The following is a 243,793-nucleotide window of genomic DNA, read 5'->3' on the forward strand; positions in this document are numbered from 1 at the left end:
GAAATGTAGCATCTTTGTAATACAGTATAAGTGGAGGACAAATTATCAGAGACAGGGACAGGGTTATGATAATAGCAATAGAGATAAATTAATTTTCTGCAAATGCAAAATAGAATTCTCTTGTAGCAACCTCTGCATAAATTATTCCAGGTGTAATCCCACAAACAGTCACCAAATAGCATTGGCTAAGGATTTCACACACCCACTGTCTCCGATTGTGACTGTGTCAACACATTCACTAGCCCAGTAACCACTTGCAGCATTGCGTTTCTATTTGGGAGAGACTTAAGAGACTAAAGAGCACCTGACTTGGAGTGTTAGCACAAGCTAATCCCTGGGTTATTTGATACATACCAACTCGTGTGCTCTTCATCCCAAGCTGCTCTCCAGGTGCCCAAAAGCGAGTGAAAGTTGAGCCAGGCTTCACCCTCATTCTGTTTTATCTGTTTTAGAGCTGAAACGATTCCTCAAATGATTTGAGGTACTCGATTACAAAAAGTACTCGAGTAATTCTCTCCGCCTCGAGGAATCGTTTAATTTTAAAAAAGATCAAAGAGTGTTATTTCAAATAGTGCTGAGGCCATGTAAAGAGAGTTTTCAGACCCCTCAAGCTACCTCTTATACAAAATAGCAACTAGCAACAAATCTAGCTTCTTTTCTGGAGTTTGGAGACTAATGGGTCATTCTACGAAACTGGTGCCATTTGGGTCCGCAACATTTGATGAGATGTACAAGGCACAAAAGATGTGTCAAAGTGTGTTTTCAAATTTTGGAGCTACCAAAGCAAGTGCTCTTATTGACATGCTGTATCAGAAAATTCTATTTCTTAAAGAGAAAATTTTTCATTAGAAAAATAACTGCTCTTTAACTAAACAAAAATGTATTTTATCCGATTACTCGATTAATCGATGGGATTTTCAGTAGAATACTCAAATACTGAAATATTCGATAGCTGCAGCCCTAATCTGTTTCATTTCTGGTTGTTTTTCCTGCTCTGTGCTACATCCACTGTAATAGCCGCTCAGGATAGCTTCTTCCACTCGCTAATCAACACCCCAAGTCACTTGGTGTGCTGGGTGTGCTGTGATTGGCTGAGGTAACCATGCTTACTCTCCACCCAGAAACGCCCGATACAACCAAAACATTATCATACAGGCTGATGAGAGGGCGACAGGCAGACACAGACACTGACACAGACACTGACACAGGCACTGACACAGAGTGACAATTTAGCAGGATTATTCCTGTAAAAGTTGACATTTTATATTTTTAGGAAAACCCTGCTGACTCTACCTTTAAAATGAAAATGCTTCAACATTTGAGCTTTCATAGTGAGCTCATGTCTGCTTTGTTGCTCTTTGCAGAGTATTTGTGAAACCTACAAAAATCGATTGTGAGGCATTCTGCACTGAGGATTAGAAGGGTACCGCAGCCAAGAACAGCGTCATGGAGATACAGCTACAGGCTAAGAGGCATGTGTAACCTTTCAAAAAAGAAACACATGGATTGGAAAGAGATCTAAGATTTTTCATACAGTGCCCTCCCGGAGAAGCAGCAGGGTGCAATTTTTGCCACACAAATAATGCAGTCACATAGAGAAGGAAGGAATCTTGGGCAGATGAAGGTGTCTGATAGGGTGACAGCAATGATTTGACCTCAGAGGGATGAATGGAGAGGGAAGAAGAGGAAATGGAAAAGGGAAGATGTATTAATACTGTGAGTGTCTTGAAAACGGAAGATTCATTTTGTACAGTCTGTGCTGCACTGCAACAGGGTATAGTAGAAACAAGTGTCAAAAGGCTTTTTTTTTTTTTAGCTTAGCTTAGCTTAGAATTATAACATTTCACACCTCCAAGTCCCTCAGACCTGTTTCATTCAGTTAAGACCTCTTTCCAAGATCAAAACAATTCTGCACTCATCTCCATCAGACTGGAAGATTGTCACTCTTTCTTCTCAGCTGTGATCCCAAAACCACTCTCTCCCTCCCATCTTCTAAAAAAGAAGCAGCAGCAGCAGCTCAAGGCTTCTCACAGGTCTAAAAAAACATCCCATCACTCATTTTTACGTCTTCCTTCCCTGGTTCTCTGTCTGTTTTAGAATTGATTCGAACATTTTTCCAATCCCTTTCGGGTCATACAACTCTTTTAGATGCTGACATCTTGAAAGCCACCTTGGTGCCTTTCAGCACCCTCTGTGAAAGCTACCCTGTACATGCGCTGGGGGTCTTTTTGACTGTTTCTTCAACAACCTAGAGTACCACTCTTGCAGTAAGTAAAAAAAAGGCATTGCTTTGACTTTGCAGTAAATAGACTCTACTACCCACCCCTCACTCATGTTAGAGGCTTTAAAATTGATTTAACTGAAGTTAAAAAATCTTTGAATGGATGGTTGTGTTTGTATTTGTAACACACAATAAAGCCATAATGCTAATTTTTGCATCTACATAACTGTTAAGAAACTGCCTGCAGGAGCTTTAAGTGGGAGATGAAGAGTTTTAGTGGAAACACTGACGTCACGCTCAGCTTCGCACAGGGGCATACAGCAGTAGGCAACAGTACTGTTGTTATGATGGTTGCAGATTACTATGTTGTGCTTGTGCTGCTGAATCTGCTCAATCTGCCGAGTGTCTTTCAACAAAATGTGCATCTGTTGCTCCTAGAATTTGCCAATACACCATATAGTCATCTCTACTCTACTTTGGTGGAGGTGCAAGCGGCTCCTGTACAAGACAGATATAGTGCCAGCTACAGGCTTGGTATGCTTACTAAAGCGTTTTCAGTCCCGTAGTGTTTTCCGCGTAAATGCAAATTTTTTTCACCATGTTTTTGCATTTTTGGATGAAATGTTGTCGTGTGAAAGAGGTCTCGGTAGATAGAGCAGGACCTTAGCATTATGACGTGGCTACAAAGGCACAAAAAATTGGGACAAATACATTTTTAATTATTTTATTTCTAATGTTTATTTATGCAGCTAAAAAAAGGTGTCACGGAAACTGTTGGTTGAGATTACTTTGTCGCAATCAGTTCTGCTTCTGGTACCTGGATTGCAGGACAGGATATTGCTCTCTCCACTCTTCTGTATCAGAGATAGCTGAGGTCCAGTAGCTCCTCATGCTGCTCTCACTCTTATACCTGATAACTGTTGTATCCTGACTCTCATGACCAGTCGAGATCAGGGCTTACATTTTTGCATTTTTGTGATCTAGTAGTGGTAAATATGACAGACTCTTTCCTGCAGATGGATATGATACATGTCAGTGTAAGTATGTGATATGAATCAGGCTACCTGTGGTGTAGTGTAAAGAATCAGTTCCTGCTGTCATTGGGTTCTAACTCATCACAATTCTGTATTTGACGCAGCTGGGTAACAAGAAATTGTCAAAAAATACAAATTTTAACTTATAAACTTTGAACAAATTTTATTTGATCAAGATTAAAATCCAACTTTGATTTAATTCAATTTTGATTGAAGCTGATAGACCCCAATAATTCCAACTCCTCTTGCATAATATGCACAAATGGAGGGGTATCCTGATGGGTCACGTTTTCATGCACAGAAGTTTCATATATCCTCTTTCTTGTAAACATTGACACATAGATGTTGACTTTTTTTAGAATAGCTTTAGGCACCATTAGTTGCATTGAGCACAACAAGACAGTACTTGATTTTTACTTATGTGTTAATTTATTTATTTATTTTTCCCATGTTCACTGTAGAAAAGCCTCATCAATAATGAAAAGGGCATCCTTGATCTTTTGCTTCAGATCAGTGTATCTTTGTTCGATACACTATCTTTAACATAACCCTGAAGTTTTGCCAAGTCTGCGTGTACAATTTTGTTTCATTACACCATGACACACATTGTACCTTTTTGTTGTTGTTGAGGAGTAGCCATTTTTTCCTGCATTCACTTAACAGAACCTCTTTTATCAACAGGACATGTTGATACACAAATGCCATGTGGTTAAAAACTTTGATAACTGCTGCATGCAGTATAAATCTGATTAAGATATCTCATCAATTTCTTTTGTAGTACATTTTTAAAAATTTGAAGAGACTTTATGAATACTGAATATTAAATAAAATACATGGTTTAAGCTCAATATGTATAACCCTTATGTTGCCTTTGAGTAAGAAGCTTTTCATAATCAGTTTGTACCTGCTTATGAAACAGTCTGTGTTTAATATAGATGCATTCATATTACCTACCGAGCAGATCCAACCATCAGCATGCAGACTGACTTTTCTAAAGTTTGCTCACAGGGCTGACACCATGTTCAGTTTGTATAAAGCAATTTTCTGCTCGCACACCTCAGAATCTATTGTTTGCATATGCACCGGCAGAGTTTTCAGGAATAATAATGTATGTTTGCCAGCTTTGAGCAAGCACGACAGTTTTCTTTTGAAAATAAAAAATAAAAAATGCAAGCATATGTAGGGCAGAATCTGCAAAGATGAAAGCCCTTTGAATATCAGCAAACTCATCATTCCCAAATCATCAAATACTCCAGCTCTGATAGGGCCTCTGCTTATCACGCAGATGCACAGGGTAACCTGTTTTATGAGAAGCACCAGGCTATCAGATACCTCCATTGGAAACCCATCTGCTGTACTGATAAACACACAGTGCAAATAATTGTTGTCAAAGAAAAAAAAAGACCAATCACTTGCATTTTAGTGGAGTGTTCTAAAAATCACAGGACACTGCTGTTATTTTCCTTGGCCAAAAAAGTCAACTTAAGGTAATGTTTTTCACAAACCCCCTGATGTTTTTTTTTTTTTCTAAGGTGTGTGTGCATTTGTGTTTCATATGTAAGATCAGGTTCAAACACTTCTCCTAAATTTGTTACTGTTGTCTGATGGGACAAAAACTCTGCGGATCATCACTTTATGAAAGGTGATCTTGTTTGTCAGAATAAAAGAGAAAAGAGACAAATAACCATGAATTTTTGCCAACCTGCAATGAAGATGCGTTGTTTGCTTACTATAAAATGTGTGTTGGAGATTGATAGAGAAGAAAATTGCCCATTTTGGTGCACCTTTTTTCCTTTTTTTCAGAAAAAAATAATGATAATAGCAGATCCAAACCAAAGGAGATAGTTTAAATTCTGATGAGGATATTTTTAAGAAAAAGATAGAAAAAGAAGGAAATGTAGTTCCTCTGAGATCACCTGTCACTTTCTGAGGAGGTGATGGGTAGTCCAAAGATGGCAGCTGCCACACTGACTGACACCCCCTAACTTATGAATGAGCTACTGATTTTTTCCCTCTGTATTCAGTAGAAAAAGGAAACAGGAGTAGAGAATATGGGATAACATGCAGCACGTGGTCATGACCAGGAGTTGAACCTATTACTGTGATGGAGACTGCAGCCTCTGTACAAGGGCATTCTACACTGCTAGGTCAATGTAAGAGAACACAGTATTTTAGAATAGAATAGAACTTAATTGTCATTGTAACAAGTACAACGAAATTGAAGACACAGCAGCAATCAATAAAATAAAAGTAAGAAAGTGTATAGAAAGTGCAAAAAGGTCCATAAGAAAACAGATGATGTCAGCTTGTCCATCATTCTCCAGTTCAGCCAGCCTCCACCTCCACAGGGTCCAGGACTGAGCTTCTTCAGTCATGCTCCATCTCTGTCTCCTAGATCCTGTCTGCTGACAGCAGGTGAAGCTCTTCCAATGTGGGGTTCGTGTCTGGTGTTAGCTCCATTAGCCATGTCTGTGAATAGCATGATGCTACTCTGCCCTCTGGTATTCCTTCTGTTGTGGGGTTAGCACAGCTAGCTCGTCCATCTTATTGGAGATAGATTTTATGTTCCCAGTAACAATGGATGGAAGGACGGGTCCATGTCCTCACTTCTTAGCTCACACCTGAGAACCAGCACGTCGTCCTCACCTCCTTCTCCTCCTCTCCTCACCTTGTGGGAAGACATCAGGCCTTACACCAGTTAGCATTGACATGCTACAGACTGCTAACAGCTGGGTTCACATGTAAACAATACGGCCATGGTTACATGTAGGATCTCCAGACAAACACAGGAGAAAAAGTGGTGAAAATATCACTTAAGCCACAAAAAGTTTGGTGTCCATGACCAACAAATGAGCCATACAAAGTAATGATCCACTTTAAATACAAAGATTATGAAAAAGAGACAAAAAAAATTACAAGAAACGGACAAAGAAGAGAGAGCTGCTGCAAAAGGCAGCCATAGCCAACAGGGCGACGCCTTGAGGCACCTTTGCATTAGCTTTACTTTTCAATACCTGAAAGAGGGGGTATCATACTTTCCCATGTTTTAAACATTGATGTAAAGTCACAATGCTGGATGTCCAAACTAAATGTATATATTTTTAATTTGCTACATACTTAACTGTTGTAGAATTCACTGAATCTGTAGGTAAACTGCTGAAAAATGGTCTGTTGTAAAAATAGCACAAGATCCTCAGCAGACTTGCTGGAATTATAAGTTCAGTGCTTGAACCCCTGACAGGCCTGCAGAGGGCTGAGCCAATCAGAAGTATGGGGGTTTGTGAAGAGAAGGGAGCCTCATAGACTTAACTTGTGCAAATCCAGTGGTCTGCAATAGCTACTGATGCCATGGTGCCTCCCAAAGAATGAATGGGATGGGATGGTAGTTACAAATTAACACATACACACTATCTGCCACTGCATCAGTTTATAACACATGTCTAGATCTACATAGAAACATAAACACAAAAATCTGCATACAGCTATACTTTGTTATAAACTTTAAAGAACTTAAACTTCTGGAGATAATGTTATGGGGCGACCAGGCTGTTAATATTTAATTAGATGTCAACTGAAAGGCCCATTTATGTCCCAACATGCATCCTGTTGGCTGAAATGAGCGTGGAGAAATTAAAGATTAATTTGGTGTCATATCATGTGATGGCAGCATGAGATTCCTCTTGAGAGTGAATGACTCGGCCGTGAACTGGCTTTTGTGCAGTCTGTGCTCTCTGTGAATCAGAGACGTATGGCAGTGAATGAATGTGATGCTGAAACATTACAGATAATGTTGTCTTAGTCCTTCACGGCCATCCATCCCTGTAAAAGCTTATACACCTAGGCTATTCCTGTCTGTGTGTGTGCTCATGTGTTTCTGTATTTTCTGATGTGTTGCTCACAGTAGAGGGAGGAAATGAGTTGATTACACAATCTGCTGCTGCATTTAAAAGTACCTGGAATATTTTACTCATTTAGCAGTACTTCTAGAACACACATTAAGCATAGGTGGATCATTTTTTTCCGCCAAGCTATGTTCACTTATAAACTGCAAACACCTTTTCAGACTCGTCCTTAGATACCTCAAAGTTCCATGTCTCTTTAGAAGAACTGCCCACAAATATTAGTCTGAGAGGGGTGTTTTTTATTTTACAGAATGCATCTGAAAAATAAAATTAAATAAAGCACAGTTCTGTTGTTCAGTTCTGGGTTACTCAAGCTGTGAAAAGTGTGCTTTCACATGCCCTGTGTCTGAGGTTGATGTTAAAAGAACATTTTGTGCTGCCGCAAACATCTTGGGGAAGATATGTTCAGTGAAATATGCTGTATATTGCCAAACATATCATATCTGATACATTAGTTTCAAATATCACAATCCCATCAACACAATGAATAGTTTCCTTAAAGATGCTATGAGGAGGATCTAGATTCTGTTTAATTGGACTACCTTGCCACCTTCTGGCCCAGAGTCTCACGCACACTGTAGTGAATTACTTTTAGCGAGGTGTGTTTTTGTTTTGAAACTGTATGGAGATTGAACTAAAACAAATTTTCTTTGTTCAAGACAACTTTTTATTGAATACAACGCACAAGGTAAGGTATTTATCGGTACAGTTACGTAGCGCTACAGTTTGAGATGTGACCTCAAGCAAATGTTATGGTAGCTGGCTATATGTAGCGCTATTGGCAGCCTGGCTCTGATGTATCTGTTGGCTAACGTGACAACAAGTAAACACTGTCAATTTGCATGTATTTGAGTTTTTTTTTTTTTTTTTTTTTTTTTTTTTGATTCTGTTAAAAGGGTTAGTTAACATTTCAGTTCCAAAAAACTGAACTTTGGCTACTTTTTGATGGGTCAGGCCTAAAACAATTAAGTCAAACAAGAGTGGAAAAAGCTTTCACAAACCTAAAAAAGTAAAAGTTTACAATCATCAGGTGAATTTTCAAAACTTAATTTACAACGGATCTATGATGACCTTTTACAGTATATTATTGTTCTTAATGTGCTGATAACAAATTTTATTTATTGTGGGTAATGGCTACTTTTAACTGTTCAATGTATTCTAAGTAAGTTTGGTCCTCAAATCAGGGTGCAGATTAATGGGGAAGAAATAGGGAAGATATACTTAGTTTGCTCAGATTTATCCATCCATCTGTACTATCTGGCTTATCTGGGGTTAGGTGGCAGCAGGCTGAACAAGTTGACCCCGACATCCCCCTCTTCCCGGCAACACTTTCCAGCCCCTTCTGTGGGATTTCTGGGCCCTCCAAGCCAGATTGTGCCTCATTAAAGAGCTTTGAGTCAATCCCGGGCATCTTCCCTGTTGAATGGGCCCAGAAAACCTCATCACTCTCGGGTGTGAAGAAGAAGCTCTCTCTTGAGACAGAACCGGTCCTCTTTGAGGAAACTCATTTACACTGCTCGAATGTGTGACCTCATTCATTCCTATGATCACCAAAGTTCATGTCTATAAATAAGGATTGCTACGACGTATCTTTAGGTTAACGTGACAATTAGCAAACTGTAGTTTAGCAGCCGTCCATACATAGCACCACTAACAGCCCAGTGCTCTAAGACATGTCGGTAATGTATAATGTTGGTGAATCCTGGTTATGTGCCAGTGCTTAATCTGATTGGGAAGCTACAAAGCCACCTGCAATATTGGCGCTGATAATCTCATTTTAAATTGTGGATTACAATCAGGCATGTATCTAGAAGGGAGACTTTTTCATGATCACTTTCAAACTCCTCTTAGCAGCTTTCAGGTAAAACCCATCACAGCTCTGTAGGAGTTTTGCAAGAGTGATGGACAACTTTTTCTAGCTCCTATCGCTGGAGACTAGATTGGAAGAGTATGGTGTAGAGCAGTGATACGCAAGATTCAAAGATGTATATTAAAAAAATAGCAACTAAGCAAAATTCCTTTATCACCATTTATTTAATCAATGTTTAAATCCAATATAAGTTTAAGTTCACAAATTTAATATCATATTCAATAGACACTAAGAGAACAGTGCTATGTTCTTTTGTTTCATCCAAAACTGCTTTATGCTTGTTAGGGGGTACTTGGCGGAAAAAAAAGTTTGAGAACCACTGGTGTAGAGGACACATAAATGCATTTATATGCAGAATCTGTTAAGGCTATGCTAAATAATGTATACCTAAGAAAGTAACTCCTGAAAGAATAAAAAACAGATTTATTCTTGGAAAGCCCATGAAGTTCATGTTATTTCTTTATTTGTTTTAATGCCAGAGCTTCATGGTCAACACTGAGGATCAAATAAGAAAAGATAATAAAGTTTGAAGTAAATTAACTTCCCTCTGCAGCTATCATCAACGTCATCATCATCATCATCATCATCATCATCATCATCTAATCTTCTTCTTATTATTATTATCATTATTATTAAACTAGTAGTAGTAGTAGTATAATCCATGCAGCAGTGGTGGGATCTGTAAGACCTCAAACAATAAGGAAATGAATGTCAAAGTGAGGCCAAAGTCAACAAAATATCCATGAGTGAAATGAACCAGCACAGAAAAAGACGTGTCTGAAAATAAATGTTCGGGTAACAAAATAAGCACCTTTCCTGCCATGAGATTGTTCATGAATTCTTCAACTATTTATTTCTGACAATCCAGTGTTTAATGTCCAAACACAAGCTAAAATAGGGTGGGGGAACTGTTAATAGAGCCCTGATTGAATTCGCAGCAGAGCAGCAAAGGTTCCCTGATATATAAACTGCCATCTCCTGCATTATGTCTCGGTAATTCAATCCTACTAGATGCAACTTTTTGAGAGACTGCAGGGGGAAAAAGTGGTTTGGCAAAGGCCCTGCGATCTGTTGAATGTAGAGTTTGTTTGAGGGGTGAGAAAATATGTCATTTCGGAGTCGTGGTTTATTCCCACGTAAGAGAGCGCGCACCAATCAGAGCGCGTTACGCTCCACCCTACCTGCCTCCTCTCCGCCCCCCCTTTTCCATCCACATACTCACTAGTGAACACGACCTGCTGCCTGCCACATCTGGAGCCGCTTCACTACACGACAAACTTCGACTTTTACAGCAACACTCAGGCGTGTGCGAAACGTGTGAGCGTCAGGGTGCGTTTTGGCTTTCTCTCGGTAGTAAGTAGACATTTTTGAAGTTAAGTTGCCGTTTCTGTCCTTTTTTTTGGCCTCGTTTGGGAGTTTCATACATTCAGTTGCTGTACAACTGCCATGCTAGTTTTAGGTGAAGCAGAACGTGTTTTTTTTTTGTCGAAAATGACATTCATGACACTCGTCCATGTTGAGTTTTTACACTGAAGCGGGAGACAGTGAAAGGTGTCGTGTTGTGGTTTCATGTCACTGAAGTAGAGAATTCAATGAAAAATCTGTCATGTCACGCTGTTTTTACAGTTAAATGTTGCATTTGAAGCCTTTTTGACCCTGCTGCTCCACTGCGCGTTAGTAGATGTTGCGTTTATGGTGACATGAGTCACAGAGAATCAAACAGAGAAACTCAACAGCGACAAAGTGATGGAGTGACACATTATTTTAGTCCAACACTGATCTAACATTTGGAAAGGCAGACTGGAATAAGCCATAAGGCGCTCAGCCCCATACTGAAGTGTTTAAGTTAGTCTGAGGGGAAATTTAAAAGACCTAAAAATACAGCGTTGGTTTCTTCCCCCTACAAAGAATCATTTGAACTTCCCACCGCAGAGCGAGAGCGACATAAATAGTTCTGACATGTGGATGTAATTTCAGAAGAAGGGAAAAAAAAGGACAGATGCAGAGAAATAAAGAGAGAGCGGGCTGAGCCGGAGCATATAGTCAGATTATAGCAAATTAAATCGAAGGCGATTACTGAGTTATGATTTCACGGGCAGCTATAAGCATCGCCAGGCCAGATGGAGTAAGCAAAAACGCGAGTCGCTCCACTTTGAAGAGAGTTAAGTAGTCTAAAATCATCTCATCTGAGCATCATCGGTTTGAGCGCCGGGGAGGTAGATCTGCCTCAGGTCCGGGATGGGATCCGCTCTGCTGCTGCTGCACAACCTGGACTTTCTACTCATCTCAGTACTCAGCACTTTGTGTCTGGTAAGTCCGATTATCTGCTAAGTTTTGGATACACGTGCAAGTAGAAATCTTGTGCAAAAAGCAAGCTGTTATCTTGATGTTGCATTAGTAGTCTGCTGATGTTGAGTGATGCTTCCTGTGTGCTCACATCACTGCAGCCTGTCAGGGAGCAGGTAGAGGAGCTGCTGTGACTGCAACGTGCTTTTCAGTGCTTTGCATTTGGTGATGATGGGAAAAATGTCATTTGTGGCACATACATGTTGACATGCAGGAACCACCTCAAAAACTTGCACATCACAACTCTTGAAAATCATTATTCATGCAGTGTTTGTGCCAGTTTTAGCAGAAAACATCAGAAGAGAAGATGTGAATAATAAAAGGTAAACAACTTTGTTGAAGCACTTACTGAAAAATATAACATACACAAGAAGAGTTTGACTTTTCAGATTTGAATCTGTGCTGCATGTTAAGCTTCTGGAACTGCAGCGTTAACAGATGCACATTAATAGTTGATGAGCTTCCTCTGATGGAGACAAAGTTTTGTGTTGACACAAGGAAGTAGACTGAGGATTCCTGATTGGCTTTTGTACTCTACACACCACAGTGTTTGTGCAAAGTGAAGCTGTGTAACCCAGTTCTTGTACCAAGCTGAGTTTTGTGTGTGCTACACGTCGCTCAACTGATTGAATTGAGTCATCTCGAGTCAATAATTCATTCAAAACTCCAGCAGAAGGACCCGGACAATGCCAGCACTCTGAAGGTTGTAATGATTGAGCCGGTGATTGTAATTTCACTTATAGATTTTGTTGTAGGTGTACTTGAGGGGCCTGCCACGCGCACATACACACGCATACACGCACTCACACACTCAAGCATGAGCAGCGTACCAAGTTAGTTGTGTGTGTTTTGGCTGTGGCTGTTGTGCATTCAACAGGCAGTTCGCCCAGGCTCTGAGGTATGGTGCATTTTCCCACTGATGTGGTCCTTCGCTGCACCGCAGTGGACCTCGAGGCTCATTGGTTTAGATGGCAGAGGAAAACAATTATAACATAGCTGTGTATTTATAGCTGATTCAACATTCAGTCGTTAAAAGACTCTGTCTGTGAAGGATGTTTACCCGCTTTTCACTTTGGTGTTTGCTTAGTCTTCCTCTCCACAAAAAGGCAATTTTTTTTTCCCAAACTGTGACCAAACGGGACCAAGATTTCACCAAAAGCCAAAATTAACAGTGGAAAGTCTGCGTATGCGTTTAAAGAAAGAAAACAAAACTTTCTGAATGAGGACGCACAGTGTTAGATTGAAAGACTGCCATCTCAGCGCGCTAATGATGTTTCCCGGATTAACACAGTGAACAGATTGGGTTCATAAATCATCAATTTATTCCAGAAACTGGCTGATTCAGGGAACAGACAAGGAATCTGTCTCTATTGTGTTTTACACCTCAGCTGGCATGCAGCAGTGACAGCTCCCAGACAAAAGATAACCTCACAGAGCCTTTGTGCGCTGTGACTGGCTGCCTCACTTACCCAGTTATTACATTTATTAAGCGGAAGCAGCGCTCGCAGGGAGCTCAGCGAGTGTTTAATTTCTACCTCATGACTGTGTTTTTCTCCCTGATGACTTGCATGTGTCCTGATCATCAATGAAAGAGCTGCCATGAGCGTAAGTGCAGATACATTTTACCGTGCACAAGGCAGTTTTACTGGAATAATAGAACAATAAAGTAAACAATTAAAAAAGTCCCTTTCCATGATGTAACCCTTGACTATTTTGAGGAAATTGTCACTTTTCTCTCAAATTTCAGAGTAGTCACTCAGTGTTGCACCTCCAACCTCATATATTGGTCATTATTTGCAGAAGTGTTCATTTTTCTGAGCAGAAAGCCTCCCATAATAAATTCATAAACATGATCAATCAGTTTGGAACTACAGGGTGGTGACTTTTATCTCCAAATCAATCTAAATGCACCGTAACATGCACTCAAACAACAGCCAGTAATGGAAAACACTTCCCTTTCTCTTACCGTTTATAATTCAGAAAGCCTCTAAGGTCATGCATCCAAAAGGCACAGACTGCACCACTCTTGAAATAATCTTTCCGAGTAGCTTCATCCATTTCAAATTACCCTGAATGGAACTTCATAACATAGATAAGGGTGTGGGATAATCTCATCTCAATCTGTCTCCAGTAATTAGGAGCAGCAGATTACTTCTCACTAATTCATATGAGCTGCTGGAGCATTTGAGCATTTATCAAAAAGGCTTTTTATGTTGTGATTTATCCTGCATGGCCTTTAAATTGAATCCCAGTGTGAGTTATGATAATGTTTTTGTATCTTTGTGGGAGTCTGAAGGATTATGGATAAAAGCCTCTTTAAATGCGGTCGTCTAATTGGGGTTGTTGCTGAACAATTTTGGCCGCTAAAAAGTTTTAAGAGTGTTGGATTGCTTGGTTTAATTAGGCTTCATCTTCTGCACCATGCTGGAAGTAACGCAACAGAAACTTTTCTTAGTAAGAACTAATATAGTTAATCCTGCTGTGTGAGTGTGCGCAAGTAAACATGCTCAAATGAACGCGACTGTGAGTGTAGCTCAGCCTGAACTGCCGCTCTCATCTTGGGAATAAACAAGGGGCTCAGAGAGTTGCTGAAAGTCACTGAGCTCTGTGTTCCTGCTGCAAAAGTTGAATTTACAGGACCCTGCGTGGCTTTTACTGCTAGCAGCACAAGTGTGGTTAGCAGCTCTGATGATGCCAGCTCTTTTAAACATCTTTAAGAGTTTTTCACAGATTCCAAAGGATTAAAAATGATGCAGTTTTAGAGAGGTGGAGTTTCTGAAAAAAATGACAAGTAATTTTTTGTGTTTGGTTCAGCTCTTTGATTTAAGGGATACCCCAACAAAATTATTTTTGCATGAAATTTATGCAACACATGGAAATTCTTTTTATTTTTCTTTTCAGACACAATTTCCCTCTTGCACAATGTCTCAAGTCCAGCACTGGCAGTTCAGACTTGTTGGCCTGCTTAGATTACTTTTTAATAGCATTTTATATGAAACACAACAAAGGAATACATCAGAATAAGAAAAAGCTGAAACCCCTGACCACAAAGGTCTCATAAAAACAATAGATGCTAAGATACATTTTTAAAGTGATATATATTTTTTAAAAGTTATGTGGATCGCATCAACATCTTTACGTCGGGAGATTTTTTTCAGCCTTGAACATGAGGTGCACAACAGCACATTTTGCTTTTACATAAAGAGCTCTTATGACCTGATAGCAGCATAGAAGTGGATGAGCAGGACTTTCTCATAGCTCGGTCACCTTTAAAGTGATACTCCGGGATGGAACAAGTTGGGTCCTATCACAAGGTTTAGGGCAGAAATTACCCCTACAGCAGTGTTTTCGTGCAGCAGAAGCCCAGAGCGCTCACACCAAACACCCCCTCCCTGCTCCTCTGCCGGTTTCCTCTGCACTCAGACGGGGCCAATTTTTACTTGACCAAAAACACAAATAAACGGACTCCCACCAAAAAATCTGATATCAGTCTGCATTCATGCTTTATTCAGAGAATTTTCAGCGCGTTACTTTCACACAAAAACACCGCTAAATAAGGCTCTAGTTCTCATTGTGTTGTAAAACGGCGCTACCTCCACGGCAGAGCCACAGCTGGCTACGAGGCGCTCGCCGCTTAGTGTATCAGTCTGCGCGCGCAGCGTGCCAGATATAAACAAACGCAGGTAGTCTGCCAGGACGAAGAGACACAATACGAACTAGAGCCTTATTTAGCGGTGTTTTTGTGTGAAAGTTACGTGCTGAACATTCTCTAAATAAAGTGTGAATGCAGACCAATATTATATACACAAAAACACATATTTGTGTTTTTGGTCAAGTAAAAATTGGCCCCGTCCAAGTGCAGAGGAAACTGGCAGACGAGCAGGGAGGGGGTGTTTGGTGCGTGCGCCCTGGGCTTCTGCTGCACAAAATCACTGCTGTAGGGGTAATTTCTGCCCTAAACCTTGTGATAGGACCCAACTTGTTCCATCCCGGAGTATCACTTTAACATGCGGTCTCAACAACTGAGCCCCTTTGAGGAAAATGCCAAGGACATACTTTATCACCAGGACCTGTGTAGAATTTCCTGCAGAACACAAGCTGTGTTTGTGGTATTTTTTCAGCTAACAGTAGTTTTCCCATCCATGTGATGCTGTGTGAAATGCATTAACAAGTTGGTCATGTAGCTCGAAATATACAGCTGAACAAAGTCAGCACACTACTTTCAAGCCACTGTCTAGTTCTTTTGTCGTGTCTCTCTGGAGAACCGAAGTGCTCTCTACAGGGGACTACTAATGATGCCGGAGGATCTTCAAGCTCTTGCTTCTTGTTTGTTGTTGCTGACATGATGCTGTGTGTGGTGTACTCAGGTCTCCTGGTCGATATAGGAACTGAGATTCGAAGCATCTTTCAGACACAGACACATTCAGATCAGTATGTTTTTGCTACAGACACAGGTGCCTTTCCACCTCTTGTGTAAATCATTGTATTTATAGTCTAATAATTGCACATTTGCACTAACTGCTGTATTCATTTAATGCTGTTCTAACCATTCATTACCTCTTATTATTTCTGAAGCACACACACACAAGTAGAGCTCTCTAATTACTGATTTCCATTTAAATCCCATGTGACACCTCCTCAGGAAAACTACAGGTAGCATAAAAGACAAACCTCTCATAAAAGCTTCTTTTGCTTTCGATTATGCCACCTCTGACCCGGGCTGTTTGTCTGAATGGGATTCATATTATCAACAAGCCTATGGCTGTTTAAACTCAGAGTTTTGAAAGGAAATGCGCAAAAGGTTGTGAAATCACTGCTATGGTTTCTATTTCACGTAAATCAATTCAAGTCTAGCTGAAAAGAAAGCTGAGCGACACAGAGAGCGCTCATAAGCACTTTTTCATGCTGCATTTAAACTACGGGCTCAGACAGTTTGGACGCGTCTTTGATCTGGAGCCTCTCTTATCAGGCCCCATTAAGAAACAAGAGGAACAACAAAGACCTGCCAGGATCAATCTGCTCATCTCAGCGCTCCCTTAGCGGGGCATGGCTGCCGTTTGTTCTCCCTCGTATCAAAGAGAAAGCGCTCCTTTAGACATACTTCTACAGTAGCCATCTTCAGCGTGTGTTCTGCTTTTGTTTTAACGGACAGTTTTGTTGCATTTCTCTCCTCTTTTGTGTGCATGTGCATGTGTGTGTCTGTAAATGAGACATGGCCAGACTTTGCGTCCTGACCTTTACTCCTCCAGAGTGTGAGAGCAGAAGCAGTAGGAGGTGTGTCACCAGTGATTAAGAAGGAGAGAGCAGATTTTTGGTCAGAAATCAGCAGAATTGTTTAGGGAGTAAGCTTTATGCTGCGAATGTTAGACCCTTAAATTAACCCCTCACCATAAATTAAATTTAGTCAAAATAGATGAGTGTCTTTTTGATTTTTGGTGTAACTTTACCAATCTGTAGTTGTAAATCTGAGCATAATAAAAGTCTCTAGAAGGCCCTCACACTGGTCGGTTTCCTGCTGATTAACCAATCAGAGCTCCGCTTCTTGTAACAAAAACTGGAGACAAATTGAAGAGCTGTAATTATTGTCACATCTTAATCAAAAACTCAATTCAGTCATGATTATTAGAGCAGATTTAACAGTTCCTCTCAGAAGTGGCCACAAAATCAGACATTCCAGGTCACAGAAAGCCCCAAAAAAGCCCAGAAAAATCCTGTAGGGACTGATAAATGGTCGCTTTGCTCTAGGCTTGCATCTACTGGCAGCAGGCTCCACTAACCAGGTCAGGGGAATACTCTCCATCTGGCCATCTGAATCCACCAAAACCCACAGTTATAAATCAAGCACTCATATCCAGCCTTAGAGTCTATTGTTAGGTCAGTGTCATAAGAGACATAAATAGGTTTATGCACTTTGAAATTAGTATTGTTTATCTGAATGTGAAAAAAACATTCTTATAGGACACTTCAGGCTATTTAGCTGTAGCTTGGTCAGAAAATGATAAGCATTGCTTTATTATTTCTGCCTTTGTTGTGATAGCTGTAGAGGTCACTTTCACAGACAAAACAAGGGAACAGTAAACACATATCCAGCCCCAAGCTCATATTTTGGCACATTTGTAACGAAACCTTCCGGCAACAGTAAGATTAGATCAAGGGAAATAATGTTCAGCCCATTTTGCTGCTCAAAGTGCAACTCTCTGATAAAGTTAGAGGTTTTTATTTATTTGATTTTAACTGTTCTTTTTCTGCTTCTTTTCTTGGAGCTCTGTCACAATGTCTTGTAGTCATTCCAATCTAAAATTAAAAACTAAATGAAATGAAAGTTCAATAAGATAAGTGAATAAATGACAGAGCTGGCAGGCAGGGCGCCTTCTCAGAAATAGTAATTCCCTTTGTGTGATCACCCGACATCGAAAACTGTGACCCTCATTGCCAAACTCTCACGAGACAAGAGCAACACACTAAGCGGATGTTTCATCTCCTTCAAGTAAATTTAATTTAGTTTGATATAGCCTGTTTGTTTGCTGCCGCTGTCTGTCTTCCCCTCATGGACTGCAGGGACTTCGATATCAAATCCATTTCAGACTGTTTTTGCCTTTAGGGCTCGCATCATGGAGAAAAGTATTTGAAAGCAACCATCCGGTGATCTGAATGATAACTAGCCCCTGATGATCAATTAAAGTTTTCTCTTCTTCTTTCACAGAAAGCAGTGTTGCATGCCTCTGACTGAATTAAAACATTAAACTCACTTTACTCCTTGTGCAAAAAAAATCACAGATGTGGGACAACAAGTTTGGCAAAAATAGGGAAAGTATGTCAGGATTTTGTGACGTCTGGATCGTGATTTTGATTTTATTACTTTTTTTTTTCATCACCTTTTTTTCACCATTGTGACCTGCAAAATTCGAATCCCAAATATTTCTTACTCAGAACTGTCATTTTTTTTGCACCAAGTTTTGCCTTGTTGCATCATTTCATACTTTTAATCAGGGATGAATAGGTACTTTTTCAATTCACGTAAAATCAAAAGGTACCATGTTTAGGTACCTTAACACATCCTTTTGACTGTGAGTGAAAAAGCAGGTGATTTTTCATACTGGATAAGAACACAGCATTACATGGTTATATATTAAAGAATAATTATGTGAAATTCAAAAAATGTGATTTTGTCATTAAAAAAAATGATATTTTTGACCACATAAACGCAAGAAAGTACTCAAAATTGGTACTGTTGAGTACCGCTAACGATTGCCCAGTACTGGGCATCGGTACCTTATTGTTTCAAATGTGAAAGGTACCCGTCCCTACTCAACACTTGTGTTTTTTGAACTGTCAGCTGAAGCACAATTTTACATAATGATAAACACATTTAATGAAACACATTGACTGTGGGAGTTCTTGAGATTTTGTAGAGTGTAAACAACCTTAGATTCATACATTTATTGATATTTATATTTGACTCTGGGAATACCTGATATAGACTGTACCTGGAGAGGCTGTTCAGGCATAACTCTGATCGTCTCACTTTTTTTAGCTAGTTATCTGTAACCAATGATTTAGGTGATCAGACACAGCCAGTTGAGAGAGAAAGTGGTGAAAAAATGATTCACCCTCACCCATAATGCAGTGTGGTTCAGCACTGTGGTTGATTCCACATGGAAAAAATTGATATCATTAGTTGTGAAGTAGGGCTGGACAATAAATTTGATTTTAATCGTGATTTCAATTTTGCCATCTGACAATCATAAAAACAACATAATCGAAGAAAAACAATTCATATGCCACACAGTGTAGATGTATGCAAGTTCCTGTGCTTCATAGCTCGTCTGTGTTCCATGTGCAGCCACAGTGAGTGTGTGTGACTTATGTGTATCAATAATACTGTATGTGCCACTTGCTGGTTCTTTAAAGTTGTGTTTAAATCAGTACTGAAGTTTTTGAATAAATGAATAATTGTGTATATTAATTGTGATTTCATTATCACTTAAAATAATCGGGATTCTTATTTTTACCATAATCGCCCAGCCCTAATCTAAAGTTAAACTGATTTAATAAAGTTAAGATCACAGCTCAGCCTTTTTTCTGCATGAGTTCTCTATAAGTCCTTTTAACACACCTTGCTCACAGATGTAAGTGGGCGTACAATAAAAAAAACTTAGCACAAGTCAGTTAATCTAGTACTACAAGTCCAAGGCTGAGGCCTGAATGTCTTTAAAAGTATAGAAAGATGTCGTACCAGTCTTTGTACAAGGGGCATTCTGAAGAGCCTGCGTTACTTTGCTTTCCATTCATTGGGCTCGTAGCTGTGGATGAATTCAAACCTGAGAGGTGGGAAACTGGGCACTGCAGACCTCTACATGGTCACATTATGGCACCACTTCAGCTGAATTACAGGTTAGTCACACAGCCTGCGTGCTTCAGAACAGCACAGAACATTCTGAACATCTTACCTGACATGTCAAGTTGCCAGACCCTTGAGTTTAACCTGCAAACTAATCTTGAACTGATCAGCTTTCACCAATTCAGGCATTTTAATGGGTTGATATCTCAGTTTAATCAAAATGTAGCCTAAAGAATTGCTTCATTTTTGCACTGGAAAATGTCTTTTTTTGATTGGTTGATTTTAACATCCCTATAGTAAAGAGGGGTGCAGTATAAAGGTCTGTAACCTATACTGTAGCAAGCAAAGGTGCTCTGAATGTTTCCGCACCACTACAGTCTGTAGTGTATCAGTTCGAAGGGGAATTTGTCTCCTCAATATTAGCAGCAGTAGGGTATTAAAAGATTAAATAAAAAAATAGCCAATAGTCAAAATACAAACAGTAAAGATTTCCATTTGGGCTTATTTTAGGTTTTTTAAGGTGAAAGTCTGCAGCATGCTGCATATTCTCATTTAGTTTGCAGAATACCAGTTACTCACTGAGTCCCATTTCAAGAGGTGTGAATGCAAAATATATGACCTTAGATTATTCTCATTTTGCACTTGTAAGAAATTGCGAGTCACTTGGTGGCCTAATGCACTCAATTATGACGCTGTGGGTCATTTGGCAGTGTAATTTCCTAAGTCCTCCAGCTTATTGTTTTAATTTTGGGTAAAGTCAGGTGACGCAGGATTGGAGAGCAGAAAAACTGGTTAATGTAGGCTATCGCTTGTGGTGCAGAAGTCAAAAAGGAACACGAGTTTCATCCAGAAGACTAGGGTTTGGTTCCTGAAAAATCAGAAGTGACTTTTTAAAATGTAGCTCACATATTACTTAGTCAGAAAGAGCATTTAAAGCAAATATACTGTTTGATAGTCATTCAGAACTTTTTTTAAATGAATCAAAAAGTCCCTCTCCGGAGCGTTGATGGCTTAGTGGTTTAGGTCACGCTCCATGAGCTTTGCCCTCGTGCAGGTGGCCTGGTTTCGAGTCCAGCCTGTTTGTCACTTCCCACTCTCCTCATTCCCTGCTTTATCTACTGTCCTCTCTCCTACCCAAAGGCATAGAAGCCCAAAAATAACAAAATTATACACTTCTGCTACTTTCCTAATTTGACTATAGCATTTTTTGTCCTTTTTAAAGAAGTTTTTCATCAAATTCTTGAACGGCTGACAAAGATTTTGCAGTTTTCACTGGTTTCTAATCACACAGAGCCGCAAAACTTGGTTTGTACCATTTCCTTGGAAACGTCTCTCTGCAGAGCCACATACTCTGCCACATTTGAGTCCTCGTCAAAGCTTCAAGGCGAGTTCTGTGGAGCGACAATGGGTCAAGAAAGCTTTTGAAGTTGAATGACGGTTAAATAACTGCATTCACCACAGGGAGCTAGCAACCCTTTGAGTTTGAACCACTTGCACTGCACTGACTCCCTGGCGTGAAATGCCACCTTGTAGAGTCACTAAAACACAAAATAAAATATGTATACCTTGTTTGAAACTTTCTTGTAATGCTATGCGATGTACTGCAGAAAAAAGGGAATAAGCTTGAGAAAGATGGAAGAGCTTTGAGGGCGTTTTCTGGTCCACAAATGGTATTTATACCCGCCGTGCTGAGATGTAATTTCTCCACCCAAAGGGGCAGATTTGAGACATCCTGTTTTGTAATTTACTTTTACAGCACGTAATGTGGATTTAAGCAGCACAGAGGTGTAAACTCTGTATCAGCTGCTGCTCTACACGGCTCGTTGCTGTCGGTGAGTCATTCACTGTCGTCACTGGTCAGTTAACATGTTTGCTTGAATTTTCCTGGGATCAGCAGCTCACAGAGGCAACTTGTCGTGTGGAAAAGCCCCCCTTACACACATCTCATTATGCTGTGTGTTTCTGAGCAAAGCGGCAGCTGAGGAGATTCTTGGAATACCTGCATTTATATCCAGTTAGTAGATCTTTTCTTAATCTGCCGTGGTTATCTTTTTCCTGTATTGAATGACTCATCTCTTGGTTTTTAGTGGAGCTCTTGAGTCAGACTCATAATGTGTGTGTTAATGGGAGAGTCTACAGTTTCACCAGCATGGTAAGGTTAAACCATGTCTGTGTTTGTCTCAGGAAAGGGGGCTTGTTTTCTTGACTTGGCTTGACCTCTAACTTTTTTCGTCTTAACTTTTCCACTTGAAGAATGTGAAACTTGATGCCACTTTTATACCTTGGTGAAAAACTCACACCTCTATCGGGTATTTTAATGATGTGCCCCAGCCTTATGAACTTCAGCATTCACACAGATCCACAGTCAGGCAGCCCTGACCTTTTAATACACTGTCTGTTCCTCTCTTTTTGGCATTCTGTACATTTTTTTTTACCTCAATAAATTATAAGATGCTGCCTGGAAAGAGCACATGGAAGACCACAAAATCTATATTTTATACTGACTTCCCAAAATACATTTAAAAGCCAGAGTTCCAAAGAAAATTATTAAAGCAGCAAAACAGAACAGACAATACAATCATCAGGCTTTAAGATAAATTTATTTTTTACCTTTATGTTGAGAAATACATCTAAGATACAGTTTAAAGCCAGAGTTTGCAGGAAATTTTGCTACTTGTTGGTAATCACAACGTTTAAATCAGAAATGGATCAGTGCCAGCTGCAGCACACACCCACAGCCTCTGACCGTGACAGTATGAACACATTTACCAGCTCAGCAACCACTTGTAGCATTGCATTTCTTCTCCATGGAAGAGACTTGGGAGCCATGCACCTGACTTAGCATGTTAGCAAGTCTTGGGGATTTTAGTCTCGAGCTCCTAGCTTCACTCTCGTTTAGTAAAAAGCTTTATCTGTTTGGCATTTTGTTTCACTGAGGTTGTTTTTTCTTGCTCCATGCTATGTCCACTATCGTTGCGGCTCAGGATAGCTTTGTCTTCTCACTAAATAAGGTGCACATGTTACATGTCACCTGCACCTGCTAACTTGGCGCACTGTGATTGGCTAAGGTAAGTCTACTATCTACCCAGAAATGCCCAGACTAGAGCTGTCCCATATAGTTATTATTCAAATGATTCATCTCGCCACTATTTTTCGTTCAATCAACAAAAATCTAACTAATTAATTTCTGCTTAATCAAGCAAATACTTCTTTCATTTAATGAGTATTTAGCAGTACTTGATCAGTGTAACTTGTAACACAATAAGGATGTCTCATTGCGCTTATTATGATTAGGGATGGGTATCGAATTAGGTACTTTTATAGATACCGACCGAATTCTGTGAAAAGTACCGGGTATCGATTCATGTAAAACCAAAAGGTACCATGTTAATGTACCTAAATGCATCCTTGTGACTGTGAGGGAGTGGAAGAGTCTGTGATTTTCCATGCTGGACATGAACACAGCATTGCAAGGTTATATATTGAAGAATAAATTTGTTAAATTGAATTTTTTTTATATTTCATTATTAAACAAATTGATATTTTTTACCACATAAACACAAAAAAAGTACCGTAACTTGGTACTGTTGAGTACCGGTACCGATTGCCAGGTACCGGGCATCAGTACCGTATCATTTCAAATGTGAAAGGTACCCTTCCCTAATTATGATCAAAACTCTGGACCACGTAGCTACAGCTGAAGTTGTTGTTCGCAGTCGGCAAGACCGCTTATTAGCAACTTTGGGCTTGTTTTCTAATGTTTGGTTGCTTATTAGGTCTTGCTCCGCTCTCCATAAGAATGCGTTGAGTTTTGTTTCCCTACATGCCCTACTTTCACTTTGCTCATGCACGCTCATGTGCACTCCACCTCTCCCCCTCCCCACTGTGTGTTACAGTGCAGTGTGAGCGTGAATGAGCTCCATCAGATAAATGTCCTTACTTTTAAAAAGTTAGGGGAGCTTTGACACGAGTTTGTGACTCAAATCCTAAAACTCTGTCTGTAACAAAGAGCGAAGAAGACTCTCTGGATCACGTCATCAGGCGCTAAACACCGGGAGCTGTCAGGCTGTCCAAGCCAGAGATGCAGAGCCTCTGTCAGCACACAGTACCGTCGGGGCGCTGAGATATTTCCTCATCAATATTCCTTATGTATGAACTTAGGGATCTTTTCCCATAAAAGTATCCAATAATGTGGTGCCTCATGCAGTGAACTGAAGTTACAGATGAGCATTTACGGCTTGGTATTTCACCATATGACAACAACAGTTAAAACAATAATACGATGCGTCCACTGTTAAAATTTGCGTTGATGAATTTTTATTGTCAGCGTAGTTGATTACGTTGACTAATCGTCCCACCCCAAGTCCAGACACAATCAAAACATCAACATACAGGCAGAGGATTGGGGTTGAGGCAGACACAGACACTGACACACATGTATAGAGACCCAGAAGTTATTATTAAGCAGGTTCATTCCTGCAAAAGTTGACTTGTTATTTTTAGTAAAATCCTGCAGATTCTACCTTTAAGACTATGACTTGCAGATTATGTATTCACTGTTAAGATATTTAAGAAACAGATTTGTGATACAGTTTGTGACAAGACCAGGTGATGCCTGTGATGCTCTCTTGGAAAGACGTGACACTTTCACTCTTTGTACCTAATCTCATTTATCTTCAACATCTTGCCCTTGTCATAAATGCAAGGACAGGCCAGTGTTCAAGCTAAAAGCCTGAGTTGTCCTTGATGTTGATGTTATAATGGTTATCCAACAAAAAAAAAAAAGCTTTTGACACCTTCTAGAGAGATGTGCAGTATCTCCTCTGTGCTCTTTTGACGAGAATGTCAGTCTTCCTTGTAGAGCTCAGGACATGACAGGGATGCCTGTTGAAAAAGTCTTTTCAATCAAAGAATTTCCAGACGTATTCAAAGAGAGCAGTTTGTGAAGCCAGAGGCTCTCTGATTGGCTGTGATGACTTTTTCTGTGGTGTTTATTTCTTCATCAGTGAGCTGCTGTATCAATATTGTGATTCGGACCTCGTCATGGGGAATATGTCTGGAATCCCAGAGTACCTCTGTCGAGTTGACATGTGAAAATTCTCAGCTATGTAGATGCCTTTGACTGTTGCTTCTCCTCAGCCCTCCCCCCACTGTTACTAAAAGGATTGAGTTCCAAAGATACAGAAGCCCCCATACTTATTCTGCTCCTTGAAATGCACGAACAATCCAGTTTGTAGACAGCTCCCTGACTGATCTTGAGCTAAAGGAGCAGGATTTAACACATCTGATCCAGTTGTTTACGTGATTTGGAAGCAGCTCAAACCTCGGGCAGGAATACTCCCCCTGGCACAGGCTCATGGCTGAAAGAAGGCCGCTTTGCTTAAAAGAACCTTTATTAGTTTCATTGCAAAACTCTGGGGCTTATGGGTTCTCTAAGTATGCAGTTCACAGCTTCAGATTTTCCAGCAATAAGAAAGAAAACCTTGCACTGCAGTATGCTAAAATCACAGCCAGGATACATTCAGATTACAACACAAAGTTTGGCTGGTTTTTACCTGTAGTATATAGATTTATACTTCAGCCAACGCAAGCACAGACTTTGGAAGCTGTAAAGTTTGACTTGAAGTCATGACACATCAGAATAATAACATACTGTACAGGACTGCAGGGATTTGACATTTGTAACAGTAAAGTCTGGTAATGAAGGTCGATTGATGATTGATTCTTGTTATCACTAAATATTTTACATGGTGCCTTTTTCCAGCACTTGGATGTATTTAAGTTTATGGTTTTTTTCCTGGTAGTCTGGAGATGTGTGTGGCAGGCTCTAGCCAGCCTTTTTGGGAGCCTTGTAGGCTAAGTGAATATAGAGATAAATGAACCGACCATGGTGATGCTAATCAATTTGGTAATAGTTTCATCAATAAGTTAAAGGTAAGGTCTGCAGGGATTTTTGTTACTTAGAAGCAGTAAACACATAATTTAAACAGGGCCCCTCCTTCTTGGATCAGTGCCAGCTGCAGCTCACACCCACAGCCTCCGACCATAACTATGTCAACACATTAACTAGCCCAGAAACCACCTGTAGCTTTGTGTTTCTACTTGGGAGACTCGAGAGCTGTGCACCTGACTTAGCATGTTAGCACAAGCTAACCAATGGGTTTTTCGACACATACACACACATACCTGATTAGCAAAAAGCTAACTTGTGTCACTTTTTGTCCCGTGCTGCTCTCCAAGTGCCCGGAAGCAATTGAAAATCAAGTCAAGCTTCACCCTCATTTAGTTAAAGTATCTTTTGGGCGTTTCACTTTGGTTGTATCTTTCATTCCTTGTGCTATGTCCACTATTGTAACTGCTCTGATTAGCTTCAATTTGTGATCATCAACGCTCAGTCACTTGTGCCTGGGCGCCCTATGATTGGCTGATGTAACCACGCTCACTCACGGCACAGAAATGTCCCAATACAGTAAAACATAAACATACAGGCAGAGGAGAGAGGTTGAGGCAGACACTGACGCTGACACAAATGTAAAGAGGCCCGTAGGAGACGATTAAGCAGGATTATTCCTGTGCATATTGACATTTTATTATTTTAAAAAATCCTGCAGACTCTACCTTTAATTATTGGGTTCATCATGTTTCCGATGCACAGAACTCAAATCTTAACTTTGTATTATTTATGTCACATGATGCATGCTGTAATGCACTTCTGGATTTAAACATGCAATCTCTCTGTCCTTTCAATGGCAGCTACTCAATTACTTCAACTTCAATGTGTCAGAGAGCATTCATGGCATGGTAAAGCAATTATTTTTCATTGGTGATGTAATGTGTGGAAGTTGATTTTGCTAGAGGCAGGCTTTTGTGTGGTTTAAAATAACTTTATTTTTAGTCTTTTATTTGAGAGCTTTTCAAAGATAATTTAAACCACGTGGGCTACAAAACGAATACCAAAAAAAGGAAAAGAAAAAATCTAATGTTTATTTTAGGGAAGTTCCCCTATGATTAATTATTTAGTTTAAAGAATATAAGAATGAAAATGGAAACAACCAGGCAGATTAGAGGAACCTGTTCAGTCCAACCATATGCCACATGTTGGTCGTGCTGACACAGGCTTTAAATAGAAAGAACACATTGACAAATGATGAAAAGATCATAGGAGTGGAGTGCTCATGAAAAGGATTCAAATGTTGGGTGGATGAAGCTCAGTTAAATCTATAAGCTGGAGCAGTTTGGTGTCACTTTAAAGAAGATGACTCAGCAGGTGTTGTGTCAAAGTGGGATTATTTCAGGGTTCGTTTGTACTCCAGCAGTAGAATGATTGAGCCTCATCCCTGGAAACTCCTATTCCTCAAAACACTTCAAGGAAGCTCCTTCAAATACAGAAGCAAGCTAGATGCAGGCTTGTGCTTTCTCATGTGCTGCACTGTTGCACACTGTTTTGGCTCCTGCTACAGACCCTGCATTTTACTCAGGAGTTCAGGTCATTTTCAGTCAAATAAAAACACGGTTCAAAGACCCCAGCACCAGTGACCTTGCAGTAAGTGGAAATTGGAATGCTCACGCTGACAGGTCTGTTACAGGCCTCTGCAGTACATAGTCTAGTCCTTACAGACAGTTTTAGCATCTTTATCCTTAACTGTGAGCATTTACTTCTAAACCTCAGATTAGGCCTGGGTGATATATCGATTATATGGATTCATTAAAATTTTTCCTTGTGGACGATTTGTAAAATGAAAAAGTCGATTTTTTTTCTCCCCGCTATTGCGCACCTTTTTATACCGCAGCAAGCGCTGACTCCACGTGTGTGCAGCGTGATTTAACAGTTCACTATCAAAACAACAGAAACCTAAATGTCATAAAAATGTTCTTGTGCGTCTTTGAGACCCAGCACCTTGATGGACATGTGTTCCTAATGGTCCGTATCAACAGCCCAAAGAGGTTAATATAAACTAGACCTCTAGTCAGTAAACGTTCAAATCCCTTTTCTCTAATCCTCTGTTTTCTATCAGTCACTTTTCAGGAGTTTGATTAGCTCTTTGACTGAAACATTTACAAAGCCGGGACCCTTTTAGGTTCACCTGCAGATTATTGACGATGTGACTGAGGCGCGAAAAACCTGCTGCTCTTCGAAGTTAATACTCTGATTTAGACAGTAAAGAAATATAAATTGCTTTTTCTCAGAACACCCTCAATCTACTGAAGAAAATCTCCTCTTATGGTGATTTGGATGAATCATGATTTGTGGAAGTAGACTCCGAGGAGGGAGACAGGACAATGATGGGCAATTGAACAGAGCGGCGCTGCTCGGACAGACAGACATGACTGAGAAGTTGTTAAACCTTTACCTGGGGGAAGCTGAGTTCTGTCTTTCCCTGCAACTCCCTCTGTTCCACCAACTTAATCCTCCATTCAGCAGTAATCCATTCGCTGACGAACAGAGCAACATAACGAACCAGCATCGAGGTGCACTCTGTCAAGCAGGGGCGGACCAGACTTTTTAGCTTGGGGTGCCCCGACCAGGGCACTGAATTATGCAGGGAGGCATGAAATTTGTGAGCCCACACTTGAATAAATAGCATTTATTTTTACTTATTTGTTTGTATTAAAATTAAAGGACAAATAGGCTAAAGCCTTAAAAAATAAAACTAGACAGAAACAAAGTGTTTTTTTCAATCATTTAAAAGTAGAATATAACTGAATAGTGCTGTAGTGCACTGAAACAGTACTGTACACACTTTTCCTGGCAGTATTTTTAAATTCAAAATGTACAAAATGGAGCAGCTTTCACTGTAAATGTAAATAAGTCTGCCTCCTTTAAAACTACAAAGTGACGTTACTGAAACAGAAGAAGAGCTGAAAATTCAATTCCAAGAGTCAGATAGAGGTTACTTTTGTTATTTTTTTGACAAAATTAAAACAAAGCTGGTTTTGAGTTATCTCTGTCAATTGTACTTAATGTTTTCTTCAAGAGTAAAAAAAATTGTCAAAAAATCGAAAATCGAATTTTTTGTGAAAAAATCGGATATTTTATTTTTAGGCCATATCGCCCAGCCCAACCTCAGATATGTGTTAAAACCTCTGAAAGCAGCTGTAACATGATGTTTATATATATGGTCACTTTATGCATTAATGTCTCCAAGCATCTTTGAGTAGCTTTATGGAGTCAGACATGTGATAGAACGGGGCCATAGGGCTGAAGAGCAGAAATTCAAAAGCATTACATAATAAAAACGATGGATCGGAGGCAACTCAAGGTGAAAGGAGCCCACAATCAAAATCTGTTATGAATCATTATTCATAATGGCCTGATAGATGCTACAACTAGATTTTGATTCAATCTCCCCTAATAGTCTGTGCTGCACATGTACATTATCGTGTCAAAGCTTTTTCCTGATACTCATTGCTGGAAATTGTGCTGCATGATATTTATGTGAACCCTTACAGCTGTGCTCAGGGGAAAGAAGCAACATATGCAAATGCAATATATCATGAATGTCAGAGCATGTTTGTCCAGTCATGTTTTACACATTTCTAGAAAGCAAGACTGAATTAAGTTGGATATATAACCGTTCATGTCAAAGTGTAGAAAGCAGATATACTTTTAGAAGAAGTTGAATAATAAACCAAATCATCTGCTGTTTTACTTAATAACTCAGCTCTTACATGATTCATTTTAAATTATGTCTGTGCCTAAATGGCTCCTCTTCAGGGCGCCTCAACCAAGGTGACTCTGCAGAGAGGTCTCTCACAGCTGCCCCTTCAATAAGCAAATCAGAATGGTGTATTATTAGCGGGTAATGGAAGACACCTTTGGTGATTAACCACAATTTAGAAGCTTTATTAGGAAACCACTTACAATTACACAAATAGTGACCTTGTCCCAGTTCTTCACTGTGGAGAAGGCACTGATTGCTTTGAGTGCTTTCCTCAACATGTGACACGTCTTTGCATTAGGCTCCATCTGGACTCTGATGTGAAACCACGGCACTGATTGCTGTGTTGTGCTTCGCTCTCAATGGTAATGGCACAACATGTGTACACAAGCTGCAGAACTGATTTTGATAGCGCTCGTAAAGTCTGCAGGACGAGTTTGGCATTAGATTCTCACAAGATGGGCATACAATTCAAAGTGTGCTGGTTCCTTTAGTCCAAATAGTCAAATTATTGCCATACCACCATGTTTGTTTGCAGGGGAATTGTTTGGAGCATGGTGGTGGTGTGTATTTCCACAAATTTTTTAAGGTTCATTAGATTTTATTTGAGCCTTATGAAGACTTTTTTTTGTCGTTGTTTCTTACCATTTTTATGCTATTTAACCTTTAATCAAATTTTAAAGGTTGCTCAAAGTTTTTGGGCTGTTACAGTTAAATTACCCATCAGTTACTTACCCTCATCATTTTCTGAAGCCTAAATTAAAATTGCAAGAACTTTAAAATATTAATGTCACACAAAATGAAGCAAAGCAGTAGATTCTGACTTTGAAGAAGCTGACCCCTTTTTGTGGAATAATTAATGTTATTAATTGTAATTAATTAACAATGAATGTCCTGTTGATTAACTTAATCTCACTCAAATTGGTCAGGGGATGATGTATCATCAGTTGGTCAAATATCTGTATCAGTGTTTAATTTTCTCAGTGCTCTTATTGGTGTCTGGCTTTTTCCCTCTTGATTTGTTTTGTTTCATTACCCTGTCTCAGATAAAGTAAAGACAACAACTACTGCTACCCTTGCTGAAGTAAAAATAAATCTACATCCATGATCTGTAGGAGATGTACAGTTTCAGGGATAAAAACTCACTTTTATGGCTGCTGCACATGTGAATTGCATGACCAGATTCTGAAAGTAAATAATTACAAACTTGTTAATTATAAATATAATTTATTTTTAATAATTTTATAACTATTAACATATTGCCTGGTGCAGCAGATTTGAGATTTAAAATGCAATTAAGATGCCAGAAGAGCCTCTTTATAATTTGTCTTGCATGCACTCTCTCTGCACACTAATATTCAAATGAATCATTCTTATGATTGTTGACTCTGTGTCTGTTGTTGACTCCGTCTGTATGAGAATTACAGGCATGAGCGAGCAGAATGATGTGCATGCTGAGAATGCTGCTAGTGGCTCGGTGGCGGTTGCACTCACACTCATTTAGTCTTGTCAAAGTGTTCGACTGAAATGAAACTCCAGCCATGTGATGTTCAACAAAGTGGAATGGGAGCCGAAAAGTTCTCGAAGAAAACTAATTGCAGTGGATGGGGAATAAAGTGATCCAGCAAGGCTCAGCAAACAAGGTAGCTTTCAAGCAAATTCCTTTGGAAACAAAAACAATCGTGTCATCTGCAGAGAGGTTTCTATGAATGACTGAGCAGAAACAACTAAACACCTAACGCGCCATGACCTGATAGTTAATCTTGTATCATCATTCATTTATGATACCTTGTGTAAGAAATCTTACCTTTCAGAGGCTTTCAGGCATGTTATTCTTGCAGCTGTGGGTATTTTAGTTAAAGTATGGTTTAAAACATTGATGAATCCATTAGAATGTACCTGATGTCAATTCCAATAAATAATAAAGTGCCCCACTTTTTGCGACCTCAACTGTTTCACTTTCGCAATTACTGCAGGTCAAGGCAGTTTTCAGGTAATTAGACAGCCCAATAGACGTGACATGTATTATTCCTGCTCATATTAACTAATGAAAAACATAAATTAGCAATTCATCTGCAAACGTTTTTTTTTTTTTTTTTTTTTATTAAATGTGATGTGAATGGGATGTTTTGCAGGTAGGAAAATGTAGCATTCAGATGAATAGATGTTTCTCTCTTGTGGAAAATTATTGAAGGATGCTCTTTGAAAGCTAAATTGAACTCTGACATTATCCCGTGTTTCATCCTTCACTGTGGTGATTTAGAGGATTAGTGCAGATGAAGCCAGGCTGTGACTACCAAAGTATGATATACCATTAATGCTACAGTGTGTGTAGTCAAACTGCATGGTCTATTACAGCTGACAAAAAGCTCTTATGGTTGATCCACATGGAAACCTATATTTTTTACCCATAATCCTCATAATCCATGCATAAAAGGACTACATTTATATGTTACTGTCTGCTGTGTATTATTGTTGCGTAACCATCGGTAGGTTAAAGCTTTTGATGAAAATTAAAAATTCGCATTCACACGGCTACTCCGTACTATGTGAATCCAATCACTTACATAATGCAGAATGGTCAGCTTTAATTTCAGAGAGCAACACAATCCCAGCTAACCCAGGCTCCATAAGATGTTTGCTGCCTCTCAAAGCTAGCACACACAATGTTTCCATCAAGGACAAAAGTGCTGTTCTTCAGCCTTACAACCAGAGCAGGGGTATAATTAGGAGCTAAATGCTGCTTTAAGTCAGAATGTGGTCTGCAAGCATTTCCAAAGAACAACCAGCCTTGTGGTTTGTGGTTTTTATCATCAAATGCAAATTGCACAGTTGAAGAGGAGTGGCACTGACTCATAGAGTTTAGAATATCCAGGAACCTCATCCGCTAAAACATTCATGTGGTGCAATATGTCAAAAGAAACATATTCGTGTTTTTTCCAGATAGCAGACAGGCCATTAAAAACAAGATTCAGCAGAGTTATAATTTTCCAGACCCCCCCCTATTTTGTGGGGCAAAAAAACATTCAAGAAAGTCCAAAACCCCTTGGGATTTAATTTTTGAAAATATGCCAACAACAAGGAAGTAAATGTTAGCCTACGGTGTAAAGAATGGCAGCTGACCAAAACAAGTACATAAAACAAACATTGGACTGTATGCCCATAATAGAGGCGCTTTACTGTGAGCAGAGTAAATATTAACTGTATATTATTTATCATCCATGTGACGAAGTGTGATCTGGAGAGGAAAGTCTCACTTAATACGACCATTTAGCTAAAAAATCTTATCCTCGACGGCTGGATGAGCGTGCAGACAGAGGCAACATTGGAAGAGTCTGAGGGGATCAGATTTATATGGTTTGTGTTTCCAGTCAAGTTGTAATCAGAGGATTTATATTGACAATCAAAGCATGCCTCAAGGTACAGAGATTTAAAACTTTGAGTTTTTCTACAGTTGCCTCTCCCCTGTGCTGGTATCGGTAATGTAATACTCAGCTTGTGTCCTGAAATTGTGTGAAATTATCCAGAAAAGCAGCATCTTAAATCTGTAAATCAATCTATCAGTGTGGGAAAAAAATGTTTCAGTGAGAAATATTTAAAAATACAATTTATAAAGGTTTTCATCAGCAAAACTTTGTCAGTGTGCTCCTTGTTTCTTTTTAAAATGCAAACATGGCCTGACCTTAGCCATTAGTCAGGTCTCAGTGGGGATGTCACAGATTGTAAGTGTCTGAAATTATGTGAAAGCTGCAGCCAACAGGAGCAATCAAACTTTTGAACGGGGTTTCGTTTTTTAGTTGACATTATCCTGAAATGAACACCAGTTAGTTGAATTATAAATGTAGTTTTATTATTATTATTATTATTATTATTATTATTATTATTATTATTATTATTATTATTATTGTTGTTATTACTATTGATACAGAATTGTAAAAAAGATCAGATGCCATGTCTTAGCGCAGCAACCTACCACAGGCCAGAGCTGAAGTCCTATTTAAAGACTGCTGCTATGATGCTACAATGCTCTACCACTTGGATCTAAATAAGCACAGATGGTAGATGTCGTTGTGTGGCACAGTTGATTCATAATTTAATGTTGAGTCGTATTTAGACTGTGTCTGGCTGATGTGGCATATAACCACTGGACTCAACCTACTCATGATCTATTTGCTTGGCTTCTAGGCTAGTTTTTGCTTCTGTTCAAACAGCTCCTACTGCATGCTTTAGCATAGAGCTTTTAAATTCAATGACTTATTGGCCAACACATAAGATTTGTACGTAAGAAGAATGGCTGGTTTGTTTAAAACTTAAGAGATAATAAGAATATTTCATATCAGCAAGTCATTGCTTCCTAACCTCACATTCATATCGCTGAATTCAAATTCAACAGCTGAGAGTGTCATAAACCACACTGTGTGCCACCATTAATCCTATTTCAAATAAGGCAAAGAGACAAAAGGTTAAATTTTTCCAACTTCAGAAATGCTTCCCAGGGCCTGAATATTCACGGTTCATTTTAGGCAGAGTCTGTGGACCGAAACAACAAAGTCTGTTTTAGGAATTGAGACAGATGTCCGCTCTGTGACACTTTTCAAGTGAATTACTCGTGAGAATTTCTGCTAGTGGATGTAATCCGCACCTGAATGTTCGCTGTTCACGCTGGAGATGAAGATGTAGTGGCTGTCTAAACACCAACTGTTTTTCTGGCGATCAGCCAGCCTCCAATGGAGTGAAGTCAACTCCTGACTCTAAGTGGTCCTCTGGTGCTGAGACCATTAAGCTTGCCTTTCAGCTTTCCAATAAACTCATCCCTTAATCCGACAACCCCCCCACTAGTGCTACAATTAGGCTTAAACACTTTGGCTGCTCTGTTGAGTGAAACACCCCAATCAATCCACACAATCCATCACTTTAAATAGACCGTGATTGATTTCCCTGAAAGAGTTATGTTGGTTTTTGGTCTTTAATGATCTATTATTGGTCACTAATCAGTTTGTGGTTGGATTAGAGTTTGATTTGTGTGACTGAAGGACAGTCTCTCGAATAATCACTGCTTAGTCTTTCAAGAAGAATATTCCTTGTCCTAGTTAAAGCAAACTACATAAGACAATGCATTTTCTATAAAGCCCACACTCACAGTCATCTGTAGCATTATGATAATTCAATCCATTTGTTGGGTCAATAGTACATTTAGCTTAACTTATTTATACCATAATTGTAAAGTTTCATTTGGCAGATACTTTTGTCCAAAGCAAAGTACAACATAAACAAGAATTTGTCTGTGCATTCAACAATCCACTGGACCTTCATATTTCTTTCGATCAAAGTCTACATGTGAAAACGTGAAGAAGGGCTGTTGTTACTCTAAAATTCAGAAACTGTCACCTTGCCGTTCTCCAGGGAGGAAAGTGTTGGATCTGAATAAGTAATTTTTTCTCCAACCTCTTGGACAGTTATAGCAATAAGCACAACCCTGAAAAGCTTCAGATATTCACTTTACACGTCACTCCTGACTGAACATGACAGCTAAGTGTGAAGTAGTTGTGATAGAGGTCAGCGCTTCTAAGACTGAGGGTAAAATGGGTTGAAAGATCCACACATGGGTTTGTGTCACATCAGCATTAATGTGTGTGTTGTACATGACAGCTGTGGTGAAGAAGGAGCTGAACCTAAAGGCTAAGCTTTCATGGTGACAGTCCATCTACATTTCAACCCTCACCTTTGGTCATGAGCTTTGGATGACAACTGGAAGAAAGAAACTTCAAAAACATGCAGCTAAAATAAGTTTCCTCTGAAGGCTTGCCGGGTTCTGCTTTCAAGAAAAAGTTAAGCAGCTCTGACCTACCAGGTTCAGAAAGGGGCTGTTTTTTGAAGTTACAAGTTGTGTGTGCAATTTGGCTCCTGATAGAACCTTGAAGTGGATGAGCTCTGCTTTGTGCAAGTCTTTATAAATGCAAAGTTTTCAAACCGAGGACTATAATCAATGTTGCAAAGAAGCTTGGTGAAAAGATGCAACTCCTTTCTATTGAAAGGCATTGAAAGGAGCCAGTGGAGGCTTTATCTGTACATCGGGGTTGACTGGAAAGATCTATCCCATCTCCCCTGAAGAGCCATAACATTTTACAGGAGTGATGGCTGTACAGGTCAACTCATTAAAATAAAAATCATTATATTTAGACCCAATAATCATTAAAGGAAGGCCTTTGTTTGCAGTTTCAGCGAGCATAAACATTCTCATTAATCTGCTGCCACCACAAATCAGGCCTGAAGAAGTGGAACTAAAAAGATTAATGCATGAACAGTGGTTTGATTTTCTATATAACGCACGTCACAATTAGTCTACTTGTTTAGAGCGGCTGTTTTGTTCAATCATGATCTTGTTCTTTCGTTTTTGCCTCATTTGTCATTGTCAGTGTTTGGGCAGTGCAGTAAATCAGAAATGGATCAGAAACAAAGTTCAGAGACTTTAATCAATACAATTTTGCCCATGTTGGTAAATAATTCAATTACTTAATTTCAGTTATTTATTCATCTGCATTTTTTTGATACCAGACTATGACTTGATTCATTTGGTATCATCTGGAGTCCTGGACTTAACAGCCTAAAGAGGTGACCCAAATAAATCATCAATATCCTAAAAAAAAATAAAATAAAGAGGATTTGTATTAACTAAAAAAAATCCAACATATTAGATGATGATAAATGTGCAGAGGTTGAAATCAACCTGTACTTTTTTTTTTTCTTTAAATAGACAATGGTGAGCCATAGTTTCTGTTTGTGTTTATGCACACGCTCTGATCACTTTAAGATATGAAATGTGCCACCAGCGAATGTCTCAGCTCTGAATTCAGAGCTTGGAAAAAGACTGTAACCACTTCTGGTGCCACTGGGGTTCAGAACTCCCTCTATCTGTTTGCATAACTTCTCATACTTAATGGTGTGTAAATGTTGGATATACTAGGGATGCATCAATACCAATTCCGGTTTCTGGTACTGGTGAATCAGTATCAGTATCAAAGTTGGATCAGTATCAGTGGGAAGGGGCCAGTCTATAGTCCCAGCTATATGCTTTTTTTCTGGCACTTGGCTCTTGGATACTTGAAAAGTTACCTTTGATGCACTTCCTTTGTTTTTTTTTTTTGCTGCATTACCAGTCTACAAGGTATAAAAATTTACAATTGAAGAATTATTTTTGTACATGCTGAAGCTTTGTTTTGCTGGTAAACACTTAAATATGGTTTAAATAAACATTAACTTCAGTAAATCCATATATTCATTTTTTGCCTTTTACCTAAAACATTACCAGTCTTATCCCACAGTAGGGCATGCAGGTTATTATTTAACACTGGTATTAGATCCGTATCTTTTTCTGAAACAGAAAAGTTGGATCACTGCATCCCTAGTATACTGCCTAACTTGTATCTGTATCCTATAATTCTATTTTTAATTTCATTTCCCCGTTCAGATTATTCTTATTTAGTACGTTAAGTTTATTGTACTTCCTAAACCAAAGTTAGTTCTATTTTATTGCATTTTATTTGTTAATTTTATTTATTTTTTTCCTTTCATTTTTCTTTTACTTCTTCTTTCATATAATGACATTAAATCCTTATTCCCAGTTATTTAATAAAATACCACATTAATCACTTTAATGTATGGTTATCATGATAAAATGTTCATTTATTGGGATATAAATTCAAGGAAGTAGAATGAGTCACCACTAAGATGCTGTACATGTAATCGGTTAAAGACATATGATCGTTACATTCTGTTGAGCTCAGCTGTGTTTTTAAGGTTCATCTAAACTTTTCAGGATCTCTAGATTTTGGGTGTTTCATGCTCCCTAATGAAAGTCTACCTCACAAGCTCCAGCAGCGGACTCTCTTACTCACTGTAGGGTATTTCAGGAAATGACTTTGGTTAACCACAACTTTCTTGAAGAACAAAAAAAAAAGAAAAAAGAGAGTGCAAGGCAGTCCACAATCAGGGCTGTTGGTCATGTATCAGAAACCCAATGTCTCCACTTAATGTATGCACAACGTCTGTCAACATTTGTAAAACCTTTCATTTTTTTCCTCTTTGGCCAAAAAGCCGTTTCAAAGTCAACAGTGCTGATATTTACTTCAGGCACCACAAACGCAAAACTTATAGAACAAAATGGGACTGAAGATTGAGCGAGTTAAATTATTCATTGACCAAATATAACAAGTAAAGTCAGACTAAACTGGAAGTGTTTGCTTCCTCTCCTACTATATAGAGTCAGTATTTAGTTGCAGTGGTTTAACTCCTATATACAGTTCTCCCAATATTAGTCTTAAATCCACGCAAAGAGCTCCAGTTAAATCCATCCAGCCGCGGTTTGCAGGAGACAAATACAAACTTGTGTTTTTTTTCAAGAGGAGTTTGTATTCTCGGCATCAGTGATGAAAACACACATATTTATACACTGTGTATTTTTCTAATTTTCATTTTGGCACACACTCGAAGGCGTTTAACAAAAAGATTACTGTGTTTTGAATGAAATGCAGTAAATAAGAATGTCCATGTTTCTCCCTGTGAGAGTCGTGTTTACTTTGGAGGTTTGGAGCCCGGCCAGCGGAGGGGGAATAGTTTTCAGAAATAATCAGGGGGCACACTTATTACCCAGGATTCTCTTCTTTAAATGGTGAATGATACTCTGCTTCGTCTCTGCGAACAGGAAGTCTGCATATGAAGGAGCCTGTTGGCTCGCTGGTTACTCCTCTCAGTTAAATGTTTGAGGGGAGCTCAAACTGAGCTGCAAAGGTTAAGATGTTTGCTCTGAGTGTATTGGCTTGAGCTACAAAGTTTGAAAAATTAACAGAAGAAAAATGAAACCATAACTAATTTGCACCCTGTGATGCACCCTGTCAGCAAACTGGCTGACATTTTGCTCAATATGGAAATGTTTTCCTGAACAAAAATGAGCCTGTTTGCATAAAGGCGCCACATGAAATATCAGCTTATGATCATATGCAACAAGAGTTTAAATTAAGCGATGCAGTAGCAGAGTAATGAGACTATCCTCTACTTAACAGTGATGATAATGATTTTGTCCCGAGCAGTTTCCATCCAAGTCCAGTGTTTTTTGATTCCTACAATTTGAGCTTCACCTGAAGTAGCACCGGCCCGTCATTCAGTTGAAAATAGCGTTGATGCCTCGGGAGCGTTCAGTGGAATATTCTAATTTGGCATAGCTGCTAGAGCAAACAGGTAGTATCTATCCTTGTTCCCCTGCGGTCCAATGTTGTTCCATCTGTGGTTGTTTGCTGTGCAAAGCCATAAACGTCTTCATTCTGTAACCTCATTCAGCCTCAGACTAGACATCCGTATTTCAGGGCTCAAACTAGAGAAAATATTGATGGACTGAGGTATTATGGTTTTGTGAGCTGCAACGACATGACAGCTCCTGTATTTGCAGTTTCAAATTTAAACACACAGAAACCCAGAAAGCTGCTCTTGCATCATGGACAATGTAAACATGTCAGTTTGTCTGCGTCTGCATCTCAGTGTGAAGTTGCTTGACTGTTCAAAAAAAAGGAACCAGACAAGGTGTGATAGTGCAGTATTTTTTAACTCTGCTTTGCTTAAAGGAGAAATGTAACTTTTTTATAGTTCACCTCAATGTTAATTTCCTCCATTGAATTTGATCACTTTATGCTTAGTAGTTTTCTGTAGGGACAGGTTTTTAAAAAGACAAACTTTATACTAGTGAAATTTTCAGAAAGCTGTCTTCCCTATTTAGAAATTTTCACCAAATTATAAAACAAAAGAGAGGTTCACACAGACTAGCTACAATATTAAAATACTGGCTAATAAGGCAACTTACACTGCAATTTTCCTTATTTGTCAACCTTTTGGCCTTGAAAATCCATGCCGTAGATTTTTTTTTTTTTTTTGAGTTTGCTTATTGGAAGTCAGAAAGAAAAGGAAAAAGTGTGAAGCTATCTAAGTTGCTGGTTTTTATCTCTCAAATGAATCTAACTCTAATACAACAAATATGACATGTTCATTTCTGCAAGTATCACTTCAAAGAATCAGATAAATTTGTGGAATCAAACTTTAATTACATTCAAGACGAATCATAATAAACCTCAAATTCCAAGAGTATTCCTCGAAAGTTATTTTTGGTAATGGGTTAGTTAACTTCATAAAATTGTTTTGTCTGCTGTTGTGTATTCTTCTTATGTAGCACTGCAGTTTTCTGACCTTTTGGACATCTAAAGGACTATTTAATCTATTCTCACAGCATCTTCTTTTCTGCTTTTGATTATCTGAAAGAACAGAGGCTAGGCGAGGAATCCTGCTTCCCAATTTTTGATGTATTACATTTTAAAAAAGTCATTTACCCTGAAAATTGACGTAATCCGTAATCCAGAAGTGTAACTAATCTTGAAGTCATGTGTAATTAACCTGGTTTCAGTTTCTCATTTCTTTCACAACACTGTGACCAAACCGGCCAAAGCTCTGTTTGTGCAGAAATACATTTCTTTGCATCCAGATGTGTCATATTTGTCTGACAACACACACCACTGTGGCACTTTGAGCAAACGTCTGCTTTTCATTTGTAAAGTTTTCTCTGCTTCACTGAATCACAAAGGGGAAAAAACAGAACAGTATTTTTAGCTGTTTCTTCAGGCACATGTGGTGTACTTGTTAGTTTGTGTTTCATTGCACAGACTTGTTGTGTTACAGCTTGGCTCAATCAGGCATTGAAAACATTGATACATTGACAGTGCAGAAGATCCTGTTAATCCGTGCACTGATCTATACTTTAATCATAGCACTCGGCTTGAATTTCATTTCCACTTTTCATGTGGCACTGGGTTAAAAATAACAGAGATCATTCCTACAACTGTCACTTTTGTGATTGCCTGGAAATAGTCCACCAGCAAACAGCGAGTCAGCCAGTGTGGCTTATTAGGATGGAAAATGTTTCCTTGACTGGAAAACCACACCTGAGATCCCCCGCCACTGTCAATACATCGCTCAAAAAAGGAGAGGAATAGTGCTGTCTGGGTGTAAAATGTTGTTTTTTATAGGAATGTAACACTGCCACGTTCACTTTTGTGGGCACACGATGGATAAAACCACAGGAACAAAAGATGGCTTCTTTAACAGCATGTGAAACTGATACTGTTGGGTCAGGGGAAAATAAGGTCTTTTATTACCTTTTTTGCTTCACAACAGGGCTAAGATTGAAAATAAGCTTGGTGCACCGCTGGGCTCTTGAACACTGTTGTGGTCAAAGCACGACCTTCAGGAGAAAGAGCAGAGCAGGCTGTCTTTCGTTCGAGACCACCCTGCTTCTTTCACCCTTATTCCATCTTTAGTAAGACTGTGGTGCAAAATTGGAGGATTAGTTCACTGACGAAAACTGGATTTAGAAGTTGCTGCTCACAGCACTATGACCAGGGATGCTGGAAGCAGCTGTGAAGAAGAAATTGTGAGGAGAATGAAAAATGCTTAACTTAACACTTGTGATTTGGTCAGTTCTGCTTTACTCACTGGTGTTTCCATCTGTCAGGACACATGGGTCGACATCATATTTTCAAGCTAACAAAACAGTAAGAATTCAACACTTGTTTATATGTTCTGGGGAGAATTTGTGGCTTTTGTAAGATTTGAAAAAAAGTAAAAGAGTTGGTTTGACACAACAAATCCCAGCACCCCACTATAGGCAAGGCAAGTTTGTTTATATAGCAAATTTCAGCATAGCAATTCAAAGTGCTATACAGGTAGAACAAATTATAGAAAACAATTAAAATTCAATTAAAAAGGAGATTAATTAAAAAGATACAATAAAACAACAACAGCAAAAACTAAATTATTTTTAAAACAGATTTTTAAAACAGATTTTAAGATAAAAATTGCAGAGCAGAATTAAAGACAAGATATTAAAATGAATTGTTAAAATGCTCTAATAAAATTATTATAGACTCAGCCAAATGTCCCACTGTTATCTTCTATAAAATACTAGAACTAACAAGTTTAAGTAGCACTTTTTAATTAACACGAGCACTTTTTTATCTTTATTAGACAAAACAAAGAGAGCAAAACTTTTGGTCATCGAGTTAATAGTTATAGGTGCCCTTCAAAAGGTTTACACTTTGCACAAACCTAACATTCCTCACAGGAGCTTTAAGTGAGAGCAGATTTTAACTTTTCAAATTCTGTTATTTTTCTTAAAGTGAGATACATTTCAAATTAATTTTAAAACTTTGTTAATTCTCCTTTTTTGAATTTTTTTGTCCTTTACTGTTTCTCCAGGTCCATGCAGATGATGTGCTGACGAAAGAGGAACAGATCGGCCTGTTGTTCAGAGCCAAACGGACGTGTGAGGGAAACATCAAGTCCAAGCACAGGGTTCCTGGTGAGTAAAACGTGCAGCAGCCTGATGAGATGTAAAGAGTTAAACACAAGATAAAGCTGAAGCTGATAGCTTTGTCTCTAGTTTTGTAGATTTTCATTTTCAACTCAATATTAGAAAAAAAAGTACTCGATAACAGCACAGGATGAGAAAGTGAAGGGATAACCAAGGTTAATTAAACTCTAGAGATTTTGAATGTGGGTGATGAATGTTAAAAATAAGCAATTTCATAGTTTTTGTTAGAGTTTTATGTTGACAATAGAAAACCTTCCCCAGGAAGTTGCTGGAGCCACAGGATCATAGAGGTCGGGTCCATCCCGAGGGATGAATGTCTGAACAAAATGTCGTGGAATAAGCTCATTCAACAACACAGACGTACTGCTGCCACACTGCCAACAGGACTAAAATAGTAACAGTGTTAGAGTCTCACATTTACGAGTTTCCTTCCCCAAGGACATGTAAAATGACATTTTAGCCAGTACATCCTCACTCACTTAACTAAAATTAGTTTTTTTTGCTATGTCACATTATGATAAAGGGATTATGGTGATTAGTTTTGCCATGACAATATCTACAACTATCAATGCTCAGGATCGATAGCAGATAACGGCCACAAACATTTTCAGTGCTGTTTGTCTACATTGAAGTGCATTATTTAGCGACACTGAAAGGGAAACACTTTTGTACAAAAAGTGGGACCATGACATAGACACCCACAAGGTCAGGCTTTGTTTGCCTTGAAGGTTTTCATTATTGTGATTCCTTACTTCAGCTGTGCTTTGTGAAGATTTCTGTCAAAGGACAAAGGAACATTTATCGCAACAGATTGGTTTTACTTGCCACAGCTATTGAGGGATATCCCCGATGAATTTCAGCAGCAGATTCAATAGTAATAGGAGTGTGATAAATCCCTGGAAGGTGACGCAGAAGAGAACCTTATGGACACTGAATTAAGATGTGTGTGCAGAGCAGGGGGACAGCGATACAATGTGGCAGGAGTAAATAGCTGCAGTGGCAAGGGAGATGTCACTCTGCAAGAATATTAAAGAGGGGGTTTTGTGCTTTTGTTAAGCCTATATACTGTCCCTCTGGTACACTTTTAGTAGCATTTCATGATTTACAGTCAAACAAAAACCCTTTTTTTCTTTATACTGGTGTTTTAGCAAAAAAATAATTTCAGCGGCTGAAACACTTTGTGTTAAGCTACTGTCTCTTTAAAAGTAGAGTCTGCAGGAATTTTCGTTACTTGTTAGTAAACACAACATTCAAACTGGGCTCCTCCTCCTTGGCTCAGTGCCAGCAGCATCGCACACCCACAGCCTCCGACCATAGCTACATAAAAACACTCACTCTCTTAGCAAACACCTGCAGCATTGCAGTTCTACGTGGGAGAGACTTCAAAGCCATGCACCTGACTTGGCATGTTAGCTCAAGCTAATCATGGGGTTGTTTGACACATACCTGGTTGGCAGAAAGACAATTCTCACACTCTTTAGCTGAGCTGCTCGCCAAGTGCCCGAAAGCAAGTGAAAGTCAAGCCAAGCTTCACCCCCCTTTAGTAAAAAGCTTTTGTTTCATTTTTGTTTTTTTTCCGTGCTCTGTGCTATGTGCACAATTGTAGCTGCTCAGGATAGCTTCCTCTACTAGGGTGACCAAGCGTCCTCTTTTGCCCGGACATGTCCACTTTTTACGTCCTGTCCGGGGTGTCCGGGCGGGTTTAATAAATTCACGAAAATGTCCGGTGTTCACTAATTTTCATAGGACCATTACGCGCGTCCGTAAATTGACCGGCGCTTGCAAACAATACTATCATGCGCATCACTAACCGAGAGGCTGCCTCGTGGGCAGGTCTGTTCTGCGCGTGCACACACACGCATAGAGAGTGAGAAGATCAGAGAGAAGGCGAGAGAGAGAGACATAGACAGAGAGCGGGGAAATGGGGGTTGTTTAGACAGCGGAGCGTCTAAACGTGCAAAGCTGGCACATATGTCTCAGTGTCCAATAAAGGTGCTGGAGATCTCAAAGCTCACATGGACACCGAATACCAATGGCATTTCATACTGTAAAACACCACAACAGCTACAGGTCCATGGATTGCACCAGTGCCTTGCTAAAAAAAAGACATTTCCTGACTCTGACGGTGCTAAAAAGTTTAGGAGTGCTGGCACCAATGCCCGGTACCTGGCAATCGGTACCAGTACTCAACGGTACAATTTTTTTGTAGTTATGTGGTAAAAAATATCAATTTCTTTAACAATATTATATATATATTTTTCAATTTAACATATATGTCCTTCAGTATATACCCTTGCAATGCTGTGTTCATGTCCATCATGGAAAATCGACTATTCTTTCACTTCCTCACAGTCACAAGGATGTGTTCAGGTACCCAAACGTGGTACCTTTTAATTTTACATGAATCGGTACTCGGTACTTTTGACAGAATTCGGTCGGTACCTTTTGAAGTACCTGATTCGGTACCCATCTCTAGATGTTATAGCCCCCCATTCTGTTGAAGTCACTCATGAAGCACTCAAAAAAATCCAGTACAGACGGGAGTAACCACGGGGCAGTGAAAATATTAAGAATATAAGAAGCCTGTCTGAATTTGTGCCTCGAGGCCAGTGCCGTTGTCCTCGTTTTTGGAAATCAAAATATGGTCACCCTATCCTCTACTCACTTACCAAAACAAAAGTCACTTGCACACTGGATGCTCTGTGATTGACTGATGTAACCACCCTCACAGTCTGCCCAGAAACGTCCAGATACAACCAACACATCAACACACAGACTGAAGAGAGGGCAGACATAGACACTGACACACGTGAATAAAAGCCTGTGGGAGACGGTTGAGCATGATTATTTCTGTAAAAGTTGACATCTACCTTTAAGACACACTGCTCCACAAACCGCTTCCCTCTGATTGGTCAGACCTCTGGAGGCCTGTCGGGGCAGAGTTATGGACAGTCCTTGGTGTTTGAGATCCTCTCCAAAGTCACATTAACCGGTTAGGAGATCCTTATGACATGACCTCATACTTGATGTCCATCTTTAAAATAGCATAGCGCTCCCTCTTTAAAGACAGCAAGGAGCTATGGGGCTAAAGTTTCAACTAACAGCCAATACATGTTATGAAAAGAAAGTGACTGAAAGTAAGTAACCAGTTGTCCTGATTGAATGTGATTGGGTGCTTCTTTCTACGTGATTGTTGATTACAAATGCTAGAACTAATCAGCCGATTATTGTGCGCGCAGCACAGCTCTGCCTCAGCTAACCTAACACTTTTTAGGAAATGTATCAGCTAAAAGTGGTACTTAACTCTGATACATTTGTATTACAACCCCTTTGTGTTTGAAGCAGCTCTTTGAAACAACATTATATAAATCCTCTGTTTCCTTTGTCCTCCCTGTGGCTCCCCAAAGACTGGGATTGAATGTGAAGTTGATCCCGGGGTGAATTTGTGTGTTCATGGGTGTTCATTTTCCAGGCGACCCCAGCATCAACTATATCCCATTGTGGTTTCTGTCTTCTACCCAGTTGATTGTTCAGAGTCGGATTCTGAATTCCACAGCCAAACCAATCGTATTATTTTCTCTTTAACCCCAGTGCATTGTGGTCACACTGGATTTTTCGACCCTCCAAATGATACCCCCTTGTAAATGAAACACATAATTAAAAATGTTTACTTCCCGGCTAAGAACACAAAGGCTTTTGTTGACCATTACCGCTGGTTACATTTGGTATTCCCCAATTTTTTCATGGTTTGAAACATGTCCACAAATCTGAATTACATGGAAAAAAGAGTTCTGCTTTTCAGAACTGCAGGCGCCAAACAGCAGCTTGTGTAAGATGTCAGAGGTTTACATAACAATGCTGTGTTTTCTCTCAAAGCCTATTTAAGAGGATACTATCAGAGATACTAATGCAGAGCAGCAGGTCAAACATTATGCCCTTCTCAGATAAGAGTCTGCTGCTCCTCTGACCTCCATCAGGCTTAATGCATCCTAACATGTGGTAGGGATTGAACAGCCTGGTGTAAAACTCCAGCATGCACCACCAAGCACAGTCACTACGTCTTCTCAGTTATACAAAAAACTGTCTTTGATTGTTTTCATGCAGAGTCAGTTCAGAAGCTTTCCACTGTTTTTGATCTGTATGCTGAATTTGAAGCTGTGGCTAGCTACTTATCGGTTTGCATGACTACTGAAAACTGCTGGACTGAATCTTTCAGAAGGTTAAAAAAAAAGCTCAAACCCTCAAAATACATTTGTGCAGTATATTCATAGAGGGGGAAAAAAGCGTGTGATTAAAAAATAATTGTAGTTCGTGGATGGGATATTTTCTGGAACATTTCTTTCAGATCATCAACTAGCTTTCTAGATGTTTTCACATCAGTCTTCACATGACTTGAGTTTTTGAGCTGTCAGAGCAGAACGCTATGGATGAATTACTTCACTTGAGACAACTTTTTATTCTTTAGTCATTCACCCTAATTCAGATGCTCATTAGCTGCCAGTAAGTGGTTGCTAGTCTTCATGAGGTCCACATCATTGATCAACATCCCAGCAATGGCCTGGCCTATCAGAACCAAAGAGGGAAAGTAGTTTATATGTGCTCAGATATAATGAAAAATAACAAAATATGAAAAAATATATATTATAAGTTGTGCTGGGCAAGTTAACGCGTTATTTTTGCGTTAACCCGTCAATCTATTATCGGCGTTGAATATTTTATCGCACATAAGTGCATGTTGCTCACATGCTTTTATTTTGTAAATGTCTGTTGCTGACCGCGGTGGAACCGGAAGTGAAATTGGCGGAAAAACATGATGAGTAACCAAAACAAGCATGGAGAAGAGGGGCAACGCCACGGAACTCAAAGGCACTCGCCGCTTAGTGTATCAGTCCGCGCGCACGGCGTGCCAGATATAAACAAACGCAGGTAGTCTGCCAGGACGAAGAGACACGATGAGAACTAGAGCCTTATTTAGCGGTGTTTTTGTGTGAAAGTAACGCGCTGAAAATTCTCTAAATAAAGCGTGAATGCAGACCGATATCAGAGTTTTTCGGTGGGAGTCCGTTTATTTGTGTTTTTGGTGAAGTAAAATATGGCCCCATCTGAGTGCAAAGGAAACCGTCTGATGAGCAGGGAGGAGGTGTTTGGTGCGAGCGCCCTGGGCTTCTGCTGCACAAAAACACTGCTGTAGGGGTAATTTCTGCCCTAAACCTTGTTATAGGACCCAACTTGTTCCATCCCGGAGTATCACTTTAATGCCCTGACAGTGGCAATAAGCTTTAATTTTGTATTTACATTTTGTAAATTGGATTTGCACTAAATATGTGATTTAACTATTACTGTATAACAAGTACTGATTTAGTGTTTGCATGACAGATGTTATGGCACTTTCACAATGCGATTAATTATGATTAATCAGGGAAATCATGCGATTAATTACAATTAAAAGTTTTAATCGTTGCCCTAAATAAAAGTAAATGAATGAATAAAACTTGGGAGTTTGAGAACATTGGATGTAGTAATTGAGAGAAAAATGGGTGTAAAAACATAGAAAATCTCAAATATATATATATGACACAGGTAGTTGCAGAGGTCTATATGGTCTGTTCCTGGCATGGCTCAGTGTCTGTGCATCAGGGAGGATATTAGCTCTGAATCTGGACTCTAACGAGCCCATCAGGAGCTTCTGTCTGATGCTCTCAGGCACAGCAGAGCTGACCCGCTTACCTGATGATGTGGACACGCATTGAATGAGACTCATTCTTCATCTCATAGCTGTTTTCTGACCTTGTACAAAAGGTTGCGTGGTTGTTCATTCACCTCACAATTCAGAAAGACTTGAAACAAACATATTAGCTTAATAATGGCAAAGATAATAACCTCTGTGATTGAGCTCTTCGCCTGATTGTGTTCACGTGCACTCATTCTGCCAGTTTAGGTTTGAGATTTTCTTTTTTAATATCATGTGAGTTGCTTTTAATTTGCTTGATATGAACTTGATTTTGCACTGCGGTGTGTCGTCTGGCTGTTTGTTCATAATTATGCAAAGTGGAAATCATAAAGATCTGGGTCACGGTTTGTTTGTGATGCTAAACAAGGTTAAGGAGAGTGTTAAGATTTCAGATACCAGAAAGCTTTTTTGACTCTTAGATGACCCATGTAAGTGCTATCCTTGTAGTGGTTGGAAAAGTGGCTGCATTCACAGATTTTTGTCTCTTATTGCAGCATAGCCTTGAGGTTAACTTGGAGAAAAGCTGCTTACGTGCATTAAGTGGTGGTAGCAGAGCTGTTTTCTATCTGGTTTTTTTTCTTGTTTGACCTCCCTTGGAGTTTTTTTCTGGCACTGTTAACCACTTGTTCTCTGATCTATTGTAGGATATGGGGGATGACTATTTTAAAACACTAGTGTGAAATGTGGGATTTGCTCTGAGTAACGGATTGATCCTGCAATTATAGGTTCACTAAGAAAACATTTAATCCCGTGAGCTTAAAACCTTGATCATGGTCACATTTCAGCATTTAATCTACTTGTTTTTATTTCTCATTTATGCTTTAAATACACAAAAGTCTCCATTACGTGGCTGAAACAAGGTTTTCATTGAGGGAAACACTGAGGTTTGCCTGGAGAGGACAGTGGAGGGATGTGGGTTCAATGCCCCAGACCTTGCAGTGTGAAAATAGCTCAGCCTTCAAGCTTGTGGTCTGGGTAAAGAACAACATCAGCAATCATTATAAAAAGGGTTGCATGTATCAGGAGAAAATGCAGTATGTGTTTTGACATCTGCAGGTCAGAGGCAAATGAGTTGGGGGTGAAGAAAAGCTTTTTTAAAACCCCCATTGACATCACTAATACCAAAGTCCCTGCGTAGCCACGTTTATATTTAAATGTGGTGAAGAAACGTACGGGAAATTATACGTGTGTGCGCTGTTTAATTTCAGCCTGTTGGTAGGTGGTCCTATGGTAACAAAACCTAAAGCAATTCTACTTTTACTCTCAGGATGTGTGGTCAGTGTGATTTTCAAAACTAAACTCCACTTTTTTTCCCTCTCCCACCAAACATCAGTCAGAGTCAGTCAGCTCCGCTCAGTCTGCTCTTTAATTTTGCGCTTCAAGTGACAAGCAAATAAAAGGCATGTCGTCATCGCTTCACATGTTTCTCTGCAAGTTTGATTACAGGAATGAGAAAATAATGGATCGACTGCAAAGAGAGGATAGTTTTAGTTTTATCCTCAGCTACTTATTAGTGGTCACAGTGGGGCAGATGGTTTCAATAATACAACATAAAATGCCAAACCATGAGGAAGGCGTTTGCCAGGAATCTGTGGGGAAACAGACTTTGCTCCCACTATCAGAGGGCTGAGCTCCAGGGTTTGGCTGACAATTATGGGGCTCTTTTCTTACAAATGGCTTTTTTTCCCCCTTTCAAATATGTATGTCTTTGTTTGAACCATGTATAGATGTATTATTACACTGAATTATCCCATTTTCTCCGAAAATAGATGAAAAGGTTTCAGGGTTCTTTGGGGGGAAAACTCACCATCAGCAGTCTTGATGAGTCTCTACAGAATAGTTAAAACAAAGAAAAGTTCCCAAGGCAGCGGTTGCCTTTAAAATTTTCACCACATAATGTTCCAGTTGAGCTGAAGGATTTCTCTTCGTTTATTCAATAAACTTTCTCTGTAACTGAAGCAAAACTGTAGAGTATTATTGTAGGATGATACGCCAGATGATCTCTTCAATAAAGAGGTTGACCTGAAGAATTTTCTAAATTTGTTTTTTGATGTTACAATGTAATGGGAAAACATTGTTCAGAAATTCAAGGAGTTATTTCAGAAGACATGATTATAAGTTTGTGGGCCTGTTGCATATACTTAATTTTAAATTGAATTCTTGCTATTCACGTACTATAATATTTATTTTTCCAAATGTACTTTTTTCATGTTTATCTTTTAATGAAAGAAATAGTTTTTTGTTTGTTTTTCATTTTATCTTTTATGAGGGAAGGTTTTTCATACTTCTCCTGCACAAATTCAATCAGTGCTGTTTTTTTTTCGCTTTTATTTTCTTCTATAAATAGTTTTTGTGTTGTGCATGTGGACAAATGAATTGTGAGGATTTGCTATTACTCTTTTTTTCTTTGAAACCAATTATCACAGTTTTCTGTCTGCGAAAAAAAAAAAAATTTACAAATGCAAAACCAAAGAATGAACTCGAAGAGATTTTTTTTAATGTGTTTTGAATAATTGTTCATTCTCTCCCTCACTAAGTTCAGTCTTAAGCTGTGAAAACAAAAATATAATAGAAGGAACAACTCTTAATTCAATAAAGCATTCTTCTTGTTTATGCATAAAACCCTACAATGCAGCCTGTGTTTGAGAGACTTTTATAAATGAAATCCATACTGAAACTACTTCAGCACAAAGTAAAAAACAATGTGTTCCTGTCAACAATACTGGCAGTTTTGGAAACTTGCTGTGATTTAGAAAAAGCCCTGATGAACAGATTGATTCAATGCTTGCTGGTTTTTAGCATGCTGGGAATTCTGTGATTGCTAATGCAAATTATAAAAAAAAAAACAAGACGTGAGTTTGTTCTCGTACATGCTGTGCTTCAGAGCTAAATTGCAGTCAGGCGCATCACATGTTACTATACTGCTGTACATTGCTCATTTGTGCAGTTTAAAGTTCATACACTTGGCCTGGTTTTTAAAGGACAGCAGCAAACACACAGCTCCCTGCTCCTGTACAGGCCTGCAGTCATTTAATGCTGAGTATAAACAGGACGGGCTCAGTCACTTCTGCTTTTGTCTCCTCAGATGGTTTCTGCTCACCAGAGTGGGATGGGATTGTTTGTTGGCCTGAAGGAGCTCCAGGAAAACTTGTATCCACAGCCTGTCCAGAGTACATCTACGACTTCAACCACAAAGGTGAGGCTGGTAACAGAAAGTCAGCCCCGAAGCGTGTTTTTACCCCTAGAGAGAAAGAGAGAAAGCACTGAGCCTTTTCAGCAGCTGTAATATCCACACTCATCACTAAACCCTCTCTTGCAATATGTATATATCATTATGCAGATTTAATTTAGCGGGCTGAGGATGAGTGCCTTTCCGTGTTGACAAACAACTCACAGGATGTGTAATTAAAAATGAACTTTTCCGTCGTGTGCAGGTTTGGCATACCGTCGGTGTGACTACAACGGAACATGGGAGCTGGCTGGAACCAACAAGACGTGGGCAAACTATAACGAATGTGCAAAATTCCTCTACCCTTACAACTACAGCCATGAAAAGGTGAGGCGCATATAATCACTATTTAGACGCCCGTTGAAACACTTCCAGCTTCTCATCCCACAGTAATTCAGAGCAATGAACATATACACGGGTGAATTGTCACACTTTATATTACAGTCTTTTTAGCATCTATTGCACTGTTTTTAGCCTCCAATTACAATCATTTGTATGTGCACTACACATTTTTGACCTACTGTTTCAGTAATGTACAGTGTGAGTAAACTTTAATCACGTTTAATAAAGTGTCCAAATAATGACAGTAGGAGGTAATGACAGGATGGCAATGTGGTCGCTTTGTGATAATGTTAGGTTGCAATTAGGTAAATGTCTGCTCAAACATAAACTCAAAACAGGCCTTCATTAGTTTTAATTGCAAATTGTGAAACTTGCCAGGAAGCATTCCATTCAGAGGATACGCGCGCCCACAACTGATGACAAAGCTTTGTAACAGCGCGAACTGTAACAACATACACAGATAAGAGGGAATCTGGACTCAGCAACAATACTTTTAATTAACAACAAAAAAAATGCTGCTAAGGCGTAATGCTCCTTTAATGTTTCCTATTCTTTCAAACATGCTATCTCAAGAAAACCAAGAGGAGACTTCTTTATATCAGGCACAAATTTTTCATTTAGCTTAAAAAGACTCAAAGGTCAAAGGTCAAGCTAATCAATATCCCAGAATAACTGCTTGCCGAGGGCTAAATAGTTTGTCCTTCTGTTAAGAGGCAGTTTAGTACCAATTTCAAATAACATAAACTAAGAAACAATGGATTTTCTGCCAAAAATTGAAAGGTCACTAATACATAATGGTCCCAGATAAGCAGTTTACTTTCTATTATGCTGATTGAAGGGAAATATCTCAGTTTCCCTTTGAAGCTTTTTTTATGAACATGATGCAAATGTCCATTTGGAGCACAGATTGAACATACCCTATTGACTCAAGTATTTTCTGTTTTGTTGTTTTGTTTTGTTTTGTATTTCTATGAAAGACATCTGAAAAATGTGACGGCCCAATGCCAACATTGACTCTCAATGTTGGTCTCCACCATTTATTTGTAAAGCCAGTAAGCCCTTCATGATAAAGGTCATGATTTTGACATATTGGTTTGTAATGCAGCAGAAATATCAAACAAATCTAAAACGGTTGAGATACATGGTGTCACAGTTTGTAAGGTCCAAAGATGTCAGGTCTGGGAGACAAAGTTCTTGCAGTCCAGCAAAGTCTTACCATGATCTTCAAAGCAGCTGATCTAAGACACGGGCAGGAGAGTGTGTGAACGTTATGAAAAATAGATCAAAGCTTTACCCATGACCAGAGCATCATCCAGCTGAGCCATACGGGCTACCTATAGACAACACACAGAGAGAGCTGAATAACAACTAAAATACAGAGTTCTCCTCCAAACACATCTGAACAAAAGAGGTTTCCTCTTAGACTCAAGTAACTAGTTGTAAATACTCATTAAAACATACCCGGCATGTATCTGTGCAGTGCTAGGGGGATGAAAGATGGAGAAAAATGCTGCACAAAAGTAGGACAGGGCAACGGACAACTGGGAAGTAAAAGAGTTAGCAGTGCAGCAAGTCTAAAGTTGCTGAGACCAAAAACAATCTTAAATCCATAATTTGACAGTTGGCGGAAGCATTAAAACCCCTTATCAGCTCAGTTGATATTTTTTTATTTGATTTATACTTTTAGTATTAAAATGTTTAAGTTATAAGTGCTACATTTACACATCATCACATTTTATTCCATTTCAAATTCAATCAGAATTGATGTCTTTAAAAATGTTCTCTAAAGATAAGCCTTTCTATGGAGGTTATGCTCGACCTGCAGGAATGAAAAAAAAATCAAGGTTATTTTAACGTTTATTGTATTGAGGGTAAATATGTGCATCGCAAGTGCTTCTCTCAGAGGCGTAGTTATAGTTTGAATCTGTGAAAAGGCAGCACTGCAGTCTAAAAGATTATGGAAACAGATTTATTTAAAAGCTGTCAAAGAGCATAACTTGAGTTTAAAGATGAGGTGAGATATTCTGTATCAGTCCCCCATTGGGTGGCATGACAACACACCTTCAAAGTTTGAACAGAGGCATATCTTCAAAGTGAAAATAAAAAGGTATAAAGCAGATACGCACACCATGGACACTTCTTACTAAGGCTCTGGGTTGCTAAAGACACACAGTATGTACCGTGATGGTATGGTGCATTGATATCGTGACATGATATTGTCACTTATTTTATTGTATGTCCCTATTACATCTTTTTTCCAACTGCTGTATTATGTAAAGAGCAATGGCACCACGGAATAAAGTATTCCTGGTTCCTAATTCCTGCTACAGAGTGGCCCAAGAATATACAGTTGTCATGATATAATTGTAAAGCAATGAACAAGAGATGTCTCGAGTATCTGCTCTTAGAATTAGTTCTGATATTAGACTGTCTGATTGCAGATGGAGTGAGTGACCCACACTTGCGCCTCTTCTCACAGGGTGGCTGTCTCAGTCTGTTGCTGAAGAAGCTGCTCAGTCTGGAGACATCTGCCTTGCAAGAAGTAGTGCCACTGTTTCTTAATGAGCATGAACACAAGACTCTCTTTCAAACAAAATTCAGCCTTAAAAATAATGTTTTCTTTCCCAAACTAATCCTCAGAAGGATTTGAAACTTTCAATCGTGGCTGTCTTATATTCGCCCCGCTAAAGTGATTAAAACCCACTGTGACCTCACATTTATCCCATTCTTGTGAATGAGTGACCCAGCAAATCTGAAAGGGGAAATATAAAACAAACTGTTTTTTAAATGAATCAGCTGTGAATGTCTTGTGACAAAGCTCCATTCAATTATATCGTACATATAACCCAAAGCTTGTCAGGTGGAACTTTCCACTCCACTTTTCTTTTGCCGTTGATATGACTGATGAAAATAACTGTGTATGACTGCAGTGACAGCCAATTAGGAGGGGGTGCTCGTGTTATACCTCCCTTATTTGTTGCTGCTGTTATCCTATCATAATAATTCAATGATGCAATGTTTTGTCTCTCATGCAAGCAGAAAGTGGAAAAAACAGTCTAATGATAGGGGAAACTGGGGAGAAAAATACCTCATAATGAGAGTCACGAGATTCTCCCACGTTCCTGCTTTTGCCAGACATCACGCTCTTACTGAATTAAAACTTTCTATTTAAAAATAACCACAACGCCTTTTTTCCCAAACTCAAACCACATTTTTTTTGTTTTTTACTGTCTATTGTTAAAGCATTATAATTAAGCTTAACCATCTGTAACATAAATCAGCATGAGAGAGTCAAACCTGGGTTCATAAATACCAACAGCACTGACATCACCGTTCCAACGCCGAGCATGTTGAGAAAACAGTTTTGTAAAGCAAACGCAGCAGCCTGTAACTCCCATCATCCCCTGTTAGACTGAGGGAGGTGGACGTGACTCTGCAGTGTGTCTTTGTCTCATATTATGGGAGTCTTACATGTCATAACACATGTAGTGAATAGGACCACTGGGTATTGTACAAAGAGTGAAAACAGAGAGACCTTGGCTATGAAAGAAAAACTAACACTCTGCTGTTATTGTGTGTGAATTAGTTTGTCTTGCAGTGTGTTATACACAGCTATAATACAGAGGATTTTTACAGCGTAGTTATGGAAGCATTATGTGGAGACAATCTAATCTTATATGAATTATTGAAAAGCCTTAGGATGAAAGAAGAGTTTCATCATTCAAGGCTTATTGTCAAGTTTCAGGCTGAGGCGAAAGAGTAGGCTCATTCATAAAAAATGGTCTCTCCAATAGACTGTTGTATACACTTTAATGGAATTTTCTAATGAAACAATAAAAGCATCAGCTGTAACAGACACTTTCCTCTTCCCTGCTGCCATGTGCAGCAGAGGATGTGGGTATAACCTCATCATGGTGCCCTTCAATCTCAGTCTGACATCAGATGTTTGTGTTGATGGACTCCAGAGAGAGCGGCTGCAGCAGTTAATGACAAATACATATGCACAAACGAAAGCCACACACATATCAACTGCCACACTGCCAACCACCACCACATCTGAGACACAATTTTTTTTTTTTTTTTTTTTTGAGGGGTTTGTTTTTTGGCTCAGATTCCTGATGCTAAGTGATAACAGCAGTGGAGGATCTGGTTACATCACACAGGGCTCTTGGCCTCTTGGTGCTTGTTGACGCACAGAGAGGTCTGGTTAGTGGCTCTCCTTACAGTGTCCTCTGGCTGCCAGCTCACTGCTGGAAGATCAAACTGCTCCACCCAGCCTTTCTCAGCTCCACCACCCGTGTCAAATGTTGTTTCCATCAGTTACTTCTGGGTGCTTGAGATGTTTTGGTTGCCAAGAGGCAACATTTTGAAACTCACTGATGCTTACATGTTGTGAATGGGCTGAGTTTTGAGGGATTTGACTGCCACTAAGCGACAGACGGAAGTGAAAGGTTCAACAAAGTTTGACATTCTGTTACAAAATACAACCCTAAAGCTTCAGTGTTCTTTGTGTTTTACTGCATTCAACAAAGAACATGTTTTAACCGTTTGCTACTAGTTTTATAAAGCCTCTGCTTCCTTTAAACTTGGAATGAGCTGGTATGAAATGGATTTTCAACAGACGGATATTTGAATAGGAGAAGATAAAGTGAATACTTCATGAATACTGTATTTTAATTGAGGTCACCAGAACCTTATCTCTATGAGCATACAATGCAGACTGTTTAACTGCTCAAGTAATTTGATTTTCCATGGTGTGGTGCCCATGGCAATCTTTTCAAATGATATTGCCTGTCATCAGCATACATTTGAAATGAAGTACAAATCCAGTGAGGGAGGCAGAAATGCTTTCAGTTACCAACTGTCAAACCACCTAAAGGCACATGTATGTTTGTTTTGATTCCCCTTTGGTGTATAGACTGCAATTCCCATGAACACCATTACCCCCTCAGTGGATGAGTGGATGGATGGATGGATGGATGGATGGATGGATGGATGGATGGATGGATGGATGGATGGATGAGTGGATGGATGGATGGATGGATGGATGGATGGATGGATGGATGGATGGATGGATGGATGGAATACAGATTTTTATTACCTCTGCCAAGGAGGTTATGTTTTTGGATGAGTTTGTCTGTTTGTTTGTCTGTGGACAACATAACTCAGAAAGTGACAAATGGATCTTGATGAAATTTTCAGGAAATGTTCGGAATGGGATAAGGAAGAAGTGATTAAGTTTTGGAGGTGATCCAGATCACAGCCTGCATCCAGGACTTTTTTAAGGATTCTTTATCATTGTGAGAAAGGGCCGTTTTCACCATATGAGTATACAACTCCACAATAAATAGTCAGATTGCTTTGCAAAACAATACAAGACAAGGTCACAATAATTTCTGACAGATGTGAAAGTACAATCCAGATCCTGGCAATATTGTGGATAGTAAGATCTGGAATATGAAATATGTACTGGGTCATCACTATTCTCAACACTGTCAGGTGACAAATTATCGTACAAAAACAGTCTGCTGAAAGGGAGTATAACATTAAAGTCAGACTGAATTGTTGCATGATAATCAGAATATGCTTGGTGGAGGTCTACGCTCTCTGACTGCTTTTCTAGGTCTGATACTACTTTTTGTTTTTGTTAAATACAACATTTGCTCAGTGATTAGATGATCTATTGATTTGTAGCATTGTGAAACAATTATCCATTACTTGACAGCAATATTGTAATTTATAACTTAAAAAAGAAACACACCAGTTTAAGGTCACCTGTAACAGCCCTGGTGGCATGATGTGAGCTCTGTGTCCCAATAGATGTCCAAATAATATAAATATAAACACAGTTTGACTCCTACATCCTTACAAACCATGAAACAGTTGCCCCCTGACTGAAAAATTAAATTTTACACTGGGGAACATTTTGAAAAAAAATTATGTTGGGTTAGATTTTTATGCTGATTAAAACTAAAATTGACGTGCTGATTCCAAAATTGTACTCAGTTTTTTTTCTAGCACATCCAAATAAGCAAAATTCCACTAATTAGCTGTAGTAGGACTTGCCAAGCGATGACTATTGGACTCATCTACAGCTACATGTCAACTTGTTTGTGCAGTCAAACTTAAGACACTGCGGTGAGAGGTGTGTGCAGCTTCCAATAGGTCAGTACTATCAATACCTGCAAACAGAAAGCTAGCATAGTAGGAATTAAGAGGATTTGTGCTGGTTTTCCTCTTAACCTTGTAACCATGGGCTTACAGTTGTAAGTTCTATTTCGTTGTATGCTGTTTTTATAGTTTTCAAAGTTTGTAACTATTCTGTCTCAGTTTTTTATTAGGTTTATATTTCCTTTGTTACAGATCATTTCTGCTCCTGTAACTCCTCCAGTAGCCATATTCTTAGTAAAACACAAGAGTGTTAAAGAAACATTGCAGTCATGCCTGTGTCTTTGATATTTCATTGTGAGTCACTATTTGACGATTTTTATTAAACCAGCACATATCTGTGAAGTAATGTATTTTTCATATTTTTCTGAGAAAGAGAGAGAGGGAGACCCTATTGTTCAAAAACTTGACGTGATGGAGATAAACTGAGATCAGCTCTGGATCATACCCAATAATTAATTAAAAACAGCTGTCAGACCCAACTCAACAAAAATTGTGTTCCCCAGTGATCCATAGCTGTTTTACATGAAAAGCCCTGGCTGTGGAGTTTTTCCATGCAACATCGTATTTAAACGGAGGATGTCTTTTTACTAATCGTGCTCCAGGATCGGCCATGAGTACAAAATATAATGCAAAAATCCATGTTCTGCTTGTCAGCTTACTTCTCACTTATTTGGCAAAGTTTTGAATGGAGCTACTTTCAGGCTTGTACCAAATATCAATGTAAAAATTGCACAGAAGCGCTAAATTTCAGATTAAAGAAACATCAGTCTCATCTGAGATTATGTTACATTGGATATGGATCATCAAGGCGTATCAGTATAAGAGTGACACTTTTAAATATCTCACTGTGCCTTTAATGCATGTTCACAAATAATTTAGCTTTACTGGTTCTTGAAATGTGCAGAGATGAGTCAACTTATTTATATAACGCATCTAGAAACAATTAGTGTTGACCAAAGTGCTTTAAAAGATCGAAGTTACTGCACAATGTTTTCATATTTAAATTGTAAAATCTTTTGGGATATTAACACTTTCATCTTGTAAGACAAGGCATGTGAAAAAAAAGAGGCTTTAACAATGGTTTAAACGTTTAGTAGTGAGGGCTGATCTTATTTATAGTAGTAAGCTATTAAATCAATTAGTACTCAGGGAACACACAGTTTTTTGTTGTCTCAAGCTGATGCTGTCATTGTGATCTGGAGTCCTCTCCTCCTTTACACCAAAATAATCTTTCAGGATATTTTCTTTCTGCAAGACTTTTCCAGGGTGTAGCCTGTGTGTCCTCAGCTCAGGCTTAGCTATGATCATTCTACATTCCTGGTGAGACTCTAATAAAATTTCCTCTTTCAACAGGAGGTCTTTCACCGCCTGTATCTGATCTACACAGTGGGCTACTCCATTTCTCTGGGATCACTCATGGTGGCTGTAGTCATCTTGGGATATTTCCGGTGAGTCATTGCTCGTACTGCAATTTTTCAATCAGTCCTTTTCAAATGCACACACTCCCAAGACAGGGAGTTACAGGAACAGGGTCAGAAATTAGGGTTAGAGCCATTGCAGGGGGGATCAGAACAGTGAGTCTAAATGTTTAATGGGACAATTTCTGCTCCTCATGATGCTGTGTACATGCAGTGCAGCACAGGGCATGTTAATTTCAGGATGACTTGATGGGAAAAATAGAGGCTCTGACATGAAATCATGCAACCTGCTAAAGCTTCCAAAGCTTGCACTGCAAAGTATCATCAGTCAAAGAAAAACCATGAAATCCTGCACTGTATTAAACTCTACCTTTGACTTTTATCGTGACTTTTAAAGACCACAACATGGCTGCTTTTGAAGGGGAGTCTGCCCCCAGGCTGGAAGGAATGCATGCTCCATCGTCTGACATTTAGGATCTTCAGTTATTTTCAAGCTGATTTCAGGTTTTTATAACAAAGGAACACAGCTCTGGTGGCAATTTTTCAATCCGACCAAGTTTATGCAGATTACAGTTTTGAAGCCAGTGATGTAAGGTGTTTTCATGTGATACTGCTGTTTCCCTGACCTTTGACCAGGCACAGCTTGTCCTGTAAAAGTTAACCAAAGCAAACTTACTCATTTTGAAACAGTTGTTTTCATATAGGACCATTGGTGTTGTCTCTCTCTGCTGTGGGCACATTCATGTCTGACTTTGTGTGTGTGTGTGCGTGTTAACAAACCGTGCCCCTTATCCTTCCACAACACATTAATGGGATGTGCAATCACACAATGGGACACCAGTGTTACACCATTTCAGGTTGTAATGCATCAGCACAAAGGTGACAGCAGAGCCCTGTTTCAGCACTGCTGCTGCAGAATTACAGTGTAAGAAGCTGTTTTTTCCCTCCTTGCTTAATGGTGATTTCTTTCTTGACAGCACGGGTAAGAGAGACTCAGGATTATATAAATAACAGGAATTGAGTTTGTCTTGAGATTCCCACTTGTCATGGATTGAGGATCTAAATAAATGAGCCTCTTGTGGAAGTATTTCCATGCGGTGAAGCCCTCTCAAGATTTTCTCTAAGGCAAGCAAAAATAGAGTTCAGCATGGAGACGTGAACAGAGGAGTTTGCATCAACCTAAGAGTGCATTGTAATTAAATTGTTAGATATTTTATCAGATATTCTATTGCAGTGATTCTCAAATGGGAGTACATATGCCTCTGGGAGTGGGAGGACAGCAAGGGGTACAAGACAAATGTAAAAATAAAGGTTGCATCTCAACAAATAAAAAAAATCTAATTAAAAACAACTTTATCAACAACATTTGATGTCTATGTCCGTGCAACATCAAATAGGGCACTATTTCCAAACTAAGTTTATTAGTTAATAAAATAAAAAAAATACTTACAAAACCATTTGGACTAAAATGCCTTTCTCTGTTGACATCAGCATAGCCAGGAGGATAACCATGGACAGGTGGTAAAATGAGACAAATTAGTCAGGGAAAATGGGGTGAATGATGAAGAAACTGTCAAAAAGAAAACAAAAAAATGGAGAAAAAAAAATCTTAAATATCATAAGGAATATATACTTTTTTTGTTAATGTTATTTTCCTAAATTATTTCCTAAAAATTTTCTTACTTGGCTGAAATTGTATTAAAAAGAGAGTACACGAACCAAAAAAGTTTGAGAAACCCTGTTCTGTTGTACTAGAAACACATCATGAATACTTTCTGTTTAATTTAAAACTTACAAGGAAATCACCAACCACTGGTCTTATGTCATTTTGCCAATGTGCCTGAAAAATATTTAAGTATCAGATAGGGATGCACCAATCCTGGTATCGGGTATCGGCCCTGATACAGCCCCCTACAGCTGGATTGGGTGGGAAAGGATTGGTCCAAACTTGACATGGGCATGCATCTTATTATTTAACACTTGTATTGGATCAGTATTGGTATTAGTCCATACTCAGAGCCCGGGTATCTGTATCTGTATCAGGACAAGAAAAGTTAGATCAGTGCACCTCTAGTATCAGGTGTAAATATTGTTGGAAGTCCTGGGTAAAATATGTTGTGGGGCTCATGATAATGATGATATCATAATACAGCTCTGTAAATAATATGACTCCATAATGTGCAAAATGCCCGTAAAAATTAAAGGTTGCAGGATAAAGGGCTTTATTCACTGCACTTAGGTTCAGTTTCACTTGAATGAAAAGATACACAGCTTTAATTTGCAAATTAAATTCACACACAGACTTCTCAAGAATTCTCATTTAAAAATAGATACACATTTCAACCCTTGCACAAATTATGTTTTTGGATTTCCAATATAATCAGCTAAGTTTTCCTATTAACCTGAAGTCGTTATCACTGTGATGTCAACAACTACATGGAAGTCTTTCCGAAGTTTTCAAAGTTATGATCACACCTGTGCACTTCTGCTGTCCTCTCTTGCTATTTTTACACCATCAGCTTCCTCTACAGCCAGTTAACTTCTGCTCACGTTACCTTCAATTTTGAAGGTGACTAACAGGGAAGTTGAGTTAGGATCTGGTGTATTTTTAATTGAAAGAACACCATTTGTCTGGAGACATTACGATTTCCTTTGCAGAGTTAAAGTGGCATTAAACATCTTTTTAATTCACCCACACTCTTTTGATTCTGACCTTTTAGTCAATGTGCACAGATGACTTAAGGAGTAACTGATATAAGCACTGCATTAATATCTCAACTGTAAGAAAGATACATTTTCCTGTTTTAAGACATGATTTTTTTAAGTTTGCTGAGAGGGCTGAATAAATGTTTTCAAACAGCCTGATTCTGCCATGAAAAGGTTAACTTTATATTTCCCAGTTGATTAATGCAGGGCAGATTTGTCACTGTTTGCTTATTTTGTTTAGCATGGAGAGTATCGGGAATCAATGTGAGGGGGCTGTTTACCAGTGGTCCTACCGGCGTGACTCCCAATACAGGCCAGCAGTCAGACAGCTTCAGTAACGCTTTCCAACTTGCACCAGGAAATCTGTGGGCCAAATGAGTTTAATAAGTTATCCCATGGGTCCATCTGACATTCTGGCCCGTGCTGCGGAGCGCTCCATGTCCCCCGTCAACATGTCAGTATTTAGACAGGAGGGCTCGTAAATGTTTTCCAGGGAGAGAAAAAGGATATTTCACATTAGCAGTTGTGTTGGGGTTTCTTTCACCAGGGAAATGTTGGCTGGATTAGTTTGAGCCACCCACTCCTAAATCAATACTTTTAAAAGGGTAGCCTGACACACATTCAGCTCATTAAAGAGGCTTTGGAGAATGACGTCATTAATTATGGATCTCATAGGCACAACTTCAATATTTGGACTTTTGCATTTTTTAAACAGTAATACATTTTTTTAATAAAAATCATAATTGACTTTTTAATAATGCAATCTTTTGCTACTATTGAGCCTGCACCTGATTCCAATCCTGCAGCATAACCTCAAAGTCCCGCCTCACAGTAAACGTTCAGACAGGATGTTTTGGATGACAGATAAACTTGTGCTCGTCTGGAGAGCGTGATTTGCATGCTTTTCTCAACACATGCTTGCAATTTTGCTTTTACAGCTCACTTTGAGGCAAGCAATTCAATATTTGTGCGTTTCAAGCTCCTAAATCTCAAAGAATGTGTTATAGTCAGCGTGGAACTCAGCTGGCTCTAATTAAGACGAGTATTGTTTATATATGTGTGTGTGTGTGTCTGTGTGTGTGTGTCTGTGTGAAAAGACACACACTACCTGATGGTGTGCCAGCTCACACACACATTAACACACCCACAAAATACACAGGAGCTATTTTCATCAGATTGTTTTTTTGTTGTTGTGGTTGTTTTTTTTAACGTCACCACCCGTGTTTGTTTTCTCCCCAGACGATTGCACTGCACCAGGAACTACATCCACATGCACCTTTTTGTGTCCTACATGCTGAGAGCCATCAGCATTTTCGTGAAAGACGTGGTGCTCTATTCCGGTTCGGCCTTAGAAAACATGGAGAGAGTCACAGTTGAAGACCTCAAGTCCATCACCGAGGCCCCGCCTGCCAATAAAACACAGTTTGTAAGTACACAACCATCACCAGAAGGGGTCAACACAAACAAAAAGTCCTTGAAAATAAGCAAAGAAAGAAAAAACAAACCTTTAGCTTCTTCTTGAAAAGGATGTTTCATTTCTTTGCTCCAGCAGAGAACAATAGATGCTGTTTTCAGCTCATCAAAGGGCAACCATGGTACGATTTTTTTACGTAAAATAGAAAAAAAATGAAAGAAATCGTCCCTTTTCTTCCCTCACTTGATCTACAGAACAAATTGTTCTTTTTTGATGGCTTTACTTTCAAAGATAATCTTACTTGTAGAGCGGTTCATGTTTTGCTCGCTCAAAGGAAATGTTATTTCGTTAAGTCTCACCTGCTTTTGCAGCACCCGAGCAAATAAACAGAACTATTTGTCAGCAAGCCAAACTTTTAAAGAGCCTGGACTTGGTTTTCCGTTCCAGAGTCAAGTTTAAAAAGTGGGTAAAGACTGGGAACATTTCATGCATGCTTAAATATGCAAACAAATAATATGCTCAATATATTTAGTTGACATTTTTATCTTGTGGCTGTGCAGGATAAATTAATAGATGTAAAGCTGCATGTGACACAACAAAGCACGTTGATATCAGAGCCTTTGCAGACTGTTGACTCCTGTGTGTTTAGCAAATAGACCTGGCAGACTAATAATCTCAAAAAGTGCTTTTCAAACCTTTTTTTTTGGACCAGATCCTCCAAGCCTTGGATCGGTATCAGTGAAAATGCAAGCTCTTTGTTGATCCTAATGAAATTGACCTTACATAACAAAGCTTTTTGTATCACAACATCAATGAGTCTGGAGTGCTTGGCACGCACCTTTCATGTGATACTTTTCATTTTCTGACTTCCTGGATCATCATAATTTGTTATTACCCTGTATGATCCTTTTCTTTTAATGCAGTTTTTCAGTTTGTCTTTTAGAAAAAAAAAAAAAAACACACAAAAAGCTTTTGCAGCACAGTTTCAACCAGAAGGACTCGTCAATATGCAGCTGTAAAATTTACGTAGGTGTTTGGATATTGCCAATTTAAAAGACAGATTATGTTCAAACACACAAAATATGTTCAAATCAACCTCCTGCTGTCGTCACACAAAGGATAAAACTGATCAGACTGATGTTCAGCACATGAAAGAAAGGAGAGCGCTGACAGGATTTGTCCTTTTATATTGGTACACAGCACGGTAACATCAGATGAAGCTAGGTGGGAGCCTGGAGGTTCATCCAATCAATAGCTGACTTAATCATCTGGGGATTCTGGGATTTATCCACCACTCATCAATAAAACAGGACATAACTCTGCCTGTTAGTGCTATTGATGGTGAGATAAATTCCCTTCAATATTATCTGTAAGGCCCTGTTGTCAGATGCTTCTTCTAAACCTGGATTGTACTGATTTATTTGTTCAGCAATAGAAAATGAATAGATAAAAACAAGCCAGCAGGTCTCAGGGGAAATTCAGTCTCTCCACAGAGCTATTTAAAAAAAGGTGACTTTTACACCAAAGCTGCTCCTTGATGCTTTGACCTCAACCGACGTCCATTTATCCCTGATGGATAGGGATGGCTACCGAATTGGGTACTTTTATAGGTACCAAAACGCATCCTGTGATTGTAAGGGAGTGAAAGAGTAGGCGATTTTCCGTTCTGGACATGAACACAGCATTGCAATATTATATATTGAAGAATAAAACTTTGAGATTTTATTATCAAACAAATTTATATTTGTTACTTTTGTGTGCGTTTATGTGGTAACGTAAAATGGGACCATTGAGTATCAATACCAGGTACCGGGCATCAATACCGGATCATTTCAAATGTGAAAGGTACCCATTCCTACTGCTGGGAAAGTAAAAGAACTGCACACTTTAAATAACACTAATGCACATTATCTTCAGTTCGCTTCAGCTCCACCACTGTGAAAATCAAAGCCATTCAAATAGGTCTGTAGAAAGTGAGGCCACATGAAAAATAGAGTCAAGACTAAGGTTTTATTTCAAAAGATCAGAATGAAACGCTGCTTCATACTCGAAGTCTTTAAGCGGGGCATTCACTCTGCAAATGACCTCAATTCTGAAAGTAATTTAGCCTCAGCCCAATACTAAGTGCTTTTGATGTTGAATGTCATTATATGTCATTATCTATGTGTCTTTGAAACAGCCCTAAACAGAAAGAGTCAATATGTTGATGGTAGAAGACACAGTCCATCAAATACTTTCACACCCCTCCTCAGTTCGAACAAGCAGTATAGTGTGAAAGAACAGTGTGTTGTTTGTGCAGCGTAATGAAAGGTCAGTGCATGTGGCTGGGTGATGGATAGCTGTGAAAGGCATCCAGGCTGTAAAGGTAGGTGATGTGCTTTGGAAACTCACAAAAAAGTGTTTTTATTGCTCACCTTTATCCTTTTTAATTTAAGCTGAAGACATAATGTAGCTTGATTTTAGAGTGTATTTACCTTTTTTGTCTCCTGAAGCCTGTAAAGTTTGGGTCTCCAATAGAGATGGTTAAAAATCTACCCTGTGGAATGATGCTATCTGCAGCTTTTTTGTTTTTTACACAATCTGATGAGGGAGTTTAGAGATGAAAAATGATGAGATTTTTAATCCGCGTGGAGAGACAGGAGCACTGTCTTGTGATGATGCAAACAGCAGCCACATGTTAATAGCTGGGTACAGATGTGAACGACAGCTTGGCTGCTCAATTTTAGCTCCCTGTGAGAGATGACAATCCTCCTTTCATCCCGTGTTTCATTGAGAAACAAATATTATGATTCATACCAAGGTGGTTGTGCTTTTCTCACCCATTTTTAATAGATCATCAGGCAATGCGAAACTCTTGGAATGAGTATGTGAGCTCTGGTTGAAGAGAATGAAGTGAGAATTAAATTTTGTGAAATTCTGTTGCTGTTACTGCAAAATGACTGTCAAAAGCAGGATGTATTTTTTGTGTTTTTGAATTAAAAAAAGATGAAAATGTCCAAGCATGGACACAATAACAGTAACAGAATAAAACCTGTATCTGTAACAGTTCAACTTTTTGACAGTTCTGTGTAAGACTTAGATATGTCATGCATTTATGTTGACAGTCACCCGTACTAAAGATGTAATACTTATAATACTCCTGTAATCACTCATGTAAGACCTTTGAGGTGGAAACACAGCATTGACGCATTAGACATCTTTTCATACGTCAGTGTGAATGCTACAGACGCTGAGACTTTGTTAATCTCACTCTTGCCTGTGAGGAAATTCCTGCAGATCATTTATTCAACTCGCCTGCAGTTTAATAAAAACTGCCCAAGTGAATTAAGAACAAAGCAGCTGCAACAACAGAGGAGCTTCAAATAACTATTTGAACCGTATAAACCCTTGGGTTTATTGAGCTTTGAGTTTTTCTGCCAGGTTTTTTTTGTTAATTAAGATATGTACTTTTAAAAGTTAGTGACAGCATAAAAAGCTTTTAGCCCTGAACAAGACAGCTGCAGATCAACTTAAGGGTGCAAATGTTTCACATCAATGTTGCTACATTTGTCCCTCATTCAGTCACTTCATCTGATCCACCAGACTCCTGAACAGGTTTTTGCTGCATAAATCTGAAAGTTAGTGAGATATGATTGATGCTCGATGTCCTTTCTTTAACATGTGAACAGCATTTCTAATAAGCAGCAGCTTCTTGTTTCATTGACATGTTTTTTCCATGGAGTCTGTTCTGTCAATACTTACCTGCAACATAGGGCGTCCTTATCTCTCAAACCTCGGTCACTCTCAGCTGTACAAGGCTATGTAAACAACAAGATTATCATGAGTTTTTCACATGTATTATTGACTCAACTTTTTCTCCTCATCTCTTGTTTGTGCACAGATCGGCTGTAAGGTGGTCGTAACCTTGTTCATGTACTTCCTGGCGACCAATTACTACTGGATCCTGGTGGAGGGGCTGTACCTGCACAGCCTCATCTTCATGACCTTCTTCTCAGACAGAAAGTATCTTTGGGGATTTACTCTGATTGGATGGGGTGAGTCCTGCGTTGTTATACTATGTGTATCTGGAGGCATGACCACATTGTGTAAGGAATAATATAAAGTGAGCTGGAGGTTATCCCCTCCATAGATCCCCTCATGCTGAGATAAGACCCTGAAACAAATGTCACTGAAAAGTGAGCCTACACTTTGGATGATCTCACTTTCCAGCAAAAAAACAACCAAAGATGTGAAGTAGTTTACAATGAATTTTTTTTTTTAATTAATTTATGGAGCTAATTAAAACAGTCCACAGTTGGTAGCTTTTCCATGTTGTGTGTCTCAGCCTGTATTAACACCAATTTCATTAATGACAGAGTCAAAACAAAAAGTTGGATGTTCCCCAAAGAAAATGAAAGTGATCCAAAAACTATCCTGCATAATGAAGCATCCAGCGTAACATTGTTTTATAGTAAATGTGAAAAAGGCAAGAAGCAGAAAATGAATCTCATCTGTTTCAGCTGTAGCACTGTGCTCAAGCTATTTAACAAATAGGAGCACAGATGATGTCTGTCTTGCCTCAGACACTTCATTTGACTGATTTTCACAATAATGTTTTATTTTTGTGTGCTTGTTGCTGTGTTTTCCATGCTACCATAAATACACTGATTCTGTTGTTTTTTGTTTTTTGTTTTTGTTTGGGTTTTTTTTTCATCAAATTTTTATTTGCTTTATGTTTCTGCTTCTCGGCGTTATACATACAAATATATTAATGCACAATACAAATATAGATTCCAAGTTGTAAAAATTTACAAATGTAAATAAAAGCGCAGTTGGTAAAGATACAGATATTGTAATCATAAATGGAATACAGATTAAAGGTGTAATCATCTACAATAACTGTCAAGGTGGTGAAAGTGTATAAACTACCAAGAAAACATATAAGGAAAATATTAAAGTATATAAATGAAGTAAATTAAATTAAATTAAGTTGATCTCACAAATAATACAAAATAAATTAAATAAATTAATATAAAAAAAAACATAAAACCCAGATCAAAACCCACCCATTCCCCAGATCCAGTTCCAGATCCATACAGTTCAGTCATATGTTACATCGGAAGTCCACGGAGGTTAGGTAAAAGTGCATCCCACGCCTTTATGGCAGAGTCTTTCGCTCCATGAACTTTGGCTATTGATAGCTCCAAATAAGCAATGTCCAAGTATGTCAGAATCCAAGCACGGTACGAGAGCGAGTGTGGAAGTTTCCAGCGTGTGGCCACAAGTTTTTTCCCAGCAGTGAGGCCTGCCAGCAAGGCTTTTCTATTGCCCAAATTTAAGTGTAGGTTAGATAAGTCATTCAAAATAAGTACAGCAGGCAAACATGGTAAGGTAGTATTGAACAATTTAGAAAGGTTAAAGGCAATCATCTCCCAAAACTTAAATACTGGAGCACATTCCCAAAACATATGAAAAAAAGTACCAATACTTTTGGAAGAGCAAAAAGAGCACATGGGATTATTTATGAACTTCAATAGTTGAAGCTTTCTAGGAGTAAAATATGTCCTATGAATGTAATTGTAATGTATTTGCTGATGATCTGGATTTCTAGAAGCTAGCCTTACATTAGCCCATACTTTATCCCACTTAAATGTAGGATTCAAATCTGGGATATCTTTCCTCCACATCATATCTACAGTGAGGGGTCTATAGGAATGCTGCAATAAAAACCCACACTGATACTGTTGTTGATCTAAAATAATTAACTCAGCTGTTATGTGGAAACAATTTTGATGTAAACGTACAAAATTTTTACATCTAAATTGTTGATTAAAGCATATTTGTTTGATGGAGGCATCTCCTCACCCCCCAGTCTGTGTCTGCCCAAGCCCCACTGTAGAAATGAATTCTGATTTAGAGAGCTAACAGGACCTCAAATATTTGCCAGTGTCAACAGGCAGATGTGTTTAAGTATAGTGTTCTTTGTGGATTCACTCACTTAAGTTATGTTTTTTTAACCAATCAGAATCTAGTATGTGTACAGCCGAGCAGTAAAGTTCCCTCGTTATGTAGCACTCTGTGAAATACTTTGAAATTTGTAATGTAAACCCTAAAGACTGATATTATGGGACATAAGACTTGTTTTACTCTTGCGGCGTTTTTGTAATGGTTCATTTTGTAGTTTGGAAAAACTTTACCAGATATATTTCAATGTCCGATAAAGGGTTATGTTTTCAACAGTCTAATTAATATTCAAAACCATCTGGGTACAAATCAGAGACACTGTCAATTCTCGCTGTTTTTCTTCAGCTAAGTAGACAAGAAAAAAGGAAAATGACTTGTTGCATGAAAACGGGCTTTACAGCTCCTGCATTGTACACACTGTGCGTATAAGTGACATAAGCACAGCGCATACAATGTGGATGCTGTGCTACCCAGGTTCTACTTTTATGAGTATTTTATTGACTTCTCAAGTCATTAACTAGTCTCTTCTTTTTCTCAGTGCTGGCTGCTTTATCTCAAGAGTCTTTCTTCTTTGTCTCTAAATTTGCCTTTCAGGAGTTCCTGCTATGTTTGTGACAGTCTGGGCGACAGTGCGAGCCACATTTGCAGACACAGAGTAAGTCATCTGCATATTTTCTGGAGCTCTAATTCATAAAAAATGGGGTCATGAGTTTCCTCGAAGGCAGGTGCAAACTGAGTCATAATGGAGGGTTGCATCAGAAGCTTTATCTTAGAAACAGAATGCACACGCTCTCATGTGGCTGTAATCACAGCGGCACTTCTAACAGAACAAAGCTCAAAGGCATGCATTGTTAAATTCAACAAGAAACCCTCCAAAAATATTCATTTTTCTTCAAATTTATGCTTAAGAAACACAGCAAAAAGGTGTCTACAGAAAAATCAGGACATGTATGAGAGCTTTAGGGACTAACAGGACTCGCTTTCTATTGCTTGAGGGAGGGTCTTGAAATAAGTCAGCTATGATAATAATGATAGCAGTAATATAAAGTTAATTATAAAAGCAAAAGAAACATAAGTGCCTTTTATTATTTTACATTAGCCTCCATGATTTCTAATGGGGAAAGTTTCACAACGTTAATTAAAAGTTTTATTAAAGCAACAACACTTACAAGGTAAAGCAAGTTAAATTCTTTAAATAAAAAAAAAGAAAACTGTGCCAAAACTGTCATTACTCACAAGGTCTGAAAGCTACAAAAGTCCTCAGAGGCTGGAGGATGAAAATCATTTATGATTAATTAAATTAGAAAAAAATCTAGCAAGTTATTCACTTCATTCAAACCATTCATCCAAAGGTTGCATTTGTTTCTTGATTAGTAGAAGGTAAGAGATGACTTTCACTTTCCCGGCTCCAGGATCACTGGTGCATTCAAACCGTCTCACTGAGCAGCTTGATCTTCTCTTAGCTCTGACCCATTTTGTTGTTACTGATCCCTGCAGGTGTTGGGACTTGAGTGCCGGCAATTTGAAATGGATTTATCAAGTGCCTATCCTGGTGGCTGTTGTGGTGAGTTCTTGCTCTCTGCTTGCCCATTTCTCCTGCTGCGGAGGAAAGAGCCGCTTTTAACTGCACCTGACAACCTGCAGCTGTAGGATTAGTCCTCTTATTGTCTCAATGATATATCATTACATAATTCTGTTTCTATTTTTATTACAGGTGAATTTTATGTTATTTCTGAACATAATCAGAGTTTTGGCAACTAAACTACGAGAAACAAATGCTGGAAGATGCGACACAAGACAACAGTACAGGTATAGAGTGTTAGCAATGTGCTAATTTATCATTCATTGCATAACTTGTGCGATAAAACCTGAACTATGATAGACGTCATGTGACTGGTTTAGCACTAAGTGTTGTTTCCGTGTTACAGAAAACTTCTGAAGTCTACATTGGTGCTGATGCCACTCTTTGGTGTCCACTACATCATATTCAACGCCATGCCGTACACAGAGGTGTCTGGAGTTCCTTGGCTGATCCAAATGCACTATGAGATGCTGTTTAACTCCTTTCAGGTAAAGCTTCTGTGGTTGAAGAGTCAGAAATGCTAACTTAGTCCTTTTAAAAGTTTACTAGACACAACAAGACGAGTGTTTCATAAACAAATTATGATTCTGCTTAGATCTCAACATGTTACAGCTTCAAAACACCCCAAAAAAACCTTGAAGTATGTGTGAACTCAGTCTGTTAAAGAGCAAAAGTGAGCTGCCTATTTGTCTTAAAATGTGTGGAATATAGATTAAAAGGCTAAGATGTCAAGTCTGCACTGAAGCTTGATGCCCAGACACTCATGTTGTAAGACTCTTTCCTCCTCTCTTCCAGGGGTTTTTGGTGGCAATTATATACTGCTTTTGCAACGGAGAGGTGAGATCTCATTAGCATCTGCATCCCAATTAAACTGCATGATCTGTTTAGCTTCAATTTGTCTAAACAACTTTTTCTCCTCTAAGGTGCAAGCTGAGATCAAAAAGTCTTGGAGTAGGAGGACTCTGGCTCTGGACTTCAAAAGAAAAGCTCGGAGCGGCAGTAACACATACAGCTACGGACCGATGGTGTCTCACACCAGTGTTACGAATGTCACAGCCAGAGGACCGCTGGCCCTGCACCTCACCACCAGGCTGGGCCCGGTGCCTGTGAACGGACACAGGAACCTCCCTGGTTACGTAAAGAACGGATCAGTGTCTGAGAACTCCATGCCTTCGTCGGGACAGGAGCTCCAGCTCCCTGATGAGGAGCACTCAGCAGCCCCGCGGCCCTGTGAAGATGAGAAACCCTCCCCCGTGGTGGAGGAGGAGAGGGAGACAGTCATGTGACTGCCAGGCTGCTTGGGATGAAAACTGGGAATAGGCAAGATATGAAACTGTCAGAAACAAAACACACGCTGCATTCATCAACACTGCCAGTTTTTCCTCCTGTGAAGCGAGCCAGAACATTGCAGAGTGACACGGCTCGTGGCAAAAAGGGTGTATCACTTTGTGAGTCATGTTGCCTTTATCTCCGAGAGAGGCAAAATCTCTCAACTCTTTCACCGACCGTCTGTCACGGTGAATGTGTCATTATGAGAAAACAGACTGCCATTTTTTTATTTGTTTTCCACTGCCAGAACTCTTGTTTTCTTGTTTTTGAATTGCTTATTTTGGCAAATATCTTGAGCTCAGCTTTCATGCATAAGTTTCTTAAAGCAGTTGCCAGGAATGGCCTTAATCACCTTAAAGCCAGGTGGAGATTTGAGTGCACTTGGAGGCACATGTTTGGGCAGTTCCATCAGCAAGATTTCAGAATTGTCAGCATGAAGACTACACATGTAGGCTCTGCTCGTAGAATATGAATGCTACCTTGAGAGGCATCCGTGCATGCTCTCTGGCATGGCGTCTTATTTTCTGCAACGGCTCAAGTCCACTTCAGTGTTAAAGGGTAGGTACTCAGGTAATTGAAGTCCTCTGTTGTTGCACACCTATTTTTGTAATTTTAAGTTTTGTTATAGCATATTCAGCATTTCTCTGAGGATGTTGTTTTATATGAAGCTGTTATAAGTTTTTTTTTTCTCCACAGTTTGCTGTTCCAAAAGTAAGAAAAACATGGTTTCTCTCAGATGTCAAACAGTTCAAATGAATGTTTCATATTTAAATTTCTCAAAAAATCCTTTCTTTCTCTCTCCCACACACACACATACACACACACACACACACACACACACACCAACACGAACGTAAACAAACCATGATGCCAGAGTTGGTTTTCTTTGTGAGGACTGTCTCTTTTAGGGTCCAGAGTCAGCTGAGGTGAAAAGGAACTGTATGGAAGTGGTACCAAACTGGTGTCACATGATCTCACACATTTTTTGAGGCAGGAAAGCCCTTTTAAAAACACAGTTAGCAGGAAATGGTTTTCAACTCCACTGGAATGTTAATTAAACAAAGAATCTCAGAAAATCTTTAAGGAAAACATTTGTGCTGGTTATGAAGGAAAAGTCAGAAATGAAAAACACGCGGTCATTTTTACAGTGATATGCTGCTTTTTTGTGTAAATATATACAAGTCACAATGTTTACAAAGATCAGATATACATTCTAATTGTGAGCTAATAGTGTTCATGTGTATGGATATGTTATAAAGCTATGTTTATATGTATTTTTTTTTTCCTTGTGTGTTGTTTTACGGAGTGTTTGCAATATTTGATGATGTAAATAGTCCAAAAAAAATGTTGAATATATTGACAGATGGTGACAGAGGGCATTCAAAAAAAGCATTTAAACAAGCATTCCTTAATATTTTAAGACTTTTTTCCTTAATATTTTTAACTTCTCATTTCCCATATTTCACTTGCAGCTTTGCATTGCATTTCACACCAAAGTGAAAAGGGTATGATACAGTGTCAGAAGAAAGATTATTTTCCAGTATTTTTTGTGCATTTTCTTCTATGATCTTGTTTACAGTGACCAAAAAGCCTTAAAGTTGTGGTTAAAAATTACCTTCAAAATAACTGCAGCTGGTTTTTAATGAAGGAAAAAGTCAAGATAAGTGTTAAAGTGGAGCATTGAGTAATTCAGTTGCTTGATAAGTGTTAAAAATATAAACAGCAGTGAAGAATGATTAAACCATTGTTATTTAAATGCTGTCCTTTGTGGACTGGAGTTGGGATTCCTATCAGATACAGCTGGACTAACTAGTTTCCCCGTCGTTCAAACTGGCAAATGTGACCAAAACTTTTTTTTACTCTTACTTTTTGTGCACAGTGTTGATTTTACTCTTTCAAATAATGACCTGCATTGGATGGCAAGCTGTTATTTGGAAAACAGTCCCCTGGTTCCTTGGTGATGCTCCATCTGATAGTTGTTTTTAAGGCTGGCCACACACTTGAAAGTTTTTGCCACACTCAATGATCAGGGGGTGTGACCTGAGAGCCTGAAACCAGTTATTTGCCCAAATAATCCTCAAGTGTGAGTTGGATTTTTTTAATCTACTCCGGACAGTGTCAGAGCCTCCTAATCTGGAATCATAAATGTAAATCATGTTTAATATAATGGTTATTGTGCAAAACCAATGAAAAAAGCAGACTTTGAAGTGTCATCAACTAAATGTTACAGCTCACAAGTGTGGCAGTGAGCTGGAGACAAAACTGTACCCAGAGCCAGCTGCAAAATCAAAAAATAGGACAGGCTTATGGCACAAGCAGAAAGGCTGATTCAAAACATAATTCCATAGACTGTATAATCCAGGGTTATTAACCCTCTGTTTATTTTTGTGAAACCATGTTTCTTTACGTGAGCTTTTTTCAAGCTCTTGTGACTATGTGATCGTTAGTGCAAATGCAAAGTGCTCCAGCAGCCAGTATTGTTTAGTGTATTATCCAATAGGGATGTCCCGATATTACATTTTCACTTCCGATACAATACCAATACTGCAGCATTGAGTATTGGCCGATAACGATATTAATCCGATACGATATCAGCATTAAACATGCATACTTTTATTACTTATTCTGTAGTATGTCTGTCATGTTAGAAAAGGCTTGATTAAGTGATATTATTCAAACAAAGAACAGTAGTCAGCAACAGTAGTTATGAGGAAAAACTGACCCATTTATTATTAACCAATGGGTAACAGAAATTTTAACATTAAACATAAAAAATACTAGTAATTGAATAAAATAAAGAATAAATTAGAAGACCCAGAAAATAACCTAAATAAATCAAATAAAAACAGCAGGAGCGGGGTCTGGAATGGACTGCTTATATCGGAGATTTTAGATGCATTCCGATACGATACCGATATTTGTTTTTTGCTGATATCAATATCGGACTGGGACACCTCTATTTTCCAAGGTTAACGTGGATCTCTTAAAAGTATTTAGGATCCAAAAGTCTGGTGTGTGGCTGGCCTTGGTCAGAATCAGTCTATGCTGCAGGTTAACAATGACAGTAGATGGCACCTCAATCAGACTTCTTTCTTTTACCGTACAGGGCAAATATTTAATTAGTTTGTCTGGAAAAGGAGAGATTTCCTTTACTGTCAACAGAATCTGTGTTAACATCAAAGCTGAAGGTTAACTTACTGATAGGTGTTATCAGAGGTACCTTCGCCTCTGTGCTGCAGACATCCATCATTGTCAGTATCACACTATGCTTCATTTTTATGAACTTTAGGTATTCTTACTGCATTCACTCAAGCTCACAGCTTCTAACCAGGATGTGTGCATAAAAAGCATTGGGGGTTCTGAGAAATGAATTGTCATCCTCCAGTGATTCAAATTCAAACATTTCCATGAAGATTGTTCATCACTGCTCATCAGGGTTGCGTGGACTGACTAAAACTTCAACACATGCAGCTACAGTGGTAGATTGAAGAGATTTTAAATATTAACTTTTAAATGTTTCCTTTTATCTGGAATTATTAACCATTCAAACCATGCAAAGTAGAGATACATAAAACATTTCTAGTTACAGTGAATGGAAGTGATTTGTCTTCATATTTAATCCAGGCTCCACACTGATTGAAATGAGATAGGCAAATATGAATTTTTGCTGTTAATCAAACATGTTTTAATTAAAGGGGGCTGGTATCAGAGCATGAAAATCTTCAATTAAAAGTAAAATTTGAGCACTTTAATATGCTTTACAACAGTATTTTGTTCTGATTGTATTATGTAAAATGATTGTGTTTTGGATTCAAGTGTACAGTAAGGCCAATAACCATAGAGCTAATGTTGTATATCTCAGATACCTCTCATGGAAGTATAAAAGTGTGTATCATTGTCTTTTATTTATCTCAGTGGAGTCGATGTGGGTCTTCATGCTTCAGATGCAGTATTTGGAGGGAAGTGTTTGCTAAAACACACCTCACCTTCTCGTGTAGTGATGAAGGCACGCTGTAGATATCAGTGTAAACTGTTTCTGGTCTTTCATGTTTATCAGTGAATTGTGAACACAATAAATCTTGAATTTTACTGTACTCAGATTTTGTTTCAGTTTTTAGGATCCTGATAAGGACAAATGATGCACGCCTTTCGTTCAAGGTTTTTATTATTTTCTATACAATGTGATATAAATTTTAAAAAATGCACCAAAGCTATGAAAGTTATCTTCAGTGTGTGTCCATAAAAGCAGCTCTTACTTTTGAGCTTTCTTTGCTCCCCCTTTAGCCCCTCCCTTACCTCCTTTTTCTCCCTTTTCTCCTTTATCCCCTCTCTCACCTTTCTCTCCAGGTTTCTTTCCTTTCCCATCACCGGCATCTTTCTTAGATGCTCCCTTTTCACCTTTTTCACCCTTCTTAGCATCCTTCTCATCTCCTTTCCCCTCTTTGGCACCTTTGCCCTCTTTCTTGCCCTCCTTGGTTTTCTTCTCTCCTTTTTCTCCGTCCACTTTTCCAGAGACTGTTGTCACCTCTTCCTTCTCTTCTGCCTTTGCAGCTATAAACACAGGAGAAAAAAAACAAACCGGTCAAGGCTTCAGAGCAGCATCAGGTATCATCAGGCTCCTGCCTGAAGTGCTAATTGGAAGAGAGGATTTAATCCAACAGAAGGATGGTTAAGTAGGTTGCATGTAATGAAGGCACATCTGTTTGGCTTTCGTCTAATATGCATGGTCTATTAATTTTTCTAATGGCATGACTGAAAGCTCTTCCTATGCGTGACACAGCGGAGAAAAGTTTTATAGACAGCTTTATGTGTGAAAGAATTTCCCTCTTCTGTATCCAGGATGCACACACATAGCAGATAATGATTTGCTCCTTTTTTTAAAGTGAGAAAAAGCAAGTTGGCAGCCTGAAAGCTCAACCTAAGTTGGTAAAAAAAGAATAATATATACAGTATCAAAGCATATATAGCAATTCAAAAATAAAAACTACAACGCATAAAACAATACGTACATATAACTATAAAAACACAAAGTTGTTAACACAAACACAAACATGCAAGTAGTAACGTAAAACCGGGCATGCAAAAAAAACTTTTATAGTCACCTACAAACATATATACATACACACACGCACTCATATATAAATATATAAATATATAAATATATATATAAATATATAAATATATAAATATATATATATATATATATATATATATATATATATATATATATATATATATATATATATATATATATATATATATATATATATATATATATATTTATATATATATTATTATTTGTGTGTATATACATATATATATATACTAACACAAATTAATACACTGTATATTTGCAAACAAGCCAACAGACATACATGCATACATACATACATGCATACATATGTCACAACCTTTTTTTTTAAAGCAAACTGTGGTATAATATTTATGCCATCAATTTGATAAACAAAAGTTTGACTGAAAAGATTTTTTGATTCAAGGTCAGTGTCCAATGGTGGTAGTAAGGACCAATAGCTTGATTTAGCATTAGCAAGTAACAGATTTGCATTCTACACAACAAAAAAGTTGCTGGAACAAGAGACTCCTTTGGATTTACTCATACAGTGCACATTGTGGACTTTGTTGAATGTAACCGGAACCCTCACACAATAAGTCAGTTTAAAGACAGTGCAAACCTTTCTTCTCCTCAGGAACACATCCCAGTTCTATGAAAATGGGACTGACACATTTGAGTATTGCTGCATGCCTAGCTCAGCCTTGTATCTGAAGCTAACACGACTTGATGTGATCTTCATGGAGGCCAATTTCAGCAAACAGAGATGCTAGAGAGAAGTGTGCTGCAGTTGAAACGTTTCCATGTGTAGGTGGTGCTCAAAGATGGAGAAAATTATAGATGCAAGTTGCAGCTGGCAGAAGCAGCTCACAAGAGCCAGCTCTCTCAGTGCAATTTTTACCAGGAAAAATCCAAAGTTGAATGGCTGTGGCTCAGGGTAGAGTAGGTCGTCTCTCAGTCAGGTACAGCGGCTCAAGACTGAGTGAATGAGACTGGCAGTGTAAAAAGCACTTAGAGTGGGCAGGCAGTGTTTTAGGTAAGTATAAGTACGAGAACAAATCTTGTGACCATTTATTCTATCCTGTGCGGGTTCCCCCCTTTTTAAATATATAAGCCATTTTTCTACTCATCTGAAAATCAAAGACTGTGGGTGTAAGTATGTACAAATGGTAAGCTAACCTGCCACAGTACTCCAAATCACAAAGAGGTATTTAGCCGTGTTAAAAAGGTGCTCTCTCTACAGTTAGGATCATCTCAAGTAATCCTTTACTCCAGTTTCTTATTTCACTTAAGGTTTTATCCTGAATTCCTTTGACTGTGATGTGAACAGGTATCTACAGCTTTGAAATTGGCAACTGAGGTTCTTGCACAGTTCAGATTCAAACTCTGTGGTATTATTAGAAACACAAGACAGTTTCTTATCAAATAAAATTTAGTCCTGCCCTCATTTGAGAGAAGTATTTGAGTTTCAGGCACTCAAAGTATGACATGTTGAGTGAAGATATCCTGAGCGGGAGCAGGTGCCTGCTTTAGTCACATATAAAGACTGAAGAATGTTTTTACTATTTTTACTACAAAACATCAACAATGAACCTCACAGTGTAAGTGAGTCTCATTTCACCCCTGAGCCCACAGTTAAGTCATACAGGAGGAAGGTCCCCTCTTAACATGAAGCCGACATGGAGAGCTATCAGGCTCAAACAGACCCTCCAAAGCGACACTTTACAGCCACGAGTAAGACTTAACACATCACACCTGTGATGCAGATCAACAAGACGCCTTGGTGTGATTTTACACTTCAGTAACTATTGTGTAAAAGCTGTGAAAATTGCTCAAAGGACAGACTTCAGTTGATGCCAAATGGAGTGTCATTGCTTTTTTTTTTTTTTTTTTTTTGGTATGTTTGCCCAGTAGCAACACAAACATTTGCTTTCCAAATGCTGCAGTGACATTGGATACACAAACGGAAGCCAAGAAACCAAACAACTAACACGCACCAGATGTCAAAAGTAGCTAGAGGGGGTGAAAATAAACCTGTAATGATTTTACATTCCTGTTTCACAGTAAAATGCTGTCTTTAAAAAAATTGAACAGAATGTTGGAGAAAAGATTTTTCTTGCGATTTACTGAATGAAAAAAAGTACTCTGTGCTTATCCTTGTGAAGTTCTCTTGCAGTCAGGGACAATTTTCTGTCTGTCCCTTTCTCTTTTTTTTTCATCTTATTCCATTTAAAACCTGACCTGAAGATGAACCGTCAGTGATTGAAATAGTCTTGTGAAGGCTAAATGAAAAACTCCTAAGAGAAGTTTTTAGCTTTTTTCGTTTAACAGGTGCAACCACTTAAAGTTTCAGATGAAAGGAAAGCAAAGAAGAATAACACTCAAATTTCAAGTTGAACCAAATAGAAGATGACTCTGATTATAAGACCACCAACTCTTTTAGCAAGTTTTTTTTTTTTTGTAAAGGTTCTTAAGCATTGTCAGTGTTCTCTTTTATTTTATTTTTTCTGATAAAGAATACAGCTATGATTTGTGAATAATGATTAAATAACTTCAGTTAAAAATGAGACGTAAAAATGAGTCCAAATGAATGACGGGTCTTGTAATAGCAGACCTTCAATCCACCCGTCATTCAAGCAAGTGGTGCCGACCATTCTCAGCATTTTATTGCCAAACCCCAAAGACAACTTCTCCATTTTCAGGTGTGTTTTGGTGAATCAGTTTGTTTATTTCAGTTAATTTAGTACTTCAAAAATAAACTGCTGCTTTAAACCCAGCTGAAAGAGTTGCCCACTGCAGTAAGGGCCAAAATTCTGGATTGTTTGTTTACATGTGTGTGGTGTACTGGTACTAGGGCGTTGCCATATTTGTTTGGTGTTTTTCCACCTCTGCATTTATCTGCACAAGTCTGATCCCCTTTCAAATTACTACTAATAAAAATGATAAAACATTTTATTTTTTAAATTACCTTCAGGATGAAACCCAGCCAAGCATAGTATTCTCACCTATTCAGACTTCAAAAGCAAAGTGATAAAATATACCACTTTTTTTTCACATCATTAAATATGCCCATGGGATCCTCATGTGAGCTTCAGCATGTTAAATACATGTGAAACGAAAACTTATAAACAGTAGTAATATTTGCTATATTGACCATTAAGATCACTCATCACCAGGGGTTCTAGCTGTTTTTTTCTCCTACAATTTGACTTATAAGAAAGCGAAGAAAATGTGCAAAGAAAGCAACAAGCAATGTGTAACAACACAGTCAGAATAGACCTTAGCATTTTCCTGCAACCAACAGGAGAAGTAGCTCATGGGGTGGCCAATCAGATTTTAATGGGGGCCCTTGCCACCCATGACTGCCCTTATGGACAAGCCCCTGCTCATCACAAGTAAATTTGAAGAAATATCTTAACATCACAAAGTTGTGTTCCTTGACAGAACAGTACATTACCACTGTGACAAAAACATCAAAGTGTTATTCTCTGGGGGCCAGGATTACATCATGATATGACCAAACTCTTTATTGTGTGTCTGTCACTTCCATCTCTGCACATTGAACCTGTCATTACTTTTTTCTCTCACTGGTAACTCAATGGAGAGGTGTGTATGAGATTTCTTTAAGATAAGTGAAAAAAACTTTGTTCATTTGATGTCACTGACAACTTCATTTCAAACCACCTGCCACGACTCACTTTGTACTTTTGCAGAGAGCAGGCGTTACTCAGAGCTGGTGTCAGATAAAGAGAGATTGATTTATAAGTCTTTCTCTTCAGTTCATGGATTTCGTTCAGTACCTCAGTGGGTGGAGAAAGAATGGCTGGTGTAGAAGAAATGCTCCTTTATTTCTTTCTCAGTGTATTGACTGTGTAACTGACATAAATCACTGCTTTCTTTTCCTGTAAAGATTCTGACTTGGGTGCTAGTTCTATAAATAAGTGTAAAACCATTGTGCAAAATCTTGGATCTTGGAAGCTCACTAAGCTTTTTTAGTGAATATACCATCTGCTAAAAAGTAAACAGAGCGGGTAAACATCTGTTATTTTAGGACAAAGCCAGCAGATAAGTATGGCCTTTCTTGATCCTTATTTGCAGAATTTAATTAGGAAACGTTTGATGTTATTTCTACCTCATGCCCACAACAGATTTTTGCAAGTGCAGTGATATTTTGCAGAAGCAGACCTTTATTCTAAAGCAGGAACTTGCAAAACTTTGTTTATTTCACTTCTTTTAATTAAACCCTTTTCACTCAAAAGCAGTAATTTGAGGATTTGGTTTCAACTTCTTGCGTTCTGCTCCAAGTTAATGCAAAAGCAAACACTTCCCCATGGTTTCTTTGGAGTTAACAGTTGGAATCAGCCAATAAATACATCTACATCCTGATTTTTTGTACATGCTGCAGTCACAGTGTGCGTCACTTCAGCTCCTTCTCCCAGCCATGATGATCAGACGTAAAGTTGCAGCAGAGGATTAAGTCAATTCTCAGTAGTAATACTGGAAATTGAAGAGTAATATGCTCTTGCCACAGAAGGATTATCATGGGCTATTGTATGATGTAGTAATCATGCAAGAGAAAAACATATTGACAGCTCACTGCTTTCCTCCTTCATAACTAATTACACAATTATCCATGAATGCACTTGTGCACACGAATGCATAATGTAGCCATGGAGGAACAAGCAGAGACAGATGTCAGTCTCTATTTGTCACATTTCTTCACCTGAAAAGACCAGAGCTAAGCAGCTGAGATAGCAAAGCTGCACAAAAGACAATACAGCAGAACCCTGACAGAAAGAAAAATGAGAAATAGAACATTCAATAACAGCTGAGACCCATGTTGCTGACAAGAAAGATCATATTTTATTTATTCACTCAGAAGACTGTGAATGACTGCTTGCTTAAAGTGTATTTTGGGAAAAATGGTCTGACAGGCCGTGAAAAAAGGCGAACTAGGAACACAAACAGGCATGCTGCGTGCATCACTTTCACATCTGACAATAAAGACAATTTCACATTTTATAATTTTCTCAGTTATCACACTCCTACATTTTGAAAATGTCATGCATAAAGAAGATGTGATTTGATTAAAAATCACCCAAGCTATAATAAAGATAAAAGCAGAAAAAATACAAAACCTTTTATCTACAAAAATCCAGCTGCCTCGAAGAGATTGTTTCAGTGAAAGCAAGACAATCTGTATTTTACTGCCACAGAAGATTGATTTTTTTTTGCCACACATAGTCACCTCTACACAAAAAGGTTTGCAAGTTTTCACCAGCTATACGTTCAAGTAATGAAAGATGCATTTGTATGTTGCTGCAATCCAACCACAGAAAGATAACATGAGGGGTACAATCCAAGGACTGATGCTTGGATGTCTCAGCCATCAGCTCTTAAATGACCTTCAGGGAAGCTACCAACAAATTGCGCAAAATGACGGAGCCAAGATGAAACTCTGAAAGAAGAGAGGAGTCAAAGAACAAAGGGTGGGAATAAAGATCATCCTGTGTCTGACAAATTGAGCGAGCTGGGCTGCTCCTCGCTGACCCTAACTACGGAGAGCTGGCTGTTATTAACACTTTCAACCTGCTCTGAGACTGTCTGCACTGCAGGAGCATCTGGGGTAGCTGGAAAAGAGAGAGAAGAAAGGCAGGGAAGGAAGAAGAGGGAAGAGAGAAGAAGAGAATAGTTAGTATAAAAGCACTCAAACAGAGCAGTAGAGCTGAACCTTGTGCAGCATTTTTCATGAGGTAAAAGGAAAGGGCAGTAAAAATTCAAGGAAATGAAGAATCCCCTTGAAAAGATGTTATGTAAAATGAAGCTGTCCTCTCTTCGCCTCAGCAGGAAGTGGAACGACATCAGAGTCTTGCAAGCTCTTGTAGATTTGAACAATGTATCACAGGTATTAAGTGCTAATCTGCACACATGTTTGGGAGCCAAATTCAAATTGTAGGTGTCTGCAAACAGGAGGATATCCAACACAAACATTCCCTCTACCTCCCAAAGCTTTTGTGCAAACCAATCACAAACTGGTCCAAAGGAGCATTACTCAAACTGCTCTATCTACTGATACTAAAAGGAAAACATTGTGTCTTAGGTTTTCCTTGAACCACAAAAATCAATAAGTAGAACAAGCTTCATTCATTATCAGACCTATGTTCCTCTGTTTGTTTGTTTACTGGTTTACTTGGAGAGTCACAGCAACGTTATAGAGATAAATAAAGAGTTACTCACATCCTGGGATCTCAGTCAGCTCATTCAGAGGAGGCACAGTCTCTAACGTGTTGGCGTATTTTTTGGCCGCCTGCCTCTGTGCGTGTCGTGCCTCGATTTCCTTTTTTGTTCTCGGGATTCGGCATTTGAAAATACAGCACAGTGTGATGACTGAAGAGGAGGATAAAGAGAAAAAAATGAATAATTTACTGGAAAAAGTACAAGTATAACTCCTACATCATACACAGCTGCACAACAAGATTTAATTTAATGTGTCTATTTTTGGCAAAATATCAATATACTCATATGAATACTACTTTTACAGCTTATTCAACCTCATGTTTGACAATCTGTCTATAAAACTTCAGTTTGGTGCGGACAGGAATGAGTATCCCCTCTTGAAAACTTTTCAGAAAGTATCTGTCCCCATTGCTTTGGACAATTTATAGTGTGAACCACTTGCTGACAGAAAAATAAAAACAAAAACTGTCAAACTAAAAGCTGTTAACGTAGAGGTCTGTGGGTTATCCGCAAAATCAATTACACAGCTGTTGAAAGACAGATTGATTTATTTTCAGCCATACCAGCAGAGTGCCTCGGACTGTTGAGTGTCAGTCTTTGTGCCAAAGGGTCAGATAATCATTCAACTTCTTGGAATTACATTTTGTGACTTTGGTGACTCTGTTGATTTTTATACAGCCACCACAGAGTTCAAAACAATACTTGTGGAGTGTATATAGAATGTATAAGGAACTATTAGATTGATCACCATGACATTTTTCTGAAAATTTTCCATTGGATCTTTTTTTTTTTTTTTTTTTTTTTCCCCCCCAAATTTCAACAGATTTTTTTAGGGTCAAATCATCAGGTCAAAAAGTTTAACTAAGAGATTCCAAAATATTGCTTCTATGGCTTCTATTTTTTAATCTGTGTATACCACTTACCAGTTTTGCATTTTAAAACTTAGATAGCACGCTTAACACCTCTATAAAACTAAGAATTTGCTTAACGCAGGCAAAGTTAGCATGGTTTTGTGACCATATGAGCATGCTAGTTTAAGAATTATTTACTCAACATAAAGTTACACCTAGCTACAATTTTTTTTCAAATTGTGACCATGTGGCTTGTTAACTATTTTAACTTGAACCAAAGTTCCAGACATTAACTACATTTAGTCTCAGACTGGCTTCTGTTCTACCGAGCATGGTAAGGTGAAATTTTACACTGTTCAGTAATAAGACTTCTGTTAGCATGAGGAAACTGTGGCAAGCTATTTCTTCCACGAGCTTCCACAGCACGAATTTAGAATCTCTACATGTTACTGATACTGAATTGATGAATGAATTGTTGCACTTAGCATGACCAAATTGCATTGCTAGTTTAAGAATCAACATAAGGTCAAACTCCAGCCCAGATAACTGATAGGACTGTTATACTTGCTTATCTTCTCTTATAGCATGCTAGCTTCAGAATTTAGCTCAAGACAAAATCAAAGACTCTAAAAATTACAGTGATACAAGCATGCTAGTTTTAGAATATGCTCAGAGGTTATATGTATTAGGTTCAATTAAATGTGTACATCTGGACTGTGGATGTTTTTCTGGGTTCTTCTCTTTGTTCCTACATTTCTAAGACTTTTTTTTTTTCCCCATGGACAACTATGGCCTATGTTCCCATGGCTGAAAAATCAGCAAAATCACAATCATTCCAAGACAAAATAAATTAGCCTGATAGAAAAGGGTTTTGGCTAAAGCAGAGTGTATAGATGCTAAATGCTTGTTTTCAACTTAGAGAAACAAAACAGGATTTTGGAAAGAAATTTCAGAAATATGGGAACATCGAGCTGTGTGAACTAATAAAGCTGCCCTTGTTGGTAAGTTAGACGCTGAATGTACCGCCACATGCCTCAGCATCTATAGCTAGCTTGCTGTTATTTCTGAGGATACCTCCCAAATTAATTTGTATTAATTTGCACTACAAAAGGATTTTTGAGACATACTGACCAACAGCTAAAACAAACACAGAGAAGATGCCGATGACCTGCCATAACCTCAATCCCCAGAAAACAACAGTCTCCGAGTTGACAGGGTCAGGCTTCTTTGGGGGATCTGTGGGTAAAAGCTGTGGGGAAGAAAAGAGGAACATTGATTTTTTTTTTTCTTCAAGTACCTGCACTCCACAAATAAACCACTTTGTGTTTCATGAGCGGCAGCAAACCTGGGGATGTAAACAAACTTATTTATACAACCCACATAACATCATGTCGATGCTGCTGTGGGATTTATAGATCTTCTGACAGTGTGGTGTGACGGTAAAGCAAAGGTGTTGAGATTTCCAGTCACTTCTCTATTTTTCTGACTTAAGGGATAAATGAATGAATGATTTATTGTGTTTGAATGGGATTAGTCATGACTGCCTAATATGTAAACACATAAATGAAGAGTTAAGAATACCCCTGAGAGAACTGATTGCATCTTTTAACGAGTGTGACAATCCAAACAATTAAAATAAATACTAAAATTAAGTGGTAATAGAAATTCTATCCATCCCTCAGTCCAAGATAAAAGACAGATCTTGAATATTCAAAAATTATAGCAAAAAAATAAATAAATAAAATAAATTATCTGTCTCATAACTGGAGAAATTTACAGAATTACAGTAGCAAACAGGCAGTACATAATAAAGTTTGTTTTTCAAATAATTTACAATAAGAACAAAGATGGAATACCATATTAAATGTAAATAGAAAGATGATATACAGAACAATTTAACTCAATTTTTTTCTCATTTTGAGCAGTTGTAAGGTACATGAAGTTGTTTTTTAATGGTTTTGTCTCCATCATCGTTAACCTTTTAAGCCCAAAATTAACAGCTGAAGCAATCAAATTCTCTATCATCTGTCTTCTACTCCAATACATCTCAATTCTCATATTTCAGTCCATATTGTACAAAATAAACTTGTCTCAATTTTCCAGATATCCTTCACCAGAGCTGTAGTTTGGGGAGCCTAATGCGCACAAGCTGTGTGTACCTTTGAGTTAGATCAATAATAGGATCCATTTTCCAGAGGCAACGGGGCATTAGTTGTCTGACAAGAATCACTTTGATGATTTGCCCTTGCCTACGCTGTATTGATTTTTTGATTGAATGATACAAGATTGTCATACTTGGGTCTGTATGACAACAAGCAGTGTGTCAGAAAATTGATGCTTATTACATCTGCTTGCTCTGCTGATAACATCATTGTGTGGTTAGAAAAGTGTTCTCTGAATAAGGTGAGCCGGTGGGATGGTTGATACCAAAGAGACAAAACAGCAGGGAAATAAGAAGATTGCTCTTGAAAGAAAAAAACTCAAAAAGCAAAGCAAACAGAAAAATAATAATAATCTCCATACAGTTAGAAGATTTGAATGAAGAAATAGAGCTTGTGGGAAAGTCACAGCAAAGCTAACGGTACGGGATACTGTCAATGCCTTCACTCAGCTGTTGTCTTCCAAAGACAGCAGAAGAAGAGATGCAAATTCAGACAGGACATTGCAAAATAAATTGTCTCAATAAGTTACACTCATGTTTTTAAATTTCATGCTGCAGGATTAGCCTTGATGTAGATTTGCGGAGCTTGCTCTTAGATAATGCCAGTTTTTTGCCTCAAGAGTGATTATGCAATGCTAAGTCCTTTCCTCTGTTGAGCCATTTCATGAGGCGGGATTAGTGGCTATAAGCCTCAAGTTTTCTTCTGGTGTAACAAACAACACAAATTCAGTTGAGAGGTGACCTCATATTACCTTAAGTTAATCATTAGATAAGCACTTTTTTGTTTCCTGGGTCTGATTGGTTTGCTTGGATATTCTTCCATAAATAGTCTTGTTTGTCGGAGACCCTTTGAGGACTGATCAATGGTAAGGTTGGTGGAGGATAAACATCTCAAATCTCAAAGAAAAAAAAAAGAAAACAGACAAGGATGTGGTGTATTAGCACACAGATGTGTACCATGCCTGCAGTCCATTTTTAAAAATTCATTTCTCATTTAATATGCATTTTTACCTGAGGTACGAGTCCAACAACCGTATGAGCCACATCAAAGTAAATGATGTCACCCAAGCAGTTATTATATGCTTGGCTGATCATATTGATCCTGTCCTCAGTATAAACTCATGAAAACATCAGATCATTCATTAAGCTTCTTCCGCTTTCACTAAATCCAGCTCTGCGCCATCTCCCTTTAAAAGCTCTGAATGCGTCATACACAGGGTCAGACTGAGGCTGTTTCTAGAAGTTTCTTTTTCTTTCCCTGACCTTTTCAACCGTGTGTTTACTTGCTGCAGAAGAAAGTTCACAGGACATTGATGTCACATGCAAAGCCAGACATACTGGTATAAATGGGCAGAAATAACTTTGGCAAAGGTCTCCTTATGTGTACAAACAGGATTATTTATAGTAAAATTACTCGACAGGTGGACAATTCACAATTTCTTTTTATGTTGTTTCAGCACTGTGTACTCAAAGTGAGATTTTCAGAAATCATTGAGGATGTAGCAGCTTCTTTGGTTTCGTTCTTTGTTTAGAACTCTTCAATGGAGCCCAAAGCACAAAAACAACTTGTCGAATACAGATGTGTCTTATTCATCCTCCTCTTTGTGCCCCTAAAACATAGGCTGGGCTGTTCAAGGTGTAAGACTACTATGTGTATCATGTTTCAACATATGTTCCTTACTCCTCTCCAATAAGACAAGCAACAACACAAACAGTTACCTTTACAAGAGAGCAGAACACCTGTAACAATCTGACAGACAGCTTCAGGTTTATCCCTGATAGAGACCTGTGGAGGACACAGACAGAAGGTTTTCAGGCTCTTACCTCAGGATCCGGGATCTGGGAGAACACGGAGGATAAGCACTGAGACAGCAGCACTGCGCCCCAGCCCCGCAGCAGGAGCTGAGGTGGACACACAGGCTGATCCCCAGCCATTCTCTGCCCGTCTTCCTCCCTGCAGCCACCCTGCCCCCTCGTCCTCCCTCTTCCACTGCCTCTTCTTCTGCCTCTCTGTCTGCCCGCCTGCCTGCACTGGCGCCGTTTACAGGACAGGACCACAATGGCCCTGGGTGATTAATGGCTAAAATGGTGCTGACGGCTTCTTCCCATCCACAGTTGTCTGCTGATGTTCTCCCCTAGCTGCTTTTCTCTCTTTTTGCTACAGATATCATAAGATACACCAGCAGTTCACACTGCAGGCAGAAGAAAACTGCTTCACTACAATGGAGGGAGCCAACCCTGCAGTTAGGGTACATTAATTAATTAATAGACCTGGTGTGGTTTACAGCCAGCTCAGGCTGCTAGGGACAGGCAGTTAACACCGTGTAGGGGGATGGGCAGGGCAGTTAGCCATGAGGTTGGCCTGCGCAGGACAGTGAGGAAAATGTTGTGAGCGTCATCATTTTTAGATAACAATGTGGATTGTAAAAATCTTCACAGCCTCGCCCTTTCACTGAGAAATGAGAGCCGTTACACTGTGGAGTCTGATGTTTTCACTTATAAACACAGTTATGTTTTTTTTCTTAGTGTGTTGATATGTGTTTGTTGAGTATATTATTGCTCTTGTTCACTGTTTGCCAGCCAGGTTTTTTTCTTGACAAAAGTACACTTTTAGAAAAGAAGAATGTTTCAATGAAAAGGTGAACTTTACTGACAGCAAAAGCTCTTCATTCTTAACTTATGGATATGAGAAAAGAAACTGCATGTGTAGCGTGGTTCAAATTCCCAAGAGAATATGTTGTTGGGGATAAATTTCTTATGAGAAGTTAGGTTTGAACTCATCTCTAGGTAGAGTTATTGCTTTTATTCTTCACTTATTCACACTGTTTTTTATTTCATAAAGGTTCAAAGAGATGCATTTACTTGTAAGGAACATAGTACCTTTAAAAGAAAATAACAGTGTGACCATGTAGTAGAAAAAAAGAGTGTGAAGACGCAGAACTTTTGAGAACTGTGTTTTTTTCTTTTATGTTCAAAAGTTACAAACTAGAGATGAATGTGTCATATATATATATATATATATATATATATATATATATATATATATATATATATATATATTCTATCTATTATATATATATATATATTCTATCTATTATATATATATATATTCTTTTTTTTTTTTCGTTGCTAGGCGCTACCCAAGTAGCTGCCTGTTGCAGCAGCTCTCTCGTCTTTGTCCGTTTCTTGTAATTTCTTCGTCTCTTTTTCGTAATCTTTGTATTTGGAGTGGATCATCAATTTGTATGGTTCATTGTCGGTCGCGGACACCAAACTTTTTGTGGCTTCGGCGGTATTTTTTACTACTTTTCTCCTGTGTTTGTCTGGAGATCCTACATGTAACCATGGCTGCATTGTTTACATGCGAAATTAGCTATTAGCAGCCTGTAGCATGTCAATGCTAACTAGTGTAGGGCTTGATGATTTCCCTCGAGCTGAGGAGGAGGAGGTGAGGACGACGTGCTGGTTCTCGGATGTGAGCTGGGAGGTGACGACGTGGACCTGTCCTTCCATCCATCGTTGTTGGGAACGTGGGATCTCGCTCCGGGGGATGGACGAGCTAGCTGTGCTAATCCAGCGGCATCGTGCTGTTCACGGACGTGGCTGACGGAGCTGACATCGGACGCCGCGACACATCGGAGGAGCTTCGCCTGCTGTGAGCAGACAGGATCCAGGAGACAGAGACTGAACAGACTGCTGGGGAGGCTCAGTCCTGGACCCTGTGGAGGTGGAGACTGGCTGGGCTGGAGAGAGGTGGACGAGTGGTGGACGGGATGTCGTTATCTAATTTCTTATGGACCTTTTTGCACTTTCTATACTCTTTCTTACTTTTGTTTTCTTAAATGCTGCGGTGACTCCTGAATTTCCCCTCGGGGATAAATAAAGTATTTTCTATTCTATTCTATTCTATTCTATATATATATATATATATATATATATATATATATATATATATATATATATATATATATATATATATATATATATATATATGTTTATAATATCATATATAATAATAACAACAGCAGGTTTTGGTTGTAATGTATATCAGATCTGATGTCTTTTGAGAAGTGTATTGTCAGTGGGTTGTTATATTTAAATCCAACTATTCCTTAATTAGCTGAAGATTTCTTCAGCTAATACTAAATATTTCTTCTTCTTTTCAAAAAATCTTTTTAATACTTAGCATCAGTTTAAGTTGTATTCATGGTAATAGATAACTGCAGTCTTTTCTTCAATATTTCAAGCACTTTCTTGGAGTATCCACTGCAAATGAATCGTGAAAGTAGACAGGTTTGACACCTTTTATACAACACATCCCCATGGTATTAGCTTGTAGAAAAAATACTTTGATAGTTTGAGAAAAGTAGGTGTAAGAAGTGAGGTGAAAGTGGTATGAAGGGATTTTGGCGAGACTAGGCCCCCTTGTCCAATAAACTTCTTGTTATTTTCCCTGGTTGCCTGGAAATGCCAGCAACCAAAAAAACAGTATTTGGTATGAGGTGCTGTAGAACAAGGAATTGAAAATTTTGCCCATTACATTTTATGAATACCTTGCAAACAATGTATCATTGGTTATTGACATCATATGTCATCTTTAGAAAGTGCCAGGCTTGCCTTATGTACCTTACACAACTGTACTTGAACATATACTTGAAAAGATCTTTACAGCATAGTACTGGATACAAATTCCCAGCATGTCTTTAAAGGTTCATTTTCTGATCCCATTATGAACTTAATATCCATTACCATTCCTACTCATATAAACTTCAAGTGTTGTACTTAATATGAGAGTCAAATAAAGCTTTCAGGCAGCCTGCACAGAAGTGCTTCTCACATGGAATTAAACTCTGTCCTTAAGAATTGCAAAAGGACCTGTACTAAGAAATTCCAAGTGGATTCTTTGTTATTATAATACATTTACCTGTTTTTTTTCCCTCAGCCCTAGACATCAACTTTATACTAAAATGGCCACTATAAGGGTTTCCTCAGAGAGATCCTGTCTTCCATCTGGCTGTGTTAAATGTCATAAACCTCACATTTCTCCTGATGACAGAAGAAGAATGGTTTGAACTGTGTAATCTACAAAAACAGTTTTCCCCAACATGCATTTCTGTCATCGTAGTTAGTTCCTATTATGCTGATTCATGTCAAGTGTTAATTTTTAAATAGTTTACTTTTTTATTGGTTGTTTGATTTTCAAAAGTTAATTTTAAGAATCTGTTCTGCTGTAGACTATAGAGTCAGTTCTTTGGAGCTCACAAAGGTTTTAAATAAAGGATTTTGTCCATTTTGTATGCAGTTAACTGTTCTAAATAAGTCTCAGATTAACAGCAACAAAATAGCTTCACTTAAACTTTTTCTCCATACATTATGTGAAAACAAGTGCATTTAATGCCATAGAAACAGGGGCACTATAACTGTGCCTTTTGGCCAAGGTGCATCAGCTTTGATATAGCACATTGCACTCTTGAATATGGGTTCCCTGATGCCTGATGATGATTGAACCTCATCTAAAAGTTTTTTGGCGTTAATGAGAACCCCTCTCTTAAAGCCTCAATCAGAAGTAGATCTTGGTGATTGGCTTTTGTCAGAGGTATTTGGAAGCAATCACCAAAGCAATACTAAATTGGCAGGGTGCGCGTCTTCAGGTTTTCGATTTTAGTCACTAAATATATCAAATTGCCACAGAAGCCTCCTTAGAGGCACACTATATCTGAAGTTTGTGCAGACAAAAATAACTCTCAAATTGAAAAGGTAAGTGGAGAAATCCAACAATACCAAAATGGGGATCTAATGAGCATCGGGATATAAATTTCAGAAAATCTTTCAGCTTAGAAATGGAGATACTTCTGAGTAATGGAAAACAATTGAACAGCTGTGCCCGTAGAAACCATTTGGATGATACAAAAATTGTAAATGGACTAGTATTTATAAAGCAATTTTCTAGTTTTCCTGATCATTTAAAGAACTTTTCAAACTTCTGTCCACACCACATTCATACACTTATGGCAGGGGATTGTATTGTAGGGAGCCATCAATTATTTTAGGGGACAAATTTAAACCATACCATACCATCCACTGACCAACACTGGGAGCAATTTGAGGTTAAATGTCTTGCAGGAGCTGGGGTCAAACCCTCCACCTTATGGTTGACAAACGATGACATTACCAATGAGCCACGGCCACCCTGAAATAAACGAAAAGACAAAATTGAAAAACTTTGATGGGGAAAATGCAAATGTCTATCTAAAGTTCATAAGTAAGAGAGAAACAACCAGCCGTTCACCTACCTCTGTGCCCACTCCTAACTCATTTTCATAGTTAGTATGTTCAGAATTGGTACGCTTAAACCAAAGTAGTTTTATTAGTGAGGTTCTTATTTAAAAATACCCCACTTTTCAGTACTTCTACAGCTCTATTTTCTTGCAAAAGAAGATTTAAGTGGAGGCCACCACCCGCTAAGGCAGAGTCTGGCACCCAACAGGCAGCTCCTACCTGTGCACTCAAGCCACTTTAACCTTCCACTGTTTGATCACAGGTGACATCAAGTTTTGCCACCAGAGAGGAACCTCATAAATGAGGAAGGTTTTCTTTCCTAAGATTAACTTAACCTTCAAAAATAAAAATGTAACATCCAAATTGAGTTTGAAGCCTTTCATAATGTGAGGCTTAAAAATGAAATGATGTAACTGTTTGTAAGCACTCTGATTTGCATAAATATTAGAGTTTGTTAATTCTGTTCTTACTTATGTTAAAAAGACTTTCTCAGCAGTGTGTAATAAGGATTGAGGAATACATGTCTTACCAAGAACAGCTGATGAATAAAACCCATCATTTTACCCTGACATCTGAATAATTATCAGAGCAAGCTGTAAGACTCAAATCAGCCAGTTTAGGTATCACAGAAAGTCATTATCAAATGTCTGTTTTTTTTTTTATGGTTGAAGCATATTTATTGATTTGCATAAATTTGATCTTAGCTAACAACCAGATCATCCAAATTTTTTGAATGAGCGCATTTATTATCACTTCCACCTTGATGCTTCACTTCTAATTCCTACAATAATATGAAAATGCCCAGCCCACTAGCAAAGCTAGGGAAGGGAAATTAAAGCCCTTTTTCCACCAAGCAGTCTGGTATGGTTCAAGTACAGTTTGGTATGGGTTGGGTTGGTAAAGCCTGATTATCTGTAGTGGCTTTAGTCGAAGAAAATGCTACAGAATGCGCGCAAGCCATAGACTGCATTAAAACTGGTAGTGGTAAGGGCTACGTGTACAGCCATTGGGCGCCGGCCATCACGTGACCCTCAGCTGTGCCCGTTGTTGGGGGAGCACACGATCTTAATATCCTCTGAACGGCCGCGTTGGAAAAAAATTCACCCCCCGTACAGTGGGTGCCGGTAGGAAAATTAACGACTCAGACAGGAGACGTTTTTTGAACCAGGCTGTAAATAGGTTAATTTCTGCTTTGAAAATGGCTTTTTTTGGCTTGGTGTGTATGTGACTTCTGCTACTCCCGGAGCCAGCCTCAAGTGAACACTCGAGAAACAGCAGATTTTAGCACTTTCACATTGTCTCATATTCTCAGACCGGAGGTTGCCACTTGGTGCCAGCACAAGACGAACCAAACTGAACCGCTTGGTGAAAATGGGGCTTTTGAGAGAGCAAAGAATGTGGGCTGGATTTGAAGAGTTTTTAAAACTCAAAATGTCAAAATCAGCAACTCAACTCACAAGTTGGCTCTTTTTTTTTTTTTTTTTTTTTTTTACCACTAGGACAGTTTCAGTAAGCCTGAGCATTTCTAAAGCAATGCTGTATGCGATACCGTTATGCTAACTGTGGACAGCTTTCTTTTCCTTTAATTTTGGAAGCTAGCTTTTAAGTTTAAGCATTGGACGGGAAGCTAAAATACAGGCAAGAAATGTGTTATAGAGGCGGGTTTGACATCAAAAGAGATTTCAAAGGTCAAGAATGAACCAAATGATGTGTTAGGATGTTCAAGGAGGTTCCAGTTTCCCTAAAACTAAATTTAACTTGTTGCTAGCTGTGAGCTGCTGAGGTAGTAGCTAGCCCTGTGAAGCTTTTATTTTCTGTTCATTTCAAAGCTTCTTTAGAAAAAAAGAAGTTTCAAGTAATGTCAAGAGATCTGGCTAGCTTGTGCATTATTTTTGAAGGAAATAACAGAAAGATGCAACTCTTTCATGTATAACTTCTTAGCATTCAGAATGAAGGGTTAGCACTTGTAGCTAGCATTTTTAACTTTGATGACAACAGAAAAACTTTGTTTTTGTAAATTTTATATACCTTATCTAGTCTACAACACAAATTTAGTCAATAGATAATATTTTTTGCCCATACAGCTTTATATGTTAACTTGTCAATGTTCTGTACTCCAAATAATAAGCCAAGAGTAATCTTCAGCTCTACATAAGACAAGTGGTTTGAATGTTATGTCATGAGCCAGTAAGCTCTTGTACGTAGCTATTTCCCTTGTGTATTTCATTAATAAGATAGAATATTACTTACCAGTCTGGTAGGAGAAGAGCAAGTCCAGCAATCATTTCCGACTCTGACTCCTGTTTTCGCTCACTTCCCGTCATTGCACTTTTAAGCTTTTCTGCTCTCCAGGTCAATCCTCTTCTTTTTAGCCTTTCACTGATCCTTTCCTGTTGTATTCGCCTGCTGCTTCACTTTAAGTGGATACCACACTCTTCACACAGGAGGTCATATCACTTGTCTGATTGTAATACAAAGGAGTCAGCAGGCTACCTCCATCAGGGGGCAATTTGTGTATGACATTTTTGTCCTATGTCTGCTGGGTGAGATATTTTGTGAAGGAAGGAACAAGCTGGTTATCAGGGTTGGAGGATGAGTGTGGTGATAGACCCTCTGGCTCTAGAAGCTTTTCTATTTTTAACAAAGCACATCTTCTTTTTCAACCTTTTTACAGAATAATGGAGGGGGAAATTCAGGTGGTGGCTCTTTTAATGATGCAGCTCATTAAGGTTGTTTGTAGGGCTTCAAAATGTCAGTGTCTTGATTTTTGTTAAAAATAAATAAATAGAAAAATAAAAGGTTGCATGTTCTCTAATTAAAGTACTGTTATTTGTAGATCCTCTGCAGCCCTAATGAGGACACACAAAGAGTTAAATAACGCATGTACTTGTCAAAACAAAGCTTCACACATTTATATTCACAGAGCATACACAAGAGTTTCAGTGAGCAATAAGAATCCTCCTGGGGCGTCAAGGTGGCTCAGCTGGCATCTTATCCCCTTTTGTTTCTCCCAATTATCCCCCTCTCTCTCCCTCTACAGTGAACTATCAGATAAAGGTAAAACCATAAAGAAAAATCAGCAGCCTGGGATTAGAGGCACTCATGCACTCCTTTCCAGAAGGCAGTAGATTGTATTCGTGCGCAAAATATCAATGCTCATTGCATTGGCTCGTGTAAAAGGCTTTGTAAAACAACTATATTCATTAAAGGATCCTTGACCCCATTGGTTGAAAACCCAGAGGACATCTGCACCAGTGGCGATGGGTGCACATGACATGGCCAGTGATTCAAACATCCAGCTCTGGTGCATTTTGGCTATAAATAAATAAAACCTGACTCCATATACAAAATGTGAGTCCATCTGCTTTGACAGGTAGTTGTACGGTCATGTGCAACAATATCAGTGGTCAAGGAAATGTTTTTTGGCTGTGTGATGATCGGATATGAAGCGGTTTGTTCTTAGCAGTTATTGATTATTTTGGTGTTGTCAGAAAATGTAATGTTTCTCAATCTGAAGTGTGACAATTGTGCTGCCTTATGGGGTGCAGATGAGGCCAGGATACACAAACAGTTGTCACTCTGGCGAGGAAAGCAGTCTTAAAAGCAGGGCACAGAGAGGGCATACTGTGAAGAACGATAGTGCAAAAAGTGTCAAAAGAATGCCTCTTTCAGAGACACTGTCATTATTTCAGAGTTGTTTGGGAGTCAATTTCTTCTGTGCTGAAGACCAAAAAAATGGAAAAGCAACACTGGGTTGTCTTTGTGCCCTCAAAAAACATGCCTTTTATTCTTGCTTGGGTAATTTTGAAAAGACAGAAAGTCTCTATATGTTATGGTCTCATCGATTCAATCCACATCTTTACAGTCTTTTTAAAAAATAAATCAACCAGACAATTGCTGGATGCTGCCACTTTAGTTTTTATTAAAAAAAGAAGGAAAACCAAGAAAGTGGATCATATCGACCAATTTCTGAGCTCTTAACATGGTTGCCCTGTCTGTCAAGTAATAGATTTAAAAAAAAAAGTCTCTTCAGGTTTTTGAAGCCAAGAACAGTTATCGTTGATCCTCTGATAGGCTACAAACCACCCAGACCACTCAGACTGTCCGAGATGGGTCAGCTGTCCGTCTACAGAGTCAAAACCAAACAGGAAGATGCAGGTTTCGGTTTTTAGGCTCCATGTCCCTGGGACAAATATTTCAGAGAAGTGCAAGTCTGCTGAAACACTCAATCTTCTTCAATCAAGGCTAAGACTCCTCAGATCACAGCTGCCTGTCCTTGGATTACCTCAATGAGTTTCTTTGAAGCAATCACTGTACTGCAACTTTGACTAACACAAAACAGTTTTTTAACCTTTGTTCTTTATTTGATCTCCTCTTGACTGTTTGAGCACTGTTTGTAGTGGTCATTAAAAAGTCTTGTGTGTTTATTCTGCCTTTCTGGTGAAGAGTTTTTGAAATCTTGTGTGAAATAATAAATGAAAAGGACTGGATTCATAAAGCATGTTCTCATCTCTGAAGTTGATCATTCACAGCATATTAGCGCTACATGTCACATTCACATTAGACTTTGATGACAGTGGCTAGGAGGTGCCAGCACCCATCAGTAAGAAGTAATCACATTCACATGCTGCTAGCACAGCCACTGGGATCAAGTTTGGGCTCTGTGTCATGCCCAGGAGCACTTTGGGATGTGGACTGTGGGACCTTGGTACAAACCACCAACCTTTAATGACCTACTCTACCACAGAGCTACAGCGAGTCCTTAAGTGCACTTAAAATCGCTGAAATTTGCTTCATGAATAAACCTGATTTGTCAGTTGATGACTCTTGAAATGTATCTCATTGAAAATATGTTGCTGAGCATCATGGGCCATTTCCTCATCAGCAGCTGAGATTTTTAAACAAGCTGCAGGATTTGTTCCCATTACACACATACTCAGATATATTTGATTCTCTGCCTTTCATCTCACTGTATGATCACCATGGCGACACATGTGGGAGTAATGTAATTATATGTATCGATTTATGGCTGTTAAGAATGTAGGATTGCCTGTGTTACGATGCGTTGCTTGTGACCCAACAGAAAAGATTTCGGATCCAACATGTGTTGAAAATTTTGTGCGCTGCTTGGCCCTTGACAACAATAATTGCACGATGCAAGTTCCTGCCTGCCAGAAGGTGCATTACAAACACACAGCTACACACTCCGGATGTCAGCTATTCCACAGTGACATGCACCAAAACGCATAAAGGGGCTAACAGTATTAACATGACACCTCCAGATTACATTTGTCAGCCGACTGAGCGGAAAAAATATGTTTGAAGATAAGCAACAGGACTTCAAGTGACGCACAGATAAATATGAGATCAAAAAACCTGACAGCTTTTTTTGGTCAGTATCTGTGGACTGTGTGCTACAAACACCAGCTATCTTATTCTTCCTGCAGAGTTTAAACTATGGATGAATTATGCACTAAAAATGTTCATCCCTGCTAATTTCCTGTCTCTTTAAAGATAACAACTCATTAATTTATTTCTACTTACTGTAAATGAGCACATTAGGACCTCGCTGTTTATTTTCTTTCCATTACATGTAAATGAGAGGCACCAGGAGATGAATAGACTCATAGAGGGCACAAACCGTTTCTGGCCTCAGTAAAGTTCACAGATCCCTCATATACTGATGGCTAACTTTAACCTCTGCGTTCACAGCTCCACTATTTACTTTAGTTTCTGGATGCAGTCAATGGTCTGCAGGAAGCATCGGTCCAGAACGAGGGAATACCTCTGAGGAGAAGGATGGAGAAAGGAGTCATTCAAACCTGGAATGACAAATAGGTGAGGCTGTTTACGTACGCTGTGTTTACATAAGTTTGTGTTTGGTTTGGTGGGTTATTGGGCATTTTGGAATAAATCTACACCTCCCTGCGTAATACAGCTACATAAAACAATATTAAAATTGTCTGGTGAAGTGTAATTTATTTGAAAGTGATGACACTCTTTAATCACTGGAGTAAACAAGAGTGGTCAAATTAATCTGAGTCAACATTGGTTTTTCAGAGAAATTACAAATGAGTAATGAAGAGCAAGGGACTTCATTTAAGACCAAAAGCTGGTTACTTTGGCTTTTTTTTTCCATCAGCTAGCATAGTCAAATACAAGCTTCAGGTTACACATTTAGGAATATGTCACACACAAAACAGGAATTTCTTTTTTTAAAAATGTACCAAGAGAAACATTTTCTCTGGAATTGAAAAAGTAAGAAATCTTGAGTTCTTGCTTCATAGACACTCTTCCTGACACACATTCCTACATTTGATACACATTTGTCAGTGTTCTGGGCTATGTAGGCATGTGCAATCACATCTTCTCCTCCAGTGACACATCTGACTCGATTGCATTAAAGCGTGCCTTGCGTCCATCCAGGAGGTATTCAACACAAGCTGTTTTTTGTTACCCTGAGCATAAAGGCTTTCTTCATCACATCCAAACCCTGATATTTTTGTCTTGTGGCACTTTTCTCGCTCAGTCCAATGGGGACCTGCCAATCTCCCACAGGGTCCTGGAAGAAATAGTGCGGTATTTGAAGGAGCACACTAACCCAGCCAGGGTTTTAAATTAAGCGTGATGTGGAGGAGAGCGGAGGGGAGGGTTTCTGCTGAAATCCCTTTGGCTACATTGGAAGAGAAAAAAAAATTCGGATGTAAGTGTAAATGTAGAGGCTATGCATATCCAGACAACCTCTGGATTAAGAAGCTGAGATCACACACTGTACGTACATGTGACATGCTCTGGGGAGTGTACTGAGGACTACAGTGGGAGTTTGTGCAGCTTGACTCCGGATTCATTCACAACCACTATTCCCACATAGCTGGTTTTAAGTCAGAAATGATTAGCAGTAATATTCAAAAGGAATAGTAAAAGTTTGGGTAGCTTTGCAGAGGTTTTACTGTTTAGAATGGCCTGTCAGAGATTTACAGCAACCATCTGGAGCCTAAAGAACAACATTTTGCGATGGTTACAGCTAGGAAGGTTTATAATGTCTGAAAATATTCAAAGCCTTTTGTTTACCCTTCATCTATAAAACCAGATGACAGATAAATCAACAACGTTCCTAAAAAACAGTCACTGTTGCTCTTTTTACCTGTCATACACCTCAGGGTCCCAGCGGCAGAGGACATCTGAAGATTAATTTAAAAGAGACAGTGACATTTATAAAACAACAAACACAAAAGACAAAAAAAGCACAGGGTGACATGCTGTCATCATCAAAAACTTGAGCATCAGTAGGAGCAATTGTCTGTTGCCATCAGGGTTCCACTGAAACAGCTGCCGTAAAAGGCTCTTAAGTGGTTAAACTGAGGTCAGTAAATGCACAAAGTAAGCATCACAAATGCTCTTCTGGGGGATCTATATGATGATCATGTGGCAGGAAAGGGGAGCCTGTTTCCTGATGCCTGCTGTGTGTCACTGTGACAGGAGAAGGTAGGGCTCAGCTGGACGTGAGGCTGAGCAGGAACCAGCCCAATCCCCTGGTTAGTGTCTTGTCTGGGCTGTCACAGAGGCTGCAGGAAAAAACACGCTTGACTTGTCTCATCACGTCACAGCCGGGCCGCAGGTCACAGTAGAGACGGCTCTTTAGCGGTGCCCTCAGCACCACTGTTTACTCCAGCTCACTGGACAGCCAGAATACAACATCTATATGAGCGCGAGTATTTCTACGTAGCCCAGACATGAGGGTCAGAGTGGGCTCTGTCTGCAGGCAGAGTGACCACTGACATATATCATTATTTCTGTGGAGTGACGAAACTTTAAACCCTTTGAAAAACTGGGAAGCTTCCTCATTTTCAGAACCAGTCCAAGGTGTTGAAAAGAGGGAGATTAAATGTTTAAACAGTCTTGGTTGTCTTTGGAAATTCAATGTTGATCAGAGGCTCCTGCCAGCCTGCTCTGTGGGACACTGCACCCGAGGGACAAAGTTGTCATTGCCACAGACAAGACAGACAGACAAGTGAGAAATTCACGAGTAAGGCTTTTTAATAACATTTAACTGCTTGAAACGGCTAAATCATGCTGTCATATGGCGTTGACGTACAAGTCCTTACTTTGGATTGTATTTTGTCCTCTCCAGCTGTTGCTCCAGGGTCACTAGCCTGTGGTGTGTCTCCTGGTACTTCTGTTCAGCCTCCAAAAGCTTCTGTTTCATCTCCAAGTGCCTGGAAGAGCCAAGGTCACTTTTTAGTTACTAATGACTTTAACTAATGATATTCTTCTTGATGGTGACAAATTGATAACATTAATGGTGAGATTTAATTTTTTTTTTTCATAACAAAACAACAACAAAAACAGCTTGCATTAGCCAGTGTGACAGTTCTAGAGTGATTTTAACATTGTTTATTTGTTTACAAACATATTAATTTCATAGTGATTCATATGAATTATAAGGTTATTCAGAACATTACAAATGTGATAAAAAGAGTAAATGTGTTAAAAGTGTTCAATAATGTGCCATAGACTGATAAGAATTGGACCCTATGCAAGATCATTTTGAGGTCAAAGGTCATCAGACCAGACATTAAAGCAAAGCATGACCCCTGACCTTTATGGATCGGAATGAACAGACAAGACAGAGGCATGCAGCTCCTGAATGGGACTTAATTATTGGTTCAACATGGACACACAGTACTTGAATTTGTTTTCTTCTTTGTAAACTGATTTGTTAAGAATTCCGAAGAACAGAATAGCGCATGTCAGCGACTTGTACTTTGTGTTTGTAATTTTCACATTATCTGAACAATATCACTGCCATGTTCTGAGTCTGAGACAGACTGAGAAAAATACTGACTAAAGATTTGTTTATATAAAGAAAATATTTCATTGATAGAAACCTGAGGGATACAGAAGTATCTCGTTTTAATAAACTTGTACCTTTTTATATCAGAACATTTTTTGTGAAATATTACATTTGTATTTGTATGCTGTCAACCTTGAGTCATCTATTCAGTTAAGCTTGCACTATTTTGATCCTTTCAGCACTCAGTAGCTAAGCCCCTGCAGTGTCTTCCTGCGTCCTGCAGTAGCACTGACTAAAAAACACAACTGCACTCAAAACAGCACAATTTAAAAATCTATATATTGATTGGTCAGCAAATAAAAAGTAAGTTACACCTCATGTTGATAGCTCAAACTGTCATCAAAACTTTAAGTTTAAGAGACGATGAGCTTAGCATACAGGTACAGCTACACATATGATGATGTCACAGTCAAAAGCCTGCACACCACTGTTTAGACCTGTGGATGAAACTAAAATAAGTCCATATCATGTTTCATTGGGTTCACAGACAAAGAGTCTGGTAAAAATGCAAACAAGGACGTCACTGATTTTTGAACATGTGATTCAAAATATTATTTCTATCAGCCACACGTTTCTTTGTGGGGTCCCTTTTTTCAGATAATACCATCTGTGACATCATTCTCAGGTTTAGCAACGGTTGTGCAATCGCCTGCATTTAAGCCACACTTTCTGGAGAATCATTGTGTCTCTTCGTCTTTCATTCCCTTGGAACTGTAGCTGTGAGTGATTGCTGGTCTCAATCAAAGATAATTCGTAACTGTCTTGACGGAGCGCTGGCATTCAAAGACTACACACCGATACAAGACAGTCACACTTTTTCAGCCACGTTTTAAGAACAAAAAAGGCCCTGTTTTCATCTTCATATTCATCCAACATGATTTCGATCTGATACACAAAAAATGAAGTCAATAAACTTCAGTAATAAGCAAGCAATATGCGCAAATACAAATCCTAAAAGAAGTGAACTAATACTAATACTTTGTTCATACATTCTGTAGGTAACACTTCACATTTAGGGGATTAAAACTGAGAAAGAAATCTTACTTTGTGTGTAAGGTGTTTACCAGCCCATCCCTCTCTGCACAGAGCGCATTATACTCCTCATTATGGGTTATAAGAGCACTCACATCAGCTGAACACTGAGGACACTTTAAAGAGCTTGTACTCCTGAAAAGAGAGGATGATGCTTTTAGAATAACTGATGCCATCAAGTTATTACACAGTAGTACATCAGTTTATATGTGACACATGTATTGAGAAGAGAGCTGCACATTTAGTGTCATTTTCCCACTTACTTAAACTCTACACTGCTCCCAACAGCAGGCAGCACTAGTTTATGACCAAATTTAGAGATGGACCTTAAAAATGAAATAGAGGAAGGAAAATGTAAGAAGTGTTTTAAAGTTTAAACATCAGTATCCTCTCAGTTGTGAGGCATCAAATAATGCAAGCAACCTGATTACATTAATCCCCTGGCAAAAAGACATAATTACTTGCTTTTAAATCGCTGATGTGAGTTGACGGACAAGATGTTCAGTCTTAATGATCATAAGTGTTAATTCTTCAAGATACCATCTTAATGACTTTCAGTTAATAACTGCATGAAAACAAACAATATACATACTCCATTTGTCAATCAGCACACATACCCTGATGATGCCATTCTCTTGTGAATGTCTCCCTCTTCTGGAAGAAAACCTAAACTGTAGTCTGTTGCCCTGAGGTTGGCTCGTCTTTCACCACCCTCTTCCTGCAACAGATGTGAGGGATTCAGTGTTAGAAGAAAATTTGAATGGAGGTAAAAAAAAAAAAAATGTAATAACTACAACTTTAGTAACTTCACATTAGGTGTTGTCATTTTCTTAATTACCTTTGCAGGGAGCTGCTGGATTTCCTCCTCTAGCTCTTTTATCTTGGCATCTTTCAAAGCAACCATCTCCTTCAGTTTTTTAATGAGAGCACTGTGCTCTGGAGACTCGCTGCTCTGCTGTGGTCTCGGAGTAAGCTGGGTGTCTTTGCTTTGTATGTTCTGCTGTTGGCTGAGCCGTTTCAACACCTCCTGCATCTGGCTCTGCTGCTTCTGTCAGAGGGGAAGGTGAAGTGTGGGGCATTTACAAACTTCTCTGAGTCTCTTGTAGCTCATATAAACTTGTAAGTATGGAAAAATTGGCAAAAATATTTTTGCCTTTCCAAAAAAAAGAAAAGTTTGACTGAGATACAAATATTTTGCACATATAGTCATGTTAAAGTAACATATTTAAGTTTGGAATAATGCCTTACCAGCAGAGCAGCCACAAGCTCATCATCATGTTTGCCCTTCTCAAAAAGGCTGGAGATCTGGACCTTCAGAGTTTTTATTTCAACAGACAGGGTTTTGTTTCTGGATTTTGAGGCTTCAAACTTTTTCTTTACATCCTCGTGTTCTTTCAGGAGGGCCTCATGGTCTGCTGAGATTCTCTGTGTTGAAATAGAGCCTTAGTACATGAAATTTCAGTTATCATTTTGTTTACAATCACAGATTACTCACTTCAAATGCTTCTCTTTTCTCCTTTTCCATGGCGCGGATGTAGCTGATGTTTCTGTCTTGAGGAAGGCTTTTGGGTAAGGCCCCCATGCTTGGGTACTCCTCCTCTTCACTCAGAACACTCGGCTGCCTTCGCTGGGATGACTGATTCAGCTGCTGCTCAAGATCCCTGACCTGTCACACAATTTTCAGCTTGGGTAATGTTCAACTGTAACATTGGGTCTTTTAGTTTAATAACACTTGACCTTAAACCATAAATTGCAGATGGTTTTTAACTTATGATTTGCCTACCCTTATCTGAAGAGCCAGAATCTGCTGAGAACGCCCTCTGAAGCTTCCCGGACTACTGAGCAGTTGCTGGAAACTGACCTCCTCGCCAACTTCACTAATCAAAACCTATAGCAGAAGTACCAGCTGATTACATAAACAACTCCAAAAAGCAATCAGGAATTTAGAAGCTTTGTCAAAAAAGGCTTTGTTTTGCTTTGTAACAGTTTGATCAATTTTATCATAAAGAAATTAGAAAGCAATAATGATATGGATAGATTACCTTCTGAGCCACTTTCAGCTCCTGTTTAACAGATTGAACCTGATTGCGGTACTCGATAACTTTCAGCTGGGAAGCAGCTAATTTTTCCTGAAGAGATTTCACCGATGGATCTCCCTGCTTTTGTGAAGAATTAAGAATTATTCCTATTGAGGTGTAATCATTCAACTTAGGAAGAAGAGCTTTAGTTTTGAGGTCATTCTATAAATTACCTGACAGTCTGCGGATAAACTCTTACTCCGTAACTTTTTATCTGTCTTTTGCCCGGATTGAGAGTTAGTCAGAGCATCCTTCAACTGGAGGAAAAATCATATAAAATGAAACAGTGATTATTTAAATCATCATACTGTGAATACAAACAAATTTTTGCACAAAGAAAAGTTGGAAAAAATATCCATGAAATGATACAACTGAACTGTACCTCCTTCTCAAGATCTTTAATTCTGTTCTTGTTTTGCTTGGATTTGATCTTTTCTCTGTGTATTTCAACAGTCAGCTCTTTATTCTTCTTTGAAAGTTCAACAATCTTAGTTACTGCTTTATCTCCAGCCAGGCCTGATGGGCCTGAATGGACAAAAAGGATGTGTCATGTGTAAGCTGTGATGTTAATATTATATTCCTGTGGTACAAAATAAAAGAGAGTCAAAGCATTGTACCTGCAAAAGCTAGTCGCTCTTCTTCTCTTTTCTGCTGCAAGTGTTTGATTTCAAAATCCTTTTCACTGAGAAGTTTCATGAGCCGACCATTTTCATCCCTGAGCTCCCGCAGCTGGTCCAGCAAATTTTCATTTTCATTTTGTAGCAGCCTGCAATGAAGATATTTTAAAAAAAAAAAACAACTAATGGCTGAGGATCACTAATGCTAAAAGTTATGTTAAGTTGAGTTTACTCACTTGTTTTCCAAAGTCTCTGCCTGAATCCCTTGCTTTGTCAGATCCAAATCATCTTGTGAAAAACTGGGACTGAACTTATCTCTCTCTTTCTGTTTTTGTCTTTCCAGTTGCCTTTTCTCCTCCTGTTTTTGTAACTCTTGAAACTGAAGCCTCAGATCATTCAGCTCATCGTCATGCTCCATGATCTATGGTGTAAAGGAGGGTTAAGATGTTGAGACGAAAATCAAGGTAGAAAGAACGACGGGGGACAGCAGTTAAGAACACACATCCCTGAATGCAATGGTAGAGATGCAGTGAAGAGTTTCCGGCTATTGATATTATTTAGCGACTGATAATCAATGTTGTATTTACCAGGTTGCTAATTCTAAGTCCATTCAGAGAAAACTATTCATCTAAAATTATGATTATTTGTGATCGAACAACTTAAGTCTTCTACCTTCAAATGTGAGCCTAAACAAACTTTGCCGTCAAAAAACGCAAGATGACGTGACAATAATTTCCCTTCCAGTGAGTACGTATCTCAAAAGTCTTCTCTGGCCTGTTCCACTTCCAGCCTCCTCACTGAAAGTCACAAGACATAATTTAACAGCTTTTCTCACCTTGTATTAATCCGAATGGTGCCCCTGTGAACTAAGAGGATGCTGTTTTGAGACTCTCTTGGTGCGACTGCGACACTGCTGTATCCTTGGCAACGGTAGACTCGTTTCTCCGGAGAGATCTCGCGGGAGAACACTATCACCGTGAGAATTGGCGGCCCTGCCCCACACTAAGGTTTGTGAAATGAAGTTTGTTATTCGTTTTTAACTCCGTATGCAACTCTAAGTAAATGGTGGCGTGTGTTCTTCCTACCATCTTCTATTTTTTTTAATCCCAAATGAATTCACAGTATGGCGGGAAAACTAAAAGTGATGTTAGCTAACAGGTGCTTTCTACTGAATTGCGAAAAGTAAGTCAGTCATAATGTTTCCCCTTTCCCCATTATGTGCAAGTGGGGGAAACTTCATTTAAGATGACAGAGTGCGTTAGAAAACTTATTGTGGATAAATACAGCAGTATTTTAGCCAAATTTGGGCCCTTGCCTTTTACGTACCATGACCACGAGAGGGAGACATACACCGCTTAACAGCTAAATGGTCATAGTTTCGGCTGAGAGTAGGTTAATTTGTTGTACAATGAAATACATCACTGTCTATTATTTACTAGTAGGTTGAAAAGTCTTTTCATTTTCATGGCAGTAATGAAGTCTAAAGACAGAGAGGTGATGAGGTGTTTGTCATTTAATAGAAACTCCAATAAAGGCAAATAAGTACCCACCCCAAAGCAAAGATTAAAGGTAAGAAACAGCCAAGGCTAGTTGACCTGCATTACCGGCCTCTTATATCTACAGGTGTAATTTTGAACAGACAAAAATGTGTACGTGCCAGCATTCCCTTCTAATTCTATCATATCAGTTACCAAATAGTTACTGAAAATTGTTTCCTGGATTTCAAACACACCCTCCATATTATCTTGATGAGAAGTAGGCCTGCTATTTCCAAAGTCAGGTGACACAACCCTTAAAGTGCATTGAGGTTTCTGTAATGTGGTAAATCATTTCCTGTTTAAATAAGATCATGAGATGGGAGAATACACAATGAGGAAAGCAGATAAGTCTTGTTAAAAAGGAGTGGTAGGGAAATTTTTCCAAACCTGTTATTGGTTGGAGTTTTACAACAAAATGAGCCCTAAACTTTTTATGCACTGTATTTTAAGCACAAAGTTCAACCTTCCAAACAAGAACAGATTTTGCTCTTTATAACTTAAGAATTTTAACTTAAAGACAAAACTGAGACCTTCTGAATTGAGTTGTATTAGTATGAGGTGATCTTAAAAAAGAAAAACTGTGTATCTTGGCATTGTGAGGGTCCAGTTCAACATGGAGAGGTTTTAAAAAGCTTACACGGCACCACTTCAGAACGACAAGACAGGTTCCTTTATTTGCAAGGAAATTCAAAAACTTCAAAAATATTCTACTTGCACTCAACTAAACTTTGTGAATAACTTTAAAAGGATTTTACTTGTTTTACACAGTCTGTGGGCATGTACAGTAGGGTAGATCGGCTTACACAATTAATGAAATTAAAAGCAGCTGTAATGAAAGATTGGACCCTGGTGCATTTTAACAAAATGATATGAGTACGTAAAAAGGACATAGTCTTTAAAATAAAATTTGTAGAACCACCTTTACTAAAACACTAACTGATCTGCATGTTCTTTTGTTTGGAGATTCTGATTGTTTTTCCTCAAACTTGATTACTGGGAGACCACATGCCATCCAGTCTCTCAGTATCTTGTTCACCAATGCTCTAGCATGTAAGCTAAAGAATGCTTTAAGGTGCAAGTATTTTTCATTTGGCAATAAAAGACCTGGGTTAGTTTATGAAAGAATACAACTGGTGAGAGGCAATACAACGATGGCAGAAATGGTCACACTTCCCACAATTGCTTTCTATGATCTTCCTCATACTGTTTTACACTTGCATTTATTCACACACTCATTCAAATAAAAGGCAACAAAACTCTGCTACAGTAATAGAAGTTAAGCTGGCCACACACAAAGTTCAACCATAGTAAAAACTGCCAGGATCAATATACCTTCTTTTCATTACAGAAGTGACGGCATGACCATCTGGTGCACTATCTCAAAGATAGGAGCTGTAATCAATAAGTTATAAATATGTACAGTAGAGGTGAGGTTCTGAAGGGACGTGTGCATACAAAAATGATGACACATCTCTAAAAAGTAAAAGCTTTTACACACCTTAATATGAGGTAATATTAAGGGACATAATATAATGGCACAAGAGTCTATGTTCACTTGTGTTCCACTGCTTTCTGTTGTTCTCTGGGTTTGACAACGTAGTCTCTGTACATTGTATATATGACCCCTGAAAACAGACAAGAAATGGGAGATAAGTTACATGACAGCCTGTATATCTACTGAAAAACAAGAGCAAGGTGCAGGGGACTTTATTTCATTACAAACGATATAGAAAAAAAGCCAGAGCAAACCAAAAGTAGAAGTAAATCAATGAAACAAATATTGATGTGTTACATACCAAGAGTCATGGCTCCAACCACAAAGCCTTGGGCAGCTACACGCATATGGATCAGGTGAACTGACATTTTAGTATCACCTCTACTTTTCATTTTCAGCAGTCTGTATCCAACGATGGCAAAGAATCCAGCCATTCCTACAGTGGAACAAAAAGATGGATCAGACTAATTTATACATACTGAATGTGACAAGCTGTGCAACCCTAACACATTGACATTACAATGACAGTTGATACTTTGCCACAACATACAGGTTTCTAATCTGACTCTAGTTCCCTCTACTCCTCATGATGTAACATGTAGAGCACAATGTACTTACCCACAGGAACGAATGGATTTTCCTTTGCTTTTCGCATGAATTTGGACTCATTGTCTTCGTAATCAGACATTTTCCCTGAAAACAAAATAATAGAGTAAAGCATTTAAGTAGTGACTCATTGTTGGCGTTACCTAAGCATAGCATGCTAGCTCGTTCACTAAGAGGATGCAGTGTTTTATTATGAAAACTAGTCTCTGACAACTTATATCACTGTGGGTAGATATGCACATACAAAATGCTGGGGGAAACTATTTAAAATTTTCCCACAGTTTAAGAAAGTTAAAGTTAACACTATCACATGGACTACTCAGAGGTTACGTATGAAGGACAGAGAGGAGTCACACCCCTTTCTAGGCCTTAAAAACTTTATATTCCGATACCAGACGTTTGAATGTTTCATTACTCTATGTGAGATGCTAGGTTACAGTATGTGCTAGTGGTGTATGTACATTTTGTTCAAAGGTTAAACAGAAGCAATACTGGGAACATTACAGTACATGGCGAGGAGCTGTGGTTATGACGGCTGAAATAATCTTTAAATTGCGCCACAGATGCTGAAATGTTCCTTACCTGTGTAAGCTGTTGTCGCCGAAAAAATAAGCCGGATAAGAAGTGATCAAGAGGAGGGTTAATATGTCTTATGAACCACAGTTCACACGCACTTAATGAAGGAAATAGCCGGCTACTACGTGATGTAACTATCGCCGCACGCACGCATATCTGACGTCACTTGGTGTTGCGTTCATATTATAGGAGGAAAATGCTACAAACAAAATTTACCGTTGCAATCAAAACTTACAAGTTAAAGTCTGATATATTTTAATGACTTGTTTTAATGTAACTTTTCTATCAAAGAAATCTAAAATAAAAGGAGATAATCCTGTTTCGCTTTCTTCAGTGGGGCAAGGCTACAGTTTCGTTTCACTAAGGTGCAACAGTATGACAGTATTGGTAAATCCGAGGTTTCACCAACGCAGCATCAATCGTACCACCCCCTTACAAAATCAAAGATAGTAACACTAATGCGACATCGTACTTCCGGCCGTGAAGCCGTTTATGGCCTTTCGTAATGAATAATTACAACCTCCTTTAGAACAATGTGGAGGGAATCATCTTGTTCCATGTGTTGATCTTTGAAAGGACGTAATCGTGTACTCAGACCTCAGGCGCTCGTGGCTGCACGTTTCTGCAACGTGCTGGTCTCGCGTGAGAATAATGCCACCGAAATACAAGCCCTATAATAATCTCAGTTCATAGTCCACATATTGGGCGTTATAGCCTACTTTTTAGCGACACAGGATATTACAATAGATTTGATGGTTTGTGAATATTTAACCTCCTTATTCCTCAGAAAGTAGTCCAAATATACTTAAATACAAATTTTGGAATAACAGAAAAACCCATGTATATTTTATGCTCATTTTGAATTTGATGCCAGCAACACATTTCAAAAGCATTGTGAAAAAGAAAATCTTCCAAATTTTAATGCTTTTAAAAACAAAATTTCCTATTTATATTTGTCTTAGAGAGCCCGTAGTTTAAAAATTTGATCATTTTCTCAGCTTGGTATTGAGTAGATTAAGGGGAATTTTACATCTACAGTACAATGAAGTACACAATATCACTGGAGAAATCTGAGCACGTAAAGTGTACGACTGAAAACTCACTTGTTCTAACACAGTACTGCACTGAAAATAAACATGGCTCTGCTGTGGAAATTACAACATGAGCACAAAATCACTTCCAAAATCAATTGTCTATTAAGTTTGCCAGTGCGCTACTGCATTACAAATGCATGTTGAAACTGAATCATGCCAAGTGGTAACCATGATGATTCTCACAAAAACTGTCTGAATAGTCTTTCCTTTGCATTAAAGATAAAACTTCATTCACAGAATGAAAAACAAAAAACAAAACAAAACAGGAGAAGCCCTTCATAAAATAAATGTTGACTTCAAACAAACAAGAAGATTATGGTAAAAAGAATGCTCTTGGTATTAATTTACACGGTAGTAGCATTACTATTTGCCCGAAAATGCTGTTCCTATGTAAATGATTGGCCAATACGTAACAACAGTTTACGATCTTATGCTGGAAATGTTCCTGTGTAATGAAGCAAGAGCTAATTTGGCTTCTGTTTTTCAAAAACAGCACATCATAATTTTGCAAGAGCTTCTGGTTAATTTTCAAAGATGAAAATTAAAAACAGATTTGCAGGCATAGTGAACATGTGACATTTTAATTATGCAATTTAGTAGTCTCTGTTTCTACTGATCTTGTACCAGGCCCTGATGGACTGGTGATCAAAGACCAGAGATGAATAAAGGAGGAAACAGCTGGCATTAATGACCCTTCAAACATCCTTTCAAGAACAGCAGCAAATTTATTTATTCTCCTTTTATTTTTATTTTAGAGTTGGATTTGGTATAACATCTTATACTATGCTGTAATCTGATGGAAGAGTGAGATTGAGAATTATCATCTAACACTTGATTGGTAGGTTAGTTTTGGCAACTCTTTATGAGTACTTGAGTACAGACAAGGAAGTGACATCAAATTTATCATAATATAATGATATTTAACATTGGTCATAACTGAAACAGCCTCACTCATACAGGCCTGGGCTATGCAGTTTTATTGGTAATAAGGTACACATCCCCCTCCAGTGGTGAGTTTGTGAATCAGTATTGAAGTGAGATAACCCCTGTTATATTTTAGTGTTCCTGTAAAGATGAGGCATGATATATAAAACTGATATAGAAAAGCTATTATTCAGCAATTTATTGTAGCACCGAATAATGCCCTTCATGAACTTTTAACCATTTCAATGATTGCACTTACCAGAGAGCGGTCTTATTTCAAGCGTTCAGTGCATGTGATTGTGTAACATTTATTTATGTATGTTTTTAAAGCAGTGAGCTTTTATCAGAGCATCATCAAGAAATTCTCAGCATGGTTGGAAATCATTGATTACAAGCACCAAATTTCCCTTCCCATGACCTTGTTTGACCCATGAGAGTACAACTTCCCCACGGGAGTATCATCAACACATGACCTGTGCATCCAGAGCTTCACAAAACTATTCGTCATTGCCAAGCAGAAAAGTCTTACACAACGATGAGTATAAACTACTGGACTCTGGAGTGGGAGAAATGGGAAGTACCCAGTCATGCTGTATCTTTAAGATCAATGAACACATTTCTGAAACGAGGAGACTGATACCCTCTAAAATATGACCCACGTGTTTATCTTAGGCAGGTTTTCAAGGATGGGTTTCTCTTGAGGTGTAAATTTGACAAAAAACCTAGACTTTAGACCAATATCTGATACACAAAAATTATGAAATCAATAAATACAAGAAAAGAAAAACTTCATAGATAAAATGTGACAGTTGAGTCCAATCAGCTGTGAAACCCAACTAATAACTTGATATGAATGACTGATTGACTGATTGACTGATTGATTGATTGATTGATTGATTGATTGATTGATTGATTGATTGATTGAATGAATGAATCTTTTATTTTGATCATGTAGATCACAACCTAAACAGAAAAAAATACAAATGGGAGAATTAGATAAAAAGTAAAAAAAAAAACAAGACAAAAACTTCCTAAGGTCCTCATTTTATGCAAGCAAAAAGAAGTAGAAAGTTTTATCAGTTTATCTAATCCACACCTTTCTAATACTATATCATATCATATAATCCCATATTTAATGCTTAAGTGTTGTCTAGTCTGAGGACACTGTCTTTACTCCAGTTTCTTTGTTCTTTGGGTATCTCACAATCAGAGAAACATAGGAGATACAAATTTGTGCCATTTTACAGTTAATGCTCTGCCAAAACTGTTATTTACTATGTAATCCAGCAGATGGTGCTACAGATCCATTTATACAACGGGTAGAACTGGAAATCCAGAAGTTGACTCTGCAATGTGTAGACTTAAGAAACTAGGGAGATGTTAAAAAATGTTTGATTTTCTCTTTTAATTTAAAATATGGCACATAAAAAGAAATTGTTGTGAATTCAGTAGTGCTAATCCCAACATAAATAAATTTTGTTTCTCCAATATTATTTGACACATTCATTTATTTTTTGAGCATTAGCTTTATACAACTGTTAGACAAAAAATAATTGATTATTTTGACAATGCTGCAGAAAAGCAAAAATGCTGCCCAGATACTCAGTAAGCCTGTTTATGCTGTAGAGGTCACAAACTTAGCAGTGATCAAGGACATTTCATGCAATAGAGGCCAATGGACTTATCTTATTACAGTACCAGGCCAAGGTCAAGCTTGTGAGATTATGATGCTAAATGATGTGGTTTGTAGAATCAGTAGTAAATAAACTATTGCCATGTCATCACTTCAATCTTAAGTTGTGAGTCATGAGTTGCGCCAAGTCATATCACTGAGCAAGATTTCATATCACTAAATATTATGCATCTTAATGAACTCATGCTCTAAATATTATTATTATTATTATTATTATTATTATTATTATTATTATTATTATTATTATTATTATCATAATTATTATTATTTTGCCTTAGATATAATGAAAATAAAGGGCATTGTAACAGCTAATACAGAAGGTGGAGGAAACAGACTGGTCTGATAATGGAAATATTTCACTTTCTACTCTTCAGAGTGCATCTTATTGACCTCTCAGTTGACACTACAGTCCCATGTGACATTTCGTCTGCTCTCCTTATCAGAAACTTTTGTAATACAGTCACCTTTAGACACTGAAACCATTACTCACCCATGTCTGCCCTTCCTTCTGACTGGACTACTTCTGCTCACTGACGTCACATGCATCCCTTCTGTTCATGCTCAGCCAATAAAGGATTTCCACTAAACTGATACTCAGTAAACGCTATGTCAGCAAACTACACTGCTCAAAGTGACAAATCCTACATTTTTCACACTTTTTGTTCAAATATGAATGTTTGAAATGAATACCACATAACTGCTCAAAAAGCAAATCATCTCACATATTTTTTTTTTGTTATTTGATCATTCAAGAAAGTTATATAAATGCAGCTGTCAACACGTGTGATAGCTGTTTTTTCTTTAAATGGAAGTGGGTTGAGTCATTCCTGGAATGCGACCCAGTGAAAGGAAGGGAGGAGCAAAACAGTCTTTATCATGCTGAATTTGGACCTTCACTCCAAACTCCTGTGTGGTTCAGAGAGAGACCAGACATGGGGCTGCTGCCGATCCTTCTGGCAATTCTTGCTGCTATAATTGGAGGGCTTTACCTCCTTGGAGTGTTTCGACAGCGTAGACCAGGAGAGCCTCCTCTGGATAAGGGGCTCATCCCTTGGTTGGGCCATGTGTTGGAGTTTCGCAGGAACACACTGAAGTTCCTGGAGAGGATGATGAAGAAGCATGGCGATGTTTTTACCATACAGCTGGGAGGCTTTTACATCACATTCTTCCAGGACCCTCTGTCCTTTGGGGCCCTTGTCAAGGAAAGTCGAGAAAAGCTGGACTTCAATGAGTTTGCAGTGCATCTGGTGCGCAGGGTGTTTGGTTACAAAGCAGACAAGGCTGACCACAGCATTCTCCAGATTTCCAGCAACAAGCACCTAAAAGGAGACGGCCTGGAGGTGATGACACAAGCCATGATGAGTAACCTGCAGAACCTGATGTTGAACACAATGAATTCAGCAACAGATCAAAAGCCCTGGGTGGAAGATGGACTGTTTATGTACAGTTACAATATTGTTTTCAGGGCTGGCTACTTGTCTCTCTATGGTAATTGGCCACACAAGTCAGAGGGAGGTGAGGAGAAAGCTAAAGAAAAAGACAGAGCTGAATCTGAAGCGCTGTTTACTGAGTTCCGAAAGTATGACCAGCTGTTTCCTAACTTGGCTTACGGTGTCCTGACGCCAAGTGGAAGGATGGAAGCAGAGAGACTTCTGGGATACTTCTGGAACACTTTGTCGGTGCAGAAACTGAAGATCAAGGACAACATCAGTCGCTGGGTGTGGGATGTAGAGCAGGCCAAAGAGGAAGTGGGTGAGAATGAGTCAATGATAGACAGGTACATGTTCGTGCTTCTGTGGGCTTCTCAGGGAAACACTGGTCCATCTGCGTTCTGGCTGCTCCTCTTTCTCATGAAACACCCAGAAGCCATGGCAGCAGTGAAGGCAGAGGTGGACAAGGTAGTGAAGGAGTCTGGGCAGGAAGCCAAGCGTGGTGGTCCATTACTGGATCTGACGCGTGAGATGCTGATGAAAACGCCAATCTTGGACAGCGCTGTGGAAGAAACCCTGCGACTCACTGCTGCGCCTCTCCTGACCAGAGCAGTGCTCCAGGATATGACCATCAAGATGGCTGACGGACGTGAGTACTCTGTTCGCAAGGGCGACAGAGTTGCACTCTTTCCTTACATTTGTGTTCAAATTGATCCAGAAATCCACCCTGACCCACAGTCATTCAAATACAACCGCTTCCTCAACCCAGACGGCACAAAGAAAACTGAGTTTTACAAAGCAGGAAAGAAGGTGAAGTACTACAACATGCCCTGGGGAGCCGGCGTTTCTATGTGCCCTGGGCGCTTCTTCGCCACTAATGAGCTCAAACAGTTTGTCTTCCTCATGTTGGTTTACTTTGAGTTTGAGCTGAAGAATCCTGATGAGGAGATACCCGAAATCGACTTTAGACGGTGGGGTTTTGGATCCATGCAACCCCAAAAAGATGTTCAGTTTCGGTACAGACTCAGATTATGAAGCAATCATTAAAGACTACAACATAAACCGAAAAAAATATTGAGAATTAGAAAAAGTGCAGCTTAAGAGGAAACACAAAAATTTAGATATGAAAGCACTTTGCGCTGAGTGAATGTTAAGTTGATCTATTTCTGTGAAGTCATTTTTTATTCTGCAGGAAAAAAGAGTATTATAGCTTCTGTAGCATGTGTTACACGATGCTGAATCTGCTGATCAGATAACAATGTGTGTTTTTGACATGTTCGCAAATAAAATGCTACTGAACAGTTTCACTAGAAGTTAATGGTTAGGTTTTATCTATGCTGGTCTTTTCAGGGACCCTTACTTCATTGATTTACAATGTAATTGCTCACTTCACTAACTGACATTTTCTTTTAGTGGCTTCAAGCTTTCTCAGCTGCCATTATAAGTTAGTTATTGCTGTTTTTACAGAAGATAATCAGTTGTTGCCTCCTCTGATAATTTTTCAGTTGACATTTCAATTTTGTCTGAACAAAACCTTTATTTTGCAGCAATTAAACCACGATTGTACACTTTAACTTGTCAATGTATATACTTTGTAACATTCTAATTTATGACATTGCATATCAATATTTTTGAAAAACTGTTTCTGTGCTGTATATCAAGCTTTACTTTTACTTCTTGATTAAAAGTAGCTGTTGATATCAACTAATACTGTTGTGGGAGTGAATTTTTACACTGTATCTCTTTTTCAGAAGCTAGGAGAGGAATAACACAGTAAATCAAATATATAGTGTTTTGCATTGGAATTATACTCTTCTTTTTAAAAAATGTAAGTTTAGACATCACACATACATTAACAGTAATTTCTGCTAATAGAATTATACCTGAGAACAATTAATTGAGATAAACCTAAAAAAAGTCTAAAAATCTCACATCAGAGTAAGTTTTCCACCCCACACTCACACTTGGTTTGTTTACTTTCAGTGCTGCTTTGATGTGTCCTGAAACATTCACTTCTTCTGTCCCACACTCACACTCTCACTAGACACATCTGGTCCTAATCTGAACCACATGTGACAGCTCTTACAGACCTCACCAGACCAGAATGCGACTTCTAGGATCTGATAAACATGCAGTGCACCTTGGGAAAAAAAAGCCTCTGAATTTGTTTTTGTCCAATTTCAATTCAGCAGTTGAACGAAAATGAACTCTGTGCAAACATGAAAATTCCAGGGTCTATCTTTTATCTGGAAAAACATGCTCAAAGGCAAGGTCAATGAAAACTCTGCCAAATCAAACTCTCTCCACTCTTACATTAGAGGACTTTGAAAGTATTATCAGGGTTAAATCAGTAACCTCTCTTTCAAGTCATCAACTGCTCCATTATAAAAACTGAGCCTTCACATCTCTGAGTTTATAAAGACCGTTAAGAAAAAGTTCACTAACAAAAACTCTTACACCTGAAAATTTAACTTGCTAAGGGATGTTATGAAACAAGAACAAACATAAATGAATTAGTTTCTTATCCTTCCATTCATGGTATATCTACTTTAACTATTGATATTTAAGTACCATACATTTTTGATGTCTGCATTATCAACTTAAAAAAAAAAAGTTACACAAAACAACATCAAAATCTTCAATTTACAAGGTTTCAAAAAGATTGAGTCAGATGAAACAGCCTCTCCTCTCTGCTGGAAGTTGAGGGGGTACTTCTGAGGAAAGTTGTATCATTCTGAAACTGAAACTAAGGATGACTTCTGCTGCTTCTTCATTGTTATTTATCAGCTTTATTCCAACGTTTTTTTTTTTCTTTTTCGACTATTAGTATTGAAACACATTTTAATCTGCGTATTTGTATGCATTTGGAAATGATGATAGTCACTATGATCAGGGAATTGAATGGGTTAACCTCTTCCAATTGGTTATATGTTTCACCCATTTTTTTGATCAGGGGATTGACTGATATTTGTTTTTGCGAGGCCAATACTGATACTTGTTGCCACTAGTGCACCAGATCAATTGTCAAAAACTTGGATATGATATGCATTTAAATTAGAACTGATAAAATTTCAAAATTTAGGGTACTCCAAAGTCATTCACAAAAGTTTAACTGCTTTAGCAAATGTTTTATCAACTAACACTTTCAGCATCATGGACAAGAGTTGACAGTCAATCAGTAACTCTTACAGCCAATTAGATATTGCTGGGGGTGGAACATTAGGTGAGACATAGTCTGTAAACTAAAATGCAGATATTGGTATATCTGCCCTAGTAACCTGCAAGGTCCAGTAAACAGACTTCTGATGCATTTTCAATATCTGCCTCGTCTAGAAACACAGATTCTCTTGGCCTTATTGAATTTTTCAGTGTGTAATAATATGACTAGGAAACACTGAAAGTATGTGGTAACCCATTGAAATTATCTGGGCTTTTTCCAAACATATAGTGATTGAATCTTGAAGAGTCAGGTCAAAAAGATAGCTGCTGTTGAACACTACTGATCGTCTCTTGATCTCACTCTACTGTCAGCCCACAGATATAATGTGGTGCACGTGGAAAAAAAAGATGAAAAGAGCACAGTACACATCAGCCCTGGGATTGACTGGAGACCAGTCCAGGGAGTACTCTGCCTCTAGCCCAAAGACAGTTGGGATAGCACTATTAAGCAGCATAAAAAATGGATGGGTCGATGAACCACAGCACACTTTTTTTCCCTGAAAGTCGTTTTGCAAGGGGTGCTGCTGGCCTTGCAAATTTTAAGCACTTTAGCACTTTAGCTCTCATTGCAGCTGTCTCTGGTTCAACTCCAGGTCACAACCTTCTGCTGCATGTCTTCCCCCCACTCTCTATTCCCTACATTTCCTTCCTCTCTTCACAAATACCCCAAAAAGTGCCTTGAAAAATGTTTTTGCATATCAGACAGATCATTAGAATAAACACTGAAAAAGTATTCACTTTGTAGGGCAAAAACCGAGTTTTTCCCCCGAAAGACAGTTCAGCTTTGGTTAATTTTTTACCTCCAGCAGATGTGCCAACACGTCTGACTTGTCTAAGATTACAAAGAAAGTAACTCATGCAGGTATAGTGCTCTCAACAGCCACGATTAGAGGTTGTGCTGGTACCAGGCTGATAAGATTGCTTCACCTGGGTGTCGCCTTACTTATCTTCATTGCATGTTTGAGGTTTGCCTAAATTGCAAACTCATTCTTTTCTTAATAACTCACCTGTCAGTGGGCCCTACTTTTTCTTCTACAAAGACATCTTTTTTTCTCTTTTTTATTTCAGTTAAAATATATTCTTAATCTATGTACAATATGAAATACCAAAGCTTAATAACTCCACACAAGTAAATTCAGACTGGTGCAAATCTGACATCTCAAAATGGACCAGATTTCATTTGGTTATTTTTCTTATGCAGTTTCAACCTTCAGAGCCAAAGTCAAGCTAATTACAACTGGGGGTGGGGGGTGGGGGGGTGTCAGGACAGATGCAGCTGACACTGACTGCTCATGTTTTCATTACTACCTGTTCCCTGTAACTCAGTAATGGCTAGCTAGATGGCTATTAGCTAAAGTCACGTAACCTAACCATGATCACTAACTAATTAAAGAAAATTGCAGGTTCCAAGGCCTCATTTCATTTTTATTTTCAACTTGTAAAAATTGCTATTGAGTTGAAGCATTTAACAGAAGATGATTAAACAGAAGATGATTTAATAGAGTATCACTTGGCTGTCTAGGACTTTGCCTTCTTGTTTGAATTGGTGCACAAAGACTCAAAAGATGTTAAAAAGATGCAAAACATGCACTCAATGCCCCAGATTCAAAGAAGGACAGAATTGTCTGCAACATTCGAAAGAGTCTTCCAAACAGTGACGTAACTGTTCTTCAAATATGGCCTTTGAAGGAGACAGCCCTGAATTTTGACATGGCTCAGTTTTCCAATAAACATAGAGTATATAAAAGGAAAAAAGTGTTGGTTCATAAACAGAACCCTGAGGGACTACAAAGGGATCCTGAGATACCAGGCCACCAAAGCTGGAACACATAAGGCCTTCAAATGGAACAAAACACTGGCTCAGTGGAACAGGACCTTTCACAAGTCTTTATGGAAAGCAATTCTTACAACTCAGCTCTCTTTCTCTCTCTCAAGATTTATCAAAACATTTACCAAAACCAAGCAGCTTGTAAAAAAAATTGAAGTGAAAAGTAGTAAATAATTACAAAACAAAAAGTTTCATGGACCGGGGTCAGTTTTAAGTTCAAATGAGGTCATGGTTTTGATCTATCATACTGTCATGTACAGGTTAGAGAAATCCCTCTCTTTTTAAGTTATGGTAAATTCTGGATCAAAGCACCATCCCGCTCCCTGACGCGAGTTGTACTCAGAGTTGGACTTTAAGTCTCTGCGACTGAAAAGCCTTGTTGGTATTGTAAACAGGGAAAGTTTACCATGAACCACTGGCCTAGTTTTCTCAACATGTTGGCGTTTGTAGCCTGCATGAAACTGACACACATAGATAGTGATCTCTGAATAACAAAGAAATTAAATAGCTGATCATACTGTGACTCTAGCTGGTCTTAGCATGCCAATTTATAAATAAAGCAGCCTGATAAATAATGTGATTGATTTGTTCAAAAGGAAATTGTACTTTTGGAAAACACAATCACTTTTAGTTTGAACATGATGATGTGGATATTTTATAAAGTTGCTCATCGTCAGTGTTTACTAGTTTACAGGATTTATTGGAGAAGCTTGTGAGTGATGTTCTCCTGCTACGTTCAAATGTGCAAGCATTCCCCGTAATAAATGACCAAAAATATTTTTTTTCAATTCAGAATAGAATAGTTCAGAGGGAGTAGTGTTATATTTTTTTCCCGAAACAGCAGTAAAGACCTGTATGAGTCTAGTTGTTTTAAGCATTCTTGTTTTCAGAAGCACAACAAAAAAGGGGCAAAAAGTCAAACTTGGTGAAAAACTGTTTTTTTTTCCTGCCTTTAAAAGACAAGGGAAGGCTTATCATCCATCAGTCTTTTCAGATATTTTTTGAAAACTACAATAATCAAACAGTTCTTAAGCAAATGATGCATCAAAAGAAAGATGGAAAACAGATGAGTGCAACTTTTGAAAACACCCAAAGATATAGGGAAATTAGAATAACAGAAAAACAGAAGTAATGTTCATTCTCTTGCTTTATGTGTACAAGCACCTCTGACGATCACACTGCTAAATCAAGAATCACAGATTTCCAAAGCCACGTCACTTCTGATTTCTGGGTGAATGAATGGGATGGTAGTAAGAGTCATCTTGAATGAAATAAACAAACGATCAGTAGACATGGCAAAGCAGGCGGGTTGGGAAACAATGGGGCCTTTGGCAGGATGCTGGTCTCCTGAGCGCTCTGCCTGTACTTGGTGGTGAGGGGTTTTGAAGAAAAATGACCCATTGTCTCTCTCATCCTGCTTTTTAGTCTGAACACTGAAACGATGCCTCTGGATGCACGCCCAGGCTCACCTACCATAGAGCACAGAAGAAGTTCCTGATATATCCACATGGACAGGTAGGTACTGCCTTACACTGTGCTTTTTTTGTCCTTCTGTTTGTGGATTCTGCTGGTGGCTATCCTGGTGTGCAGCTGACTTCTATGTGCAAACAAGTACTCTTATTTATTTACTAGTACCCTGAAAAAACTGGACTTTCTGTTAGTGGCAGAAAATTAAAAAGGCCAACTCGTTGCTTTTTACATTAATGTAATATAATATTATAATAAAAATAGATTCAGGAACTATCTCACCATGTTTTATTGCCTTGGATGGTGCTGCTGTGTTTTAGTTTTGGAAATTTCTTACTTCCTTTGTGGTCAAATTGTAAATATTCATTGTTATGCAAGGATGCGAAACACCAAATCAAACCAGCATCATTCACCCGAAGCAGCTTATCTCAAGATATTGACCTCTGTCAGAGTTTTATAACCTGTCTAAACAAACAGTCCGTTCCTGCCATGATGCCAGAAGTAAAATGTGAACTGTGCAACTATTAAATATTTGAATGGCCATGGTGTTCCAGGAGATCATTAAAGAGTGACAACTTTGCCCAAAATTACCAACAGTGATTCTGTGTCGTCATGCTTCTACCTTTTCTTAAGTTCCAGGATTAACCTGGGTATTGCAGTCAGTATCAGAGCTGTTCGTCTTTCACCTGGTCAAAACAGTCCTGCAGACAGGTCGTTAACCCGTGGTGTTTTCAGCAAACGTGACAGATTCTCAACATCTTTGAAACATCAGGAGTCAGTGACTGAAAACATCACTGCCTCCTAGTGGAAAAACACATCCACTGCTAAATAGATGGAGATGGACACCTCGCTTCTTGAGGCTCTTGAGGCAACCATACATGTAACTCTATTGAGCAGCAATTTATTTCTACCCAGCATCTTTTGCTCTGTAGCATCCCAGGTTTTAAATTCCATGTGTGAATGTGTACACCATACATCATATCATATGCACATGTGCAGCTTTGAATAGAGCTGTTGTTGCATAAGTAAAGAAAAGGATTATGTTACTGTTATCCTCTGGGGTCCTGCAGCGTCGCTACCAGTGTGTGTGGAGTTCACTGAGTTGGAGAAGGGCAACAGCACAAAGGCGTCTGGAAGGAAGGAGCTGCAGTAAACATATCTCTGCTAGTCCAAATGACCCTGACTAGGTCTGCAGCTCCTTTGGGCCTGCCCAAGATAAGCTCATGACAGAGGCGGTTAAGACAAGATAATGTCAAAGATTAAGGCCTTCCAGCTCTGCTGGCAAAGCGCTGTTATTTTCTTTATTTGGAGGGGTGGTTTAGTTTTATGTTTTACCACCTTGAGAGGGTGTAAGTAATAGCATGAATAAAAGAAAAAAAATGAATTGAATCTTGTGTTCTTAATAAAATGTGGATAATTAGATTGAGGATTTAATTCTATGTTGTTTGCAAAATGCTTTCTGAAGTTTGCCTTACAATAAAACATGAATGATGTCAGATTTAATGAGTTTATCAAAATCGGTCCATTAGTCAGTTCTTTTTTTCCCTTTGTTTCAGAGTGATTATCATCTTACAATAAAATGCAAATGAAAACAACAAAGCCTTAACATTTATAGAAGAAAACTCCACCTTGTCTTATGATTTTACTGACCTACAATTTACAGATACAATGCAAGCAGATAAAAATCAAAAGTTGAAATGAGACCGATCTATCGGAAGGTAGTGCAGAAGTATAAACCCCGACAAAGGCCTATCTTCAAATTGCTCTCTGCATCTTATCGTATGGCTGACGCTCAGTCAAGGCCACTGTAAACTGCTGAGCACACTTGTGTTAACAACTTTTCTGTGAATAATAAACTTGGTACACAGATAGAATAACTCAAACGTGCATCAGAGTGTATATATTTTGCATGTAAATGTGATAAGGCAGCATTAGGCTTTATGACTTCCCACTCAAATATAACGGGATATAAAATATGACCTTGATGTCTAGGTCAGTGGATTACTCGTGCACTACATTACAACATTTATGATTGCATGAATTGAGTTCAAATTTGGATGGATGGCAGTAGTAAAGGAGCTTAGTATGGTGAGGATTTTGCTTTGTTTTTCATTTTATGGTCTTAATGAGTGAAGATAAATGCTTTATGTCAAAAATGGTGGAAATTTTGGCTTTTTTCTTTCTTCAACATTTTAAGGAAAACAAACCAATTGTCATGAGTTGGTCTTTAATTGTGACTGCTCTGGCTGAATCTTTAGGAATTAATAGCTGCTTTTTGAGGTGGCTGTGGCAAAGCGGTAGATCAGGTTGTCTCACAACCAGAAGGTCAGTGGTTTGATTCCAGCACTTGCAAACTCATGAATAAGCATCATTGGGTAAGACGCTGAACCTCAAACTGCTTTTGATGTTAGTCAGCTACGTGTGAATGTGCATGAATGAGATGATCTGATACTGATGCAGTTTTTGCCATCACTGTATGGTTGATCGGGATGGGAATCGAAAACCGGTTCCTGCTGAGAATCGTTAAGAAATGTTTCAATCCATTGATATCGTTAGCCTTTGTGCTTAACGATTCCCTTATCAATTCTTTACATTGTGCCAGAGCTGCCGGGCCTTACGTCGACTTGTCTGCTGCAGCTATCTTAGCTTAGCAGTTAGATAACGTTTCCCAAGAAAACTCTGATTCAGGATTTTCAGCTTGAAGTTTAACTGAAGAACTGACTGAATAAAGAAATGTACATCACTCTCTCTCAGGAGATTCTTATTCAGTACATTCAAAATGGTATAAATCACCTTATTTACCCAAATAACAAAATAGCACAAGCTTGATGTTAACGTATATGGGAAACTGTGTTGATATGCTAGCAGTTAGCATACATCAGTATAACTTCAGCTTCAGAATACATTTCAGCTTCCATCACAGAAACATATCACATCAACTCTTTGTAAAAATACTGAGAATTTCAAATGTCAAAAGCGAATGGGCAATTGAAAGGCTCATGGTTGACTTCATAACTACGGAAAGCTTCCAAACAACTTAAACCATCGCTATAACCACTTTGAGACACTAGATGGCCTACTTGAATTATTAATTTATTACAACACAGTACATCAATGTCACATTGTGTGCAACTTTTACCTGTTTCTGTATAATTATGCCCAGAAATATCCAGACTCAGGGACCAATTACATTTTATTCACTTACAGTATAAACTCAATTAAATGTTGTTGACACAGAAAACTTGTAAAACTACTTTTTGTACCAGGAAAACTCACAACAAGAATTGATAAGGGAATCGATAAAGAATCAGATCAATAAGCAGAATCGTTAAGGGCACTGGTATTGACAAAATCTTATCAATTCCCACTCCTAATGGTTGATGTATGAATGGGTGAATGTGACAAATAGTGTAAAAGCACTTTGAGTGGTCAGAAAGTCTAGAAAAGTAGACAAGAAGAACAAGTCAATTTCCCATTTAACATGACTTGCAGTGGGCATGTGAGTGTAATGTTTCAACAATGTAGTGTAACTCAAACCAAGTTGCTTAGCTCGTATGTGGGAGACACAGAGCCCGGGCTGAGGGAAGTTGTTGGCATCCACCTCAAGGCTTTTCATCTCAGTCGCTTCAGTGGAGTCCAGCCTTAGTAAAACTGGCACGGGACGCATTCCCCCTGAGGGTAGGATAGACTCAGCTGAGAAACTGAGAGAAAAATGAGCAAATGAGATGAGACTGCCACCACTCTCAGGCTGCCTATGGGATAGCCCCTTCACAGCCTGGTAAGAACAGCTTAATGATAGTAGAAGAAGAGAAGGGAGAAAGAAGGAGGCGTCCAAGCACCAAGTTGCATGTTTTTGCTGTGGTGTCTTGTGTCACTCTTTTCTCTTAAGGGGGAGGAGGGGGGACTTCTAAGTCACATGGTAGGAGCTTGATCTGTTACGTAAAAGCAGACCTCCACAGCCCCCAGTCTGCTCGCATCAACTTTGTTCAGTAAATACATGAAGGGAAAACTCTTGTGATGACATTGGTGGCGGCCAAGGAGAGTTGTTGAGATGTTCAATCCTCAGCGTTGCATCACTTCAGCACTCGGCTACGCTTCAAACCCTTGCAGCTAGTAATGACCTCTTAGAGGTGAAACTGTCTGGGGATTAATTAATGTGTGCGTTGACTTTTTTGTGATTAACTTTCAATTTTCACAAGATTCAGTTCATAGATACGATAGTTGGTACATATATTTTTAAAAACTACTTTTGTCCTTAAAGTCGGTAGAGATGATGTCATATTTGTCAGCTGTCATGTTACATTTTTTCAAAGCTGTTTCTTTTCCACAGATGCTACCTCTTTTTTTCTATTTAACATTAAATATAACTATGACCTAATGAATATTAAACACTCCTATTTGGCTGTCACATGACGCCAGTCCTTGTGACAACAGCAATGTCAAACAATGTCTCACAGGGGATTGCTGTTATATTTTCCTGGCTCTCGGCGGTCCAATCAATATTTATCAGCGTGAGCAGCAGTTTCCCAAAGCTAGGATAGCCTGAGATGTCCGAGGACACTGAAACATTTTCCAAACTAGAAAGTCGTTGTGTCCGTGTTATTGTGCACTTTTAGGTTTAGAAATTTAAGAACATTTTTAAAGACAAAAAAACAGAGTTTTGAACAAATTTCTTTTTTTTAGATTTCAAATTATAGAATGTAAATAAAGATTTATTGTTATTAACAAAAAAGCGCTAGGTTGAGGCCCAGATTGATGTTTTTTGTTTGTTTTTCCACTTTTTTAGCTGATCACCTAAAAATAATTATATTTTGAGCCACATAAGATGCCCTTTTACTCTGAATAATAGAAACATCAGAGAAGTATAATGATAATAACATAATAAGATAGAAATATAGTAATCATGGAAAACATTTAATCTATTTAACACTATCAACAAATATGATTCCATCTGACAGAATGGTTTAATGGGCAGTTTAGTGTCCTGCTATTGATGCTCACGCATTCATTCATGTCAAACATCTTCACAGTAGAGTAGGTATAACTTCACTAAGTGTTAATTGTGAATGACAGCAACTTCCACCAACTGTCTAGGAACATAAACTCTGATTGACTTTTAGATGAACGTTCACTTGTTAACGCTCTCCTCTGGACCATCTGTGGGGATTTTTTCTTTTTACAGGATTTTGGATAAAAAGGAACTCACTAGAACTTAAAAACACGTGCGTATCCGTCCCTTAGGGTTAGCACATGTCCAAAGCCCAAATGCTCTAGTCTTTCCAGCAGCATCCCCCTCTCTCCCTCTCCTCAGTACTGCACCAGGGGTGCTCGCTACGCCACATCTCCTCCGTCAGACGGAGAGGGAAGCCTCGGAGGCGAGGCCAGAGGAGGACGGATCCTGCAGGGCCCAGATGGCTGGCTCTCTGAGCTTTCTTCAGACCACATACTAATCAGACTGAATAAGATCTAAATGACTTCTCATGTGCTCCTGCAATCTTTCATGTCTCGCTGTAGCCGTCTTTGGTCTCCCACCAAACGATTCATATTCTCCTTCTCAACAGATTTTCATCATCATTCACAAAACTGCTCTGATCAATGGTGATCCTACCATTGTTGATGTTGTTGTTGTTGTGGTTGAACGTTTCTCCTGGCTTTTATAGCATGTATACAGGTCATAACTGAAGTTATTAAGGACCTTGTTTGGGTGACATGATAATAATATGGTCACTGTGACAATGAGCAGACACTTTTCATTTATGCAAGCCAGACTCGAACCCGTTAATCTGTCCTCTATTAAAAGTTTAGATCACTTTCCAAGACAGCAAGATCTGGCATCAAGGAGGAAATTCCTTTCTGATTTTATCCCGCATGAATCACCTCCTCATCTGTGCTTTGTCCTGTCACTACAGACCAAATTTTATTTAAAAGTGGATATCATGTGCAAGAAAGCAGTTTGCTGTCATGTTTAAACATACATTACATGCTTTTAAGCCACGATGTGTGCCACCGCACTCAGGTCTATAGGTTTAAAAATAAACATGAAGCTGTAATATGACATGCAACAGGAGAGCAGAGTGTGACCTGTCCACTGCTCTGCTATCTGGCCATCTGCCTGGATTGAAGATCTAAATATTATGACACTTAATATGACGGAGAGTACCTGCTGGTCACATTCTGGCGGATCTGTACTGAGGCAAGGTGGCTAATGTCTCTGTGACATTTCTGTCCTCGGACTCCCGGTATCAGTCTCCCTAAAGATGTTTTTTTTTTTTTTTCAGATCTGTCACACACTGTAAACTGTTACGCAATTGACAGACAATACAGAGGTGGCTAATCAGCTCTCACTCTGGATGATGTGTGTGTGTGTGTTAAAAAGATTGTTATTGGTGCTGTGTAGTTGGTTGGAGGGTATGAAGACTTTAACCTGCAAGAAGCTGAGAGTCAAAGAGGGATGGAGATGCCCAGAGAGGAGAGGGAGACAGAGAGAGAGAGAGACCCTCATCATCTGTGTTACAAACGTTGCACATGTGCGTTGGGGGGAGGTCGGCTGAGTTGCGATTAACACGCTCCCACAGCCGAGTGTTCATTTCAATCTGCATTGAGATATCCTAAAGTCTGAACCCTGGGATGAGGGTCACTCGCCACAGGAGGATTTTTTTCCCGCCTCTCTGTTTTTTTATACTTCCTTCTCGGACAGAAGGCTGGTGTAATAGAAACCAGACACAAGCCAGAATGTGAGGCATTTACAGCTGCAGAAAGTCACTTCTTCACAGAGTGGAGGAAACTGGATTAAAAGAAAGTCCAGTCTGACAAAGACCAAAACAAAATTGTTGCTTCCTTTTTTGATGTTTCTGGAAGTGGTCACTAAGACGGAGAAGGCCGGGACATTAGGATGGAGGAGCTGTGTCATGTATCAGACTGTGGAGGAGATATGTAGAGAGACCTTCAGGATGGGAAACACTTTTGCGACTATTCCAGGTGGGTTTGTTTTTTTCTCTTCTTTTTTTTAGTTAATGACTTTTCCTTAAAGAAACGGTGTCACAGTTAGTTTGACAAACCTGTGGTATCACTGGAGATGAACAGTTACTCTGCGAACTATCTGACTAAATACTGTGGGAAGAAAATTGGTGTGTGCAATTAAATGCTTTTAAAGAACAGTAATTTAGGAGTATCCGGATGCATTTATAAATAAACTCCTGGAATTGAGTCAAAAATGTGCTGTACTCAGCTACACTTCTTATATCCTGTAAAATATAAGTAGACTCTTTTATACATTAACTTTGAATCAAACTGACTATTTTGGGTGATTTATAAAATCAAAACTCAACATACAATTTTACATCTATCAACTGTTTGGCACCACAGCGTACCACATTCAGTTAACCATCTTTCTCAGTGAGAGGTATAAAACTTAAAGCTTTACTCTGTGAAATTAAAACATCCTTTTGTATGCTTTTAATGTTTTTACAATCTTAAATTCAACACACTGTCATTGCAGTTTGTATTTTGGAAACCTAACCAAGGACAGATTGATCCATTTCACAGATTTAAAAGTCAGAAGATAATCTAAAAAAAAAGGACTTCAAGCTATAATATAAGAAGAAATGTGAATATTTTAATGGGTGAGTTGCTCTGTTTCTTACATAAATGTGATATTCCTTCATCATTTTCAAAACTACAAACCAAAGAAGCAAATCCCTTTAAAATTTGACTGAACAGACAGACAAATATTAGGACAGCAAATAATGAACATAGCAAACTAAAAATATGAACTAAACAGTAAGCAAGTATTTTAAAATCTTCTAAGGTATAATGCTGATTTAGTCTTAACGTTAAGGTTCAATGTTGAGTCTGTTAATCGTTACAGACTCATTCAAACTTTGGTCTAAATCGTAGGCATAGCCCCCTCCTGTCATGCCATCCTGAGGCTCACATGAGCTGCCCACCAAAGGTGCCATCTGTCTCCATGTGTCGGCCTCCCTCCCCTGCCTCAGCAGGGCTGGATCTGGAGGGGAGGCCTCATGGCAGATCAACAAGCCTCTCCTGTTCACTCAGATGGCAGGGGAGATGGCACATCCCACGCCAGGGAGCACAGTGCCGCAGTCATGAGATCAACATGAACTCACAGCTCTGCCCCATGAAGCCCTGCGCTGTCTGCTCATCGCAGCTTCATTCACCTCGCAGAGTCTGCAGTGGCTCTGACACTGTGCGGCTTCATGTCATCTGGTTTACTGTGTGTGTGCGTGCATGCGTGCGTGCATATGTGTGTGTTTGACCTTTGGTATGACGTGTTGAGGCACAGAGTACTGTATGTGTCTGAAGTGGAGGACATTCTTCATACATTTAGAGCTCTGTCAGCTCCACTTTGTGTTTTTGGTCTGTCACACTGGTGTGGTGTTCAGCGTGTTCTTGGGTCAAAGCTACAATCAAAGTCATGTTGTGGCTGGTGGGGTTTTGCTGTGCTGTGGAAGTCTTCTCTCTGCTTGTTTGAGTCTTGTTACTTTTTCCATCTCAACTCTCAAGCTGTAAGAATGGAAGAGTTGAAACGGTGCGTACTGTCTTTGGATAGTGATAAAATGACATATCTTTGGACATGAATCATCACAAGTCACTGTCTTGACTTGGCTCTCTGATCAAATGATAACTTATGTTAGTGCTGCTTACAAACCCTGCAAACTGTTCACACAACTGCAGCAAATACGCGATGATTCTTCATGTAAATAACTTCATGTGTTGAAAAACCATCTAAGAGTAACAAAAACATATTTTGATGCTAGCCAATTCAAACAAATGCAGCATTTCTTAGCTGTAAGCCCAATCTATAATCTATATCACAGAAAAAACTGTGTTTAAATGAGGTTATACTACATTGGCATCGATGTTGATTTTTCATTGAAAATATTTGAAGAGACAATGTCCAAAGTTTTACTTTTGCAAACGTGACGATATTTAGCTGTGCATTTGTTGGTTTTAAAAGTCTTATATGATGTTTATTTATTTATTTATTTAAAGAGGGGTTCTGGGTTTTAAAACAGCAGACAAACAAAACAAGACACTTGATGATGTCAATCAATTTGAGTTTTTGGACATACTGTGAGATGAGGTGGGAGCAAAAAAATCCAAGTATCAGATTTTTTTTTTTACAGTTTTAAATTATATTTTTTTGTTCAAGAATCTTTATCTTTTTTTCATTTATTTATCTTTAATTTAAATCCTTGATTTTAGTTTTTGTTTATAACTTGGGTCTGAAAAAGCTGAGATGTCAGATACCCCGAATAGAAACTAAGAACTGACTCATAGGTAATGTGCATTTTGGGGGGAAAATATGGCTCCTGATACAGTCTGTAGACATGGTCATCGTCATTCAACTTTTTTGTACATTGTCTGGTTTGAAAAAAGCAAACAAAAACTTAAAAATCCAAAATATCAAAGAACCGCAATTTAAATCAAATTGGCACCCCAAAAATTGTAAAACAATCAAATCGTGAGAAAAACATATCGCCCTAGTCCCACTGTCAATGAAGTCAGCACATGACTTCATTTTTTTAGTTGGTTGGACTTACTTTGGTTTACCATTAGTACCAACAGCAAGTGTGCTGGCATAAGTAAGAGCCAAATCACACAGAGTCTGTCGATGTGTTAATTTACACTGGCTCCTCACTGTGGTGTCTGGCTACCTGTCAGATCCAGCGGGTCAGAGCCCTCTTGGTCAGATACACAATACTTCTATTTTTTGCTGGATGCTGGAGCGATGACACATCAATTTGCACAGAGCAGATTGAGTAGGAAAGGAAGTTAGTACTAAAACATCTTGGCATCCGGTTCACTTTCAAACTCCAACACCATGAGTCGATGCTAGATAGTATTCCAATTAACCTCAACAAAAAAAAAAATCATAATTAGCACAGCCAGAACTGGATTCCACAGGTTTGAGGTCTTTAGTGTAAATAATAAAGACTAGATGGAGGAGGGGAGGGTAATCATTGGGGTAGGGAGCTCGGGAAATCTTCGAAACCTTCAGTCCTGGGTGCCATGGCTAGTTAACACAGCTGGTGTGAGTTGACAGCTAAGGGAGTCTGGTGTAATGGAACTTTGATTAGACTGCTAAGTTACATCATCTTACCATATAACAGAAAAAACAACGATTTATTAATCTGTAACTTGTCCCTATTCTAGTTCTCATCAGTTCTTCAACAACTGGTGTCGATAATTTCTTTGTTCTTTCTTTCCAGATTCTAGTTGAAAAGTTTCTTCAAGCAACATGAGCTGGAGCTTTCTAACTCGCCTCCTGGAAGAAATCCACCACCACTCCACCTTTGTGGGGAAGGTGTGGCTGACCGTGCTCATTATCTTCCGTATTGTGCTCACCGCAGTCGGGGGAGAGTCCATCTACTCAGACGAGCAGACGAAATTCATCTGCAACACCAAGCAGCCTGGCTGTGACAATGTCTGCTACGATGCCTTCGCCCCTCTGTCCCATGTCCGCTTTTGGGTTTTCCAGATCATCATGATCTCCACCCCCTCCATCATGTATATGGGTTATGCCATCCACAAGATTGCCCGGACATCAGAGGAGGACCGCAGGAAGCACAACAGGCTACGAAAGAAGCCTCCTCCTCACTCCAGGTGGAGAGAAAGTCACCATCTGGAGGACGTCTTAGAGGAAGACGAAGATGATGATGCTGAGCCAATGATCTACGAAGACACAATGGAGGTTCAAGAAGCCAAGCCTGAAGTGAGTAGCAGAGACCCACCAAAGCATGATGGTCGACGAAGAATTATGCAAGAAGGACTGATGAGAATTTATGTTCTGCAGCTTATGTCCCGAGCAATTTTTGAAATTGCATTCCTTGCAGGACAGTATCTCCTCTACGGTTTTCGAGTTAGTCCTTCATATGTATGCAACAGGATCCCTTGTCCACACAGAGTGGACTGTTTCATCTCCAGACCTACAGAGAAAACTATTTTTCTCCTCATCATGTATGTGGTGAGCTGTCTCTGTCTGGTACTCAACGTGTGCGAGATGCTTCACTTGGGAATCGGCACCTTTCGAGACACCCTCCGCATGAAGAGAAACCGAGGCAGGCGGACATCCTACGGTTGCTCATTTACCCGCAACATCCAAGGCTCCCCACCAGGGTACAACCTTGTTATGAAGAATGACAAACCAAGCAGGATCCCAAACAGCCTCATCACCCACGAGCAAAACGTGGCCAATGTGGCACAAGAACAGCAGTGCATCAGCCCAGATGAGAATATCCCATCTGATCTGGCAAGTCTGCACCGGCACCTCCGGGTGGCGCAGGAGCAGCTCGACATGGCCTTTCAAACTTATCAGACCAAAAACAACCCGCAAAACTCCAGAACAAGTAGTCCTGTATCTGGGGGCACCATGGCAGAGCAAAATCGAGTCAATACAGTTCAAGAGAAACAAGGAGCGAGGCCCAAATCAGCCACAGAGAAAACAGCAACTATCGTAAAGAATGGAAAGACCTCTGTCTGGATATAGAGGTTCATCTAATTTAAAATAACACTTAAGACATTAAAGAGCAGAGTCTGCATTGTGACACAGCTGGAGAATCTGTGTATGAGATGCAACTCAAGACAATAACAAGAACTTCAATCACACCTGATGGAGTACCGTTCACAGCTTTAGGGAAGAGAAAAGAAAAAACACTTGAAGGAATCATCAAATCCAGTACCATGAGTATTCTTTATTACTGTCGTGTGTCATCTTATGCTTAACATAGTTTCTGGACACCTACTTAACCTAGTTAAACATCTCTAATTCCAACTAAAACATTGAAGTATTAAAAAACTGCTTGGAGCCGTTTATCTGATCTACCCTTGACTGCCGCTGAACTGGATTAACATGATGAAACTTAACTTCTGGAAGTGTGTGATTGTACCTTCAATCCAAATTTCAAAATGCAGTGAAAAGCACTGTATGAGCACAATGAGTCATATTGGAAACATGATGATTGTTGTTGGAGGGATGTGTGTTTGATATTTTGAAGAGGTAGTACGGGTGAGTGTGTTTTGATACAGATAAATGAAACAGGGCTGAGTCACTGTAGGTTCTTCTGGTTAACATCTGCTCAGTTTGTTGGTCTTCGGTCATTGCGTGCTATCTATTCTATATTTTCCAAAACCCTGCAGTTGCACATTAGTGGAAATGATTTAGTGAATAGAACATCTAATTATTTTTCTGAAGTAACCACTGATATTCTGCAATCTGGAGCAGATGATGCATGCTTTTCAACTGGGAACATTTAGTAAGCACATAGGTCACAGTAGAAAACCCCACACGTAGCTACACAGTTCCACCTCCCCTGTGTTTAGGCATGTTTTCTGTCATTGAAGCAGTATGTTTCTAGATCTGGTTTCAGAGTAATATTTAATCCAGCCTTCACTGTCGTCAAACTTCAAAGTGCCTCAAAGTTTTAAAGACTGTTTAAGTATTTTATTCTTGAAGAAATAAACTTATTTGAAACCTCTGATCTCTTGCTTTATTGTGTCCATCTGCCTGCCTGTTTTTGTACATTTATGCCAATAGTTTGCTTTTAAAATACAGGATTTGTTTTTTTCTTTTAATTCAAATCCAACTCAAAGATAGTAACTTACACTGCAAAAACTGCAATCTTATCAAGTGTTTTTGTCTTATTTTCAGTAGAAAATTCCTTTAAAGACTCAATATGAGCCAAATTCACATGACCAATCCAGAAAAATGTCTTGTTTAAAGTTATTTAAGGACAAAAATGAGGTCTGAATTGCTCGTAACCAGTAAAAAAATCTGCAAATGGAACAAGAGAAAAGTTACTTGTATTAAGACATTGTTCTAGTCTCAAGGAAATTTTCAAGCATTTTTTTCTTGTTCCATTGGCAGATTTTTTTACTGGTTACAAGCGATTCAAACCTCATTTTTGTACTCTGATAACTTGAAACAAGACATTTTTCTGGATTGATAAGTTGAAAGTGGCTCATATCGAGTACAATAAGACAATTTTTACTTAAAAAAAAAAGACAAAAACACTTGTTAAGATTTCAGTTTTTTGCAGTGTAGGACAACACGTGAAGTGTGCAGCTAAAGAGTTTCAGACACTGTAACAAACAAAGAGATCCAAGCACAGAACTGACCATATATTTCAAAGACACTGCTACATTTAATGACAACAATTATGTTTAAAGTTTAGAAGCATAAAGGGTGATAAATGGGAATTCCCCTTTTGAGATGACAAAAAAAAAAAAGCTCAGAGTGTGAAACAAGATGGCTGGAGATGCACTGACTGGGAAAATCAGGGCTGATAATTTGGCCTCCAGATTCAGATTCAGACTCTACATGTCTGGCTTTTGAAATAGCCATGACTTTTAATGTACTGATTCTGGACTTTTCTCAGTGAGTGTTCCACTCCCAACACTGCTGACATTTTGCCATCTGGTTGACCATAACAACATTAAAAAATAGGTATCTTCTACCGAATAATTACCTCTTTTCAAAAACAACAGTTAGGCTAACTAACTTGCTAACATCAAACTGATACATAAACAGGTCAAGTTTGTTGATGCACTTTCAGAAGATCTTCCCAAGACTCAGACATAAGGCTCTCCTAACTGGTTTATGTTGGAGGAGGAGGCCTCAAACACCAAGGTTTGGCCAGAGTTCAGTTATTTGATTGGGCAGGAATCTGAATATGATGTCTTCTGGGCATTTTATAATTATATTGATCTGAAAATTAACAGATGCATTTTGTTAATATCCACAGTGTGTCTGAAATTGAACCCTGAAGCTTATTCCCATTAAAGAAGTGATTCAGAGTGTCGGTACATCTCAGATGTCTGCAAACCGCTAACTCAAACTCTTCTGTTGTGTCACCCAGGGGAAAATATTTAAAATGACACGTAGCTCGGCGTTAAACAGTTATATTTTCTCTGGTGAGTGTCAAACTACAGATTTTGTAAGATAAACCTCAGTCTGTCTTTATGAATCGCTAATTATTGTTATTGAGTGTATTTTTCACATTTTTTCATAAACTACAACATGACTTATTTGAGCTGCATTGTTGAAAAGTGTCAACGGAGACAACACTTACTTACACTTTCGCAAACCACAGACAGGGGGAACCCAGCGTCGTCACACGTGTGTTATCGAGCAATGCATTGTGGGACTTCAAAATGGAGGCTTAGCTACTATGTGCAGTGTTACGTAGTCGTCCACCACTGTGATGAAGAGGACATTTAACCACTTCAACGGGGTGCAAATTATATTACATCGACCTGCAGAATGGGAGTTTTCTGTTTGGGCAGGGGCGCGTTCATATCCGCCTGCAGTCGGTATTCGTGCGTGACGTTTAACGTCTCTTCTGCTCCGTTGAGGGCTCATGCCAAGAGATACAGCAGCCAGAGGAGTCATAACGGAGATGTACCTGGGCAGTATGTGTGTTATCACCTTCCTCACAGGACCTTACTGAAGATCCAGGGACAGGACACGAGCCCGTTCCTCCAAGGGATTATTACCAATGACATGGCGCTGCTGGAGGACCCTGCTCACAAAGTCATGTACTCACATATGCTAAACGTGCAAGGAAGGACACTATATGACATCATTTTGTACAGGTACAGTCCACTTCATTACACCGTTTTGATACTTAAGTATGGTAAACAAGTGGGTGTGGCTCCTTATCTTGTGACGCAGATGTTGGCACCCTGGCAGTACAACTACCAATCAGCCCAGCTAATAAGAAATGCCCAGCACACATAGTATATCCAGATTTAAAAAAACAAACAAAAAAACATTTCACTATCTATTATTCAGCTCATGTGTTGTCTCTAAACATTCACGCTTCTTTGCATTAATTGCAGTATGATGGGACAAACTTCAATATATTTTAGTTTCCTCTTAACTGTTTTCAATCCCACAGAAAGTATCCTCTGACTTTCAAACTTAAAATTCATTTTAATACCATCACAAAGTATTGAAACATGACACAACATCTCAAATATCTCTAAAATGGCCTGCTTTGAACGACTTTTGTGCTATTTTTTCTTTGAAATCACAATCGAACCTTTAATTCAAAAGGATGCCATCTGAAAATTATAATTATTTGTGGGAATCTGTAATTTGTGGCTCTCGAATACAGTTTATTTTAAGTCTAATAGTGTACTTACCCTAATCTAGAAACAAAGTGTTATGAGTAAGCCATGTCTAACAAGTCTAACCTCACCCTTTTGAATTAAGGAATAAAATCTTATTTTAAAGTTATTAAACAAAAACATTTGTTTTTGATGCAACATCGTTTAGTTAACCAAAACTTCCAATTTCTAGTTTATTTATTGATTGATGTTTTTGTTTTGTTTTGTTTTTTCACTTTTGTTACACTGGGAAAAGTTGGTCAGTATTTCAGTTTTTGTAATTAAAGTACATGGACGTGGGAAATGCTCACCATAAAAATGCTTGTAATGCTTTTTTGTGTTATGCTATCAGTATTGCAGTTTTTGTTGCTTAATGTGTTGTTTTTCCTTTCAGTCTAAAAGAAGTTGAAGCAGGACAAGGGGTTTTCCTGGAGTGTGACAGCACGATTAAAGACTCAATCTTGAAACATTTGAAGGTGTACAAGATTCGTAGAAAAGTCAACATAAACCCCTGTCCAGACCTCTCAGTTTGGACAGTGCTTCCGAAGCACAAGAAGGCAGTTGAAGAGGCCAGTAAACCAGAGCTGTCAGCCCCAGACAAAGCTCTGGTATGGGAGACTGATCCTCGAACTCAGGAGATGGGCTGGAGACTGGTGGTTGACAGTCAAGTTGACCCTTTGGGTATCATTCCATCATGTCAGAAAGGGGACACAGAGGAGTATCACAGACATCGCTACGCAATAGGTACACAGTTTTAATGTTTTTCAGTAGTGTTTTTTTTGTTTCTGCACTTTTGACATTGACAAGTTTTGTTTATTTCCCCTGCTGTCGTTTTTATCTAGGACTCCCTGAGGGGGTGAAGGACCTTCCCCCAGGAGTGGCACTACCGCTGGAGTCAAATCTGGTCTACATGCAGGGTATCAGCTTTAGTAAAGGCTGCTACATTGGCCAGGAGCTCACAGCCAGGACTCATCACACTGGGGTGATTCGAAAACGACTGATGCCAGTACACTTGTCAGCTCCAGTCCAAGGCCTCGAGGAGGGAGCTTCCCTGCAAACTCAGTCCGGCAAGCCAGCTGGAAAGCACCGATCTGGGATAGAAGATCTGGGTCTAAGTCTAATCCGTACGGCACATGCCAAAGAGGTATTGACGCTTAAGTCTTCTGACGACACCACAGTGACAGTTGAGGTCGCTGTGCCAGACTGGTGGCCTAAAGATGCAAAAGCCAACTGAAGAGAAGGATACTTTACAGTTCCCTTAAACGTGACGCACATCAAATCTGACGGCTGTCTCATAAACAGAACCCTGGAGTAAAGGTTGTTACACTGTCATTGTTTCACAGCTGTGGCACTAATACTTATATGTGAGTGTTTTTATTTGCAATAAAACTTCTCCAAGAGTGATTTTGCTTTAATTGTGAAGATTTTAAACAACAGAATTATGCTTATGAAAAATCTATTTTTAGCACAGTGCAAGAAAGAGTTATATATACATATATGTGGATTTGTTTTGCTGAATAAATATTTAAAACGGATATAACAAAATGTGTTCAAGTTTTTATTTACCACATTATCTTTCAGTGCAAAAACAAATTCCAAACATTCACTAGCATTACTTGAAATCGCAATTCACCTCAAACACAAGGTTGAAGCAGTCCTTCAAACATCATGTTTTTATGAACATACAAATTGGCACTTTTCATTCAAGCTATTTTCAGGTAATGGGTACATTGCAGTAATGCCACTAGACAGCTTATTCCTGATAGAGGAGATGCTGCCCCCTGGTGGATTGTATGGTGTCACGAATTTGCTGTAGCATGGTCTCAGGCTGCAAAGTCAAAGTAGAATGATCCAGTCTCTTAAAATCTTCATTGCAGAGAAGGCATTCGATTATGTGAGCCACTCTTTGCAGGTCAAAGGCAGCATGGTAAGGTCCGAGAGTGGTGAGTGTCTCTGACAGATGTCGGGGGTAATCAGAGGGGTCTCCAGAGGAACAAGCATTGAGGAAAGCCATCCTGTTCTTGGCAACAATTTTGAGGAACGAGGCAAATTCTCCATAGTCGATACCAGAGCAGGCTTTCATGATTACCTGGAAAGAAACAAAATATTGACTCATTGAATTGCAAATATTCACATGAGCAGCAGGTTTTTTCTAAACCAGCCAAAGGCCACAGAATCCTTTCCCTGCAGTACCTGGCAGTGCTGATGCCAGGAGTCCATGGTGTTTCTCCACTCGTTTATCTCTTTTTGAACTGATGATAGCTCATTCTGAAGGAACTGCCACATGATGTCAATGTTGCAGCCGTTCAGCCAGTTATGATTAATTGAGATGGTATCCTCCTGCGAGACAATTAAGACAGTTACTTAATGCAGCATACTTTACAATACAAATAGAATTTTTGCAAAACTCACAAGGTTGTAAACTTGATGGTGCCAACCACTCGGCACAAAAATGATTTCTCCTGCCTCTTGAATAATTTCAAGAGGCTGACAGGCTTCCTCAAAGTGTGGAAAAAGGTCCTTGTCACGAAGTTCAGCTGATGTAATATCATAAGGGAGATTGCCATGAGTGTCTCGTAAAAATTCCTCCTGACCAGGGGGATACAGGAGCCATTTCTTTCTGCCACAGATGTTTGCAGACCAACTGTAGGAGCGGAACACATCAGCATGGAACGGGGTCCTGATGACAAGAAAGTCAGTCTGATTGTGTGGAAAACATACACTGGGCTCATATAAAAATATGGAATAAAATGAACAACATGAACAAAATGAATTTTGAAAACATTTTAAATGTTCCCACCATGAGCCTTTGGGTCCCATGTAGACAAAACGGTAGTCATCCACTTCAAGTGTATCCCAGTATTCATTAAGCCAGTCAGAAGAAAAGTAGACTGGTGTGGTGTAAACATTATGCTCCGGAAAGTCCCTAATGAGAGTAGATAATTAAAACACAGGTAGGTATTGTGCACATAAGTACGAAATACAGCTCAGTTTGATGGTAGGAATTCATACCTTGTCATATGCCAGTCTTTTAGATAAAGACATCCTTTTGGTGATGAGTGGCCATTCTGGATGTATTCCTTCCAGTATTGTATAAATTCTTTAAAAGGCATTACTTGTTTGGGGTTTGCATTGTACTCCTTTGCATTGCAGTTTGCAACAGGAACGGCAGTCTCATCTGTGATGACAAACACAATATCTACATTACATCACACAGTTTATGGCAGCAGATACACAATAGTATGGTGGCTCTGAAAGGCAAGACACACACACACACACACACACACACACACACACACACACACACACACACACACACACACACACACACACACACACACAAATAGAAAACAAAAAAGCAACATGATAACAAAAAAGAAGCTGCAAACACAAAAGACAAAATGCAAAAACAAAAAGAATACACATAAAATGAGGAAGTGCAGGTAAAACACTGGAAAAAGCAGGTACCTATCAGTCTCCAGAAGGAGATGCTGTGTTCTTGAGTGAATTTCCCACATAGGATAAGCACTCCCACAAACTTAGTCTCTAGTTTCAATTTGCATTATACACATGATGCAATACTGGATATGCTGTCAACATTGTAGCAAGTTGAAGGTATATTTTAAAGAAAAAGGGCTGCTAAATGTCAGAACTATTCTCTCTGGTACGTTTGTCCCATCATTAACCAGCCCTGTCAGAGCTGATGCCTGCTTTTTCCGTGTCGTGTTTTGCACTTCAGGGCTACCATAAAGCAATGTGAAGTAAAGATAAATGTAGAAGTATCACGTTTAATTACCAAACTGTTGAAGCAGTTTCTGGAAATTGGGCTTTCCCTCTTCAGACACCCATTCTTTCCTGCACTTCCATTCCTCTGTAAACCTCTTTGAAAACATACACGGGTGGTTTGGGAGCAAGTACCTCTTGAAAAACTTGGAATAGCTAAGTTCCTTGTCGATATAGTCTAAAAAATGCGAGGACCAAAATTGTTCATACGACTGTCTTGTTATTTTTGCTAGGCTGCAGCAGTTGCGGTACGCCTCCCTGTCCATGATGGTAAACAAAACCTCGGCTAGCCAGTTAGCCAGATGAGCTGCATTGGACAGCACAATAAGGCTACCGAAACGCTAAAGGTAGGAGGGGTTTAACCTTACAAAACGCATGTCGTTTTACAGTTTCTATGGGTGTAAGCTTGATGAAGCTACAAAACGGGCATTTTGTTAAATCGTAACGTTGATTTTTCTATTCTGACAACAGGTCGCTGCAAATAACATCCCGACATGTAGGTTCATGATCGACGTGCATTCAAAATAATGTTTCTTTGTAATTATTATATATTATTTATTAAACATTACGCTGGATGTCATATGAGATAGCTTAAAAACCTTTCTGCGCGATAACAATAGTTGTTTCTCAAAATCCTGATCGTGTCAGCCTTCTCTTGCAGCAGAATTGTTCAGCCGGACAGTAAATACAGTAGCGCATGGATATGACGTCACTTCCGTAATAAACATCACTGAGACCTCGGTATAGAGAATTTGCTATAACGAAATGTTTTACCCCTAAATAAAGCTTTTCTAGTTTTCCTTTTGTACAGATGACTGTTATTTTCCGGTACGTTCATATATAAACGTCAGGAGCGGTAAATAACATTAATAATGACGCAGTCATAATGCGGTCGGCTGGAGAAAAAGGTCGCTCCTCACTGAGGCTGCTAGTGTAAACGCCTTGAAGAAGCTAATCTGCGACCTGCATCCCACATTCGGCTTTGAGAAAGTGCGTTTACTGTAAGGTAGTCTGTGATATTCTCTCTAATGTTAATTCAGCTTGTTTTTGGTACATGTGGAATATTGAAGGTTACTTGCCCTTCTTCCAGGTGTAAGAGTGAATGTCCTTCCATAATGAGCCGGGACACCTCCATCCACAGCTGGCCTGGATCCTACTACATCAACAGTGACAAACGATGGGAAAGTGGTACACTTTCCCTCACCAGGACCATGGTGCGCTTTGTGTCCTCTCAGAGTAAGGAGAGTCTGGCCAGCTTCCGCCTCTCTAGGATCGTGGAGATAAAGATGGAGTCATCGAGTTTCATCTTCAGCACCCTCACAGTGCTTGAAGAGGGCAATGTAAAACACTGGTTTGGCTCCCTCAAGCCCAACAGAGTGGTGGTTTATAATGTGTTGGAGCATTTCTGGAGAGAACGCCTTTTGTCCCCCAGCTCAGAGGCGAGAGGAGCTGAGAGTCAACCATCGAAGGGCCGAGAGCTTATCAGCCTGGTGGCAGGGGCCCAAAGAAGACTTGAGGATACAGGCAGAGTTCTAAGCCATCAGGGAGAGCAGTTTGACAGTATGATGCAGGGTTTGGAGAAGATTGACTCAGATCTGGGAGTGGCTGATAAGTAATTATCTAAATATTTGAAGTCTCAGATTTATTATTATGCTCTTCTTATTATATTTCACTAACATTAGCATTAGTGAAACAAATTTCAAACACTCATGTAACATTTCTTTGTGTTGCAGACTTTTGTCAGAGCTCGAGTCTCCTTCCTGGTGGCCTTTTGGTAAACTCCCCTGGAAAACTCAGCAAGAAGCAAAGGCTGAGGATGCAGCAAGAGCTGCGGCTGCGGCTGCTGCTGCATCTGGCAAAGGGTCTGGTCGAAATAAAGTGATTGCTAGCATCCCAGCTGTCGTGACAAAAGGAGGGAACTCAGACTTAAAACCTGGATGCTTGTTGGTGCTGGTGTCCTCACTGGAGGTGCGAGACACAAACTGCCAACTACTTCACCACTTTGAGCGAAATGAAGTGGATGAGATCAGAGTGCACAGCCCTTACGAGATCACTGTTAGGCAGAGATTTATTGGGAAGCCAGACATCTGCTACAGGTGCCTGTCTGCCAAGATGCCTGAAGCACTGTCAGTTTTAGAGATGCAGTACAAAAAGAAGATTGAGTTCACTGGTCAGTACGCTGCATTTAAGGCAACTCCAGTTTCATCTCCGTGTGACACCGAGGGGAAAAGCTGGAATGAAGGTAAGAAACAAATACCATAAAAAGTACTCCATGATCTCACTGTTTCCAAGTCTTATATAAATGTCACCACTAAGTGGCAGTGTAGGTTTATGTTTCCAGCTCTGTGTTATTGTTACAGACATGTAGCCAAATGTATAAACATTTCATCCACATGACTTTTTGGACATGGTCATTGGTGTTTCTCCCTGACTATGTTTTGATGAGTCACTTCACCCTGATTGCCTCAGTTGCTGCACTCTGAGTTTACCGTCTGGTTTCCGCATAAACAACATATGTACTCTGCACTTTTTCACCACCTCCACCCATGGAGTCAGGTTCGCTACCAGGGTGCCAAGACACAGAGCTCCCACTGGAGGTCCCAGCAGGAGATCTGTCCCAGTTGCAGGTGCATGTTCTCCAGCCGTCTGTCAGTCAGGCTGAGGCCCAGGAGCTTAAGCAGGTGAGAGCTGTGTGAAAAAATGACATGTACTATAGTGGCATTTATATTTCTGTACACACAGTAAATAACTCTATGATTTCAGTAACCCATGTTTTGCTAGTTCCATTCAAACCCATAATTCTCCATAATGATTTTCATTTTTTTACTGTATGTTTAAAAAGTTATTTAGTGAGACCACAAACCAAAGTCCATCCTGATTTTAAGAGAGGGAAAGAAATCTGTTCAGTCATTTGGTCAGACTTTACAATGTCTTTCCATTCAGAGGCACACAACATGAGAAATGTTACAGACATGGTCTGTGGTGGCAAAACCTACATGGTGACGTAAATCAAGCCTATGATTCAGACATTTTTTTCACTTGAGGTAGCTTAGATGGAGATATTTCATGTAAACAGCCACATAAGTATTTCACTTTTATCAGAAAGATTTTGGTTGAGACCTGATCTGATTTGGTCTGTGTCTTGCCTGAGATTTGTGGCTCTAACCACTTGACCTGTGATCTGCAGGCAGCCTGCTCACTCACCAGAGTGGTTGTGGTGGAGAAATGTGTAATTTTTGGGAAGAACATTTTCATTGAACTCATTTTTCATTAGAGTATGTTAGGATAAATATCACATACAGTTTTTACACTAATAAATGAATATAGGATTTTTTGAGATAGCACCACAGCTCTACTTAACTAATAATACACTAGCTTACTTTTTGTGCTGGTAAAAGAATTTTCACTGCTAAAATAATACCTGCAACCATTGCGACAATTCCTAGTTCGAATTATAACCTGACAAAGCAAATCGTTAAAATACAAAAGAAGCAGTCAGTGTATTTTCCTGATTCAGCTTTTTCTAAAAAAAAAAAAAAAAGAAAAGAAAAAAGATCCAAATAAGTGATATGTTTGACCGTTAAAAGGCTACACTTTATGGACAAAATCAGCAAAGAAAATTTAAGAGGAACCACAAATTCAGCACAGACCAAAAGTTCCTCACAGGAGCTTTAAAGATGCTGTGAGGAGGATCTGGCGTAATTGGACTTCTTTCCCCTCTTCTGGCTAGAGTCTCATGCACACTGTCATAAAGACGTATGTTTGTTTTGAAAAAAAAAAAATAAGGAGATTGAAACGAAACAAGTTTTCTTTGTTCAAGTCAATTTTTTACCAGACACAACACAAAGAGGCAAAGTATTGATCAGTTACATAGTGCTCAACCTGATTGGAAGCTACGAAGTAGCATTTTGTAATGACCTGATAATGTCATTTTAAAGTGTGGATTACAATCGGGCAAAAATCTAGAAGAGAGCTTTTCAAGATCACTAAGGGGCCGTTTACACAACAACAGTTTTTGGGTGAAACGCATAGGTATTGTTGCTTTTCAGCCTCGCGTTTACGCGGAAACGGCTTTTCAGCAACCTTAAACACAAACTTTTGATAACGGCTTCCAGAGTAGGATTTTTCTGAAACGCTGCCGACACCGTTGCCACTCCGCTTTGCACTTCACGCATACATCAGGACAACAGTACCGTTGTTGCAACTGTCGCGAACTACCGTGTTGTGCTTGTGCTGCTCAATCTGCTGAATCTGCTGACTGTCTTTCAACAAAATGTGTATCTGTTGATCCACTTTTAAACTTAGTATTCCCCAATACACCAGATGACCAGCTCAACTCTACTTTGGTGGAGATCTCCCAAAATCGGCTTCTGGACAAGACAGTTATGGCGCCGACTTTAGGCCTGGCATGCTTACTAAAGCGTCAGTCCCTCGGCGTTTCCGCAGATTTATTTCACTGAATTTTACTGTTTTCAGATGAAACGTTGTCGTGTAAAAGGGGCCTGAGAAACTCCTCACAGCCACAGAGAATAAGTGGAGAAAAACAATACATTATTTTCACTGTAGTTTGATGACTTGGAAAACTAAATTTGATAAAATATTATCTTGTCTGCCCATTTATTAACCTGGGAGAGGATTGTTAACGCCGGGTATGTAATAAAAAGCAGCGCTGGCTTGTCTCTGGTGTTCACAAATGGTACATTGTCTACAGCTGATACTGGTTAGGACTTCAAAGACTGCCAATTTGGACTTCATGCTACGCTTCTGTACACACCCTGCTCTTACTGTAATCCATGTCGAGATTAGATCTACAGCTGGCCGACTTGAACAGAGGGTCACTCAGTCTAATGTAATGCTGTAAGTGCTCCAACAAATATTCCCTGTTTGTGAGATCAGTTTTATATGCATAGTTGGAAATTCATATTCTAACCGCAGAAAACCAGCTCACTCATAAAAGTGATGAAGCATTACTGTCTGGTTTCAGGTTTGTATTTTTTATTAAATCACGACCCCGACATTACAGCAGTCTTGCACAGGACATTTAGCATTTAGCTCATATATTTTTCTAATAATTCTAGCCTGAATGTTTAATTTTGGGGGGTTTCTAAATGACTTAAGTCCTCAAACCATCTAATAAGCAGCAGCTAAAAATATTCAGGTTCTGTGTTTTTGTATGACACACCGAATCTCCTGTGAATGTGATCTGCAAGGTGTGATTCCATCATGTTCTCCTGCTTGAAATTGCAAAGTCAGAGACCTCAGTGAGTGAATACAGTCGTTCCACGGTGTATACTGACATACTATCTGTTTTCAAACTGCTGTCTGGAGCTGTTTCTGTGCTCAGTGACATAATGTCAGTGGGTGTGTGAGTGTGTGTGAGAGCATGTGTTGCATAGCATAATATTAGTTTAGAAACCATGGTGGTAGAGACTGGAGGAGTGTTTATTAGGTTTTACTTGGCACATCACTGTGTATTTAAGTTGTTCCATCGCGCATAATATACACAGCTCTTTAAATCCACTGAGAGACGAAAACAAAGAGTATGATATGATCCTATCAGATAAGCAAAGTCATCTCTGTGAATATCTTCTTATGTTCCATATTCTGCACAGCATGAAATTTTAGTAAAAAAGACCATGTGATTTGCTTTTGAAGCATCATTGCTAGTGTGGTATTGTGAAGTTTCTGTCTCAGGCTGTTTTCTTTGAGGCCGAAAAAAAGGAAGGAAAAATCTGAATTTAACGAAAAATTCACTCCCATCCACACTTCCTACTCTGCTTCATTAAGACTCTCACTTTCTAACTCACTGACCCTGTCATAACACCTGTCCACATATGCTTCACACGCTCCACCCTCAACCATTTTCTCCTTTAGGTTTCACTTTTTAATCTTCTTTTATTTGTGTCCTGCTCCTCAGTTGTGCACACTCACCAGGGGCTGCTGTGTAATTGATTAAACAAACGAGTGAGTGTGTTTGCAGATGCTGATGCAGCTGAAGAATCTCGCCCTGGAGGCAGAAACCGAGCTGGAACGACAGGATGAAGTCCTGGACGTGCTGACGAGCTCCACCGACCGGGCCACCATGCACATAGAGAAGCACACCTGCCGCATGAAGAGACTGCTGTAGCTCTGACTGACAGAGAGGACACATGAGGTCATCGTGGCCTTCCTCAGAGAAGCACAGTAAGCTCACTGGTCGTCCTCAAGGGACTGGCTGTTTGGCGCAATGTGAGAACACAAGGACACAGCAGGGACAGTGAAATGATCTAAATGGATTTCTGTTGTTACAGTGGATGTTATAATCGCCTAATCACATGGGTTTGAGTTGCAGTGGTTTCTGGGAAGTGGTGTCTCTACAGTAATAAGCACCTGATTGGTACAGAGGAGAATAACTCACATGGCCCTTGGGTCTTTGTTTTGTAGGGAGGGTTGCACTTTGGTTCAGCTGATCAAAGCTGTCAGTCGGTAGTCAGAGACCCCTTTCTGTTGACTCTTTAGCGCCCTCTAGTAATTGGTTGGAGAAGGTTACACTCAATATGAATTAAAGCAGATTACAAAAGTTGCAGAAAACAAGGCTAACAACAATTGCGGACGGAATGAATTCAATATATGATTAAAAAACATCTATTTATTCGCAGTGCACAAACTTTAAAACAAACTGCATGCTGTGTCTATAGCCATTATTTCTAAAGGGGACTAATAAAATGTCTGCCGGTGAGAGACGGTTTGATCAACTTGTACGTTTTCATCACAGACTGTAATGATCCCGATTGAAATCTTTCTTCCCTCTCACAAATATTTATACCCAGACAACTCCTCTCCCTCAAATCTTCAGAGCAATCTGTCTTCTCTACACAGTTTCCCTGTAGTTTCATGTTGCATGTCCCATATACTGCTTTGTGTTGCATCGATGAAAATATTCCATCAGTATGAACACATAGAAAACGTCTGTCAATGTGCATCTAAAGTGTGGGACTCAAAACTGTAAAGAAAGAAATAAAGAAAGGAGATTTTTGAAGAACAGTCCCTCCTAAGGACCACATTAACTGTATATGCCATGCTTAAGATGGATCCTATTTAAAAACTATCATCTGTAAATGGCTGACATGGATATTTTATTTCTGTGATTTTAATGTGGTCTGTTCTCACTGTAAACTTACATTTTACTGTATGTTGGACTTGAAAATATCTCTACCATGTTTTAAAACAAATAAAATCATCAAAACACTTTAAAGTATGAGTATTGAAAATAACCCTTTGGGAAGTCATCATTACGGAAGTCTATGGAGGAACATAATTTGCACTAAAAGTCTGGAATAACCATAGATCAATAAATATGTTTTGATTTTTTTCCACTCTAACGAACAGATAATAAATATGAGGCAAATAATAGTAGCAGTAGTACCACCAGACCTGTGCAAGTCATGTATTGCTCAGCTTGCATACAACTTTTCCATAATTTTCTGAGGTTAAACCAAGGACCAACATCAGATTTAGCAAAAATAAAGCCTATGCGGAAGTGCGAAAAGTTGCTGTTCATCAGGAATCTGCTTGAGGCTGACTGCAGAAAGCACGTATACACCAAGCCAAAAAAAAAAAAAAACTACTTTCACTGCATTAAAAATACCTGCTTAAAGCCTGGTTAAAAAAATAACAAATTTGTCCAATCAATGAGAGACACGACCCAGGTCATGTGACTGGCAGGCGCTCTATAGCAGTTAAAAAGGAAGCTCAAAGCCAGCTTCATATCCAACATGGCCGCTAACGGCCGTCTTCATATTTTTGCATCAGGAACAGAAGTAGCGGACTACATCCATGCTTTATACAGTCTATGGTTTAAACCATAGACTGTATAATGATAAATGGAGGTAGTCTCTATGATGTAACCTGTCTGTTTCTGAAACAAACTTTTGAAGCAAATTTCCAAGGAGCCGTATTGGAAATGAGGCCGGCTTTGAGCCTCCTCACTAACACCTACTCCATCTACGGCTCACAATACTGGATACTTTCACCTGTGTCATCAGTAGCTGTTGACTGAAGTTGCAGCTCCAGCTAGTGGAGGATGGCTGCATTACATCTTACTCACAACATGTTTACGTTTTTTTTACCTACAGTAATTCAAGCGTTAATAATAATAATTATAATGATAATAATAATAATAATGTATCTGAGTAGTAATGCTGATGTTGGTTATGGCAACAACCATCTTCAAACAGCACACTCAAATGTATCACCTTTACATTTGTGCTTATAAAACAACATAAGTCACACATAATGAAGCAAATTTGTTTTAACTGGTTTTAAAGAATTTGGAAGGAGGAAAACAAGCCTCTTTATTTCCTAACTGAAAGTCAACAGCTGTCAAACAGATTTTTCTCCTATTTTGACGAATTGTACCAGAGAATAACAAATTATACAAAAACTGATATTAATGACTGTTGTACCCACCATTTGCATGCTGTTTTGTGGGTAAAACTCATTTTTACCCCTTCCATCATTAAATTCTGTTTGCTTTAAATCTGTTGGAATCAGCTGACCGGCCATGACAGGCTGCTTTCACTAAAAGAGGAGAGTATGAAAGTCAACAGTGAAGTAGATTTGATTTGGCAAGTGTGTAAGTGATCAATTATGAATCAGGAAGACTCCCTAAACTAAAGACTGACAGCCTCACTCAACAGTTCACATGAACTTATAACTTCTATTAAGCAAACCCACCGTGGCAGACAGGAGACTGAAAGCACATGATAACAGTGAAGAGACGCCTAACGATGGCATTAGGAAAAGTTCCTCCTGCCTGGTGGAACGTGTTTTCACTGTGGACTGATTATTTTGGTTGATTTGAGTGATAAACAGAGAGATTCTGGAAGTCCCAAACTCCAGAAGCACAACCACATGGTTATGTGAATTCCAACCCTTAAAAAAGGGTTAGGGAAACAGAGCGCACACTGGCGTGGTTTTCGAAGCAGCCTTGCAATACGAGGAAGTGGTGGCGGTCTCGTCTGACCACAGATACATGAGATCCGGCTTTGCCTTCCAAACGGATGGTATGGAGACACGAGGGATTTTGCTGGCCTTGACTTCCAAGTCTGTTTACTCGATAGTTCTGCGGCAAGCGCTCTCATTGAAGGAGCGTGTCAACTTTGATGGCCAATCAATCAACGTTTGCTGGGAAAAAGCAGCCAGAGTTTGTGGGCTACGAGGGCACTTTGCTCCAAAATACAGAGCCATGTGACTGCAGAACAAATAGACTGCAGTCATCATCCACAGGAGTGTGTTTTTCAATGTCCGTTGGTTGTATTTTAGCAGAATCAAAGCACTTTTCAACTGTTACTTGTTTTATTTGGCAATGTTTTAATAATTTTGCAATTATCATTATTTTCTTAATGTATTTTAGCAATCTGTCATCACTTCCACTAATATATTCATGAGTAATTGTTGATGTTGAGCAGACTTAGAATATATTGAGAAAATATAAGGGAAATTTCACCTCTAATGCACTATTAGGACTGCATGTGTCTCAGTGTAATGGGCTGATTTTTGACTCACGTCCTGGCCGGCCTCTTACTATTGCAGGTGTTGCTGGGTTTCCTTTTGCTGAGGGAGTTTCTGGTTTCAGGAAATAAGGCCTGTTGGTTAATGTTAGAGCTGGGAGAAAACGTTCTTGGAAAGAAGGTTCATGATTCCAGCTAGGGGGTGTATATGTAGTCTGCAGCAGAAAGTGATATGACACAACATATCAAGATCATTTTCTTGTCTTCTGTCTGTCAGCATGGCCAACTTTTCTCTCTCCTGTTTGAAACAGAAAACAAGCAAAAGAGGATTTTTATTGTCTAAATTGAATGATTCAGATCCCTCTTCACTGTCCCCAAGCCATGAGAGTGCTCCACGTGGCTGTTAATACGGTACTTTCCCAGATGCTGAGCTGCATGATGATATCATTTGCTCTTGCACTTATTGTTATGTTTTCTTTGGTCTATGGAGCGCACTTTGGTTTTTCTGGCTTTTGTTTCACAAACTTTTCTCATTTCTGTGCAACAGAGTTAACAGCTCAGTTGCCAAACCAAACTTGGCTGTGGTTTTATACAGTAGTATCAGTCTCAAATCAACTCCAGGTGAAATCCCACATCGCAACCTACCTGAAAGTCTGCTAAAGTTATTCACACTAGGTTAATTCAGCTTCTTTCCTCCTGCACAGGTTCAGAGAAATACTGAGAAATACTGATTCTTATCACACTGTGAATGAACTGACTTCCTTTTAATGACTTCTAATAGAAACATGACTTCATAAGCGTTTAAGTTGAAATAACAAATACTGATCACTGTGTGTCATAAGCAGTATTTCAGTCACATAAAACATTCTGTAATAATATGAAACATTTATTGTAGTAGCCAAACATTGTTTGTATTTGTTGCCAAGCCTCCAACTCCATCACTCATCGGTCTGTATCCTGCATGTCAAAACTTGAGAATGTATTGGATAATATCTTAACCTTCTGGCTGGAGTCTGCAGGGGGTACTGGTGCAGGAAAGTGGGGGAGCAGGACAGAGGCAGAGACAAGTGGTTACTGTTAGATGATGAATGTCAAGTGTAAAATCAGTGCAGCTGCTTGAACCAGCGCTCAGGCCTTTAGATTCATATGATGCCAAATGTCTGATCTGTCTTCAAAGGTACTCCTCCTTTTGTGTTAAGCTTTTTTAAAAGCTCATCATCATAGTTATTCCATCAGATATCTGCTATCCTCTATTAAACAGCAAGTGTTATTGTTTTTTGTTACCTTAAAATAAATCACAAATTAATCAAACATTTTTTCCTCTAAATTCCTTGAATGATTTATTAATTATAAATTATCACTGCAGCAATACAAAACAATTACGGAAACTGTCCAGAAGGTTCTCCAGATGAACCATGCTCGGACAATGAACTGATCCCATAACATGGAAAACTGAAGCCCAATGAGCGATGACAAATGAGCGTATTAGAACGTAGCATGACTTGGTGACGCTAACACAATAAAGAGCATTGGTCAGTTGATTTGCACATCACTCAAAGGTCATTACCTGGATTATTTAAAGGCCCCATATTATGCAAAAATCAATTTATTAAGTCTTTTAGTGAAATTTGTGGGTCTTTGGCTTTCCTTCCAGCCCCCAAAATGTGATATTAGAGCTGTTTGGATTTTGGGGATTTGCGGACGTCAGCGATTCCCTTTTTTGACCAATCAGAAGCAAGTCTGACCTGATTGGTCCACAGGAGCAGATACCCCTGAACCCCCTCCCCGCCCACTACCCTCCCCGAGAAATCTCTCCAGCAGCAGGGAGGAGAATGCCAAAGTTGAAGGGCCATCACTGCTCTGTTTTTGGCTGTAAACAGCAACATAGTTCTATGCACAAGCTTCCTATCTCAGAAGAAGACAAGACTAAGTGGCTAGAGTTTGTTTATCAAGGAAATATGCCAGCTGCGCTCAGTAAAACTGTGCATGTGTGTGCTGGTCACTTCACGGCCGACTGCTTTTCCAACTTTGGACAGTATAACAGAGGGCTAGCGAATAGACTGGTCCTGAATCCAGGTGCATCACCAACCATCCGCCAACAAACCTCGGACCCTGGAAATGTGAGTATTTTCCCTCTGTCTCTGTGTTAGCTTCAGGATGCTAACTTTGGCTGCGGTTAGCCTGTTGTTTTAGCCTGTATTGTTACAGTAAATGAGCTTTGCTGTTTTCTAAACAATGTGCACTCGGAGCTTGTGGTGCCGCTCTCAGTGACGCTGAAAAGCAGGGCGGTATCAGCAGTAGCTCATTTACATATGATGACCACGCCCACTAAATCAGAGCGTTCTGAACAGAGGGGCTATGAGAGCCTGGAAACAATGCTGCTGTGCTTGATTTACTGGCTTTTTGGACCAAAATATGTTACTACCATTTCATGGAAACATCAATGATCCATATTAAACTGCAGAAAAGGAGCACAATATGGGACTTTTAAATTTATACAAATAATCTCAGACCATAAAGTAATCGTCTGTAGCCTCAGATAGATGAAAAGGAGGTCAATGTGATGGATAGTATGAGACGGAGATTCCAGGAAAATAAGGACTCTACATCAGCCATGTTCTGGCTTCAGGTGCCATTCGAGACTTAATGAAATCCAGTGGTAACATAGCTCAAATCAACAACTACTGTAAAAACTGTGGTAACTTTTCATCAGGACCTTGAAGCTGAAGTTGTTATTCAAAAAATACATTTATTCATCCATTTCTGACCAGAGAAGATGGTAATTGCTGTTACTGCTGCATCACGTGACTGGCATTAAATGGAATTTAAGTTAACATGAATTTTGTTAACTTTGACAGTCCAATTAATGTGTTTTCATGTAGGAGAAGGGAAAATCAATTTCATAATGGCCTCAAGAAAAATAAGCAGTGTTGTGATTTATTCGGACAGTGGTTATGACTACCCTATGGACTTGTGAAATCTGGGCTGATGATAAAACAATTCCTTTTTTTTTCTTCTTCTTTTTGCTGGATCACAGGTCATATATTTAAACAAAACAAGCTTCTGTTCTGCAGCTAATGTAGAATTTAAAGTGCACTAAAGACCTGTTACAATTACCAGCAACTTAAAGTGCAATGCAGGTGTTGGTTTTGTCCTCTTCCAAACACTCTCTGACCCTCTGTATAAGGTGAATAAGACGCTCCAGTGCTGCACCTTTGGCCCATGTGAGGACTCCTGGTTTCTGTATTCTTTAAAGCCTCATCTACACAGCTCCACAAACAGGTTGTCAGGCCACAAGCCAGCTCACACTGCATCGGAGCTTTAACAAGCGGGCCCCCCAGAAATCTACAGACGGTCTGTTTTTAGTGGCTCTTGCTGCAAATGGAAACACTTAGCCCCCACAATAAATTACCCACCCAACTGATGCCACACTGCACAGACCCCCAGACTATAGATTTATGTTTTTACAGTAAATCCTCTTGGAATCTGCTGGGTTATGGTGACTTTTGGTCACATGAGCTTACAGGAGGAGTGGAACAAAATGAATCACGCGAAGGTTGTTGCACCAGCGTTCAGCCTGCAGGGCCGGCAGTTTGATTAAAGCTAAGGATGTGCCCCCCTTCACCTCACTGGGGTTGACTTTAGGGTCATCTGGGGATAAAAATAGACTTTCCTGGTTCCTTATTTTGTCTCTGAAAAGTAAATAACCATTAGTGCAGCGGGGCAGTGATCTCAAGGGCAACACTAGTGTTCAGTCTGAACTATTGTTTATGCTGTAGCTGGATGATTAAAAGAGACAGCAGGGTACAGCCGGGCCTGCTGTTGCACACAGCATCCTGGTACAAACAGTAATGATGGTGCTGCTGTAAACACAGAAGTTAAGATCACACTTGACTCAAACTTATGTGTCCAACGTCGAGCAGTGTGAGGGAACATGACCAGCATGCAGGACCCTCACCGAGACTGCCCATGAAATAATCCTCATTATCATTCCAGCAAACTAATGTGGTCGACCACCTCGTGATGTCATCACAGCTGACCAAATAGATTGTTGTTGAAATATTGCCCCGCTGTTATAGCTACGTTGTGACAGCGTTACAAGCATAACAAACACAGCTGAATGTGGGGTTTACATTTCAGCAGGATGACGGCGCACGCAGCGTCTGGGTGTGACCCGGGGAAAAGGAGTCGACAAGCCTCGTCTGGATCGCTGCCAGCATGGTGAGAAAGAGTGTGAACAGTGGGACCTGAGAAATTAGTGGATTCACTTATGAAAATGCATGAATGGGTAGAGCTGGTTGTGTATTTGCACTAACACGGGGCAGAGAGGATGTTGGAAAAACGTGTGAAGAGTGGTGCCAGGATGTTAGATGGAGCCTGTGATGAGGGTGTGGGCCATCGAGTGCAGGTCGGGATTGTTATGACGTGTTCTTTGAAGAACTTCCAAAAGGAAGCCGCAAGTCTAATACCATGGGCTGGGTTGTATTGAAGTCAATGGAACCACTAACGGAAAGAGTAATTGTAACCATCTTTGGCCTTAGAGCGGGTTTAATCAACCAAAAAAAGTGCAGCCAATGAAATGCTTGTGGTGGAGTGATTCTTCTTTAATACAACTAAAAACTAATGAGCCTTAAAAATGTCTTTTTTTCTTTCCCTCTTTTTTAATTATTTCACTTTGAGGTAAATTTTGAACAGGGAATAAAAACAACTGTCCTGGTTAAACCTATACACAGTCACGTGAATGAGCTCGGTCTTTTTCTTATTTCCATAACTGCAAAGAATTTTTGGACAACACCTATTTTGTGGAAACTCCTTCCGCAATCCCAAAAGGTTGTCCACGCAACCTCAGGGGAGCAGCCAGCGACCATGTAATCTGAGAAGATTGAAAGAGAGAAAGAGAGAAAGAGGGATCCCAGCCTGGTGAGCTATTGAGAAGGTGAAACAAAGATTACCAGATGTTTACCCAGCCCAGCAGCCACATGTGAGCTGGTTTTCTGAACTCATGTGCAAGATGTGAGAGTGGCAGACAGAAGGAGCGTGAACATTTGACCCCGTGTCCATTACAGGTACCAAAAAAATAAAAACCTCTGAGGCCCATTGACCATGGAGCCAACGCAAAACAATGACGTGTTACTCTGTTTGGTTTCCCTCGAAAAGGAAATCTAGTGTTCCTCAGGATATCACTCAAGAATCCCCCTTTTTCACTGATGGAAACCATGGAGCCGTCAAAATACAGCTCAGCTGCCTGGTTTCAATTAAAGCATTGAATATCAAAGACAATCACTCCCATTTTAATGTGCATTTTTTATGTGCTCCTGGTTTATTTTGACGGAAAAATTGTGGGTGGAGCACTTGCTAATTGGTATGGAAAGCTTGCACCTGTGGTTGACCGATGTTTTGAGAGTCAGAAACATTGAATATTTGTGTTCTCGTCTTGTGAAAAAGGAGCTCGACTTTGTCCAAAAAAGCAATTCCAGACTGGATCTGAGGTGTAAGATTGTCTGGAATAAAATCGTAAAACAATGACTGGAAGTATTTTGAGCTCTAGACTTCATACTAGGATATAATTTGTCATTCATCTTGAGCATTTAAGAAGTATTTAACATGAGTTATCGGCTTTCAAACCCTGTCTCTTTGATTCCAGCCACTTAAAAGCTCAGCTAAAGGTCATATATCTGGTTGAACACCGTGCACTTTGATTAAACCACTCCTTGTCAGTTTTGAGTGTTGAAATAATGATGTAATTGTGTAAACAAAATACATCAACCTCTTGACACATACAGTGTTAAGTCATAGCACGAATGGAAGGAAGTTTGTAGGATATGCATGGACTCTGAAATGATGCAACATACATCATGTCATACACACCCTGTGTAATAACTTGGTTCATTTGCTGCAGCAGGATATTAGTCTTTGTGAATGAATTTGTGCTTGTAACAACTTCCCAGATGTTCTTTTTGTCGGGAGTTGAAGTGTATTTTATTATACTACATTCAGAAATAAATGGAGCCAGTGTTGTAACTTTGTTTGGCATTGATTGGTTGGCAGTATGGAGTTGCTGCATCCTTTTCTGGCACAGGTATTTTATCTCATCTCCTGGCTGTCAGTCTTTGCTGTTATGATACTTCATGCATAAGCACTAAGAGAAAAGATAGGAATCTGTTTTGAAACCCTGGAAATTAATTGCTTCCTAACCTGACTCTAAAACAGATCAAACATAGAAGCTTAGAAACAGACCTCAGATAAAAATCCTGAAGAGCTTTTGTTTTGGTAGCTGGTCTAATGAGCCAATCAGTTTCCCAGCTGTGTGTATGTAGACATGCATGGCTTGATCTTGAGACATTCTGTGCTAATGACAGGAGTAACCAGGATCTTAGAGGGATTATACAACTTATCTTGGGGGAAAAACAATGACAGCACACTTAGAGTGCTTTCACACCTGGCACATTGGAAGAAATGGTTCCAAGGGGCGTTTCCCTCATTGGCTTGGACCTTTTGGACCACAGCTCTGTGACGCTATACAAAATAAGCAAACTTAGGAAAAACAATATCAGCTTTCTCCCTATCAAAACTTATAATGGTTGGTTTTGCACTCAGGTGTAGTGGTTAGCATAAAAATAGAGATAAGCTAACTTTACACACCATCTCCATCCAGGTGCTAGGCTTGGGAACCACAGGTCTTAATGTTTGGTTTAATGACTAGCTGAGCTTTGAAAATGTTGTCCTGCTGGTCTAACCAAAGGAATTTATCCCTCTCATCATTACAACTATTTTTTTCCCAAGCTGGGCCCTGTTCTACAAAGCACGTTCAGCCTAGCGAGATAGCCTTGTAGCTACCTCGCTGAACTGAGCGTGGTAGCCGGCAGTCTCGCTACACGGTTTGACGACGCTGGTTATCAACCTCTTAAGTGGATCCAGCTAGGCAATGAGCGAGTGCACGCATATAAGGCGGAGCCCGCTGCATCTGACCAATCGCGAACATGGAGCAGTCTGGAGCGTCAGAGCAGGCCGGAGAGAGAAGGACCGCATACTTCACACAGGAGGAGCAGGAGGTGATCATGAGGAAGTATGACGAGGTGAAACATGTAATTAACGTTAAAAGCAGCACCGTCGGCGCTGCTAAAGCACGGAAGGAGTGCAGGCAGAAAATTGCTGACAGTCTAAATGCGTAAGTGGAGTGCAAAAAAACTTTTGTGCCATTATCATCCTGAAATAGCACTGTTGACATGCACTTTCACTGTCATGTACTACCAACCCCTCCCTGGAAAACCGGTATCTTTCATAAAGGTGGTCATCTGAAAAAGAGAGTGGGTCGGTGCGGTCCTTGAAAACTTTCGCACGCCGGAGTGCTCCTCGGACAATGCGAGCTCCGATGTCCACAGGATCCTCTGAAACGGACAAGCCATTTTTTCGTGAGGGCTCATTGGTCAGTGGGCGGGGTTTTTATAGTCCGCGAGTTCAATCTGGAACCTAACCTGCCCCGGTGCAGGTTAGCCGTTCAGCGTACGTTGCCATGGAGACTCGCCTCGCTGAGGAGTGATCCCGTGTCGTCGAACAGGGAATCCGGAACCTATCCTCAAAGCTACCTCTCCAGGCAGTAATCCTGCTTCGTAGAACAGGGCCCTGGTCTCATACTTAAACAAAATTTCTTGGCTTTTGGCGCACAAGTGTGTAAACTTTGTTTGATGTGCGTGATCAGTGTCCACTACAGCCAAAATACACCACATAAGTCTCTGGTCTGTTGCTGCTTTATCATAGCATTAGACCTGATAGGTTTCTATTCAAGTCAATGTGTCAATTCGCACGAGCTCTACTCTGTCGTGTTCCAGCTGCATCCCAGCTCCAGCAGGTTGGAGCTTTCAGAGAACATGAAGTCAACATGCTACAAAGTGGAGATGGAACGGACACGATTCTGGTGTACTCCTTGCGTCTTATGATGAATATGCTAACCTGCCATTTGACCACCTCACTTCTTCAAGGCAATCCATGACTTAACTTGTTGGTAGGTTACTTGGCTAAGACTAGTTATCCCCTGTGAGGATGTTTAGGTCCATCAGGGCATGAAGAACAAAAAAAATTTATCTAACAAGCTACAGGTGTGACATAACTCTGAAAAATAAACAATAAGATATTTTTCTCACCTGCCTCTGAGGGCTTCTGTAGATATTCAGCTGCCACTAGAGGGAAAACAGAAAGTTATGTCAGTTTCTGTTCCTCTTCTTTACAAATGTCTGTTGACTATAAAGAAAAGCACATTAAATACACATTGCATTGACTTCATCTGTGTTATTCTCCTGCTGGTGTACGTGTGGGGTGGATCTATCGCCACATTCCTTCCATTCTGGTGGAAGAGAGGTGGAATCACCGGGTCTAAATATACAACAAAGTGCGTCACTCTCCGTCCTCCTCTCCTCCTCTGTGGTTTTTAAGACTACAGGGACAACTGTGAGTTACTGTGAGTTACTGTGGAGTTCTGTAATTAGTGGGGAGCTTTAATCTCCAAATTAGAGGGCTAACTCATTAAATATTGCTTAAGTCTGCAAACAGGGACACATATAATGAGGATTTCCTGTTTAATAAAACAGCTGGCTGACATTTAGTTCATGCTGTGCTCTAAGTGCCATAATGTTATTACAAGCATTTACCTAAGCGGACCAGTAAGAAAACAGTTACTGCAGCTGTAGTTATAGAATTGTTGAATTTTTGTGTTATCATCATCTAAAATAATAAATGGCACTAAATTTAACACAACTTTAGATTGCTTCTCATGTGTACAATCTACTTTTTCCCCACCAATCAGCATAGAAAACACTCACTAATACGGTTGCAAATACCTTCCCGGGACTGCAAAAAAATATTACTGTGTCATATCTAAAAATAAGTGTGGTGACATAATGGAATTGCATATTGAATAAACTTAAATAATTTAAGTGCAGCACTTTGATTTAAAATCTGATGCCTTATAGACCAATCTACAGTAGATGTCATCAAAAATGTGCATTTTGGCAACGGAAGCAGCGTTTGGCTCCATTCCAGACCACAGACTGTATAAAACATGGACTTAGTCCCCCCGACATCTGTTTCTGAAACAGAAAATGAAGCACATCGACTATAGTGGCCATATTGGTAGTCGCAAGGGCTTCGCATACAACTATAGGGTGCCTCTCGGTCACGTGACCTCAGCCGTGCCTCTGTTTGGGCAAGCTAGCAATCTTAATATCCTTTGAACGTCTGAGTTAGAAAAAAATTCACCTCCCATACAGAGTGTGCTGATAGTAAAGTTAGCGACTCAAACAGGCGACGTTTTTACAACCAGGCTGTAAATAGGTTAATTTCTGCTTTGACAATGGCTTTTTTTGGCTTGGTGTGTATGCGACATCCTCAAACGGACACTAAGAAAACAGCAGATTTTAGCACTTCTGCATTATCTCATATTCTTAGGTCAGAGGTTGCTGTTTGATTCAGACAAGTTAGCGTTCTTTAAACACTAAGTTAAAGCTGTAAGCAGCATAAAAATGTCAGATTGTTTTGTGGTCAGTTGTTAGAAACGATACTTAACCATGGAGTCAACTTCTATCAAGTTCTTATTATTACAGAGGTACCGGTGTTTTAGAGTTAAAAGTGACCATGCAAACTGGCGACTCTCAGCGGAATGTGTCATTAATGGTCGGCTGAGAGTCACCATTGAACAGGGCCACAATTTACACTGAAACACCAGCAACTTCTGCAGCTGTGTTATTGAATGTGTCTTCTTTTTCCAACCTAAGGTAGCAAAGTTTGACCACAAAGAAATAATTTCAACTGCTGATGTTCTAACCTCAGTTTTTACTTTATGTATTTAATGAAAAGTTGGTTTTGGGCTTTGGTTACAGCATGGACTCACTATGGAGGATTTTGTCAAGCAGAATGGCCTGTAGGGAAAAAAAGTGGAATATTTGATTGTTTTATTCATTATTCAATCTGCCTTGATTATTTGTGTAATTTTCTTAAGAAGCAGCAGATGGTAAAACAGGATTTAAAGTTCAGTTTGCTAACATTGCATTACAGTCAACATACTGTATGTAATACAGTGTGCATTATTTCATTCTTATGAAACTCCAGAGAGAGAAAGACTGGACTTTTGGTGGGTCACTTACGTGCTCACACCCATTGTTGTCAAGTTCCTTAACTTGATTTATAGTGGTGTAACGTTTCTCTCGGTGTTAGACTTTGGATTTATTACTTCAGTTCTCACAACTCATTTTCCAGAGAGATTTTGACGGACCTTTGAGAGGATGAGTCAAATTTGTGTTGGTCAGGAAGATAGTTGTGAAGCAGAGAGGGCCATCAGGGTCTGCAATCGTTGGAGCAGAGAGACACACCACTCAATGACGACATGAGAACATCACGCTGAGGTGATACCAAAACCAACCACCTAATCGGAATTACATCATGACTCCACGACAAGTGGGCCAACAAAGATGTCACAGCTTTGCGCAAGTAGTAAATTGGACCCAAAGAATGTCTTGTCGACTCGCACGATATCTGGACTGTCCTGGACCACTTTACGATAATATTTCTCTTCATGGCTATAGACCCAGATTAACCTCTTTGGCTTTTGCTTCAGTTTCATATGCCCACTGCGAGGTTTTATTACACAAAGAAAGAATTCCAGGTGTCGAGTCAAGTTATTAAATCTCTTCATTTTGCAAATTCATATGCTATTATTTTGGTATGGTTTTTATGTGAGCACACCTGCTCTCAATACATTCTCTCTGAGGTCCGTGGGGAGGTAATAACCACCATCGATTACGTGAATTCATGGGACACATCCTGCATTTTTACAGTCCATTGAAAAGGTACTGAGGAGCAGAGAAGCAGTAAATAAGTGTTCAACTATGACACCATGTCTGCTTTTATTATTCCCCCTCATATGTCAGTTCACACATTACACCCTAATAACAAGTCAATACTGTATGCTCATTGTCTTGCACTTCATTTGGAGTGGCTGCAGATTTGTATTTTTTCTTGAATCACAGCCAGGTACTCGAGGGATTCACTCTGCACAGCCCTTCCTCTGTAGACTGTTTGGGGGTGATCAAGTATCTTCTCTCTGGTTCAGCTCTCAAACTAAAACTACATCTGGGATTATTCCTCTACAGTGACCAAAATGTAATTCAAGACTTGCAACTGACTATTGGAGGTGACGACCTCTTGTGATTTGGGCTTACGCTGCAGCTTACACAAGGCCACCACACCAGAGCCAGGGGGGACATGGGTTTTACAGGCCCACCCGCAAGGAGAGCACAAGTATTTCCTCTCCATAAATCAAAACGGACACGCTCTGTCTGGGGGCTCTCAATAGAAACAGAGCATGTACATTTTGAAAATGAAAAAGAGGCAGAAATTAACTTTTTTAAGAAAACTGCAATGAATGTGGTCTCACACAAGCACATACTGCACAAAAAGAATCTGCCTCTGCTTATTTTTACTGTATGTGAACAGTCTAGCCTGCTAGCTTATTAGCTTAACCCTAGAAAGCAAGGAACTCCTGAAATACTTGTTACAAGAGCAACTCTTGAAAGAGGACAACAAGGTAAACAGCAATTTCACATTCTCTACTTAGCGACTGTGCTAACAGTTTTCTTGTGTTTTTTGTTTTTAAGTTATTTTTTGAGCTTTCATGCCTTTAATCAGAGAAGATTGTACAGCGGCTAGAACAGGAAACAGAGTGAGAATGGGCAGCGACATGCAGGAAAGAGGACACAGACTGGATTCAAACCTGGGCGGTCCACGCAAGGGCAAACCTCATGGGGCGCAACATAGTCCACTCGGGATGTATCTGGATACTTAGCATGTTAGCTAACAAATACAGTTCGTGGAAAAAAGTAGTTTTCTTTTTTTTTTTCTTTTTTAACAAAAAAAAGCATGAATGAGAGAGATACAGTAGAACTCAAAGTGGCTGTTGCAATCAAAACAGTACAAAATGCTAATAAATAAATAAATAAATAAATGATAAATAAAAGTCAGCCCTATTCTGTAAAACTTCTTCTATCAGCTGTAGCCTTGTTCCGTCATGTCTGGTTATTCATTTCAGTTCCTTTCCATGTATTTTCCAGCACTGTGTCCGTCTGTGCTTTGACAAATCTTGTTTCCTCCTCTCATCACTGAAAACAATTACCACCATTTTCCCTGTAATGAGATTCTCTGCAGGGACCAGAGGTTATGGAGCACACATACAGACGAGTCATGACATGACTCACCCTCGGACTGCGTCTACAAATATGTTCTCAGGGAGATGAGTGCTTTTAGGATCCGAGACGTGGTGTCATTGACATCCAGCTCATATTGGGCAGTAATTACGCGTTTCCTTTGAGATATGGAAATTATTAAAATGTCTTTTAAATACTCCATTGCAGTGATGTGTCACAGAAGGTCCCTTAAGTGATTGCAAAGGAAAGAGAAGTTAAAAAATAATTCTCACTGCAGTTGTACCGTCTATGAGCCATTTACTGCAACTATCAAGGGCAAAATCAGTCACTTGTGTCCCCCCTGTACCAGTGAGTTGATGAAAAAATGTCAGTAGATAGCAGCCCATATTTTTCCAAAGAAAACCCACAGGAGAACGTCCTGGAACAATTCAGCCAAAGCGCCTGGCTGAGATTGTGCAGAGCTGTGCTTGTGGGTAATTGGTCAAGCAGTAGAGGAACGACCTTAAGTTTAGATTCAGGCAGTTAGGAGGCCTTGGAGACAGCCTTGATCCCCAAGCTGTCCCTCACAGGCTTAAACTCTGAGATTCTGCTTATTCTTCGCCATTGGGGAAGAAGTGTGCATAGATATTATAATGCCTGTGCTATGACAGCACAAGGCCCGGTGTGATATAAGAGCTGCAGTAACTCATTTATTAACGAAGAACTCACTGAACAGTAGTGGAAAACGTTTTTCTTCTCTCAACCTGTGCAGAATACACTCACTTTACTGACCTACCTTTATTTGTGTGAACACATTTTCAACTCTAGAAAAGGAGAAGAGCCATGTTCCCATTATCGATAAACTTCATCTGTGTTGAAATACAGTTTTCTCTGGATGATCATCAGAGTGAAGTCTTTATAGATCCAATCCCAACAGTTCTTCTGTGACTTTCACTGTAAAGGTTCAATAATTCACTGTAATTTTACAGTATCCTTACTAGGGATGAACAATATTATCGGCACAATATCAGTATCGGCTGATAAAAGCTTAAAAACACATTTATCGGTATCAGCAGATATGAAAATTTCTGCCGATAGTCACAGCCGATAATGTGCTATTCAGTTAGGATTTTTATTATTTTCCATCTGAAAAATAAGCTCCTTAAATAAAATGTAGCACCTCATTTATTTGCACTGCAGAGCTCTGTGTCTGTCACCAGGTTGTTACAGTAGCTCTAAAATAATCAAATGCAACTTGGTTATGTTTAAAAATGCATTGTACATTTACAGTTCATGTGATCTAAAGAAATTATTTTTCTGTATTTCAATACTGAATGTCTTGAGTTCGAAAAAACAATACATTTCTTATTTATGGTAAAATCAAATGATTTTTGTCTTGTTTTATGTGTGTTTCTTAAACAAATAAGACCGTCACAATAAGAGTAACATATAAATTCCAGTACAGGATAGACTTAGCTTTCTTTACAGTGAAAAAAACAAACTTGTGATTATCGGTATCAGTATCTGCCAAAAGGGGTTTCGATATATCGGCATATCGGATATTGGCAAAAATCCAATATCGTGCAGCCCTAATCCTTACAGTAAAAAATACAGTAATCAAATCAAATGCCTTCAAGCTTATGTTTATTGAACAGCTCCCATAATTAGCAGCACGTTTTCCAAAGTTTAATAAAAACCTACTGTAATAGAGCTGAATTAATTTTCTGTTTGGCTTTACATGACTGATTTTAAACACCATCTAGGGTTTCCATATTGTAGACAGGGAGAAATTCTGTGCAGAGAAGCATCAGAGCCAAAACGACACAGTTTTGTATGGGTTTCATATCAGCCGTAGGATTAAAAAAAAAGGCTGATACCGATATCCCCCAAAATGCCAAATATCGGCCCCGTTAATCAACCTGGCCGACAATCGGTCTATCCTTATAAGTTATTGGAATTGAATTCACTGTATATTGCTTTTTATATGTATAATTGCAGCATTTCACAGGCAGCAGTTTCACCAGTGGTCTACTGTATACTCTGACTGTAGAAATACAGTAATTTATTGTGATCTAAATGTGCCATAATTTGCGGCAGATGCTGTGTTTGAAGTATTTTACTTGTGGTATTCAAGACAATAATTTTTTTTATATTAAGTAAGACAGTATATGTTGTAGATCTGTTGGCTAGCTTGCACTGTGAAGACAGAAAGCTTCTGCTTCAACATCTGTGTGTGCTCCTGAACTGTGATGCGATATTTGCATAAAACCCAAATTTTCCCATGATCCTTAGCTATAAACTGTCAATTACTTTAATTGGGGACATTTTGCCATTGGGGCCATTAGCAAGTGTTAATATTCCCAGAATGCACTATTTGGAACGGTATTATACCTTTAAATCAGATTTACATCAGAGTCTTACGATACAAGAAGTCACAACAACAACTTCCGTCTGCTGGGTGACACCCGACAATTTCTTCCCAATCATTGCTTCATTTTCATCCACTTTATTTGTCGTCATTCAATAGGTGAAGCTCTAGTGAGATTGGCCCTCTTCTTGAACAATTTGATCCAACTTTGAAATAAAGTTTTTCAAAAACTGTACAGTAAACTCATTATAATAGATCCAATTGTCATTGTCTTCCTGTGATTAATCTGTAAAGTCAGACTACCTTGTTACAAATGGTTTTATTTGACCACAACACCAGATATAATAAGTCAAATTGCCTAAAAGTGAGAAATATAAATGTTTAACTATAATGTCTCTGAGTGCTCAAGTTTTAGTTAGATGGTTCAGAAGTTCAGAAGACAAAATTCTCACTGGGTGTGGAAGGTTTCACATAAGTGTTTAAAGTTTCTTGCAGACGATGTTTAAAACATCTCACGCTCAGAGAAATCTGGAAATACTGAATTTCTTATTACAAAAAATGTGAAGAAACCAGTTCCCACTCAGCAAAGCATTTTACAGAGGAATAACTTCCCCCTCATCCCCCTCATGCTCGATTCACTCGATATATTGCACCAGCGGTGACTGGAAGTGCAGGGAGCTCCCCATTGATCAGTAGTGGAACAGGATCCAGGTCCAGCCAGCTGGGGCTGCTAACTGGGGAAGCCGTGTTCTTTGCAGTGAGGTAATACTTCAGACATCTGCAGCAGGTTTTAATTATGCCAGAACAACTCAGTGTCTGGCTGGGTTTGGCTGGAGGAAGAGCCAACACAAGCCATTCTGCTCGTCTCTGTGCGTAAGACATAAAGGCCAAGGGGATGCCCTCACACCGCCCAGCTTCGTCATAGGCTGACGGAGAAGGTCTCCTGAGCAAATGCCGCCTCATAGAGAAGTGTCACGAAATTGTGCGGCACATGTTTGGTTTTATTTGTTGCCTTGGATTGCTGATTTTTTTTTCAGTTTAATTTTACTGCTTTGTTTTATTTATTTTTTATGTTGGATAGTTATACTTAAAGGGTTTTTGTAGACCTTTAACCTCTGACTGTGCCACAACACAAGGTGGTGCTACTGTATCTTCCTGTTCAGTTGCTATGCAGTCGCGCTCCTGCAACACATCCAAACAGGCAAACAGGGTGAAAGCCATGTGTTTAAGGTCAACTCGTTTTATACTCTCAGCAGCTAATTTGACTTCCTGTAAGAGGAGGATGATTAAGTGCATTTTTCTGTGCTCAGACTAAACTGCCTGAGGTTGAAATGCATCCCCAAAAGCTGCACCGACGTCATTTTTCATAGATTGTTCATTTGGCTTTGATCTCTACCCACCTCGACGATTCCTCTTGTAAAGGCACGGCTCGGAAAATGTTTCATTTCATAATTAAACCGATATTTCCTTCCATGTGACAAAATGAAAGGTTAGACTACAACACCCAGGTCTTAAAATAAGATGGTAATAAGAGCAGCAGCGCACTTTGCAGTGAAACCCTTTATTTGTGTGAGCTGTAAACTGTAAGTTGACAGTGATTAGCAGGAAAACATTTGCTGCTATAGTAACCGATCAGCACAGCGTGTAACAGAGATGCCGGTGTTATGGTGCAGACAAACCTGCCAATTATGCTCAATCTGTTTTAATTGTTCTTTGCAAAGGACTATAATTCTTCTTTATTAAAGACTTGTAGATTTACAATCAGACAACAAAAAAGTTTGCTCTTATAGACTTACTGTATGCAGCCTCTGCCCTCCCTGACCTCCAGCACACGCACACACACGCACACACACACAAAAGCAACATGTGCCCGCCTGCTTTACCTCCACATGCACATACTTGCTGCGGCTCAACAGTAGCTGCAAATGCAATCTTGAGTTTTGATTACAAACGCAGCAAAGCGGCAGACTAACCTCAAATCTCATCATTAGCAGAGCTACAGGGGACGAGAGGAAACCCTCTGTAGTCCCACCACACAAATAGAGTGGTGACAGTTTAATAGTCTCCCCGCTCACAGCACCACACCCTCACCACGCTATATTAAAGACCCTGCTCCCACCCCAGCACGTGACGTCAGGTGCGTGAACCTGGGCTGCAAAGCTTTGTGGGACTGTTAACCTACAGGGGGGCAGTGAAATCCTCTCAAAGTGATGACATTACAGTGCATGACTGTGAATGGAAATCTTGCAGCCCTCCATCATCACCAAGGCCCCTAACGTTAACATTTACATCTCATTTATTTATGCTAATCAGTAACAAATGGGTTCACTTTTATTTGAGTGATTTGCCATCTGATATGTCTTAATAATTAAAAGCTGGAGGGGCATGTTGCATATTTTCATGCTTAAGCAATTCTTACAAGAAGTTCATTCCATTGTGATGAATTCTCTTCGCCTGTTTCTGTCCCCTACATCCACCCCGAATATTCATTAATTTTCCCCTTCAAGGCTTTTCCAAATAATATGACTACTTTTTCCTGTGAGCCATCTACGGAGAGTTACAACCCACAGACTTTCTGTCTCTCCGAGCCCCATATTCCACATTACGGGGACCTGGTTGGAGAGCACTGTTGAAAGTTTGCTGGAGCCTCGGCAGCCTCAAAGGACTGACAGTCCTCTGAGTGAGAAAGTCCAGATGGAGCCCCACACTTTGAGCTCCTAATGACCAGATCCTTTACAGAAAACTGTGATGTGACAGAGAGGGAAAGAACTCATTAATAAAGATAACGAAGCAAATGGCTGCTCTAATGGGTGGCCGGTGTCGAAGAAGTACGAGTCAGTCAGGGGTGAGAGTCAGGATGGTGCTTGTTAAGAAGACACAGGATGCTTACCGAAGCATGTGTTTGACCTCAAATAACCGCAGTAGACACATGGTGGCCAACTTTTGCCAGAAATGAGTCAATGAGTATAAATTCCGTTGTCTTAATGACACCATGTAAATGGTTTCCATCTCTGATGTGACAAGCAGCGGAAACAAATTAAGCCTCTTTCGCAATGTTTGTTTGACATTATGAAGTGCCATTAAATGACTGAATTAGCAAGGGGACACAGGTTCAGAGTTTAAAGAGGCTCACAGTGTTTGTCTACCAAAACATAAGGATGTTCAATTCCTCTTTTTTTTCAGACCGATACCAGTACGACTATTCCCTCTGGAGTACTCACCGATACTGAGAACCGATACTACTAGTACTTTTGATACATTCAATTTGAATTCACAGTGAGACATCATTTTGATCAAGTTTGATGGAAGACAGCGCAATCACTCTGCCATTAAGTCCAAGATAAAACACAAACAACTCTTTCTAAGTTTACAATTTTTTTTTTAATTAGCAAAAGTGCAAAATAAAACTTACAACTCTGAGAGTTTATGGGTTTTTTTCTTTTCTTCTCCCTTGTTCATTCATGTTGTCTGAACAGGACCTGATTAGCAACATATTTGCCATGGTGTTAAACTGCAGCAAGTAGCGGCAACTACTGGCAAGGAAGACTTGCTTGATGCAAGATTTTTTTGCCTTGAGTATCGGCAGCCTTCACCAATACCATGAAAAAAGGTTGGGCACCGGGCTGCCAGCTGTGCTAAATACACTGCCAAAAAAAGACGCTACCAAAAAAAAAAAAGTTACACAATCTAACATTTTGTTGGACCGCCTTTAGCTTTGATCATGCCATGCATTCGCTGTGGCATTGTGTCGATAAACATCTGCAAGATCACAAGATTTATTTCCATCCAGTGTTGCATTAATTTTTCACAAAGATCTTGCATTGATGATGGTCAGCACGGACCATCACCACAAACCCAGCTATGACCGTCTTTCCTAAAGGTTTGGGGCTCCTCACATCCCAAATAGAGCAATGGGTTCCCATCCTTCAACTTTCACCAGGCAGCAAAAAGGACCACAGCGATCTGCCAGCCAAGGCAGGAAAGAAAAGCTTGTTAGCAAGAGAACATGGCAGAACACAACGCCGGCTTCAGATGTTTTAAGAGGAAGGAGATGAAATCATCACATTTGTTACAACTTAAAGAAACACTTTGTATTTTGGTGAGTAATACTACATGTATACACAAACTTTGTATGTTTACAAGAGTGCCACAAAGACCCTCTTGAAGTCGTATCTGTTGAATTCCACCTTTAATTCAAAGCTGCACTTAATTTACCCATCATCCTCAGAGATAATTAGATTACACGTTATCTGCAGGTGAATGAACTAGAAGGAAGTAAAGTCCAGTCATGATTGTACAGATAAACAGCTCATCGACAATGATTAGACACATCTCATAGTGGATTGCTGACGTAGCGCACCAACTGTAGCATCTCTTTTCATCATCCCTCTGCTCTTTAATTGTTACTTTTCAGGTGTTTAAGCTTTAATGTTCATAAAAAAGCCGCATTTTGAATCATTTATTAATATCTTAATGTATGTTTTTCTCTGTACTTGTGTTGATGATGAAATAAAACCTATCAAATGTCATCCTTTGAAATTGACTAATTTCACTTTATATTCTTCTTTTTTCAGCTGTCTGTGTCTTCAGCCGTGAATATAGACCTCCTTCACATTTTTAGCCCTGGGGCTGGGAGATAGAGCCTCTGAGAAGGGAAACAGAGTGTTGATACGCCCAGGGCCAGTGGAAAAAACGGCCCGTGTGAACTGTCAGCACCAGATAGACACAGGAGCAGCTAATCTGCTCTAAGGCCACCATTCACAACAATGTGCCACTTGCACTCTTGCTGACCGACTTCCTCTGTATGCACACAGAAGAAGGTGGAGAGGGTCTGGGTGTACCCACAGCTGGAAATCCTGAGTAAAGATATACATGCACAAGGAGAGGATTTCCAAACATTGGATGCAATTGAACTCTGGGAAACACACTTCCTGGCGAGGAACCACTGTTTGGAAAACCACCTTGGATGTAGACTTAAGCATGGGTCGCCTACAGATTGAAGACACAATGACATGAAAAAACTACATTATCTCATTCTGTACTCTGGGGGAGGTGTTGACATGAAGCTTGTGCTTTAATTAAATCTGCAATTTCTAGACAATGGAAAATGGATCATTCAATCAGCCACTCCTGTCTGAAGGAGAAGAGTAAATAAAGGGTTGTTTGCTCAGTGACTAAGATTGAAGATGGATGGCTATGATGGAGACTGAACCTTGTGATATCATATGCTATAGTGTAGATCTCCTCAATGGAAAATGCCTTCACGATTCACTGGTGCTGAACAGATTCGGCCTTGTCATTAATAATGTTCAAATCCTTTGATTGCTGTTGATGAGAGATCATTTATGTATGATACTTGATTTGGATGAAGTTGTCATTACACTGAACAAAACAGTAACATGAGCAGGTATGTTTCAGGACTATAGACTGTTCAGAAAATAAGCCAAGGCCACCTTGATGTTACCTGCTTCTTAGTAATCTCTTTCAGGCTCTGAATGAGACATTAATGCATGTTAAAGTTTTAGACTTTCACTTACAAAAATTAACCCACAATGTTGATTTTTCCACTTTAACTCAAGCAGTACACCTCACAGCAAACCATGGTGAATTCACTCTTTTTCTATGAACATAAATGCAACCATAATGCAATCACAGTAATGTAATGTGTGTAATTTTGTCATAACCTGGCAAACGAAATGGAAAAACTTACTAACCTATGTGGTTGTCTTAAATATGAAAAATACTTATTTCATTTTTTTGTTTTTTATAAGGCAGGGAAAGAGTTGTCTTCTGCTGCACTGTTGCACATTCTAATATGGGGTTCAGTGGGGACTGACTCACTTTCGGAGACAGCCTCAAGTGGCCACTCATGGAACAGCAGTTTTTAGCACTCCTACATTGGTCAGTTTTCCTCGACTTGAAGTGTCTGCAAATCCAAAAAGCTGCAGATTTAGGGCCATAACTATCTTAAATGGAAGTCTAAGACCATTGTCGTTTGCAACAGTATCACCTAAATGCAGGGGTCAGCAACCTTTACTATCAAAGGAGCCATTTTAAGTAAGTGACGTGAGGACCTCCACTGTCAGACGGAAGTAATGTAAGAATGTGAAGTAAAATAAATATTTTAAATTAAAAATAAATAAATAAATAAAAAAACGCATTTTATTGCACTAACAAAAAGTTTACAATAAATTCAAAATTGGTCAGTGAGTCTGGATATGTCTATTAGTATAAATGTAATTTACGTTACATTTATATGCTTGGCACCAAAGGAGCACCAAGCTACAGCTATTTTTTTTTCCATATTGCTTTTGGTATATTAGGAGATGTGTAACATGTTGTATGTATTGAACAGGAATTTTTTGTGTGAGCGTAATGTTCTTTTCCTTATGTGTTCAGTTCTTCAGTAAAACTATAAACAGAAAATCCTGAATGAGAGTTTTCTTGGGGAAACTGTTATCCACCTGCTTAGCTAAGGTAGCTGGGGTGTGAAACAAATGAGAAATAAGGAAATAAAAAACAAGATCATTTTTGGTGTGTGTGTGTGTGTGGGGGGGGTTACTGTCTAGGACAGGGGTCACCAATGCAGTACCTGTGGGCACCTGGGCGCCCCCAAGAACTACATACGGTGCCCGCGAGACATGTTCCAAATAACAGCACTGGTCACACTGGAGCTACTTCCTACCATTTTTGTTGTGTAATTCATTAATAATAATTGTGAAATAATTAACATTGACTTTCACATAGTATTACCACTTCTACTATGATTAGTGTTAGTGAAAAGTGATCTGTGCAATGTTGTTCAGGATGTCTGTTTCAGACAAGTAGCCCTTCGTGCCACTCATTTCCCGCGAGGTAGCCCTCGTTCTAAGAAAGACTGGTGACCCCTGGTCTAGGATAAATAAGTCCATCCACACAGAATTATATTCACTATTTTCTTACAGTTTTTTTTTTTTTCAATTGATTTAGTTATTTTACCAGGGGTGTAAAACTTGAGTTTAGCCACAGCTGCAAGAAAAGTTGCTGGGCTGTACACTGAGATGTGTTCAACAAAATGTTAAACCATGATTTTATTCAGTGCCAATGTTGTTAATTATCAATAATCCGAAAACAGCCAAAGTTTCTGGAGATGCAGCTCCCCCTGCTCTGCAGACCCAAACTTGCTGCCCTAGAGTATGCTGATTATTTTACATGATGTGATAATCATTCACAGCACAACAACAACTCTCAAAGCTTCATGATTTTGTATGCTCCTTTTCCCTACTCCACAAAATCAAGCAGTGTTATCCCTTTACATACATACAGGTGTGGTCCAAGCATCTATATAGACCACATAGGGGTGACACAGTGGCCTCTGCTGCCTGCACAGCAGTCCAGGAGCTGGTCTGCAGACAGATCAAAGTGGGAATCATGCCCCACCAACAGAGATAAATACACACTTCCTTTCTTCTCTTTCGCACTGGTTTTTCCCACACTCCTCGAACCTCCCCCCTATGCTGAAGTACGGCCAGCTCAGAGGAAATGACCAACCACATCAAGCGGCTGCTGTTGCTCTAACAGGAGTGCTCACGCCAGCCTTCAGGAGAGGTGATGTTCATGTTCATCAGGGAGTAGTGTGTGATTTGTTTGCTTTTTGTAAGTACAGACAGTGGATGTCCAAGTAGAAATGGTTAAACAAGCTTGTCTCAAACCATGGGCTACAAAAATGACAGGGCACTGTAGATTGATTCTTTTCAAATGGATTGTTGGAGATACTTAAAGATACTTTTTCTCTAAGACCGCCAAGAAATACAAAAAATGATCGACTTTATCTTATGAAGTCTCCTGTCACTGTCCTCCCCATCCTGTCTTAATTTGCACAAGAAACTGTCCATCATAAACTGTAGACTTGCCTCTGCCCTTGATGTCAGGAAACAGTGGCTCAGAAACAAGTTGTTTTTCAGGATTTGGCCTTCATACTCACCTGTTTCCTCAATCTGTGTCAATCAACAAAAGACCCACTCATTTTAAACAACTCATGGAGTAAATCAAACCTGCTTCCAGCCAATGTTTCTCTTCCATGATCCTTCTGAGACATGAGCTTGTCATGGCAAAATATGGCAGCTGCAAGGAAAAATCTCTCCTCAAGCAATGAATTATGTTTGGGCCTTCCCTAAACAGCGTCTGTTTTTATTTTCATGGGGGAATATGCAAGGCCACCCAAAACAAAATTGTGTAATGTTAGATTATTCCACTGCTTTACTACAAACAGGAGAAAGCGCCAAATACTGAGCTGCTTTTCCAGTTTTGTGCTCTATTTTATGCTTCTCCTCAGGAAATCCACCCATGTTCATAAGTTTCTCCACCAGCTTGGAAATGTCTTTGAATCGTTTTTAGTCCCTGTAAACGATCATAAGTAAGCTCTTAATGAGCAAATAAAGTTTGGCAATGCTGTGCACCCAAATGGAGGGAGTGAATCACTGTGTACAATCGTCTTCTGCAACACCTAATACTGTTTGTGATCCACGCAGGGAAGTCAGAGGGAACAGGAGTGCTGCGTCTTGTTGGGCCATGCCTTTGTCCACTTCCAATCAATCTAAATCAATCTAACTAAATATTTTTACTCAAATACTACAAGACTTGTTTTTGGAACAGAATAAAGAATGGATGTGCTTCACTTTGACGGAATAACTAATAATTTCTAAATATCAGACAAACCACAGGGGCATCCTTTTGGGTTTAGAGACAGGCTTTGGTTATGGTTAAAACAAGGGCTGTCAGTTTTAACACACTGGTCATGATGCTCTAGGAATAAGTCTACAATTACAATGTTTGATGATGGAAAATGCAAACTTTCTTTTGTTGACTAAATGTGAATCTTAAACTCCCACTTCTCAGGAACTTGAGTCTGTCTTGAACCTAACTTTAGAGTTCTCCGTTTTGACGGCTACATTAGCAAACAGTGGGCTTGCACACTGCAAGGAAAGGCCTTTTAACCACTGTGAACTGTACTTCTGCCAGGCAGGTTTAAGCTCAGCTGTCTCAGCTCAGAGATGTGGAGGGATACCAGAAGTCTGTCTGGCCAATGAAAAACAGGTGGCTGGACATGAGCAAAAGAGTTTTAAGGACAAGTGCAAATTGCCGTTGGCAAAAATTGAAAGGCGTTGAGGCTGGGGGGTAGATTTTTTGTAGAAGCAAGGTATCAAAGATAGAATGTAACTCTTGTAGATGAGTTATGTACATTAGAACAGGTGACTTGGAAGCAGAGGGTTCAGTTCTCACCATTTTCCTGACCTCTGAACAAATGGGTCTGATGTCATGTCACTGGTCATCTCAAAGGAATAAAACCCAGCTACTTCTGCTTTAAAAGTCAGTGTCAAGAGAAAGGAAAAAAAATGTAAAAGCTTTTCAGCAATCTGTTTGTTTATTTTTCTTTTAGTTCCTTTGTGGCTTTTTTAAAGCCTTTGGCACAGGATGATTCCGCCTGGCAGCCCCCCTCCTCTCCACCGCACACCTTCCCCCTTTGCCATCCGTAATTACCACACTGTTCGAGTCCTGGCCTGTCCAAAAGCCACTGCAGGTCTGATTTTTTTTGGCTTGGCTCTTCTCTGACATGCCTGGGAAGGGCAAGGAAAGGAAATGGGTGGACCAGCCACTCTCTCCGTTCTCCCAGAGCAGGCCTGGGAGAAGCCAGCAGCCCAGTGTTTTTCGACTCAGCCGAGCTTGTAAGGCAGCACAGCCCATCTGGTTCTAATAAATCCACCATGCGGCTTCACAACTGGAATTGCCTGACCTGTTTGGGGACGTGATCACTGATACAGTCATTCTGCAAAACAACGAGGAAGGGCTTGAAAGTGGTTGTGATCATCATTAGACCTGTGCTCCTCAAACATCTTGGAGCTCTGCAGAGGATGTTACTCCCAGTTAGCAGACCTCCTTATAATGGATGTGTGGTGTAATAGTGACCGTGTTTTAAATATGCATTCCTGCCAACGGTGAGCAGTGTGTCACTGCTTCTTACTTCATGAGTCTTTGCAATTTATCAAACAGAGTAAGGGGTCACGGTCAGACCACCACTCATTTTTATAATGACTTAAGTGCTCAGTTAGCCAATTTGTAATTTTAAGCCATTATGCTAGAATTATGTCAAGGACTTGTTGTTGGCATGACCCCTGTGATAAGTGCAAGGTACAAAAACACTCCCTGCTGCAGCCATGCATGTGTAAATATTCATCTTACTTACTTAAATCTGAGTGGATTATTGTAAATCTTTCCCAACATGTGAGAAGGAAAATGCTGATTGGTACCAGAACAGTGCATCTTTTTTGCATAGTGAATGAATGGTAGTATGGGCACAGCAAAACAACACACAACACCGTCTCTAGCTTGCCAGATCATTAGGTCATTCAGCGCTATGATGGTAATGTCTGCCTCCCGATCCCAGGCATATATTTATGACCTGTTGGCTGTGAGAGTCCTGCTGACTCGTGGTGATGAGGTCAAAGCCATCAAAGTGACCTCACCATCAGAGACAACACAACATCTGTCCTCATCTTTCACACCTTCGGTGGCTGGGTTTCCTCAGACCTCCCAGCCTCTCCCTGCTCTCACTCTAATTAGAAACAGTTTGATTCTGCGCGGCTGAACACGGTGGATAAAATAACAGGAGGCTCCTTTATTGAGACATTTACAGTGGAGTGCTTTACAGATCAGCAGTTTAAATCTAAGATAACACTGCATTAAGTAACAGAGTCAGTACAGGCTGGATTCATTTTGAGCATGATGTGGAAAAAAAGAACAGTCATCTTTTAATTTAAGCTTCTCCAGTCTGTCTGCTGATATCTGACAACCAAAGCTTCTGTGGAATTCATACAATTCAATCGTTTTTGCCTGCATATTTGTCCTGGCATCTCAAAAGCAAATCATGTGATGCAGGTGTCAATCAGTTGTACATTAATAATATTAGCAACAATAATGATACAATATCCCACAGGTATTATCCTGTAATTAAAATGGGTGATAATAGGATTTGGGTGGGAGTTTAGGGCAGGAGACCACACATTGGGTAAGCTTGTATTGTACATGCTTAATCAGATTAAAACTCTAAATGTGATTATGAAAAAGAGTGACACGGACTTCACAAGGATGTTGACATCCACTGGGTTTGTTCTTAATAGTCTCTCCTGATAGGGCAGGGCTACTAATGTTACTATATTTCTCCTCGCTGCAGCTTTAAGAGACATTTTTGGGAGGATTTACGCTCCAATATGGGCTGAAAGAGAGTTATAGAGCCGCTGGTATAGATTTGCACATCTGGCACTGGAGAGTTTGGATTCAGTAAAACATACAGAGTAATAGGACATTAAGGCGAGGGAGTCCACCTATATGATTCATCTGTGTTTGATGAAGACAGGCCTTTGTTTTCGCTGATTTTCGGGGTGATTCATACTTCGTTGGTGTTTTGTTTTACCTACACTAATTACTGTGAGAGCGACATGTCCTGGCAACTTTATCTAATTGTAGATATTACCATTACCTAACTCAAGTAGTCATACAGCACTTTGCAACACACCCTCTGATCTGTAGGGACTTGAAATTAGCCCAGAAATTGAGTTATTTTTCCTTTGTCTTTACCAAAATGGTGTGACAGCCATGAGTTTATCACTGCGATAAATTCAGCCAACACCAAACTTCACTCCACATTTTCCATGCATTTTTCTGTGAAGTGTGCGATGTTGACCACCCGTAAAGTTTTTAAAGGAGACACCCATCAACACGACTTGACAGGCGAGGAACAAAGCCTCTCATTCCTTCCCTCTTATCTGTTCATTATCCACGCACTGAAGTCTTTCTTGTGGCTGTTTTTTGTTCATTTTGTGCCTTGCACTATTGGCCTTTTCAGCATGTCTTTGGAGAAAATTCATGCCTCTTTCCTCCACTTTGTGTCCTGGAACTCTGCTATAATAAATTGTCTCAGCACATTGGTAATAACAGAAACATCTGAGGGCCACATGGGATGCAGCAGACCCCTTTTGCTTCTTGGACAAAGAGCTTGCTTTTGTCACAGGATTGCTCATTTTATGTTGAAGTGAAAAGGTTTTTACCCATCCATTTGTGAGTTTTTCTCCTTTTTTTTCGTCCTTGGAATGAAACCATTATCTAGAGAGGGCAACATGAAAAGTATAACACCTGGTATGTATCAGTAAATTGAAGGGAGGAAAGGGAAAGCCATATGTCCACCTCCAGCCTCCAAAGCAGCCAGAAATGTGTATCTAAGTGCATTCGAAGATTGAAACAATCCAAAAAGGAAATTTATCACTGGGCTGAAATTACTGGGCTCTTAAGGATTTAGTTTCATAAACATTGCAGGCTGAATGTTTTTTTTTTTCTTCAGCGCGGGCTGATGCCATTCGAGCTGAGGCATACGCAATTGTCAGTATATTTTCTGAGCATTTGCCAAGGCTAGTCATGAGATTTTGCAACTAGTGTCATAATGATCACTTTTGTCTTTCAACACACTCAAGAGTTTCATGTAAATATACGTTTCTGTGTCATTATCAAAATGATCATTAATTGTTTCACGTTTCATAAATACCTTTTTTATAACCTAGTTTTAGACCAGCAAGTAGAAAAATCAGTGTCATGTCTGTTCTAGTAAAACAAAGCTAGTGGCTGTTAGCTAAAAATAGCATAACAAATGCTGGGTGGATAAAAGCTACTCTTCCTTCCCTAAGCAACACAGCAAAAACCTGTTGTGATATTTCAGCTTAATCACTCTCTTCAAGTCGAATCATGTTACATTAGAGTGAAGGTTGGATATTAGTCGGCTGTCTGGGGTCCTTGTTAGTAAAAAATACACTTGAACATAAAACTTCTCCAGTGTCTTTCTTGTGGTCCCCTGACTGCGACATGATGTTGATGATAGGATTTTTAATGGTCTTCCTGTGTCTCATAGTCTGCCTCCATGAATCATGCCCACTGCAAAAGGCTGCCTGGACAGTGAGGTGTCGTTTCATAATAAATAACATGTGCAGTTTTTAGGGGGTGGATGATAAGTGGACAGAGAGAATCATCATTTACTCTGCCGGGGAAAACAAATACATATGGTGGTTAGATAAACTTCAAACAGGGGACAGACATCCTGAGAGCAGAGGGATGCCCTGAGTGCCTCTTTGGACCACAGAGGAAGGAGAGATTTGACTGTGTTTAGAAAACAGAGCTCCCTTCTGATAAGATATATTTAAGATTTCTCAACAGAGATAAACAAGTATTTGTTGTGTTTTGCTGCTTTAAACGATGTAGTTTTGTTGTGCATCTTTTCATAGTCACTGTACCGGCTCAAATATTTACCATGCAACATTAACACTTGAATGCAATGTTGAGCATCCTTCTCATTCAGAGGCTTTGGTTATAATATTCTTCCACCGTAAAAGAGGGAAAATGTTTACATTATTTATTACCTTTTGATTGTTGGTCGACATATTTAACCCATAAACAAATGCAACTTGATGTCAACAAGAGGTAACTAAGGTAGATTTTCTTCCCATTTAGTCTAAAAAATGTGAGATGATAAAGCACTTGTAGGTTAAATTACTTGATACAATATGAAACATGATTGTTAATAATAAGGTTATAAGAAAGTTGTTGACCGCTCGGTTGAAGCGTCACAGAAGCATGATGTTCTTTTCAAAATAAGAGGAAAATTTGAATGTTTTCCTTTGTGTTCCATCTCATACGCCATGTGTCATGCAGAGAGCTTCAACGACACCATAAATAGTAAAACAAACAAAAAACACGTCTATGGACAGGCCTCACACAGTACCTGTTCAGTGTTCTGTCCTGTGTTTACACTTGAGGTCATCTTTTACCTCCTCTTGCACCGCCTTTCCTCGTGTTACTGGCTTGTGGCCCTCCGCTCTCACGAGCCTACATGTGTGGCACCCATCAAACAAACACCCATGAAGAACATCATTGAAACCCTGACACAGGCACAGACTGTGAGTTATGGTTTCCCCTGTTTAACATTTGGCCTGGAGAAGAAAGGAGCTCAACACACACAGAGAGAGGGGGGGTTTCCCAGTGTTTTCTCGTAGGAGCTGCATATTTGTCTAGTACCTGCATGGTCAAAAACAAAACATGAATACATCTTTAAGTAATGGTTTGACATTTAAGTGACCCTGAAATATGGTTAAAACTACATGTCACAGAACTTAGAATACCCCCAGAGGTATCATGGTAACATGATAAACATCACGTCTGCAATTAGACAGAATTAAGCAAATAAAGTGAGTCACTGATTCTCATTTTTCATCCCTGTAACCGTCCTGCATCAGCAACATATACGCTTGAGAAAAACAAGTGGGCCAGAAGAACTGGGTGGGTTTTGCTGAAGTTTTAACCTTGGCTTTTCTCTCCTTGTGAAGGAAAATGTGAGCTGATGACGCTCACGCCCAGTCAGTGTCAGGTGAGTCATTTTATGTGGCAGTTCAGGTTGCGGTCGGTCCAAACCGCCCGCGACTTCTTGTGACCGGCACAGGTCAAACTCTGGTTGGGCAGTAAGAAAAAAAGAAACTAGACTCGCTTCATTCTGGCCTATGACAGGTGTGTTTCTATGTTTGTTTTCTGGTTTACCTAAATCCCACTTAGCCACACACAGGGCGAGTCCCCAACTGCACTGCCAGATGACTACATCCGTCACTTTGAGCTTTTCAAGGCCCCTTCACTGTTTTATTTAGACAAGCTGCTGAAACGTTATTTTGAGAGAAAATTAGGTAGATCCAAATCATGTCCTGTTGCTTTTCTTATAACAGAGCAGATAGAGATGATTGGTTCTGACTGTTCATGTCCGTTGTAATTTTCACAAAACTAAAACTGTCTTGTTTTGGTTACTTCCTTCAGCAATGCCTCATAAGACTTTGGATACACTCTGTGATTGCTTGAAATGTGTGTGAGGTTTGACTACTCTAAAATCAAACAGTGTTGTAGTAACCACTTCTACCGATACACAAAGCTGATATCAAAGTCCAAAAACTTCAGTTCCTTAAGAGGTCACATGAAGCCGGAGTTTTCATGTTTTGTTGATTCTGATGACCCCTTTGGATCAAGTCTGTGGCATTTCTCAAGAGGGAAACACATGGACTTGTAGCTATATCTAATCAAGGTTATTAACTGTAAGATAAAAATGAGAAAACACAGTAAACTGATTTATTACTGTTGGTTAGCTAACAAAAGGTGACCGGACGTTATTGTGTAACATTACCGGTCATAACCCTTGTGTCTTAATGAGTGGTCCCAATAAATGCCAAAAAATTAAAATGTTGACATGTCTTGAAGTTTAGTCTTCAAAGAAGAGTGAAGTATCCACACATCAGCAGAAACCTTTTTGTTCTTTACGTAGCCCTTCTGCTTATTTACTTAACAAAGCCCTAAACCCGGAGGTTATCGGATTTATCTGCTTCAAACAACACTACAACTGCTCTAGTATTAGCTGGTCTATGAAAAGAGAATGGTTCACAGAAACATAGAAGTGCTCCTGAAAGCTAATCTTTTTCTCACTGCAAAACTTAAAAGGCAGAGTTCTGATTTCCACTTCTTGGTGAAGGCCCAATAGCAACCACGCCATTTAGATAGAAAATTCGCCCAAAAGAGTTGTTCATTTCTTAACTTCAGTTCAGCTCTCCTCCTTTTCGTCTCGTCTGTCTCTCTAGACTGTAAGAGTCACCCAGGCTTGCCCAACCGCTCCCTTTTATGTCCCTGATATGTACTGACTGAGCCAACATAACAGAGTCAGTTGGGAGTCTTGTGTCACTCAAGTTCATCCCTAGAGCTCCCTCTTATGTCTCCAAAATCAAGGAAATAGCAATTAATTATTAAACATTAGGTGTTGCGAAAATGTATGTGCTTATTATGACGGCTGTCAGTCAGGATGTCATTGATTCATCTTACTTTCACTCAGCTGACCGTTTCAACATCCACTTGAAACGTCAAGTTTCAGTCAGGACACTGTGTGTGAGACTGAGGCTGGTGACTTGCAGTCTTCCATGTTCAGTCAGTCATTCACTGAACATACCGAATGTTAGCTCCACCTCGGAGTCTTTCTTCCTCTCAGTCAGACAGTCAGTGAGGGATTTGTGTACTGTATGTAGTACAGAGAACAGTTAGGGGAAATATGTGTGATTGTTTTAGCAGCTTTCAGTGTTCAAACTGTAACTTCATCCCACTAAATTCTCAGTTCATTGGCTTATTATTCACCACTAGCCATCCTCAGCACAATCCCAAATGTTCGGCCGTTTTTCAGCTTATTAAATTCTGATTTGCACATTTGAACAAATCACTTTACTGAACTGATTCTACTGATTCAGTACACTGAAAAAAACTACTTTTCCCATCTCTACATCAGCTATCTGTAATGCTCTTCTTTATTCTTACATTTCACCAACTCTGGTTAGCAATGACAATAAACCCAGTTTTACTTGTGGCTAACACAGTGATTTACTGAACATATCAGTACTAAAGGCACTGATATGTCAAAGCATTTAGCAAGTGAAATCCCTCTGTAGACACACATTGTTTGACCTAAAGCTATGCCGCTAACATGACTGAAAACTTTGACTGAAACAAATGGCATCCCTGTTAGCAAGAACTGAATGTCAAAGAAAGCTCAAAGTGAAGTGGAAACTTGAGTGTGTGAATTTCCCACAACTATTAGAGCCAAAAATGTAATGTCTAAAGTAGTGGATCCAAGAATTTTCATGCAGATTATCACATGCTGCTGTTTAAAAGCCAGGTGTCAACCATCAGAGGAGGAATGGGTAAAGGAAAGGTTGGACAGTGTGGTTATTCCATCCATGTGTTTTTATTTTAGGAGAAATTTATAAAACTCTTTGTTTTAGTATCCAGGGGCTGACCTGTGCGCTGCCTCCCCCGTTCTCACCCTCTCCAATCTCATTTAAGACTTTAATCAAACGGACATCTGGATTGTATTGAGGGTTCGGAGAGAGAGGCCTGATTGCTGTTAAGCAGACCACGCGATGATGTCACTTTTCATTAATAATGATGCTGCCCATAGCAGTCGCATTTATCTTCCTGTCGAACAATACAGAGACCACTGGCTGAGGACATGACAATGACTGTGGACCTTGGACGGGCCAGCTGAGAAAACAAGCAGACACTACAGGCAGCTCCTCAGTCCAAGAAACAAAGGATCCTGGAGACAGCGTCCAAATGACCACTAACAAGACAACGAATAATGAGAAGATAGATTCAACTTCGTTAGAGGAACAATACAACTGCTTCAGCCAGATTAAAGGAAGATAATGGGACTCCTACTTAAGAGAGCTTACTTTTAACCAATTTGGTGATTTATCTTTTTTTTCCAAAAACATTTCATGGTGTTTTTAAAAAAAAAAAAAAAAAAAAAAAAATCTTCTGCTGGGTTCATCTGAGTTTGTTAGGTTTAACTAATGATTTTCTTTGAAACCTATTATTGCCCAATTTACTGACAGCAGAGCTTTTTATTAAATGGAAATAAAAGAAAAGATCTGTCAGATGTTCATTTTATTGAATTTGGAGTCTCTTTTGGTGATTTCTTCAGTGTTTCAAGTTCATAAAAGGGTATCCAAAGCTTTGATTTGCCCGCATCAATCAATCAGGGGAATCCAAACTCACTTCCAGGGGATTTCTGTATCAAGACTGAAAAAAGGAAACATCAAACGTACGTGTTAAGTAGAAGAACATCTCTTCCTATTAACCGGAGATGTTACGTGAGATGAAAAAACAATGTGATCATCGGCACATGGAGTGGAAGATTCCCGACACACAGCCACTCTGAACTCTCTGAGCCTTTTTCTCTGCACTCAGGTTTCATTTAGTTTTGACAGTCTGGGTTGGGCCCAGTTTTAGACCATTGTGTCCATAAATTTAATCTGTTACTGTTCAGTCTACACCCTTTTCCAAAACTGTGTTATGACTGGCTTATATGCTGTGCACCAGCATCAGTGCAGATTAAAAGCAGAATGAAGAGAGGGAAGGAGTGGGCCTTTCTTCTCATTAACAGAAAGTTGCGCTTATAGCTTAGTCCATGTTAGTCACCTGAATAAAATAAACTGCACGTAATATTTCATAACAGGGCATTGGAGTGATGTATAGTCTCACTTCACAAACACCAAACTCACTCTGTTTTCCACATATTTCTCTTGAGAGGGCTGAAGGAAGCTAACACCTTTGAAGGTCTGCAGTCCATCTGCTGTGAGTTTCTGTATGAAGTGGGAGAGAAGTGGAGCACAAGGGGAATACAAAGATGATGGATATCTTTGCAAGAACCTCTAATCATAATATATTTATCAGACTGTATATTACAGCATGTTTATTTTCATTTTGGCAGTCTGCTCAGAAATTCTACAGACACCTACTAACAACAGTGCCTTCATTATGGTTCATTATGTTAGCCCGGGAAACAATAATGGTCCACAAAATATGCTATAGATTAAACAAGGCTGCTAACTTTGGAAGATGCACATTTACAGATGTTTCTTGCCTTTTGGCTTTGACTACAACACATCAATACGTGCTAAGGAAAGCATGAAGCCTCTAAGATCCAAGAGATAGCTAATTTGGTGTAGCTAACATCTTCTCATTAGAACTAGTGTTAGCTTTTTAACAATTTGCATCCTAGTAGATTCTTTGTTGGACTGGACATCATGAGCACACATTCATGAAATCTGTGGGAGTCCATCACTCTGTAATATGCTCACTGGTTTTCCTTCAGTAGACCATTTTAGGTAGATTTTGCCCAACACAGAACAGCCCACATAAACAGCAAAGTCAGAGTTGTAGGGTATCTGAAAGCTGTTTCTAAGAGTAACTTCAATAAAAAATAACAGGACATGAGGTAGGGATGGGTACCTTTTAAATTCGAAGCGATACAGTACCAATGCGTGGTACTTGGCAATTGGTACCGATACTCAACGGTACCGATTTTCGGTACTTTTTTGTGTTTATGTAGTAAAAATATCAATTTCTTGGAAAAAAAACATGTTTTTTTTTATTTGACACATTTATTCTTTAATATATAACCTTACGGATACAGTACCGATACCCAGTACCTAGCAATCGCTACTAGTACTCAATGGTACCAATTTCAATCAAATCAAATCAATTTCTTTAAAAATAAAACATATACCTTTTTTCAATTTGACACATTTATTCCTCAATATTTAACCTTGCAATGCTGTGTTCATGTCCAGCATGGAAAATCTCCTACTCTTCCACTCCCCCACTGTCACAAGGATGCATTCAGGTACCTAGACATGGTACCTTTTGATTTTACGTGAATCGGTACCTGGTTCTTTTGACAGAATTCGGTCAGTACCTGTAAAAGTACCTAATTCGGTACCCATTCCTAACATGAGGTCATATACCTCAACCATATCCATTCATATATCTAGTAACTTTAAACAGTCGTTAGTTAGCAGTGATGATTGAATAGTACTTTTGCTTGAAATGCCCATCCCTCTTAAGAAGACAAGAAACTAAGTTCAGGACACAATTCCAGTATGTCCTGAAGTGGTTTGGACTTCTTTAGTAGTGTTATCTCAAAAGCCCTCAATAATTTCACCAAACTAACAAGGTTTCCACCCAAAAACTGGAACACAATCATTGTGATTGCACAGGAGGATAGTAGTTTTTTTTGTTGAGAAAGAGCGCTGCCAATAAATGAACCTGGAAGCAAAGAGTCCAGCTTTAACAGCTGAGCATCCCAGGTGAGCCTCGTCTCACTAACGAGCAGGCAGCCCTCTGCTGGATCACTTCCTCATAGGAGGAAGAACCAAACAGCAACATCAGAAACACCGCTGACATAACTCATGAGACTTTTTACAACCTGTTTATCTGCTTTCACCTGTAGCCTGTGTGAGCTGACACAAAAAAGAGCCCGAGTATGACCAAATAATGTCTTCTCTTAAGTTTTCTCTTTCAGTGCTTGGGGAGAAGAATAAATTCAAGCTTGACAAAAAGCTGTTAGTTTGTTTTTACTTGTTTTCAAAACCTCCATTTACGTAGAATTTAAAATCTGATTTTGTGATGCCATTTTTACCCCATGATCTGTAAATAGAGAAGATGCAGACATGTTTTAAGCAGAAAGAATAATTCATTTCTTCTTTGCAGACGTAACTCAGATGAGTACAGCACATATTTATGGCTAACCACATGATGTATTGTGTTTCAGTGTGTCTGGATGACTGTAGAGCGTAATTGAAAACAGCAGGGGACCTCATGTTGGGTGCTTTTTAATTTGACATCAGCTGATGGTTGCTAACAAAGGAAAACTTAATCTTCACTTAATTACATATTTCAGATGTTTATAGTCTTAGGTCATTTCTTGGAACAAGCTAAATAAAAATACTTTATCAGATTGTGTTGTGTATAAAATCACAACATGTAGAAGTAAAGGCAGATCAAATGCCATTTGGGTGCCTAAAAAGTCTCTATACACATTTTTGGTAGGCAACATGCAATTTGTGAATCTGTTATGATTTAATTTTACCAAACTGTCTATTTTTTGGACATCTTTTCAGCATTTTAGGACATTTTTGTGCCATCTGCTTCTGATAGTAATTAAGTCTGTTTCCACTCCGGATTATGTCTGCCTGTTCTGGTCTGTCTGTTTTGAGATTTGAAGGTTGTGTAAAATGAAACTTAAAAGGGTTGTTTTATTTAAAAAATGTGAATCCACAGCTGGGATGTTCCTTTGTAATTTGACATAAAACACTTGGGTAGAGACAAATCCAGATGTAAGCTTTTCAATTCTGTCTTTTTCGTTTCTAACTTACAAAATTTCTGTTTTGTGTTATTTATATCAAAGGCAAACTAGTTGGAGTGAGTGACATCTTTCTAAACCCATCCTCTGGTGAACAATGAGGCCTCAGCCCTTCAAAGCACAAACAGAGCATGGACTTCATCCAAACTGACTCGGGGTGCAAACAAGAACGCCCCGCTTCAAAGTCTGCGCTAACATTAATGAGCGGATCGTTTTTTAAAGTGTTTCGCTGATTGTGCTGCTTATCCAAATGAGGAGGGGGACCTTTCAGAAGAGGAAGCCATTTATCTGTGCAGGCACAGCTAAGCTGGTCTGGAGAGCCTCACTGTGCATCTCTTATCATTGAAAACTTGGAGAATCGGAGCATAATGGCACTCATTTGATCTCGATGGGGCTCGAAGGGCTGTCTACTGTCAACTACTGACCCCTTCCACTTTCATACAGCCAGGGGATTTCACCATTCCTCCCATGTGATGAATGGGACAATTATTGTTTTGCAATATGCACACATGGTCCAAGCTGTGAAAACGACAGGCAGATTCAAGCTGGAGGAGTCGTTTGGCTCGCTGGGGTGGAGTTGTCAATAATAGCGTGAAAGGTATTCACCCCATGACTAGCAGAGAATATTTCCATGAAACATCCTCCAGATTCAGAATAATAAACTGCATGCCTGCCCTGTCCCCGAGCAGCAGCGTGCTATGATCGTACACAGGCTTTCTGTCAGTGTAGAAATCATCATTACCACAAGTGTGGGTCTAAAAAAAGATGAAAGACAGCATCTGGAGGAGCGAGGTGGCCTTTAGCAGGCCGGTTGCACTGTTGCGTGCTATCTGCTCCATCTTCTAAAGCTCAAGGTGAAGAGGATGAACAGAAACACATGTGACCTGGGAGTGATTTCACACTGCAGAGCCGGGTCAGGTCAGTCTCCGTGTTCCTTTGTTTCAGGTTGGTTCTTTGAACCTGGGGGCCAGAAACCTGCTAACTCCATCAAACCCAACATGAATCTTTAAAGTCACATTGGTATGCAGAGAGAACATTTCAATAGCACACACACTCTGATTTGTAACGGTACAATATGTAACCTACGATGCTGTACATCAGTACAACTGAAGCCAAAAGTGCTGATGGATTTAACTGTATTTGAAACAAAGAAAATTATACTGTGTAATCAATAAACATCACAAAGTGAAAGCATTAACTTTCTGGTAACTTGGGTGCCTGGGGTTAAAAAAAATTAAACCACTTCAAGGATGTGTATAGATCGAATTGCTAATGCTAAAATGTTAGCCTCTTCAGCAGTATTAAGCAGACTCAAATGTTTGATAAAGAATAAGCTGTTAACTGCGTTTGTCTGCATGATATCCATTCAAAAAGATATAAATTAAATACAGACTGATTACCACAGATAAGCAAATCAATGTCATTACAGTGGGTTGTGTTTTTCCTCGTCATACACCCTGTTTTCCTAAATACTACTCTGTAGGGATGTCCCGATATTACATTTTCACTTCCGATACGATATCAGCATCAAACATGCATACTTTTATTACTTATTTTGTAGTATGTCTGTCATGTTAGAAAAGGCTTGATTAAGTGATATTATTCAAACAAAGATGAGTAGTCAGTAGGTATGAGGAAAAACTGACCCATTTATTACTTACCAATGGGTAACAGAAATTTTAACATTAAACATAAAAAATACTAGTAATTGAATAAAATAAAGAATAAATGAGAAGACCCAGAAAATAACCTAAATAAATCAAATAAAAACAGCAGGAGCGGAGTCTGGAATAGACAGCTTATATCGGAGTGCTTATATCAGAGATTTTAGATGCATTCCGATATAATCCGACACTTGTCTTTTTTTGCTGATATCGGACCAATATCCAATATCAATATTGGACTGAGACACCTCTGCTACTCTGACAACAAACATAGTGGTAAATCCAGTCTGAACTTAACGGCTGACTGGCTAAAGTATACCATCTTTGCTAAGTGAGAACGTATTTGAAACTGGCAACCTAATTATCCTGACTGTCAATATCCAAAATTACAGACATTACTCCTTTATAAGCCCAAACCTTTATACTTCATCATCAAGAGAAATGGTTTAAATTTGCTGCAAATCTTCACATTTGACAGAATCCTACACAAGCAGGTCAGTTTGCCTCTATAAGACTCCTTAGACTCCTACGTAAATACCTCGTTTTGTTCAAGAAGATTCAAGGCTAAGCTCCTTCATCTCTCTATCACTCTCCTCCAGCATCTCTTGACATTTCTTGCTTTCGTCCACTCTATGTAATTGCGTTATCTCTGTCGAGCCCTTCCCTTCCCAGCTTGTTGGCAGAGGCGAGCTTGTAATTGTTTGATAAAAGGCATCCAATTAGGAGGAAACATGGAGGTCCTGATGTTAACATTTGTGTTCTGACGACCATGGTGGTCATGGAGGCGTGCTGTACTGAAGACTCAAAGTGTGGGAAATGGACGTGGCTGGGCTCATTATTAATTCTGCTAGTCATTAAAGGTCTCTGCACAAAGTCTTGGTATATTGTTTTAATAGGGGAGTAGTGCTGACGTAAGGAGGGAGAAGCATTCTGACCGCTCAACAGGGAGGGGAGACCAAAAGGTTTCCATTGTCTCAAATGAAGTTGGCAGTGAGAGTGGTTTACATGGATTCTCACTGCATGCTGTCATTTGTGAGTATTATATTGATAACCTGCATTCAGCCTCTCTGTTTGTCTGCACTCTGCTGTAATAAGAAATGATGCCATATGTAAGCCAGGCCAAAGGGAGTAAGATTTCATCCAGACGGTTAAGTGAATCACCGACTGTGTTGCATGTGAAGTGTACGTTTGCGTGACTTGTTGTTTATTGCCCACATTCGACTTCGTGACTGTCTGCCATATTTGTGCCAAGTCTGAGGCCACATTCTTAAATCTCTGCCGTTTGTGTGGCTTGTTTTCTCTGCTGGATAACTCTGGTCCATTTCACATCCACTATATGTCCTGGAACATGTGTGTCATATAAATACAGTACTCAGCTGGTGTGTGGCATGAGGGATCAAAAAATCTTACCCAGAAGATTTGGTTTCAGCTAGGTTGTAGATTCTGGAGGAACGTCTCCTTCCTGCAGCTTTGCTGATTTGTACAAAGAGTACTTTTGTTTATGGAAGACACATTGAAGAGGCCTTTCCATAGATCTCGTCCAGATGATTCCTAATTATGTTTCCAGTGAACCAAATGAATAGAACAATGTGGTTCCACTTGAAAGGCATGGTGCTAGCAAGCCTGGGCACTTCTTTCACCTGCAGACATGACGGAGAGACAGGCTCGTATGAACAAAATGCTCTTATGGTGAAAAAAATGCTTAGCATAGCTTGCACACAACACCTGCCAACATTAGCTGCCTATGCTAACACTAATTAGCTTCCTCATTTTTCAACATGCGACTCTCTAAACATGACAACATGGCATCAAACATCAAGATAAATTTGACTTGAATCTATCTGATGCTTGTGAACTTATAATAACCTTCGCTAACACAAGTGGCAACCTCTGGTTGTAGGACATTAAGCAGACATAGAAGTGCTAAAAACTAGGGACGTTCGATACCACTTTTTTCAGGCTGATACCGAGTACTCCCTCTTGAGTACTCACCGATATCAAATACTGATACCATAGTACTTTTGGTACATAATTAACAGTGACAGATCATTTTGATCAAAGACCGCAGCCACTCTGACACTAAACTCCAAAATAAACAGAGGTGTCAAAAGTATTCTCATTCATTAATCAAGTAGAAGTATAGATATTAGGGTTTAAGCAGACTTTTGTAGGAGTTGAAGTATCAACTCAAGCTTTTTACGCAAGAAAAAGTGTTGAAGTACTGGTTTAAAAACTACTTAAAGTATATACGTAAAGGTAACTAAAAGGGGGGAAAATGCTATTAAGGTCAAAAGCTTAGGCTGTGCCACAGAGGCCTGTAGTTTGTTTAGTTCATCCCCCTTGTGAGTCTCTACCAGACGTCTTCATACTATGCTACATTGGTCTGTTATGTTCTTGCTGAAGTGTGGTGTGATTTGTGTCATGTGCACAATCAAATTGACTCTTTCCGGATGGCACAATTTTGGCAATTTCAGGATAGGTTTTTACTTTTTTTGGTGAGTCTTTTTAAACGATGACAAGCTGAAATGAAACAGGATTAGCGAAGCTATTTTTGAAATATGCAGAGTGACAGTACAGATACTTGCCTAAAATTTAATTAGAATTAGCTTTTTTAGAAGTAAAAAGCTTGCTTAAAATAATTACTCAAGTAAAGGATAGATATCCAAAATATTTACTTAAGTAAGCTAACAAAGTATTTTTACTTTGTTACTTGACAAATCTGAAAATACAACACAAATAACTCTCTCTCTCTGAGTTTATAATTTGTTTTTAATAAATTAACAAAAGTGCAAAATAAAAATAACAACTCTCAGTTTTTTTTTTTTTTTTTGTTAGATAAACTGAAGTGCAAATAAAACAGTTTAACTGTTAACTCTCCCTGGTTCATTCATGTGGTCTGAAGGAGGAGGGCAAATTAGTGAGCCACTGCGCGTCTACTTTTATTAGATAAATATCCCTATATTATTATCCGGTTACAGAGGAAAACTTAAAAAAAGGAACCTCTGTGTAGGAGAGGGTTATTAAAAAATCTGACCTGATGTGAGAATAGTCACTTTCAGGAAATATTATAGATTTATACTAATAGTTTACAGATATCAACATGATTTAAACTCTTTGCTAACACAAGTAGCTTTCACAGAGGCAGAGAGAGACAGAGGAAGATGGGTGAGAGTCTGTTATTTCAGGGAGAATTCAGCTGAACAATGTGAAGCAGTAAACTTGAGAAATATCACAATAAACTGTGTATCACCTAATACAAGCTGGAATGCATTACCGATACAATACAATACAAAACTCTTTATCTGAAACAAACAGGTGACATCACAGAAAAGACACCCATGCAATATACAGCTAACGCAGCAGAATAACCGCCATGTGTGAACATACATGGCATGTTGAGCATATCAATAACCTAACAATACAAGAAAAAGACAAAACAGAACACCTAGGGGCAAAGATGAGTATGCTGACAGTTACTTCTGAGTTAAACAACTGAGTCTTTCACTTTTTAATCTCTGTTAACCTCAAGAAAACATGTCATCCTCTTATGATGGAGAGCTGATTATCTTTACCATGAGTTATTGTTTGACGACACTACAGCCTCTGAGAGCGACAGCCATTTCCCTTTTCCGGGCTTTCAGTGTATCCAGCAGTTGGCAATGAGGGTTTCTGGCTTAGACACCCATTTCAGTGTGTTTTCATTGTTTATAATCTGACAAGCAGGCCAAGAGCAGTGTTCTCTTAGCGCATGTGCATGCAGATGTTTGTCTTGAAAGAGTAATTAAAGCTAATAAAAGTCACACTATGATGGAAGTGTTACAGCTGATGCCTCTCACATGCACTTTGATATAGCCAAGTCTGCTACAAGACTGGTGCAGAAGTAACACAAGAACACTGTTGCATCCTAAAATTGTGTCACTGACAGTTTATAGAGTCTGTGAAATGAGACTGACATTTATCTAGCATTGAATTTGATAAAGGCCCACTTGTAAACAAAACTGTGCCTCTGAACACCTCATTCATATCTTTCAGATGTAGCATAAATCTTAAGAAAATAAATAAGAGAGAAATTACAGAGCTGCTCACAACGGATGAAAAGGAATCAGTCATTACATTTATTATCCTGCACTTCAGATATTCAGAAACATAATTGCTGAGTGAATAAGTGGTTGGCTGATAAAAGAGTAAGAACTGCCACTCTTGTTTTATATGAGAGAGACTGAAGGTAAGCTTGTTTTAACTACTTTATTGTCAGATGAGTTTTAATCTTTTGTTAACAGACACTCAAGAAGAAAAGGAGGAGTGCATCCTTGCATTCCACATCTTATAATCTTTAAAATGAAACAGCAAATCTCTTCAGGCTTCTCTTGAGGATGTGCTTGTGTGGTGCATCTGGCACTCATGTGGATCCATGTGTTGTATTTGGCACACTGACTGAGCACGTTAATGTGTTTGGCAGGACTTTACTGTAGTTTTGTGACTCATTCACAAGTGCTACATGTGAGGTTTGAGGAGACAAACTCAGCTGCTTTACAATTTATAAAAAGGTGCCTCTGCCAATAGGTGCTTTTAATTTTATGGCATTGCTATTCAAATTTACAGGAGGGACCTCTGAACACCTCTACGAACATAAAAGAGCCCAGGCGTTAAAATGCAGTGTCTTAAAACGTGATGACATTTTCATCCTTCCTGAGAGGTTTGCTTCACACAGCTCCCTCAAGGGAGGAAGAGGCCACATACCAAAATTCATACCTTAATTTTTCACACATTTGAATGAGGAACAGCCTCTGTAGAGAAGTAGAAGGGGGATCCAAAACAAGTGGTACTGATCTGTAATACCCCATAGGAGGCAGTTCAACAGGTTTTACTGTTGGGCTTGCAATAGGTTCATCACTTGTGTTCTAACTAAAATCTCTAAAAACTCCTGAATTTTACTTAAATTTAATGCAGATAGTCATGATCCCCAGAGGATGAACCCTTTTAATTTTCCCCCTACTTTTCATGGAATGTGAGTAAATTATTTCGTTGCTGAAGTGCAACTTTCCAATCATCACCTCAGCTGTGGTACAAAGGGTTTCAGAAATAAAAGTTTTCTTGCTTATAAAGAAAAGTTTCTGTGGGGATTGGTGACAGGTGGGAGTCAAAGAGAAAGATTTCAGTTTAGATCAATACAGCTTCGTACGGGTTGGCTCGGTTAAGCCTGGTCCTGTTCGCAATTCCACAGCCAACAATACCCCCTTGTGCTAATCCAGTCAACAGGATGCCGATAGCAGTGTCAGTAATAGCATGACACCATAGCAGTTTGACACAGTGTACCCCACTAATTAATCCATTTTCTTATGGAGGCATCAAGCAATAATGTCTTCTTTGGGATTAGCATGTAGCTCTTTGATACTAAGCGCAATCAAGCTTTGTTTCAGAGAAGGATATGTGCCGCTAGGAGAAATACAGCTGCTGTCACATGGTGAGTGACGATTCTTTCGACCAATCAACAGACTGCAGTGTTGCAGCCCCACCTTCTGGGATCAGATTGATTGTCTGGCAGCCCTAAAGAAGGGTGCCTAAAAGTGGGATGGCTCATCTCAGTTATTTGGGGATCTGTCCCAGGATTAGCCAGTGGAAACTAGGGATGTCCCGATCACGTTTTTTTTGCTCCTGATCCATTTGCGATTTCTTTATTTTGAGTATCTGCCGATACCAATATTTCCAGATCCAATCTTTCAGCAATGTATCAAGAAAAAAGACGAGAAAAAAAACTCTTACAAGTTGTCCTTTGAGTTGTTTTTTATTTTATTTAAATGAAGGTATCATTCTATCCAACATGGATATTGCTTTTTTTTCTCCACGTAGTGCAACATTGGATCGACAAAATAAAAATAAAGCTTCTCAGTGGTGCACCATAAGATCACCTTGTATGTGTGTGACAATAAGGTTGCAATTTTGTTGTGCTTGTTATAATGACAAATAAAGTTCTATTCTAAAATGAAGAATGATGTGCTATTATACACATTTTATTAAAAACAAGAACTAAGGCCCCAGGCTTTTTCTGATTCCCCCTCCCCCAATCTCTGATCGTCAACAAATGACGTGATCAACTGAACTGCTAGGTGGAAACAGGGCTTATGTGTCACTTCTTTTATTAAGAATTTTTGCTTCTCAGGTTTTCAGTATATTAAGCACTAAATGCTTAAGATTACCAAGCAAACAAAGAAATGTAAGTAAGAAATGTAAGTTTTTATATTTCAGCTCAGACTTCCTTTAGACAATGGTTAGCTGAGTGGCCCCATCTGCAGAAAACTGTAGCCTAGCTTGCATGCCACTTCTCCAGGCAGTTTCTTTTAAAGTGTAAAAATGAAAGTGTTTCTTTTTTTCTGATGCCTATAAAAAAGTAAGATTGAACATTTAATGAAACCCATGAACCAGCACCACAAAGTGGTAATATATGACATATATGCTGGTGCATCTTCATTCTGCAAACCAAAAGAGTCTGTCTCAAGATATCACTATTTTTTAAGGTTCCTTATCTCTGTGTTGTTTGTTAACAGAACCACATTTATCTGTCTCCATCTGGCTCCTCTGCTGAGAAGCCCACTATGACACATCCACTTTGTCCAAGACCAAAGATGTCCAGCCTCCTGAGTTTTTGAACTAAGGGAAAGCGGCGCACATCAGCAGACGACGGTAAACAGCATCAGCATTTCAGACAACAGTCTCTTCGACTGGGAGGAGGTGTTCAGACAGAAACAATTAGAGTCCCATCTGAAGAGTGATCATCATTTCAGTGCCACTTTTATATACTTTCCCACAGCCTGTCCCCTGCCCAGTGGGACTGCCGATGTTATCTATGACCAACTGTTTATTTAAAATGTCACATGTTTAAAGAAAAACATTAAGAATAAAAGAAATAGCACAAAGTCAAGCACATGAATAAAGTGTGCACATGTGCAAGCGCTTATAGCTTGTTCATAAAATATCAGGTGATTATTTGGGTTTAGGAGATTTATGGGAGAAAGTTCGACGCCACACAAGTTCATATTATCTACAAAGTGATACAAATGGAGCTAATCCAAACACTGACCCACCCTGTGTTTGAATATAATTACAGATGGCCTTCCAGACATCTCATTTACTAAAGCTACATTTGCGTCATTTTTAACCAAGTGACATTGAGAAACAGAAGTTAGAAAAGTTGTTTATCATTTATCCATTCGATCGCCGCTCCTGAAATGACCTCCCTCTTCTTTCAAATGTTGTCTGTCAACCCAGACTGACCATGAACTTGAGGTAAGGTTGGGTTCAGCACAGATCAAGAGGTCACATCCTTCAGTATTTGTCATGTTGATCTACTGCTGGCAGTATAATTGAAAGGCAGGAGATTGTCGGGCTGGCGGCTTAACAAGCACTTTACAGAGTGTTGTTTTCTTTGGGCACACGGTGAATCTTGAGCTGCATATTTTTCTTTTTCCTGTATGGATTTCACATTTGCATGGAAAAATCTTTCTTGTGTGTTTGGATTTCCATTGTGTGGACAACATAAAGGGCTCTGGGATGGGATGTGGGAAAAGGGAGTGTGCAGTTTGCCTAAGTGCATGTTTTTCTGTCTGTTTGACAGCCTTGGTCAGCGGCTGATGTCAGTGCATGCACAAAAGTTAACGGCCATCCTCTCGCAGACTCTTAGATCCCCTGGGGGAAAAGAAATGAGAGGCTGCTACTACAGATATCCCACAGTCTGAAAATGTGGATCACATCCAGAACATACAATGTCCAATCATTAGGCTAAGCCTGGAGCACTTTAAACAAGCGAAAAATTACACATTTGTGGTTTAAGTGATATAAAAGAACATGAAAGCTACAAATTGATGAAGAATTTCTGTAATGTGGACAGTAAACTTGCTTGCCCTTTAATTTGAAAATAAGGGCTGATTTTCGTACTTCAGTGGTTCTTTAAACACTGTTTTGAAAGGAAGTACCTCAGTCGTATGATTTGTTCTGACAAATTGTGGTCATGAACCGATTGGGAAAACAATCACAGTATAGCTTTTGCAGATGATTTTTTTTTTTTTTTTTTGACTGGGAATAGTCGTCTGCTCAGAGTTTATCCGATTTTATGCTCAGTGCTAATTATTTGTATAAAAATCTGATTTTCCCATGACTGCAGCCAGCACTGAATCAAATGTGGTTTTTGGCACCAGTCTTAAATAAAATCAATATATTTTATTCAACATGAACATCTGTCTTCCTCAGTCATGTCTGTGTCTTGGCTGAGTTAAACAAACTTTGTTATGGCTGACCCTAATGGAAGAAACTGAGCCTCGATGCTTCAGCCGAGCATGAAAACTACCTGAGTACTTTATCACCTCATCAAGTCTGCATCATGACCTCAGTGAAGCCTTTGGCAAACGCAGGGTGTTGTCTCCAGATTAAACTTCCTCGAAGACTGGCACACTTACTCTCTCCATTCTTCTCTGGGTTCCCCTCTCTATTTGCTTTTTCCTGCTTCCTCCCTTGTTGTACAAATGTCTCGAGTATGAGGTGTTTAATAAGTGTCCACATTTCCCCTGTAAGAGGAAATAATAAATCCCAGCTCACTAGTTCAATAAACAAAATGTACTACTATCCCTCAGCAGCTAATGAGAGAAAAGTGTGTTTGGCACATGCATGTAACAATGATATGCCAGGTGCTGCTATTCTGTTATTGAAACTGTCTGGCAAAGACAGCTTCTTGGCATAAAACGAGGCAGTCATAATTTAGCTTGACACTTAGCAACAGAGCGTGAGAGTTTTTTTTTTCTGGGTAATAATAGGAACTGACCCCGTGGTCATAGGAATGGAGTCACTGGCTAAATACTGGAGCATAAGGTGAAAGAAAAGTGTCCAGCTTGAAGATCAACATCAAATGATCCTCCTTACCATCTCTGGTCACTTTCATACTTTAGTTTGCAGCTCTGCATCAAGGTAGCACTGATGACATCAGAGGTATGAGTTTGTTGGCACGAAGGACTTGAATACCTTTCACATCCCTGTGACTGATGACACCTCCACAGGCTAAATAAAGCCACCCTGGCTCTTGTTACTCAGGCAAGTTATCAAAGTGATTACTTCTTTGACCAGTCTTGAAAAGAGACACACGACATCCAAGAGTTTTCATCTTAACGCTGCAGAGAACAAAGTCATACCTTTGCTTAGTTGAGTTTATGTCAAATCTGGGTTGAATCAAATACTTAAATGCATGATTCATGTGCGTTCTGACCAAGTGTCCTGGTTGAACAGAGTCCTTTGAATGAGTTCTGACCTGGTTAAAACACATATTTCTTTATGTGTATCAATAAATACCTTTCTTCTTGTTGTGCTCATTCTTCCATGTCCTCTTTCTGCGTCATACATGAAAGTATGAAGCAGGCATAACGCCTGGAGGCCAAGTCGTCAGGTAGGTAGCGTTCACATTGTCCATTCAAAGGGACAAGGATCTGTTGAAAATGGCTAAAAATGCTGTTTGGGTTTCAGGTAAGATGAGCAACCGCATATTATCATTCCACACCATTCTTAACAAAATTTTGAGTTTTCTCTTGCTTTAGCACTTTGCAGATTTCAAAGAGCACAGTCAGCATCAGGGGATCAAGTGTCGTCCTCGAGGACTCTGCAGCAGGGTAGATGTTTGCCAAACCTGGGTTTGAACCTGGAAAAGACAGCTGCCTCCCCCTGATCAACAGTGAGTCAGGCAGCAGCAGATTCTCCGCCAACAGGACGGAAGAGAATCCCTGACCCCACCGCGAAAGACAATAGAAAATATGACATGGGAACGTCTCAACTCTCGGGTTCTACAACACTCTACACCCCGAGTCTGACCAGTGAGGGGATCCCCGCTTCCAGCTAGGGAGCCTCCGCTTTCGTAGAGGGGACTGCCCCTCATCCTGTTGTTTCTTCCTGTCCTCCGGGTGACCACGAGCAGGGATCCCCTGGCTTTTTAAAAGTGGAAAATGATGTCGCTGTGACATTTCTGTGGACAATGAGTGACAGTTTCTGCCTGGACTCCAAAAGCTACGAAGGGAAAAGGAATTTCCATGAGAGTAAGCAGACGTGGGAAGATCTTTTACAAGACATAGCCAAACCGGGGAGACGTGGTCAATTTGAGCGGATGACTTCTTCAAAACATTCCAGTCAGAGGAAAATCTGAAGTTATGGATGCAATAAATCAATCACTGGATCACTTATGACATATCAGGACTGTTTAACTTAGAAAGCAATGTTATGCACTCAGGATTCTGCATTTTTCCAGTCCTACCATTATATTGAAAGGTCCCATATAATAAAACTCACATTTTTCACTTACAGTACTTTAGGGCTGCAGCTATCGAATATTTTAGTATTCGAGTATTCTACTGAAAATCCCATCGATTAATCGAGTAATCGGATAAAAAACATTTTTTGTTTAGTTAAAGAGCAGTTATTTTTTAAATGAAAATTTTTCTCTTTAAGAAATATAATTTTCTGATACAGCATGTCAATAAGAGCACTTGCTTTGGTAGCTCCAAAATTAGTAAACACACTTTGACACATTTTTTGGGCCTTGTACATCTCATCAAATGTTGCAGACCCAAATGGCACCCGTTTCGTGGAATGACCCATTAGTCTCCAAACTCCAGAAAAGAAGCTAGATTTGTCGTTTTGTAAAAGTAGCTTGAGGGGTCTGAAAACTCTCTTAATATGGCCTCAGCTCTATTTGAAATACTGCTCTTTGATCTTTTTTAAAATTAAATGATTCCTCGAGGCGGCGAAAATTACTCGAGTATTTTTGTAATCGAGTACCTCGAATCATTCGAGGAATCGTTTCAGCTCTACAATACTTATGTTCTTAGAAGCATCTGTACAGCTCATGCCTTTGTCAGTGCATAATGACGTAGGAAACAAAGATGATGTTGTAGAAAGTCTCCTATCCTCCTTTACTCCATGTTCCACTTTGATATTAAGGAAGTCTAAAACTCCCTTTGTTAGCTCTGGACTCCACTGCTGTCTGAAGGTGCTGTCCTAATAAATCTTGGCCTCCATCTCACACTGGGGGTTAGTTTCAACGGTCAGGTCTTAGCACGTAAACATGCCACCCTTCACACCTTTTTCTCCAGCAGTTTTATTCCACACAAATCCCTCTCCCAGCAGACTCCCACAGTCTTACAAAGTGGCTGTAAGAGCCCAGAAAAGGAACAAGCGCTGCCTGAGCATTGAGGCTCTTTCTTTTGTTAAACTGAGGTTGGCATTCTTTCGCCTGTGCCTGCTCTGTACTACTAGGGTGCAGCTCCAGCAGCTTAGGCCACTGGTGGCACCTGTCTCCTCTTCAGCGCCAGGCCGGGGAGACCGCCCTGCCCTGATCCCCACACTAATTATTTTCAAAGCGGCCGGGATTTATATCACACTCATGCAGGCGCCAGTGGCACTACAGCTCCCCCAGGACGCAGCTTTTCTGGCTTTTCTCTCCTGCTCGGTGGGAGAAGTTGTTGCCATGGACGTGAGCAGAGCCCAGGCACCAGTGAAGCATCTGGCCAGCTGGTGGCATTTGGATGTCTTCCAGATACAGATTGTTGCAGTGCGTGTTCAAATGATCTCAACACGTTCCTCAGCAACTATAAGATAGCTTTGTGAGTGAATTGATATCTCCCGTTCCCGTACATGAATGCTGTTCAGGTATAAACCAGAAAGCTTAAGCCTCAAAAAAAGTAAGCAGGGTCATGAGGGCACGTCTCAAAAGCATCTGACTGATCAGGAATTCATAGAAACTGGTTCAGTTATTCGGATCAGTAGAGAGAAAAGTAATTTCTTCATCATTCAACATATTAAGGACTGTTGCTCGCCCCATGAACTCAAAAGGCAGTTTCATGAACTCAGTTCCCTGAAAGAACTCAGACTGTTTTCTTTGTGGTTTAAAGAGGAGACGAAGTGATTTTAAATGGATTCGCAACATGTACTTTAATTATTTTCTGTTAGCCGATACCAAATCAAAGCAGTTCCCATTTTCTTGTCAGGTGCCCAGATTCCTCCCTTGTTGACGCCACATCCAGGATGTAAAGCCTGCCGGTTTTTTAAATAGGTGAAACCTTATGGTTCAGCAGATTGTAAAACACACAGGAACTTGCACTGTGACCCTTTTCAGACAGAAACTCATTCTCTCCTCTCTTTGTTTTCTGCAGAAGTCAACCTGGATCATTAATTTTACAGGCTCCCTGGGGCTCCCTGCATTCTTTGATGTTTTCTGATACGCCATGCACTTAACATTCCACATGTACTTCTCGTCACTTTCTGGCCTGACGTGACTGACAAATACGCCGTATCCCGTGCAACACGCACTTATCTGAGCGCCGAGCGAAGTAAGGAAGAGGCATGCGTTCTTGGCTCGTTGCCATCCTACAGAACACCGCGGAGATAAGGTCTCCATTTGATGATGTTGCTTGAGGAATGAGGCCGACTCTGTGGGGTCAGTGTAGTCTTGACCTGGGTGGCACACACACAGCCACACCTTAAAAATATATAATGGACCAATTGACACAGGTTCAGTCTGATGGTTCAAGGAATTCCCTCTTTGGTCAGAAGGGACTGTGTTCATTTGTCACAGTAATACAATCAACACACACACAGGAGCTTGAATGACGCTGCAAAAATTTATAACTAACAATTTGACAGAATTAGAAAAATAGATTTGCAGTATGTCATATTTTTAAAACAGTGCCAATTTCAAACTTCTTCAAGTTTGTTTTAGGGATAGACCGATTATCGGCCGGGCTGATTATCAAGGCCATGTTGGCATTTTGAGGCATATCGGCATCAGCCTTTTTGTTAATCCGACGGCCAATAAACAAATTTAAAACTGCATTGTTGCGACTCTGATGCAGCCGCTCCGCTGTCTGCAGTCACTACTCAGTCCTCAACACTGTCCCAACCACGGTACCATCTGATTGGTTACAAGCAGAGCCATGGCTTGGGTAACAGAGTTATTGCAGTTACATTGAAATTTTGGAAAACTTTATTTACTGTAGAAAACTTTAGCTATTTATTTTTTTAAGTTTTAATTTAACTTTATAAAACACAACACAAGGTATTTGAAGTGTAGTGTTGGAGTTTGTATTATTCAAAATTTTGACACCAATAACTTCACTTTGACTGCAAATTAAAATCGGCTTCAAATATCGGTTATCGGCCTCCTTGACTACAAATAATCAGAATCAGCCCTGAAAAATCCATATCGGTCCATCTCTAATTTGCTTTAAAAGAATTTCAGTCAGTTCACTGACTCTTGGAGCAGGTGTTGCTCAGTCCTGAAAAGATCAGGACAAAAACCCAGTAACTGTATAGAGAGCATTGTTTTTGCCTCTAAAAATTTGTTTGAAAAGATTGAATTATGCTCTGTTTGCAAATTATGCTGCCTTTCAGAAACATTACACACAGTTAGGGCTGGATCAATATGCTATTCTCGCGATTCTATTAGGATTTTTTGGGTGTCGATTCGCTTTAAATTGCAATGTTTTGATATTTACTATTTTTGCGATTTTTAGTTTGCTTTTTAACACCAAAACATTTGAAAAAGTTGAATAATGATGATAATGTCTACAGACTACATTAGGAGCTATATTTACCAATAAAATGCACATCACCTGAGTCAGAGAGAAACATTTCACCCTCTGCTAGAGAAAAGTGGTAACTTTTTTCTGATCCAGTTTATAAACAAAGACTAAAATGAAGAATTTGAATAAAAAAAGTAGATTTTCGTGATAAAGAATTCCAATTTTGATATTGTCAAACAAAAAATCCAGATTTATCGATTTTCAATTTTTTCTCCCACCCCTACACACTATCACAGCTCAAACTCAATTCTGATAGAGTCATCAAGATACAACAACCAGGTATGTATACTGCCAGCTAGTTTGCTAGGATAGCTAGCTTAGCAACACTAAAAGTGTTTCACGTAGCTCCCCCTACAGGCCTGGAGCAATTCTGTTTGCAAGCCTCAATTCGAAACATTTATTTTCTCCTGCAGATGTTTTGGATTTTTAGTACTTTTTGTTTTATATAATATGTTTACTTTGAGTGTGTTTGGTGTCATCGCAGCTCACAGCACATTTTGTTGTTCAGGTTAAAGAAACATTAGTTGTAAGTTCTGGCTGTTGCATTTGCTTTGAATGTGTATTCAAGGATGAATTGTTTCTGTATTTGTGGCTTTTTTTCTCCTGAAGCAGATGATTCAGGCCATCTACGTTAGTGGCAACTTATTTGGCAGAGGTTAAAAATGCCAAAGTTAAAATTAAAACACCTAAAAAGAAAAAAAATCAGCAGTTAACCTTTAATTTTAATACTGGAACGTGATGTTTCATACATTTTTCCTGAACCGCTCTTCACCCTTCTTCCATTATGGCCTTTGTTTAGAAATGTTTACACTTCACAATCTGGCAGGTCAATAAAGGCATGTTTGTCTCTAATTGACCAACTGGCAGGGCTGCTGTTGCTCCTTATTGCCTACAGGTAGAAAGCCTTAAAGTTATTCACCCTGCGTCCCGAAGGAATCCTAGAAAAAACAAACCACCATGTTTGACCTTTGCAGAGACTCTTGTAGCAACAGGCTCCTCTTACTTCTCATATCAGCTTCCATTGAAGCACAAACAAAGGCTCAGTACTAGTAACCAAATAGACAAGCTGAGCAGTGGTCTGGCACAGGCCGGGGAACATTATGAACATGAAGCAGATTCAGTCAACATCCAGACACTTATTACCAGAAACAATAAGTGATTGTTTTTAAGTGGGTTTCCGCACCCAGTCTGTGGACAAGTGATCCTGTACCAAGTCCAGTTTGATTATTCTGTGCCAAAACATCATCAGGGCTGATTTTATGAATAAAATGTGGTCAGTAAAAGTTCACCTTTGACATCAGAAGTCACAATTTTCCAGCTTATATCCACAGTGACACTGGACGGGATGGTACTGCCAGGGGAGAAGCCCATTACAACTGATTTTATAAATATTTAGGCTTAGTCACATTAAGCTGATTTGGGTACTTTACTCTGCTGGTCTGCTGTGAACACTTGAGTCTAAATCTGCTTAATTTGTACTGTGCCACTCCGCGCGAGTTTTGCATTCCCTTGAGATAATACAAATGCTTAGTTTTTCTGTTATGTCATCACGCATTTCTTTACAATTAACATGCGATTCATGGAATGCAATGAGGGTTTTTTTTTTCCTAAATCACTGATGACAGTTTCTAAGAATTTGGTCTGGTGGTTTTGGAAGCCTTGAGTACAATAAAGGCTCAGCTGGGGAATTCTGAGCTACAGTAACTGATTCAGGGAGCCAGAGACTCTCAGAATCCCGGCAACTTTGAGTCATTGTTGAGTTGGTGTCCAGTACCAGGTTTTTGTGGTGAGACAGCGGAGACATTGTGGTCAGGAGCTCGACTAAACTCTCAGTGCGAAGGGTAGCGATCCTCGTGGTTGAACAATTACAGGAAAATTAATAAGGCTTCAAGAAATAATCACAATGAGCTTTCTAAAAAGGATGAAATAGAGATGTTTGTTTTTCCAGCAAATGTTTCTCTACATTTTACATATCAGACATTTTTGTGGTGCCCAATAACAATTAGGCTGTGGGTGCAGACAAAATGACTGTGGGTTATCTTTGATCCCTCTTCTCAAGGTGCTGGCTCTGACCACTTCGAAAAAAAAAATCAGAAATTTATTCTGTCAGAAGATTATCCCATTGGGTGTTTAGTACCAAATACTACACCATTTGTAGGAAAAAAGCACTTATCTTTGATATCAACTAGGCTGAAATAGAGTCTTCAGCAGTGCTCAAGTTTCTTTAAGCTGTGTTACCGTCTGCAATGACAGTGATCACATGCTGATGTGAAGTAGTTCAGAAGTTTACGTTCCTCATCACAGTTTGTGATTTAGTGTGCTAACACTTCTGTTGAGGAAGGGATCAGTTGGGTCATCATTTAGACTTGTTTGCTCTTTATTTCAAGTTTTGTGCTAAACCACAATGAAGTAGCTGTTGAGACATTTCACCCATAATGAGAAATTAGTAGTGATGAAATTAGTAGCGCTTATATTTTCATTAAGGGTGAGCTCAACCACTCACTCACCCTGAAGAGCACTGGAAGGTGCCAAGAGGTGACAGGAGGCACTGAGAGATGCCAAACAGGTGAACACTGTGACTTAGAGCGTCAGAAGTCAGATCTACTACTACTACGGCACTCTCCATGTATCCAGCGTGGCTCATACTGCAGACAGTTCACACGATACAGTAAGGGAGGGAGAAAAAAATTGAAAATAGATAAATCAGGATTTTTTGTTTACCAATACAAAAATTGGGATTCTTTGTCAAAAAATTGTTGTTTTTTTCAAATTCAAATTTTTAATTTCAGTCTTTGTTTATAAACTGGAATGGAAAAAAGTTACCACTTTTCTCCAGCAGAGGGTGAAATGTTTCTCTTTGACTCAAGTGATGTGCATGTTACAGGATAATATATAGCTCCTGATATAGTCTGTAGATATTATCATCATCATTTAACTTTTGCACGTGGTTTGGTTTTAAAACAGCAAACTAAAAATCTCAAAAATTGTAAATATCAGAGAATCGCAATCTAAATCGAATCGGCACCCCAAAAATTGTGATAGAATTGAAATCGCGAGAGTAGCATATCATCCCAGCCCTACTATACATCAGCGTTTTTTCTGTCTGTGGTGCTACAATAGCATACAAGGATTCATTCATTTAACTCTGAACGTGAACTAATTTATTTAAATTGGTGTGAACTAAACTTTTTGTGTGAGCTGGCACAACACCAACGTAGGGTTTTATCAGTGTCAGAACAATTCACCACCATGAAACTGTGAAATTCTGCCCACAGTTCTGTTTACATACAGTTTAATCTGCTTGTGGTGCCAAAAGAAAAACAGGGGTTCACAAAGTCAAAGGTTTTATCCTCTGGTGTATTTAATGTCTGAATAAAGTTTTTTTAAGTAATTTTTTTGGCTTTTCATGCCTTAAATTGGAGAGGATAGGACAGTGGATAGAGACTGAAACAGAGTGAGAGTGGGTAATGACATGCAGGAAACAGGTCGCAGGCCGGACTCAAACCAGGGCCACCTCGGGGGCTCAAGGGCGAACCATGTGGTGCATGACCCAGATCGCTAGACCATCTGAAAACGAGACGTTTTCATCCTCATGGTGCTACAAATATCTAATCTAATATATGTTAGAAAAATTTACCCAGAAAAAAATTAATCCATAATGGGGCAAGAGGGATATGGATTCATCCCCTGGAGGCCATGAATGAATAAATTCCAGTACACAACATATAGGAGGAGGGAGACTTCTGACTCTGAAGAAGAAAAAATATTGATAATTGAATTCAAGCAAAAGAAAATCACCAAATATTTGATTATCATCACCCTTTTGGGGCTACATGTTTGCAATAAATATATCAGAATTTGTCAAGATGTTGCTGAAATATTTCGTCTTGGAAAAAACGCTCAGAACTAAACCAGCAGTGCCACAGCCACGCCACTAGTACGGCTAAAATGTAATGTTGGAATAAGTTATTGCATGTTTATATTTCCATGAAATAGGCACCCAAAATATTTACAGTGTATCCATCGAAAGCCCCTCCCTTTAGGTGCATCAGTGCTGCAATTTGATCTGCAGGGAGCCTGCTACCCTCACAAGCCTCTCCCTCCCTGAATCTACTATCTTGGGCAAAATTCTTAGCACAGCCACCGAAGAGCCAATGACAAGCTGGTCACACAAGTATTATGTTTTATGTTTTCCCCATTGCTGTCTAATGTTTCACATTGAGGTTGGAACCATCAAGCAAACTACAGCTCACAAAAGAATGGGCCCATTGATTCCCAGAGGAATAATTTTAGTGGAGGGAGTATTTAGCACAGGCCCAGCTAGAAAGAGCTATTAGCTGCTTCTCCAGCTCTGTGATCCATGACTGGAGAGGCTCAGTGTGAGGAGAGAAAGAGGACCCTCGCCTGGCACCACATTCACACTCATTTCACCCAGCACAGGCAGTGTGCTGCGGTCATGTTTTGGGATCTTATGTCAGCCACAAGAAGCGCAAATAAATGACTTTCTTTTCACATTGTTTTCTAACTGAGGCCTCAGACAAAATGTGTCACATTTCCAACAAACTAGAATGACTAAAGTTTGATTTCTAGATATGACAGTGAAGAAATGATGCTGGGAGTGCTGCTGCGATCTGTCAGAAATCTCAGGCATTGCGTTCGCTCCTGTGTGCTTACAGGTCGTAGTCTAGCCAGGACCCTCCGAGATTGGGCCTGGATTTCCTATTTCTCAGGAGAAACCAAAGTGGTCCATCATTACCTCCTCCAAACTCCCCCTTTTCCCATTTCAGCACCACACTGAGCTAAGATATCAGCTAACACATTATCCTCTTAGCCCTGGAGAGTGATAGCCAGTGAGGGCCTCGAGCCAGGAGCAGCCGCACAGGTCAGGGAATAAAACAGGCGCTGCAGTTACAGCAACAGTGAATCTAACACACATCAGATATTGATCCACTAATTAGGTGCAAATGAAGCAGTTCGCTTCATTAATTTCCTGTTTGGTGAAAACTTTTGTTATGGATGTATCACTTCACATTGTAAATTGTGCTTTTTGTAATTCATCCTTTGTGAATTGGAAGAAATTAGCCACACCCTGTCCATTGAAAGTCTACACCAACACTTCAGGAACCATTTCTATGAGAGTATCACTGACTATCAGAAGGCATTCTCCTGTCTGTGTTGCCCACTGTGACTGACTTTCAGGAAATTTGATTGTATTTTTTGGCACAGGTAATTCCATGTAAACTCAGGAAGTCAAACCCGTCAGGTTTTTCTGATTAAGTGGACAAAGTCAGGAGGTTTGATTCCACAATCCTTGCCAAGATGCTTTGTATCACTTCAACAAGTCCAAGAATTGAACTTGTGAATTAACATTAATATCTGTCAATGTAAGAGAAACAATAATCCATAATAGCTGAGAGCTGGTTTACAAAAAAAGAGTTAAAAAAAAAAAATCTGGCATTCCTCAGGCGTCTTGTTTTCCATCCGAGCTCAGAGGTATTTTATGTAATAAGTGGAGCCCTAAAAATGAGATGTCATGCAGCTAGAAACATTACAGCAGCCCCAGATGCTGGCTGCGACCCAAGATGCACCTGCACTTTCAATTACTCAGCGAGTGTATGCTTCTCTTTGCCGGTCTAGACAACCAACACCTGCTGCACATTAATCTGTAATGGTCTCTGCTGCTGGATACTCCCGGTTAACAAGACAACATGCGATTGCCACACCTTTCCCTCCTGCCAAGCGTGCACTGCAGTCTGTTCTGCAGAGACTCAGCTGTAGTCACGACCAGCCTATCACTGGGTGTGTGGTTTGGAGCATTTTGATAAAACCCAAATGGAGGTAGACTTCCTCCATGTGAATTTGGATTTTGGCAGGGGCAGCATCAACTTGGATGGGATTGAATCCTCCATACAGCCTCAGTGGAAGGTTATAGAGTTTTTGGATGTGGTCCATGGGTTTGGTCCTTTCCAGCCACCCTCCTTACCAGCCATGCAGTGATGTCATTACTTCCTGGAGTAACAGCCCAGAGCTCACTACGAGTTAAACGTAATCACAGTATGAACCATGTTTTAACAACCATTGATCTTTTAAAACCACTAAACTCAGCATGCGATCTGCTTTTTATACCTAAACTCCGTACTAGCTGTCCAAATAGTCCAGGAAGTCTTGAGAGGTGAAAAAGTCTATGAAAAACATTGACATAGCGAGCCTTTTTTTAATTAAAGGTCGTCTCTTTGACCTTTATCTTAAAGACCAACAGGTTCTGCATTAAAAGTGTAATACATCTGAGGTGTTATAGAACAACAAACCTGGAATAACAAACTGCTGAAGAAAAGAAAGTTCAGCAAAGTGTGCAGACAGCTGTGAGCTTCTAACAGGTCACTAATGCTTGAGTAAGTGTATGCATTAAACTCCAATGTCAGAGGTTATGATACAGAAAACACACCTGTTGTATAATTAACTGTATTCTTTGGTTAGATAAGCAGGTGATCCCATCAAAGCCTGCAAAAACAGCACAATTGTCTGTATTAGCTAAGACTTCAGTAGTTGACTCTGTTGATTGCATGTTACCCTTCAAAGATTTACAGTGGTTATTTCTGAGAAATGCTGCCACATCAGAAGAAAAACATCAGTTTTACATTATAACTTTTGCTGGATTATCAAATTACAACGTGATTACACATACTGTTAAACTCATGTTGTTGATTTGATTGATCAGATCCTACTTTATGCTTGTGTTAAGGCACAGGGGAGATTTCGATAAGTATGTGTACGCTAGGTTGGATTTTGAAATGCATGGGCCAGAAGGAAGAATCACTCCAACACTCTGGAGGTAGCTTCATTTATCATCCACAAGCTGGAGGGGCACAGAAGACTCCATGGATACAAGCTGCACCAGTCCAACACTGCCAAAAACTCACATGTAGAAACTGTCAGGGCGACAGACACTTCATGCAGGTTGACTCTGTCTTAAGTAACTGCCCCCTGAACAGCCACTAACACTCAATTATTCCTACCCAGGTATTTTCCTGATACTACTATAACCCTATAATTTAGATTCACAAAATAAGTTGATACAAATATGTTTAGTTTGTTTTTATTTTCTGGCGTGGCAGCAATACACTTCTGTATAGAGGTGATTAGGGCTGTAGCTATCGAATATTTTATAGAAATAGAATTTTCTCAAAATTTGTAAACACACTTTGACACATTTTTTGGGCCTGTACATCTCATCAAATGCTGCGGAGCCAAATGGCACCCGTTTCGTACAATTACCCATTAAGCCGTGTTTCCACCAAACAGTCCGGGTCGGTTCGTCTCGGTACGGTGTGCTTTTAGCGGCGTTTCCACAGACTCATCCCGGGACGGATCCCTAAAAACCGAGACGAGCCGTCCCACTTTTTTGGGACTCTTCGTATGGGTGCCAGACTGAACCGATCCGCTCTCGGGAGGTGGAGCAACACACTGCAGATGGTTGATTGGTCAAAAGAATCGTCACTTACCCCAACAGCGGCTGCATTTCTCCTGGCGGCTCACAGACTTCTCTGAAACAAAGCTTGATTGCACTTTGTAACAAAGAGTTACATGAAAATCACAGAGAGGACGAAATGCTGCATGTCTTCCATCCGTGCTCTTTGTTTACTGTGTCGCGTTTTCTTCTTTGTTGGATTTAATCGCAGGGTAAGCTGCTACGGCGCCGCGCTATTGTTTACCAGCTGTGGCTTCCAGCATGCGGCTTACACGCCGCCCACCACGAGAGGGCACAGTTTGCTGTGGAAATGCAAACGGGATGAGACTTAACTGTCCCAAACCGTCCCAAACCGTACTGAACCGACCCGTACTGCTCGTTGGAAACGCAGCTTTAGTCTCCAAACTCCAAAAAATAAGCTAGATTTGTTGCTAGTTGCTATTTTGCATAAGAGGTAGCTTGAGGGGTCTTAAAACTCTCTTAATATGTCCTCAGCTCTATTTGAAATAACACTCTTTGATCTTTTTTAAAATTAAACGATTCCTCAAGGCAGAGAAAATTACTCGAGTAATTTTTGTAATCGAGTACCTCAAATCATTCGAGGAATCGTTTCAGCTCTAGAGGGGATACATCATGAAAATCCAAGCAGTGAGCTGTGAGAAATGAAGCCCACACAGAAGTGCTAAAAACTGCAGTTCTCTGAGAGTCCACTTGAGGCTGGCTGCTGAAGCACTGGAAACAACTACACAGGAAGTCACAAAAAAAAGAGTGTTAGTGTAATTTGAGCCTGCAGGGATGCTGTGATTGGCTGATGACTAAACATCTGGGAGTACGTTTACATTGTTGACTCAAGTATTAAGCCTGAATATTTTAAAGAGTTTAATAAGCGACACCATATTCTTAAACATATTTACATGTATTCTTTGTATTTAATGTAAAAATTATATAATAGGACTGGGATGATATGCTATTCTCGGGATTTGATTCTATGACAATCTTTGGGGTGCCGATTCAATTTCAATTGCGATTCTTTAATATTTACGATTTTTGCAATTTTTTGATTGCCTTTTTAACACTAGACCATGTGATGATAATGTCTACAGACTACATCAGGAGCTATATTTTCCCATAAAATTCACATCACATGAGTCAGAGAGAAACATTTCACCCTCTGCTGGAGAAAAGTGATAAGTTTATAAACAAAGACTGAAATGAAGAATTTGAATTTGAAAAAAATATATATTATGACAAAGAATCACGATTTTGATATTGTCAGTAGGGATGCACAATATTGGATTTTTGCCGATATCGGATATGCCGATATATCAAAACCCCTTTTGGCCGATACCGATACCAATACAATAAACAATTGTTGTATTACTCCCTTGGGTCATTTTGTGCTAGCACTGTTTATTTTTTAAAAGTCCTTAAATCATTATGTCACAGTTTCCTTCTTCAGTGATATAGTTGAGCAAATGCCAAGCATTAACTGGATACTGAGGTGAGTCAAGGGCTAACTTGGAGCAACAAGGAGGTCAACGCCTAATCAGCAGTTGGGAAGACGAGCAGTTTCATTAAATGTTGTTGACCAAAAAACTGACAAAAGCTTCTCTGTTGATGTTGGAGACGCTACGTAATGTTATGAATGTTGAAATTGCTCTGTGGCTGTATTACGACACTTATGATAACTGCTCTACTACAAGTAGTGTGATGAGTCAAACCGCCATTTGTTCAACTTGTTGGGTTGATCCCATTCTCACTGCAATTCAAACAGCTGCAGGGTTCAGCTGAAACCTCTTCGAGGAAATCCCAGCTTGCTTGTTTTGTTTCACATTAGAGCATGAAAGCTGCGGTCACTTATGTCCGATTGACCCCGACCAAGGAGAAGAAAGGGCCCTATTTTGTAACAAGTTTCCAGGTGAGGAAAGCACTATAATAAATGTATTTATTTATTTTGGAGAGTATCAATGACTTAACCTTTCAAAAAGGAATGATGGAAGCTTCAGTATGGTTTCACGTTTACAGGGCCTTTAAAAACAAGAGGTAATTGATTAAACAAGATCTATCCTCAAAACAGTACAGTTATAGGAGCACAGAAGACGGCTCGTCGATCTGTTGTCAATCTTCTCGCAAACATTACGCGACAAGCACGACGGTAATGGACAGTTTTGCACAGCCCCAGGGCTCAGTCACTGACAACATGTTTGAAATTCCTTTTCTGGCAGCCATGTACTTATGAGGTGAGGCAAAGGTAAGGAAATCATTTATCAAACACCTCTGACAAAACAGAATCAATCATCTCCTGATTCCCCATCTGATGATCCTCCACACTGATATCAACATTTAACCTTCGTTCTTCTTCAAATATGCATCAAATCTGTGGTTATAGGGTAATAGGAATCTTTGCGTGGATTTCTTGTTACTGCAGTTTGAAGAAGCAGGATGAATGATACTGACCTAAGGTCACAGAGATTTAAGCCTGCAAGGTGCACTCATCCACCCTGGCTGGCTGCAGCCAAGGAATGGAGCGCACTCTGACAGCTGCAGCGCCGTGTTGAGTTAAGTGAATGTAAGGAAACACAGGGAGAAGGAGACAGTTGCTCAACCTGTCGACAGCTCCTCAATAATTCAATAAGTCAAGGTGGAGGACCATTCCTGTGAGGCTACAGCCGCTCCGTAAATAGCTGTCTAGCTATGATGAGTGTTTTTTTTTCCTCCTTGGTAATCTTGCTTGTCTCTCTCAACAGGCCAGCTAAATGTAATTGAAAACTCTGACGTGAAAAAACACAAGTTTCACTGACACAAGGAATGTTTCTTTGTCCTGGACGGTTAGTCTCACACTGTCCTGTTTTAACACGCTCCAAGAATCTCTAAATCTGTCTGCAGGTCAACATGTTAGACAATGAACACCTTGTTGCATTATCCTTGAAATAAAATTATTTGACAGTGTTTTTCATACGTGATGACACCATTTCTCATGTTTACGCTGCCAAAGAAATACTGGTCTGTCAATTTGCAAAGAGGGAAAACATTTATCTAAGATTGTTAGACTTGATTGCAGTGTTTGTGAAATTTGTCTTTTCAACAATCACCTTTAAATGCCTCTGTCTCGCGAATAGGCTCTGTTTCTTTTTGTGTCGAAATTTCCATCGCAGTTTTTGAGATGTTATTAAAAAAACAGCAAAAGCAAATCAACTATAACAGTGTACTGTGTTTGAAGACTTTTAAACAAACCTACCGCAGACCCTTGCTTCAATTTCCTCTTCAAATTCCCCTTTCTCTCAAAGAAAAGCGGTATTTCAACTTTCCCACCATCCCCTCTCAATCTATCCGCCCCACTCCAATTGTGACTTAAGTCTCTGCTGGATCCTTGCCAGCGTGTTAACTCCAGCTAAATCAATGGATTAACACACACAGCACACACACCGCCACCACCGCCACCAACACTAATCTTAAGGAGCTGACCTTGGCCAACAAATGACCAAATTCACGAAAAATGGAGACCCACCCCCACCGACAATGTGGTCTTTCCTTTCTTCCGTGTGTATGAGAGGCTACTATTGAAGGGGTAAGCCGTACTTGTTGAGCTCGCCATGACAGATCTACAAGTACTTCTCTGTTAAACAAAACCCAGCTACCCTCTTGGATTTGAGTTTGTTGGCAAATGTTTGTCACAAAAACAGAAGGGGGGCCAGCTCAAAGTATCACGGATGTATGGATGGGATTACTATCTGGTTAGCTCATATTCCCACACCAAACTTGTCGCTGGTGTTGTAATGTAAGAAGTGGTGAGTGAATGAATGAGTTGCCTCCCCGTCTGTCTTAAGCCTACATCTAAATTTATGGGCAATAGCAAAGGTTTCACTACCTCCAGTTAGCAGGCTGTGCTGGTTTTGACCCATGAGATCAGCGTTACTGTTGAACTCGTGCCATAGCGTCTCGTACAGTCGAGCGGGCAGTGTGCAGCTGTGCAGGGCTCGGTGCTGGAGGGCGGCTCGCTTGCACCATGTTGTCACGCTGTTTGTCATTCCACATGTCAGTCATTCTGCCTGCTCCTGAGCCAACATGAACACATTTTAGAAAGAGGATGCAGGAGAAAAAGTACTGCTTCTTCCTGTGTTAGCATCAATGTTTCCCATATTTTAAAGCTTTCCCATGCTGCCCAGTGTGGACATGTTCCAAAAGCTACCTTTCATGGCTGTAGGGGCATGTGTGAGTCTTTATTTAGTCGAGGCATGTTTTATGATCAGCATAGATCATGCCACACCAAAATTGTATGCTTTTAAACCAAGAATGTGAAATGAAGCAAATTTTATAATCCTGCAAAATGAGGACACTAAGTACCTTTACCTACATGTGTGGGCTCTGCACCTCAGCTTCTCAAACCAATCTTTAATACTTACAGAAAAACCTTGCAGTGAAAATGAAAACCTAAAACTGTTGGCCTGAAAACAATTTTTGGTTAGGTAAACAAAAAATGTTCTCTTGTGTTGAAAACTACTTCAAGGTAGTTATCTCAACCCCCTGTAACATTTGTTGTGTAAAGTTGTTCTCAATTCTTGAGTTAGGTTGGCAAACCTTCAAGTTATAGGTTTGGGACTTGGGCTAAATTCTTTAAATTTTCTTCACTGCCTGAGTGTGTGCATGAGTACAGTGTGAGTGTTCAGAAAGACAAAAACACTGGATAAGTACTGATCCATTTAAAATTAATGAAGCTTTAATTTCTTTGTTTGTTGAAAAAATCATGGTCATTACCAGTATGCTATAAGACTTGAACATTAGCTTGCCAGTGTGGGACGAGCATTCACTCGGGACAAACATCTTTCTGCTTTACAACATAACTATCTTGTAAAATAAATAAATGAATAAATAAAGGATTTTTTTTTATTTTCCTGTTCCCTGGATTTATGTCATCATAAGTTGCGTTTCCACCAAGCAGACCGGTTCGGTTCGTCTCGGTATGGCGCGCATTTTGTGGGGTTTCCATTGACTTATCCCGGGACAGATCCCCAAATAACCAAGAAGGGCTGGCCTACTTTTTAGGGACCCTTTAGTATGGGTGCCAGACTGAACCGATCGGAAGGTGGAGCAACACAGTGCAGACCGTAGATTGGTCAAAAGAATCGTCACTTAACCCCACAGAGGCTGCATTTCTCCTGGCGGCACACAGACTTCTATGAAACAAAGCTTGATTGCATCATAGAGCTATATGCCAATCACAAAAAGGACAAAATGCTGCATGTCTTCCATCTATGTTCTTTGTTTACTGTGTCGCGTTTTTCTTCTTTGTTGGATTTATTAGCGGGGTAAACTGTGTCACACTGCTACAGCGTCAGGCTATTGTTTAACAGCTGGGGCTTGCAGTATCCAGCTTACACGCTGCCCACCACGAGAGGGCACAGTTTGCTGTGGTAACACAAACGGGATCAGGCTCAACTGTACCAAACCGAGCCAAACCGTACTGTGCCGACCCGGACTGCTTGGTGGAAATGCGGCTTTAAATACGCACACGCATTTGGGCAAAGAAAGCGGTGTTTAGCTCCATTCATCAAAGGCTTTAGCATTCAAAACTATGTGAGAACTGTAAGCAGCGTAAAAATGTCTGTCAGTGATAGCCGGCTGAGGTTCAGCAATTAACAGGCTCATACTTTACAGTAAAACACCAGCAACTGCTGATATTCAAAATCCAGGTTTTACTTTGCGTATTTGATGCAACAGTTGGTTTGGGGCCAAGGTTAAACATCCATCAAAATGTGGTTTTTTAGGTTATAAGTGTGTTTTTGTTTAGTTTCCTTGTTATGGGACAGTTATCTTATAATAACAGGATTTTTAATTTTTTGAAGTGAATGCAATTTGCCACTATTGGTGGATTTTCTTAACAAAATTAATAAAATGGTATTACTTTCACATTACAGAATTCTAAGTATTCTAGGTTATCTGTAGAACTTATGAATTTAAGTTACACAAATAATAAGTTATCTCAACTTAAACTTACAAGTTGGTTCAAACATAAAATTTTATTTGGCCTCAAAATTTTAAAATTCAGACAGTTGCCATGAAATTTTGAGGTTTTATTTTCTGGAAACACTACTTTCTTTGTAATCCTTCCAAGAGAGACAAAAAATTCTGTGTTATATGGTACTTCCAAAAAAGCCCGACAACCCTATTGCATTTAGGCTTTTTTAGTCGTTTTGTGTCAACAGGGTACAGAGGATAGTTTTTGCCTTTTAAAAACAAAGTTACATTTTCCTTTTCATTAAAGCTCCTGTCAGATGTTTTAAGCTGGTTTTGAAACACACTGAAAATCATACTGCAGCTTCTAAGAAAGCTGAACTATCAGCATTTATTTAGGAATCTGGTTGAATTAAAAATCTGAAACACCAGCAGAGACAAGATACCAGTCATAGTGATAAGGCATCCACCTAAACAGGTTTTAAAGTATTTTCTCACAGCAAAGGTGACTAAAGCAGGGAGAATTTTTTTTTCAGTTCAAACACTACATACTTACTCCAGGGCTCAATCTGTACACGAAAAGAACATAGGAGGCACTGAAATCAAAACAAAAATTCTTCAAAGGAGCTTTAAAATTGGAGCAATTTAAGACTGTTGATTTTTTAACCCATTAACCAAACAAACTCACTCCTAGATTTAGTGCTCCTTTAGAAACACCACCCTGAACCAAATAGAATTGCTTTGCTTAGAAAGTAACTCTACCAACTATGTGTTATGAAGCTAGTTGAATCTCAGGTGCCTGATGGCAAACTGAAAATAAGACCGAATAAGGACAGCAGCTTTTCATAGATTTTGGGCCAGAGCTCGGAGGGACTAATAACCGTTTTATGCTTAAACACAGAATGTAGCTGACTGACTACAGTAGAAATACAGTATGACAAAAACAACTTTGGGCTATAACTTTTATTTACTGAAAATTGATTACTCATTGATACCACTGTTTTTGACACCCCCACTAATGAACAGACTAAAGGACTCATCAAACTAGATCTTAAGTTGGTCCTCGATCTTTGTGTCCTCTGCAGCATCACCTGTCCATCCTTTTTCTTCCCATCTCATCCCATTCTACATTCTTCGGGTCAGAGGCGCCTGCTCTAGCCGCGGTGCCATGTATCCTAATCACATAAGCACACAGGCTAATCCACAGGACAGCTGGGGAATCTTTACTGCACAATTGAAGCATGAGCTGGACAGCAGCTTCACAGCCCATCTCTGAACCCCCCCTACCCTCCCCTCACTTTCATCAGTCTGCCATTGTAACCCCCCTTTTCCAAAAACACACACAGTCACTGCAAGCGCAACTGATTTCCCAACCAGCACCCCACACGCAGACACCAAGTGAGCGGTCGTAGGTCAGCACAGCTGCTGATTGAAACTTCCAGGTCCTCCTCCATCCACAGTTGTACAACTTTCCCTTATGTGCTTATATAACAACAACACTTTGGGAGAAAACAAAACCCACAACGTGTCCCCGTGGTTAATATTTCACAAATCCCTAATGCTCAAAACAGGTGTTGACCTGGTTAAAACAAATTTCTCCATCACAATGGTAAATGGCTGTTCTACTGTGACGTTTAATGCTGTGTAGTTATGGTATTGAATATCCATTCAGTGATCTCCAAAGTACTTACTGTCTGAGTAAATTGATGGACTGAGGAATATGTCCATCGCATACATCCTACTGGTGATACATCAGAACACTCGCTTGTCCAGGATATCTACCATGATGAACTGTTTTCCTCCTAACGGTCTCTGTTAGAGCCGTTAGAGCATCCATCTCCTCAGAGAATCTGATGAATAATGGAGTAATAGGAGGAATTTCCTCAAGAATAAAATGTTTCTAACCCTGCACCTCTGCTGGAAAGCGCTCCAATTCTCCTGGTGCAATTGCAAGTGGTGCGGGCCTGCCAAGAAACCCAGGCGTCTACACAGATCTATGTTTATCCCATCCCCCCAGAAAGACCACAATAGGGTCTCTGGAGCTATCCCCCCCTCCAAATATGTTTGCCAATGAGAGAAACACATGCTTCATTATTATTTATAGAACAATTTGTTTGTTTATCACTCTGTTTTTCCAGATGGAGAATGTCAAGGCAGGTCCTCTCAGATTTCGTACAAATTTATGGATTGTATTGGATTCTTTTTGCATTATAACTGAAGGAGGAGTATTTGAAAAATGAGCTTTGTCATAAGAAACTGACATTTTTATGATTGTGAACTAGTGTTGAAAGCCTCTCAAGACAGTTTTTATCATTATCCATCCCTTTTTGAGGCTAGACCACTGATTTGGTCGATTGGCTGTCTCCCTTGTCATGAAAAAAGAGCAGAGACCTCCAGTATGAAGCAGCTCACTTCCAGTTGAAATAAAAAAAAACCTTAATAGTTTTCACAGTGCATGTATCACAAGACATTTTCAAGATATATTACACTTCAAGTCTTTTTCTGGTGTTTAATCATTTAAGCAGCCACTATAAAATCTAAACAGAGGTGATTATTGTGTTAATAATGCTGGAGTATATAAATGAAATGTATCTTTGTGTAGCTAACAGCATTAGAAACCTTTTCACTCAACCTGTCAGACAGTCTGTATGTTGATTCAAACACAGACATCCTTGTTTTAGATTCTCACCACCAAATATGAAATGGTACACAAAGTATTTTTCCTTAATGCACTGCATTTTCTTAATTTGCTCCTGTTTAGAGAGATGCTGAGCTCACATGTTTTTCCAGGCTGGAGGGACAAGCGGGAGCTTTGACAGCTACTTAACAACAATCAAAAACAGTTATAAACAGGGTAAGCTATGGGCAGGGCACAGGAAAGAGGCGAGGAAGGCACATACCCTTCAGACCCCTATCACACTTTCCAAAGAGGAACTCACTGGAAAGTGGTGAAAAAAATCATAAATCTCTGAGTCCCACAGACCTGCGGCATGAGCTAAGGTGTTTTCATAGTGCTCAGCACATATGTTTCACCCAAAGAGTCAGTGCATAAGCAGCAAATGCTTGGATTCTCACATGTTACTGTTTGATCTTCTTTACATCTTTGTCTTTTTCTTTTTTTTAACATTCCAAACACTCAAGTAAAATGAGAAAATTAACACAGTCATGAGAAAAAATATCACAATCACAACCGACACAGCATAGTTGCTGAGGTCAGCAGGGGATTTTCAGCTGCAGTCATTTTCAACCTATGAGAAGCTAAAGGAAAAGTTGCAAATATAAGCTAACGTGGATAACTTAACGTATGCTCTCACTTCCAAACAACCACTGATGTAAACCTAAAATTGGATTCTAACAAGTTCTAAAAGTCAGGGCACAATACAAGTATGAAGTCATAGTCAGAGCACGTAAAGACCCATTCAAAGCCTGCTAGTGTGAATAGAGGCTCTGAGTGATCATTTACTATGAAGCCACAAGATTTAGAGATCCCCCTGCTGACTGGCTGCACCTTTTGTCATAAACCCCACTAACTCGCGTTAAAATAAGGGTCTGCAGGGATTTTCGTTACTTGTTAATAAAGACAACGTTCAAACCGACCCAGCCTAGCAACCGCCTACAGCATGGCGTTTCTACTTGGGAGAGACTCGAGAGCGGTGCACCTGATTTAGCATGTTAGCACAAGCTAATCGCTGGGTTATTTGGCACATACCTTCTCGGTAGAAAGCCAACTCGCATCGCTCTCCGTCCTGTGCTGCTCTCCAAGTTCCCACAAGCGAGTGAAAGTCCAGCCAAGCTTCACCCTTGTTTAGTTATCCGTTTGGCGCTTCACTTTTGTTTTTTTTTTTTAGTATTCATAGCGCTCGGGGTAGCTTCTTCCACTATCATCAACGCGCAAAGTCACTTGCAGTGGGCGCTCTGTGATTGGCTGATGTAACCACGCTTTACTCTCCGCCCAGAAACATACAGGCAGAGACACTGGTTGTGTCCGAAACAATCACTCACTCATTCCCTACTCACTACTCACTATATAGTGAATTAGATGTAGTAGACTATATAGTCCACTCAATCAGCTAAATTTAAACAACATTTCGGACACCACTCACCCATTCGCCAGCCGCTGACAGTGACGAAATTACTCTCGCGTCCATCACGTACGGCTGGGGATTTACAGTTATATCTTTTCACAAACATTGCAAAACAGCATTTATTTTAGTGATACCTAAGAATATACATAACTTATTTTCTGCAACAGCCAAATATAATTGAAACATTTATTACACGTTATTTTTTAAATGAATAAACCATATATTTGCGTGGAACTTATGCAGTATTTAAGAATTACAAGGTCCCGTGAATGTGTCACCCGCGATGGACGGTTTAACGGCTAACGTCCGTGTTGTTTGTTTCTCAGCTCAAAGTTGTGAGAGGGGATCGTCCGAAAGTTAAACAGGGAGCTAAGTGTTATTCTCTGACAGTTTGTAATGTTGTTTCATGCTATTAGTAATCATTAATCATGTAATCAGCCATTTTCTCCTGTTTGAACCGAAATGCATGATGGTATATATTGCTCATATAGTGAGCATCACTAATACACTACTTCTCAAAATGCATTGTGGGACAGCACTACTAAATGGCGTATTGACTATATAGTGCACTGTAAAGTGAATAGGGAGTGATTTTGGACACAGTTACTCATTTATAGGGGCCAAGCGGGGAAGATTGAGCAGGTTTATTCCTGTAAAGGTTTCCTTTTTTGTTTTAGGAAACTTTAAAATTAAAATGTGTCAAATAATGTATTATCAAACACAGTTCGGCTACGCCAAAGTTAAAAAGTTTAAAATAAGGTTAAATGGTTGCTATGTCTGGCTACCAGACATAGCCACTTGCTAGGGCTAATTTACTCTATCACAATACAGGTACCAAACAGCCACACCTCTAATACTTGGAGAGATGTACATGAGAATATTCTGTTATTAAGATCACTTTTTTGCATAAGTTGTCAAACCAGACAAAAAATTAGCAACGGAATGTTGTTATGGAAACTAGCACACTGATCTAACAACAGGTGAACTGCTGCAGCTAGCGTCTGTTGCCCAAAAATGGCTATGCTAGCTACATGTAGCATTACTGTACTAAGTTATGCAGTGACCAAAATACAAAATAAATTCATTTATGATCGAGCGGTAGCCTAATTGTTTCTACTGAAGCTAGTTTAGAGGTTAGCATCAATACTTTCTTGAATGTTAAAATTATTTAGCAAACTTCCAGAAGGATATGATGACACTTTTTTATGTATCTATTTATTTATTTTCAGTTGAGTTGAGTTGAGTTGATTTTTATGTGATGATTGAATTTTTGATGATGTGTGAAATACTGTGACAATGTTGATGCAAAATGTTTGAAAGCAAGCTACACAACAGATTTCCTGTTGCCTTAGCTGGGTTAGCCAGTGATGTGCAAGACATAAACAACAAAGTCTGACATTCAGCAATAACTCATCTATAATCACTTTCTGCTTGATAGGCTGATGTCCAAAGGAACCAGAATTATGAGAGTGGGAACAGAGGAGGTGGGGGGCAAGCTTATTTGATTTTTCTTTCTTTTTTTTAACCTTTTTTTCGGAGTATGCGTTTAAGTTGCACCCACTTCCTTTATGGTAACAGCTGTCAAAACATTGTCGGATTACAGCGCACCGCAACGTTACAGCTCATATTAGAGCCTGGTACAGGGCAGGAAGTTAGGAGGAGTCCGGCAAGAGGGGTACGTTAAAGCCTCTCAGTTTCTCAGAGCAAAGCAACTAGGACCCAGGGGAGGAGCAGCTAACACCAGGAGGGTGCTACTCCTGCACTGCTAATTTAGGTACACGTGTCAGGGATATCATGGGCTTTCCCAGTGATGTTTTAGGCATTAGAAGAGATACACTCTGTGATTGTGTGTTGTTTTCGCGACCGGACACAAAGTTCCTATTCACAGCCTGGGATCACAAAGCCCCTTTTCTCTGGGATTAGACGAGCTTCAGGCTTGTGTGATGAGGCCAGAAGATTGTTGAGAGAGAAAACTCCCTGAAATCTCCTCTCGTCTGCTGAGGGAGGAGAGCTTGTTGAAATAATAGTTCAGCAGGGGGAAATCTGTGGCACATACGTACGTATGAATACTCTAAGCCAAAAACAGAAATGTTTACATCTAGAGCTAATGAGTTTTGTTGTAACTTTGTTTGACATAAAAGCCAAAACATATTTGCTACGATGTGGTTCTGTGTGATATGACAGAGGCCTGGATAATCAGTTGACACTAAATCAGTGGGAGATGTCAAAGCAAATTTAGAGTCATCCTGCATGAAACTGAAAATCCAACGTCTGTATCAGATTGCGATAAACACTTCACCTCATCACTGACGTCTGTGACGGAAAGAGAGCTTTCATGCTTTAAAGATGGGTGTTAGCTTGTCCTGGGAAATGAACCAGACTTTCTGATTACAATACAATTTCAAGGTCCACTTACTTTCTTCTTCCGTTTAAAATTATATCATTTTCAGCAAGAGGTCCCAGGTGGACTCATAATCAAAAGTGATATAATGTGTACAGCGCCCTGAACATGTGCACTAAACTCCTGATAATTTCAGGATGTCATGGACACAAACCTTTGAATCTATTAAGGATAAAATTCAACAGTTGATCAGTGAAGCCTGCTGACTGAGTAGTAGTTTGTAAATATGTCCATCATTTTTTAATTTGCTCCACACATTTCAAGATCCAGAGAAAACCCATACTTGTATTTTTTAGACATCTTATTCATAGTCGATAACCTTACAGTAAAAGTATAAGACTGAAAAGGGAAGTCTGCACTTACATTTTAGAAAGATGCAGTCACAAATTGTTCATGAAGAACACCTGCTTTAGCACTCAATGTTGCAGCTCCATTCAAAGACTGTATAAGTAAAGGTTATAGATTTATTAATAATTATGTTATTCAGAAGGGTTAGGTAAAGGTAAAATGATCATAACTGTATATAAATGAAGTGTGCCAACAAGAACGAAACCACACATGGAATAATTTAAAAATTCATTTATTATTTCAGATTTTTCGCCTTTGTTATACAAAGATGTTAAATAACTTAAATACATTCTTACCAGTCATTTGTGATCTGTTTATACCTACAAGCTATACACATGAGGTAGAGGAAAATAATTTAGGGTTCCCATAAGACATGAATAAGTGAACATGGACAAAGCTTTGTTGGTGGTGTCTCATCACAAAGAGCAATGCATGGTTTGTGTGTTTTATCTTTGTTTTACAAGCACAGCACAAATCCTAACAAAACTCACGTGTACATGTAAAGTGATCCAAAGGTGAGGGAAAACTAGTCTGCTCTGATGTTGTCATGAGTTCATAAGGCATCGTATGGTGATAACCAACATTACAAAGTCTTTCACGTAACACTCAATTATACAAACAGATCAGACCCTCTAAAAAAACATGCTGTTGATGACTGTGATTTTGTTTGAAGATCTACAAATGAGTCGTGATTCTGCACATGGATTAAAAATCAGCTAAACATGAGTTGATTCTAAGTTTGTTAGGATTTGTTAGTGCTTAAATAACAGCAAACAATGAGTTATGAAATGAAATATGTTGAGAGTATACACTGCTCCACCCCAAAAAGAGGAACAACCCCTTCAAAAAAAAAAGAGTAAAAAATACAGGATATAAAATCAATTTAGACTTTGATGTATTTACACTAAACACATGCTCATAATATATTTAAAAATAATTTATCTTTTATTTTTCTCTACAAAACAGAATTTTGTACATGATCTATTGACGACTAAACAGTGCAGAGTTTTGGATTTAGGAATATGAAAATCTGACTGGCTGCTGCCTCATGTTTCTCTTCCTTGGAAGGAATCAAATAGCCTATGTACAATCTATAAACAAACAAGAATGCACTTGCTGTGATTTTGGTATTTCTGTCAATGCCTGTTTTGAATCAGGTCAATAATAGAGAACCTCAGGAGTGTGAGTGTGTGAAGATTGCACACACAGAAAGTTGTGGGAAGCAGGCATTTATGCTTCGAATCTCAGCATAGCTATTATGGTTTCCATGTAGCGTGCAAAGTTCTATGTATATGTTTTGACCAGTCTTTATTTGGCATGCCATCTCATATCAAAATGCTTGGAATTCATGTCCTCGGGACAAATAACCCACGGAAGGCTCTCTTTCAAGAGCATGATATGCCTGTGGAGGGCGATGGATCATTTCTGGATATTGTGATTATTATCTTGTTAAAGGTAAAAGCCACTTTTAAGAAGCCTTGTTTAGGTGCCATATTACAATTTGTAACCATTGTGTAACAGCAGCTGTGTGCTGTCTCAACTTGGCATTACTTATTGCTACCAATTTCTGTTTGCTGCTTGTGAGAGTTGAACATGTGCCTCACTTTTGTCCCTATACCACAGGAGAAGAAACCTTTTTTTTTTTTTTACTATTTACAATTAATAAAAACAAAAAAAATAAAGAATCTGCACTGCACTGTATCAATAAACACAGATCTTAAAATACTTTAAAGGGCTTTGGGGCTTCAGTGCGTAAAATGGCGCTATATTACAAAGCTGGGTCCCTCACTCAGTAGTTAATTCACACCAATCTAAAACAAGGCATATCTCCTAGTATATCACATGTCAGCCATGTGCTGAGAGAACAGTTGTACGTTACTGTCTGCATTGTTTATTTGTGTAAAGGTATTTCTCACAAGATTAACGGTAATATTGTAAATCATTGGGTCCACAATAAAGGAAACACATCCACTTTCTTGGGGATAGTAAGAGTAGAGCTAGCATGTTAGCTTGGTGTAGCACAAAAATGTGAGCAGATGGATGAAGCTAGTTTGTTTCTGTCCATAGTTGACTTGCATCGTGAGATTTAGGACAACAGTTGTCAAGCTTCTACTAGCCAGTTAGCTGAGCTAATCGCAAAGGGTTCAAACAGCTGTTATTAGCAGGCTTATGCCTGTTCAAAGTTGGTTTTCCTCATAAGAGTTGGTGTTTCAGTTTTGAAAATATGCAGTCTACAACTATGTGGTCAGTATATGTTAGCAAGAAAGAAAGGTGGATACAGTTTGACCATAACTAAAGTTGACTTTCTTAGTAAGAGTTTTGCAACGCTATCATTGATAGGTAAACCTAGCTCAGTAAAAGGAGTGGAAACAGCTCTTCTAGCTATGTCTCAATGAGATTTAGAGCATCTGTCCCTTTAATATGAAAAAAAATTCCAGAAAGTTAGCATAGCTTGGCACAAAGAATACCAATAAAAGTTAGAAATAGCTAAGAATAGCTATGTCCAAAGTTGGCTTTCCTGACATAGTTTGTGCTTTAGACTTGCAAATATGCTAATTATAGCTAGCTGTTAGCCTAACAAACAAATGGCTACAGTTAGCCTGGCTCTGTTCAAAGATGACTTTCATAATTAAATGTAGTCTAACTGTCCAAAAACTATGAAACTTTGTCGAGACAATTAGCTTAGCATACCATATAGAGTGGCATGAAAGAAACAGCAAACCTGGCTCTAACCAAAGCTAATTAAATCTGCTTTTCAAATCTGCAAAATGAATAAACTGGTGAGTTGATAAGCTCTTATCAGAGCCCTAGAACTTGTATAATTGCTTAAACTCTCCACAAGAAAGTGGGCATTCCCAAAACGGTGGACTTTTCTTTCTGACTGTCATTGTAGTTTCATGGCAGGCTTCAGTATTAGGGATTGTGTTGACTGAGTCAATCTCTGCCAAGCAAACGTTTTAAAAGCAAATTAACTCATGTGTTAAAACAACTCTGCCGACTTCTGAACGAAGACGGCAGATCTGCAGAACACAAACCTTTTTGCGTTCAGACAATTTGCCCGAACATTATACAAATATTAGTCTTATAAAATATATTTATATTAGCTAGAGGCTTACGCATACATCTTCACTTGAGTTACTCTGCAGACATGTCAAGTCAGATTTCCGTCTCAGTTGCCCCATGCTGTTTGGACAGACTGACGCAGCTCCTGCTGTACATGCTGCATGTCTGCTTGTGTTGAATATGGCTCAATCAAATCGTGGCAGCTGAGGAGGAAAGAGGGATGAGGAACAGTGGGGGATGGGGGGGCTACTTTCCTCCAGTTCTCCACAGTTTTTCTTACAACTTCAACGTATTTGAAGTTGAATAAAAAAAATCAATAATAATTATAAGTAGATTTAAGCTCAACAGGGTCACAGGTGGACTGTTTTTTAGTCAAATGATCACCTGTTGCAATAACTGTGGCTCTAATAACAAGGCAATTGTCATACAACTTGAGTATTACTTGCAATATTCCTCTCCTATATCACCAAATAGTTATAGTGGTTTAAGTTATTCCCTGAACATTGGTTCGCTCAAGGCCGAGAATAGCCTAAACTGACTGTTATAGTTTTATCTGTTAATGCACTTACTAACAGTTTCATATCATATTATTACAAAAAAGGTGTTTTTTTTTCTCCCTGTGAAGGAGTAGTCCCAAAGGATCCATAAATTATCCACAGAAAGGCGACGGACACAAGTGTGCTGCTTTCTAAAGGGCCTTGTCGACATGAATCAAGAAAAAAAAACATGTGAGCGCACACAAACAGGAAACATTTGTGTGGTTAGTGGTTTGTTTTAACATAGTTAGATAAGTGGTGTGTATAATATCATTACAATATATCTGAATTTATTTACATACATATGCAAACACACAATGTGTGTGAGTGTAAATATGTGCGTGTAATGTAAATCTTACACCCTGTCTGTTTTTCTTTTAAGCAGTCTCTGAATATGGATTTCATTGCATAAAAGTCGTCACACTCCAGTCCCCTCACTCTGTTGTTCTCACACACACACACACACACACACACACACACACACACACACACACACACACACACACACACACACACACACATACATACACACACACACACACACAAACACACACACACACACACACACACACACACACACACACACACACACACACACACACACACACACAAACACACACACACGTAAAGATTAACAAACATTCACACAAACCATTCTTCCTTGGGCAAGGTCCCAGAAACCAGTCCTTTGGTGTGACTATTCTTGTTTTTGATCTTCACCAACTGGATTTGTGTTTTCTTGTAAAAAGATGCAACTGGAGTTTAAAAAAAGGCTTTCCAGTTCAATTCAGAGCCTATATTCAATAAAAGCGTGAGATGTTGACCCAGTTGTCTAAGGTTTTCTCTTTCTTTCTGTCTTTTTTAGCTGCAAACCCCAAACATGGGGGCCACAGGACCTCTGAAACCCAGCCCACAGAAATCCCTCAAAGTGCTTGTTGCTTCACCGTCAGCTGGCTCCTCTTTTGTCTGTGGACAGCTCCGACAGCAGAAGCAAAACATTATTTGAGAACAAGTCAACCATGCCATCTTTTACGTGCTCCACCGATCCTTTGGACTGACAGGTGACTGGTTTACCCTTTGCAGGTATAAACCTCCTCCCTCTGTGTGCACTGCTTGCATTCGACATAACAGCACCAGCGCACCTGGCACTGGCAGGGCCTGGTCACCTCTCGACTTTGTGTGTTGTGACCTCGCCCGCAGCAGATTGCGTCACAGTTCTTATCCTTGTAACACTTCCGGGCCGCTGTGCCCGACGAGTACTTGCTGGGTCTACAGAAACTAGGCGAGTCCTCGATGTGGAGCAGGTCCATAGTGCGAGGGATCTGATCACTCAGCCCAGGTGGGGGCTGCTGTTGTGGCTGCTGCTGTCCCCGGCCTGTGGAGATCTCTCCCTCCCCTGTGGCTTCGTTGGTGGAGCTCCCGACTTTGATGGAAGTCTCGTAGCGCTGCTTTAGCTGCTTGCCTATCTCATGGAAGGGCTGGAGCTGCCTCCAGCAGGTCTGAACGGTGCAGGAGCCGGAGACGCCGTGGCACTTGCAAGTGGTCTCCACTCCAGCCTTAATCACCTGGATGGAGAAACAGAAAATACTATCATCTGCCATGAAATATTACAGGAATGTAATAAAAGCTTTGTAACTTTGTTTAGTAAGCAGTGCTCCTCAGAGCCTAATTACCCAACACATGCATTGTCAGATAATTAGAGTGGTTTGGAGGAGAATGTGAAGTAAATGATGACAATCACTGCTCCTTTTGATATCAAAATGAAAGGGAAAACAGCCTTATTATTACAGAAGAACTGTTATTAACATAATTCACAGAAAGAACAGTCCAACACTTTGTCTCAGTCTTTTGATGAAAGACGCTTGTGGGGGGTTGGATGTGTTATGACATTTTGATTAAAGTCAATAACTACAATTATGATGAGTGAGGGGCGTTTCTGCCTGGAGACTTATTCCTACACACACAGTCAGCTCAGACAGTCATTGGACTGTAAATGTGTTGTCTTAACCTAAAGTCCATCCACCCCTTCTTCTGTTGTGGTAATCATGCTGTCACACAGATAAGTCGAAAGAAGAGCGAAGAAAGGCTTCTCCTTTATGAAATCAGACATAATTGCAGGTGACACACAGAGATATTCAGCATTAATGACCACAACACATTTCTTAACTCTACTCGACCTTTATCATGGTCAGCCAAAGTTTACTTGTGCATCAACCATGATGTGAAAGCTGCGTGTGTGCGAAAATCAATGATAATAACACATTGTCTAAGACGGGGGTTTGAATACCGTCTGCAGCTCTTTTCTCAGACTGTGAAAGAGATCGGGGGAACAGGAAGTGCATATTCATCACACCAGCAGGTCAAGAAAATTTGATAGGTCAGCTTTTAAATGTCTAGGGGGCTGCAGAGGCTAGCACATTCCAGTTTTGTTCTCAGTGTGGGAATTCGTCCTGAACGAGTGCGGTACACCTCACTACATGTGCGAATCACACAAAAAAAGAGCAAAAACAATGTTGTAAATCTTTTATCACAAACAAAATCTCCTTTGAGACTTGATTTGGGAGAGCCAAGTTGAAAAGGAAGAGCCTGCACTGGTCTGCTGGGAGAGTTCTGTGTCTGCGAACATTTGGGAAGTGTGCCTCTGCTATAACTCATCCTGAAACCAAAATGAGAATAGCTTCAGTATGAGAGCAGCTGAGTTAAAGCAGCAGATTTAAGATCTTTAGTTTACTTTGGCTTGACAGATTTAGACTATTCCCTCTGTTTTATTTTACTATAAAACACACTCCCAAGATGAAAACTAGAGTTACTCAGCACAAAAATGTACAAAGCTGTGCCAGAGTGCTAATGAGAGCAGTAACTTATTTATTCTGAGAGAGAAAAGCAAATATTGACTAATGGGTGCATTCACATTTCATTTGATTTACACTGGCAATTACTTTAGTCGGCTCAGTTTTAATATCACAAGTTTTATGGAGACGTTTGAAAGATGTACTTTTTAATTTCATTCTCTAAAAATGACTCAGGAACAGCTCCATAAATAAAATTCTAATGTGCCGAGAAAACTTTCCTCTCTGACAGTTTGACCATAAATCTGGAGAGTGTGTCATCACTCTCTGACCAGCACATCTGATAAACTCCAGCATCACTAAACTGAAACAAAAAGATCTGCTTTTATTGACTGTCCTGAATAAGGTCCACAATTTATCTTCAGAAAGTAAACTGCATCAGTTCATCAAAGTTTCAACACCATTCAAACAATTTATCAGAGCGATAAGCCAACATTTTGTTTACATGTTAGTCCAAACAAACCCTTACCAGACTTAATCTTAAAACTTAACTGTTTCAGTTAATTCTTTCATAAAAGTCTTTTTTATATGGCATTTGACTTTGAATGTCCTCTCTAAAATGCTTCAAACAGTTTGTAAACATGTAAACATCTGTCTGATTGGTGTAGTTTGTAATCTCTCTTTTACTTTTTGTTCTGTTTTTCAATAACTACTGAGGCAAATGAGCTAATTTGGTGCCAAACTGTCAGCTCCCCTCCAACTTTGTCTCCAGGCTGTTTGCGATTAAACTGATGTCATACAATAGGTTTTCTGCTTCTAGCTGCTGCCTGTTATGGCTAAAAGCAGAGAAAAAATTAATACAGAAAGCTTGAAAGTCCCACTGCCCAGACAGAGTGGGGGAAAGACCTATAATTAAGTGAGATTTTCAAAAAGACAGAGCATCATAATCCACTGATCCAACACACTCACCTTCATGCCTACATTTGTGTTGTGCATGTCTACGCGAGCGCGCAGATCCTTGTTGGAGCGTTTGCCCAGGAAGTCCTTGACAAACTTGTTTGCATATTTTAGGTTGTCTCCACAGCCCCCCCACTGCCACGCCTTTCGATTCTCAAGGTCGGGGGCTTCATCACACGTGCAGCGCTCCATGCGCCCCGCACTGCAAGCTTTGGCCAGCGCATGAGTCAGGCCTGCCGAGGAGATGGCGTACAAGAAGCCTGTCTCTTTAAATCCTGAAAAATAAAACAGTTGATAGAACCACAGAGCAAGTTAGAACATTTAAAAAGATCATTTTACTGTCCTCAGTGCCTTTCAGAAACGTGTTACTTTAAACAGAAGAACAGTATATTGAGGGGTACTCATGTTTTGTTATTATGTGAAAAATGAGCCATCAAGAGACAATTTAACTTAAGAAAAAAGATTTCTCATTTTTTTATCTCTGGAGAAAAGTAAATAACAAACAATCACTCTGAGTGTTTTTTTTGTTTTGTTTTTTTTTAACTATTGGGTCTGTTTTCAGGGGTCGACAACAAAAGAAAAGCCCGTACCTCTCTTGAGTATGTTGGCTCGGTGGCGCCCCTCTAAGGTGCAGTTCCACCTCTCAAAGCGGAACTGATACTGGCATTCTAGGGCGCTCATGGTGATGGCCTCTCTCAGGGTCTCGGCCACGCCCGGGTCTCGTCTGCACATCCTGCGCTGCTTCTTTTCCAGTTTGAGCCGGTCGCACAGCTTGTAGTGGGCCCTGCCCACGCTCTCCTCTGGTAGAGAGTTCAGAGGCAGGATAGACAACGGCTCATTACCTGTCAACCTGCAGGGAGAGATCACAGACACGCTCAGGTCAGTTAACATGAAACACAAAGTGGATACATTTTGATAAAGGTTCCAATAAAGCTCAGGATGCCGGCCTTCCTGGATAAACAGTATGAGTAGCAAAGATATACTACATAAACAGCACAGGAAGCCCAGCCAGCGTATAATGCTCAGAAGTTTGGTTAATGTTCAAATGAATTCAGCTGTTCAGTGGTTAATGTTCAGGGGAATTCAACATTTGCTGGAGATTAAGATCAACCTCCTGCACAGGAGTGTCTGTGTGTGCAGCAGACTCCAAGAGGAGCAAGTTCTTTCTTTTGTCCCGACACTGTTTTGTCTCTTATTCAGATCTCAGTCCATAGTAATGTCAGAGCAAGCAGCCTTTTGAAAAGAGAATTTAAAGAATTTTTTAGGATTGAATTAAAACTGTTAAAGTAGAAGAGCAATCTCGAAACAGTTTATTATTATATCCTGAGGGGTTGGGATGACACTCATGACAGTGTTTGTAAGGATTTGAAAATGACTACATGACAGGATTTCGACTGTCACCGTAGAATCCTCAACACAAAAAGCCGTTATTCAGGATCTTAAACCTTCAGTTCATTTGACACATAACAAGCAGAAGAATCAGGTCTAAACATAGTATGCAGATCATGTGGTAGACTCACTCTCCTCTCCTCTTCTCGCTTTATTTAGGGGAGGCGTATATAAAACACACAAAGCAACGGCTGCCACATAGCTGGTGAAACCCACGACCAGCGTTCTGAGGTTGTGATGGGGAAAGCAGAGTATTACTTTCATAAACAGACACAGGGGACATGACTGTCAGACTGTGACCATTTTGGTCACACCATCTGACAGGACTGGCACCGTAGTTGTTCATTATGTGGAATTTCTGGCCTCCTTTACACCCTTAAAGTGAAACTGAAGAATAAATGGCTTTACAGAAGTCACAAAAGCACAAGTCCTCGGGGGAACGTGTCTTTGCAAATGGTCTTTTATGCATGTCATGATTTTGCACTGATACAATACAGATATTTTTCTCACACGGTTAAGCTATCAATAATTTTTCAGTATAAAATATTTGCACATAAAAATATTAAAGGAGTTCTCTTTGATTTTTATGATCCAGAATAAAGAGTTGATTCTTAGTTATGAATATAAGTTGAGACAATATTGTTCGCTTGGCATACGTTAGTTGAGTAAAATACACAAGTGTCAATGAACTTACAGGTAATTTTTTTACCTTTTTTTTTTCTACAACTATGCCAAAATGTCTTTTTGACAACTTCAGATTCAGACAAACTGATAGGATGTCAGTTCATTTTTGCTTGTAACAGCATAAAACAACCGTATAACTTCTAAAAATCCAACTTAAATGCTAAGGACAGTGACCAAAGCAGATATTTTCACAAAGTTGCAGAGCTCCTGTTGGATGCCAATGCCTGTATACTTCATAAACCTGTTGAAGATCTTGAAACTAACTTAAATGTTTCCCCTAACTTTCATAACAGTGAGTTTGATCCTATCTTTAAATGCAGCCACAACCTGTTGAAACACTGGGCAGTCATATAAAAAAAGAGGCATCAGGATTTGCTTACACATCGAGTCAAACGGCTTCCTCTCTACAAAGCGTGTTTGCCTTTCTTTAACTTGTCTGACAGCTCCGAGTTTGGAAATGGAAACCTGGCAAGCTGCGTCTTGACAGATATCGCGTTCCCAACACACTTGGAGAGTAAAAAAATGCATGGTTTGAAGCACACGGAGCGAGAAAAGCACAATACACCAGACGTGTGTGTCTCTCTGTGATATTTCAAGCCCGTTGGTGTCAAGCTTTGTTAAAACGGGGTATCAAACAAGAAATATGTGTAACGTGCCAAAACAAACTTATTCAGCTGACCTGGAGTGTAACATCTGACTGACAAGCGTTTCACTACATTACCGTGGTAGGCAGGCAGGAATCACTTTAACCCATTGAGAGTTTAGGCAGACAGCTTCTCACAGATATGATACAGAGTAAAAGGAGCCTCCAGTTGCATATAACTCCACACAAAAAGAGATACAATTAACAGATGGTGGTCTTAAAGAACTCAATGCAACTAAAATGACGTCCACATTCCTCAGGCAGACATGCATAGTCACACGTATTGGTGCAAATCCCCCATATGCCCCCACGCCTGCCAGACCATCAGAGTGACAGGCCTCAACTGTCTGTGTGACGTCTGCCTGTCTGAGACACAAAGATGGTCTGAGCGGCATTGGAGGGAGGCCAAAGATGACATGACACTGATCTCAGCGCTACTGCCTCTGCAGCTTTTTTTTACACAAAGACATTTTTCTTGCCAGTTACAGAGACAGACAGACAGCCGGAGGGCGAAGTAAAGGGAGGGGGCACTTAATGTCTCCAGAAAAACTCTCCTAGCTGGGCTCACTCCTTTATGCATTTTCCTACCTTAATACTATTTCCCTACTCATGAAAAAAAAACAGCAATGAACAGATACTCTGTTTTATTTACACAAGATTGGAAGTTGATTGAACTATCCTTTTTAATTTCAAATGATCTGGAAATTAAAGACAACATTTGCTCTGGATGCTGGACGAAGACTGCTGCTGTCACTCCAAAAGATCACACATTCCAAAATGATGATCTGCTAAAAAATAAAAAATGTCACCCCGCTGCTTGTAAGGGAATGAACTCGATCAACTCACTCAGAGAGACGGGGAATTAGAAAAACAGAATCATGGCTGCATCACAGATGTCATCACAGATCTGAAAAACATGTTGGTTTTCAGGGGGCACTCATATATCATGGTGTCATATCTGCACATTGACTGAGGTAGATTCAGTTTCCATCCGTCACATTATGACTCTGTGCAAAGAGTTCAAGATACTGGTGTAAGAAATACCTAACTAAGCATCCCCTGGCAGAGAAAGATGCTCTGTCCCCTGCTTTAATTCTCCTAAAATGTGGGGTCTTTTAAAACAAACCAATGCTCCAAAACTAACTCACTTCCCTTCTGTGGTTTGTTTTGACATAAGGCAGGAGAAAATGTATTAAAGTGACAATAGAAAGTCACTTTGTAATAAAGTGTATATTTCACATAAGCCGCAAGTAATTTAATTTTCTAGACCAGAAATCCATAGGCATTAGAGTATATCCAGATTTTGAAGCTGAGACATCGGACAATCCAATAAATCCACATATACAAGTTCTCTTTAAACATTACATGATCAAAAGAGATTGACCAATCTGCTCTACTCCCCAATTATTACAGGTGCTCTGTTGGTATAATGTAGAATCATTTAAGATCAAGTATTTTTGATGTTTATAATTCAAACTTGGGGAGGTATTGATTCTGGAACACCTTTAACCTAAATGTCCTTTGACTGTTGTTGTCTCCTGGCTGTTTGCAGCTTGTAGCATGTCAATGCTAACTGGTGTAAGGCCTGATGTCTTCCCACAAGGTGAGGAGAAGGAGGTGAGGACGACGTGCTGGTTCTCAGGTGTCCTTCCATCCATCGTTATTGGGAACGTAAGATCTATCTCCAATAAGATGGATGAGCTAGCCATGCTAACCCAGCAACAGAGGAAATACTAGAGGGCAGAGTAGCATCATGCTATTTACAGACATGGCTAACGTAGCTAACATCAGACACCAACGCCACATGGGAAGAGCCTCACCTGCTGTGAGCAGACAGGATCTAGGAGACAGAGACTGAACAGACTGCTGAAGAAGCTCAGTCCTGGACCCTGTGGAGGTGGAGGCTGGCTGAACTGGACAATGATGGACAAGCTGTCATCATCTATTTTCTTATGGACCTTTTTGCACTTTCTATACACTTTCTTACTTTTGTTTTCATGATTGCTGCTGTGTCCTCAATTTTGTTGTACTTGTTACAATGACAATAAAGTTCTATTCTATTCTATTCTATTCTCTCAATGGCACATGGAACAGTCGATCTATAAATCATAAGCAAGCTCAGAAGCTCATCATAAAGAGTGTTGTATTTGAAGTAAGTACAATGTGAGAAAGAAAAACTAAAAAACTAAACAAACAGATTTTAAAAAAAAGACGAAACAATGAACACTCGTACTCAGAATCTCAACATCCACCACTACAATCTAAGAACTTGTAACTCCATGTTTTAACATCATGGACCATTTTGTGTAAGTGTTTTTGTTTGAGGTGTTGTTGGAGGTGTTGGCACAGCAACACCAATTACTCGTGGAATATAACACCAACACAGGGTATAAAACTCATTATTATCCCATGTGAGGAGGGATTCCTGCTGATGTTTGCTCAGCTTTGCTGTTTTTCCACTCACACACTCGCCTGTACACACTCCACACAGACATCACTGACCCACTCTCCTCCTCCTCCGTCTTTCACTTAGTAACCCCGCAGTTTGTTTAGGCCTTTCTCTCCACCTGTCAGCACCTCCCATTGCCTGTGACATTTACTTTATATACATTTTCCAGCACGGAGGGCTCAGTGAAAACGGTTCATTTCACACCGCAGAGCCTCACGGTCGATCCCTGGAGGAAATCATTGACTAGCACTAAACTTCACCTTCATCAACCCCCCTCTGGCTTTACGTTTCAGCCCTGGAAGTGACCCCCAGCTGGTACCTCTGCTCCTTCTTCACCTGTTTGGTATGTAAATAGTTTAGGGAGAGTGATATTACCAAAACTTTTAGATACTGGAAAACATGTCTGTTGAATTACTTTAAATTTCTAAGGTTTATTGAAGTGCCGGCTTTGTGTAAAGGGAACAAACACACATAACTTTGTAACTGATGGAGTTATTCATATACTAACAGAGCATATATAAACAGAGGGAGCTCAGGACATGTGGTATGGATTAATATCAACAGGCTAAAGTAGTCAGAGCAGAAACTTTTACATACATTAAATGTAGTGCTGGAAAAATGTGTTAATCACTGGTTGCAGCTTTTTTTAAGGGTTTGCGCTGTTCTTTGTTTTTTTCTTTCATCTAGAGGTTTGTATCCCAGGGTTTTGAGTCCTCACCTGAACTAAAAAGTTTTTTCTGGGACATTATGAGGCTTAATTTTAGGGTAAGTTGGTCTCATCATATTCCAAGATGTAGCTTTTATAGCACTTCAGTAGCATTTTTTATGGATGTCACCTTGCTGTGTTGGTGACAGGTAATTATACACACACCAGCAAAACTGTTTTTGTTTGTTTTTTGTAGAAATTTTAACACTAATATTCATTGTAATTTGCACATATAGAATAAATAAAGATGACATTTCTGTCAGAGAATACTTTTTACATTTGTACAGTACAAGCTCAGTAAAGACCATTTCGTCCACAGGGGGCGCCGAAATCAACATCCTCACAGAAATATGAAATGTAAAAAAAGTATTTTTTTAAGAGTAGAAAACACTGTCAAAATATGAAATATCTCCCTAAGTCCATATCATTTATAAGATCCTGTCAAATATTTGTTACACTTGACACAATGTACTATTTTAACTTGAATTTCATTTTACAGAATCCAAGCTGAGGCCAGGTTTTTAACTGTTGTATTTACATGCTGCCAGGAATTTCTACAGGTGGTTTTCCAGCATTGAAACTAATAACTACTAGTTTGTGAGACTGATAACTTATATTTGGAACAGATTTGTGTTTAAAATTGAAACCCCCCCAAAAAAAATTTACATTCAAAATATATTATTTGCAATTAGGGATGGGTACCTTTCACAATTGAAAAAATACAGTACCAATGCTTGGTATCCGGCAATTGGTATTGGTACTCAATGGTACCAATTTTCTGTACTTCGGTGTTTGTGTTTATGTGGTAATAAAGATTAATTTGTTTAATAATAAAAGGTTTTTTTTTATTTAACATATGTCATATATTAATTACTCAAAATATAAACTTGCAATGCCATGTTCATGTCCAGTAGGAAAATTGCCTACTCTTCCAGTCCCTCACAGCAACAAGGATGTGTTTACATACAGAAACATTGTACTGTCTGATTTTACAAGAATTGGTCGGTATATATCTAATTAGGCAAAAGTACCTAACTCGGTACCAATCCATATTTACAATAGTATAAACTCATTAATGGATTTTTTAATTATTGTTGAAAACTAAAACTCTCAGAATCATCCACAGGACTGAACAGTTAACCAGGTTTTCATTGGACAGTTGTTTTACATCAAGCCAGTTAGATAATGTTGAAAGGACATTAGGGGGGAGGTGTTGAGTGAAAACACTTTCATAGCAAGATCCATCAGAGTGTGTTTAAATAAATTGATTTTATCAGAAAAATCAGTAAAATAAAACACTGATTGAAATAACCAGCCAAATTCATTGTTAACCCAGACTTGGGCCAAGGATGTTAATCGGTTTACCCCTTATTCAGATATCCAAGTTAATTTTCTAATCAGCATCTACAATAGTGTTAAAATCAGCTGAGATCCCATGGGGAAGGCTTCCTTTAGTTTTGTTTCTTTACAGGCCGTCTAAAATTTTGGAACATCAACAAAGAGTTACTGAAGCCAATGAATTTCTATCACTTCATTATTTATCAAACCTTGAGGTACGAAGAATAAAAACACCTGAGATGTTTTTGTGACTCAGACGGTGTCTGTTTATTTTCTTCCCTCCACTGGACTAACAGGTGCTGGTTTGTAAATGTAGATACATGAACAAGAGTGTGTTCATGTGTGTATGTGCACATGCATACAGCACTTACTACCTTAAGTCAACACCTACAAGAGTCAGTCATGGCTGAACGCGTCCAGGCAGAAAAAGCACAAAAGCTGCAGTTTCTCCCTCAGCCTGAACTTGCAGATTGTGTGGTCTGGTGTCTCCTAGATCACAATGTATCCCCCTCCCCCAACTTCTCCTCCACCTCCTCCCTTTTCCTCCTTTTTCCCGACCTTCCTCTATTCCCCCTGGTCAGTTACTCTAAACGTATGCCAATCATTCTGCCCAGCTGTTGACTCCAAACAAAACCTCTGCTAGACAAAACCGCCGCTGTCTGCGAACGCAGCCTTTAAGAGACAATGACAGACATGAACATGTGTCTGGAAGACAAACTTCCAAGCTCACCTTACATAAATCTGTGTATATTTTAAAATCCTAAGAGTTTTTGTAAGAATCCAAGCTTGCCAATGCTGATCTGCTGCTCTCTATTTCGTTTTTCCCTCCCCCTCCTTTGCTGTGTGTAAAATGCTCCTTTTGGGGGGGAAAAAAGTGTGTGCTTTTCTCAGAAATGTTGGATGAACTTCAGACCACCCTGCCCAAGTCCCATCTGGTGTATCACAACCCGAGCTATGCCAGAGGTTGTAGGAATGTGAGTGTGTGTGTGGTGTTTTCCCTCTGGCCCACTCTAACTATGGCTGACAATGTTCTCCACAGCTTTAACGTGAATAATTAAAGAAACCGTGAATCAGGGTCCAATGACTCTGGAACACGGAGTCTCCAGTTATTGTCCCTTCTCCAAAAAGAGTCTAAAACCTGGACATTTTCTCATCGACAACCATGGTGACAGCGCTCACACTCCGAGCCATTAAAACCAGAAATAGGGGAAAGAGAAAAGCATTATGTATGAGGCTAAGATAAGATTAGTCTCCGGTTGAAAGCAGTGGGTGTTGTGACTACTCCTAACAAGCTGTGACTGACACAGTACAGTAACATGACAAAACGACTTTGAAAACAAAGCAGCCCTGCAGGCCTGAGACTTACCAAGTCATTACTGGTTGAGTAATGAGCCTTATAGTGCATAGTGGGGATTTCATGCAACATCTAGAAGTGCAGTTATTCACAATGTGAGAGTGGGGAGAAGTTTGCTATCTTGCATGACTTAACAGGAAATGACCCAATGTTATATCATCTGCTGTCCCTTTTGGTCATTTACAACCCCCACAGGCTGTGTCAGACTACTCCCTGTAATTGACTGATCAGGTCAAGTTCCCGTTCACGTCCTCTCTTGAGACCTAAACTGTGCATGACTGATGCATTAGGCATATTTTCTTTTAAGTCAATATGTTATGACTCAGTTTTTCCCACCTCATAAATATACTTCTTCTTCTACTGTCAAAAAAAGAGAGGGGAAAGTTACACTTCAGCCTAATTTTTTAATCCACAGCCGTGCATGCGAGCGCTGGTGGTAGCTGAGCGGTGGGACTGCAGGACGGCCGGTTTGGGAAGGGGAGTGTGGGGCATGGTAAGAGGTTTAACTGCTATGTGAGAACTCAAGGCTTCTAAGGTCAGCAGCTCAGTTATAGTCACTGTGTGACTGGCACAGATTGGGCGCGCAGCGGTGTCCACATGACTCCCCTGTTCTAGCCTACACCATGGCACTGAGCAACCCTGTACCAAACACGTTCAGGCACACATACTGTACGCCGCTCGCACCGGTTCGCACATGCTGACACAAGACCCAGACTGCGGCTGTTTGGTGAGGGAGCAAAACACTTAGACTCTAAACTTGGTGTAATTCTGTAAAGCAGATATTGGAAATTGTGCAGCGACTGGAAACGCCAGGTCTTGTTCACTCCTGATACACTGGGCGAAAGCACTTGTGAGAATAAACAGAGCATGCAGAGTCAAACCACAAAATCCAAAACAAAACAGTAGCTGTTTTGAATCGCTCATGCCTCAGTAACTGCAAGTGGCTGAGTTTATTAGCCGTTATTTACTCGCACTGTTAACAGATTAGGCCTTCACAAGTGAAATGCAAAATCGCGATGTGTTTTAAGTTTTTACTCTGCGACCAAATATGGCTTGAACACTTTCTGTGGGAGTAATTTGCCAGTTAAAAGATGGGACATGTTGTTAATTCTTTTCGCATGACTTTCAGAGCACAAACACACCTTATTTATGGCCCTGAGTGAAGATGTTGGACTCCTGACAACTGACTGATGATTAAAGCAGCAGTAACTAGTTCAAAGTCATGCAATGGGCCATTTTCAACCTGAAACAGAATCTCCTCCAGGGTTAAACAAAGCGAAGAACGTTTGCCATGCCCAGGCTCATTAATGTCAGTGAATATCTGACTGTGTCCATTACTAAACTACAGCTCAAAAATGCTTTTGCGGGTCCTGCTTTAGTCTAAGTAATAATACCCATTTTGCAAACTCACATATTTGAGAGAAGTATCTGAGTGCACGCCGGGTCAGGCTCCTATAGGAGTGTGTTTATGCAAGATGATCGTCTTGATAACATGCTGCAAAAGTGGAGCGCTGCAGTTTTTCAAAGGCCTGGTCAACTTTCTTTCATCCTTTATGAAATTATAAATCCCTACAAACAGGTGCATGGGATTAAAAAGTGAGATTGCATCTGGGCGTCTGTGAAATGGCGGCCTTTAAATCATCCAAACTTGCACAAAATAGATAAAGTAAGATATGAGACACACTGATGTTCTCCAGAAGTCTAAGTGAGGGTTTGTCAATCGGCTAATCTTGGCACATGTGAAGTGCCAAGTCTTTTCTATTCCCAGAGAAAAAGGCCTGTGGTGAAGGATGGAAAACACAGGATGTAGCGGTTACTCTAACTAGCATCATCTCATCAATTCCTGACCACTAAAAGTATCTTGAGTCTATATTAGTTTTCCTGTTTTGCAAATTGCCCATGTCTCCAGCTCCATCTGCAAAGATCATCATGTTTCACCAACAAGTTTCCTCAAATGAGAATTTCCTCCCATGTCTTCGACTGTCAACCAATAAAATGCAAACCTGGCTCCTTGAATGGTCTGTTTAGATCAAATGTGTCTTCACTGCGGTTATTCTGGCGTGCTGGTGACACCAGAACCGGAGGCCGAACACTCTTTAAAGACTTCCAAACCATGTAACCCCTACAAATATTCAGAAGACATGTCATAGTGTCGTAAAAGCTTCATAACAGAGGTGTACACCGCTCAACCTGTAAAATACACAGTGACACTGAGCATCCCACATGGAGAACTGCACTTTTGCTCTGTAAGCCAACTTGTCATACAGGCTGACCGAAACTAAGCACGTTTATTTAAAAAAAAAAAAAAAAAGTCTCTTCCTTCCCTAATTTGTTTTCACTCTGACCTGGCTGCCTTTAAATTTGACGTTTTCACATTTCATTTCCCACTCTCCTACTGTTACATTGAAGGTCACAAAGTGCTGATTGAGGAGCGTCCTGCTCTTTCAGACAGTGCTGCACCCTCCTGTGGCATCCGAGGGCATCACAGGCCTTTCTCTAGGGATGTTCCAGAGCAGATTGCCTTTAAAGCGAAGCTCGAACGCGGATGTATCAAACTGAAATATAAAGAAAACAAAGCTCTCCTTCTCTCTTTTTCCACAGGCCTGTTATCTAAGCCTGTAGGTCTGCGTGATCTCACCACGCTACATGGTCACAGCGCCTTTGCTGAGAGAATCCTATCTACTTGGCTCACAGTAAAGTGATACCCTTTGAGGTGTGGCTATAGCTGCAGGATATCCTATGAAGTTGGGAAATCCCTCTATCAACGGTGCTCCCCGCCCTGCTGCCCGTCAGGCCTAATCAGTCCTTAAGGCTCTGGTAATGAGACGCCAGCCACCACTGTCTGCCAGGCAACGCCGGCCTGAGCCCACAGTAACTCTGCTGCTCCTAATGAGTGGTAATCACCCAGCAGCTCCCCGCAAACCGCTGCAGGGATGTCGGCACGCACTTGAGGCAGAAGAAACCAGCAGATGGGAGAGGAGCGAGAAAGAGCTGAGGGAAATGTTTACATGGAGCTGCTTAAAAAACAACTTTTCAAGTGAGGCTCCTTTAAACTTTAAAACACACAGCCATTAGATGCACACCAGGAGCTAATTCAGCAGAGTGATAAAAAGCTTTTACAGCTGCACATGGAGAAAGCCCTCCTCCTCTGTAAATTTACACACATCCCAGTTGTTATCCTGTTGTTTTTGGCGGACTTCCTGGCTTAATGGAGCGCTGAAAACAGTGATGCCATCTGAGAGGGCATCAGCTCTGCTTCAGGACCGAGCTGCTGAGAGAAGTTTAAGGATATTGCAGTAATTAAACACTGACCACTATATTTGCTCCTTCCGGATGCTGCGGTTGTCTTGGTGATTGGTAAATCCCAGTTGCATGACTGTGGGCAGCCTTCCTGTATGTGTCGCACATGAACTAAATAAAAACAAACTCTTGACTCAGTGTTAGGACTCGCATTCAGAGCACTTTACAAGACCACAGAATGGCATGCCTTTTACCAAAACTCAAATTTAAACTAACAGAGTCGTCTCGGAGTGCACCCTGAGTCCTGACAGGGTCAAACACGCAGGGAAATCGCTTCCTCCTTTGACAGTTTATACAACATCTCATTAAGGTGCTGTTACCTTTTCACTCAAGGGGTGAAAATGAAGAGAGTATCTGTGATTCAAAGTCTAATGATAACGCATTTAGCAGAACCAGCACCTGCCACAACAGGCTGAGGGAGAGAAAATGAGCGCTCACATTCTTGTGGCAAAGGATGACAATTTAAGCGGTTGCTCGAATACGCCAGGAATCCCACCCCACCCTCGACTGAGCAGACTATGGGCAGGAGAGATTGTGTTTATGTTACACTTACGCTCCACCGCACTCTGGAAATTGGGTATGCAACATTGACCCTCTATTTTGAGTAAATCAGTACTCAAGAGGCCCTGGGATGCCTCGTGCTCGTGGAATATTTATTTGCACAGGTTTTGTGTGAGTGTGTCCCGCAGTCGGGACTGTGCCCAAGTGTCACCGGTGTAGAGTTTCTGGGAAGTTGGCCATGGGTCGGTCACATTTTGTATCTGTGTCACCTGTGCAGGCTCTTCCAGTGTCTTCCTCAGCTGCAGGCTAAATCATTCACCAACACTCATTCATATTCCCTCCTCAAGTATTGTGATTCCACATGTCTCTCACTTGCTGCACAGAGAGAAGAGACTGACAGTGAGGAGTGAAAACAAGTGCTAACTGAGTAGGTAAATATGCATCACCATTAAGCACCATTAAGGCTGCTCTGAGTGCCAATTTGGCACGTCAGGTCTGATACATACTAACTGCAAAGGGCGACACTCCCGCACACAGACACTGAGTGAGAGCTGGGTTACCTTTGTCCTTTTAATGCAACTTCAGCGCTGAAACCAAAGACAGAAAGTGTGCTTGATATGTGGCTGAGCAGGTGATGACATTACACCGAGAGGAACTGAGATCTGGCCATCATGCTGTCATGTCAAATCCTGCACAGCAACATTTGAGTGCTAACATTTAACCAGAAAGGTAGAGAAACTTTGTGAATATTACAACTACATCATTTTTTAGATACTTGACTGGCTGTTTTTATCAACTTGTGGGATTTTTAAGCCACCAAACCTGATTCAGACTGGTCTATACATCCTTCAAAAAGGTCAATCAGTCTTACGGGCCCTTAGGGGACACTTGCTGTGCTCTCTTGCCGTTTCACAACAGTTCCCAGATCACCTAACACTCCTGGATCCTGCACAACACCCATACCTCCCATAAATTTGACTCTGCTGGAAAGGCTTCAAGTGTCATCACTCTGCAGTCTACAGCCATTTGTCTCTGTGCATCTGCACCACTCGCAGCCAAGGAGAGCACTAACAACACCCATCAACACGGATACTTATAGGTGAACAGAAAAGCTCCAAAAGCTTCATATCTATCCCGTTTCTGTGTTGGTTTTTTTAAGGTACGTTATGTTCTGTTGGCCCCCCCCTCTAAACCACAAACCCTCCAGTTCCAGGTGAAACATGGCTGCCCTCACCCACCTGACATGCTGACCTCATTTGTTCAACCTTTACCTCCCTGCAGGGAAAACATGTGAGCAGACAAACCAGAGTTCAGTGAATTAACAGCCACTCTGAAGTGGAGGTCATAATGGGCTACACCTAAAAAACCCAAGGCGTTCCCTGCATTGGAATGACTGACTTTGAAATCAACACCCTCATACTCCCAGAGAATTAAACATTATTGTCAATATTACATGCGTTAGGAAAAGCTCATAGTTTCAGATCCATTTCCTAACACGTGTTCCTGGTGTTTTTAAAGTTGATGGAAGCAGCAGAAATAAAATAAAATTTCAAAAAAAAAAAAAAGAAAGAAAAAGAAAGAAAAAGAAACCCTGAGAGAGTTGTGTGATGTTTATGCTGGATGGGGGAATTTTCTGTGCAAGCTGAGCAGACGTTTCGGCCACCAGTTCAGTCAGTCAGATTACTTTATTGTTACCAGCTGTTGAGTCTGAGGCATTATATAGACTACACTCACCTTTCACTCCGCGGCTGTTTTCTGGGTATGATTTTACAATTTGTTTCACTAAAATAATCACAGCAGCTACCTGCTATTTAAGCGCGTGAGGGGTAACTTTACAGTGGGCGCTGGCTCAATTGTCAGGGAAAGAATGGGGTGATCTCCCGGGCCAAAATTACTCGGAGGCTGCGTAAGTCTACCTTTATAGATGTTGTTGCCCTGCTGTTATCATTTTTAGTCTATCTTTTATACGACTTAACTTCCAGCAGCTTCAGTAAAGCTTGCGCGCAGACAACCTGCTGCTGCACCAGCTGCGCGCTGCGTAAACGCCGCGTAAAGACACCCCCCTTAACCCCCACAGGTATAAATGCAATCAAACATCTCATTGAACACATCAAAGTGAATTAATGATTATTGCGCATTAGCCATATAAACTTGAGTTTCAGGGATTTCGCTCAGAGTTTAAAAAAAAAAATGATGAAAAAGTGTTACCTGCGCAAGGAACCAATCAAATCAATGAATTCAGCATCATTCAGAAAGTGTCTGCAAACCCTTACCCGAAATATGCAGCCGTCGGTCCAGGCAAGTTGAGAAGATAGACTATAACTGTGAACGATAACCATCCCAGGAGTAGGTGTCCATCCAGCATTTTGCTGCGGCTCCAGGGCAGATCATCTCGTTTCTCCTGAGTAGCTGTGTAAAATCCCTTGTTGAACGTTCAACACTTCTTATACAGAGAGGAGCCGCGCTGCGCTCCTCCCATCAGAGGAGAGAGAGGAGAGAGGGAGAGGGAGTGAGGAGAGAGGGAGAGTAATAGGGCAACACACGCAGAGAGCTGAAGTGATTCAATATCACGTTTCACGCAGATAAATTTTCTCACTTGTCTGAATTTATGATTTGTGAGGTAGCTCCTTCTCTGGGAGAGTTATAAGCAGCAAACAGTCAGAATTGTGTGTGTGTGTGTGTGTGTGTGTGTGTGTGTGTGTGTGTGTGTGTGTGTGTGTGTGTGTGTGTGTGTGTGTGTGTGTGTGAGAGAGAGAGTGTGTGGGCCGAGGAACAGTCTGAAATGGACTGTAAATGATAAAATTCTTGTTTACTTTAAGTCAGTGACAGTTTAATTCTGGTGTTTTGAACCCTAAAATCGTATAATCCAGTACACAAAGTGTAACACCAGTTCAGTTACTGCACTTTATAGAGGATATGAAGTTCATACTGGCAGAATAGTTTTCCAGTTGAAGCTTGTCCTTTTGAAATTGCTCATTTTGGCTCAGTGAGAACTCCTCAACTAAATTCACCTAAATGATAAAGCTAAGTCTGCATATTGTACAATAAAGTCTAGTTTGAGAAGGGATGATTATACACAGTCACACTGGACTCCAGATTGACCAGTCTGTTCAACTGCTTAGAAATATCTCTATAATGTGGGCCAAAAAAGCTGATTGAAGTTGTGCCTAAAGCTGCAGCCCTGAACAGTGGCTCCTGCCTTTAAGTGATAATGCACTACAACCTGGATGTAAACGAACACAGATAACAGGCAGCATTTTGTAACTGTGATACTGGTTAAACTGGCACAAAACCACTTAACCGGAGCTATGTGTAACCAGTGCAGGCATGTGGACATCAACCAGATATGAGGAGCAAGAGCAGGGGATGCTAGCTCTGCTAGCATTAGTCACACTTTGTAAAAACTGTTTCTAAGACATGTTGTTTAGCTGTGTGGAAAAAGTGTTTCATTTTATATGTTTCCAGATTATTTTTTTAACTGTAGTTTGGACACTTAGTCAGGGTTTACATCTCTGTTTGAAGAACTGAGAAATTAGTTGCATCCCTGGTTTAAACATGGACAAAAAAACTCATCAAGAAAAAAAACTCAATCTGCTCAGCAAGACTTGCCATGTTATTAAAAGCTCCAGAGAAACTACATGAACCCATGACTGAACTTTCAGTACCTTTTCTCAAACAACTACTCTGTCTTTGACTTTGAACTTTGATTTTAAATAAGATTTTAAATCCACTTTCTTCTAATTTTCATTCAAGGAGTTACTTTTTCATCACTATAGACTGAACTGTTTCAAATTATTAGATAGGTTTCTGTATTGTTGAGTATTCTACTCACATGCCCCATATGTTATCATGCTCTGTTGTAGGTTATACGTCAAAAGGCGTCATATGCTGGGGGAAAAGGCTGCCTGTTCAAAGGGTTTTTGGTTAAAGATTGTCTGATGAAGTTAAATATCAGTCTGGTCTTGCCTTTCGAAGCACACATCTCCTCAACACTGCAGTGAGTTCATCTGCAGTTCACAAAGAAGAAAGTAAATTTGTCCACAAATATAACTGTAGGCGATTTCACAAGAGCCAGGGAAGAAGGCTTTAATCACTTTGCAAAATATCATATTGGGCACCATAAATCAATT

At 39.6% G+C, this 243,793-nt stretch overlaps 10 protein-coding genes and 1 long non-coding RNA gene across 14 annotated transcripts; 5 read left to right on the plus strand and 6 right to left on the minus strand.

Moving 5' to 3' along the window:
• Positions 1-10,265: 10,265 nt before the first annotated feature.
• pth1r (parathyroid hormone 1 receptor) lies at positions 10,266-75,705 on the plus strand. Its single transcript, XM_074687991.1, has 13 exons — positions 10,266-11,337; positions 41,665-41,767; positions 50,596-50,706; positions 50,945-51,066; positions 58,606-58,700; positions 62,616-62,802; positions 66,671-66,824; positions 69,328-69,388; positions 70,231-70,297; positions 70,448-70,542; positions 70,662-70,803; positions 71,111-71,152; positions 71,239-75,705. Exons 1-13 carry the CDS (start codon positions 11,266-11,268, stop codon positions 71,599-71,601), a joined length of 1,614 nt encoding a protein of 537 aa, XP_074544092.1. The 5' UTR covers positions 10,266-11,265; the 3' UTR covers positions 71,602-75,705.
• Positions 75,706-75,896: 191 nt separating this feature from the next.
• tmie (transmembrane inner ear) lies at positions 75,897-88,260 on the minus strand. Of its 2 annotated transcripts, none has more exons than XM_074689273.1 (4): positions 87,789-88,260; positions 84,935-85,052; positions 82,953-83,102; positions 75,897-76,195 (listed from the first exon to the last, which is right to left on the minus strand). In XM_074689273.1, exons 1-4 carry the CDS (start codon positions 87,897-87,899, stop codon positions 75,897-75,899), a joined length of 678 nt encoding a protein of 225 aa, XP_074545374.1. In that variant the 5' UTR covers positions 87,900-88,260. The 2 variants fall into 2 exon arrangements, with proteins under 2 accessions (XP_074545374.1, XP_074545375.1); XM_074689274.1 differs by lacking the exon at positions 75,897-76,195 and adding an exon at positions 81,596-82,345.
• Positions 88,261-96,327: 8,067 nt separating this feature from the next.
• ccdc13 (coiled-coil domain containing 13) lies at positions 96,328-105,763 on the minus strand. Its single transcript, XM_074688868.1, has 15 exons — positions 105,660-105,763; positions 105,061-105,245; positions 104,825-104,973; positions 104,590-104,732; positions 104,381-104,464; positions 104,172-104,288; positions 103,913-104,017; positions 103,625-103,795; positions 103,378-103,554; positions 102,968-103,177; positions 102,747-102,847; positions 102,393-102,455; positions 102,142-102,264; positions 100,349-100,459; positions 96,328-100,203 (listed from the first exon to the last, which is right to left on the minus strand). The coding sequence occupies exons 2-15, from the start codon at positions 105,240-105,242 to the stop codon at positions 100,161-100,163; spliced, it is 1,779 nt and encodes a 592-aa protein (XP_074544969.1). The 5' UTR covers positions 105,243-105,245; positions 105,660-105,763; the 3' UTR covers positions 96,328-100,160.
• Positions 105,764-107,123: 1,360 nt separating this feature from the next.
• higd1a (HIG1 hypoxia inducible domain family, member 1A) lies at positions 107,124-109,198 on the minus strand. Its single transcript, XM_074688950.1, has 4 exons — positions 109,046-109,198; positions 108,476-108,550; positions 108,159-108,293; positions 107,124-107,987 (listed from the first exon to the last, which is right to left on the minus strand). The coding sequence occupies exons 2-4, from the start codon at positions 108,543-108,545 to the stop codon at positions 107,914-107,916; spliced, it is 279 nt and encodes a 92-aa protein (XP_074545051.1). The 5' UTR covers positions 108,546-108,550; positions 109,046-109,198; the 3' UTR covers positions 107,124-107,913.
• Positions 109,199-113,669: 4,471 nt separating this feature from the next.
• LOC141804505 (5-beta-cholestane-3-alpha,7-alpha-diol 12-alpha-hydroxylase-like) lies at positions 113,670-115,286 on the plus strand. The gene has a single exon (XM_074688965.1). The coding sequence runs from the start codon at positions 113,683-113,685 to the stop codon at positions 115,213-115,215; it is 1,533 nt and encodes a 510-aa protein (XP_074545066.1). The 5' UTR covers positions 113,670-113,682; the 3' UTR covers positions 115,216-115,286.
• A 5,317-nt stretch (positions 115,287-120,603) lies between these two features.
• On the plus strand, positions 120,604-133,168 carry gjc2 (gap junction protein gamma 2). The gene is made up of 2 exons (XM_074687984.1): positions 120,604-120,742; positions 130,927-133,168. Exon 2 carries the CDS (start codon positions 130,956-130,958, stop codon positions 132,201-132,203), a length of 1,248 nt encoding a protein of 415 aa, XP_074544085.1. The 5' UTR covers positions 120,604-120,742; positions 130,927-130,955; the 3' UTR covers positions 132,204-133,168.
• A 1,642-nt stretch (positions 133,169-134,810) lies between these two features.
• iba57 (iron-sulfur cluster assembly factor IBA57) lies at positions 134,811-137,320 on the plus strand. Its single transcript, XM_074687985.1, has 3 exons — positions 134,811-135,307; positions 136,218-136,567; positions 136,666-137,320. The coding sequence occupies exons 1-3, from the start codon at positions 134,976-134,978 to the stop codon at positions 137,055-137,057; spliced, it is 1,074 nt and encodes a 357-aa protein (XP_074544086.1). The 5' UTR covers positions 134,811-134,975; the 3' UTR covers positions 137,058-137,320.
• A 56-nt stretch (positions 137,321-137,376) lies between these two features.
• On the minus strand, positions 137,377-140,279 carry jmjd4 (jumonji domain containing 4). The gene is made up of 6 exons (XM_074687980.1): positions 139,620-140,279; positions 138,836-139,001; positions 138,624-138,749; positions 138,236-138,503; positions 138,017-138,163; positions 137,377-137,912 (listed from the first exon to the last, which is right to left on the minus strand). Exons 1-6 carry the CDS (start codon positions 139,870-139,872, stop codon positions 137,577-137,579), a joined length of 1,296 nt encoding a protein of 431 aa, XP_074544081.1. The 5' UTR covers positions 139,873-140,279; the 3' UTR covers positions 137,377-137,576.
• Positions 140,280-140,317: 38 nt separating this feature from the next.
• snap47 (synaptosome associated protein 47) lies at positions 140,318-146,842 on the plus strand. 3 transcript variants are annotated; one of them, XM_074687981.1, is made up of 5 exons: positions 140,318-140,612; positions 140,697-141,218; positions 141,340-141,848; positions 142,163-142,287; positions 145,587-146,842. In XM_074687981.1, the coding sequence occupies exons 2-5, from the start codon at positions 140,722-140,724 to the stop codon at positions 145,731-145,733; spliced, it is 1,278 nt and encodes a 425-aa protein (XP_074544082.1). In that variant the 5' UTR covers positions 140,318-140,612; positions 140,697-140,721; the 3' UTR covers positions 145,734-146,842. The 3 variants fall into 3 exon arrangements, with proteins under 3 accessions (XP_074544082.1, XP_074544083.1, XP_074544084.1); XM_074687982.1 differs by having other exon boundaries at positions 140,318-140,607; XM_074687983.1 differs by having other exon boundaries at positions 140,318-140,596.
• Positions 146,843-157,223: 10,381 nt separating this feature from the next.
• On the minus strand, positions 157,224-217,004 carry LOC141803780 (uncharacterized). The gene is made up of 3 exons (XR_012599603.1): positions 216,830-217,004; positions 187,504-187,733; positions 157,224-157,274 (listed from the first exon to the last, which is right to left on the minus strand). It is a non-coding gene; the product is annotated as an uncharacterized LOC141803780 (long non-coding RNA).
• Positions 217,005-220,170: 3,166 nt separating this feature from the next.
• Positions 220,171-242,187, minus strand: wnt9a (wingless-type MMTV integration site family, member 9A). Its single transcript, XM_074689393.1, has 4 exons — positions 241,937-242,187; positions 227,890-228,149; positions 227,312-227,574; positions 220,171-225,118 (listed from the first exon to the last, which is right to left on the minus strand). Exons 1-4 carry the CDS (start codon positions 242,026-242,028, stop codon positions 224,624-224,626), a joined length of 1,110 nt encoding a protein of 369 aa, XP_074545494.1. The 5' UTR covers positions 242,029-242,187; the 3' UTR covers positions 220,171-224,623.
• Between the last annotated feature and the right edge of the window lie 1,606 nt (positions 242,188-243,793).

The sequence above is a fragment of the Halichoeres trimaculatus genome, unplaced genomic scaffold (assembly GCF_033239565.1).
Source record: "Halichoeres trimaculatus isolate MK-OKI-2021-1 unplaced genomic scaffold, fHalTri1.1 fHalTri1_scaffold_15, whole genome shotgun sequence".
In the NCBI taxonomy this organism is placed as follows: domain Eukaryota; kingdom Metazoa; phylum Chordata; class Actinopteri; order Labriformes; family Labridae; genus Halichoeres; species Halichoeres trimaculatus.

Bases quoted from the DNA above. Each gene is read 5' to 3' on its own strand.
- gjc2 (XM_074687984.1), top strand. From the start codon at position 130,956: ATGAGCTGGAGCTTTCTAACTCGCCTCCTGGAAGAAATCCACCACCAC.
- pth1r (XM_074687991.1), top strand. From the start codon at position 11,266: ATGGGATCCGCTCTGCTGCTGCTGCACAACCTGGACTTTCTACTCATC. The intron at 62,803-66,670 runs GTAAGTACACAA...GTTTGTGCACAG, and splicing joins CTGCCAATAAAACACAGTTT to ATCGGCTGTAAGGTGGTCGT. The intron at 71,153-71,238 runs GTGAGATCTCAT...TTCTCCTCTAAG, and splicing joins ACTGCTTTTGCAACGGAGAG to GTGCAAGCTGAGATCAAAAA.
- snap47 (XM_074687981.1), top strand. From the start codon at position 140,722: ATGAGCCGGGACACCTCCATCCACAGCTGGCCTGGATCCTACTACATC. The intron at 141,219-141,339 runs GTAATTATCTAA...TTTGTGTTGCAG, and splicing joins GATCTGGGAGTGGCTGATAA to ACTTTTGTCAGAGCTCGAGT. The intron at 141,849-142,162 runs GTAAGAAACAAA...CCATGGAGTCAG, and splicing joins GGGGAAAAGCTGGAATGAAG to GTTCGCTACCAGGGTGCCAA.
- jmjd4 (XM_074687980.1), bottom strand. From the start codon at position 139,872: ATGGACAGGGAGGCGTACCGCAACTGCTGCAGCCTAGCAAAAATAACA. The intron at 139,002-139,619 runs GTAATTAAACGT...TTGTCATCACAG, and splicing joins GAAACTGCTTCAACAGTTTG to ATGAGACTGCCGTTCCTGTT. The intron at 137,913-138,016 runs GTACTGCAGGGA...GTTTCTTTCCAG, and splicing joins CCTGGCATCAGCACTGCCAG to GTAATCATGAAAGCCTGCTC.
- LOC141804505 (XM_074688965.1), top strand. From the start codon at position 113,683: ATGGGGCTGCTGCCGATCCTTCTGGCAATTCTTGCTGCTATAATTGGA.
- iba57 (XM_074687985.1), top strand. From the start codon at position 134,976: ATGGGAGTTTTCTGTTTGGGCAGGGGCGCGTTCATATCCGCCTGCAGT. The intron at 135,308-136,217 runs GTACAGTCCACT...TTTTCCTTTCAG, and splicing joins TATGACATCATTTTGTACAG to TCTAAAAGAAGTTGAAGCAG. The intron at 136,568-136,665 runs GTACACAGTTTT...GTTTTTATCTAG, and splicing joins CAGACATCGCTACGCAATAG to GACTCCCTGAGGGGGTGAAG.
- tmie (XM_074689273.1), bottom strand. From the start codon at position 87,899: ATGGCTGGGGATCAGCCTGTGTGTCCACCTCAGCTCCTGCTGCGGGGC. The intron at 83,103-84,934 runs GTCAGTATGTCT...CCTCCTCTTCAG, and splicing joins TGTGTTTGTTTTAGCTGTTG to TCATCACACTGTGCTGTATT. The intron at 76,196-82,952 runs GTGAGTAACTCT...CTGTGTTTATAG, and splicing joins GCTGACTGAGATCCCAGGAT to CTGCAAAGGCAGAAGAGAAG.
- ccdc13 (XM_074688868.1), bottom strand. From the start codon at position 105,242: ATGGAGCATGACGATGAGCTGAATGATCTGAGGCTTCAGTTTCAAGAG. The intron at 104,733-104,824 runs GTACAATGCTTT...TTGTCCATTCAG, and splicing joins AGAGCGACTAGCTTTTGCAG to GCCCATCAGGCCTGGCTGGA. The intron at 104,289-104,380 runs GTAATTTATAGA...TCTTCACAAAAG, and splicing joins GTTTATCCGCAGACTGTCAG to CAGGGAGATCCATCGGTGAA.
- wnt9a (XM_074689393.1), bottom strand. From the start codon at position 242,028: ATGCTGGATGGACACCTACTCCTGGGATGGTTATCGTTCACAGTTATA. The intron at 228,150-241,936 runs GTAAGGGTTTGC...CTCTCCCTGCAG, and splicing joins CCGACGGCTGCATATTTCGG to GTTGACAGGTAATGAGCCGT. The intron at 225,119-227,311 runs GTGAGTGTGTTG...TTCTCCATCCAG, and splicing joins ACACAAATGTAGGCATGAAG to GTGATTAAGGCTGGAGTGGA.
- higd1a (XM_074688950.1), bottom strand. From the start codon at position 108,545: ATGTCTGATTACGAAGACAATGAGTCCAAATTCATGCGAAAAGCAAAG. The intron at 108,294-108,475 runs GTAAGTACATTG...GTTCCACTGTAG, and splicing joins AAATCCATTCGTTCCTGTGG to GAATGGCTGGATTCTTTGCC. The intron at 107,988-108,158 runs GTATGTAACACA...GTCTGTTTTCAG, and splicing joins GGTTGGAGCCATGACTCTTG to GGGTCATATATACAATGTAC.